This window comes from Streptopelia decaocto (genome assembly GCF_964273445.1).
Source record: "Streptopelia decaocto genome assembly, chromosome: 13".
Lineage (NCBI taxonomy): Eukaryota > Metazoa > Chordata > Aves > Columbiformes > Columbidae > Streptopelia > Streptopelia decaocto.
In genome coordinates, this window is record NC_138668.1 from 14,650,573 (window position 1) to 14,937,105 (window position 286,533).

At 43.6% G+C, this 286,533-nt stretch overlaps 4 protein-coding genes across 14 annotated transcripts; 2 read left to right on the top strand and 2 right to left on the bottom strand.

The window, feature by feature from the left end:
* Window positions 1-346: 346 nt before the first annotated feature.
* On the bottom strand, window positions 347-6,322 carry CEP20 (centrosomal protein 20). Of its 4 annotated transcripts, none has more exons than XM_082065043.1 (5): window positions 6,101-6,322; window positions 5,452-5,667; window positions 4,208-4,292; window positions 3,258-3,400; window positions 347-1,027 (listed from the first exon to the last, which is right to left on the bottom strand). In XM_082065043.1, the coding sequence occupies exons 1-5, from the start codon at window positions 6,126-6,128 to the stop codon at window positions 945-947; spliced, it is 555 nt and encodes a 184-aa protein (XP_081921169.1). In that variant the 5' UTR covers window positions 6,129-6,322; the 3' UTR covers window positions 347-944. The 4 variants fall into 4 exon arrangements, with proteins under 4 accessions (XP_081921169.1, XP_081921168.1, XP_081921167.1 ...); XM_082065042.1 differs by having other exon boundaries at window positions 5,452-5,649; window positions 6,101-6,229; XM_082065041.1 differs by having other exon boundaries at window positions 3,258-3,397; window positions 6,101-6,143.
* A 1,925-nt stretch (window positions 6,323-8,247) lies between these two features.
* On the top strand, window positions 8,248-61,312 carry ABCC1 (ATP binding cassette subfamily C member 1 (ABCC1 blood group)). 6 transcript variants are annotated; one of them, XM_082065039.1, is made up of 33 exons: window positions 8,248-8,444; window positions 8,654-8,821; window positions 21,972-22,148; window positions 23,039-23,164; window positions 24,028-24,165; window positions 25,281-25,406; window positions 27,900-27,961; window positions 28,823-28,954; window positions 29,980-30,207; window positions 30,883-31,060; window positions 31,779-31,940; window positions 32,683-32,775; window positions 34,082-34,285; window positions 36,718-36,864; window positions 37,234-37,321; window positions 38,744-38,813; window positions 39,768-39,894; window positions 41,016-41,192; window positions 42,006-42,173; window positions 42,545-42,722; window positions 47,000-47,044; window positions 48,707-48,791; window positions 49,873-50,011; window positions 50,885-51,092; window positions 51,850-52,160; window positions 53,020-53,219; window positions 53,371-53,497; window positions 53,851-53,952; window positions 54,929-55,075; window positions 56,187-56,345; window positions 57,198-57,364; window positions 58,097-58,291; window positions 59,862-61,312. In XM_082065039.1, exons 3-33 carry the CDS (start codon window positions 22,122-22,124, stop codon window positions 59,968-59,970), a joined length of 4,425 nt encoding a protein of 1,474 aa, XP_081921165.1. In that variant the 5' UTR covers window positions 8,248-8,444; window positions 8,654-8,821; window positions 21,972-22,121; the 3' UTR covers window positions 59,971-61,312. The 6 variants fall into 6 exon arrangements, with proteins under 6 accessions (XP_081921165.1, XP_081921160.1, XP_081921162.1 ...); XM_082065034.1 differs by lacking the exons at window positions 8,248-8,444; window positions 8,654-8,821 and adding an exon at window positions 9,798-9,956; XM_082065036.1 differs by lacking the exons at window positions 8,248-8,444; window positions 8,654-8,821; window positions 36,718-36,864 and adding an exon at window positions 9,798-9,956.
* Window positions 61,313-64,195: 2,883 nt separating this feature from the next.
* On the bottom strand, window positions 64,196-90,866 carry ABCC6 (ATP binding cassette subfamily C member 6). Of its 3 annotated transcripts, none has more exons than XR_014185306.1 (32): window positions 90,175-90,866; window positions 88,563-88,739; window positions 88,081-88,206; window positions 87,392-87,529; window positions 86,247-86,372; window positions 85,617-85,678; window positions 84,708-84,839; window positions 83,917-84,129; window positions 82,878-83,055; window positions 82,255-82,416; window positions 80,623-80,715; window positions 79,872-80,075; window positions 79,576-79,722; window positions 78,795-78,882; window positions 78,424-78,493; window positions 77,590-77,716; window positions 76,934-77,110; window positions 76,336-76,503; window positions 74,719-74,902; window positions 74,169-74,232; window positions 73,540-73,660; window positions 72,321-72,528; window positions 70,918-71,228; window positions 69,978-70,177; window positions 69,277-69,403; window positions 68,598-68,699; window positions 67,723-67,869; window positions 67,029-67,187; window positions 66,621-66,787; window positions 65,999-66,193; window positions 65,256-65,491; window positions 64,196-64,481 (listed from the first exon to the last, which is right to left on the bottom strand). XR_014185306.1 is itself a non-coding variant. In XM_082064505.1 (32 exons), exons 1-31 carry the CDS (start codon window positions 90,223-90,225, stop codon window positions 65,599-65,601), a joined length of 4,452 nt encoding a protein of 1,483 aa, XP_081920631.1. In that variant the 5' UTR covers window positions 90,226-90,866; the 3' UTR covers window positions 64,196-65,491; window positions 65,588-65,598. The 3 variants fall into 3 exon arrangements, 2 of the variants coding, with proteins under 2 accessions (XP_081920631.1, XP_081920630.1); XM_082064505.1 differs by adding an exon at window positions 65,588-65,626 and having other exon boundaries at window positions 64,196-65,491; XM_082064504.1 differs by having other exon boundaries at window positions 64,196-65,491.
* A 602-nt stretch (window positions 90,867-91,468) lies between these two features.
* On the top strand, window positions 91,469-120,075 carry LOC309445563 (BOS complex subunit NOMO1). Its single transcript, XM_082064506.1, has 31 exons — window positions 91,469-91,637; window positions 91,945-92,034; window positions 93,212-93,257; window positions 93,691-93,791; window positions 93,915-94,021; window positions 94,213-94,285; window positions 94,791-94,943; window positions 96,089-96,226; window positions 96,986-97,075; window positions 97,670-97,775; window positions 98,160-98,310; window positions 99,582-99,759; window positions 100,441-100,582; window positions 101,229-101,360; window positions 102,101-102,237; window positions 102,502-102,589; window positions 103,583-103,646; window positions 104,753-104,848; window positions 107,122-107,331; window positions 107,625-107,707; window positions 108,662-108,821; window positions 108,943-109,069; window positions 109,709-109,822; window positions 110,482-110,609; window positions 111,148-111,289; window positions 112,059-112,142; window positions 114,554-114,664; window positions 116,522-116,623; window positions 116,841-116,960; window positions 117,851-117,943; window positions 118,820-120,075. The coding sequence occupies exons 1-31, from the start codon at window positions 91,509-91,511 to the stop codon at window positions 118,949-118,951; spliced, it is 3,627 nt and encodes a 1,208-aa protein (XP_081920632.1). The 5' UTR covers window positions 91,469-91,508; the 3' UTR covers window positions 118,952-120,075.
* The last annotated feature ends 166,458 nt before the right edge of the window (window positions 120,076-286,533 follow it).

The window sequence follows — 286,533 nt, forward strand, 5'->3', positions numbered from 1 at the left end:
ACGCAAACTGGGGCAAATCAAGATGGCCAAACTTTACCGTCTGTACCACTCAAGGCCCTTTAACTTGAATTCACAAACTTCATGTTCTCTTCCTCTCTTTTTCCCCACTTACTGCACCATTTATCTAAAACTTAAGGTTTTTAAGAGCACAACCCTATAAATGTATTTATACAGAACTCCTCTCAGTACCACTGGTAACACCAGCATCCATACATTTTGTGAAGATGAGCAGAGAACAAAAGCTAACCTGTTATTTTTTATGTACCCCTTCAGTTCGGCTTTTAAAATCAACTACCATTTCAAAACATGTGAGTATCTCAGCTAAAAAAAAGAAAAGTCCTGGGAATCAGTAATCTATTATCAACTTTATTTTCAGTTTTGCCTGACTTGGAGTTTCATGTTGTTTGGGAAAAAAACAGAAGTTCCTCCCCATCCCATCTACTCAGCGTTGCACCGTACAATTTATAGCAACTCCTGATGGAAAAGCCTTACCCTGGTTTGTTTGTTGGCATGAAGATAAATATAGTCCTCATTTCCGGAGAATTAAAAACAACTATTCCTCTAAAGCACTTTAATTTTCTATTCAAATTTATTTTCCCATACTGATCTGAAAGTAGCAGCAGTTTCTTCTTAAACAAGAATGATTAAAATGTGTAGTCTGAACACTCTCAAAACACCACACAGAATAGAAGAGAAAAAGCAGTATTTTTAGGCCAATTCTCGACACAGGCTTCACTAATCTGCAGTTTTCCTTGCATTGGCACTGGAGGAAGAGCCTTTGCTAACATTTGTTGCGTTAATTACAACCCTGTCATTCTGTCTCATGGGTGGATCTACCAAGCTGCAATGGTCCCGCTGGACATCCTGGGGATATCTATGCCAAGAAGAATTTCCTACATGAACTCGTACAGAACTTCACATCAGGAACTGGCACATCAAAGAGATCATCGGTTTATACTCCGTATAACCAGGGGCTCTTCGATGCTGGTGCCAGCCATCCTTCCCGGCTCTGGAATTCCATCTGAAACTGAAACACAGGCAGAAATGTTCTCACACATCTGGAGATCCAAAGGTGCAAGTGTGAATTTCCATCACTATCACCTTTGATACACAATATCATCACAGGAAACTCAGGCAATTTTACTCATCTATTTTTCCATGCAGCTGAATGAGAGAAGAGCTTTGCATTACTAGATTAGATTTCAGACAACTTCAACTCAGCTGTAGTGAATGAATTAACAGAAACACCAGAACAGAAACAACAACAGAAACACATCTTACTGGGATTCCCAGTCTCTACACCAGTATTTGGAATATTCAACTGAATAAGCAAGATAATTTCTAATATGTTAAATACGAGATGTGGAGGGTTGAGTTTATTGACTTGATTACCTTAATATGCAGCCTAATTAAAACAGCTACATAATTAGTATTTTAAACCCACTGCCTTTAGGTCTCCACAAACACATGCAAATAGTAATTTCAAACTACAGTTACTTATAGGTTAAAAGCCTTAAAGCTGTTATTTTTTTTATTTCAAAAAGCAAGGTGCTGTCATATCTTATGATCGATCCTGAGTTTTGTAACGAACTCTAAACAATTAAATCCCCATTTGATATTACATTGGAGTCAACAGGGCAAGGTGACCCCGCACAGAATCCATTTCAGAACTGAGGTACAAAGTTATACTTTAAAACTATTATGCCGCACACTGAGTTTGTTTTTTTAAAATGGAGAAATTTCTGATAGGAATCATTATTTTCCAACAAAGAGATAATTTATTGCGGTTTTGGTATTGAAATTTTATTTCTTCAGCCCCCCCTTCTGGCAGAAGGGAAACAAAATTGCCTCAATGAATTAATTAAGAAAAGGTGTTTAGTACTTTTCTCTCACTTTTTAGATGTCAATAGTATCTCAGGCTTCATATTTTTCAAAATTTTGGATACAAAAGAAATAGTTGGTAGTACTAACACAATAGTGCTAATCTGTCCCAACAGAAAGAACTCATCTGCCAAGCAGACTCTTTGAAGGAAAACACTGGACTAGTGACCCCTTTCATTCTGTGGCATTGGCAATATTAATCGCAACCAGCCAGAAAGCAGAGCAGAAAGGCAAAATCTGATTTTGCAGTGTTCTACTATAGAATATTGAACCTGGAGCTCAAGCTTCTGCAGGCAATGGGATGTGAGTTATGTCCTAGAAAAGGTTTATGCCCATATACAGAACTGACAGCTAAAGAGTTAAGAACTTTCTATAGAAACTAAGTTGGAACAGATGAGAAAGAGAGATACCTCCACTATTTAATACATTTTATTGAGAATTTAGATTAAATTCTTGTATTACACTGCCGATGTATCAAGACTGTGTCTAGCTGGCCCATTCCAGATTTGTGCTACTGGAAGGGAATGTGATTTGGCCAGTTTAACTTTCAGGGAAATGGTAAAGCAACTTGGTGAATGACCTTTCTGATACTGAGAATTGGGATACTCATATTTTCTGACCTTTTCCAGCAATTAAATCTCTGTTTCTAAAAGCATAAATGTCACAACAGATATTCTACCACCTACAAATTAGAATAGCATAGCTGTCCACTTTAAATGAGTTTTGTTTTTAACAGCCCAAAAGTTTCAACAGAATAAAGCGAAACCATTAGATGTTCTCCCCTTTCCCAAATAACTACCAAGTAGCTACAGCTACAGTACAGCTTTAGATTACCTTGCAGTGTTGAAAAATTATATAAATTGGGCTGTCTACCATATTTTAAAATGTCTGTGTTATAAATAAAGTGCATTCCCATATAAGAAAGTCCTGCCACAGACACACGGAAAGACCAGTCAAGCGCTTCCGAGGGCAATAGGACTTGTGTGCTGTATCTGTGGTCCCATGAGCATAGCCGTGGAGAGGAGCAGGCCTGAAAGCTGGCCTAAGTCAGGCACGCACTTAAGCAAAGGTACATCTCCAGGTAGTTTCAGAAATCATGGGTGGGTCTTTCTTGAGCTGGATACGGTAGGACCCTTCTTAAATGAATACATGAGCAACAGGTTTGGTCAGGTCACACAGCTTAATGGTATTTTGGGTTATAAACACTGCTCTGCTGAACAATTTTTATTACAGAAGTGTCAGTTCAAACATTCCTTGTGCAGGGAAGGTAGTAGGTGCACTGTGTCCATCTGCATGTTTATGCTGGTGTAAGCATATGTATCATATGGGAAATCTAGTCACAAATCAAACTGCTGCAAAAATGACCCCACACCCACCTTTTGGATTTCTCTCAGTAGGTGGTTTGCCAAGGTTGTGCTTTGTGTAAGTCAGCAAAGGCGCTTTGGGAAGGGTATTCTGGGAACCTTCTTCCTTCCCACCACGTAAGAAGTGAGAAATAATTCCATACAAGAGAGGTCTGCTTAAGAGAGAAACGACAATAGCAAGCTATGAACTCTAGGAAATACTGAGCATTAAAAATACACCCTTTCCTCAGAACTGCTTAGACCTTAGTGTTTACTTCTAGAATATGTAGAGATGTCTTTAATTATGTAAAATATGTTATGGCAAGTGTCAATATATAAATAAGCAGAGACCTAAGCCCATCCTGAACACCAACACTCTCCTAAAAATCTTACACTGGAGACACTCCCAGCTGAACTCCAGACCCGCGGAAGTGAAGCACCAGAGCGCACTTCGCACCAAACACACACCCATGTTCTCACCCGTGCAGTACGATGGCTCAGACTCTGGTGACCCACACATCCCAAACTCGATTCTTCCTCAGCACCTGATGGATTCTGACAGAGAACACTGACCACGTTTAAACCTGCGTCAGTATCCCAGCTCCTCATTAATGCACTCGTATCGGAGCATTGCGAATTTGTATCTAATCTCAGACTACTATAATCTTTTTATTGCTCTAGAAAGCAACGCACTGATATGCAAAGAGCATATCTGTTTTGTGCTTCTAACGGTAGGGCAGACTGTACTGGTGTGTGAGTACATTATCTGGAGAATGCTATAGAGATGGCAGAAATGTTAGTTTTGAGTATGTTTGAAAACAGCCCGATGTTTGACACTGAGTTTGAATCCAGCATGTCAGAACAGCCCTGTGATCTAGTCACATTTCAACTGGAGAGAACATTTATATGTGATTTACAATGACACTAAAGAGAGAAAGATAAGCGGAGCAGAATGTACTGTGCATTCCAAAATCACTCCTTACACTGATTTTCCATTTACATCTTCGATTACGTTCAGCTCTCTGGCAAGAAACTGTCTGTCCAAGGGCACTTCAGGCTGGCCAGATTCTGGAAAACAGATTTCCGCAAAATTCTTAAGACTGTTAAGAAAAATATCACAATTAATTTTTAAAGACTGCTCAGGAGACTTAGAATGAGAGCACACAGCTCCCTTTTAGACTATTAATATCTAACAGTGTATTGTAATTCCAGGGAACTCAAACATTAGTGCTTCATATTCATATAATTCACACCAGCGTATTACGATTTTTATCTTCACTGTAAAGGAAACTAACTAAAATATTAGAGAAGTTGTACAATATAAAGTTAAACTAATCAGGCAAACAACTCTTTCTCCAAAGAAGTACTGTTATGAAACAGGTTCCATACATTAATTACTATACATACAGTCTCCATTCCCTCTTCTTGAGATGAACCTTTGTGCCTCTAATTTTAACAGGGTAAATATATCTAATTATTAAATAGCAAATGTAATTACTGTAATATCAAATACAAGTTAGCAATAGCTGCAAAAATAAGTAAGTGTTGTGCCATATAAACTATGGCTACCATTAGATGTAGTCTAACCAGCTCTCAAATACTGGTATTTTAGCACAACCAGTAACAGTAACACTTAACTGCAGTTGTTAAAAAACACCATATTCTTTTTTCTTATTTAAGCTGAGGCCATCTAACCACATTTCTGATACAGTCTATATGCATCAAGTGCCAGAATTGCTGAAGTTCAAACTATCAACTACTCTATGTACGTATTACTTCAGTTTAAATTACTCCTCAAAGAAATTGTATTCACTTGTAGGATTTATAAGTTTTTATTTTACTCATATGCCAATATGAAAAAAAAAATGTGATATATGCTTTAAAAATATTGGTAGCCATTTTCCAAACACAGAGATTTTGATAAAGGTATTTTGATTTTGCAGGCTGCTACCAAGTTTTCCTGCTCTTGAATCAACTGCTCTACCAAAGCATTTACCTCGAGGATAAGGAGCAAAGGGTAAGTTTTCTTGAAAACTAATGGTATGATTTGGCTTAATGTTGCAAGTAAAGCAGTGGAGAGAGTGCTCGCATCTCTTTTGTTTCCAAGGGAAAACAAAATTGTGTAGCTTGGTCACACCTACTACTTTCATAGTATCAGTGGAATCACTCAGCCAAACAGTAAATATCAATTAATGCAGTGTTGACAACAAAAATTCAGCCCCAATACCTGCAATTAAAACAGATGCTGCGTATTTATATTTGTTATATTCCAGGTATTCACGAATTAGCTCGTTGATTAAGAGATTTTCATGAGACAGCGGCGGTCGCGGTTCACTCTGGTCATCCAGCGCATTGAAAATTTCAGCTCTGATCCTTGCTTTTATTTCTCCAAGAGCGCCTCTTTTCTCCAGCGTGTCCTTTAAAACTGTTACCATTAAAAGATCTGTTAATACAAAGCTAAAAGTATTCAAGCAGCATTTATCATCCGCAATACAAACACAATTTCGGCACATTCACAGCGAGCTAAAGATAAGATATCCACACTTGTGCATACGCCAGTAGATAACTGTAGGAATGTTACAGATAAAAATTAAGCCTTCGAAAGAGTCACAAGTATATTGTTTTTAGTAGTAAACACACGTCCTAGCAGTTTAGGAAGTGGGATGTTACAGGATCGAGATGTCTTTAACGAGGGGACATCAGACCATCAGATGCTTGTGTGGAGCCTGAGGGACGTTTCTCCCGCGGGTCCCGACGGGCGCCCTGAGGAGCCGGCAGCCGCCGTTAGCGCCTGGGGCGACTGCGAGGCCCAGTCAACCACCGGGTGTATGTGACACAGCCCTCCCGGTGTCCCGAGATGCCCCCGGAGCCCCCACCTGCTTTCAGCTCCGCCACCGCCGCCATGGCCAACGGCCGCGCCAGGGACCCGGATGAGCCAGCCCGGCGCCGGTAGGCGCGCACTGCGCAGGCGCAGCGCTGGGAGGCGGAGCCAGGGCCTTTGGCCCCGCCTCTTAGCGCGCACCGGCCAATCAGGCAGCGCCGGCGGCTCGAGCAGGGGTTGGCGCGCTCCTCACGGCCCGTGCGGTTGGGCGCTCCCTGAGGCGGCCCGGGAGTGCCTCAGCTGAGGGGCCGGGCGGAGCTCACGCTGTGTTCTCCTCGCTGTCCTCCCGGTTCCCCCGCCGAGGGAACGGCTTCCCGGCCGCAGGGCGACTCCCTGTGCTCACAGGGTGTCCCCCGGCAAGGTCGAGCTATAAAGTGATTAGCGGTGCCTGCGTGGAGTTCCCTTTTGTTGGCCTGCCTGCCAGTTCAGTCAAGTCAGCTGGGGTGGCCTGAACTTGTTTTCCTCTGCAGTTTAAAAGGGTTTGAATGTGCTTTATTGGGGGGCGGGGGCGACGAAGGAAAAAAACGAGGAAAGGAATCATGGAGAATGCGTGAGTTTCTCCCTGATGTGTAGTGGAGGAGTTTTGTGCTGAGTCCCTGAAAGATGAACTTTAAATCAAAAGACCTCGCCAAAGACAAGCTCTTAATTAAAAGTCTTTGCCAAAATGTAACTGTACACTGGGTGTTGTGCAAGGCTGTGAGGATCCCTGGTGTGTCTGGCGGCATGCGTGTGTGCTCCACGGCGCGGGGATGAGTCAACGGTGTTTATTTTGCAAATGTATTAAATATTTCCCAAAGGAAATGCAGCCAGCATGGATGAACAAGCGGGATTTGTCATGGTCTAGATGGAGCAACCTGCTTGGGCTTGAAGGAAAATGTGAGTGTTGAGCAGTAAACCACTTAGGGCCTTGAAGTGTGGGGTGGGGTTTTTTCTTTAATATATTTCCTTTCAAAGCAAATATTTAGTTTCTGAGCTTCCAAAGAGTCTCTGGAAATTGGCAATAAATAAAATTAAGGAAAAAAGAAGTCTGCAGGAGCAATGGTGAAGCTAATCTATTCCTTTCCCACAACGGTAACCCTCAGTGAGCTGGCAGGGCTGCCTCTGTCTGTCCGCCTGCTGCGCTGATCCCCAGTGAGCTCTGGGGATCAACAATCGCTTGCCTTTAACACACATGGCATTTTCACAGCAAAAACGTCTTTCTCTGCATCCTTCCAAATCTCTCCGTGTTGTTGTGGGTCAGTGTTCTATTACATCTCATTTCCAGTTGAGACGTTGTTGCTCTTTTCCCCTCTGTTTTTCCTATCCAGCTCTAATTTGTGTCCTACAAAGGGAAGTTCAGAGTCCAAAATAGAATTTGGGGTGGTAGGGGAAGTTTCTGATTGCAAGGAGATGCTTTTTTAAATAAGATTGCAGTTTCTATTTTATATGTTAATCTGTGTTTCAAAAGATGCTGCTGTGATAATGATTTGTGCAATCCACATTCAGTGACTGGAACTCTGGGATCTTGCGTCTCTATCTGTAGGTTGGTCTTTGTGTCAGGTCTGTTTTTTTTCTCCTCCACACAAACATTTTGAGTCTCTCACATTTTGCTTCTGAACTCTTCTGCTTCCCCTGACATTTAATTATTTACTCTGTATTTTCACTGTTTAAAATCTGTGGTCTTGTTGCTGTTTTTTAGAGCTTCTAAGGGAAGGAGTTGGGACTAGTTGGAAGGCAACTAGTTGGAGTTGCAGATATAAGTATCTTTATTTGATGAGAAATGTTATTAACCTGGTACATACCCATTAGTACAGGCACAGTTTGAGGCTGAAAAAAACCCCAACGTTATATTGAAGTACTTGGAAAGTTTGAATCCTGAAAGTGTAACCGAAGTTTTGTCAGTCTTTTAGCACACAATAATATCTGGGGTGATAAAAATTAGTTTTTCTCAACCTTCCTTGCTTCATGCTTATTTACTGTCTTCCTGTTTGGAGCAAACTTGCATATGATCTCTATATCCCAAATAATTTTTTGCTGTATCATTTCAACCATAAGTTTATATTCTATTATTGCACACAGAATATGTGTAAAAGTGTAAGCTCTTAGAGGTTGTATTATTTAGCTTTTTTTTTCTGGCTTACAATGCTATTAATAGTGCTGTTAAAGGGGAAAAGCTTCTCCAACTTAGGTACTGGAAAGTTTGTATTGTTGGAGCTGTTAACATTTATATGCGTTGCAGAGCAGACAGGAGGAAAAAAAAAACCTTCCAGCTGGGGCTGCAGTGGGGTGACAGGTGTTGGGGACTATGATGGAACTTTTTCAACAGGAGTCATCATGAGCATCAAAATCGACCTGCCAAGGTATTTAAGATGATTTTAAGATGAATATAGTGGGTATACAAAACAGGACAGAAATATTCTTAATAAAAATAGGGGGAATTGGACTTCAACATTTACTGTAAAGATTTGAACGTGACATGAAGTAAGTTATGGGTTAAGCTAACACAAACTTGTACGGCTTCTGACACCCAGTTTGTTTGGTTTGATCTTTGTGTGATGGTTCTGCTCAGTTCACCATGGCAAGCGTGACCTCGCTGTGGGCTGAACGCTGCTGCTCCTCGACCCGACACCCCGGGAGCAAGTTGATCCCCCCCCAGAGGACAGACGAGATGGATGGACGGACAGTCGGAACACAGCGGCCACCAGCACAGCTCTGAACCCTCAGTGTCAACGTACTGGTGAGTACAGAGCAATCCTTGATACAGTTTTTGTATGTGTGATGCTTGCATTTAGTTACACACTAGACAGTGAGAACTCTCTTCTAACAACTTGATCCATTATCATAATTGCTCTGGAGTCAAAAAAACATTTTTAATGGAGGTTCTTTGTGTAATTTGTGTGATTAAAGCTTTCAGACATTACTGCAGGGTAGTACATATCCACTCTGCTCTTTCATGCCACATATGGTGCCGACCCACATCTGCACCGTGCATCCCCAGGTGTGCTGCTGTTAGGTTGGGCAGAGCATGGGTGCTGCTGTGGGTTTCACTGATGCGCCTTCCATGGGCTGAGAGTGGGATGCAGCCAAACGCCACCGCCAGCACTGTGCAGTTGTTTCAACTCATATGGATGTTGGTGCCAACTTGGCTGTGGATGTGAAGTTATTTTGGTTCAGTTAATGCTAGTCCATTTGAACTAGTTCAGGGCTTTGAAACGAGTCTAACTGGTTCACGCTGAGAAGTGAAACTTGTGAAGGTGAGCCCAGGCTTTCGCTGTGGCCTTCCCCGGGCCGTGCCCTGCCTGTGTTCCCGGTACCCACGGGGCACTGCGGTCCCTCCGCGCAGCGGCTGGTGGAGTCCCCGTGGCCGGGGCGGTGTCACGGGAGATGCTGCGATGGCTCTGCTGGGCCCAGCGGTGCGGGGCCCGGAGCGCTGCCGGGGACAGGTGCCAGGAGGAGGCGCGCCGCGGGGGCAGCGCTCCCGCCCCGGTTACCCTGATGGGGGCGTGGGGAGTTTCTCTGCTGGACAAACGCACGTGTTGGGCTGCGGCCGAGCCCGCAGCATCCCGGTCCGGTCCCGTCCCGCCCCGTGCCCCGTGTGTGGAAGCGATGTGCCCCCCCGGCCGGGGCCGCTCGGCGAGCGCCGCTGCCCCCGCCCCCGCCGGGCGGGACTGCGCAGCGCGGGCGGCGGCGCCGCCGGGCTCGGCATCCCCGTCACAGCGGAGCCAATCAGGGCGCGGCGCTGGCGCTCCCCCGCCCGGGCACGGAGGGTGCGCAGGGGAAGCGCAACGCTGCCGCGGGAGCCCGCGGTCTGCTCGCCGCGCTCCATGGGGGTCGAGAGCTTCTGCAGCGCGGACGCCTACGAGCCCTTCTGGGTGAGCGGCGGGATGGGGCTGCGGGCTCTCGGCTCCGCTGAGGAGTGGCGGGGAGCCGGCTGCGACCGGGATGGTCGCGCCCCGTGGCGGGGGAGCGGGAGCCTCCCATGCCGGCGCTCGCCGTGGGCACAGCGCGGGGCAGGCTGGGCGGAGGGGCAGGGCCGGGGTCCCGCTGGGCTCCGGCTGGGTGCGAGATCCTCGCGCCCGGGTCGCGGAGCAGGAGCTGGCGAGCCTCGAGTGCGGGGTGTCCGCAGGGGAGGGCTCGGCGGGGGGAACCGGTAAGTGGCGTGATCCGGGAGACTGGGAACGAGTTCCCGGGTGACCCGAGCCGGCTCTGCCTCCCGCGTTGGGCCGCTCGGCTGCATTACTCGGGGCTGTGCGGGTGCGAACAATAGCGGTGACCGGCTGCTGGCCCGGGCGTGGGGTGCTGTCCTGTGAAGGAGGCCAAAGACACGTTTTCTGCTGGCTAGCGGCTGTATCGCATGTTTGCACAGCAATATTTTCGCTCTTCCTTAATGAAGAGCGCAGCCCGCCGTGGGTGAGCTGCAAACCTGCCTCGCGAAGGTGCGGGATGTGCCGTGTTGCAGCGCGGGTCTTGCTCAGCTGGGACGCGCAGGTGCTGGCGGCAGCGAGGCCCCGGGGCGGGACGGCGTGCGGAGCCTGCGGAGGAGGAAACGGTTTGCGTGGAGAAGGAGACTGTGTGGCGGAAGGGAGGAGAGGGAGCTGCAAGTTCAAAAGGGGAAAAAAATAAGTGCGGTGAGAGCTACTGAGGGCAATGTGGGGGTAAGAGGAAAACACGTGGATTTTCTTAAACTGTTTAAAGAACAGCTCATCGGATGTTTGCTAAATAGCATTGAGCTAATGAGCTGCCTTTCTAGAAAGAAGTAAAATTGGATGACTCACAAATGCCGTTGTATGTTTATCTCAAGAACCATTAAAGTATTACACGGCAAATATTATTAAAATAATTAAAACTTTAAGATATTTAGCTTTCCCAGCTGATCAAAAGTGACTCTTAACCTGCTTTTACATTGTTTAAGTTCATATCTCTTTTCAGCTAATTTTCAGGTTTCTCAGAAGTGGCTAAATTATGAGTTGTCATCAAATGTATTTTTGTTTCCTTTCCTAGAATGAGACATTTTATTTGAAGAGCTTTAGCAAATACGTGTTTCAGAATTTATGGAAAAAATGACTTGAGAGAGTAAGTAGTTTTGTGAAAAAGATCTGCCAGTTCTCTGAACTGTGCAATTGAAACATCAGGTAGAAGTAAGAACTGCGCCTAGGATGGTGCAAACAACTAGTTTATATAGGATTTCTGATGGCAGATTTTTTCATTATGAAAACATTTACAGTCCTTGTATGTACTATAGCCATTTCTGATATTTGTGCTGCATCATAACTACTCTGTACTTTTTTTTTTTCACTAGTTGCATTGGTTCCCAAGAATATAGATGGTTTTGTGATTTGTCATCCTTTTCCAAATCACGTGGGGTCTGCCTTTCATTTCTTCCAGCTAAGGTTCCTGTGGGTGTGGTCGTTAGATTTCTGGATTCTTCTAATCCTGCAAAAGAACCATTGTGAATTCCAGTTGGTGTATGATGTGTCTGGAAGAATCTTCCTTGTTGAACTTGTCCTCATAAATAACACTCTGTCCACTTTGTCGCATTGTTCCTGGTAGTGGGTAATGCTGGTTTTGGTGCTTATGGTACTCTGACTACTTACTTTTCTGGTATTTCTGCTGTTGGTACTACTTGAAGCTGAATTTGTAATGGATTTTTGGAAAATCCCTTTATATTTGCAGTGTTTCACTGGGCTTCTAGATATCACCTGCGTGTGGTATTGGCCTTGTGTCCTGTGGACTGCATCCTGCGCTGCTGGGAGCTGGGTGACAGCGGGGTGCCTGGTGGCATGTGGAACTTCATGCTCGTGGTGAGCTGGGTTCTCTATCTAGGGTAGCACTGAGTTTGGGGCAACTTGGTTTTAAATTGTTGGGGGCACTTTGCAGGTTGAAAGGAACTAATGAACCCTTAAAGACTGTATGCTAATCTTCTTAAGCTTTGCTGCCCAGGATTTTCCTTGTTCGCATACCCAAGGAATGTTGTTGTTGAAAGTTCTTGTCTGAGAATTAAACAGATTGGTTTTATTTAATGCTTACTCTGAAAGGTCAACAGCCCAAGCAAGTTCTCTGTCTTGTTTCTTCTTCTTCACTCCCCTTTTTTCCCCCTCACTGTTTAACCTATCTTTATGCCCCCACTTAGCATATTAACTTCACTGCAACCAGATGTGCTTACGAAACTGTTTCTTGCTTCCTATGAACCAGACTCCCTTTTTGGAAAGATACTGTTTCATCCTTGCTTTCTCCAGCATCACTGACTATTCCCTCCAAAATATAAAGAAAGGTGTAAGATAATATTTACTAATAGCTGTTGATGACAGTAAAAGCTTTAAAATAAAGCTAGTGGGCTAGGGGTAGCGTTTCGCACTACTTGCATTTCAGTTCTGTCAAGGCAGATGTAGAAGCTGCTGTGCACTTTGGGCTGGTGACCTCACTGTCTGGATACATGCACGCTCACAAATCAGTGGTTTCAGTGCACTTACGTTTTGAAATGTTCTGCTGGTTTTCCTTCCTTTTAATAAAATTTTGGGGTTGTTTCAGTTTTTCAGAGCTTGTAAACTATGCAGTACCTTTTCATGTTTGAGATTGCTAAAGGAGAAGTTAAGAGTTTTTGTGACACTGAGTTTTCAAGGGTAACGCCCAGTAGGGCTTTTATGAAAAAGATGTAAGAGATATGAAAGACAAGGCAAGTTCACACTAAGCACTTGCTCACAGTCCCTTGCCAGCACTCTGCTGGGTTTACAGTAAGTTTTAGTTATTCATTTGTTAGAAGATGCCTGTAAATCAAATAGAATCTGAAACTTTCGAGGTTCTTGCTTATACTAAGAGAATGTGAGAGAAATGGCTTCTATTCATATAAGCTCCTATTATGTACTTCACAGGCAAATATGTGTTTTTAAAAATTTAGTTGAAGTTAACTTTAATTCTTTAGCTAAGTGGAAACTTAATGGAATTTTTTCCACTTTTTTTCTAGTTGGCTTTTGGTTGTTGATTGAAAGCAAGTAATTCCATTTACTTCTAGGAGAAAAGCAAGTTTTCATCTCTGTTTTGTTTTGAAAACTAGAGTCCTGTAACTATTCAAGCCATGTATGCCTGTGTAAACCCAGGCCTATTTCTTCCCTTTTGGTGCAGAAATCTTTTGTGGAGCCTCTGTCAGTAAATAAATTGCATCCAAACACTGTTATAGGTTTAGTACTTCTTCATATGGAACCAAGCGACAGAAGATAAACAGAATGGGTGAGAAAAGGTGAAGCTTATCCTTGTACACAAACTCTAGGGACCAACTCAGTGGGATTGGGCTCTGCTTCTCTTGCCATTGTGCAGAGTTGTGTCTGAGGCTTTCAGACATGTTTTGTCTGCCCTAATAAATGTGTTTTCTTGAGTGTTTATCCAGAGACATTACCTCTTGTGTTTGGGTTGATATTGTTGTAGCTGGGGAGATCAACCAGCCTCTCAGTTGATTGCACACGTTAGGATCTTGTAAGACTATAATGTGGCTTGATAGGATTTTATTGAGAAAAAAATCTTTAATTCATGATAATGACCAGCTGACATTTGTGAGGTCATATTGTGTGATGTAAACAGCTGCTATGCTTATATTGTTTATGAGGACACCGGGACACTGATAGTTTTCCCAAAATAGGCTTCTGAAGAGAAAGCAGGCTTTTTATGTAAGCATTAATTTTGTGTTTGAAGTTCTGTGGCTTATGCTTCTATACATTTGCAGTAAATTAGCACGTATCTTGGAACCCTGCAGCTTCTTTGCCCTGTAAAATATGTTTTCAGTGCTTTTTTCAGTGTGTTTGTGGCAGATCTCGGGAGGGAGTTTGCGGTGCTGTGAGGGTGGTGCTGAGTGAGCTTGATAAAAGTTCCGACTTTGGACTCTTCGGTTAGAAAGGTATGGAGTTTATGAATGTATTTGTGTCCAGAGTTTAAAAGAGGATGCAGATCAGAAAACTACTTAGTTGCTGACAGAGGAAGGTCATATGTGGACAGCATTTGGAACAGAGGAGGAGCAGCAGAGTGCTAAACAGAAAAACCTTTACACAAGACGGTGCCATTATTATAATTAACAGGTGATTGCCTCACGGCTTGTTGTCCTTGGGCTTTTTAGCTGTGAAAGCCAGAGCCTTATTTGTCAGCTATCTCTTGTCTAGACCTGTAAAACATTTTTGTTGGCCATGTGGGTCTAAATTTGCATAGAAATTAAACTTACATTAGAAATTAAACTTAACTCTCTTCATCCAGAATATATCAGTTTAGGGGAAATACCAGAAAATGAAACCTGGTATTCAGTTGTTGATGGGGATTTTTTTTTAAACAGATGACCTGTCATTTTATAGCTCTCAGTTCAAGGTTGCTCAGAAAAGTTAAATGAGGAAAAAAAACCCAGCAAAATGCCCGAGTAAGTTGCACTGTTCTCTGCAATTACAATGCCGTTTACATTGAAACACTGTGCTATACTGAGACTAAGTGAAGGTTACCTCGGGCGGCAGCGGAGTCATTCTGGGTCACATCCCTAAAAAGCCTGCTGCCAAGTACTGACCTTTTGCTTACTTTTAATAGAGTCAGAATTCCGTACATTACTGTTTTCTCACTCTTTGCGTCTGTGGTAGCTTCGGATATACTTTATCCCAACTTAGACTGTTATTTTAGTCCCTTTGTAATATTACTACCCAGGTGTGTTCAAACTTCTCACAGGGATTTCCACTTTGCACTCAGTGGTTGCATTATTGAACAAAAGTCTGGGTTTTGGTGCAAAAAGGAGATGAGGGCAGGAATCTTTTTCCTGTATCCTTTTAAGTAACTCTTTTCAGTGAAAAACTTAACAGAAAGGCAAAAACCATTGCTTTGATTTCTTTGATTCTGAAGCTGTGAAGAGTAAATATTTTGCTGTCATGTGGCCAAATGTTGTCTCATGGTATTGCAGACATGGCAGGGTATGGAAATGTTATGTCTGTAGAAAGAGGCTAAACGTTTTTTAATCTTGCAAGTCCTGATGTAATCTGTCCCGTGTTTCCCTGACACAAAAAAATAGCCCTAGTTTAGTGGCTTTTAGATTCTTGGATTACAAAGATCAGCTCTTGTGAATTTGACAGCTGCAGATGCTCTGTTCTCTGCACCAGCTAATTTTTAGACTAAAGGGAAACATGCTTTTTACTTGTCGTTTTACAGACAGTTTCAGATAATGCAGTGCTGTCTGTAAGGAAGGATTTCAGCTCTTAGTAAACATTAGGAAATACTGATGTTTGGGGTTTGGACAAGGAGGTGCAGACTCCTGCTTTAAGCTTAGAGACTTTTTCTTGGCTGTGTTAACAAGTCAGGTCTGTAAGTCATTATGATAACCTAGTCTTGCTAAAACCATTTCTAACAGAAAACATTATGAGAAATTAAGGATATTTCCCTGTCACTAGAAACACTGATATTTTTTCCTCTAAGTATTCTTTATGTAAATGATTTACAAATTTTAGGACCCCTGTTTATTACGTGACTATTTTAACATTTGCCTTCTTGCTGTAACAACATTGTCTCGTGACAACCTTAAGAGACTGTAAGAATAAAGCTTAGATGTCAGAATTATTTTGAGCCAAAGGAAGAAGAAAGGGCCTGGTGTCTTCCCCCATCTGAGGTTTCGATCTGAACGTCGTATTTTGGGAGGCTGGGCTAGAAGCCTTGTTGGTGAATGATTTAAGGCTGTTTATTCAGGCACAAGACTTACTTGTCAAAATCTTAATTAGAGATCTTTATTTTCTGAATTTTTGCTAAACTATTATATTTTCATTGCTTCCCTGACTACTGCTAGTTTTTTAACCAATGAACTTCAGATTTAATAGCAGTAGTTTTGCTGCATTCATGGCTTTATGAGGAGAAACGTTTTGTGTTCTCACTTGTTTGGTGAACACCCCCCATCCCACCCCTTGCCCAAGACTCTAATATCAACTAAGAGGAAAAGATCCTCAGTTGCATGGCAGGTTGAGTTCTTCTGTAGTAACAATAATAAAACCCCACGAACAAAACAAAGCCCCTCAAGCTACTTTTTTTTTCTGTGGGTGAACGTGATCTCCATGAGAGCTGGAGATCTGAATTGAATTCTTACATTCCAATATAGTAATTGCCATTAATGTTTCTTAGTTCACCTTTGTGGTAGTAGAAGAACAAAAAGGCAGAAACTTATTGATCTAATTGGGTTGTTATTGACCTGAAGAACTGTTTGAGAGCGTGGTGGGGATATGAGCAGCTCTCCTCGATGTGATCAGAGGAGATCCTCCAGTCTCTTCCCAGACCAGCCGCCCGGCGCACTCTGTGTTCCTTTGTTCCACTGCTTGTGGTCAGTGCTGGAGTTCTCTGCAGCAGCATAATGCCATCATTTCTCTCTCCAGAAGTGATTTTTAGGGTCTCTGGAGGTCTGGGAATGCAATCAAGTATTTGGTTGTGTGGCTTTTACTTTGTGGTAGAATCTTGGTTTTGTGTGTTCTAAAAATAAAAATCACTCTGTTTTTCACTAAGCATAGGAAGCAGCTGTTGGAAAGACGATATTGTAAAATGTGTGCGAGTATTTTCATTTTCTCTTCAACTTCCTTTTTGCACAGTACACCCTTAGATGATACAAAAAAGCAGTAAACCTGTAATTTCATCCAAGTAGTGTAGGTCTTCAAAGGAATTTGCTCTACTTAAATGCTGTATAAGCTCACTTTATGTGCACCACAGCAAAGGTACCATTTGAGTTAGATTCTACACTAACTTCAGTTGCAGGAAGAACAACTGCATTGTGTCACAGGGGAGATCCGCGCATTTGGGTAACTTCTGTTTATTGAGAAAAAACCTAGAGGAAAGCAATGTCAATTAAGGTGGAACAGTATGTTTGTCCTTCTGCGTAATGCTGCTTCATCTGGAACTGATTCTAGAGCTGTTTGATCCTTTAATGTAAGTAGTACTTCTTCCAAAATAATTTCAATATAATATGCGTAGTATTTTTAAAGGATTTATAAGCATGTGAATGGGAAGTTTGTGATGTTGCTTGTAGTGTCTCATACCTCATTTAGTGCCTTGTTCACCACTGTTAGGGATGTTGTTACTGTCTGCTGCTTGTGGTCAGTGCTGAGCAGACAGGAGAGCTGCAGGGGTAGGTGTTTCTGCTGCTTTTTGTGGGAGCTCTGGAGTATTCTTCATGTAGGAATGTCTGTTGCTTGTTTTATCAACCTGTCACCTCTTGTGATTTAGCCTGAACACTAAGCACAACAGAGCAAATGTTATGCTGGTGAAGATTGGGTATGATTGTGCTTGTTGGAGGTTCTATTCTAAATATGCTTCATGATCTGACTCCAAAATGTGAACAACAGAATAAAGACGCTATATTTACAGTGTTTTGAGAACATTATTTCAGCCTTTCTTCAACATTTTTAAAGCTACATTGGGTAAAATTTGGCAAGCTGAATAACTTTGGAGAGCTCTTATTAGTTCATCACTTGAGAACAGACCTTCTAGCCTATTGCCAAATCTGGATCACTTTGCAGTTCACTGCTTTCCTTAATTCTCAAGGTGGTAAACAGTGTCGCTATTTTTCCTTTTGGTTTTGATGGAGAATGGTGATATTGGGGACTTTTAAATTCAGATCAGAGTTACTTTAAAGCAGCCTTGAAGGGAGAGGTCACTGCTCACTGGTGCTGGTGGCCCCTCAGGGGCTGGATGCTCAGCCAGATTGGGGACATCTCGTGCCTGGGGACAGGCAGGAAACTTGCTGTCCTAGATAGTGTAGGCTAAAGGCCGATGGGCTCGTGGCATCGTGGTTGAGTCAGCTCGTGGGTTTATAGGTGCTACACTAGGGATTTTTTTTAATACGATATCTAGAGCTGCCAGATTGTGAGACTTCCTATTTCAACGAGAAAGTGATGATACTATTGTAATGAAAGCTGTCAGCTGCAATTACAGTCTTAGTGCCTGAGAGAGCTAATTACTCACGTTCTACTAAATGTAATGGTTGCATTAAACGAAAAATGTTTTTACTGTTAGGAAAATAAGATAAAGAAACCTTATCTTGGTATTACGAATGAGGTGGTTCTTCTGGGGGCGATATCAAAGTAGAGGGTACACACTGATATCAGTGTCAAGTGCCATTTGAGGCGTAAGTGTTGACTGTGAAATTAAGATTCCTGTGTGGTTTTTGTAGTGTGGGCTAATGTTTAAGTCATTTTTCAGTCACAGCTGGTTCATGCAGGTGGGTTTAACAGCGTGATGGCAGCTCGCGCACCAGGGGCATGAAACTCAGTGATTTTGGTGTCTCTTCCAGTGAGAATTAGAAAATGTGCAGTGGGGTCAGGTTGGGTTGTGCTTCCTTTGGCCTTTCCCGCTGCCAGGACAGTGGCCACAGGTCCCTCCAGCCTCGGACGCCGTTATTCCTCAGATTAGCCACACTGGGGGCGCTTTGTGTCGCAACTTTGGTTTACGCTCCTGTTGCCAATGCTTTTATCTTGCCCGTTCCGGAAATTTTAGACAGGAATTAATGTAGTTATTTATTTTCCTCGGGTTTATGCACTGTTAAGTAAGTGGTTTACCTGTGAATAGATCCGCGTGATTCTGGGGAGCGCCAAGCATTTCTTGTGCTCTTGGAGTTAGGGGGTTTCACTTCAAATGTGACAGGAAGCCTTTTTTTTGCCATAAGAGAAAACATGCTATGGGCACAAAAACTGTGGGCTGGTATTTTTTCAGCCACAGTACTGATGATGGAAATGAAAACTGAGCAATAGGTTGGATAAATTTCAAAATACTTATTTCCTCTTCTGGGAAATTTCAGCATTGTCCAGGGATTTTTAAAAGGGGAAAAAAGCCCCAACCTGAAACTATTTAACATTTAAGATGTGTTTCTTCTGGACTAGACTAAAACTGAACCCCCAGCAGATCTCTCCCAGCATCCACCAAGAAAGAAACAAGGATCACACTGATTCTTTTCCTATGGATTCCTGCAGTCATAGTTTAAATTAAAGGCTGTTTCCAGATTATATAATCTAACAGTTCTAGATGAACCAAACCCCTTTTTTCTTCCTCCTCCCCATGGCAGGAAGCTGCTAGTTTGTGTTGGCTTTCAGTGGGTACTTGGGTCTGTCGTTTGGTGTGCTCTTACAAAGTAGAAGGGTTAGCTGATCAGAGTGAAAATTGTTATTAATCTTCGAGATGTGAAAATGGGGCATTTTAGTACTTTAATAGAACTTGCTAAAATAGCGTTTCTAAAACTCGAGTCAGAAAAAAATGTCATTAATTTGCTAATTGGTGTCTGTTAAATACAAAGGTCTGATTCAGTGAATGTTTCTTTATTGATCTGTAAAGAATTTTGGCTTGTGCTGGAAAAGAAAAAGAAAATCTGAGTTTATATAAAAGAAAGGAGCAGCATGTTCTTTCAACTGGCAGAACTAGTCTAGACTTGTGTACCTGAACGTGGTGATTTGCCTATGAATACGTGTTGGTTTCATGATGAGAGCGACATGTTTTCCAGCCATGATGGAACGTTGTAAAGCTGAATTCCTGTCTGTGCCACCACCTTGTGTAGGCATCATTGGAGAGAATTGCACCTAGGGAATCTGCAGGAGAAATACTGCTGTGTCACCTTCTGTCAGCAGAAATGGATGGAAAATGGCAGGGGCTTCTGCACCTCACCTTGGTGCAGCCATTTCTACAGAGAATAGCGTATTTACGTTAAGCAAACTCCTACCAGCAACTTCTGGGCCAAATCCTGGAAAAATGCTGAAGAAGATACACTGATGCTGCCGTGACTGTTAAATTCTGGCAGTAATCTTACCCCAAACCGCCAATGTCCCCACTTTCTGTTCTTAACCCTGAAGTACCATTACATCTTACTCTCCTGCCTTTCATGCAGAAACACCTCCAGATAACATGCAAATATCAAAGATAGTGCATGTTTTTAGAATGTCCCCCGGCCAATATGCACAGCAGTCATGCTTACAGCCCTTTTTAACTTTATTTAGCCACGTGGCAGTGACCTGTGCGTTACCTGCTCTGCCCTTTCTGCTAATTGCCCGATTCCTTTTACAGGAAACATTTAAAAACACTAAAAAAGGAGATAGGCCGTGTGTAGATATCAACAAATCTCCTCATTAAAATGATGTCAGTGCTCTTGTTTGTTTGTTATAAAGCGGATTACCCCCAGTCAATTTACTTGTGTAATCATATTTATCCTAATTTGTGAATTGTAAACTGTTCTGCAAAGTCATGAGACTTTCCTTCCTTGGCTGTTGTGCTGGAGCGGAGCAGCTGGGGCTGGGAAAGCCAAAACCACTTGTGCGGTGGCTGAACGTAAGGATGACTCAGCTCAGATTTCCGATGATGTTACGCAGGGAACTTCGGAAGCCTGTGGCTTCCCCGCAGCGTCTCGCAGCTGCCGCCTTGTCACGAACAACTTGCGTGACCCCTATGCAGATACACTAAAACATAATCAGGCATTTTCGTTATGCTCTACCAGTATTAATTTCCTTGAATTTGCCGTATTAAGTTTGGGGATTTTTTTTTTTTTTTTAAGCTCACAAAAATTAAATGAAGTGAGAAGTTTTAGAATGCTGTGGAATTAGAAGAGGAAGACAACGGCTGTGTGTCTTGTGCATACTGGCAGTTGTATCTAACTGATAAAGAAATGATCGATTCTGACAGAAATTGAGAGGGAAGTGAGGAAGGAAAACATTTTTGTTAATACATTTTCAAAAGAAGTTATTTAAAAACAAGCAAAACACAACAACATATCTTAATATGGAATGGTCAAATTTAAAGGGAAACCTGCTCTATAATAAAATAACGTTTGGTTAGCGTCAAGTTGAAATTTTTGTAAGTTATATCTTCCGTTTCTTTTCAGATCTATTTTCCTCTCTTTGTAGTAGCGTTTGAAACTGCTTAATCAGTAGAAGATGGAGACATGCAAGGATCAAAGCTTGGCGATTCCGAGCAGTGGGATCTGTTTCCAGCTTTGATGTTGGAATAGAGGGGCCAGGCACTACTGCTCCTTTTGCTTCTGTTTCCTCATCTATAAAATGTGGATAATGGCGCTTATTTCTGTGACCTGCTCGGGCTTTTATAGAGCAGAAGGATTACTGACTGCCATTATGTCCTGGTAGCAGTACTGGTATTCTGTGCACTCGTAAGCTGTGCAGCCGTCTGAAAAAACACTTTGCATCTGGCAATGCGGTGGTAGTTAACAAATCTTTGGGCTGGGAGCATCTCTGGGATTTCCCTAACTCAAGCCAATCATAAATATGGTATGAAAATTCATTTTACTAAATAGCCTGTCATTGTAGGTAGTGCTTGTACGCATAGTGGAAATGATCATCACGTTTTTACTACTGTAACTGTCAGTTGTAGTTTGGTTTTATGGTGGTTTATTTTGCTGTTGAGAATCGTGTTGAGAGAAACAGGGAAACGCTGAATTGTGTTGATTCACATTTTCGTGCTGTTCAGTAGTAAAGGGGCTGCAAGGGTGGTGGTACGGATTTCCAGAAAGTCTCAGCGGGGTTTGCTGCAGGCAGCTGGGGACCTCTGACTCTACACACAGCAAAGTGATGTTGCCTTGTGCTGTTCACTTTTACTGGGTGCCAGATAACATCTCCATGCTGAAATCTGGAAATGCGGTGTATCTGAGGATTTACACATCCTTGCACAGTGGTCGTAATGGGAGATAGCTTTCATTGTCATGTTACTTTTCTGCAAGGTGAATGTTTAAAACTTAGGAGCTACAAAAAGTGGAATAAAATTAGGTATATCACTGGATGAAACCAGTTTAATAAGAGTGTGAATAAATACACAAGAAGAGGTAAAGAATAAGGCAGATAGTGGCTATTTCTTTCTTCAAATACTGAAGTTCTGAGTTTGATTTTTCTTTGACTCGATCCACTTTCTCTCCTCAGGATTGGAATCTGACATGGCACACAGAAGATCCAGACTTCACCCCGTGCTTTCAGAACACAGTGCTGGTCTGGATTCCTTGCATTTACCTGTGGGTTTGCTTCCCTGTGTACTTCCTGCACCTTCGTCGTCATGACAGGGGCTACATACAAATGTCAAACCTCAACAAAGCCAAAACGGTATGTGAGTTTTTAAATTCAGAACTTACTAAGCTTCTCTGGAAGCTTGAGTCTATTTTCAGCTATGTTTTAGCACATTGTTTCTGTTAAGCCTCAATCTTGACCCATGTGCACACTTCAGCTGTAACTTACTTGTTCTACTTTGTTTGATTTCCAAGCTTTATGTGTTTCTGTGGCCCTTTTATCAGAAGGCTGTCTGAAATCTACTCTGTCATTGCAAAAAAACCCCATGCAAATCCTTTGTAGGACCAGTTGGAGAAGACTGTTTTAAGGCAACTCAATCTCAAGGCCTTTATTTCAATAAGAAAAAGAATTTATTACCTGTCAGCTTCTTAAGTTACACAGCGTAGATTTGTAGAGCTGCTGCAGGTGTTCTGTTCCCCTTCTATTGTGAAATAGGTACTTAATGTTTTCTTCTCCTTTTCTGCCTTTAGAATAAGTGAAAAGTTTTAAGAAAGAGGGGAGATTTAATTAGATATAAGGAAGAAATTCTTCATGAGGAGGGTGGTGAGAACCTGTCCCAGGTTGGCCAGAGAGGTGGTGGATGAACCATCCCTGGAGACATCCCAGGCCAGGCTGGACGGGGCTCTGAGCAACCTGAGCTGGTGAAGATGTCCCTGTCATGGCAGGGGTGGGACTAGATGAACTTTAAGGTCCCTTCCAACCCAAACTGTTCTATGATTCTATGATAATTCACTTTTTTCTTCTAGAGAGGAAACAATAAGTTTGTTTCAAATCACTCTTCTTTTGGGCATGTTGTAGAATTGCCCAAAAGAGATGAACTGAGTATTGACTCCTCTTCCACTAACACATAATATCTAGTGTTCATGTATATTTTGTGCTGCCTAGTCTGTGTGACCTGATGTATGAAATACGCTTTTGTATTGCAGGCTTTGGGCTTAATACTGTGGATAGTCTGCTGGGCAGACCTTTTCTACTCTTTCTGGGAAAGAAGTCAAAATATTTTTCGAGCTCCATTTTTTCTCATTAGCCCTACAGTACTGGGTATAACCATGGTAAGTTCTTCTGTTATGGCCATAACGTAGGTGCCCTCAGCTAACTCTTTCTGCCTGCGTGCGCAAGTATCTTCTGTTTTCACACCAGTGTCTCTGCAGCCTGCAGTTCAGGGAAAGCGCCTTGCTATTAATTTGTTGTCAGGTGCCTTACATTAATCACAGTCTTGGAATGGTGGTGATTAAATATGATACTCAAGACAGGGGCAGAACGGGACGCCAACAATTGCAACAGCAATAACAACAACAACAAAAGCCAAACAAAAAAAGCCAGGAGCCCTGAAACATACTGTTAAATAGTTTTTGGGGCATTTAATAAAGCAGTTGTCAAGCTTTTGTCAGGCTGACAAAAAATGCGTGTTGCAGCAGCCAAGTGAGTTTACTGAGTCGTACCAGCTTCCTAATGACTCTGAAAATACACAAAATATAGAAACAGAGTAATATTTTGTCAGTGTTGTTTGGTGGTATGGCTTTTATGGAAAGAAATCTTTTTCAGTTAAAAATAATTAGTCAGGAAATAATTGGAAAGGATATAGTGTCATTATAATTGCATGTTGATTTGTGATGTAGAAGCAGAAAAGTAAAGAAATAGACTGACAGCACTTGACAGTGCTTGTGTGTATGTGGTCATTTACTTGTATCTAGTACGTATTCCTTTTTTGACCCCTTCTTATCTTTGCTGCTCCAGAGAGTTTCCTTTTTGAGCATGTTTTTGAATTACGCTTAATCTCTGGGTGTTAGAATGTCTGGGACATACTGATTTGAACGGTGAAATAAGGACACTTTAACGCAGTACCTTGTGTATGTGTATAATGTGTTGTAAAACTTAGAGCTTGTGAATATATCTTTATCTTTTTTGTCCACAGTTGCTTGCCACATTTTTAATACAATATGAAAGAATAAAAGGAGTCCAGTCTTCAGGTGTAATGACAATTTTCTGGCTCATCTCATTGTTATGCGCCACGGTGGTTTTTAGATCCAAAATTATACATGTCTTAAATACGGTAAGTGATTGCTGGCCTTATTCAGTTGAAAACTATCCTAAATGCTGCAGTAATAAAGTAGTTGCTTGCTGATTTTGCTAGTTAAGACAGTTAATGATCCATCCAGTGTACCTTGCGTTATAAAAACAAACCAAGCCAAGCAAGACTTAATGGCTCTAGTTTTGAAATGCTGGTGAAATTCATAGTCAACTATAGCAATAGTTGCCAAGAAAATTCTGCGAGCTGTGCCAGAAAGGGGGTGCGTCTGAGTACAAGAAAAGTGTGTAATCTCTGATGTGAAGCTGTTCTGGGAGTTTACGTCGTCTTCTTGTTGATTATACAGTGGGTTTCCTGAAACACTTCGGTTGATGGTAATGTGATCTCATCTGCTGAGGCAAAATGGAAGTGCACAAGTGAAATATGTTTGTGTCAGTCTGCTTTATAGTAAGGCCACCTCAAATATCCAAGTAATTGCAAATGGCATATCACTTTTATTTCTTGAAACCTTGAAGCCATGTTGTGAATATCGAGAGCTTTCAGCCACCTTCTGTGTTTAGCTGTTGGGAGTGGGGTTTTACTGGTGTGTGTGGAGGAGTGTGTTTGGCCATCCCTGCGCTTTCATTTCCATGGATTACGCTTCATGTATCAGCCCCAGTCCACAAAAATGGAAGAACCTCTGGAGTTTGAGCACAACACAGCAAGCTGTAACCTAAATTCTGCTCGTCTAATTCTTGTTTTCTGTATGCATGTTAATTAACAAATGTGCTTTGAAAACTCCTTACACCCCACTGCATAAATGCCTTGCTCCTCTAAAGAACACCTTGATGTTAAATGGGGGCCTGCTGTGTTAGTGCAAACTGTGTCTTAAAGAAAACTGCTCTACAGAAGTTGTTCATGCTTGTGTGTTCATGCCAGTGATTGGTTAGAAATAAATAGTATCTTTTATCTCCTCCTCTCTCTCTTTACCTTCCCTTTACCAAAATAGTAAGTTACTTTAATTTGCATGGGCGTAGGTAGTGTAACATTTGTGCAGTCAGCAGTATTTACAGTAATGAGCTGGTTTATGTTTAATAGTAAGATGATGTTTTAAGTAAATTCCTTAAGCTGTCTAATTGGAATGTTACCTTCCCTTATAGGGTGGTAAAGTGGATGCGTTTCGTTACGTCACCTTCTGCATCTATTTCGTCCTGTTACTTGTACAGCTCATCCTGTGTTGTGTTCCAGAACGACCACCTTTGTTTTCTGAAACAGTAAACGATCCTGTAAGTGTTCAGTCTATGCTGAGTGCTGAATATCATAACGTGCAATATTCTGTACAATGAGTTATAGGCCCAAAGTCTCCCCGGTGCCAAATAATTCAAATCTTGTTGACTTGTTTGCAATAGAGTGTTCTTTCTGCTCTGTAGTCAGCGATGCAGAAGATGAAGCCCATAATGTGCAAAACAGGGTGTGCTGTATTTAAGAGAAAAAGCAAAAATACTGTTTCAGCCATTCCTGAATAGTGTTCCTGAAGGTCTGCTCATATGTATTTATATTCAGTAGTGATTCTGGCAGTTGGTGGGAAATACTGATTTGAAATGCTGTCATCTGGTCATCCGATCCCCTTCAGCAGGCAGTAACTCGGAAGGATGCGTATTCCCTTCCTATTAAAGCTGGGGGAGAATCTACGCCTGGAAAACTCATGAATCTGGATGGATGTATTTGGTTTCCGTATTTACCGCTCTTGTGTCAAGCAAAAATGTAACCTGCTCAGTTACAAAAGCAATTAACGTTAGAGTGTGGTCTGGATGTAGAAATTCAGTTTAATCTAGGCATGATCTTTTTTGTGTCTGTTCTTAATTATATGTTCTAGCTATATGTGTGCCTGGAGGGAGGAGGATGCTGCTGGTCCTCTTCATCTGCGGGTCCTTTTCATCTCATTTGGGGATGAAATATATTTGACAGACTACTGCAGATTTATGGAAACCTTCTTTGCTGCTTTGATCTTAGTTAACAATAATTACAAGGTGCTTTGAAACCACAGTGGTTTGGTTTTGTGTTCTGAGTATTTCTAGGAGTGTCTCTAGGAAATAGGGCAGACTTTTGTTTTGAGTGGAGTGTTTGTTGAATTTTATGATGGGGAAAAGAACAAAGCAAGTCACGTTAGTCTTAAATTCTGCTTTATTCCCTTCTCGCAAGGATTTCCAAGCCAGAAATGTTTGCAAGTCTTGAGTAAAATATCATTATATGTTTACTTAAGCCAAAAAACTATGGTGAATTTTCCAAGGTATAGATGCTGATGTCTGTAGAAGTCAAATAATGTGTTTTGTCTTGGTTTTGCTTTCTTTACAAAAGCCCAGACATGTTACAGTTTGTCTTCGTTCCATCTGACATGAATGTCGGAAGGATTAATAGTTCCTTGTGTGGTAACTATTTACTATTATCAAAAATAGTATTATTTTAGCAGTAATCTAATATGTTTTAAAGTTTCTTTATGCGAATGAAGTCCAGTTTTGGGTAGTACAAGATCTAGTGGCCTTTTCAATTTAGAGTTTCCACCTGCGAGTAAATTTTAAAAAGTATAGAGGAAAAAAGTAATACAGCATCTTATGTGAAGTTCAGAATATTTTGAAATGTTGTTGATGTTGAAAGTATTCCCTGTATTTGCTGAAGTAGAAATCTGGATGAGGAATGCTGGCATGGCTGAAAGCTGAATGGATTGCCCCCCATTTCTTTTTAACTTCTATGAGTTTAAAAACTTCTATTTATTCATTAAGCAATAGTGTTGGGTTTTCTTGCAATCTTTTTGTTCCGGGTGTTTAAATACTTTGGAAATGTGGAACTCTTTTCCTCCTTCAAAAAAAGCATCTGTGTTGTACATACTCTTATTTTTCCCTACAAGGTTGCAAGAAAAGTTGTGTGAGGGAGATGCAGGAACCTGCTTTGTATAGCTGGATTACAACACGGCTCAGCATCGCTCGGGGAGAAACCAGCTTACACAAACAGGAGCTGAAAAATGCAAATCTGGGAAACGCTTGGCTCTGACTTTTAATTGCAGGGCTCTAATGATGTTTGGTGACTTTAGTAGATGGAAATACCTGAGTTCCTGCAATTCCAGTTGATGATAAAAAACCTGGTGGCTTGTGTGCCAAAGGAGGGGCTGGCTTTAGCATTCTTTAGATGCTGTTCAGAGCAGCGACAGAGGGAAGAGAGAAATCCACACTGCAAGTAAATCACCTTTAGTGCCTTTGAAATTTTTCCAGCTTACTTTTCTATTGTTTCAATCCAACCAAATTAGGAGAGACTGTTGACCTGAGGAGCAGTTAAATCAGACGGCCCTTGGGCTGGATGGGAACATGAGCTGCCGCCTACCTTTATGGAGACTTACGTTCCCATGCAGGTGCAGGGGTTTTGGGGCTGTTTTGGGATGTTTTTAAGGTGCTTACAATTTCATTTTTAATTGTGCATCTGTTTAGATGGAGTCACAGCCCTTAGTTGCTAGAACAGTAGAACCAAACTCTTCATTTGTGACTAACAGTTAACACATTTCTGTGCTCACACCTTGCATTAAGATAGGTAGGCATTGATTATGACACCCACAGCCCTGGAGTCTTTCCTGAACAAGCCCTCAAAAGCATGAATGACAAGTTTCATAGTGTGAACAAAACCACTAGAAACAAAAGGAATTCCCAGAGCGACTTGTCTGCTTGGTTTGTTGCTTTTGGCCCTGTATCAGTCACTTTGTATGTAGATGGATTTCTTTTTCTGTCCTTTAGAATCCGTGTCCGGAGTCCAGTGCTTCTTTCCTCTCCAGAATCACCTTCTGGTGGATCAGTGGGTAAGATCAAGATGATGCATGAAGCACCAGTTAAAGTTAGATGACATTGTAGGATCATGCTTTCAGAGTTAAATTAGCAGTAATCATGCGATAATAATTTCGGTTGGTTTGGCTGGTGGTTTTGTAGATAAATAGTTTTTGTTTCAAATTTGATTAATCTTTTTTACTTCCTTTGAAGAGTCTTTGTAATTTTAAGTTTTGCCAGTATGTATTCAGTATGTTTGCTGAAAGAATGTAATACACTTTTTCTTTGGGAAATAAAAGGTAGAAGTTATCTGCTGTATTTAGAAACTAAGGCATTCGAAACTGTTAGCTCTTTTTTGTCTCATAGTCTTGTCTTTTTTTCATTAACCTGGCTTTGGTTGTGCTGTGTGATTTGGTCACAACACATACTCTTGTGAGTTAAAACACAGAAACTTGTAAAATAATATTGGCGTATAGTTGTGGTTGGTACTTGGCCAGAGTTCCAACAGAAAGCTACATGAAAGGAACTACTTTGTAAAATTAAAGGCTAATAAAGATCTTGAAACTTGGTAGGCATGGGAATATTAATTGTCTGTCTGAGTTTCAGATGAGATCACTTCTTTGTTTTATTTTCCCCGAAATTTGAACTCAGTGGCATATCCTGGATCCTTAGATGTTTTGGTGTCTAATTCTCACAGTAAAGACAGGAGGATGTATGTCTTAGCATCTGGACCTGTGTTGTAGGTTCTTGTGTGCATTTTTGTGAAGAGCTGGCTCTGTTTTGGGCCTGGACGTAAGGACCATTGTGTTATAGCATATATATATATATATATACACACATAATTACACATCTCTCTAGTGTTCTTAAATATATAGTGCTGATTCTTTCTGATACAGGTTGATGGTTCAGGGTTACCGGAGACCTTTGGAAGCCAAGGATTTGTGGTCGCTAAATAAAGAGGACAAATCGGAGGAGGTGGTGCCAGGTTTGGCAAGAAACTGGGCAAAAGAGTGGGCAAAGACCAAGAGGTAAGTTCATTAACCTGCCTGGCAGTTCTTCCAAGATGTGGAGATGCAAATGCTCAGGTTACTCAGCCTCAACTTGGAGCTGTTTGTTGGCTGTTATCAAGCCAGGTTTTGTAAGGCTGGAGCGGTAGTTCTGTGTTTGTCCCTAAGCGCAATACAGAACCAGAACCAAGCAGGGTGTGTGTGTCTTCTTTATGAAGAGCTGCACCAAGTTGCCGTTAGTCTTTCGTAATCCAAAGCTGATTATTGTTACTTTGGATATGTGTTTTTTTGCTGGAGAGGGAATGTTTTCACACAGTTGAACTTCAGTCATGTAATTTAGGAGCTTGGGCTCCCTCTATAGTTGGTGAAGCCTCAAGAGGGGACAGTTCAGGGTGTGAAAGAGAGCAGCTTATGTCTTTCCTTTGACTATATAGGGAGCCTGGGCATCTAAGCCAGATGACTAAAATTAGAAAGGCTGCATGCCTACAGTTTCCATCCTGCTTTCATCATCCTTTACTGTACCAAACACAAGCACCTTTTCATTGAAGGAAAATTGCCTGCTTGCTTACACAGTGTATTTTTACATACAGCTTGTCCTCAGAAGTTTGGAAGTACATAGTTTGGCATAAGCCAGATGTACAAAATGAATGTGTTCAGTCCATTGGGCATGACTTGGCATAAATCTGACTGTGATCTTTTAACTCAGGTGGTACAGTGAGGCCTTGATTTTGATGAAAGTTCATTGTACTTTGTTCTAGGATAATAATGGCCTTTGCACTTAGGGTTTAGCACGTTATGGCCCTATTCCGCATTCCACAGGACAGACCTATAGGAGAGATTCGACGGGAATGTTACCTGTCCCTACAAAGAAGACCATTTAGCCATGGTTGTATGCTTAAAAAGATGTTTGATTGACAGTAAAATGCAGCTAAATTATTGAGAAGGGCGATGAACAGCTCATAAACGTCTCATTTGTGTAGTTTGTATTTTTCCAGTTGGCTTTATGCTTGAATAAAGGCTACATTATATACCTACTCTTATTTCAGGCAACCAGTAAGCATGATCTACTCGCCCAAAAAGCAGCAAAAATCAGGTGACTCAAATGGTGATGTGACAGAAGAGGCTGAAGCTTTGATTATAAAATCATCACAGAAGAGCTCTGAAGCATCTTTATTCAAGGTGTTATATAAAACCTTCGGGCCGTATTTTCTCATGAGCTTCCTGTTTAAAGCTGGGCATGATCTCTTGATGTTTGCGGGCCCAGAAATTCTGAAGTAAGACCTGTATGCTTGATTGTTGTATTAAAAGTATATGGACAGACGTGCTGGTATTTCACTCACCAACCTGCTTTGCCTTCAGCTGGTTCAATGGGGAACAGTTGTCATGCAAGTCAGAGACCATGCAGACAGATTATTTTGGTGCATTGGTTTTCAGATAATAACATCAGCCATTGAATGTTTGACTTTTTATGTTCCTTTCCAACACTAGGAAGGCCAGGCAGGAACATAATCAACAATAGCAGCAGAGTTTGTTTAATTCTAACCTGTAATGATCGTGGGAGTGCAAGTCATAGTATGTGAAGCAACAGAGAGCTAAGGGGGTAGGAGGAGTTGTGTTGCGTTAAGGTGAGAAGAAGCAAAACAACTGTAAGCAGTTGTATTTTAGCTGAAGGGAATAAGAGAGTTTTTAGTGTAGCTTCAGAGAATGCTGTACATGTAAGGTATGTGATGCTTCACGTTTTGAAGTAGAACATTGGTAGGAGGAGGCACTGATGTGTACTAGTATAAAATGATCTCCAGTTTCTAAGGAGTTAGCTTAGGTGTTTTATCAATGTTTGGTACTTTGGGTACTTGTATGACCTGTATAATATTTGGAATACTCTAAGGCTGTAACCCTGACGTTTCATTTTGATTTGCATATATCAAGATAACTAATTCCTCTCTCCACAGATTGCTAATCAACTTTGTAAATGACAAAGCTGCACCAAGCTGGCAAGGATTCTTTTATACAGGGCTGCTGTTTGTTTCTGCCTGTCTTCAGACACTGATTCTTCACCAGTATTTTCATATTTGCTTTGTAACTGGAATGAGGCTCAAAACAGCTATTGTTGGTGTAATTTATCGAAAGGTAGGTGCGTCTTTAAACATACAACAATACGTCTTGGTGACTGTGTGAATGCATTGCCTAAGTCTGAATAATTAAAGTAGTTAGGAGACTGGTAGACTGATTCCTAACCCTTAATAGAAATAAGAGAGTATCATATTTATAAATAAAGGCTTTAAGACAGAGCGATTTTCTAATTTACTAGCTAAAGTTCAGGCACCTTCTTCCCACTGCCAAACAAGAAACCTTGTCTCATTTAGACTGGTGATGTGAAACCACTTCAATTTATGAGAAATTAGATGCATCTGCATTTACAACTTCATTTGGGACTCAGCAGCAGCACCGCCTCATCTTGGAATAAACTGGAACATGTAACAAAGCTGTGGACTGATTGCTCTGTGTGAGAAAAATGTGTGACAAGAAGTGAAGATTCCACTTCTTACACTAAAACCCAAAACGAGCACCAGTACCCCCCCAGCAATAAAACCAGTGTCCAACCCTAATCCCAAAGACTGCTTGTTGTCTTTAATTCTCTGTTAAACTCAGCTGCTTGCTTAAAACTCTGCAAGTTGCATTTTGTAAGGTGTGCAGGGTAAACAGAATATGAAGCAGGGAAAGGCTTGCTTGTAATTTTAAAGATGAAGCTCTGTAAAGCAATTGGAGTCTGTGGAGAAGATGCAGATGAGTCGGTCTTCCTTCATGTTGCCTTAATTTTTTCTTTTTATTTTTAATCTGCACCTAGGCACTTGTTATCACAAATTCTGCTAGAAAGACTTCTACTGTGGGTGAGATTGTGAATCTGATGTCTGTGGATGCTCAGAGATTCATGGACTTGGCTACCTATATCAACATGATCTGGTCTGCACCTTTCCAGGTGATACTAGCGCTGTACTTGCTGTGGCAGGTGAGCATTGTGTGGTGGTTCCTGCTTTGACTTAGGCAACATGATCCTTGCCCTGGTCCTGCCTGCAGAGAGCTGCTGCTCAGACCACCGCAGGGTTTACAGCAGTGCGGAGAAAGTGCTGTTTGTTTGGAAGCTGTTGAGAGCTGGTTTTGTCACTGCTGTCAAGAAGGGAGGCAGGATGTTCCTGGCTTGGGAGGATGCAGATGGAAGCTATGATCTCCTGGGGGACTGCAGCACCTATGGTTTCTCACTTCTCACTTGTTTTAAATAAAAGTGGTCTTGGTTCTGCACTCAGAGAGTCACCGTATGAGATGTCAGCTGTTCTAGTCCAGACAGTCACAGGCTGTCTCTTCCCGATTGTCAGTCAGAAAGGTGATGAAAATCCCCAAGAAGTCAGTCACTCCTGTCATGAGTCTCGTCTTCAGAAGAACAGACAAACTAGCAAAAACTGGAAAACATTAAAAGATCTCTGTATGTTTGTATAGATATATATATAGTGAGAGTGATTAATCTGTATCTATATATACCTCTGTATATGGGGTGTTGTAAATGTACATTTGTTTCAAAAATCAAAGCATCACCCCAAGCCACTACTTGATCCTCCTTCCCCTGAGCTGTTCTTGAAAAGGGAAGAAGAGTTTGAAAAGTGACTTCAGGATGCTTTCCTGTAGCATATGCAGTAGTTTGATCAAATATTTTTAATATTAGTTTGAATGAATGTTTACAGTTAAGTGCTTTTCAGAATTTAGGTCCTTCGGTGCTGGCAGGTGTGGCTGTCATGATCCTTCTGGTTCCGATAAACGCTGTGATGGCGATGAAGACAAAAACCTATCAGGTTAGAACCTTTCTGTATGCAACAGACTGCTTTTAAGAAACATGTTCTGCTCTTTGATTTGTTCCTGAGGTTTGTCCTTTTAAATTTTTTTCCCCTGCCTCTATTTATCCCTTAAAAAAAGAAAAGGGAAGGGAAAGGTCAGAGGTGTTGTCTATGCAGAATAAAGAAACTTACATTTTTCAGCCTTACAGCATTATCTGTACATAATGGTCTAAGAATTTTGCAGTAGTTAAGACCAAGGTAGCAGATTAATAAACTTCATAAAATGCCTAATGATTGGATTGGAATTAGTTTAGTTTTTAACTTGCTGCCTAAGAACTAAAGTGCAAACATAAACTACTGTCTGCCTAATGAACCGTAATGAGTGAGATACACGCATTTCCAGGTTGGTCGTTGCAGTGTTTCTTTTTCCTGGAAGGATGAGGAGGGAGCAATTGTAGTTGTTGGCTGTTCTTGATCCCTAGTCGATTTTATTTAGAATGATTAGTTTGTAACAGAGTAACATCAGTAAATGTAGACTCAAGTTCTCATGTTTTCGTTTGCAAAATCTACTTCAAATAGCCCCACCACGTGCTTTCCGGTACAGAATTCACTACTAACTGAATTTACCGAATGTCAGATTTACTTAAATTAAACCTTTTAGCTGTAGATATTCATGAAAATAGACCCCAGGATTTGGCTCCTACACAAGGGAAGTGGGGATGTCCCCACTGCCGCTGGTCACATGGTTTGGGGTGGCTGTACCAGTGCAGACGACTGACTCTGCCGAGGCTGAACATGATCCCAGCTTTGTGCTGCTCTCCTTAAAACACTTTATGAAGACAGAAACTCCTCAAGAATGGCCTTCCTTGTGGCTGAATGGAAAGTGTTTTGTCCTAGTGCACCATCAGAAAGCCATTGATAGTTCTGACAGTAAAGGAAAACCGAGTTTGGCCTACGGTTAGATGCAAACCGCCCATCACTGAAGCTTGATTATAGCAGCTTATTTTTGAAGTGCATATTGTACCTTGGAGGAACCTGAGTCCTGGGGCTCCCTGGTGCAGGGTTAATCCCGCTTCAACCGGTGCCATAGTTGTTTTCATCTTGGTTTGAGTTTTTAGTTGCATTATTTTAATTGGTTTAAAACATTTTGTTAAGTCTGCATATTTGTTTGTTCAGATAGCATCTCAGATTTTCTGTTTGGGAAGCTAGTAAGCTTTTGATGATTATGAGGTAAATTTGGCCGTGGTAAAATACAAAGCTTAGAACTTTGTGCCTCTGCCAAGTATTGTGCTCTGCTAATTATTTTTTGCAATATTGTTTTTAGGTGGCTCAAATGCAGAGCAAAGACAACAGAATTAAGCTGATGAATGAAATTCTCAATGGGATTAAAGTTCTGAAGCTGTATGCTTGGGAATTAGCCTTCAGAGAGAAGGTACTAGAGATCAGACAGAAAGAACTCAAAGTCCTAAAAAAATCTGCTTACCTTGCTGCGATGGGAACCTTCACTTGGGTTTGCGCACCTTTTTTGGTAAGTGGAACAAATCTAGCAGTCTGTTCTTCTTTTGGGGATCATGCTGTCCAAGGCAGGGCTCGACAACTTGTTTTGGTTTTGTTTTTAATGAGTGGGAGAGTCCGCAGCAGCGGTGGGGGATCAAACACTTCTATCTCTGCTTCTGGCACTACTATTTTCTTTGAAATTAGTAACATCCAAGTTGGACGTATTCTGAAGTTGATGGCTGAAGTATTTAAAAATGGAAACCTCCTCTGCATCCCGCTCTGTTTTTAGTGGTGTGCTTGGGGAACCTAAGGTCACATGTACTGCCAGATTGATTCTAGAAGAGGTCGCTAATGTGCACAGCACCCTGCAGATGGTGGCTGTGGCTGACAGTAAATCTGTCCTTATTTCAGCATCTTTCTGAGAGCAGCAGGTCCTTAGATAAGAGTCCTTGATGGAACAGGACATTGTGTGCCAGGGACACCTGGCCTGGGTTCTCCCGGCATCTTGGAGAGGGAAAGCCATTGCACACCCTGTGATTGCTTCAAATTCTTATTTAAAAAAAAAAAATCCTTGATATGTGAAACATCCCCACTGTGTTTGTGGTTAGCTTACATTTAAACTAATAAAAGAGAGAGAAGGGTGAGATCACATCAAAATTGCTTCAGAGCCTATTAGAACACGGGGCCATTGCTCTTGTCTGCAGACGCAAATAAAAGCCATGACTACATTAGGATAAAATATGTGCTGTTCCAATTGAAGGTGTTTAAGTGTACTTTCCAGTCTCAGATTCCTTCCCCACAAACATTTTTATTGTTTACATTATGTTTTGGCATGATGAAAGGCAGAAGCAGCGCCCTGGGTAGGAAACATCAGCCGCATTCTCAAGTGAATGCTTTTCTAAAAGAAGCCTGAGATGGTTTTAATCTAAATACGTTGTTAAATGAAGTTGCTAAATAAAACCCTGCAGGTGGACTCCTCAGTGCTGTTCTGTAGGGTCTGAGAGGGCAGATTTGCCTAACGAGCAGCTCTGTTTCGTGCACACTGTTGATGTGTGGCCATGGGGTTTGCCCCTGGGGCAGGGTCGGGGCAGCTACCATCCCGTTTCTCCCATTTTTCTTCTTTTGTCTATTTTCTTCTGAACTTCTGATGAAGGAATTGTTGGAAGTGCCTACCTGAAAGCACTTTAGACATGTAAAACTCCTTTATTTCCTCTCCTCCTCCTCCTGTTTCCATGGCGTCTTTGAAACATTGTTCAATTGTGGTGTCAGGAAACAATTCATTTTGCAGTACCTCCCCTACTGCTATGTGTGATGATAAGGGTGGTTTTCCGATGGTGACACGAGCGCAGACATGCTGCTGGTGAGGTTATTCTTTGGAGCTGTGTTGTTTTCCATCTCTGTGGGAGGGCTTTTTCCCTGGGACACGGTTCTCCAAACCAAAGGGCTGTACAAACATGCTACTGTACCAGGCACCGCTGAGTCAGCCGCCCTGTGGAGAACAATACGCGTCTTCACTGCAGTCTGATTTTTAGCAGAAACACTAATGTCTTCAGTGGATGAGGCTGTTCCTTAGGTATTTGAGCTAATTGTTTCAAGTCTTGTGGGAGGGGAACGCCGAAGGTTAACCTACCTCCAGGTCTTGGTTTACGTGGCAGTCTGTGGGAAAGAGTTGCTGGATCTTGTGATGTGCTGAGCTATGAGTGTTGTTACCATGGAAGAAAACACTGTGAAGAGAATAGATCTCCAAGTGAACGTTTTACTTTAATTTTACTGTAATTCAATCATCGCACTTTTTAAAACTGCACATAAATGTATGGATTTTTTGAGTTACTTTTATACCTTATGAATTATAACAATGGTTGACTGTCATTTTCTTGTTCAGCATGGATTTTAAGCTTTTCTGTTGGGAACTGTTGAGGTACTGTAAGGCTTCATCGTTGTAATGCAGTAACATTGTGGGTTTCTTGGCAAACAATCTGTCCAGATACAGTGCGCTGCACTTGGAAATGTAGGGTTGTGGTAGTCTCTATAAAGTACAAAATGGGGAAGCATTGGGGTTTTTCTAACTTTTCTGTCTATATGTGTTACTCATCCTGTATCTGGTACCATGGGGAGTGCCTTAAACTGGGAGAGAGCAGCAAGGAAAGCTGGTGATCATTCCTTTCCCTTCTCCTGCAGTGTGACCACAAACAGCCCAGGACATTCCTGGTTTCCCCCTTGCTATGTGAAGCAAGTGAGCGCTTGACACTTCTCCAAGAGGAGCCGTCAACTTCTTTTTACAACAGTAGATTTAAATCAAATGCTTGTTTTGCAAAAATCATTTCCAGGAACAAGGAGGTTCCCAGAACATTATTCTTTCTTTGCCTTGTACGCCTCTGAATTCTGGTGGTCAGACTGTGTGACTCCTGAGTTAGTGGCTTTAAAAAATGTTACCCTAACTGTACCCATTACACTTTGTTCCAGGTTGCGTTGTCCACGTTTGCTGTGTATGTCACAGTAGGCAAGAACAACATCTTGGATGCGCAGAAGGCATTTGTTTCCCTTGCATTATTCAACATCCTCAGGTTTCCGTTGAACATGCTTCCTATGGTTATCAGCAGCATAGTAGAAGTAAGATTTTGGTCATTAGCAGGTTTTTTTGTGCACAAGTAGCCGCGGGGTGGAAAGATTCTATTCCTGTGCTTAGAGAATGTCCAGTGGTGAAATTCAGCCACCTCAGAAAGGGACCTTTGTGTTTCCTGTCTGTTAAGTGCTGCACGAACAAAATTATCAATCCCTGTTCTGGTGGATGGGTGTTCCCGAAACAAACCCCATTTCTTGTGGTTTGGGAAGTGCGAGTTTGATGACTATCCAAGAAACTATGCAATGGATTTAAGAAGGGATTAGGAGTGCATAATAATGATGTCATGTATACGTGGTGCAATACAACAAGCTCTTAAATAAAATGAACAGGGTATTTTGCATCCCCTTCCCATGCAGGCCAGTGTCTCCTTGAAGCGCCTTCGGGTGTTCCTGTCTCATGAAGAGTTAGACCCAGACAGCATCATCAGGAATCCCGTCACAGAGTGTGAGTTTCTTTTCCTGTTGAAAATCAGTGCGTCCAGGTTTGGGGTAGCTTTGCAGTGTTGTTTTGCTTCCTGTAACAAATATACTGCATTTTGGTGCTTTTACTGATAACTTTTAGCCAGAAAGTAGAGAAGAGGGAGTAAGATGGAAATTACATAAAGTTTCTTCCACCTTCTCAGGTAATTACTTTCCTCAGTTCCTGTGTCCAGACTACAGAGTGGTTGCATCCAGACACAGATGGTCACTTCGAAAATCACTTATTAGAGTGTTTTAAGTGTAACCATTTGAAATTTGTAGGCAGTTAACAGAATGATAATTGATGCTGTGCCAAACTGCAGCATTTTGGAGAAGAGCAATCATGTAACGCTTCGGCACCCTCAAAGGAGAAAGGATAAGTCCCAGTTCTGGCAAATGCTTCTAATTTGTTTTGTGCAGTGTTACTCCATCATTCCCGCTGTACCGAGTGTTGCTCATCAAGTTATATAGAGCCATTTAGGAGCTAGATAATCACGAAGGCAGATTTACTGAAAAACTAATGCCCTTTTTCTTGTAAAATAAAACCTGACTTTAACTACATCAGTCATCTCTGAATGATTTTCTGCCTTTTTACAAAGATAGTGAAATCCCCATCACTCCCTCTCTATATCATTGCAGTCACTTGCCTTTCTGGTGAGCAGTTATCTGTTGTGTTTTAGCTTTGTTTGGTTTTTTTCCTTTCCATCTGTGTTTTGGGAATATCTCCTCCTTTTTCTCAGCTGATAACCATTAATACATTGCTCACAAATCTTTAGTGTGGGGTGTTTGGGGGGTTTTTGTCCATAATAGGTTGTACTTGCACACTAATGTAAATATTTTCTTAGGCTAAGTATTTATTGCATACTCGGTTGAATTAGAAGTGGTATATTTTCAGCTGTCGCTGTAAAAATCAACAGATGTCAGTACCATATGACATTTCACTGAATGGTGGTTTTGGTCAAAGTGAATTTATTTGGTAGTTTGATTTCTTTTGCCCCGCCGTTCTTGCGGTAACTTGACTTCACAGGCGGAACTGGCAGTTTAGCTGGTGCTTCCATGGCAGCACAAGCCAGACCGAGGCGGCCGCTTTGCTGAACTGACTTGGCCGTGCTGCGGTGCAGTTGCTGGATAAAGGAGGACGCAGCTGAATAAGTCGGGATCTTTGTATAGTTGACATTTGTGTGCCTCCTGGTTACTGAATGAGCGTAACCTCAGAACCACTGCTACCTTGATAAACTCAGTAGAAGCAGAACACAAGCTTTTAGCAAGCAGTGGGTTGTTCTGATGGAAAAGTAGCGTTATACCTCTGCCTACATGTGCTTAAATTGACTTCTGTGGCATGATCCAGAGCACACAATTTAAGTGGTTGCATTGGCACTTCTATAAACATGAATTCTCTATTTCTCAGCTGAAGGATGCATTGTTGTAAAAAATGCAACGTTTAGCTGGTCCAAAACTGACCCTCCTTTGCTGAACAGGTAAGAATTAGTACCCTTCGTTCGGCTCCTTAATCTTGCTGTATCATAAGTGATCTGAATTCGAATTATAAAATCTATATGCAGAAGAGTTTGTTGCCTTAAAAGAATAGGAAAACAAATAACATCTGTTCTATATATATTTTTTTAAAGTAGGGGCTTCATGACTTAGGGGAATTTACAAAGTATGTTGTATGTATGTGATGCAGAAAGGGGAACAGTGAGAGGTGTGAGAGGAGCTGAATCCTCAGCGACTCCAGGCTCTGGCTCCGTGCTGCCGATGGGCTGAGCTCCATCTAGAGGATGCAGCCACATGAGCCCCTTGTCGTTCTCCCTGGTCTCATGTTTGCACTGTGTCTCCAGCATCTTCCTTTTAAAACCTTCCTCTCACTGAGCTGTAGCCACCCTTGATTCCCATGCTGGTGAAAACCAGTGAGGAACCTTGCAGATGGTGTCACTAACCAAGGAACTGGGTGATGCAGCTACAAGCTGTGTCTTCCATCTGCCATGTCCACTGCCTTAATTTTGGCTGCTCTTTCTTGGCTTTAAACGAGGCAACCTGAGCTGGTGAAGATGTCCCTGCTCATGGCAGGGATGGGACTGGATGAGCTTTCAGGGTCCCTTCAACCCAAACTATTCTGTGATTCTAAATTGCATATTCTTTGAGACAAGGATGCTGTTTGGGAAGCATCCATTGGTATTTACATGTGTGTTCACAGAGCGTTTGAGAGAAATACTGGACAGGTTAATTACCTGTTAAGAAGCTATGTCCTAAGTATAAGAAGAGCTTGGTGCTTTCTGAATAAGACGTTTGCATTTTCAAACAGCTTCTGTGCTGTGTCAGCATTTGCAGTGGCTGTTCACATGGCATCTGGCTTTATATGGGCTGTTCTATAGACTGTTTAACTATGAGGATGTGGCAGCAAGCAATGCTGAATTATGTGCACTTTCTTTCAGCATTAATTTCACTGTTCCTGAAGGCTCCTTGGTAGCTGTTGTTGGTCAAGTTGGCTGTGGAAAGTCTTCGTTGCTGTCTGCATTGCTGGGGGAGATGGACAAAAAGGAAGGCTACGTGGCTGTCAAGGTGCGATGCGTCTGAAGAATTGTTCACCCCTTTGTGGCTCTTCTAGAGGGATTCTAGATTTCCAAGTGGCGCAAAGAGCAGAAGAAGCACATTTCAAATGAACATGTTTTTCAGCTTGATATCCTGGCAAGCCGTGTATATGCCTTGGGCTGCACTCTGTGTAATTGCCTGTTAAGCCTCGACCCAACAATTTCTAGATCTGTTGGTTTCAGATTTAGCCAAATAATCAGAATGATGAAGGTCTCAAAGATAAGTATTGTGGTTGGCAGCCAGGTATGAGGTGGGGAGATCCTGTTATTCATACTCCAACCTGAGGAAGAGCAGTGTTGGTTCATACCTTCTTAGACATCAGAGAATACAAGGAGAGAGGGTACCCAGAGATGGCCAAACATGGGCAAAGCCGCTGCTGTAGTTTGTACTTTCTTAGATATCCAAGTTGCGCAGAGCTCACAGAGGAAAAATGACTTGGAAGTAAATAAATAAGTAAAAAGTCCTTGTTTTGGATTTTGCTGCTGCTCTAATGTATGGGAGGAGAAATATGTTAAGAGCAAAACAAATATGTTGCATTTAAAAGCACGCACATTCGGTCATGTCAGAAATTGTTCTTGAAAAAGAAAGTAGGTGAGGTCTGAATCGCTGCTTATTTGTGCAGAAAGAGAACTACTAACCTCCAAAGCAAAATGCTTTGCAGTAGCTCAAACTCTTTATTCTGCTTCCCCAGCTTTCTGCAGAAATATATTGTCTGGGATGCATTTGTTAAACACTTGTATTCCAGGTTAAATTGTTTTATGCAGAACATAATTTATAACTATGAGAAAGAACTAATGAATTTTGACATTCAGCAGTTTTGCAAACAGGTTCTCTAAACACTTTTCTTCCAAGTTTACGTTAGAGGATCATATGTAGTTTGAAGTCCTTTATTTTCCAGCAACACACTGTTACATTCACTTGTCCAAATAACATTTTGGAGGAGGCTGTAGCCCAAGAACAGTTTGGAAATGACCGTAGGCAATTTGTGAGGTGATGGGCACTGCCTGCCTCACAAAGCCCTGCTGTGCTTTGACTTTGTGTGCAGACCTTTAGTCTAAAGTACTAAATAAGGAACTTTATTGTTGTTGCAGGGCTCAGTAGCCTACGTTCCTCAGCAAGCCTGGGTCCAAAACGCAACTCTGGAAGATAACATTATCTTTGGAAGGGAGATGAATGAGAGCCGCTACAAGCGTGTGATTGAGGCTTGTGCGCTGCTGCCTGATATCGAGATTCTTCCTACGGGAGACAAAACAGAAATAGGAGAAAAGGTATTTAAAACTCTCTCTACCGCAACAGTGCTGTTGCTTGTAGTCAAAGCCATATGACTTCTGTTCTACTTTATCTGAAAGTTGTATTGACTTTAAAGCATTCAGGGTAGAAATCCTCTACAATAAGAGGCAAGTTTGAGCAGTATGTTTTCCTTGTCTTCAAGCCCCAAAGGGGAGGAAACCTGTCCTCAATTACAAATGCAAAAGTATCTTGCAGTGACAGTTTTTAATCATCTCTAAGTTGCCCTAGTCGTAGAGCAGAAAAATACGTGGAACAGCAAAAGAAGAATCTTCTGAACGCTTCAGCTTCGTTAAAACCCCCAAACCCGCAGGGTATGTGTTTTGCCTGCTGACTGTGGTGGGTGGGGTGCAGCTGCCAACCCACAGCCCCAGGTTCAGCAAAGCTGCAGCTTTACCTTCGTGTCCATCAGCAGGCCAAGAACATTGTAGAGTGTGAGCAGAGTTTGTGTATTAAATCAGAGACAGCTCTGGAGAGACACAGCTGAGAAGGAAAGGAGCCTCTGGGTTGGGTGGGTTGGTCTGGGTTAATCACTTTACAACCACATTTTACATTTTACAATCACTTTACGAACACCACTTTTTGACTTGCCCCTCACTGGCAGTGGGAATTGGTAGATGTGCTTCCTTCCATTCTGTTGTGGTAGCGAAGTTATTTGTGATGGAGCTTTGTTTCATACAATGCTGAAATGTCTCTAGCTTGCATAAACCACCTGTGACTTGTGTGTTTCATGAACTATATTAAGACATCTCTCTTCAGCTGTAAATACAGATCATATTTTCTTGTTTCCCCAGGGTGTGAATTTGTCTGGAGGACAGAAACAGCGAGTCAGTCTTGCTCGGGCGGTTTACTGTAACGCAGATGTCTATTTATTTGATGATCCTTTATCAGCTGTTGACGCTCATGTTGGGAAACATATTTTTGAAAAAGTTATTGGACCAAAAGGAATCCTGAAAAATAAAGTATGTCATAATGAGATACTTGTCTCTAGAGAATGATTTGTTTTGCTTTGAGTTCAAATGATTCCAAGTTTGTCAAGTCGCATATTCAGACTTTTGTCTCAAACATCTGAAAAATGAAAGGATCCTTCTGAGATTTTTAGAGCCCCTTTATAAAGCACTGAGGTTTTTATAATGAAATGTGCTCTGGTTTCTGTAATTCAGAATTATTTGGAAAAAATTTACACAAGGACAGCACCTTTTCTTAAAAATGCTGCATGCCTGTCTATTGTTATTACAGTATTACACAAAGAATTCAAGCAGCCAACCACTTCATTTCCTAAATTTGAGATGTTGCAAAAACTATTATTGCTTTTTTTTCTTTTGCTATTTAGACACGGGTTTTGGTGACCCATGCAATCAACTATCTGCCTCAAATGGATACAATTCTGGTGATGTCTGAAGGGGAGATCTCTGAGCTGGGCTCCTACCAGCACCTGCTGAAGCAAGATGGGGCTTTTGCTGAGTTTCTTCGTACATACGCTAATGCCGAACAAAGCATGGAGGACAGCGGTAAGCTTACAGATAAACTCTCTTGGGATAAGCTGATGTGTGGCACGTTAAAGGAGTCACATTAAAGGCAAAACACTAGTAGAGGAGGGAAAGTCAAAAGATATACCTATTGGTAGAGGTGCTTATTTCTTGAGAGCATTGAAGGTTGTGAGATTAAATACACAGTCTTTCTTAAAATGTAGGAAAATGTGAAGCAGATCTGTAGTAAAATTCTTCTCAGAGCAGAATTCAGATGGTTTTGACATCATGTAAAGGCCGACTGGGGTTTACACACCCTTCCTGTGCTTATTAGGATGTGCAGATAATTCCTCTGGGGATGGAGCAGAGGAAGGAGCAGCTCATTTTTGTAGCTGATGTCCCTGACTCCTGCTTCTGCTTTACGAAACAGCTGTAGAGCTGCACTGGTAGAGGGGTTTTTATTGTTTTTAATCTGCAGATGGTTGCAGTATTGGATTTTAATAAGGGAACCTGGTCTCTTGCCTCCAGCTTGTTTTCCCCAGCGGCTTGCTGTGGTGATTCCTGAGGGGTGCTGGCCCCGTGGAGCCCTGTGTGCTGGCAGATGGCAGCTGCAGAGCAGGCTCTCCAGAACGAGGAGGGGACTGAGCCTGCTTTTCATCTTCCATTCGGAAAACCCTTGGTTCCCACCTGTTCCCTTGAGGGAACGTGGAGGCAGTTTTTAGCCTACTCCTCACGCGCCTGTCACAGGGAAAACTGAGGTGTTGAACGGCTGCCTTGGGCAAGGGCTGCTCCTGGTGTTTGTCTGCAGGTTCCTTACGGGAGGGCTGTAACGGTCGGCCCTGTTCTGTGGCACTGCCATCCGCCACCGCTCTCCACAGCTGCCTGAAAGGAGGTTGGAGCATGGAGGGGGTTGGTCTCTTCTCCCAAGAAGCAAGTGACAGGACAAGAGGAAACGACCTCAGGTTGCGCCAGCGGAGGTCGAGGTTGGATCTGGGGAACAATTTCTTCCCCAAAGGGCTGTGGGGCATTGGAACAGGCTGCCCAGGGCAGTGCTGGAGTCACCATCCCTGGAGGGTTGGACAGACAGAGATGAGGTTCTCAGGACATGGGGCAGTGCCAGGGGTGGGTTATGGTTGGACTTGATCTTGAGGGTCTTTTCCAACCAAAAAGATTCTATTATGTTCTCTCCAGACTGGCACACAGGCTGCCCTGGGAGGCTGAGAATGAGCAGGGTCTGGTTCCTGGAGGTGTGAGGTGGCATCTTCTCCCGGCTCCCTGTCGTGTGTCCAGCTGTCCCTGATGGGGTGTTGGGTTTGGAGTGACGTGTCACGTGGAGTCTCTGGGTCAGGACGCCCTGCTCTGTCCTGGAAGGGGCCCTTGCTGCGTCTCAGTTGTCACTGTGCTGGGACACTAGTTCGGGTGGACACTGTAACAGCAAATGCTGTATGGGTCAGGTCTCCCACTGAAAAGCATGGTGGGAAGAGGTTTTGTGGAAGCAAAATTGGGCTGACTCCTGTGTATTTTCTGTAGGTGCTCCCATAGCTACTTTGGGCACAATAGGGTGTGGTGTGGTCTTCAGTGTACAAGACAAATAAACTTTGTGCTTCCCTAGGAAGTTAACAAATTGAGGTGTACAAAGATTCGCCTCCTTTAATAGCCTTGTTCCCCTAGCCTCTGTCTCCTCCCTTGTCCAAGTGCATGGTAGGATTTCATGTCCTTTACATTAAACTAAGTTACTTTTTCCATTTAAATACCAAACCTTCTTTTGGAAAGTGAGCCAGTGCTTTATCTTTTGGCAAGCTTCTCTGCAGTTGTCTAATAAAAAGCATTTTTAACTTCAATGTGACCCCGGTCATTCGAAGGGGATTGTTAAATCACAGGGTTGGCCTGTGTACGGTGAAGTTGTTTCTCAGTTTTGGTTGAGTAAAAAGTGAAAAAAAAGGGGCATTATTTATCTGATTCACAGGGATAATGTTAATATTTATCAGATGTGTAGAAGATCACTAAATACTCCTAAACATCACAGGTTGTTGGGTAAGCACAGGGCGACATGTGACGGGAGTCAGCTGGAGCTGGCTGGAGGGTCTGCACACCCGCTTGGAAAGGGAAGCTCCGTGTCAGCAGCCTCACAACACTGAAACTGGAGCAAAGTAGAAAACTGTGGTTTGGTGCCTTCTGCCTGCAATACATCCTGCTGCTGCAAGGGCAGAAAACCCTCTGCTTTCACCGAGTCCATTCAGTGGATGCCTTACAGTGTCTGCGGTGTGTGATCTCCAGAGTAACTGGAGTTACATGTAAAATAACCTGCCAGGTGGTATAAAGAGCATCCAAATTCTTCTTGCTTTTAGCAGCCGCTCCATTGGCATTTAGCGTGGGTGATGAGCGGATGCCAGCACTGCTTCTGTGCAGACTGGCCTGGAGCTGCAGATGTGCCCTGAACTCCTGGGAGTGCGTGTCCTTTTTGGTGTCATCCTGGGTGACAGACTTGGATCTGTTGCTGTAATACCTGGAGAGACAGCAAATAGTTACTTTAAGATTAACTTTCTTATGACTTTTTTCCCTTGTCCCCCATACTAACTAATGCGGCAAGTGTTAATTTTTGTTTTAACATGTGTGAGGGTTGAGGTTTTGCTGTTTTTTTTTTCCAAATGGCTTCAGCATAAACTTTGGTTTGTCCTTGAAAAGCCTGGATTTATTTTTAGTGTTTGTGGGGAGTAAAAGCGGCTCCACAGAAGTGCAACTGCACCATAAGCTTCAAGTATTTTTTAACCGTCTGGCTCATCTTTGCTCTTGACTGCAGTGCCTGGAAGACAGAGATGTACAGCACAATAAAGAGTTCAAACTCTGATTTACATTGCGTGGGCTGTGCTTCAGATGGCTGTCTCCCCAGAATTTGGCTCTGTTACTTTGCAATCAAATAAAAAGCTGAAAGACCATTCCATGTCTATTCAGTTCATTTTTCCACACGAGAATGGGCAGCACAACAGGCTTTACTCAGTTTTGGATTGGAGGGAAAGGGGTGTAAAAGTACCCAGAGAACTGCTAAGGGTCTGGACATCTGCCTGTCTGGAAAGGAAGGGTCTTGGTCTGACACTTGTAGCTATTCAATGTGAACATCTTTGGTGTTTTTCTCAAATTTTGTGGACTTAATTCCCCAAGCTGTTGCCCCGTAGAAAATAGAAATCCGCCCCCTGTAAAAGATGGTACAGTACAGGAGTGAGATTTGCAGGGCTTTGCTTGGCCTCTGTATAAATTGCAGCAGAGAGAGGAAAAAAAAGTTGTGTGTCTTTTGTGTGTGTGTGTGTGTGTGTGTGTGTTGGTTTTGTTTTGTTTGGTTTTGGGTTTTTTTTTTTTTTGTTTGGTTGCTTTTTCTAGTGTTGAATTTCAAAGTCAGCTTCTTTGCTGAATAGCTTTGTATTATACACTAGGTGGTAGTGCGTATTTCATCCTAAAAATTATTTCTGCATTTTGGGCTGGGGTTTCGTATCTGCAAGGAAAAGTGTTGTGCCTTCATGATCCACGGCATCCCACTAAAAAAACAGCGCACCTCTATTTTTTGGATGTGATTCCTTCTAGCAGCAGGAGGCTGAGCTGAGCTTAACAGCAGAGTGGTTCGGATGGCTTGTGTGGTGCCCAGGGGGATGCTCCGGTGCTTCTCTCCTTCCTGACAGCTTGGAAGGCAGGAGTTAAACAGTGAAATGTGTCGGCTCTTTTCCAAGTGTCCTTGTGGAGTGTGGATCTGATGGCAATTCAGGACACACCTGTCTGCAGCAGGAAACGGGAGATAACATGGCATTCTCTTAAATTCAAAATGCAACTCTTTCCTTACTCTTTCCTAAAGTAAAAGATATTTGCAGAAGCAAATCTTGATTGAAGATGAGTGCTGCTGGGATATGAACATGCTTGGAAGAGTGAAATATCTTGCTGTTTCACACTGACCTGTCTGTGCAGGGGGATGACCAGGGACTACCCAGTAGACGGGACTAAGTGACCTCCTATGCATAGTCAGGTTTTTCTGTCGTCGTCAATATGAAGCCACTTCAGCTTTTTTTAGTTATTCTCTCTTCATTAGTGCATATCTTGAAAGAAAGGAAGTTTCTTGGTCCTTCATTTGTAGCCATCTGATCTGGGCTTTTTCCTCAAGGTTGTCTTTTGACTGTGTATGAGGTTTGGGGTTAAAAAGATGCCCATTTCAGCAAATGTGATCCTGCCTTGGGCATTCATGGTTTCGTGGTTTAGGTTGTGCTACTTGGACGTGTTTGTAAAAGCTGAAAACAGTTGAGTGTGTTCTGGAAAAAGCTAATGATATATACTTTTAGACTCGGATCCTTCATTAGAAGGAACGATTCAACCTCTGGAAACAGGTAATTGCTTTTTTGCCATGTGGCTTTACATTAGTGCTTGTGTTGGAGTAACATGAGTAGTTGCGGTTCATTTACAAGAGATTGAGTCGTTACTAGAAGAATTTTGTCTGCACAATAGAAGGTCTCTGTTTGCATGGTACTTGTTTGTGTGACACTTGAACAGTTGGTGTGTCAGCTTGTAGATAACTCAGCAGCAACAATTCTGATCTTGAACACTTCTATGAGGAAGCTTGAAATAAACTTTAAAGATGCACCTTGACCACGTTTTGTTCTCGAGAGGTAAATGAAATATAAGCAGGTAATCCTACAACACAAAATCAAATTTAAGAGCTGTTCAGGGAGGATAGTTTATTTGTGGTTTTTTGTTCATGTGGGTTTAGAGCTTTAGTGATGCTCTACAGCAATACGACGCTGGAACGCTTGCTGGTTTTCATATAGGAACCTTCCCAAAGAAATGCTGCGAAGTGCTTAAAGTAACCAGCAGTCCCATCTTGGTTTGCTCTCATTCACATAAATAAAAACTAAGTCAATGAGCTTTCCAGTTTTTCCCATTCTCTGCTTTTTTCTGCTTCTAGACCACACAGAACAGTTTAGTTTTGGGTTTTTAGAGTGATGAACCAATGTTCAGTTTGCAGTCACAGGGGAACAGCTTTAAGTTCAAGTGGTCCACAGCACTGATTTGTAAATGTATTTTACTTTACTATAAAACCACAAAAACCTCAGACTCTAGATCTACACAAATTTTCCTGCATATCTTTTCAGTAGATGCAGGTGGACTTTGTTGGCATAAACTATGCATAGACCCTTTGAAATGCAAAATTCTTTTTGTTACAAAAATGAATTAACTTTCATACATGAAAATAAAGTTCTGTTTACTTAACAGTTAATTCTTTAGGAGTCAGTCATTTGGTTTGTATTAGGAACATTATGGCAAAACTTGAACCTAGAGGTTTTTACTCATGGCACTATATTACACTGAATTACATTGCTCAGAGAAAGCTTAATATTTCAAGCTGACAGGTTTTGTGTTTTAGACAATTGTCTTGTTTGTGCTGCATCTTGTTACAAATGGGATATTGTGGGTAACAAGACTTCTTTGAGAAGCGACATTCATAGAAAGATTTCTTGCTTGAATTAATCTCATTCCTCTGGTTGCCTAAAACCACCAAGCTTTTGCATGCTAATTCCTGCTTAATTTTGCAGGAAGGCTCAAAGTTAATAGCACACAATTGCTGTTCTTACAGCTTCACTCCATCATTTACTAGAATGTCTTCTCATTGCGTTCTAAAATGAAAGTAGTTTCTAGTTAACTGTGTAAAAGACGTGGTGTGAAAAGGAGTGGTTGGGCTGTTGTTTTTCCTACAGCATGCATGCTTTAACATAAAGTATTTCCTCATAATTATATTACATTATTATTATTATTGACCTGCATTTTGTAGAAAAATAGAAAAATAAACATTCCCTGCCTTGGCAACTAATCCTGTTGGGGTAGAACTAAACCAATTTGTTCACTTGGTCAGTTATCTTTTAGTATCCATAAATACATACTTGTGTTCCTTGCTTTGTTTGCACATTAGGACTGCACCTGGTGTTTAGCATTGACTTGAAACCTTTGTATTTCTTTGCTTTGCCATTTTCATGTTTACTTTTTCACACCCCCAGATGCAAGCAGTCCGTCTGGAAAGGAAGGAAAGCCTGTGGAAAACGGAGTCCTTGTGAACGAAGGCCGAGGAAAGCTCATCCATAGGTGTGTAGTCTGTTTTTTTTCTTTCTCCCTTTTCCATCCTGTTACTCAGTTGTGGACAAAGAGTAATTTGGTGTTTATGGTGTTTGTTAGAGAAAAATACGTAATACTGGATCCAGCAGCCTGGGAGAGCTGAGGCTGCACGCACACAAACGAGCACCGCGTGGCCTCATCCTGTTCCACTGCTGAGCAGGGTGCAGGTTCACGGGTGAGAATGTATCACAGACATGTGTACGGGGCAGATCTCTCCTAGATGGGCTCAGACACTTGCTCTGCCCAGTAGAGCCCCTGGATCCCATTCTTCCCAGTTGCTGGTGCCTGGGCAGATGGACACCTGAGGCTGCAGCCCCGCTGCGGGTGCTGGTACAGACTTGCACACTTGTGTCTGTGCGCAGAGAACTCTCCTGCTGTTCTTCCATGTGAAGAAACTAGCGTGTTGTAGCGAGATACTGTGGGCTTGGCTTGGTATCTTATGGGCTAGACGCACTTTCGTATGCTTTCCCAAGGCTTCTGCGTTTGAGTGCTGCCAGATTGGGTGAAGCACCACGTGGCCCTTCAGTCTGACCTAATACACCTGCTGCAATGCCTGAGAGAGACCAGAGGCAATCACTCTGATTGTACCTTCCCCAAATCATCTCACAGCCTGTGCCTTATTCTTATGGTGCTCTAGAGATGCTGTATTTCTGACAGCTAATGAGTGCCTGGGAGTAGAATTGCCCATTTTGATGCCAGTGCAGGTGCCTTTTTGCACTTGAGCAGCTGCAGTGTATATGGTGATGGGGTGTGTAAAGTTGATGGTGATGATCACCAGGCATCGTTCTTTCTGGAGTTTGTGCAACCAAGACTTGTGTGAGTGGCTGGTCTGTTACTGGTGTCTGAAGATGGGTACCCGGAGCTGAATGCTGTCAGGAAGGATGAGGAGAGCACTGAGAGAGGAGCAGGGAAGCACTGGTAACCACTGGCCTGATGGTGACTGGTTAGGAGATCATCAGTGACTTGGAGCCATGGAGTGTTGAAGTCTCTTTATGAAGTAAACACTTACCCTGTATCATGCTAAGACTGAAAAATAAATGTCTTCCAACAGGCAACTCAGTAACTCTTCAACATACAGCAGAGAGACTGGGAAGTCGCAGCAGCAGAGCAGCACAGCAGAGCTGCAGAAGCCGCCTGCTGAGAAGAATTCCTGGAAGCTGACGGAGGCCGACACCGCAAAGACAGGGAGGGTAAGGTCCTGCTTCCTGGCCCTCTCTCCATTTCAGAGAAATCCATCGGGTTCAGAAGAAATTAGCTTCTGAAGGCTGTGTAACTTGCGAGAGAAAGGGCTGAGAGGATTCTCAGACGTGCTGCTTGATGTGCAGTACTTCACGGAAGCGTTGCTGTGCCCTCTGCTCCCAACGCTGAGCCCCAGCTTTGCCTGCGGGAAGAATGCTGGCACCAGAACTTCTGTGTAAGATGATGGGCCTGACCACATCAAAGCTTAAAACGAAAGAAATGAAAAAGAAAGAAAAACCTTGCAGCTATTTCTTGGAGAGAGGTTGTGACAAATGAGGTGACCTAATGAAGTCTGCCCTTCAGCATAAGGACCTGGAACTGGCTCAGATGAACTTAAGCCAAGTTTCCACTGTAGACACAAGTATAATCCCAGGATACGCAGGGCTTTCAGAGAAACCTGAGAGTGAGGTTCCTGGGAAAATGGCACTTACACCTCCTTGCAATGTTGCTTAAATCCTCTGGTTAAAGATAGATCACAGGATACCAGCCATGTGGAGCAGGGGTTTAATTAATATCTGTATAATCTTGTGGTAAGAAGAGGGAGCCAAAAGCTGGAACTCCCAGTGAAGTTTTTGGCCCTGCCTGATGCTCTGTGTTGCTTCAGGCCACTCCCCCCGGCCCTTGGAAGAGCAGGGAAGGCCGATGTGTTCCTGCTGGGGGATGTCGGGTTTGGCACAGCCCCACAGAACGCTCTGCTGCTTGTGTTTTTATGGCCTGATGCAGCAATACTGACTTTAAAAAGGTCTTGAAGAAGGGGGGAGTTGATGGTTTTGAAACTTCATCTGCAAAATTATATATATATTTTTTTTCCCCTCTGTCTTCAGGTAAAGGCAACAGTGTACTGGGAGTACATGAAAGCGATTGGAGTCTTTATCTCTTTCTTGAGCATTTTCCTCTTCATGTGTAATCACATAGCCTCCCTGGCGTCCAACTACTGGCTGAGTTTATGGACAGATGATCCTGTTGTCAATGGGACACAGCAGTACACAGATGTCAGACTGGGAGTGTATGGAGCACTGGGAATTTCTCAAGGTTTGCTTGGTCTTACCTATGTTAAGATTAGCTGTTCAGAATGTTTCTAATGCTCTTGGTGACCGTGTATCCCCAGAACTGCAACAGTAGTTTGCTGAGGATTTGAGTGTGGGTTTTTGTAGGAAGATGAACAACTTAAATTAAAAAAAAGGCAAGCAAACTAACCTATAAAATGGTTCGGTTGGTTATTTTTTTTTCATTTGTACCAAATGGGAACAGAAGTGTGTTGCAGGGCCAATGAGGCAGCAGTTGGGACCAAGATGTGTGAGCCCAGCAGTGGCTCCTCGGCCTGTCACTGCACAGGGCTTGTCAGGGACGCTTTGTCACAGGAGGCCCCGGCCTGGGGGCTGCTCAGACCACGGGAGTCCCGCTCAGCTTTTCCTTATGTGTCCTCTTGTAGCCAAAGTTTGTTTGTCATGAAACATAACACCCCAAGTACTCCACGTCGGAATTGCCATAAAAATCCTGCAATAAAAACTAAACGCCGGGTTAAAATTCAGTAGTCTTTACTCAAGGAAAGTGCTCAAATATTACACAAAATTTTATAATGGAGAAACAACTTCTTCCATGAGAGGAATGTGGTGTTTTCACTGACATTTTTCTTTTTTAAATTACTTCACGTATTCACTGAGTCTGTAGCGAAGCCCAGTTCTCAGGATTATTGTACAACAGATGTGCTGATGCTAAATGATGACAAAATGAGTGTAATGGTTTGTATAAGAGGTGGAAGCGATTAAAAACAAGTCTTCTTTTCTAGGTATCGCTGTCTTTGGCTACTCAATGGCTGTGTCAATAGGGGGAATATTTGCTTCGCGACATCTGCACCTTAACCTGCTGCACAATGTCCTCAGGTCTCCAATGAGTTTCTTTGAACGCACCCCCAGCGGCAATCTGGTGAACCGTTTCTCCAAGGAGGTCGACACCATTGACTCTGCCATTCCGCCAATCATCAAGATGTTCATGGGCTCAACATTTAACGTGATCGGGGCTTGTATCATCATTCTGCTGGCCACACCGATAGCTGCTGTCGTTATCCCACCTCTGGGACTTGTCTACTTGTTTGTGCAGGTACGGGGTGTTACCCGGAGGCACCAGGACCAGCAGTCGCTCCGCATCTGGTGTTGAAGGCAGTTTGTACTCCGCACTAGGATGGATTTTAATGTGTTTGACTTGAGTCACGCTTGACTTGACTGTGCTTTGCACGGCTTAATGATTAGCTGACATTAGCAGAGCATTTCCTTCCGTTGTCAAGGGTAGAATGACTTCTGTGCGGAAGGTAATTCTTTAATACTTAAGCTGGTTTAATAAAAATGCCATTAGATTTTGAGGCAAATTCTGTTTTGCTTGTTGCCCAGAGCCAAAATACAGAAAACGTATGGGCTTTTCTAAAACTTCTTTCCAAAGAGTAGCCTTGAGAGGGGTATGTGTGCATTCCTGGTATGCTGGTTTTAGTCAGAATATTGTTTACAGAGCAAGAGAAATGATAGCAGCCTTTCCCTCCTGCCTTGGGTAGGCATGGCACGCTTGCTTCCCTCTTGCTTTATGCTCAGAATCTACTAGAGCCAGTACAGATCGGAGAGAAGCAGCCGGGTTTTGATGTTAACTCTTGAATTAATGACTCTATCAGGGTCTGTTAGTAAACCTTAAAGGCGGCAATGTGTGTGTTTTATGCTGTTGAACTCAGCCTGCAGAGAGGGAGGAGAAAATGTTCGTCGCATGAGATGGTTTGATTGGCAGTTGTCTGAAGAGAGCAGAGTGTATGTAATGGGCTTTTTAGGCCTAAACGTGTTGGAAAAGGTGTGTATTCCGCATCTAAGTTGAATCTCTGTAACTAACAGCCCAAATGGCATGGAACTCTCTCACTGTTCCCGTTGTCGTTTCAGACACAGTCTAGATGTAACCGTAATTCTCACACTCTGATTTGCAGAGATTTTATGTGGCCACTTCTCGTCAGCTCAAGCGCCTCGAGTCCGTCAGTCGTTCTCCTGTGTATTCTCACTTCAACGAGACTCTGCTGGGAGCCAGTGTCATTCGAGCCTTTGAGGAGCAGAAACGTTTCATAAAGCAGAACGACATGAAAGTGGATGAAAATCAGAAAGCCTATTATCCGAGCATTGTTGCAAACAGGTAGCAGTGGGGTTGAAGTGTTGGAAGGGGGCTGTGCGGGGAGGGCACGTTCTGCTGCCGGTGCTCCTTACAAATGGCAGCCAGTGGCTGCACTCCTGAGGCTCTGTGGATGGATTACTGGAAAGATGCATTCCATTTTCTGGTCTTGCAGGTGGCTGGCTGTCCGCCTGGAGTACGTGGGGAACTGTATCGTCCTCTTTGCAGCGTTGTTTGCGGTGATTGCGCGCAACAAACTCAGCGCAGGACTGGTTGGCCTCTCGGTGTCCTACTCACTGCAGGTAATTTTAGCTTTTGTAAGACTGCATCAGAAAGTCAGAACCTTGCTGTGCCTTTGGAGGGAAAACTAATATATGGAACACAGAAGGAGAATTCTACCTACAAATAGCATCTGGAAAGTGCTGGAAGTTCCTTCTGTGCCCTGTCTGTGTGAGGGGATGTGGCTGAGACAGTTCGCCCCCTGCATATTAAAGGCATCTGGTATCTTTTGTCCTCTCCAGCACTGATAAGCCAAGTTCTTGCCTGTGTTTGTGCATTCCATGAACTTGCAGTGCTGTGGTTGTTTTGTATTTTTTATTTATTGCAGGTAAGATATTTAGTGTAAACTGCTTCCAGACTCGTGTTCTTTTTGCAGATTACAGCGTACTTGAACTGGCTGGTTCGCATGTCCTCTGAGCTGGAAGCCAACATAGTTGCTGTAGAAAGAGTCAAAGAATACGCTGAAATGGAGAAGGAGGTGGGTGGAGGTGGCCACCACAGCTGTGCAAGTCAGTGCACTGTTCCAGCTGGCTAGGTGGGCTGCAACCAAGGTTGGGGGTGCTGAGCTCAGTGCCGGCCATGTCCTCTCTGGGGACAGGCTTGATCTTCACGGGTAGATCTGTGGGTACTTCTGGGGAGTATCCATTGATGTTTGCACCGTGGTGTTTAGGAGATGTCCTGTTCTGCCCTGGGCTAAGCAATAGAGCTGTACAAGTGTTTTGATTTCCTAAGCATTTAAACATCATTTTTAAAATTAGTGTTTCTCTTTTTGCTCTCAGTATGGGGAATAAAGAGGATTTACTACTTTTGTTTTGATTCAAATCACCCAACAACTCATTTCGTCTGCAGTGGTGCCCCTTTTGGCTACAGAACAGAGTTCCCTGGCATCTCTTTGCTGTGCTTGTCACTTGAACCCGACCTGAGTCGCTATTTTTGCAGTGAGCATTATGAAGACCCTTCCTAGAATTTTTTCTCAGGTTCTGGTGGCAGACCAGTGTTTACCCACTTCAAAGCCTTTTTGTCTGGCGCTGGCAGCGAATGCAGTGGGGGTGTGTTCGGTCCCACCTCTGTGGGAGGCTGAGGCTGCAGCTGTTTACTTTACCAGCTTCTTAATCTTTCAGTGCTTATGTCTCAGTTAAACTGCTTCTAGCTGCACGTCTGGCTTCCCCGGTGGTTTCCGTTCCGCAGTGGGGCGGCACCAGCAGGTTACCCGGACACGTGCTGCCTGCATTGATCTGCCCTTTGTAAGGGGAAAGTTTATCCGGCAGGCGGGACTTGAGATAGCAAAGCCCTTGGCTACATAAACATTCATCTGCCTTAGGGCAGCTCTTTCCCTCTCTTCCCATCATCACGGTTCCCTTTGCAAATTACGCACTAACAAGGATTTGTCTTAATTCTTTCTGTGTCCAGTTGAAGGAGGAACTGATCAGATAATGTGTGTGTGGTTCTTGCAGGCTGAGTGGAGCATTGAACAAACCGCCCCAGCCAGTACCTGGCCCGAGGAAGGGAAGGTTGAGTTTCGAGGCTACGGTTTACGTTACCGGGAAGACTTGGATTTGGTTCTGAAAAACATAAATGTGACCATAAATGGGGGTGAGAAGGTAATGAATCTGAATTTATAGTAGAGTGTTACTGTTTATAAGTCTGCATGCATAAGCCAAAGAGACGTCTAACCCCCTTCTGTCCTGTGTCTTGCGTCCTTAAGAACTAAAAAAGCTTTTATAGAATCGGTCTTAGTGTAACTGGCAAATATAGTGGGCTCTTCTCCTTTTCAAAGGATGAAGATACACTGTTACGTGGATGCTTTTGAAGCGTTTTCTGGTCTGGTTTCATAAGGAAGTGAGGTTTATGCTGTCTTCTCTCCCCTTCCCAGGACATTTTGCTAATTTGTTTGCTGTAGGCAAAGAGGAGTAGAGGTTGCAGAGAGATTAAGTTAATTATAGTCTCAAGAAAATGAGCTACAAAGTAGAGGGGGGGAGCCCTGATGGAGCGAGGTACAAGTTGCAAGAAGAAATGGGACTTGAGCATAGATTGTCTGGATGTGGCCGAGCTGCTGGTGACACGTGTGCGTCTCCCCGGCCTCCTCGCATGTGTGATCACACGCAGCCTGCCCCGTCCTGTGTGTGTTCTCTGGCGTCTAATAACAGTGTGAGCTTGCATGGCAGCATTAAAGGCAAGACATCTATTATCCCGCTTCCTTATTTGTGGTATATAATAAGGCATTTGCTTTTTTCCTGGGTGCACGCTTTCTGCTTACAAATATGGGCAGAACACCACCTCAAAGAGCACTTGGGAAAATAAATTGGGGAAGACTTCAGTCTAACTGGGAAGCACAACAATACAGTATGAAACTCAGTGCTTTTGGTATATTTTTTGCTACAAATTCAAACAAAATAAATGTCAAGTCAGCAACTGTAACTGCGAAGTGTGACTCAAAGCAAGCGCAAGGGAAACCTCCTCTACCCAATTCCATCTGCCTTTCTAGACAAATGGAAAATTTCTGTGATGGGGATGAAAATTTTGACTGTTTTTTGTTCGTGTTTTTTCCATATCCAGCCCGCTTTGTTGAGCCTCAATTTGTTAGGCCATTTTGGGGTGTTGATAGCCCAGCAAATACGACAACCTTCTGAAAACGTGTCTGTTTCAGGTAGATGCTTGGAAATGCTTTAACTCTTCCCCAGAATAATTTGTTCCTGTATTCCTTCCCAACAGATTGGAATAGTTGGAAGAACGGGAGCTGGGAAATCCTCCCTTACTTTAGGTTTGTTTCGGATTAATGAAGCAGCCGAAGGAGAAATTCTTATTGATGGAGTTAATATTGCAAAGATCGGGCTCCACGACTTGCGGTTCAAGATCACCATCATCCCTCAGGTAGGTGTGAAATCCCGCCACGAGCAGAACTCGTTCTGTAACAACGCTCTTTCGGTCATATACTGGGAAGAATGTATTTATTCCTCTTCTGATCTATAGCTATGAAACTGAGTTGTTTCAGCACACTCTGTCATGTGCTTGAAAACAAGCTTTTCTCCTCCATTTGCTTGTGCTGGGTAACAAGTGGGAGCTTGGCCGTTCTGCTCACTCTCAGAAATCCATATATAACCATCCCAGTCTCACCCCGCAACTGTGTGTCTCCAGTCTTCTTGTTGTGACTGTGTAGCCTTTATTGCCTGCCTGTTGTGATTCAAAAACAGACCATAAAATGTGGTTATATAAATCAGGGTTGCAGGACGCTGGCAGAAACAAGCAAGTGCACTGCAAAAGTTCTTCTGCACCACTTCGTTTGGAAATCTGGAGGGGACTTTGCTTTCTCCGTTTTGATCACTTTGCACCAGTCTGGCACCACTAGGTCAAAAGTATTTCCCAAGTGTTATTTCTTCATGTCCAAGAAAAAAAAAATGCATTAATTTCATTAATACTGCAGCTGAAGACTTTTGAAACATTTACAGATGGTGTAATTCCCGAAGAAGCGCAAAGCTGACCTAGTAGTCCCTGCTGGTGGAAGGTTGGGCAGGGAGTGCCTGTTCTTTAGCTTAGTAACCCAGCAAAAGGAAAGCTGGCTGTGGGGTTTTGGGTGGTGGTTTGTGAGGTCTCCCTCCTCAATCCAGTAGACCTAGCGTGTTTGCAGCTGCATCCGAACGTGGTGTTCTCCTTGCACTAAGAAATATTCTTGGAGCACTTGCCACGTTCTGTGTACGTTATCAATTACCTCTTTTCTGTGACTAGGATCCAGTAGTGTTTTCTGGCTCTCTGCGTATGAATCTGGATCCTTTTGACCAACACTCCGATGAAGACATTTGGAGGTCTTTGGAATTGGCTCACCTCAAAAACTTCGTATCGTCCCTCCCTGATAAACTGAATCATGAGTGTGCCGAAGGTGGCGAGAACCTCAGGTAGGTCAAAGCACTGTGACTGCAAATTGCCTTGAACTAAATGAGAACTGAGAGGTGTGTGTGCGTCGTCCCATCTGCAACAGGACTTTGTACTTGCAGAAGCCTTACAGCCCAGCTGGGACAGGCCGTAGCAGCGTGGGGATCCCCCTGTGCCCCTGGGAGAATTTGGGGAGGGATCGGGAAACTCTTAAAGCATGACCAACTAGATTTTATTCAGTATGTTTTAAACTCTCGAGTTTGAGAATTTAAAGTAATTTAAGAAACGTTTAGAATGCTGTGAGAGGTTTGACAGCCTGGGCAGCCTTGGAAAGGATTTTGTTAGCAGCAACCTGCTATTTCTAGTGGATGCTCTGAGCTCGCCATGGCTCTGGGCCAACACAGGCCGTTTTTCTAGGAGCTGGTAGCTTGCGTTCTGCACCGTAACAAGGATGTATCTTCAGTCTGAAGGAACCATTTGAAGTCCAGTCCTCAGCACCACATTGATTCAGTGAAGCAGCCTGATGCAGTGATGCTGAAGCCATTTGGAATATTCTCTGATTGCATTGCCAGGACTTGCTTGGGAGGGGATGTAGTTTCAGATGGTGTTAGATACCCTGCAGTGAAGTAGTAAGGCTTGACCTTATCTGTTTTGCTGGATTCTTGGCACCTATACTTCAGAACAAGGAATTACTAGGCTTCAAAATGAATACTGCAAACTTGTCCTGACTGTTTTCTCCCATCACATCTGTGCAGCGTGGGGCAGCGCCAGCTGCTGTGCCTGGCACGGGCTCTGCTCAGGAAGTCCAAAATCCTGGTTCTGGATGAAGCCACAGCTGCTGTTGATCTTGAAACAGATAAGCTTATACAGTCAACAATAAAGTCTCAGTTTGAGGAATGTACTGTATTAACTATAGCACATCGTCTGAACACAATCATGGACTACACGAGGTAAAGTAATACTGCCTTTATATTGAACAATGGTGTGGCTGACCTGCATTGTGCTCTACTCAACCGAGCATCTTTGTGTTTGCTGAATGCTGACCTGTGTGTTTTTAGGCACCTCTGCGCAGAGCCGCTGAGTCCCTGGTTTGATGGGTGGGGGTGTGTTCTGGCCTGGGGAGCCGCTCCGAACCCTCTGCCCAGGCAAACTAGGAAGGAGAGGGAGTCAAGGACTGGAGCCTATTGCTGGGTCTTTCCCTAATTTAGGCAGAGCTGGAAGAGGCATCAGAGCTTTAGGGAGCTCATAATCTCTTCCCCAAAGGGCTGTGGGGCATTGGAACAGGCTGCCCAGGGCAGTGCTGGAGTCACCAGCCCTGGAAGGTTGGACAGACGGACATGAGGTTCTCAGGACACGCGGCAGTGCCAGGGGTGGGTTGTGGTTGGACTCGATGATCTTGAAGGGTCTCTTCCAACCAAAATGATTCTGTGAATCAAAGGTCCTGTGCTTGTCTGAAGCTTATTCAGTGTTTCCATCGCTTCTGGTTATAGTTCATATGGGCTCCCTCATCCTCAGCGCCTTGCTAAGGTGTGCTTGAGGGCCGGGGTTTTGTCTCATAATTTCAGTCTTAAGCTCTCTCATCCTTTTTATCACCAAGTGGCAGAGAGCAAAGTGACCAGTGATAAGGTCTTTGTGTACTTTTGAAGACCTCTGTTTGTGTGGTCAATAGTGAAAGATAAGAGCCAGGAGCGACGCCCAGGCCAGGCCCAGCACCAGCAGCACTATCACCAGAGCTCCCAGTTGGGTCACGGCAGCCAGTGACACTGTGAGTGTCTCCAGCGCTTGGCTGGTTAACAGAGGCAGCAGCAGGAGGGGTTTTAGAAACCACAGAATCCCAGAATGTCAGGGTTGGAAGGGACCTGGAAAACTCATCCAGTGCAATCCCCCCATGGAGCAGGAACACCCAGATGAGGTTACACAGGAAGGTGTCCAGGCGGGTTGCAATGTCTGCACAGAAGGAGACTCCACAACCTCCCTGGGCAGCCTGGGCCAGGCTCTGCCACCCTCACCGGGAACAAGTTTCTTCTCAAATTTAAGTGGAACCTCCTGTGCTCCAGTTTGCACCCATTGCCCCTTGTCCTGTCACTGGTTGTCACCCAGAAGAGCCTGGCTCCATCTTCCTGACACTCCCCCTTTCCATATTGATCCCCAGGAATGAGTCCCCCCTCAGTCTCCTCTTGTCCAGCTCCAGAGCCCCAGCTCCCTCAGCCTTTCCTCACACGGGAGATGCTCCACTCCCTTCAGCATCTTGGTGGCTGCGCTGGACTCTCTCCAGCAGTTCCCTGTCCTGCTGGAACTGAGGGGCCACAGCTGGACACAATATTCCAGATGCGAACCAGACCAGACAGACGCTCTGTGATGAGGTTGGGAAGGACAGAGCTTAGAACCCCGTCCCTTTGTGCACTTGAACTGTCTTTGCACACAGCAGCTACGCTCCCGTCGGCTTCTGTCTGCACTTCCACATCTGTCTTTGGTGGCTTTCTGGATCTTCTTGTGACTGTTTTCCTACTTGTTTTACAGAGTTTTAGTCCTGGAGAGAGGAGAAGTGGTGGAGTGTGGCAGCCCAGACGACCTGCTTCGGGAAAAAGGCATTTTCTACAGCATGGCCAAAGATTCGGGCTTGGCGTAGCACGGGAACCTGGTTCGGCTGTGTGGGGCAGGGGGAGGCGATACGGTCAGAGAACTGTCCCTTCCCCAGAGCTGAACCACACCGTTCGTTCCAGACTGAGGGAAGTCAGCCAGAGCATGGTGGAAGTAACATCAAAATGCAATTTGTTTTCTTTTCTTTTTTTTTTTTAATTCTCCTTAGTATTGATTTTAGCCTGCTTTAGGAGAAGCCTATGCACTGTGCAGAACACTTCACAGACTTAATTTTTGCCTGAAATCTGTCATTATATGCTCACATGTAAGGCGGAGTGATTCATCAGAGAAGTTCAGCAAGCTTTTTCTTTCCATCTGCTCTTGTGTTTTGAAGCCCCTTTTTTTTTTTTGTTTAAACCATTTTTGCAAACTCTAGTTATTTGCTTGTTTGCTGATTCCTCATTTGATGAGCCATGTATTGTGGGATGCACTTGGAACGTTTTGTGGCATATAGTACTATAGTCCAAAGATTTTTCCTTCTCGTGAAATAACGTGTGCCAGACTTTCTCATTATTGCGTTTACTGTACGTGGTTAATGCTTTTATGCATTCTCCTAAAGGGTTCATGTGTTTACAGTGTATAGCAGCAAGTTCGCTATAGCGTGTCTGCAGTGCTGATGTGGAAAAGCACTAAGTTCAGTGTCCGGAGCGACAATCCCTCCAAACCCCGATGTGTGCGGCAGCCGCGGCTCCCACCGCACACCCGGCTCACTCAGCAATTGGGATCTGGGTGGCGAATCCTGGTTCTGTCTGCAGGGCCGAGGTGAGACGTTGGTTGTAGGAACCTGGGCCGTTGTGGGCTGGAACAGCCGCTCTGCCCCAGCAAGGACCATTCATTAGCCTTATACCGAAGAAACGCGCCCTTCATGCTGCTGCTGGCGAGTGGAATTGTTGTGGGAAACTGTTCTTTCACAGTTGTTTAAAAAAGAAAAAAAGTTAGTTTCACTGTTTTTCAGGTTGTGTGCCAGAGGGGTCCGACAGCTCAATTAGCAACCGAGTCTGGTTTTCAAGATCTATGTTGAATGTTCAGTTTTCTGTGGGAAGAAAAAAGTTACTTTTCTCATGTTCTGATTAGTCTCATTTTAAAGGAAAATGCTGGAAGAAGTCAAACTAAGTCAGGTGGCCCCAACACTCAGCACTGAGAACGTGGACTTCTGTGGATGATATTGCTGACCTTAATACTAGACAATTGTCTTCTCTAGAGTAAAGCTATTTATTTTTTTGTAAATTATGACTCTCTGAATAGACTGAAATTTTCTTTGGTATTTTTTGTAATGACTATACAAATATTTGCAAAGAACTTACAATAAAAAAAAATTGTTTGAAAGATAACGTATGTCATTTTGTTGCTTTGTATTTGACAAAGGGTTTGCTTTGGTAATCCAGGTATTTGCCTGGAAAATACACTCTTGGTGCTGCTGAGACTGGCCGGGCTGCAGGGCCTGATGTCGGGGGTGAGAAACTGCAGTGCAAATAACCGTGTGCTCGCTAGGGCTGGGATTGAACCCCAAGGCAGTTGTAATCCTGGATTTCCTGCTTTGGAACCGATTTCGGATCTGAGGAAATGCTGCTTTCCATTGCACACCAATTACCAGAGACTTACAACCTTAATACATTCATGTAAGTCTCTTGCAAACAACGGGGCTGCACTTAGAGCTTGGTTTGTTCGGAACACAGAACCTGCAGAATGTACGCTTCTGCCGTGTGATGTGTTTGCAGCAGAGCTGTCGGTGTAGGGGCGACTCAAACTGCGTGTGCAACCTCAAGCTGGGTGCGCTGGGAAGTGTGGCTGATGTTCCCTGTTGGCTCGTGGGCTGTTTGTGATCATTGGGGGAACCGCGTGTCCCCCGTGCTGCGTTTTGCAGGATAACCCTCTAAAATAGAAGAAGGCTGGACTCTGTGCTCCAGTCTTGCTTTCCAGTGATGTGCTTATTAATGCACATCCCTCTGTTTTCCCGGGTTTCTATATTTGTACACTCGCGAGCACCAACGGTTCTGCTCCAGTGTAATGTTCTTTTCTATTTTTTTCTAAATACCTATCAGTGCTTTGTGCTGTTCCTGCATTGATTCGTGATCCTGATTCCAAATGTCTGTCCTCGTAAAAATGATTAATATCTTGTCTGGATGTAGCTTGAACAATAACGCGTGATGAGGGTCGGTCTGGACTAACCTTCACTCGCACGTGCAGGAGAGGGAGCGCCCGGCATCCCCGCTCTTAGGGAGAGCCGCTGCGTCTCCCCTGCTCACTCCCTGCTCTTGGCGGATCATTTCCTCCAGTCTGTGAAAAGACCCTAAATGTCCCAAGCGAAGCTGTTCCTCTCAGAACCGTTTTGTTGCAATCTCTTCAATAAAACGTTCAAGGTCTGTGAAACCAGCCCAGATCCTGCTGGATCTTCTCTCTCCCAGCAGCCATGTGTACCACTGCAGCCCACGGGAAGCTGGTGGTGGTGATGAACATTAATGTATTTATCATAAACACGTTAATATTTATAAAAGAGTAAAAGAAAACCATTGAATTTACTGTGTTGGATTTCAGTGCATGTTGATGTATCCTGGCTGATGTTATTTGCTGCGACACAGGAGAGATCCCGCATCTGGAGGAGATGATGCTGCTGAGAAACCAGCTCAGGGTTTTCAGGAGACCCGTAAACAACCCCCCGGTGTTTATTGGTGTAAATCTGTGCACAGCACCTTCATTTGCATTTTCTAGCAATTTTGGTGTTACCTTAAGTTTGGAATCATGGAACAAGAATCTTTATTTTTCCTTTCAGGTTGTTTTTCTTTCCTGTGTATACTGTGCTTTCCCTTTGTTCAAGCTGGCCTTAAACACGGAAGAAAAAGGAAAGAGGAAAAAAAAGAAAAGTAAATAAAGTTGGAATGGAAAGCCGTACCTCTTGATGTCCAGACTGCACAGGTGACTGGGGCAGTGGGAGGACTCAGGAGGCTCCTGACCTCGTTCCATTCGATGGCCAGGAGTGAAAACCAGAGAGAGCTGGAAGGCCCTGAGATGCAGATAAAGCCTCTTTAGACGAGTGGGGTTTACTGGGGTTCGAGTGGGGGGCGCTGACCCCCGGCAGCAGCTCTGTGTGTGTTACGCTGCACAATCGCTATTAAAAATTAACGCTGCAGAGTGTAGACAGGGCAGGTGCAGGAGCTCCCTGTGATCAGCTCCCGACATTCCTATTAGTGGTGGCTTTGGACAGACTTTTATTTATTAATATTTAAAATTTCTTCAGAGCAATTTATGAAATAGGCTGTTAGCGTAGTTCTGAGCCTGCTGTAGTTACCTCCTGTGCTAATTGCGCAATTCAATCAATTAGTCTCATCTAGGAAGAAGGACCTTTGCAGAGGCCCCACAGACCTGCCCTTTTAAACACCACTTGCTGTTCCTTAAACCAGATTTTCAGGAGACGCTGGGATGTCCAGGCATCACCTCCTTTATATATTTTGCTTTAACCAACTTCCAGATCAGTTTCTTATGATTATGGCCTTTTTGTGAGACCTGAGCTCCCCATTTGTCACTTACTGCCAGCACCACTTGGACACCAAGGTGGGGACTCTGGCTCATCTGAAACATGGGGTTTTTTGTCACGTCATTTTGGGAATCCCTTTGCTTTGCCCTTCCAGCACAGCTTGTGAAAGCCGATGGTATTTTTCACTTGCTCGTGTGAGCCAACAGCAAACCTGCGCCCTTTCAAAGATCTCCACTGTGAGAGTGGTTTGATTCTTTGCTCCTGTTGCCTCCTCTCTTCATTACCAACTTAGGAACGGAAAGCGAGCATTTACAAGATGTTGATATCAGAGACTGGTGTGCTAGAAGATGTCGCAGAATTACCCAGCAACGTGGGCACTTCTGTTTCTCCTTGACATCAGTTAAAAAGAAAGAATACCGAACTTATATCTCACTAGTTCAAAATCCTCCTGGTTTTGAGATGCATTGATAAACCTTCAGAGTGTTCATAACTTGTATCTGTTGCTTGATTATTTTTTTATTTTTTTTTCCTGTGCCCTTGAGTAAGGTTTGAAGAAAGTAGAAGGAAAAACTTGTCTCTCTCCTGGTGTTTGAGCACCAGTATGGCAGCAGGTGTTGGACTTCGGTACCTTGGGCATGTGTCCAGAGAAACTGTCCACTGCCCTAATGTGGGTGAAGAGGTGATGAAACAGCTGGGGCGGAAGGAACTGCTGGGTTTTGCTGCTCCGAGCTGATTCCGGCCAGTTTGACCTTTCCCATCCCCTCCCCACTACTCCTTTTACACCGTATTTGCTTTGGCTTACTAAAGGGAGCCGTTTCAATACTCGATTCTATTTTTATTTCAGCTTTCTAGAAAACTTTTAACAAAGGTCTCAGTAAACAGCAGCATCTCACAGTGTGGTTTGTTTGTCGCACTGTCCTGTTGTGATTCCTGAGGAGGGCCGTGGGGACAGCTCTGATGCAGCTCGGCTGAAGCACCATCTGAAGCGACCGTGCCAGAGGCTCCGCGGTGCCGGGAGTGAACTCGCACTTGAGGAGAAAACCAGGACTGAGCCAGCGGGTCGGGAAGTGAGTTGGGTGTCCCAGTGCCACCCGCTGCCCGCCCAGAGCTGCTCTGGGGGGTCAGGGCTTCCCTGCTGCCCCAGGGTTCACCACATGGTGCAAGAACAGTGCCCAGGTGAGGAGGTCTTGGTGAAGGACTGAACTGGTTCTGCCTGGAACTCAGGGCAAGCTGTACACGCCTAAGCTTGCTCGCTACCAGGTAAATTCTTGTTTGCTCTCCATAAAACCTTGTCGGCTTTTAAGAATAACTTGGGCAGTCTTTAAGCATGGCAGTGTATTTGGGCTCCATTTATAGCATAAATCAAAAATGATTACAGAATCCCAGAGTGTCGGGGGTTGGAAGGGCCCTGGAAAGCTCATCCAGTGCAATCCCCCCATGGAGCAGGAACACCCAGATGAGGTTACACAGGAAGGTGTCCAGGCGGGTTGCAATGTCTGCACAGAAGGAGACTCCACAACCCCCTGGGCAGCCTGGGCCAGGCTCTGCCACCCTCACCGGGAAGAAGATTCTTCTCATATTTAAGTGGAACCTCTTGAACCCATTGCCCCTTGTCCTACATGATGTGGTCTTTTAGCCTCTTTGCCTTTATAGCATAAGAGGAACAAGGTGTTTAAGTTCTGACTGGCTCATTTTCAACAGAATAGTGAGGTTTTGGTATCTGGAAACATAACAAAAATGGAATTGCTATGTTTCTTACAGAAATAACGTGTATCCCAAGTCATCCCTTTTCATCTACTCACTGCGGTTACAGCTCAAACGAGATTTGGTTTAGCGTCAGGCATTTCAGAGTGAAACCAAGGTAACAACTCAATTACGAGGTCAATTATTCCTGGTGGTGGTGGCATTACGGTCTCTGCCATGAGTGAGTCATGCAAGGCCTGATTCTTCCATCAGGCTGCAGAATAGTCCCTTCTGAGCTATTAAGCGTTCTGGAGTATCAAATTCAGCTATCCGACCGTTTTCCAAGACTAAAATCCTGTGAATATGAAAACAGAAGTGTAAGCTTGGGGCTACACCAGCAACTCTAACAAACTTTGTCACTCCTAGTTATTTCTATAATAAATTTTGGTACCTGCTTGTTATTCACCCAAGGTTTTCAGCTGGGAAACAGCTGTGGGACAGATACAGGTTTCAGATGAGCAACTATTTGAGTGTTGAGTTTGTGGGAGGAGCGATTTTTGGCACCCGAGACTGGAGTAAGATTTATGAGTGTGTTTTAGCTTCACGACTTTAAGATGAAGCAAAATGCTGTAGCCGTGGTTTTGCTGTCAGTGGGGGATAAAGGAGTATGACACAGCATGAGATGTATCATGTGCGAATAAATTATTTTCAGTTAACGTATTGGTGCCTAGCTGGTGTCAGGCAGCTCCTGCAGTCTCTAAAGCTTTGGGGCTGAACAGGGAAAGGACAGAAATGAAAGAGCTGTTCGCTGCCATTGTGTGGTTTGTTGTGCTCACACAGGTTGACTGGCTGGGGGCGTTACCTGTCGCAGTCCATGACGGTGTTAATCCGGTGAGCTATTGTTAGCACGGTGCTGTCCTTGAACTGAGTCCTCAGCGTGGCCTGAATCTGAAGGTCAGTTTCTAAATCTACCGCTGCTGTGGCCTCATCCAGAAGGAGGATTTTGGCTTTCCGCAGAAGTGCTCTGGCCAGACAAACCAGCTGCTTCTGACCAGCGCTGCAGGTGAGAAGAGGGATGGTAAATGGAGAGCAGTAGTTACTGGGGTCAGAATAAGTGATTGATTTGAAAACTAATGAAAAGGTGATAGTTCCCTTTCCCTGCAAGGGTGATTGAGGCTGGTGACACTGCGGGTAACAGTACGAACAGCCCACGGAAATGCAGCGCGTTGCTCTAGCACCCGGGAAATCTGCACTGCGAACGCGATTCCGGTGTTTCGGGTACTGCACAAACACACCGCAGCAACCGAGTCTCTAGCTCTTCCACGTGGTGTCTTATGATCTGATTTCATGCTGCCAAACAGGACAATAACACATCAATTTGCTGTCTGGGTACCCTTTTCTTTTTTTCACTGAGTCAGACTCCCACTGGCTGCCTGTCCCCGCGGGCCGGCCCTGCCCCGCCGCTGCTTCTGCACATGCGGTACCTCAGGTTTTCCCCTTGGTCAGTGCATTCATGTTCCAACTGCTCCGGCAGAGCTGCAACAAAGTTCTTGAGCTGAGTCAGCTCCAACGCTGTCCAGATGTCTGCGTCAGTGTGTTGGTTTAACGGGTCAAGATTCATTCTTAGGGAGCCAGAAAACAAAACTGGATCCTGAGCACAGAGATAGTACAAACAAGTCCTGAAATGGGTTAGAAAAACGAGCTCTTGGGTTTTCCCTCCTGGGTGCAAACCTGTGGCTGATGTTACACTGAACTGGGAGACAACCACAGCATGGGGTCATTTCCAACTTGGAAATTTCTGTATGTCCCTCCTCTCACAGATTCTTTCTAATCCCTTCTGAGATGTTAAGACTTGGACAGGGGCTGAAGCATTTTGGAAACTAATTTCATACCTGGGGAACGACAGTTATCTTGGTTCTAAGGTCATGGAGACCTAGTTGAGCAATATCGAGTCCATCGATTAAGATCGCTCCTTCCGCAGCTTCCACTAATCGCAGCAAACCCACGGCAAGAGTGGATTTCCCAGCTCCTGTTCTCCCAGTTATGCCAATCTGTAAAGTGCAATGGAAGGATTTTGGTTTTGGTGTTGATTGTTTTCCACAGTTGACCAGACCCATCATGTAGTTCCTCTTGGGCTTTTGAATTGTTTCTATTGCATGGATCAAATCTTCAGCTCTGTTCAAGATTCACGTAGTGTAGCGATGCATTCTTAAAGGGAAAATTTATTGTTTGTAATTGTTTTGTATGAAAATGAATCTTGGAAACCCTTTGGCGAGAATAACCACAAGAGCAGCTGGAACGGGGCCTTGATGTGGCACGAGATTTAAAAAGTGAAATTCCTTCGCTGTAACTCCGCTCACCTTCTGTGACATGAACCTTCACTCAGAAGGATGCCGGGCGTGCGCAGCAATGCTGGAAGTGCTGCCGCGTGCAGGAAGAGGTGAGCGGTTTGACAGACGGGCTCGTCTGCAGCTTCACGCTTATGAGTTACTGCAGCTGGGAGCAGGGCAGGGGCTGCGCCCGTCTGATGGCTGCAAAGCGCCGGTCACGCTCTGCAGCGCTTCTGAAACCAGGGGCTTTGCTCACCTTCTCCTGCCCGTGGATGGTGAGACTGACGTGCTTCAGTGCCAGCTCCAAATCTGGCCGGTATCGCAAACTATAGTTTCTGAATTCAATTCTCCCTTCAGTGAGCCAAACTTGATCTTGAAGTTGGCCATTCAGAGTCCAAGGTGCCTGAATGGATGAAAACAAACAGCACTGTAAACAGCTGATTTAAATTACCAAACCAAGTGGCCATACTGACACGAAGACATCTGTGCCAAATTCCTCTGATCTATTTACTGTTTCTAAAAGAGAAAAAGGCCTCCAACGTTCACATTGCAAATGCTGACTTTTTATTCCATGCAAAGAGACCACTCATGTTAACTGAAAATGGGGGTGAACATTTGTTTGCGTGTCAGAATTCTGACATTGAGTGGTTCAATAAAAAATATTTATAGGCTCCTGTAAACAGGACTGTGAAAGTCTCCTTTAGTAGAATCTTGGGGCAGCATATGGAGAAATAATTTTGATGATTACAGAACAGGAATGATTGCACTGGAGTCTTCTTGTGGCTAAAGGCTATCTGGCAGCCATCAGTTATCAGAGTCGCATCTGAGCTCGCACAATACTTGCTCCAAATATGGGCAGAAAATACGGCTCGTTCCATGAGTGTTACCAAGTGAAGCTATTTTAATGGCAATCTAATGCTTAACTGTCTGAAAGAAATAACGATGATAGGGGTTACAAAACAAGCCTGGGCAGTTGGATAAAAACCAAATGCTGCAGTTCTTTAAAGGAAGCATAAGTGGCCTTTTAGAAGGGGAAAACTAGGGGTTTTCTCCAGGTGGAACAGAAAAGTTACTAGTGTAGTTTGCAAAGATGTTCCCCTCTGCTAGTAGGGTCAGTAGATGGTTACCAACCTCCTTAGGAGTCCTTGTGTATTCTCTCACTCTCTCCACAGAAACGATGCTGTTCTCTATGTCTGTCCAGGCACGCACCATCCAGTTCAGAACACCAGTTATCTGCCAGAAGGACACAGAAGCGTTAGGGCAGATAAAATAAGTCTTGACCTGTGCTTGTGAGGTACCTGGTACTTTATCTTAGTGTTTATTTGTAAAGACTTCCTCATCAGCTAATTAGTTGAGAAATCACCCCTTAAAAGGCTAAAAATTAACCATGGATCCTAGTGAGAGTTTGTAAAGCTGTGTTTAAAGAGCCTAGCCAGCTCTCCCTCTTAGCAGGTTTACAGAGAATGAGATGCTACTGGCTTGGATGCTAAAAGATGATGTAGCTGGTTCTTAGGCTGTTGTGTAACTAGTCTAGAAGCAGGTAAGACACTAAGACCTCACTTTGGTTGCTCAGAGCATGCTGTGACTGAAGTCTGAGCTCAGATACAGGAGGAAAAAGTGGCTGCTGCATGTGTTTGAGGGTCATTCTCTAAGGGCACGTGTCCTAGATGCTCTGGGTTTCAGCAACGACAGCAGGGTTTGGTAGGAGAAGGCATCTAGAAAGCCACAGAAATAGTTCATGATTTCTTAGAAATGAAAATGGTAGCAGAAATTAGAATGCAAGCATGGTGTTACTTCAGTACTGAGTTACCTGAAGAGCATATGAAATGGAGAAGCCAGCGGTTCCCGGACTGAGATGTGTTCTGCCCATTGTTGCAAACAGTGCTGCAAACAACACGATGCCATTGCCCAGAAGCTCCATGTTTGTAGCAAGCCACCTGCAAGAGGAAGAGAGCACAGGGCTGTTGCTGGGTCCCCTCTTCCTTTCTCCCAAGAGAATCTGCGATTACTTTGCAAAACATTTGTGGAGCAACTACAAAGCCTTTGTCCTGCCCTGGTTGCTCTTATCCAGCCACTTGTTCCTGGGAAGCAGAGCTCGACCCCCCCTGGCTCCAAGCTCCTTTCAGGCAGTTCAGAGATCAGAAGGTCTCCCCTCAGCTCCTGTTCTCCAGCTGAACCCCCCAGGTCCCTCAGCCGCTCCCATCACACTTGTGCTCCAGCCCCTCACCAGCTCCGTTCCCTTCTCTCAACTCGCTCCAGCACCTCAAGGGCTTGCCTGTAGTGAGGGGCCCAAAACTACCCCCAGGATTCGCGGTTTGTCCTCCCCAGTGCCCAGCACAGGGATGGTCACTGTCTCGGGCCTGCTGGCCACACTATTCCTGATACAAGCCAGGATGTTGGTGGCCTTTTTGGCCACCTGGGCACACACGCTGGCTCATGTTCAGCTGCTGTCAACCAACACTGAGGCCATGAAGAGTAAACTATAATTTTTTTCGCGCTGCAGATTTGTACCTGTCAGCCACTGCTCCCGGGAAGCACGCTCGCTGATTCTCATCCACTAGAAAATTGCTCTTCAAGATAAATCGCTCCTGGTCCTTGTAAGCGCGGATCACGCTGCTGCCTTGGAACGTTTCTGAAATGTGGGAGTAGATGGGTGACCTGCTGGCAGCCTCTGCACGCCTCAGCTGGCAGGAGGTGCTGACATAGAAGTGCTGGTGCAAAGGGAAAGGGAAGAAGTGATAAGGTTTATGCCTCCATGGAGGTGCTCCACAGAAAATCTGGGAAGGTCTCAACAACTGCAAGAGCATGTAATATCTTAGTCTTATAAAACCTAATGCACAGGTAGAGGAGATGGCCTTTAAAGGTGAGGCAGTGTTTCTGCTTGTGTTATGTCCTACCTTCATTAAGAAAAACCCCATGGTTAGTTAACGCAAAGCAGCCAGGGTGCTCTGAACTTGCAAAGCCTCTAAATTCATACTTGTGTTTCCCGTAGACCAGCCCTTTGCTTGCTGGAGAACTGAGATGTATTCGCACCTTTCCTTGCCCTTCCCTCACATTCAGCTCATCTGACAAAGCATTTGAGGTTTCTGAGCGCAATGGCAGAGCTGCGCAGCATGCCACGGATATATTAAAAAGCAGTGTAGGAATTCTGGAGAAAAGGATAAGTGCTTTTTTGGTGTTCATATGATTGCATGTACACTAGTGGAGACAAGGGATGTAGCTCTAGGTAGGATCTGACATCAGGAAAGCAGAAGCCTCTTTGCGAGGTCTCTGGGATGCTCTGGAGGGCTGAGGTGATGTGGGAAGTGCCACTGACATTTCCTTGTTCAGATGCAATTCCTGATGATGAAACTAGTTTCTGCAAGTGTCCTAAGAAAAGGAAGGAGGCTTTCTGCAGGGACACAGCCACACTGCTTCAGCCTCTGCTGCCTGCGTATCCGTGAGCTCCTACCTGGAACGCAGCATAAAGCACAGTCAAGGGCACTATGGCCATTGCTGCCATGGGTGTAGCCACTAAAATCACAAGGTAGATCTCCAGCAGGTGGAACAAGAATCCCAGCAAGGACTTCAGCTTGTCAGGGATGACGGAGTCAATGGCATCCATTTCTCTGGCAAAGCGGTTCAGCAGGTTTCCGATGGGTGTCTGCTCGAAGAAGACCATGGGGGATCTCATAACATTCCTCAGCAACTGCAGAAACAGCTTGTGCGATGCTAACACGCCACCCAGAAGGACTGCTGCTGTTGAAAGAAACCTGCCAAGGGCTGTAAGATAAAAAACAGTTGTTGTCACTGGCTCTGAACAAACTCGCCTTGGAGTTCCCCTTTGCAAGATCATGATTTTCACTCTGTGCTGTGAATGCTTTACCAGTGAAAGGCACTGACTTTCTCTTTGGTAGCTGTTAAGCCCAGGCTCAGAGCTGCAGGGTAAAGCACCCTGTAGGGCAGTCACAGAGGGGCAGAAGACCTTCCAAGCGAGCATGATGGGGGCCACGGATTCACCAACTTAAACACACTGGACAAATTCTTTATTCTTCACAAAATGAGCGTGGCTGGAATTACCTGGAGTTACTCATAGTTTCAGGTTTCCTGCCTCTCGCTTCACTGTTGGCACAGAACAGTACCCAGCCCTTCCCACTCTTTTCAGCTCACTTGAAGCTTTCTCAATCTTTTTTACTTGGGCTGAGATGCTTCCGGATCTGATTTGTCTTAAAACAATGATTTTTTTTTTTTTTTTTTAATTAGAGTGACTCAAAGAATTTTGGGTATTTTTACAAAGAAAGATTGAAAGAAGTGTAGAAATCCACAACTTTCTTTTTTCCTCTCTCTTTACACTCAAAAGGCCTAAACCAAGGTTTCATTCAGCATGGAGAAGAGCTGCCACTTGCCCTTGGATATGGTTCATTTATATTGGAGGAGTGGAAAGGAATGAGAGGAAAACAGACATGCAAAAGGTGCTGGATACAAGGGAGCAGTATAGAAAAATAAGGATGTAATTGTTCTTCCATTGCTGAATGTTTTATACAGGCTCAGGAAATTTAGTTCCAGCAGGAAATACAGAGGAAGACACTATTCCTCATGGTCTGTTGAAAGGCACAGGAGAATATGTCTAGCATACCATGAAGTAGAATTTCAGGCAGTAACACTGGAAATATTGTTGAGATCCCTTAGAAATCCTCTCTTTGTGTCAGAGCCTGTAGTTTTAGGTCCCACGCCAAACTTTTTGGGCTGGTGCCAAAGGCCTTGGAGGCTCAGAGCCCAAGGGGATGCACTTGTTTATATTCTGAGAAAACATCCTGGATATGGGAAAGGGAGATGGAAATACAGAGAACAATTAGGTGAGCGAGTTCCACGAACCTTGAACGACTCCTAGTGCACCAAAGACTCCAACTCTCAGCTCTGTGTGCTGCTGTGTCCCATTGTGAACAGGGTCGTCTGTCCACATGCTGAGCCAGTAACCACGAGAAAATGACACGGCTTGCTGACACGTGAACAGCAGGACGATGTACGCACACAACAGAAAGCCTGTCGCCTTCAGGTAGGCTGCATAAATCGAAGTATTAACCTGGAGTGAAACAATTGGGAGAAAACAGGAGGAGAGGTTGGCAGGATCAAGCTTGTTAGCAAGGAAAAGCAGCTCCAAAACAAGGAATGATTTATTACTTGATTATATGCCACGAGCCATAGCAACCATGTTAATTCCTTTTCTGTTTTCCTCATGGATGAATAATGAAGCTGTACTTAAGTAATGGTGTTAATGAGTGATTATTATCAGCTGATGAATGTTATTGCAATAGGTTGGTGTCACTGCTGGAAGGCAGGTAAGGCTTGGCTTACACTAGGCAGTGGTTGTCATTTGTTGTGGGTGTGAGTGGCAACTGTCCCGTATGCCCCTGACTCTGTGAGTAACTGCTGGTGGCAGAGGTGAGGAGATCCCCGCCTGGAGCTGCCTCCTTTGGCGTGTCCCCCTTCTCACTCTCATCTCCTCTCACCACCAGTGTGTAGCCTCAATTCTTCTTCTCCTCCCCACGTGATAATGCTGCTGCGATGTGCCCTGAGCACACAACTCATCCCCACCTGACTCCTCCGAGCTGGAATCCCATGTCTGCTGCCTCTTTACTCCTCCCCACCAGCCTCAAGAGTTTGTGGACGGACTCAAAACTACAAGTCCCTTGTCATCTGTCCTGTTCTGTCCCTTACCATCACCTTGCCCTGATTGCCTCAGTGCACTTTCCCCTCAGGTTAGTTCTTGAATCAGAGTTTCTCTCCTTGAGTGGTCATGAATTATTTAGTTTCCTCACTTCCATAATGTACTCTCTGCAATGTATGTGCATTATTCCTATTTTGGAACCAGTGCTTATATCGGGGCATCCAGGGAGAAACAGTTTGCGGAGAAGGCGCCAAGTAAAATAATACTAAAATGGCTTTTTCTCAATTATAGGGCAAGCTCACACAGCTCAGCTGACTTTCCTGGAGTCACACTGGTTTAACTTGGGCAGGAGCTGCTCTCCTGCCATGAGGGGGTTATAAACCCCCGGTACATGTCTTTGCTGGTACAGGAATGTGCTGTGCTTACCCTGCCAGGCTGAGTTTTCTCTCCCTTGGTTAATGTTCCTCCAGGAGCTGCAGCAGTGGTGCGGTCCTGACTGGCCGGAACGGGCTCCCTTCCCGTAGCAGAAGATTTGACTGAATTGTCACTTTGTAAACAAAACAAAACCAACAAATGAAACCTTTCAATTTTTAGCCGAGGCAATGAGGCTTTTAAAGCTGGGTATCTTTACCCAGCCACCCCTATATTCACGTCTGGTTTGAGGCCTGTGGTTTTTGGGATCCTCCAGAAAGACCCAACCGTTGTCCGTATTTATCCCAGGGCTGTTGACAGAGGCTTTAAGCCTCTGCCAGCTGGGGTGGCTTTGATGTGAGTCAGACCTTCCGGCCCCGCTGGGAGGTGAACAGCAAGCAAATGCATCGACATGCCTTGGATGGGAGCTCTGAACAAATCCCAGCTCCTTGTGAAACTTTGAGAAAATGTTGGTCAACAGCCCCATCCAAGAGTGGTTTCTTATCTATTCTTGAGTGAGGTTGTTTGCTCTTATTATTATTTTACAGATCAATCCCAAACCTGTCTCACACTGGGAGCCCCCACGTAGGCTCGTATGGGCTTTTGGAGCAAGTTCTACATGTCAGAAGCAGCTTTAAACTTACCTGAAGAGCTTCTCCTGTGACAGAGCATTTCTAGAGGTGATGGTGCCTTGGGCGTCTCCCATAGCTGTGAAATAAATGCATTCTTTTTCTAAATGCTTTATAATCTCATTTTGTCCTGTATAGCCTTTGAGACACTGGTAATACGGAGGAAAAATTCATTACGAAGAATTGTTTCTAAGGGTAGAAATATCAAGGTGAAGCTTGAAGAACAGCACATATAGTGCATAATTCTGTTTACTGCATGATTGTTGGCTACTAAGATGAAACTGTCTATTCAAGAACCAGTTTTGAGGTGATGAGTCAGCTAATTTGGCAGGCATATTTTATCCCCACACATAAAGCGCCAGCTTACTGTGACTGGATCTCTGCTTTAAATGTCCATAATAGAACAAATGTAAGACTGGCTTTCCCAGTTTTGTTCTCTTTTCCCTCATCCCAAGCGTGAACAGCAGCAGATCCCCTCCCCTCAGCTCTTTAATGTTAAGTATAATATGAAGGAAACAATTGACTGAGAGACCCAGTAAGAATGATTCCTACTCATTTGGGTTACCTGGAAAACTAGTGCCTGCCTTCTCTTCTTCAGCAATGTGTGAATGAAGAAATTCTGCAAAGCCACCATTTCTCTGTAAAAGTTCTTGGTAGGAACCGATTTCTGAGATTGTTCCATCCACAAGCAAAGCAATGTTGTCCACGTGAGGCAAAATGTTGATTGTGTGAGTCACCAGCACACGAGTCTGCTTGAATAAAGAGGGGACCGTTACAGTTGTGCTGGTGTTTCCCTGCTCACTCGAGCTGTCTTCTAAAGACAGATGTGTACTCAGTGTGTGCTGTGATTTTTACTAACGTGGAGATATTTCTGTTATTTATTCCTACCACTTCTGTCTCTGATGAGCTTTATCTCCGTGGCACAGCTTTATGCCACTTCTGAAAGTGCAGAACATGGGAGCAGAGGGCTGAAGCAACTGCTTTGTATCATGCATGGCACAAAAGAGAATGAGAACAGAAGCTTGAGGTTCCAGGTGAACACCCAGTGTGCAGGAGGACCTTCTGCTTGGCTCACTGACCAGTTCCATGCTGTTGATTTCCCCTCAGGCTGAAGCTCTTAAGTAGAATGACATTAATTGAAGAATAGGTCAAGTTTATTGCCACTGATACCAGTATTTCAGAATGAAATGCCTGAAAATGTCATCACCCTGAATGGAGTTGGAGTGCAGCTCCTTTTCATTTAAACTTCTGAGCATATTTGCACAGATAATTGTATGTGGGAAAGGATGTAAGAGAAGTAATTTTTCCCCTAGATAACAAATTGGTATGTTGTATATTTCTAGTATACAACCAAGCCCTTTGAGTCCTGGAGTCTGATACCCTCTTTCTTTGTCAGCATTTTTGCTTCAATGTGATAATTACATTCTGATACTTGCAACCAATCTACATATAAAAAGAAAAGTATTTGTAAACAGACGTATCTGTTTTAATTGGATATTCTAATGAAAAAATGATCTATTTTCTTTCTACAATGTGAAACTGAATGAAGTACTTGTAGGTAATTTATGCCATAAAACAAACAGAGCTGCCCTAACATTCCTTCTCATGTAACCACATTTATTACCTGGATCGCTTGACAGCAGAGAAGTACCATGGAATAACAAAACACAACCAACACAAAAAAGAACGGCAGAGAAGTGTTTAAGATGGATTTCAAGACTGAATGTTAAGTGATGACCATTTGGGTGATGAGAACTATAGAGGTGTCACTGAGATACTCAAAAGGGATGGGATTAGATGTTATGGTCAGACGCAATGAGCTGGAAGAGATCAGACAGCTCTTCCTAACTATACTAGAAGTAAATCTCAAAAAGGGAGATGGATAATGCTGACGGAAAACCAAAGAACTATAAACTTGCTGTGAAGTAAGGCTGGAACTGTACATGTGGACTGCATGAGAATAAAAGCAGTCTTGCAGGAGCCCCTAACTTTTCAGTCGTCCTCCTCCCAGGTAATTCCCAGCAGGGCTGCCATGTGCTTCTGGGCTGCAGAACCCATTCCGCTGCCACCGTTGTTACCGGTAGCACCCGCTGCCGCTAACGAAAAAGAATTTGGGAGCCTTTGCTCAAGTGAGTAACCCACTCATTTTGCAATCTTTTACAGTTCAGGATTTATAACACACCTTGTCCTTCAGTAAGCCATTGGGTCCAATAACATGTTCAAAAATGTGCTGTCCAACATGCGCATCAACAGCTGAGAGCGGGTCGTCTAGCAGGTAAATTGAAGCCTTCTGGTACACGGCACGAGCAAGGTTCACTCTTTGCTTCTGCCCTCCTGATATATTTATTCCCTGTAAAAAAATGTATTGATAGTGTTTATTCCAAAGCTATAGCACATTTGCCAACTGTTGGTTCAATTTTACACTGAGGTTTTATGACTTCCTTATTTTTAAATCAGTGCTTCTCTCTCATCTCCCTTCTTCCCCCCCAAAAAAATAGGACTCTTGAGATGCAGAGGCAAACTCTCTTGAGCAGCACCACTCTCCTGCAAAAGAGGACCCAACAATGATGTGGATTTTTTTTGTCTTCAGCACCTCTCATATCTCTGGTTAGGTTAACTGCCAGGAGATGGGCTTCAGACCCCATTAAATCATGGCCTGACTTTTCAGGAATTACTGAGCACCTGCCTCCTGCAAGTTTAGTAGTTTTGAGGGTGTTTTAAGTGGGACACCCAAAGCTAGTCATGGAAAAGTCAGCCAAAATATGAACCTAAGCCAATACCTTCTCTCCTATTTCACTCTTCCGCCCCGCAGGGAAGCTCTCCAAATCAGGCTGCAGTGCGCAAGCATCTATCACTCTGTTGAACCATGTCTCATCCATCTCTTTCCCAAAGAGAATATTATCTTCCAGCGAAGCATTTTGTATCCAGGCTTGCTGGGGGACATAAGCTGTGGTGTCCTATAACAATGGAAGTGGAGGAATGTCACCAATCTTCATAAGCTCAGCTTGACACTGAGGGAACCTGTCTTTGAAGAAAAACTCTCCCAGTAAGATTTCTAGAAATCTGCAATGATCATCACTACTGACAGGTCTCAGAGAGCTTTGCAAAACACGAGTCTGCGCTTTTGTTACCTTACAGAGGAGTCAACAGCAGTGCAAGTATCTGACGTGATTTACTAGGATGCCGCTTCAGGTCACTGTCAGGGTGAGAAATGGAACTGCATCTTTCAAGTCCCATTTCAATTCCCATTCCCAAGCGCCAGGCTCATCCAGGAGGTCTTAAGCATATTTGGATAATTAAATGTGGGCTGCTACATACAGCCTTTGTTAAAATTCAGCAGAAAATGGGTTTTCATGAAGTATCTCATGCCTTGGTTAAGACCACACTGTTCCTAAAGACAGCCTAATTAGAAGCAAACGTGCAGGGGAAACCTTACTTTCATGGACATGCAGCCGTCTGTCTTCTCCAGCTCACCCAGTAATGCCGACAGCAAGGAGGACTTTCCAGCACCCACCTGGCCAACTACAGCAAGCAAGGAGCCTCTGGGCACGGTAAGATCTATCCTATAGAGAATGTTAGTTTATTATCACTTTTTAGATACACTTCATGGAAAAAAAATGACCCAAATTCTTGCTGTTGTCCTGTAGTAATAAAAATGTATCAACAAAACCCCCTCATTTCTTATTTGAGGCCTCAATGGCACAGTTACTCTTCCTGTCCTGCTGAGTTTTTGCAGCAGAACAGGAGTCTTCCCTGCAAAGACACTTTCAACCAGAAAGTCTTCATCCACAGTCCTACCTGAGTTTCAAGCCCAGGTCCCCACTGTGGAGACAGACTAGCCCAAGGCACTGGATGTAAAACATTCCTGAACATCAGAACTTTTCAACACTGTTTCTTCTCTAAAACTGCAATGCCTTTTGAAATAAGCATGTAGTGATGTCATATATAATGTCAGTATACTCTCAATTCTACTTTTTGACTTAAATTACTGTAGTTTCATATTTGCACAAGAAAATCATGTAAAGAAAGTGGTCTCCATATATTAAGGCAACATCCAGCTACAGGCACCTTCCCATTTATGTGCTCCCAGGCATGAAAGCAAGATTACATTTTGTCTGACTTTACAGTTTTCAGAATTCAACATTACATATGAAGCAAACTCAGAAGTCTCTAGATATTCCAAACCAGTGTCACTTAGGCCCTAAGGAATTAGCTCATTCAGCATCCACCCTGACCTAAAGAACTGAAATGACTAAAGGTAAGTCTGTACCTTCTAAGACAAGGAGAAGTTTCTTTGCTCCAGCAAAAAGTCCCATTTCTTATGGTGATACTTGCCTGTACTAAAATATGACAAGAAACAGAACACTTGTAAATTCAAAGGTAGGTACAGAAATGTCCCTATTTATGTGTCTTTATGTCTCAGTGTGTATTTATATTACATAAATTGAACCCTAGGTATGAAAAGAAGGGGTTAATTACCAGATTAGATTTCATCACTGGAAATAAATAGGGCTGAGAGACAAAGTGACAATAAGGGGCAAACATCTTTCCCTCTTGACTGCGGTAGGCACCCTAAGAGTGGGAGCTGAACAATGGAAGCTGCTCTTCTTAGAAGACAACAGCGCTGACACAAAAGCTCACCACAGCCAGAAGAGTCTCTGCCAGAGCTCTCAGGATTCAGTTCTTCCAGATTCAGAAAAGCCGTTAAGCGGTTTAAAGAAACTTTGGCCTGAAATGAAGAACCACACAAAAGAGTAAGATTTCTAATAGAAAGGGAGCTAAAACCCAAAGTGGTTTCAGATGCTGTATGTTTCAGATGTTATACGCTTGGATGGACAAACGTAGCACTTCCTTATGTTAACTGCCTTTATTTTTATGTAGCGTAGCAAAAAACCTTATTCTTCCCTGTGTTTTCTCTTCTGCTCACACAGTGAAACTAAAACTTTTTTTCTCCAACTCATCCTACAGTCTTTTCAGGGATTGCTTCTGTACGTGAAGAGTTGTGAGAATCTTCTTGGGGTGCAAGAAGGAAGTGCAATTTCCCAGTTTCATAGAGGACAATGACTTGCTTTTCTCTGTGCTAGCAGGGTTCCTGCCGATCTCCTATGGAGATTTTTATCTATTCTGATTTATGTGAGTAAAAACAGAACTGGAAGCACAGCTGAGATCTAATGGTGCTTGTGATTGGCCTCAAAAGACTTAAGAGTTGTTCTTGGTGACTTTCATCAACATATGGAGCCTTTCTGAAGAACAATACTACAAAGTGCTTTTACCTGCAAGTCCTTGCACTTTACTGTTTCACAACAGCAATTAAATAGCCCTGACATTCAAAGCCCTAAGAAATCCCTACCTTTACGTGTTAGTGGTGATGTGTAAAAAAACAGTTATGGCCAGAGAAGAAGGAACAGAATCTGCAATTAACCTGGACAGTAGCGTTAATGGAGAACGGCAGGAAGGAGTGTGCAGTGTTGAGAATGTTGATCAGTGTTAAAGACACAAAGGCCTTCTGGGCATCCAGGACGTGTGTGTCATCCACCAGTGTGTAGACAGCAAACATGACAAACGCAATCTGAAAGGGAGCAGAGGAAAAGCAAACTATTGGCTTCAGATGGGGAAGAGAATGGCTCAAGCGTCACAGGCCCCTTCCTCAAGACTCTGGAGATGGAGGAGAAATGGAAGTAATAGCACATGTTTTATGTAGGAAGGTGAACCACTCACCAGGAAAGTTGAGGAATGGAAAGAAGCTAAAGATGCTGAGAAGAGAATCTGAGATCTTTTCAGGGCCTGAAGCTCTTCCTTCCTGATACCAAGCACTTTCTCCATGAAGGTTTTCTCCCAGCCATACAGTTTGATTACTTTAATGTCGCTGAGGATGGCATTGGTGAGTTTGGCCCGCTCATCTTTATGTTTCATCTGGGTCTCCTGTAATAAATGTTGGAGTTTCATAATTTAATAGGTCGAAAAGTTTAAAAGGTGTTTAAAAACACCTTATTCCTGCCTATGAATTCTGAATAAATTTCCCTGCACTTGAGCTGCATATACTGTTTTGCTTATGAATCTGCCAGGCTGGGAAATAGTTTGCTTTTTATCTTCAGAGCTTTATTTTTACTGGCAATACATTAAAAAAACACAGAAAAGGTGGGCAAACAAGGTAAAACAATGAATATGCAAGAGCTTACTCTGAAATTCAAGAAACTCTGCAGGCTTTGAATCCTTCTATGTTCCTGCAGACCATCACAGTCAGCATGAATAATAAATATGAAGCTATTGCTTGATGTCAAATGTTACTGATACGCTTCAGTAAAATACTACTCTTTTTTTGCAACATGCCTACTGTAATAATCAGTAGCCTTGGGTTCCCTGTGATCCATTCCTGGAAAAGCATGGCAGCCTTTAATTTAGATTTAAAAGTAGTATCCTGCCTAATTCAAGTCAGTAAAGCACTTCATTTTTATGAGGCAAAATGTACCTGAAACTGACTCCTCTTCTTGGTGATCACAAAATTCAGAGGCAAAAGAAAAAGGAATACAGCAATCGAAGCCAGGGCAGATGGGCCAAGAAGCTGCCAGGAGAGAAAAGGAAAAAGGGAGAACTTCTGCTGATCACTAGAAATTACTGTTTTCCACTCCCCCTTGCTCATCTTCCCTCTTACTTGAACTTAGGCCTAACATCCCCCATGGCTAAGGTTTTACTGCGATCTTGCCTTTGCCCTTCCTGGGAATTGTGCTCCCTGAGCCCTGTGGATCGTTAACTCGCCAGGCAGGGTAACTCCTGTCATCGTGCTCTGCTGAATTTATTTGCTTCCCTTTTAGGAACTAGATTGGTGCTGAAAGCGATCCAGGAGCAGGCTGGCAATTCAAGTCATTTCCGTCTTCCCTTCTGTCCCTGGCTGTGTTACGGAGGACACCTTGTGGCTGGCATCAGGAAGTGACCCAAACAAAACCAGGTTTTGTTCAAAAAACAAACCCAAACCCTCAACAAACTATTCCTGCAGCATAAATAACCCAGCTTGTCTGAATTTACATCAACCAGCGAGATGAAATGGTGGCATTATACTGTGTCACAGACTTCTGCGACAGCTCTTGGAACCCAGGGTTCATCATGACTTGTACATCAAAATGGAGAGCTTGTTTCTCGTGGTTTAATTACATCTTTCTGCAGATGTTCGCTAGAGAGGTGAGTGCTGATATACAAAGAGAGATAAAAGTATTCTCTATGCAAATGGTCTGTGAGCACTAGCACAGAAAGTGTTAATTATGCTCCAGCTACTTGCAACCACATCCAGCTCGTCAGCATCGCTAGAAAGCGGAGGATGATTTTTCAGCAGCCTACAGCATGGCTACTAATTTTCCAAGGTCACCGTATCCTGCCCAGCACAGGCACAAGTACATCCTGGTTCCCAAAGGAAAATCTTCAAGGCCTCTGGGAAGCTCCTGGGAATCAGCTCAGAATGCCATTTGTTGTGCTGCCAAAAACAGGGACTAAAATAGGGGGTTCTCCTGCTGAGAAAATGCCATACATTGATCTAGGGGGAAAAGGATCTTTTATGTTATCCTCCTTTGTTTTTAATGCAGGTTTTCCTTTCTCTGTGCTAAACTGCCGAATACCTATGAAACTCAATGTCTCCAATACTCTTTTTGAATATCATAGAACTTTGCTTCAAATAGTTTCACTGATCCTGAGGTAATCAGGATGAGGTATTTCAAGTTGCTGTTTCAGTCCATTGCCCTTTATGCTCCGGAACTGGACTCTCAGCCTGCACCAGGCCACCACATTTTGGTCGAAAAGAGAAGTGACAGGAAAATCTGAGGCAGAAGTTTATCAGTCAGCTCAGAATAACCATATACACACTCTTTCCCTAAAAGAGACTGAATGCCCAATACACAGTGAGAAAATGAAGTGAAGGATCGGGTAGGGATTCTACATCAATGAAAATATCTTCTAAAAATAAAAGCGAATCCACTATGCTATAGAGCTAAGAAAAATACGGCAATTTCAGTTTATCCAGACTGGCAAAGCTCTAAGCAGAATTTTGAAAGCTCCTTTTTCCTTTGATACCTAGAATAGAAAGGGATTGACAAGTATCGCCATAATCTTTTACCTGCCACAAGAAGACAAAGCAGATGATAATCCGAATAGGAGCAAGCCAGGTCCCATTAAAATAGATAATCAGATCCATTAGCTTTTGGACATCAACAGATACGAGATTAACAATTTCACCTACTGTGGCTGCTTTCCTTGATGCATTTGACATAAGTAGGATCTAGACAGGGTAGAGAAGAAAGGAAAGGCATCATCAAATTACAGCTTTGGTCCAAAAATCAAACACGTTTATTTCCCTTAGAAAGAAAGGGAAAAAAAAGAGAGATGAAGAAAAATGTCACATCGTAGGTACTGAAAACACACTGTTCCTTGGGATATGTGACTTCAATCTAGGATGAAGAATTTATTCCTTTCTCCAACCATAATCTACAGCATAAGAAAGCTTATATTGTTTTTCCTCTGTTCTTTACCTGGATTTTTTTCAGAGGTAAGTTCTGAAAAACAAATAGTAAAATACCTCCCAAATACTGTTGAGAGATAAATATAGCACAGATTTACATCCTAAAGGTAGTTTCTAATAGCATCTCCCCTGATACTGTTAAGAACAATGTACCAACAATGTCATAATTCTTAATGTAGGGCTACAAAAAAATGAGGCTGAAAAGGAAACTACAGACTCACCTTCCTGTACACAAGCCCTGTGACTGCGGTTTTCAGTCTCAACCCCAGAACAAGACATATGTACATATATCGTTGTTCAAACAGAGTCTGGAGACAAGCCAAAAGGAACATAGCGAAGGCATAGAAATAGCCGTGCCAGCTGGGTGCCTCTCGATCTTCAATGAACTGCAGGAAAAGGCTGTGAGACGGGAGCAAAACGTTGATGAATCCATGTAGAACTCATGAAATTTCAGACACACAAAAATGCAGAAATATCAGGGATTTTTCTGTATTTTCTCTGACTTACATTTATCAGTAAAATAACAGAAGTGTTGGAAAAACTGCTCACTGCTCTATGTATTATAATGTCCTGATTTTTGACTCTTGGTTTTGAAGATCTGATCTGATCTGATCTGAACATCTTCTCCGGGGAGACCTCATTTCCAGTGTTAAGGATGGCTCCTGAATGTTGTGAATTTGTCAGAAATATGCAAATTGGGAGCCATAATCTAAGGAAGTCATTGACATTTCTAGAACTTCTTTTCTTAATGACTAAGAAGTGATTTTGCCCTTGAAAATGTTCTGTAAAGCAGGTGTGTGTTGTACCAACACAATCTACGAAGCATTACTGACTAAGTCAACTGACTAAAGAAGCTATTTAAGATGTGTAGATGCAGAGACATGTTCTTTATAATTAGTCAGGGAATGTGGAGCCTTAAGAGCACAGCAGGTGGCTGGCAACCTGTGCAAATGATTTGTAGAACCATCGAATACCTCACTCCTGTTCTAATAAAGTTGTCAAAAGGCTCAGTGCAGCCCGTCCTTTCCAGGAGTGGAGAAAGTGTGAACAGGTTTAGACTGTGGTTTGGGTGGTTTTTTTCCCCACTGAGCTGACTGTGGGCTTAGCACAACTGATAATCGAGCTCTTTCGATCAGCAAGAGGAGATTTAAGTGTCTGTGTGTGCACCTCTGTGGGCGCTGGCGCACACATCTCTGTGTGAGCTCAGGCACACAGCAGCCTTGTACGTGTGATGGAAATACATGATGAATCTGCACGTACCTCAGTAACTTTGGGATGGAGAACAAGAAGACATCACAGATAACTAAGCAGACAGTGCCGAGAAGGAAATAGGTTCCAAACATGTTCCAAAACACTTTCAGTAAGGGCCCACTCTGACTTTGCTCTGATTGCAGTAGAACCTCTGTCTCTTCAGCTTCTGCTGTTCTTGTTTCTCTCTTCTGGCCCTTTTTAAATGTAGCAGACTCCATTTTTCTAAAGAAAGAAACAATGAGAAAGCCAGATACAATTGGAGAAAGCTTGGGAATCTCACGCTTTCAAAACTCAGTCAATACCTCACAGTGGGTCTCATGCCATGACCAGTATAAATGTCCAATATAAAACATTCCCTCTCATAAAAACCTTACAGTTCCATGCTTCCAGGGCTAGAAAGATGTTCTCCAGCAGATTCCAACACTTGAAATCAGATTTTGCACAGAGGAACTCACCCACTGAGGGGATTAAAGACCCCCAGGTTTTCATAGCAGGGTGTTACTTGGACCATTTTATGTACACTATCCTTTTCTTCTTCTTGTTTAACAGACAAATAATTTAGTGGGATTGAATCTTTCAACCGTTGTTGTCCAGGCAGGAAGCTTCTAGCAGAGTTTATGTTCAGAGCTGGACTGTGTGCTGAGGCAGCCTGTCTAGCGCTCTATGGGGAACAGCAGGGATTAAAGCCTGTTCTGAGATGGCACACAGCACCTGTGAGCATCTTTGCTGCTATCATCTTAAAGGCAAGAGAGAAACTGCCCAGCTGAGCCCCTGACACACACTCTAGATCGAGTACTCACTGCTGGGTTCTGCTGCGACACTTCTGCCACTCTCTTTCAGCCCAGGCAACAATTTCTTCAGAGCAGTCCTCCTTCCTCACTGGCCACAGGTGATCTGTCCCCAAGGACTGCCGCCAGCCTCTCCAGACGAGCCTGGGGACACACAGACTGCTGCGAGGGACCACAGGGAACTTGTTGGGCATGTAATGTTTTCAAAACAGACGGGCTTTCAGTTAGTGCACCACAGCGAGCACACAGGGATTTAAATAAAACACTGCTCAGGACTATCCTTTCCCAGAATAAATATGAGTGTTTAGGAACAGCGGCTTTGCTTCAAATTCTTATGCTTTCTTCCATCAACTTAATGAGGATTTGGCAGTAAACCCCAATTTCTGGTCCTTACTGAGAGCTGTGTCTTGGGCAGTGGGGGACAAAGCTCAGTTTAACTTACTCTGTGGCTCAGTTAAACCAAGATGAGTCCTTATCTTTGTGGCCATTAGGCCAAGGTGTGTAATCGCTTTTCTCCCAAATGCTGAGCAGAGCCTGGGCCCGTGTCCTCATTCATTATTTTCCCCTTGCCCAGCATTTGTTACAGGAAGGTCTGGCAGGCAGTGGTTGGTGTACAGTGATTTTTTGAGATTGCTGAGGTCTATTTCAAGATTGGAAGGGTAGTTGGAAGGGGGAAGAGAATTATCTAGACTCACTAATTTGTGTTTTGAACTACTGTGAGAAAGGTAAGTTAAATTTCCATAATTTGGTCTTGTGAGAATACTACAAGTCCCCAGAGAAAGAACTTAAATCCTCACTGCGTAAGCTGACTCAGGGGCTGAGATATTTCGTACTGGCTGTCATCTACACCTTTGCTTATGCTGCTGGGGTTTTTTTTTCTGATATTCTAGCAAACCCACATCTTTTTCTTTGTTTTCTTACCCAGAGAACCACCAATATGTAATTTGGGAAAGAAAAGAGGTGCTGGCTTCTGGACACTGATTCTGATGGGAGAAAAAACACAGGTGATATTTATATATAGAAAAGGCATGTGCCAGATGAATATAATTCCCTTTTGTGCTTCCTCAGGAAAAACAATCAAAAAGTTACAAACACCCCATTCATTGACCCGGACAGTATAAATTGTGGAGGATCAATGGGATCGGGAGATTTTGGAAAATTAGACTTTGAATAACATCTTAGATGGAGGAAGAAATAATATAATTCCTCATACCCAAAGACATTTATTTTCTGAAGCACCGAGCTTCGCCATACTCACACCTCAAACAGAGTACTGCTGCACAGGAAAGCAATGTGAGCCCTATCTACTGGTTTCAATAAAAAATAAACATGAGTATGGATTGAGCATTAAGATTTTGGTTTTCCAAAGAACACATAGTGAGACAGAGTACTGTTATCCCATATTTTGCTGGTTACCTTTTAAAACCATTGGTCTTTATACAGAACGATGCATCTTACATCTCCCAGATACTCATGTTCCTGTGTATCCCCATAAATTTAAATTCCCGTTTGAGGGAAGCAGTGCGTTATGAACAGCTATGTTATACTTACAGGGTGGTTGACAGCTTTAGAAAAGAAGGGAGGGTGATCAACTAAGCAGAACAACACGAGTTCTCCTAGCACCAGGCTAGCGTAAAGGTAAGTTGTGACATGGTGGAAAAGGTCTTCCAGGAAGCCCTATGAAACAGAAAACTGCTAAGAACGAGGTAAGAACCTTCATGTGAAGTCAGCAGAGAACGCTGGCTTCTCATGTTCTATCAGCCATAAGCTCTGAGTTTTGCTTCGAAGCATTTATTTTAAGTGTAGTTATGTAGAGCCACTTAAATAGGTAACTCCTGAAACTGGAATACCAGAAAATGCTAAATAATTGACATATCATTTATAGTGATGGTTTTATCGGAGGCTTATTGCAGTCTAGTCAAGTCGGATGACCACACTGCATTGTTATTCAGGGAACTTCGGCTGCTCTGAGGGATACAAGCTCCTTGCCCACCCAGTGGGATGAGTTGTTGATGTAAGAAAGCAGCTGCCAGGTTTTATAATAAATGGTGTGTCTACGGGGCTCCTTAGAAGGAGTTTTGTGAATGACAAAGAGAAAAAACATGGAAAAAGTGTGAGTATATTTTTGGAACTGTATTTTGGTACCAAGAAGTGGCAAAGTGTTATTTACCAGGAGGCCTGGTGCCTGAGTATCATTCAACACAACAGGAACAAGCAGTTCCCAATTGGCTTTTGTTTAGTGGCCCCATATTTTCTCCTACCATTTAAACACACAGGTAACATTAACTTTTGTTTATTCCTTGTGTGATGGAAAGGTACAACTGTTCACCTGAGAATAAAGGCCACTCACAGTAAGCCTGTGTAAGATGTGTGAACCCAGCCAGCAATCCTCCACAAAGAAACATTCACCACAAATATTCAAATAATACAAATGTAAAATATATCAGTTTTTGTGACAGCTATTATGTTCATTTTGCTTCTATTCATACATGAAGTCTGCTGAGCTCTCAGAAAACCGTACTGTCTGTATTAAAGGGTAATATGGACGGAGATCACAAAGTGTCACCAATCATTTTTCTCAGCACATATTTTAAGAGAGGAATTTGGTTCTCACCTCACAATTAATGTGGCAAAAAGAGCTCTGCTGCTTAGAGACTTCGTACCCCTACACATGAAAGGTACGTGGTTTCACTTACTCTTTCCAGGGCATTTTGGACTTTGGAAACAAACATCACAACTGCAGCCACGAACGAGAGCAGCCAGTAAATCCACAGGATGCCTGAAGACTGGATGCCCATCATTCTTTCCGCCTGGGTAAGGAACATGGCAAGGATCTGCAAGGAAGTACAAATGTGTCCAAATTGTTGGTAATGGAATGATGAGCATTATTATCAAATTAAAGTATACAATAGAGAAAAATCAGTTAGTTTCTTGCCCCAAAATTCAAGATGTTCAGAGCCACAGTATTGTTTGTAAAAGGCTAAAATTGAAAAGCATTATGTGCAATTTTGCACTCAAGAATGTCTCTTCAGAATGGGCAAGTAACAAAATTACAAGTGGGCCGACAGGCTGGGAGGATCTAGGCTGTGAAGCCGCAATGACAGTGGGGAAGGACAGGCACTTGCGTTGAACAGAAACCCCATTTCATTCTAAACCACACTAAATCGCATACCGTGGTTACGAGAAACTAGATGTACACTGCTCACAGGGCTCTGCACCACAGCTGCAGACCCAGTGCTCTGCCCCAGCTCCAAAGCCCAGCAGAACCTCACAAAACATATCCCGTCAGCAATCTTGATGCTCAGAGATGAGAGAAACATGGGAAATACACTATCCACCCAGGAGGGCTAAGCTGGGCCACACGCAGACAAAATCAAAAAATTACCATTGTGATTCCCACCACGGCAGGGCTAATGAAGAATGCTGGAGGCCGTGGGATTCCTTGGCTCATTTCCCACAGTACGAAGAAGATGTTAGAAAAACACAGTGTTACCAGGATGAATCCAAGGACCTGGGGCAGAGACAGCAAACGCATGTTGGAATGGAGTGAAATGGCGATGGGACGATTACTGAACCGAATCCTCCAAGCAGGCTGGGGGTGAGACTGGAGAGGTGGAAGAGCAGGTTTGGGATGGAGAGTGTCATGGGAAGCAGCATGGAACCAAATGCAAATACAGGAGAGAAGATCTTACAACAGTTCTTCCTAAAGCTTTACTTGATTTATACTCACCTCACTTTGACTGAGGGATTAAATGTCAAAGCAAACACAGAGATGGATCATCAGAAAAGAGTTAATAATTTGGAAAAAATAAGTTCTGTATCAAAGTTGTGATAATGTAAGGATCAAACCCCATCCTCCACGCTTACCATTTTGGCTTTGAAGATGTAGGACATCCTGATATAGCCTTTGTTTTTGTGTCGAAGGTACAAGTAGTAGAAAGGAAAACAGATCCAAAGGTAGGCACAAGGGATCCAAGCAATGACTGTTCTCTCAAAGCACCAGCTAAATCTTGGGGTGTTCGTATACCATGTCTGATTCCAGTCCTGCCACAGAATCAACACAGAAATGACACGGTAAAGCTAACGTATGCAGAATTCCACCCACTAATGCAAGTTGCTAATGCGCCAAGTGAGATCTACAACAACGTTAGAGGAACTTGATTTAGGGTTTCAGTGCATAAAAAGTGGCAGCAGAGGGGCTGCTGGAGAACAGAGTGAGGTGATACAGGGAGGGGGGAAGGAGTCAGCAGCATTTTAGAGGGATGGAAGTGGAGAGGAGGAAAAAAAGTTTGGAAAAGTGAAAGATGGCAAAAAAAGGACATCATGTATCACAACTAGTGAGAAAAAAAGAAAGGAAACTTATTGAATGTGCAGTAAGTAATTTGGGAATGAAAAAGATTATCAGGATTTGAGAACCATCAGAATAGTCATTGGGGAATGACTGGTAAAATGGAGAATAGCAGGAAAGAAGTGCCCTAGCACATAAACTGCATCATGACTGCATTTCCTCAGCTGTATTTATAATTCATTTATATATTTTTGACTGAACAAATAGTTGGATCTCATCTGGTAACACAATAATACTAAAAATACAGCAACTGTAGATGAACAGACAAGGGTATTTTCTCTTCAGCAGCTTGTGGAGGTGGTTTGAGTCCCAAGGCTTAGGGACAGAAATCATTAGATGAAAGGAGGGAGCAGATAATGGATCACAAATTATTATGGGAGTTATCAGCCTCTGGGATGGAAATCCACATGAGTATGGACTGATTAACCCATTAGAGCCCTTTCAAAGGTATTTCTGTAGTGGATCAGTCAGCAGATACTTTCACCAGACAATAAAGGGACTAGTTTCAATGTCACAGAATAGTTTGGGCTGAAGGGCCCTTCCCAGCTCCCCCAGTGCCCCCCCTGCCATGACAGGGACATCTTCACCAGCTCAGGTTGCTCAGAGCCCGTCCAGCCTGGCCTGGGATGTCTCCAGGGATGGTTCATCCACCACCTCTCTGGACCAACCTGGGCCAGGCTCTCACCACCCTCAGCACCAACAATTCCTTCCTCATGTCTGGCCTGAATCTCCTCCTTGAGTTTAAAACCATCACCCCTTGCCCTGTTGCAACAGGCACTGATCAAAAGCCCCTTTTAAGTATAGAAAGGTGCAATCAGGTCTCCCCAGAGCTTCTCTTCTGCAGGCAGGGAAGGATCTTCTCTTCCTTCCAGCACTGCAGCTGGACTACCCACTCCCACACAACTCTCATCAAATTCACTGTAACTGGATAAAGCCTTGAGCTGTTCCCTATTTGCATGAAAAGTTGACCGTGGGAGGCAAAGTCCATGACAGCAGCAGCCTGCGATGGCAGAACCCTGCACCGCCCAGTCCGCCCGCCCCAGCTCCCCGCGCCGGCCCGGGCCCGGCTCGGACAGGGCCCTGAGGGGTCCCGGCAGCGGGACGGAGCTGCGGCCCCGCCCGCTCACTCACCCAGAGCCCGGCGGGCCCGTCGCGGGGGCCGCACAGCGCAGCGCCCGCCATGGCGCACGGATCGGGCCGGCTCGGTGTCCCGGGCCGGGCTCAGCGCCGGCGGGCCCCGCGTTTCCTCAGCGGGCAGCGGCCGAGAGCCCCGTTCCCGCCTGGCGTGTGAGGGAGCCCCGGAGCGCCCCGTCCCGGCTGGCGGCGGCGGGAGGTGCCGTGGGGGCAGCGGGCAAAGTCCGGCCAGGAGCTCCGCGGGGTCACCGCCCGACGGCAGCGGCGCGCCGAGCCGGACACCCCAGCAGCGGGACGGGGCGGGCAGGGCCGGGGTCCCGCGCCTCCCTCGCCTCCGCCCGGCGGGCGGGCAGCCAGGGGCGCCGCGCCGTGTGGCCTCCCGGGGGAAGCAGCGCGTTGCGGCACACGGAGCGGGGCTGACCCGGGGACCGAGCCGTGGCTGCGGGTGTTGGGCTGAGGTCAGTTGTCTGAGGTTCAACAAGGCCGAGTGCCCGGCCCTGCGCTTGGGTCACACCAACCCCAGGCAGCGCTGCAGGGGAAGAGCGGCTGGAAAGTGCCCGGTGGAAAGGGACCTGGGGGTCGTGGTGACAGCGGCTGAACATGAGCCAGTGTGTGCCTAGGTGGCCAAGAGGCCACAGGATCCTGGCTGGTACCAGCACTGGTGTGGCCAGCAGGCCCAGGGCAGTGACCGTCCCTGTGCTGGGCACCAGGGAGGCCAAACCTCGAATCCTGGGGGCAGTTTTGGGCCCCTCATGCCAAGAAAGCCCTTGAGGTGCTGGAGCGAGTGGAGAGAAGGGAACAGAGCTGGTGAGGGGCTGGAGCACAAGTGTGATGGGAGCGGCTGAGGGACCTGGGGGGTTCAGCTGGAGAACAGGAGCTGAGGGGAGACCTTCTGATCTCTGAACTGCCTGAAAGGAGCTTGGAGCCAGGGGGGGTCGGGCTCTGCTCCCCAGGAACAAGCGCCAGGAGCAGAGGAAACGGCCTCAAGTTGCGCCGGGGAGGTTGAGGTTGGATGTGGGGAACAATTTCTTCCCCAAAGGGCTGTGGGGCATTGGAACAGGCTGCCCAGGGCAGTGCTGGAGTCACCATCCCTGGAGGGTTGGACAGACGGACATGAGGTTCTCAGGACATGGGGCAGTGCTGGGGTGGTGAGGGTGATGATCGTGAGGGTCTCTTCCAACCAAAATGACTCTGATTCTACCAGTCCCGCGGAGAGTCCCGCAGCGCCGCGGGCAGAGCTGGCGGCGGGAGCGAGTCCGCCGGGCCCGCAGGGGGCAGCAGAGCCGGCCCGGCGCGGCAGTTCCGGCGGCGCTGAGTCAGGGCTGTGCGGGATGCGGGCCGGGGCGGCCGCGCTGCTCTGCGCGCTGTGCTGCGGGCTGGCGCGGGGCTCCGAGGACATCGTCGTGGGCTGCGGCGGCTTCGTCAAGTCCGACGTGGAGATCAACTACTCCCTGATCGAGGTGGGCGCCGCCGCTTCTCCCCTCCCGTCCGGCGGGCGCTGGGGCCCTGCGCCCCGCGCTGTGTCCGGCTGCGCGGCCCGGCCCGGCCGTGGGGCGGAGGAGCCGGGCTCTGCTGTCAGCGGCTGTCCCGAGCGGGACCGGGCCCTTTGCCGGCTCTGCCCGGCAGCTCCGAGTCCTCTCTCGGGATAAACCTGGTCCCTGTGACCCTGGGGACACCGGAATGTAAAAGCGCCTGGATAGAGGATGCCTGGTTCCAGCTCTGCTCACGTCTTTTAACGGGTCTTCCTGTCTTTTTTGTTTATTTTAGATTAAGTTATATACAAAACATGGTACTCTGAAGTACCAGACCGATTGCGCTCCAAACAATGGCTATTTCATGATTCCCCTGTACGATAAGGTAAGAAGCTGAGATCCCAGGGCTGGCTCCTGTGCCGGCACATTAAATGTTGGAACAACACCCACCCATGAAATCTTTGAATCGGGACATCATTTAGTTTGTTTTGGACCAAGCTTTCAACTGTTTCTTTTTGTAGTGCAACTATTTTATTTCTCATTGCTAAGTATTATCATGATAATATTATCTACAGTGTGGTGTTTGTGCTGTTTGTCTGTATGACTGCAGCACTGGGAGACTGAGTTACTGCCAGCAGCCATGTGTCTGCAGCTCTACAAACACTCACAAAAAGTGCAGGTTCTTACAAGTACAGATTAAGCTTTCAGGTATCCGCCTGTAGAATGTGTTTTGAGATGACTGAATTGAAAATAACTTGAATGACTAGTTGCAGATACTAAAAAAATATTAGGAAAATAATCATTCAGGAAGTTCAGAGTGTATCAGAAGTTTAATGTCTGTAATCAGAAGTTTAATCAGAAGTGTATCATTAAACTGGTTTAATGACTGGAAAAATGTTTCCATTCAAATTAAATACAAGCTGCCCTCAAGTGATCTAAGTGTTTTGCTGTTTTAAAGAGCAAGTTAACTTAGATCAGAAATAAGTCCTTCCAAATCTAAGAATGTCAGATGCTTTCTGACCTCAGCGATGTCATTCTTAAGTCTTTGAGCTTTTCTGTGGACAAACTTCAGAGCATATATGGCAGAACGTATGTGGTGCCCACTGATCTAAAGAAGATCCATGTGTAGATTAATACTCTTTTAATAGGATTGAAATTTTATCCCATGTTTGGGCAGAATGATTGAGTAGGACCTCCTAGTGGAGATACTAAAGGCTGATTTAAAGTGCATCTGTTGGGGCAGGTAGAGATAGATTTGAACACTTTCTAATCACTGAGCTGCTTGAACATGAGCCAGGTTTGGTCTGGAATTGGTATAAACGTGATGATACTTAATTTTTGGTCTTAGCTGGCTGGATGTGAGCCCAGCATCCCAGCCTGCCGAGGTAGATGTTGTGCTGCTTTGAACAGAGTATCTTGGGTAGGAGGAAGGGAGAATGCGACACTCGAGTCTTGTATTATGCTCTGTAGCATGGTGCTTGTGTTCTGACTTCTTTTTAATTCTGTAGCTAAATTGAATTTAGATCAGTGAAGACAGTTATTGTTTGTTTTTTTATTTGTAGGGGGATTTCATTCTTAAGATTGAGCCTCCCCTAGGGTGGAGTTTTGGTAAGTGCTCATATGTCTTCTTACAATAGCACAGTAAATCTGCAGTGTGGGACTTAATAACTACCTCTAACTTGTGGCTGGCAGGGAAAACCAAGCACTCTTCAATAAGCCTAATGTATGGTTTTAATAACTGAAGTGTACTTACTGTACCAGAGGAAAATAAAGCTGTAAGATAGATGCTGACAAAGTAACCCATGAACTGATTTGACGAGTGTGGGTTTTTGACAAAAACGATTGCAATGCAAGGAGGAAAGAGGATTTTTAACATGGGGATTCGTGGATGCTTTAACTTTGCTGAGGCGAGACTTCCAGAGCAACACTTGTGTGCTTGAGTTAATGCATTTCTGTGGGAGTTTTGTGAAGGTAAAGTAGAATTGTTTTATGATTGCTCTGTCACTTAATACCACGTTGTGTCATTGTTCTTCCCCTCCAGAACCAACCAGGGTAGACATCCATGTGGATGGCATTAATGACATTTGCACAAAAGGAGGTGACATTAACTTTGTGTTCACAGGGTTTTCTGTGAATGGAAAGGTTAGACTCCTTTATCTTTTTTTATTCCATCTTGTGCTAATTCTGCCTTCATAAAAACATTCTGCTTCAGCTCTGCAAGTTATTTTTATTGATTTATACTCTCTTTTTTTTTCATTTCGACAGGTTCTCAGCAGAGGCCAGACATTAGGACCTGCTGGAGTCCAGGTTGTACTGAGAAATGCTGGCAGTGACGTCAACATACAATCAACTGTTACACAACCTGGAGGAAAGTGAGTGTGTGTGGTGCATATTTAATTAATCTCTTCATTTACACTAGATTATTTTAATTGTGCAACATCAACTGGCATGATAGTATTTCTGAAATACATTTTCTAATATATGTATAGAGTCTGAATTTACAGAAGCAAACAGATGTTTGTGACTGTTTCTGAAGAGACGTAACCCCTTTCTTGCCTTACAGGTTCGCTTTCTCTAAAGTGCTTCCTGGCGAATATGAAATCTTTGCGTCTCATCCCATCTGGATGTTGAAAGAGGTCAGAGCCTACAAAAGTTCTGGTTTACCTGTTTAGTGAGGGTGGATCTACTAGACCTTGTCTCTATCAGGTAGTGTCAGGAGGGGTTTTTGTGAGTGGACAAGGTTAATGAAGTTTTCGTAAGTTTAGTTTAGGTAGTCAAGAAACTGCCTCGTGCAGGCCAAGTTTGAAATAGTGGGGCCAGCCAGGGAAGGACTGGCGAAGGAGCTCTTGCATTACATGTTCTAATCCTATACATTTTGGAGGAGCTTGCACATTGTAGCTGCTGTTCCAATCCTTCCCTCGCAGACTGCTTGCTTTCTGAGGAGCTCTGAGATCCTGAACAATTTCTCGATCAGTAAACCAGGAAGAATACTGTTTTGTGAAGTATCTTTGTTTTAGTGCCTTTGTGTTTTGAATAGCCTGTTTCTGCTGTTGAATATACAGCTGCTGATTGTTCTTTAGGTGCTGTAAATGAGATCTTATGCCTACTTTCGATGACAGTGTATATGTTTCTGCATTTCAGTCAAAGACAGTGGTACGAGTGACGAGTTCTAATGCTTATGCTGCGAGCCCTCTGATTGTAGCAGGCTACAATGTCTCTGGGTCAGTAAGGAGTGATGGAGAACCCATGAAAGGCGTCATGTTTCTCCTTTTCTCTTCTTCGGTCACTAAAGAGGTAATGGTGTATTGGTACCTTTTCAATATGAGTATGGATGTAAATAAGAAGCAGCTAAATAGCTTCTAGATTCATATTGCCCTCATACTCATCTCTCCTTCATTGAACTTGGCTTATAGAAAACATAAACTGTACAGCCCCTCAAGCTGTATCTTTTTTTTTCAACAAGGCCCTTGTAATACAACATTTGTGTCCATGCTGAGTTTCTTCATGGCCTCCATGGAATACCGCAGATGTGTAACACAACAGCCATCTCTCTCATTGGGGGCAGAATTGAGGTTTAAGGTCTACATATTTTTTTGAACACAAGAAATTAGAAAATTCCTTTAATTTCAACTCTTTTGAACTCTTCGTTATTGTTTTCAAACAACCAGGCTCCTCAACAATCCAGCTGTTCAGGGGCATAGAAAACTAAGACCTGAACTGAAGCAGGCAACAAGTGCAAAATATAATATGATTCACAGCACGTTATCGATCTGTGTATTTTCTGTAGGTCAGCAGGGTTAAGGGGTTAAGACAATATTTTTCCAGTTACACCTTTTTGCATGTTAGATTTTGGTTAGTAAATGTGTTTCCTCGTGAGGATGACACTTCTCCATGGTGAAAGACCAGCTTCTTGCACAAGGCACAAGATGTTGCCAGACAAATCCTGAAATTCACTGTACAGTAGCTGTAATTTGTCTTCAGCATGAGGTCTCAATTGCTTTTTGGCCTTTTGATGTGAAGATAAAGTTTTATAGCTTCTGTTGCCACCCTAAAACTATTACGAAATGAGTGTGAAATGTTTGGTCCTGTCCTGTGTTTTGTTATGTAGAGGAGAGCTCTGTTCTGTAATGCAAACCTTGTCCACAGAACTGGAGTCAGTTAATGTGAAGACATGCAGGGCGGTTCTGGGGTACCAGGGGATGTTGACTTTTCCATTTTTCTGTCCTCATTACCATAAAATTGATTACTGGTTGTTTTTTCCTCTTATACCTGGACATGAATTGTAGGCCATGCTATCAGACTTTGCCTCTGAAATAGTTTTGTACTTCCCATCCTTCATTCACAGTTGTTCACATCCTTCATTTCCAACCCTCCTACATCCCCCCGAGGTTATTTTCTCTGTTCTCCCATGGGAAAAGAAGTTGTATTTATTGCCACAGGACATTGTGGGCTGCAATATTTCTCCTGTGGATGGATTCCAGTCAAGAGATGAGTCGCTATCCTATTTGTGCAATGTTGTGTCAAAAGAAGATGGATCTTTCAGTTTTCTTTCTCTGCCAAGTGGAAAATACACTGTGGTAAGTAGCTAGAAAGTTAAATGCTTGTCTCTGCATTGGGTTGTTAACTTTCATTTTTTAAACTAGGTCATGCATAACTTTGTAGCTGTTAAAACAGAAATAGTTGAAATGGATTAAATATTTGGAATAGGAACCTCCAACCTAAAGCATGTGACAGTCAGGTAGGTTGCTGTGATTGGGCTCAGCTGTGTGGTTTCTGAGGAAGGACTTATTTGCAAACAGGCTCTGAGTGACCTGAGTACATTGGCCAGTCACAGAACCACACCTGGAGGCTGCTGGGCCACTGAGAGGTTTTTGGCTATAGCCACCTCCTCTCCTTCCAGTTCTCTGTTTCTTTTTTGCCCATTGTCTTTGCTGTGTCTGAGCAGTGCAGGAGCATGGTTGTCAGTGCACTGTCTGGAGTGATTGTTTGGCATTCTCAGTCCATGTGATCTTGAAAGTTCTTTCATTCCTTTAACTCTTCCAGCGATCATACAGTCTTCTATACATAAGCTCTTGCACAGCAAAGTACCTTTGCTGTATTCTGAGGGTGACTTTTCTGTCCCTGCAGATAATCTCATATGGTTTCCATCAAACAGCCTTGAAATACTGCCTTTATTCCTGTCCCCATCTCTCTTGAGTTATTTTTTCCAAGAAGTTTGCAGCCTGTTTGACCATTCACAGAGGTGTCTGCTAGTGATAAAGACATGTAAAATGGTAAAGGCAAACAATCGTGTCGTCATAGCTTCTTAGGAGTCAAAATGATGTGTCTTCTTTCAGATACCATTCTACAGGGGAGAGAGAATTACCTTTGATGTTGCTCCATCTAGACTGGACTTCCTTGTAGAGCATGACAGTTTACAGATTGAGGTAAGGTGTTCAGAGGAAATAATCTTTTTGTGCCATTCTTGCCTGTAAAAGTAAACTGATTTTAGCAGAAAGCAGCTGTATTATGGAAAAACTTATTTGTAAGAAGTTTGAAGACATTTATTACACACACCCTCTTGCACAGCAGGGAGAAGATGGTATCTGGCATGGTGCTGTATTTCTACACTTCAGTCCCTTTTACTAGGAAGAAACTAAATAGAGAAAAGCTGTGTGCTGTGTTCAGTTTAATGTGCATGTTGTAAGCAGGCAGTAATTTTTCAGGTTGCTTAAATTTACGTGTTCATATTGTCGGATGTCTGGAGAAGAGCCTGTGAGTTTGTCCGGTTTGCCTTGTGTAATGGCATTATGAACTGTACTCATGCGGAAAAACTGAGAATCTGTTCCTGTAATTTGGGGAACAGTGTGCCTGAAGATTGATATGTACTTACCTTGTGATTTTTCTGGTAATTTTCTTTTTCCTAAAGCTGGAAATAAATTGCCTTTATATGTGCGTGGGGTGAAAGCAGTCGTTGATTGCTACTGGTGTGTGTTTGCTTTTACTCAGTAAAGATTAATGTTGACTTTTTCCTTTTTCAGCCTGTTTTCCATGTGATGGGTTTCTCTGTCACAGGGAGGGTGCTGAATGGTCCTGAAGGAGAAGGAGTTGCTGATGCCACTGTGACTCTGAACAATCAGATTAAAGGTAAGCAGGGGTCTCAGTCTTCATGTGTGACATGAAATGAAGCCTTTGAGATAATATACTAGTACTGTTGTGATTTATTTGTAATACTAAACTGGTTTTCATGCAGTTGACTAATTTTGCATTTTCTGCCTTAGATGAGAGTATTAGGTGTTCATTTGTTTTGCTGTAAAAAATTTCTGGTATTTTCTTTCAACTGTATGACAAATTGTGTTTTGAAATACAGAAATGAATATTGGTCTAGTAAGAAAGCATAATACTGTTTCTTTGTCTTGCAATGTAAATTAAAAATAGCCTAAAGCAGTGCATGCTCTCTAACTCTTTGACACGTAAGAATAGACAGTCAAGACATGGTGTGTTTTTAACTCGTCTCTTTGTTTATTACAGTAAAAACAAAAGCTGATGGCTCTTTCCGCCTTGAGAACATAACAACAGGTACATACACCATTCATGCCAAGAAGGAGCATCTCTTCTTCGATACTATTACAGTGAAGATCGCACCAAATACACCCCAGCTAGCAAACATCATTGCAACAGGGTAAGTACTGGTGACGTGATGGAAATGTCATTTGGTATGTGGACAAGTTCTTGAAAGTGCATGGTCCTTTCCCACATCATGCCCAGACTTGCGTACTGTTGTCAGGAGCTTGAGAAATTCAAGGTAAATAGGACAGTATGAGTGCAGAGTGATGTTTTCTCCACGGTATTTTGCTCAGTACTAGTTAAGGCTTAGAGCTCCCTCTTAATAACCTCTCCTGTGTGAACAAAGATGCTAAAACACAGGTATATTGAGCAATTACAGAACTGTGTGTCAACCAAGGCAGGAACAGGGAGGCTTTCTGCTGCTGATGCTGCACTTCAGGTACCCTCGTCCTATGCAAGAGTGGAAGTATTAATACATAACTGTGTAGTCCAGTGTCGTACCAAACCTTTACATTTTATTACACAGCACTCTCAAGGTCACAGTCGTCTTCTGTTTATATTGTCTTTTTCTTCTTTGTGTTTCTTTGGCTGCTGGGCATGAACCTGTATAATGGCAACAGGATGATTTTGGGGGTGTAGGCAGTGGTGGGAGAGACATGTGAGCTGAGGAAGACAAAGGGGGTGGTTCTCTGTCCACGAGCTTCTGCTGGAGGAGAAAATAGTGGGAACCTTCTGGAGAAGTGAAAACTAGGAATTTATTGAGGCAAAGGGCAACTAGCTCATATGGGCTTAGCTAGCTAATTAAAAAAAAAAATCTGTGTGATGATCAGTTGCAGTTTTTTCAGTTACTAAATATGTTGTGCTGTTGAAGGTGAAAAGTAAAACTTAACATGTTGTTTCTAATTTGTTGTATTGTGCTTTCACAAAAGTAGGTGTACTAGGATTATGTTCAGGTGAATTACCTATCATGTTTGAGGTCTTTGACACAGAACATTTCAAACCATTTCAAACCCGAGGGATGGCAATCCTAAGTCAATTGCCCACCTAGCTGAAAAAAAAAAGAAATTAAGGAAAAAGGCTTGAAGGGCTTGGGGGGCGAAATAGTGAAGCAATGTGCTTGCAAATAAAAACATAACATCATAGTGAGTTCATTGTAAAAGAAAAGATCCCCTTAATTGTGCATGAGTTTGCACTCGCTCCACCATGTTTGCATATAGTATCTCTTTGATATGAACACTCTTTTCAGGAGAAATCCATTTGAATTCATGTGTTAGTACCTCAACAGCGAGGTTTACTTTTTAAGGAAGGTTTAAAATAAGTATCTTTTTATGAACTTTGTTGAATCAAGATATTAATATTTCTTCTGATGCCTGGCTTATATTTCAGATTCAGCGTGTGTGGCCGGATCTCAGTAACTCGTTTCCCTGACACAGTCAAACAGATGAGTAAATACAAGGTGACCATGATGCCTCAGGACAAGGACAAAGCATCACTGGTTACAACAGAAACTGACCCTCAGGGAGCATTTTGTTTTAAGGCAAAACCGGGTACATACAATGTTCAGGTAAGACAGAGCTTCCATTTCTTTGTTTTAGGACTGTCATGAGGTTATCGATTTTAAACATGTAATTTCCAAAAGCTGAGAAGCTGAATTTAGTTTTTCCGGATCCTTTTCTCCTGTTTGCACTATTTAAACAATTACAGTTATTTCTTTTGTTGTTGTTGTTTTTTTCTTAATAAGTCATTGAGTTGTGATGTCCCTTAGATCACTTATCTCAACATATTATCCTGTGAGTGAGAATGTGTACTGTTCTCAGATGCCTAAATGGTTCCCGAGATTGTAGGTTACAGCAGAACCTGTAGTACAGCCACCCTGAATTCTGTGTTGTGGGAGATAGTGCAGTGTGGGAGATGAGGAAGTGCATGGTTATTAAGACCTTAATTGTCCTTATAGATAATGAATTAGCCTAACGTAGAAGCAGCAGTACATCCTGAAGTGAAGTTCACTCTGACTTTTGAAACCAAGCTGTTTGGAGGACTTTTAGCTCAGTTTCATTGCAGTTCTTTGGAGGATTTTTAATATAGAATTTTGCAAGCATATTTGGGAGGCTGGTTTTGCCTTGCCTGGGATTTTCAGTAAATTTCCATTTTCTAATTTCTGATAAGTGGATTGAACTCAAGAGAGTGGGTGTGTTTGGGCTGTTTTTTAAAAGCCAATGATGTCTTGATGTCATGTGCTCTACAGGTGATTATTCCAGAGGCTGAGACCAGAGCAGGACTGGCTTTGAAACCCAAAATGTTCCCTGTTGCTGTTACAGACAGACCAGTAATGGACGTGACCTTCGCTCAGTTTTTGGCATCCGTCTCAGGGAAGATCTCTTGTTTAGGTAAGCCAGATTTGAAAGTGAAGTGGAAGTGGGAGCAGAAAACTTGAGTGATGCGTGTGTGCATGAGTACTCTTTAGATCAAGCCACTTGGTGTGGTTAGCCCCATCAGCAAATAAGTAAATTAACTTCCAGCAGCTCTTTTTTTGGGACACCTTACAGCCTAATAAGGTACTTTAAGAAAGCTTGGGGTAAAGTTATGTACCTATTTTTAATACTTGCTAGGAATAAGCAAATATTCCTTCATCGGGAAGGAATTCTAACCTGTTTGCATTCCTCAGAAGATGGTTAAGTTCTGGAAGGAAATAGTCCTGGCTGACACTAGGGATACTGTACGTCTCAGGTGTTTTCTGGGCCCTGTAGTCTCTGCAGAGCAAGGTGGACCTAGGAATTTAGTGTTGGCCTCTGGTTGTTCCTCACCATTAGATAAAAGTGTATGATTAACAGTCTTGAACTTCCTGAAGAATGCAAAAAACAGTGGTAAACATGTACCTAAGAAATACAAAAGTTTTAATTGGAAATGTTCTCTACAGGAAGAGAGTAATCATTTTAATGTTGGTGCACAGGAAGCTTGCTTAGGGTGGGGGTTTTGGAGGCAGAGCTGCCAAGCCAGAACGCAGTCTCATTTTCTGCTGTCTTTTTTGTGCAGATGCTTGTGGCGATCTGATGGTGACATTACAGTCTGTGAGCCGCCCGGGTGAAAAACGCAACCTGCAGCTCTCTGGAAACACAGACTCAGTGGCCTTCACATTTGAAAATGTGCTGCCTGGCAAATACAAAGGTGGGATAATGGAGAACTGCTTCAAGTGTTACCTTAGTAGTAAATTTGTGACTTAATCTGTATGCTTCTGTTCTTATGGATACCGTTTACAGTGTGCCCAGTGTGGAACGAGTTCTGAAAATTGAGAGAATCTGGAAAAATCATATACAGTGTAGCAACTTTTCTTAATCTTGTGTGTTTAACCTTTTTGTCAGCTTGCAGGTAGCTGCTCTCTTAAGTTTTAGGGTTTTGCATGGCTGCTGTGAGGAAAAAGGGCTTTATCATGACCTGACTTGTCCCAAACCAAAAAACAGGGGCACACCCTCGTTCTTCTGCTTCCAGAGAACCTCTCCCGAGCCTGCCTTGGCCTACTAGGAAAACAGATTGTTTTCCAGGGGAAGGTGTAGGAATATATACAGATTGCTCTTCTTATAGACAAGTCAGACCATCTTGATGTCAGGTGAGGTTGGAGTTAGATTCTGATGTCCTCCAGGCTTCTTTGACTGTCACATCGCGGAACTCCCCAGGGTGACAGGACCTCATTATTCCTTTTTATAATAGCTTTTCTGTTCCGAGATGCGCTGGATTCCTGGTGATGCTGCAGTGCTGTGAGCCAGCTCTGCTACTGCAGCCATTGTTGTGTATCTGGCTTTGAAGATTATTGTCAGGGAAGTTAGAGTGATAGAAGCTTTTTATACCTCAAAACCTGCTCTTACTCACACAGTTTTACTTAATAAAATGCTTTGTGTGGTGTATTCTAGTGAGCATTGTCCATGAAGACTGGTGCTGGAAGAATAAGTCTTTGGAGCTGGAAGTCCTGGAGGAAGATGTTTCAGGAGTGGAATTCAGGCAGACTGGATATATGCTGAGGTGTTCTCTTTCTCATGCAATTACACTGGTACGTAGGGAACAAATGTCCTGTGTTTTTTTTAATGACCTTAAGTAGGCAGGTTGGATTATGCTTGGAACTGGAGCTTTCTCATGGCTATGGGGAGTCGCGTAGCACAGCAACACTGGTGTGCAGAGTGCTTTGGGATTTGTCTCTTAAAAATGGCCTTATGTTGCTAGCTGCTATAAAAGAGAAGTATAAATGTATCTTCAGGCAAATCCTGTTTTCATTTTGTTGTTTGGTAGTTACTAATGGTGACTTGTGGCTTCACAGGAATTTTATCAGGATGGAAATGGACCAGAGAATGTTGGTGTTTATAACCTGTCCAAAGGAGTGAACAGATTCTGTCTTTCAAAGCCAGGTAACAGCTCTAACATGTTAGTTTAAAACACAAAGAACCAGTGAACTAATATTACTGAGAATTAAACCAAACCAAACACACCCCCCCCCAAACAAATCACCACCAAGACACAACAACAAACAAACAAACAAACAAAACCCCAAATCAAAACAACAAAAACCAACACGCAAAACCAAACTGTTCTGGTTTCTGAGAGACATTGTTTTATTTCCATCTCTATATAAATGCATTGTTCTAAGTTTTTAGAATTCTTTTGCTGTTTTGTCCTTCACCCAGATACAGATTCCAGAAGCAAAATATTATTATTTTTTTTTGTCTCAGTGAAGGGCTTTGATTTTGGTTGAAGAAAGAGCATGTTCAAATAATCTTGTTCATACGAGTTCTGTTTATCATTCACATTAGAATATGAGTTAAACGTAGAAGTTTCGTTTCAATACAGGATTCCTGAGGGATAACTGTTAGAAGTACCACAGGGTTCTCTACGTCAGGGAAAAGAATGATTTAAAATTAGATATTTTTTTTTCCCTCCTTTTAATGTCTTAGAGCTAATTCTGTAATGGCCCCTTAGCAAAACAATTAAAAATATATTTGGTTTTGATTCATTCTTCAGCCTTGAACTTTTCATCCTCAGAACCACTAGTCTCATTCACAAGGCAATAATACAAGGGTTCTATAATCAGCCAAAGGGTATCAGCTGTGGGACCATAATAGGTTACGGCTGAGCTTTTTTGGTTTGTTGTGTTTGTAATTATTTTTATCTGTAGTGATGCCTAATGTTGTTTTATATCAGTATATATGACAAATGCCGTGCAGCTTCTAGTGGTGATCTGTGCCAGCACAGAGGTGAATTCATTTACAAGTGTCTGTGTAAAAGGTAGTACATATATAGTCACATTTTGTAATTGTTTCTCATGTGATCTCAACAATTCAGCCAACACAGTAAGCTTGATGATTTTTTTTTCAGCAGATCATTCTTTGGTTCAATGTTTACAGGTGTATATGAAGTGACCCCACGTTCCTGCCACCAGTTTGAACATGAGTATTACACTTACGACACGTAAGAGCAAAATCTGGTTTTGATGTTATGCCTGTCAGTATGCTTTCTCAAAGCTTCCTTCTGCAGCCGCTTGCTTTTGTCATTCAGGATGTGTTGCTATGGCCGGCTGTAACCAACAGAGGAAAGCTTTAGTAAAGTGTGTCAGATGTGTTCTCTTGTCCTTTCTAGTCTAAAACAAATATAATCAGGTAATGATAGGCTTTAAAGATACCGTTAGTACTTTAAATGGATATTTTTGTCAGCTCTCTGTCTGTTTGATGTTGGTTTTGCTCTGTAAAAAGGCAGAGATATTTCACTGGAAACTGTTAATCGCTTGTGAGAGTTGAAATGCAAAGGACAGGGTGGTAAGTTTACCAGGAGGTATATACCACTGTTGTAGTGCTGTAACTCTGTGGTGATTTGATTCTGCTCACCCCAGTTTTTGAAAGCTGGATAAATATACGCCATGATCACAAGTAAGCAGTGCTGGTCTTCGCAACTCAGCCATGTTGTGTTAGTCATTTATAGGTTATGGTCTGGCAATGTACTTAATGGCTTTTTCGTTCCAAAAAGAGGATTTCTGCTCCCATACTACTTCTAATTCATTAGCATGGCAGAAAACAAATTCAGAATTAAAATCTGATTCTTTTCTGCTGTGTTAGTGAATTACAGGTTCTTTGAAGAGAGATGTGCTAAACATGAGAGCCAGGGCAGAGTGAGTGCCTGGTAGAAACTGAAACCCTCTGTTGGTAGCAAAGCACCACTAGACTTGAGCATCTTGATGAACTATGACTGATATGACAAATGCCTGGGTGTCCTGCTGTGTGTAAAGGGATTGTACATATCAATCAATCCAATCAGCTTTAGCCTGGGAGGAAGCAGGAGGCACAAAGGAAGGGGTTGATGTGGCCAATGTCATGCAGTGGGTTGGGGTTCTGAGCTGGAAAATGTTCCCTTTCCAACGTCCTATCATCTCAGCACCAAGGCTTTGCTATTTAATTTGTGTATCCTCTTTTATAAAGCACTTCACACTTCGGGATGGGAACGCAAACTCTGCCAAATAAGATTTCATTATTTTCTTTAGGATGGGAACCTTGAATTCACCCATTTGTAACTTTGATTTACAGGTCCTCTCCTAGTATCCTGACGCTCACTGCAGTTCGACACCATGTCCTTGGCACGATTGTAACAGATAAACTGATGGATGTGACCATTACCATTAAGTAAGAACAAAGAAATCTTGGGGCTATAAAAAGAGAAAGACAAAGACATCTGTCTCATAAAATTTTACTCTGGTTTTAAACTGTGGTGGCTGTTTTCTAAGGAGATGGCATCCAGCTCTAGACTGCAAGAGGTTTCTTTGCTAAGCTGTGCTTTGAGATTTTTGTAGATGGATAAAAAATTCCCAGCCCTCATTTTGAACATTGTCGCTTCATTTCGATATAGTCCCAATCTACTTGTGTGCAGTGGTACAAAGGAATAGTTTTCTGAGTTTTCACACACTTCAATGAACTGAAACTTCAGGATTCAGAGGGTATTGTTTAACTTGGGTCTGAGCTCTTCAGCACTGTTATCTATTTTTTTCACTTTTTGTTTCCCCAAAATGAGAATCTGATGCTTTAGAGCTTTGTTGCTGGTGTGAAGAGGGTTATAAAAGAAAAACCATGCAGAGTGATTACATACTAATGTGCCAATTTATGTTTAGGTGAGCAGACATCTCTCTAGGTAGCACTGGTTTATGAACAGGTTTAATTGTATGAGGTGCCAGTTCTGCCTGGAAGTGTCTGGTAACGATGAGTGCTTCATTAATGCTCTGCTGATGTCCGCTTGTTCTAGACTAGGGGTTCTCCAACTTTTTGAGCATAGAAAACATCTCGGAGAACAAATCACCTGCAGAGCATTGCCTGGAGCTGCCTGGGTTTAATGAACCTATAACTGCAACTATTGGGCAACTCAGCAGCTGGAAGAGAAACATTGAGATAGCAGAGAGCCATTAGGGTTTAAAAAACAGCTGAGGGAGGAGGTGACTGTTGTACCAACCTTCTGGGCTGGTTGGGCTTTTTGGGACTATTGGCAAGTGCTTTGAAGAGGCTTTGCAGCCAAAGTCCAATTAGTGAAATATCAACATAAAAGGAACACCTCTGGATTTAAAAGCAAGACAGTTGTGTTTAAAAGTCCCTGCTTGCATACCAGATCCATGGTGTTACCTTTCACTTAAAAAGGAACAAAAAATAAAGCTAATTCTTAACAATTTTTCGTGATGGCTTCTTATGTCTGAAAAGTGAGACTGTAGTAATTTATTATTAATATAATGAGACCACGTGCATGTCTGTACATATTTTTAATAGGTTTTACGACAAAAAAAAAATTGGTATAATTTTGTATTGTCTGTGGGCTGCAGGAAAGAATTAAAACTCTTGATGAAACTTAGTGTGCTAGAGTGATGGTATCTGTTTCTCTTCAAAAAGGCAGAATATAGGTGAAGACTGAAGCAGGAGACAGAGCTACCCCGATAATCTAAAGCAGTTGTAGGAAAAGTAATGTGATCATTTCAGTTCAATCCACATAGAGAACTTTGCAACGTTCTACAAGAGTTTTTCAGGCTGTTGTAGAAGAGGCAGGAAATAAGATCCAAAGCATGGCTGGAGATGAGAAGATATTGCTGGGTAAGAGAGGCTGTGATATCCAGAAAAGTGAAATGAGATGCATTGTTCTGAGCTCATTTAAACAACCCGGTTTAGTTTATCCAGCAATCTGTTCAGGGGTCAGTGACAAGACAGCTGGATAGTTTAGATCTATGGAGCATATAGGTTAGAACTCAGAGCTTTTCCTGGGAATTGCCAGCTGTTGGAAGTATTTGCTTGTGATAGGAGGTTTTTTTTCTCCTTGTGTACTCCTGAGAGGTGGATTCTGAGGGAAAGTTCCTAATACTGGAAAAAAAACAAGTGAGCTTACCAGTCTTTTTATTTTGTGTAACTCATCCTTTCTGTATTAAGCTTGTTCTCAGGTCTGGAATTCCAGTCTTTCTCTTTTTGGTTTAGGGCTCTGTTAAAGGTACTCTTGCAAACTGGTCTTTGGCTTAAGAATTTCTGAGTTGTGCTGGCATGTCAGTGCTTCTGTGCTTCAGCTGGTGGCTGGTACATGGTGCAAAATCAAGACTCTGCTCACCAAAACTTCAGCTTAAGCTAAGCTGTTGGACTCCGCAAGGTGGTTGAGATGTCGGCGTGTGGCGCTGGCTCTGCAGTGGGATGCAGGAAGAGGAGGCACCAGGGCCATAATTTCTTGAATTGTTATAGCACGATGGGGCAGAACTTACGGGAGTTACCGGTAGGTCCCATCCTGCTAGGCCAGGTAGCTTACCCATAGTGCATAATGGATTAAAGAAAAAATCCTGGAACTTGTTTGCTGTGGTATAAAGGCAGTAATGAACAGATATAACGAGCTCTTATCCTTCAGTGTGCAAGGAGATGATTTGGTTTCTCCTCTGTGTTTTCAGGTCATCCATTGACAGTGAACCTGCCTTAGTTTTAGGGCCGCTGAAATCTGTTCAGGAGGTGCGTCGGGAGCAGCAGCTGGCAGAAATCGAGACCCGCCGACAGGAGAGAGAAAAGAAGGGCCAAGAGGAGGAAGGAACCAAACCACCAGTGCAAGAAATGGTGGAGGAACTCCAAGGACCGTTCTTATATGAATTTTCCTACTGGGCAAGGTAATACCAAGCTCCAGTGGGCGAGGTCTGTTCCATGTACGGTTGTCTGGTGCCTCCACCAAACAGATTAATGACATATTCCATGCTGTGGGGGTACTTGTGCCTGTTTTTGATGACTGCCAGCTAAATGGAAACTATTAATAGTACCACATAAAATGAATTTTGCTTAGGTTATTGTTGATATTTTTTTCCTTGGGGTATTTAAATGGGTTCTTGGGTCAATTTGCAAGTGTTCTGTTTCACATGAGAGCTGCTAATTTAGTTTTCTTCTAATTGTATCTTGTGTTTTATAGGTCTGGAGAGAAAATTACGGTGACACCATCATCCAAAGAGCTGCTTTTCTACCCACCCTATGTGGAAACCGTTGTTAGTGGAGGTAAATATGAACAAAATCTAGTTTGAAAGGAGTAGAAATTTAAGGCAGAAATGTATCCTTATAGATAAATAACTTTTCAAAGGTAAAGTTAAGAAAGTTTTGGTTGCAGCTGTTTCTTTGGGCCAGTTTCACTCTGGAATCTGGAAGCCCAGGTATTCGGTAGAGGCTGCAAGTACAGTTTTGATCAGCAGAATATGCTTCAAGTGCTGAAAGAGCACCTGGCACAAGAGGAAGGACTACATTTCTGGATGTGACACCAGATTCTCAGAATAGTTCATATTACTCTCATTTAGAAAAATAGTTCTGCAGAAGCGATGTTTGTATTCTAAGTTTGTTACCAAATTCAAGTTTCTGTTAAATTTTGTTTGTAGTACATTACAATAATAAAAATATTCACCAAAAAGTGAACCTCAAAATTGTTAGGATTATCATTAATCAGTTGATGGTACTTGTTATGTCGATGTCCATCTTGCTCTCAGGTTCCTAAGTGAACAGACTTTGAAATCACTAGAAAATGTTAGGTACCCCTTTTATGTGCCTCTTTGTCATGCACATTCTAAATACATTGGAAGGGAGGGGGAACACAATTTTACTTATGTCATCAAACACAATATATGCTGACGTGTCAAAGCCCAGCTAGAAGGCAATATTGTTGGAATCTTCTCCATGTGTCCGCAGTATATGTAACTTAATCCTTAGAGCACTTAGCAAATCCAGAATGTTTGCTTTGGAGAAGTGCTTAAAGTTTTGGAACTTAGTTACAGATTTTATGCACATTCAGATGCTTTGAGATGTGTTGAAAGGCCGTGGAATTGTGTGGGTTGATATCTTGTTCCAAGGTGAAAGAACATCAGCTGATCACTTTGGAAGTGGTTACGCTCTTGCTATAAGACAGAATGGCAAGTGTATTTTTGGCTTTCTCATTTGTCTTAAATCCCCTTTGCAATGACCAAGAGAGTTGTCCTGGGAAGCTGAAGGAGATTCATGGAAAAGCAGGCTTGTTTCTGGAAGGGCGAATTCACCCCGAACTGGAAGGCGTTGAGATCATCATTGGTGAAAAGGGAGCAGCTTCCCCGCTCATCACAGTTTTCACCGATGACAAAGGTGCTTACAGGTAATTAATGGATCTGTTTTCATCTTTTGGACTCTGTAGCTGAAGTGCAATAGTGACTTGACAACGTGTGCATGATATCCAAGTGTTTTTTTAAAAATGAGTTCTTTCCTTTTATTTGAAGTGTTGGCCCACTCCACAGTGACTTGGAATACACAGTTACTGCACAGAAAGAAGGGTTTGTTTTGACTGCAGTAGAAGGAACAGTTGGGGACTTCAAAGCTTTTGCTCTTGCTGGGGTGACGTTTGAGGTAATGTTCTAAACAGTTCGGGTTCTGAATGAGTAATGTGTGCAGTTAGAGCTAGACAGGCAAAAAAATTAACCCATGTGTCCCAGCCGAACACAAATGGGTGTGGGATTTGGGGATAATTTTGTCACAGGGAAACAAATCTCAGTGGATGAGTTTAGTTGCAGACCATGACTTGCCATGCAGCAGATATTTTGCAATTTTTATATAGTGAAAGTTAGAGCCTGCAGTCCAAAAAACTGCTTTTATTTGTGTTTGTAGTGTTGGACCACCTTCTTGAGGAGTTTTATCCCTCAAAGTGATTTTTTTCATGGACAGTCTGGTCCAAGTAGTGGGTGGTTCACATCTTCGGGGTACTTTGTTCTGGCCCCCAGCATGTCCTGTGCAGTCACAGAGCATGACTGTTGTGGTGGCACGTGCTGTGTGTGGCTGTGAGGCCCGATGTTGAGCACACACCTTCTGCGGCCCTGCGGTCTCGCAGGAGGTCGGGGATGCGCTGCAGAGGTGGCTCGTTTTCCTCTGCATACAGCTGTGTGCTTTGAGCCACCACATCTGGGCACTCCCCAAGAGGCTTCAGAATTGAACCCTTCTTCATAAAGCAACCCCTACTTATGCCTAAAACTATTGCTTTTTCAAAAACAGATCAGATCAGAGGATGACCAGGCTCTTGCCGGAGTTCTCCTGTCTCTCAGTGGAGGGGTGTTTCGGTCCAACCTCCTGACGCAGGACAGCGGCATACTGACGTTTTCCAATCTGGTGCGTTGGAATGGATTCTTCTGAACGTGGCTGCACGTGTGGTGCCGTGTTACTTTGCCCTCCAGAAGAGGAATGCTGTTAGCTCTCTGATGTGGCAGGTCTCCTTTGAAATCGTAACCCACAACGAGAGATGTAGGTCTGTCCCTCAGAGTGGACAGCACTTCACATCTTTTACTTGCCAAGGTCTAACGTGGCAAGACATTCCTCCCCAACAGGTAGCAGATTATGTTGATTGATCTTGATTACTAATTTGCAGTCTGTAAACATGAAGCAAGCCAGTTTGTTGATGATCATTTGAGAGACTTGAGAGGAAAGAAATCTAATTAGATTATTGATCTGTACGTGTGTGTGGACATGCCTGAACAGTTTCCTTGCAGACATCCTTCCCTCCTGGTCACTGTCCTGTCCTTGAGGTCTTGTGAGGTTTTGGGGCCATAATTTCTTTTCCCTCTTCAGGCTTCATCTCCTGGTGGAGTTCAGTTGCTTTATTGTCCAACATGCTCCTGTTTTTCAGCGCTTACGTTTTCCAACCAGTTTAACCTACAGTTGGGACAGAGAATTTCAGCTCTTCAGGGAGCTCTTGCAGAAACATAATTGTTTGGAGTTGATGCATTTTTCTATCACTATCAGTAAACAGCTTGTTTTATGCCTTTTTGCAGAGCCCGGGGCAGTATTATTTTAAACCCATGATGAAAGAGTTTCGCTTTGAACCATCATCACAAATGATTGAAGTACAGGAAGGACAGAATCTTAAAATTCGGATAACGGGTTACAGAACAGCTTACAGGTTAGTAGAGCTGAAATGCCGTGCAAAATGCTGCATACTGTATCAGGATGCGTTATGCAAAACGTGTGTTTTCTCCTCATACGCCTCTGTTCTGAAGGTTTGGAGGGTACTTTTGAAGGCACCATCTCATTTTATTACACTGTGATTAAGGACTTTAGCCTTTTCTTAAGCATGTGGAGATACAGCTGAGCCCAGATGGCAGGACTGAGGAGAAACGTTGCTATGGGAGCTCCGTGTCACTGGCACCGGAGGTGGCTTGTCCAGTGGGACATGAGAGCACTGGTCTAGGGATGGCAAACAGTTCACGTGTCTGACTTCAACATCCTTTCCTTGCCCTCAGGGGCAAGCACTGCTGTTCCTGCAGATAATTCTAATGCTTTAAATGGTTTTACGTATACATTATAAATTCCCCTTTTCTTCCCCATGCTATGCTAAATATTTTAAGTACTTTTCCCATCAGTTCTAGCAATAAAACATATTTAAAATGTGCATTAAAACAGCATCTGCAGATCTGTAGCAATGGGCTCTCTTCCTCTAGCTGTTACGGCACAGTTTCTTCTTTAAATGGAGAGCCTGAGCAGGGAGTCTCGGTGGAAGCTGTGGGGCAGAAGGATTGTAGCATCTATGGAGAAGACACCATAACTGATGAAGAGGGCAAATTCAGGCTACGTGGCCTTTTGGTAAGGATTAGAACACTCCATGTCATTTACTTTTATGTTAGTGTGATAATGGAGCAATGAAATATGTTTTATTAATTAGCTACTGACTTCTGTTTTCCCATCACATTTGCCAGCTCAGATTCCCCTGAGTTTCTCTGTGTTGGGAAACACTGTCATGTAGTGAACATTCATTCCACTAAAGAGGGAAAAAACTTCAGGTAAAGTGTGTGGGACTTGCTGGCAGCGCAGCCACAAACCAGGTCCCGTCAATGCGCTGGACGCTCAGCAGGGTTCAGGTGTTACGGCCCAGAATTTGGGACAGCATTATTTTCTCTTGTGAAAATACTGCGACGGCATTTTTAGCAGACTATTGGATGTATGATGTTGATTGTACGGCACGTATGTGAGGGAAGCTGTTCCGCAGGAAGTGTGAAAGCTGAATTTATGGGACCACTATGTATGGAGTAAGCAATTTACTGAGGCAGAAAGCAGTATTTAATCAGGTTTTAGTCCTGTTTGATTTATCTTCTTTCTAGTTAAAACAGTTGACAGCAGATGATTTCTTTTCATACTGTAATGTAGTGAAAGGTCTGTGACAGTGCTTTTGTATTTCCTGGCAGTAAACATCACTAATGGTGTTGCTGAGTTAAATTTTGTATTTGGGATAAGGAAAACTTTAACTGGGTAGAGTTAGATCTGTTTAGGTGGTGTATTTTAAATGGAATGTTAGAAAATTCTCTTGCTGTTTTCTGAAATTAAAGTATGGGATTTCTCCGAATGTTGATTTTAGCCTGGTTGTGTGTATCACGTCCAACTCAAAGCAGAAGGCAATGATCACATTGAAAGAGCTTTACCGCAGCATCGGGCAATTGAGGTAATTTTTTTCTCTTCATTGTGGAATCACTTTAATATGAAATGCATCTCTCTAGGCATTATGTCTGCTCTATCAGCAGCAATGGAACTGAATACGTTCTGTTTAGACAAGTGGCTTTCAGCAAGTTAGCTCCCTAAATACAGGCCCCATATTGTGTGTCAGCATCATAGCTTAAAATGGAAATGAGATAAAGCCCAAACAGTAAACGAGTGAAAAGGATTCTTTCCCAGTCACAAAAACTATACATCAAGAAAGAAGAGAATAAATGTGTAGAATGCCTTTCAGCAGTTCTTTATGGTGTAGAACAAAGCACAAGTGACTTGAGGATGCTGTAAACTGTCATGTTGTTCTGTCTTTGTGTTATACTTATTTATTGATTGATAGATTTTTGTTATGCTTTATTTGGTCCAAATACTGTAGTCTTGATGTAGATGAAATTGCCCTTCAGACTAGCAAATCTTTATAAAGTATAATAATAACTTCGAATTGAAACCCAATGAAATCTTGTTCAATATTCCTCCATCCTTACAGATTCAGATTAGTTGCCTTGCATTTATCTCTTGACATCCAGGAAAGGTTAATTAGCCTTCGTTAGCTGTCCGGAACTTTTCAGTGGGAGATGGTCGTTATTTGACCCATGTCTGACCAGGGTGTCGTCCTTTGCAGCCAAACAGAAGGGCAGAAATCGTTCAAGTCTGTAGTCTCTTCTTGCTAAGAGTGCTTGCTGGTTGGGTAGGGGAAGAGAACGGCAACCCAAATTCCAGAAAATCATCTGAAGGTTATGTACACAAGTGACATCCGTGTACTGTAGCTCGTACTAATAGTATCCTGGCTCTACTGCCCTTTTCTCCAGGAGAGAGAAGCGTTTGCAAGACACCTGCAAGGAAGATGCACGGCCTCAGCGTGCCAGCGCTGGCCCCGCTGCCACCTGTCTGTGCAGTTATTGTTTGAGGAAATGCTTTTCCCTCCTCTGAGCCGAGTTCAGATTTAGAAACACAAATGTTTTCTATTGTAAACAATTTTGAAAAATATATACTTTTGAAGTAGGCTATATTATGACAGGGGCTTATTCCTCATTAATCAACTGTATAAACATCCTCGTGCAGGAGTATAGGGCAATGACTGTCCCCTGTGCTGGGCACTGGGGAGGCCAAACCGTGAATCCTGGGGTCAGGTTTGGGCCCCTCATGCCAATAAAGCCCTTGAGGTACTGGAGCAAGTTGAGAGATTGAGTTGGGCATCTCCCTTATGAGGAAAGGCTGAGGGAACTGGGGCTCTGGAGCTTGGAGGAGACTGAGGGTTGACCTCATTCATGGTGATCAATATGGAAAGGGTGAGTGTCAGGAGGATGGAGCCAGGCTCTTCTCGGTGACAACCAGTGACAGGACAAGGGGCAATGGGTGCAAACTGGAACACAGGAGGTTCCACTTAAAGATGAGAAGAAACTTCTTCCTGGTGAGGGTGGCAGAGCCTGGCCCAGGCTGCCCAGGGAGGTTGTGGAGTCTCCTTCTGTGCAGACATTGCAACCCGCCTGGACACCTTCCAGTGTAACCTCATCTGGGTGTTCCTGCTCCATGGGGGATTGCACTGGATGAGCTTTCCAGGGCCCTTCAACCCCTGACACTCTGGGATTCTGTCAGAGAAGGGAACAGAGCTGGTGAGGGGCTGGAGCACAAGTGTGATGGGAGCGGCTGAGGGACCTGGGGGGTTCAGCTGGAGAACAGGAGCTGAGGGGAGACCTTCTGATCTCTGAACTGCCCGAAAGGAGCTTGGAGCCAGGGGGGTCGGGCTCTGCTCCCCAGGAACAAGCGCCAGGAGCAGAGGAAATGGCCTCAAGTTCCACCAGGGGAGGTTGAGGTTGGATGTGGGGAACAATTTCTTCCCCAAAGGGCTGTGGGGCATTGGAACAGGCTGCCCAGGGCAGTGCTGGAGTCACCATCCCTGGAGGGTTGGACAGACGGACATGAGGTTCTCAGGGACATGGGGCAGTGCCAGGGGTGGGTTGTGGTTGGACTCAGTGATCCTGAGGGTCTCTTCCAACCAAAATGATTCTATGATTCTAACATGCATCTCAGCACAGATGCAAAATCTTGACGCCAGTGTTCAGACATCAGGCAGTCTTGTGTACGTAACTCAGGCTCCTCCAAAATATCGTGTGCTTTTGATGCTTCCTCCATTTTTGGTTTAACTTAAAGCCATCGGACTTGTTCTGATGAAGCACGTCTGTAATTGCAAGCTGTGCACTCTTGAGAAAAAAGAACTTGCAATTGGAAAGCCTGGAAGTTTCCCTGTGGTTAGTATAGAACAAAATTCACTTCTTGTTTAAAATTATGAGCAATATTCCTGTTGTGCTAACTGTCCTATGTTAACTGTTCCTCTGTTGGTAAAAACATGACTCTTTTATGTTGCAGGTTGGGAACAGTGACATCGATGATGTTAATATTATAGCGTTCCGGCAAATTAATCAATTTGATTTAAGTGGAAATGTAATTACATCTTCTGAATATCTCTCCACATTATGTGTAAGTTCAAGCCTTTCATTTTTGCCACGTGTATTTGCTGTTGGTTCCCCAATGTTTTTTTTGCAGGGTCACTGGAAATTGTTCAGTAGCCAGAGTGCATATTTAATTCAAATTATGACTAATAATTTAATTAAGGTGAATGTGAATTACAGACAGAATTAAGATTCCAGTGTTCCTCAGCGCTTTGCTTTAATGCTTCCATTTTTTATGGGAGTATGTTTAAGAAATGCTTTCTCAGGTCGGCCTGTACATTTTTGGCTCTGCTTCCCTGATGAGGGGTGCCCTGTCCATAAGGACAGCAGGACACCAGGGGTGACATGAGTCCTCTGTGTCAGAGAACTGCATTGATTCCTGAAATACCCGCAATTTTTGACGTGTGTCTGCTAGCAAGAAGATACCATGTGAAAGCAATGATAGCACAGGACCCATTAATTTAAAAGTAGAGATACAAGAGAGATTACGAGATAAATAGTAAAGGTGAAATTTTCAAAATTCAAAAGACTGCACTTTCATCTAGAAAGAACTTACTAAACACCTGTGATCCTTCTGGCTTAGAGAGCGAATGCTGGAAGTATCTGCAAGAGGTGTTAGTGCGGTAGGAGTTACAGCACCATTTCTCAGTTAAAAGTTTCTCGAAAAGTTACCTGCAAATATAAATACAGCGCCTGGATTTCTTTCAGACTAGTCTGTTATGCATCTCACCTGCCAAGATCTCATTGCTAAGCTGTTGGTTTTTTGGGGAGACATCCAGAGGAATCCAGTGCTCAGAGCAGGTGTGAAGGGAAGATGTCTCGCCTTTCCGAACAGCCCCTGCGTGTGTTTCCCATGTTTCTGGGGAAATTTAGACCCTTGCAGTTCAGCTTAAGCAAATAGGAATTGATGTCAACATTTTATATCTGGAAGTTGTCCAAGCTGGTACCTATTTCATAGGAGGCTGGGTCTTGTGTTGCATGTAATGCACATGTGCTGTTGGTGGGTGCACATCATCACGCTTGCTTTCAAGACACAAGTTTTTGTCTTTGAAAGATGTGCTCAGATTTGATACAGACCCAAGCGAGCGGTTTTGTGACCTCAGTCTGGTCCCTCTGCTTGCGCGGGCTCGATGAAACCGCTGGAGTGCTCTGGTGAGCTGTGGTTGGAGCTGCAGCCATGGCAGTGCTGCGCAGAGTTGGTCAGAATTTAGTTGGGCTGTGTCTGCAAGCAGAGCTGGGTCTTGGTGAGTGTCTGATCCTGAGCTTTACAAAGAATGGTGCGGATGCTCCAAGGCTGTTGCGGAGTGCTCCACAAACCCCATCACTTGGCTTGTGGTGTCCTGTGGCTGATAAATGTCTGTACACACAGGCAGCTGCAGGTAAGGAGGTGCTGCTTCTCCCAGCCTTATTTGCCCACGATAGAACCCTCTTTTAATTGTGCTGCTTTCTGAGCAAGTGCTGTTTGCTGAGGACTTCAGCCCTGCTCTGTAGCTTCAGGTTGTCTGGCTTGTTAAATAAGCGTAGAGAAACTGAATTCAAGCAAAGTCAGGCTGCAAATTCCTGTGAAACTGCAGGGATTATTTAAAACAATTACTTGGTTCTGGTTGCTGCACAGCACAGACTGCCTCTGGTACACTAGACATGTGAAAATATCAGACATCAGTTGTTCCTAAATTGTTTCAAGTTCTGTAAAAAGACTGTTTCTGTGACTTTTCTCATCCCAGATTAGAACAACTCCAGGTGTTCTTTCTTGACAACTTTCTGTTTATAAAACACATGATGAATTTTGAAGTGCTTTTATCCCTTAAGATGGGGGATGTCTGAAATATCTGTTGTGCTGCAGGCTCAGAAATTCCTGGTTTGTGTTTTCTTCTTTCCCGCACAGGTGAAGCTCTACAAAAGTGAAAATCTTGACAACCCAATTCATACAGTCAGCTTAGGCCTATCCCTGTTTTTCCATTTCCCACCACTGCTGCGAGATGGAGAGGTAAGAACATTGCTGAATAATTAGCTTAGGTCGCTTTAATTTATTTTCCCTGAGGACACCGAAGTGTTACTTCTGGTGTGCCTGCGGTGCCGCATTCATGCTGGAGTGACCAGCGTCTCAGAAGATTTGCAGCTTTAAACTGACTGTTGCCTTTAAATCTGATTTTTGCCTCTGACTGCTGCTGATGCTGTAGGCTGAGTGTGTTTTTTACCTGCAGAATTACGTGGTGCTCCTGGATTCTTCATTGTCTAAATCGCAGTACGACTACACCCTGCCTCAAGTTTCGTTCACTGCCATCGGGTACCACAAACACGTCACACTGGTCTTCAGTCCCACGGTAAGTACGAAACATTGAAATGGTCCAGTGTTCACACTGAGAGCAACGTCTGGTAGTGTAGACTCGTGTATTTTGTGGTCTTGGCCAAACTTTCTATGAAGTAAATATGAAGAGGTTGATGAGGGGTGTTAAAGCGACAGTGTGGCCATGTTTCAGGCATCGGCCAGGGCTGTAATAACCTGGTTGTAGGTTATGGGAGGAGTTCAGGAAGGGGCTGCAGTTGTGATGTGAGCCGGGAGGTCACAGTGACTGGGGACTGAAGGAGAAAGACAGGATTGCTGTTGGAATTACTTTAAAGGCTTCTGTGTGTATGACAGGTATCAGCAGGCCAAAAAGAGAGCTGTCGGTGTTGGAGCTGAGGTGGAGGGTGAGCAGGGTGGCTCTCAAATTAACGTCAGGGGAAAACTCCCTCGAGGGAGCAAAGCGGCTTCTTGCACTTCTGAACAGTGTACACAATTCAGTGAAGTGTTCCTTCTGCAACGCCTAAATGATCTGTTTATTTTCTGCATCACTGCATGTTCAGATGCATTGAAAGATTTTGTGCTATTGTGTGGTTGCTGTGACTTTATCATAGAGGTTTGGGCAGCATGTGACAGGTAAATCCGAGCACGCCAGGTTGACCGTACAGCAGAGACTGATCAGCAGAGGATTAGCTTTAAAAACCAGCAAACCCCAGCAGAAAGGTGACAGGTGAATGAATCTGATCAAGGGAGGGGGACTGTGCTGAAGCTGAAGTAAATCCTAGAGCAGCGCACAGAGAAGTCAGATGGAAAGGGCTGACGTGCCGCATGATCCTACTGCTGACGTTGCTTAAAGCTGAGGGGTTTCGTAGGCGAAACGACTGTTTAAAAAGAAATAAGAACAAAATCCATGATCCCCACTGTTTTCAGAGAAAGCTGCCTGAACAAGATATTGCCCAAGGATCCTACATCGCGTTACCACTGACACTGCTTCTCTTGTTGGCTGGTTACAACCACGATAAGGTAAGTCATGGGGTTTTGATTATCCAAGTATTATTGTCCTACCAATGAATACTTTGAAATGCGTGGAGTAAGGGTTTGTTGAGGTGGTTATTCTGACAGAGATGCAGTCAGCAATCACCTTATGTGACACATTTTAAAAAGCCACAATGTGGCCAAGTTTTTGGACAATTACATTCCTTTAAAAAAACTTAGTGTGAAGGTGAATTCCTGTGCTGCTTCTGAATTTTGCTTTCTCGTTTGATGGCTTTGGGGAAAAAAAACACAGCATCATTCAAATTCAGACAACCAGACTCAGTGATAATAGGAATGAAAATAATTGCTTTATTGGCCTCAGGAACAATCAGGAAAAGAATCTTGCAGGTCATTGCACGTCTCTTCAGCTTTACACTCTCCCTAGTGAAAAGCTCTCAAGAGGAATATGACTACCTGCTAAATAACCCCCTCTGTTAACAAGCCACACTCCTCTAGTCTTCTTTGATACGACTGGATTTCTGTTTTGCCGGTAAGAGAAATATCTGTGCAGTTTGATTTCCTCTCGAACGTGGGTAGGACAGCGTAGAACATGGGATTCTTCAGGATTTCCTACACGTGCCTCCACTGAAATAGTCATTTTCTAGACTCAAGACTCAAACTGCTCTTCTTTGTTAGATTGCTGCAGGAAAAAAAGTTACTGACAATCATCTTAGGCTTTGATTATTAGAAATTCCCAGAAGTTTGGTTTGATTCCTTCCCTAGATTTGCTGCCATTTGCTGATACCTTTGGAGATGCGACATTGATGCAACAGATTGTTTGGGGGTGCATTGGTCTGAAGAACGTGATCGTTCAGACCTTACGTGCCATTGTAACCACAAGCTGCTTCTTTTCTTTTTCCCCAGCTTATTCCCTTACTGCTGCAGCTGACAGCTCGTCTGCAAGGAGTGCGTGCTCTCGGACAGACAAATTCTGACACGGGCGGCTCGGAGGATGCAAAGAGACAAACGAAAAAACAGAAGACGAGACGTACGTGAGGTGAAAGAAGCGATGGCACGAAGTGGTGCTGGAGCCTGAGGAAACGAAGCCACTAAAATACGTTATTTGTTGAATTTGGGGACTTTACATTTTCCTTGTTGCTACATGAGCACCATTTGTCACACTGGCTCCATTTTGGTTGTAAATTTTCTATGGAGTCTATAGATTTCCTTGTTGTAAAGTAATGAAATGAATGCCTCTGTTGTCACTGTGAGTGCATCTCCCATACTTGAAGACACTTAATGAGCTTTTTTTCTTCAGTGGAACAGGTCATGCTGTCTTCCTGAATGACTTGTAAAAGCAGTGGTAATAGACTGCTTGACTTCACTTCTGTCTCTAGATTTTGAGGTAATTTTTCCTATTGAAATACCTGTTTTACAGAAGCAGCATGTAGGGATTTCATTAAATCCGTGATGCTTGAAACAAAGTTTTGGGGGTCACACCTGACGGGTGAATTGTATCTTGGGCACTTCCCGTTCAGCAGCTGATTGAAGAGTCTGTCATCTGCACCGCAGTCATTTCAGTTCTTAGCCAGCAATTCCCTTCTCTTTGATTAAAATCAAGTTTTTGCCCGATGCAGACAAATGGTTAATGTCAGGTAAGTTCTGATGATCCTGCTGCAGAAGCAGGGTTTAAATTTCGGTTTCACATGCAGCGTGATCTCTTCAGACCTCCAGGATTCCTCCAGCTGGTTGCACTGTTCTTCCCAAAGCTACTGCCTTGTGGGTGCCACCCAGTTGGCCCGCGTGGCTGTCTCATCTGCTCAGCCCACGTGCAGCTTTTTTGCCAATTGGTGATTGATTTTTTAAAAATTATTATTTCTTTTTCACCTTAAGAACTGTGATATTTTTGAAATCTCCAACGTGCGCAGTCCTATAATGTAGTCTGTAATAAATAACTTTCTTACAGGCTATCTTTTGATTCTCATTTGAAGTAGACAGTTGGACATGCACACTTTAAATGTTAATGGGGCTTTTTATTGACAAAGAGTATAAAGGTTAATAGAGCTTTTGGAAGATGCACGTAAATGCCTACAAAGATTGCAAAGACATTGGTACTGCCAGTAAGTGGCAATGTTTCTCTTTTACAATGCTTGAAATAAAGTCCCTTTACATTCAAATGATTAAGCTTCAAACCCTCCTGTTCTTAGAAATTTGGATGCCAAAGGTTTCATGCTAATTTTTGTTGGTATTTTGCACTAATTTGGGCCTAAATAATTAAAACTTCATTTGGTGATCATTCTAATCTCTCCAAGGGAAAAATCTATCAAGATCACAATAAAAACGAGGAATGTTGAAAAAGCATGTATGTAGAGAGTTTGAGATAAAGCTCCAATAAACTGTCACACTCTCTACATAATGACCTTGAATTTTATATTGCTGTGATGAAATACATGGGAAAAGAACAAAGTGTTGTAAGGCTTATAATATATCGTACATTTTCAATACATCTTTATTTAAAGGTGGTGAATGTTAAGGAAGGTATTGCCACTTTCGAGGAATGTATGAGGAAAAAATGCCCGTGTCCATGTGCCTTGAGGGAGTAGCAGGTATTCTGACCTGTGGGACTTGATGGTGGTTGACCTTAAACATTGGAAATGCTGTTAATAAAAAGAAAAATAAAAAGAAATTGTTAATCCTTGCTAATTTAATGCTTGCTTCTAAGGTTTGCTATTTATTTTGTCCTCTTAAAAGCAAGACTTCAGTACCAGCTCGACTGGCCTTTTCCTATTGAAAATGTCAGTTAAAGCTGCTTGTTGCATTTTAATTAAGTTATGTTAATACAGGGAACAACTAATGTTTAGATGCTGACTCCTGCTAGAAAACTTTCCAGGCTCAGTGTTTACTATTCTTTTTTTGCAGGCACAATAGTGAAAGAATGATTAATTCATTTGCTTGGTGAGCTAAATATGGGCAAACAGCTGAAGTCAGTTGGAAATGAGAGTACGGCCCTCCCGGTAAAGATGGCATTGCACGTCACTTGATTTTTCTATCAACAGCAACAATGAATATTACATATATCTGGCTGGCTCATCAGCGATGCACAGAATTCTATTGTTTAAGAATGAAATGGATCATTAATATTGAATTTTACATTTTCTTAATAGACAGTTCAGCTTAGTTTCTAAAGCATCATCTTTATTTAGATGGCTATCAGATTCTAAGAACAAGTGGTTTTGGTGTGTAAGCAACAATGTTGTTAAATAAAGATACAGAAATTTAAAAAGACAAATGTGCTTGAAGGCAAGAAAACAAATACTTGGAGAAATGTGCATTCTCGGCAAGGGTGGAAAAGCATGGGTTTCCTCATAGTTAATAGTCTTCGTTGCAGTTAGTTTTAAAATCTAAATTTCAGTATTTGCTGAGTTGCACAAGATACCAAGTTGTATGAATCAGATTCTTGGGGCTAAGTGTTAATTTGTTTCCAATTAAGAACATGTAAGAACATGTATTTAATGTAAGACCATGTAAGGGAACAATGGTAAAGTAGTGCGAGGTTGGGTCTGTAAATCTCTTCGGGGCCGAACGGGGTGAAGTGCCCAACACACTGGCCAGCTCAGGGCTGCCCTTCCCACGGAGGATGCGATTTGGGGAGAAATCTAAGGTTATGTTCCTGCTTTCTGTGGCGATGGGCTGAGCGAGGCTCCCCACCTCCTGCCAGAACAGCCGTGATCTATGCCCACTTCTCTAACTCGCCAAAGAAAGAAAAGCAAATTAATTCAGTCGAGGCTGGCAGCAAACGTGCCACCCTCTGATCTGGCAGCTCATTTCCATGCTGTTATCCTTAGATATTTTGCTTTCCATCAGCAAACCCGGCTGCACTGTGAAAATGAGAAGGCAGTGCTGTGGACCTTCAGCGTCACCCCTCGGAGACCGCAGCTTGATCCTGCTGTTCTGTGCGTTCATTTTGTTCTTGAGATACCGAGAGCAGGACTGCAGAACGAGCTGCATTAACGAGCACTGCGCACCCTTCCCAGCCCTGTGCTGAGGAAAAACAGGCAGAGTGCTGGGGCTTTGGAAGGTGAGATGGCTTTGAACATCCTACAAGACATGAAAGGCACCGACTTGTCCAGAAAAGCTGAGGCCGAATATGGAATTGAACACTGAGATCACTGATACCTAATTTTCCTCCTATTCAGTATTCCTCACTTTGCACAGTATCTGTATTTCTATTTTTTCCAGTCTGAAAGTAATTTAAATCGGGCTTCTTGCAAAGGCAGATGCACTGAAACACACGGCGCAGCCAAGGCCTGACAGGCAGCAGGTTTGATCCCAGCCCAGCAGCACTGGCTCAAATCACGCCCGGTGCTGGCTTCACCCTGTGTGTGGTAAGTCGTCTTTTCCTTGCAGAGAGATTGGTGGCTTTAGAAAATCTCTGAAAGCCTCTGAAAATCCAGTAAATCTATTTCTGGTGCATTATCAACTGATGCCAGCACTCCATAATTTTTTTACTTTTACAAGAACACCAGTGAGTTTAGTGTCTGTCATTCAGGCATCTATTTAAACCTGGAACAGGCCCATATGTCCTTGTACGAATGAAGAGCAGCTCTACGCTAATTAGCATTCTCTGAGTCTTCATGGATTATTATTAGCAAGTGCAACTTTTTCCCCTTGAATGTTTTACAGAGCTTTTGTGAGCATTTTACATCAGCCAGCTTGTCCTTTCCATTTTCTATTATACCTTTTGTAATTGCTTTCTGTCTATATTTGATATGTTGTTGCTTTACTCCAGTAACTTCCATTATCACTTCTAACCATTTGCTATTACTGGGATCAACATGATTGAATTATTTACTCTGTTTGGTTTAAATATCACTTTTTTCCTTGTTCTGCCCCCTCCTTTCCCACCATCTTTCTGGGAATATTGGAGTTTAGTGACATGACGCTGTCTGAAGCCTTATTTGTTCCCTTCGTAGCCTAAGACCATGATTACTTTAAGCCCAATGATATATTATCATAAAGCGCTAAACACCCACCAGGCCATTATTGAATTTATCATATCTAAGAGCTCAATAAATAGTGAAAGATAAACCTGGGCTTTACTGCCTCTGGAAGTCTGCAGGTTGATTCCTCCTTTAACTCTCATTTTTGTTGACACTAGAATAATTAAAGCCCCATCATGAAGAACCGAGTTCCCTCACAGACCTCTCATCACACTGAGTCTAGCTACCTTTTTTTTTTTAATTTAGGGTTGTGGCAAACCACCACCAAATTCCCACTCCAAGCCTTCCTATTCTCAGGCACTAAAGAAACTAATAGGGGCTTAAGTAAAACTTATGAAAAGGAACTATTGTGGTCTCCAGGTCTGTGTGCTCCATCCCTGCCCTGGGGCTTGTCATTCTTTGCAGGGGAAGGGAAGGGAAGGGAAGGGAAGGGAAGGGAAGGGAAGGGAAGGGAAGGGAAGGGAAGGGAAGGGAAGGGAAGGGAAGGGAAGGGAAGGGAAGGGAAGGGAAGGGAAGGGAAGGGAAGGGAAGGGAAGGGAAGGGAAGGGAAGGGAAGGGAAGGGAAGGGAAGGGAAGGGAAGACCAACAGTGAGCACTAAGTGACACAAGCTCTGTAAGAGCTGTAGGCCTGTACTAGGGAGGATTCATGTGCTCATACAAAGCCCAGTCCAGCGGTGATATCTCAAGCCATGGTGAGCAGATGTGGAACTGGTCATGTACAATGAAGTCAGGACTCCATAAAGTAAAAAAGTTTTAAAAAAAATGTATTCACATGTTGCTCTTCATGTTTATAGCTATATAAATCTTATCCGTGATTGTGTAATGGTTTGTGTAATGTCACTCATCAGCTGTCTTGTTGATTATTCCTGCTGTCTTACAAAAAAATTTGCGTGCCTGCAGACATTGATGTGTCATTCTAATTTGCCATGCTGAGATATTGCAGATTTGCGTTGTCTTGCAGCTGGTATTATTTCTTTTTGTTCTCCCCTGCTGCAGCCCAAACTCCCTCCGTCGCTCAGCTCTCAGTGTGGCCAGCTTTGCAACCCCTCGGTCCTGCTGCATCCACAGGGACTTGTGGACGCACTCAGCCCTGCCGTCCCCTGCCCATGGTGACACCCCTTAGCGTGCCTGCTGGGATCCGGAACGTAGCACTGAGTTTCCTCAACAGAGAGATGCCTGAACTTCGCCTCTAAAAATTGTCATCTCATTTGCATTTCTCAACGCCAATACAACCAACTCTTGGCACAGTTCTGCATGACCAGGGTGACTATTTCCAGATTAACTTGTAATTCCTGCAGATGGAGGCAGCCATGATCTGAGGGGATCAGGGCCACTTTGCTCAGTGCTGCTCCGGGGCAGAGATAAGAGGGGAGACAGTGGGGAACGGACACTTTGTAAATCCAGACTCATCTCTGGAAAATCACATTTTCTCCAGGCAGCAGCAGCAGGAGCACAACCCATCCTTTCAGCATTCTCTAGAGCTTAGATTTGTGTTTTCACACTTCTCCTTAGTAAATGCTTGCTTGTTTCTCTGTGGCCTAGGTGTGAGAATGGAGTAACTGGTGTTACGGTGGTTCTGCACAGTGAGCACTGACTGAAGGATGGGGAAAAAGACCACAAATTTCACTGTTTATGGTATGGATGCACTTTGTGAAGTCACAATTTTGCTTTCAATGTATTTTGTTTGTTCAGGTGAGCACCACGGTAGAAGATGACCAGACCTAGTTGAAGATGTCCCTGCTTTTGGTAGGGGTTGTTGGACTAGGTGGTCCCTTCCAACCTAAACTATTCTGTGACCAAAAAGAGACCTTGGTGCTTTGGGAAATAACTTTCATTTGTCTGTGTGTAGCTTCCAGCTCTCTGAGCTGGGACTTTGGCTCATGGAGATATGGATCTCAGGCTGAGACCCACCTGTGTGGAGCAGTTCAGGTTTTGCAGAGAAGACAAAACAAATCTTCTCAGAAACAATATTGTTAACAACCATGTGAAATGACAACAGATACCCATAGACCTTGGGGGAGGATAAGATGATTAGTTTCATCAGTACTAAAGCTGGTTTGCATGTACATCACAAAACCCTAAATAAAACCACTAGAGATTTATCACTAAACATGAATATTCAATAAATTTAATGGGTTACTTGTGAATGCAGGCATTTGTCTTTAGTGGCAGCTGAATTAGACACCTAAGTTATCCTCAGTTGCTCACTTGCTCTTTTTTTCTTCCCGTAAGAGAATAAGGGGCTTCTAGGCCATGTAGTGATCGTCACCTTAGCTGGATGCTCTGCTGTCACACACTGACATTCTCCTGCTGCCTTTCTCTGTAACTAGGCTTCTGGAGCACTGAGGGCCAATTTTTAGGGATATTTCAGTACTGAAGAGATGGAATTTCTAAAAGGATTTAGGCAAGCAATGCCTTTATTTCACAGGGTTTTAATAATATTAGAACTTTTGCACCAACCTAATATTACCAGGCCGCAAGCACGATGACTCCCAGCAGACCGAGGCTGTGCCCCAACAAGATGTTTGCTGGGTAGGCCCAGGCTCAGATGTGGACTTGTGTGTCAATACAGCTTCAGGTAGGCTTCTGCTGCATCTTAGGCATCTTCTACAGCAAAAAATGCAAAATATTGAAAAAGCTCAGATTTTCAATAAAGAAAAGATGGGCTACACAACTAGAAGGCTTCCTCTTTGTTAGAGTCTTCAGTCATTTAAATATCAGCTGAATAAGTATGGAGAGGAAGTGGCGGAGAAAGTAAAAGATGAGGCCACAAACATATTTGGTTATTTAGCTTTTATTTTGCATTGTGCTGTGCAACATTTCTCCATCAAACTGATTAGTGAAAAACTCTATCCATAAAGCCCTGTCTGAGCTTATTGCCAGGTCAATGAGCCTACATCCTTTCTGGTCGTGAATGCTGTCTATGATTATTGCTTTCATTAATTTTTATATATGAAATAATACCTCTGCCTTGATCTATATAAACACATAGATATCTGTTCCAAATCAAACTTCCTCTGTCCTATGTGCTGTTGCTGGGAGGGAAGCGGAGAGCACAGCGTCAAATCAAATTAAAAACTGCCATTTCCCAAAAATAACCAATGGTAGTTGGTGCTTGTTATATTATGCGAGACAAACTGGGGCAGGCAAGTTGCACTAATTACGTATGGGGTGATTGGTACCTCTGAAGACAAAACCGTCCCCGGGGAGCTGCTCCCTGCTCGAGGAGCCACATCCCCCATTGCTCAGACTCCTGGTGGCCAAAGCCTTTGGATGTACCTTCGAGAAGAAGACACGGTGCTTCTGAGACCTGAGCAGAAGGGACTGGCAGAAAGCACATATTGCCACTGAAATCCTTAGTTTTGTACCTTCTCCTAAGGGCAGGGGCTTGAACTTCATCGATTTAAGATGGAGCAGAGAGAGTTGGTCTTTTAAAAGATGTGATGATACATCTCTCCTGAGCGTTTGCCAATTTCCTTCCTTTCCTTTCTCCTCACCGGACCCTTTTGTGGGTGTGTTGTATAATATCAGGTTTGTTCTCCTTATTGCAAGAAGAGCAACAGATGTGGTTCTCCATTTTCTTCAGGGTCTTGCAAACCTTGCCTGGGGATATTTATTAGTTTCTGATTTCTTCTCATTTCCTTCTGTTTGAAAGAATAAGATATAACAGTGTGAAGCCATCTGCATATTTGTACTTCTCAGATGAGGATTATTTCATTTGCAAGGAGCTTAATGGAATTCTGAAAATCAGATTTGTTTATCATTGTAGGGAATAGGACAATATTTCTGCTTAAAAATAATTACGAGAACATAGCGCATTTGTGAGACCTTGCCCGGATTGAGAAAAAAAAACCCAATTCATTCTCAAGAGAGCTATTTGTCCTTTTGCCATTTGTAAAACTGACTCTGAAATGATGGCTTTAGTGATTAAAGACTGAAAGAAAGAGGTCTCAGAATAACCAATGGATTCTCCAGCATATGTTAATATATTCTGTTTGGAAAGGTTACTTCCATTTATATTCGAGATGAGAATATGTTGTGACTCTATGGCATGTAATCACATTTTTTCTACAGAAGCTAAGTACTCTGGTTAACACTGGGAATAAGAATCTAAAACAATCGTGATGGATTAAATTAATCAGGAAGTATTCAGTAAAAACACATTTCAAAAGACTGGAAATAAACCGATTCTGTGATAATGATAGACTAATTTTATTCTCTTTTTTTTCGTTCTATTATATCTTATATAGTAAATTTCTTACTATAAATATGAAAACTAAAAAATGGAATGAGAATTTTTAATTTAATAAAAACAGGTTTGTATTTGCCTAAAAAAAACTCTGGAAATTTCATTTTACTGGAGTTTTTTCTTTTTCATTTCATGTTGTAGCAGAAAGAAACCTGAAATTTGAAGGTCTTTCTGCTGGAAAGGAAACCTCTGTATCCAAAAGGCTCCAAGCAGAGCAGCCAGCGCGTTCTGCAGGGCGCCAGGCTCGCGTTTCTGCCTGGTGGGTGACACTGGGTGGGGATGTGACACCCGTGGCCCGCGCTGTGCTCCTTCATCTGCGGCTTTGCCATCGTGAGGAACAAGCAGAAATTTGCTGCCTCATCCTTTACCCTCCTCAGGGGGAATCTATCAGTAAGATAAATTAGGTCTGAGCAGGAAAGAATTTTCCAGATTGCTAAAATGGTTTGGAGCTTGGAAATAGTTTCCTTCTTCTTCCAGGCTAGGACATAAATATGGCTTTCCTCAGTTTTTCCCTGAAATATTTTCCACTCCTTTACACCCAGTCCCACCTTTGACACCTGAAGACTCATTTGGAGCGCAGGAAATCATTCAGATTCAGGTCACTCCTCCCTGCCAGACTGGGTGAAGGGGATCTCAACATCTCAAGAAGGAGACACGGCAATCTGGGCTGCAAACTGGCTGCTGCAGTGTTAAACTCAGCACAGGAAAGCCTGAATGGTTAAATAAAGCAGGGACAGCAACTTCACAGCACCCTCGTTAAAAAGCTACTAGCACCAAAGGAAATAGTTTTGGGGAGCTCAGATGCCCCCACCACATGCTGCAGCCAGGTGGCTGTGGGCTCCCCACAGCTGCCAACAATACCTTGTTCTGCAGCTGCAGACAACAACCCTGTGCAGGATTTGGAGTTAGGGTATGATTAGCAAAACCCAAACCTCCGGCTAATCCAGCCTGTTGGAGCCATGAGAATGTTTACACCAGGGAAAGGGATAAATAGGGAGATAGATTTATCACAGCTCAGAACGTGTGGAGTACCGGAGGGGCTATTAGAGCATGGGTGCACACAGCCTCCCCAGAACAGTGACACTGTGGTGTCATTAGGACTGTCTCACTGCTGGTGTCAGCCTGGCAAAGCGGGACAGGGCCTCTCTGCTCTGTGGGATTTTTGTTGCAGCATCACTAGGCTCATGTAAACCCCTTAAAACAGAAAGATCCCATACGGCATGTGCACTTTCCCCACTGCAGAGTAAACAGGAGCCCCAATTCACATGCCCCAGTGAACACCTCCTGGGTTGGGCAGCAGCAGAAATGCAAAGAGGAGCAACATAACTTCCCTGCCTCAGAAAGGTTTCCCTGATTATTGATAAATATCTCAGAGGACCATCATTGTAGCCTTGTCTTTGTAAATATCTCAGGGGACCATCACTGTAGCCTTGTCTTTGTAAATAACCCGGCTCCCACAGCTCTGCGGCTCAGGTTTGTGCTGGCGGCAGCTCCGCTGGGCTGGTCACCCTCGGGCAGCTCCCCGGGCGGGCACGGCCCCGGGAACGCCCTGCTCCTTAGTGAGAGCAGCTGGGGCTGTGGGCTGCTAGAAAAGGCCCAGCCCACAGAGGTAAAGCGCAAGTTTACGGTTGGCTTGGGAGGTAGGAAGTCTGTGGGGGAGGGACTGATGTAATTTGGGAGCTACAAGATGGCTGGGCCCTGCAGCTGTGAGGGGACCTTGCTATGACCAAAAATCTCCACAGAAACAGGAGCTGAGAAGTTTCTCCTGCCGTGGCAAAAGGTATTACTTCAACCTCCAGAAACCTGAAGCTATAAAATGAAGAAACCTTACAGCCAAAGGACTTAAGTCTTATGAGGTGTGGGGTTTTCTATCTGGATGTCCTGAAGAAAGGCTTGACCCTGGAAGGCTGCAGTGCAAGCGGAGTCTGCAGAGGAGACGGGCCCTTCTGCACCATGAGGTGAGTTGTCCCACCAGTGTCTGTCACTTCTGGGGACAGCAGAGTATTTCTTCATTTCTGTATTTCAGTATGGACAGCAGAGTGCCTCAATATTTCTGTGTAGTAATGTAGTAATAACAGAAGAGTTGGCTTCCAGTTCCTGTGATGTTGTTGGCTGCTTTCTCCTGTGTGTAGTGAATTTCTCCCTCAACGAATGAGGTTTAGCACTTTGTGCAAAAGATGACTAGAGCAGCAGTTGTGTGTGTCTGATGTGGCCCGTTCCAGGAGTTTGCTGTGTGTGTGTGGAGGTGAGTTGGAAAACAAGAGTCTGTAGCGAGCTCCTAGCTGTGTGAGGCCGTAAACCTGCGCCTTGCGAGCGCTGCTCTGAGCCTTCTCCTGCTCAGAGCTCTTCAGGCGCAGGTTTGCGCTGTGCTGCAATTGCTGTAAATGAGCGATACTCTGCTGAATGCTGCTTCTTTTGACTGGGGATCTAATTATTACTGAAATGAAGATGCGCTTGCAAGCAAGTGCTTGACCCGGCAGACTGTTTCGGAGTTAACTTTGAAAAATCACTTTTCTTCCCCAGTATTTTTTGTTTTCGTATTCGTGTTCTTTTTTTGAGTCTTGCTGTTCCTGGGAGCAATGAGGAATAGATTGTGTTCATTATTATTGCCGAATGGTGGGCAGAAGATCAAAACGATCCCATTTCACACCTTCCTGACTCACCATGTGGCAATGACATATGCCCTCCAGCACCAAGTGGGTCTCAATTAGTGCTCAGCCATATTGCTATTCCCAAAACTTTGTATGTTTTCTTCAGTATGTGTAACCTGGTACTCCCTAGACCTTTGTAAGTAATTGATATTCACAATTCCTATGCAGTAAGTTGAGGATTTATACTGACATCTCTCAGAAGTCCTGCCTTTTACCTCCTGCCTGTTGTTTTGTTATCAAAGCAGAAGAGTTGTTTGATAGGCACAGCAATAATGCACACCTCAGACCAGAAAACTAGGGCGGCTTGATAATATAGTGGAATTCTAGTAGGATATAATTATGGATGAATTCCAGGCAGCACACAAGCCTTAAAATGTAACTTTTAAAAGGGGAGAAAGAAAGTTGGTGTTTCATCTTGACCCACTGTGATGTGAAAGAAGGATCCTCTCCTGTGCGCCACTGTGATCTGGAGCAGCTGTTGTCTCTTGTTGCTGTTCGCAATCCTTGTGTGCGTGTGTTCTCTCTCAGGGCTGCGATATGAGATGATGTGGCTGCAAGCCAAGCAGTATCTGTGGTGCTGAGTGCTTTTGAGAAAGGAGAGCAAAGCCTTGCTGATACAATGAGAACTGGAGTATCAAAACACATCTGATCTTTCTTGGAGCAGTAGGAAGAACTGTACAATATTTGAGTGTGACTGTGCTGGAGCACAGATTGATGCTGTACGGGCTTTAGATGATTAGGTGTTACTGTGAGTGGAGGAGAAAGCTGAAGAGCTGTAGGTAAGTGTAGTGAGCTGTGGTGAAGAGCCAAAGAATGGAAGAATTGGAGGCAAAACAATAACCTGCGTCTTGGTATTCCTGCTTAAAGTACCACCCGCAGCAGTAATGTCTCTGCAGATAACACTGAAAAAGTATGATGTACAGATGTGATTACCTGGTATGTCACCCATGAAACAGTCTTCACAGGATAGTGAGTCAAAGATTTTTCAGAAAAGTTACCATAAAGAGATCAAACCTGAGAAAAGTGATTTCTACTCCTTAGTTTGCTCATCAGATCTGAACACGATAAACATTAAATGACGGCAACTCAGCATAAAGTCAATTATCTGTGTGTAGGAAATTGAAATTAGACACATTCTGCAGTCTGGAAAATCATCCTAATAGAGAATGCAGTTTATTTCCTACTGAAGAGTGGTGTGTCTCTTGGGTATGGCATCAGTTCAGGAGCAGCATTGACCTGACAGGCATGGGATACCATTCACTCTCCCCTCCCTAATTCTGCTGCGGAGCTTTTACAGGAGTGAGGCAGCAAGATTTCACCCTTCAGAATGTTGATTGAAAGCTCTGAGCCTTTAGAGGATGATGACTGTGGTTTGTAATTCTTGTGAAAACTGTCAAAATTTCTCCTACTTATGCGCTTTTAGATTGAGGCAAATAGTGTAACCAAAAATAGTGCACAGTTACTGGAATGCATACTTTTTAATAGTGGAGCCAGACAAATATAGCACTCAGAAGTGGAGTCAGGGGCATTAAAAGCAAGTAGAGTTAAGTCTCCTGGAAATGAGCTCCAAACCTTACTTGAATTCTGAAAATTCATCCAAATAGTGGTTTCCTTTTCTTCTAGAATTGAAGTAAGGAGTTGGTGGTGATGGCTTGAAAGAAAGGGAGGCAGGTTCGTTTAGAGTTTAGGATAGGGACACAGATTTTGACAATGTCTTTGCTTTTACGTCTGTTCTTCCATATAACCTGCACTGGCACCTTCACTTCTCTGGACACCCAGGGCCCTGTATGGGTGCAGCTGCTCCTCATAAGGACACCTGGAGCTGTTAATAGCAGCCAACACCCCTGCAAATGGGGATTCTGTATTCATCCCTCAGCATGGCTGTGGGCGCACAAGATGGCGGCTGCATTACCTCAGGGCTGGAGCAGGTGGGATGGCTGAGCTGAGGCACCAGTGATCCCTGTGGCCCGGTACTGAGGGCACATTCTGTCTGAGAGTGGGGGAGGCATTTTTTCTTTCTGCCCTAGATCCAGCCCACAAAGCGAGGCTTGTAGGCAGGTGTTGTATCTCTTACTAGACCAACAGGTGCAGCTGGAAGAACCAGCAAGCTTTAGGGGATGTTTTTTCCTTCAGGAAAGCATCTTTTCCTCAGGTTTCTACCTTCTCCACAGTGTGGGGACAGCTGTTCCCCACAAAATGTCGAGGAGGTGCCTGTGGCTGTCCCTGAGATGTGCCTTCCAACCCTTTGTACAGTGTACATAACAGTTAAAGCATTTTTGGTCACCTCCACAAGTTTTGCAGTTAGGGCTATTGTGTGATATTTTGCTTATCCTGTTCTTAAACTTTTGCTTTTAATGCAGGGAATATTCAAGTTGTTTGGGGATGCCTGCATACCCTGACATTTATTCTGTAGCATCCAGCGTGACCTGACAGACTGCAGATTCTTAACTCATGTATCACTTTGCTCTCACGGAGTTCACTGGAGCTATTTAGGTAAGAAATGCTTGCAAGGATGTGTGTATTCAAGATCAGGGCCTTATTTCATGGATCTTTGTCTAAGATGGGCTGTCCTGCTTGCTGCAAGTCTGTGGTGTTTCTTTCCTTCTTTTTGTTTTAAAAATGTTGACAGAGGAGAAACACCTGCACTTGGAAAGAATCCCTGCAATGGCTTAGCAAGGGTGCTGCACCAAATGTGCTCTGTGTATCCTTGTCTTGGGTTTCAGATGAGAACTCCCATGTAAACAGCCTGGGTGGGAGCTGGAAAAGATAGCATTTTGTATTGTGGCATCTTCTTGTCTGAGAAGGCAGTAGGAAAGCACAGTCGAACAGGGAGGTCCTGACTGGTATATCCTAAGATGTGGTTATGTGTAGAACTGAGTGTGGCTTATATCTAATGCCCGGCTGTGGTTTATTCTGGCCCTCTTGCAGGTGGGCTGTACCAGCGTAGTCTAGTCCCAGACAAGGTTGCCATGCTTTCTCACCAAATCTATTCATTACTGAGCAAAACCCTGGAACAAATATTTGATCATCCTCCCTGCTGTAGGGAGAAAGTTCCTTTAGCGAGCTGAATCTATGAAACTTATGTCTGAAAGATTTCCTACGCTGTTAGTTCAAAGGGTGCTTGAAAAAGGTAGAGTCTCCTCTGCTGTGGAACTGCTTGAGGAGAAAGAGTGTTACTTAAACTCGAAGTACTTTATGTAAATCTATTTTACTATTGCACATTAAGGAAGCAGTTAACCTTAAATCGTCCTTGTTCTTGAAGAACTACTTGTTAAGCTTTCTGACTTGTGGGTTCTTCCAAGTTTTAAGCATGTATTTACAAAATCTGTTCTCAAGAGGAACACAAGCAGCCTGCCAGTCATTCCTGGCTGACAGGAACCTGTCAGTAAATGACACTTTGAGGGAGGTGGGGAGAAAAGCAGACATGTAGTGCAGCCGTTCTCCTTGCAGCAGCCCTGCCAGCCGGCGGTGGCTGTTGAGCAGGGGAAGGCTTTGGCAGGCAGCAGCGTGAGCTGGGCTTGTTGAAAAATAGGCTGAAGTAGCAGCAGCTGGCAGCTTGAAGAGTCTCTGACAGCATGATGATAACCTGCCTAGCGCTGTCATCCTCTGAGCTCGGCAGGACCACCACAAATCCTGGTGACCTAGGGAGGATATGGAAAGGTTGTGGGCTTTTTATTTTTTTTCTGCTTTACCAAGGAATGATTATTCTCTTGCAGCATGAAGGATTGTTGTAGCATTTGCAGAAATAAAGCCAGAGCATCTTGACTGGCTGCTAAGGATGAGCTAAATGTTACAGTTTAATTTTCAGTGGAAAAAATGAAATAATCAGCTTGAGCAGTGTGTTTCTTTCAGAAGTTTTACTGCTACAGCAAATACCTATTCCTTTAAAGGGAAGGAGTTAAGTTACCCCTCTTTTGTTTAACATGTGAATTTGGCAGTGTGCTGGCAGTGTGTTTCGGTTTGGTTGAGGGAGTAGATGGTTTGCATTGTAACTGGGAGAAGATCAGATGAAATCATAGATGGGAACTGGGTGATTCCTGGCTACAGAAGCAGGCTATATTCCCAAGTGATCTGGAGCAGTGAAGATACAGGGGCAGCAGGGACAACTGTTCCCATCTGACAGGTCAGATCATTCTGCAGCCAACCAAGTGTTACTGCAGGGTCCCTAACTGCTATTTAAATGAATATCTGCACTTCACAGATGTGAAGAAGCCAGTGTTTTAGCCTGGGTTGAAGGCCTTTTAGCCTGTCTCTGGTAGTGTTTGGCCAGCATTTTGGAGAGTAGCATTATTGACGGCCCAAATGAATTTTTCCCTGCGGCCAGACTGAAGCTACATAGGCCCCATTTGTCCCTTCTGGAAAGGATGTGTGCCAAAATGACTGCTACTACAGTGGTCATTGAGAGGTGAAGATGCCAGACAAGCTTATTTCAGCATTTGGTCTGCAGATAGGACACAAATTTGAATTTAGATCTTGAAGAAAGAATTAAGCCTGACTCTTTCTGCTGAGTGGAAGGGGTGCACCAAGGACATTTCTGTACGCATACACAGAACTGATCGTTTTCTGGGACTAATCCCAACTACAGGATATTGTCCTGCAAATAGTTAAAGATGGATGCATATGGCAGAGCTCCTGTGTCTGGAGGAGCTTGCCCATCTGCCCTAGGTATGGGTCTGAATCAAAAAGCTGGAGTGAAGGTCATCCTCTTGGGAATGATGGGCAGCTCTTAAATTCTGGAACCAAGCCTTGTATTTCAGTTTAGTCCAATGCTTTGCTCCGACAACTATTATTTCTTGTTAGCAGCTACCTAAAAGTGCTCTGGAAGCTGTCTTATAGGAATGTAATAGAGTAAAATACAGTCTGAGTATTTATACAGTGCCAAGTATTAATTAATATGAAATATACCAGCAATCAACTGAACCCTCTGCAAGGAATTTTATTAATATGTTTAATCCTTAGTAATGACATTATAATTACTTGGGTACATGTTTTCCTAGCACATGAAACACTTCCAGGTTTATTCCTAAGGCTTAGCTTATCTCTGTTGTAAAGGAAGCAATGGAGCCCAAGCTCTAGTTTCTCAGCAGAGGCTCCCAGCACTTCATTTGGAAGGAGCTGCTGTGACAGCTGGAGCACAGAGCCCATCGCCAGGGGGGCATTTGGAGCCAGGGAGGGAGGCCAGAGCTGCCCAGGTGAAGCTGAGCCCTGTTTGGAGGTGTGCATCTGACTCTTTGGAGCCTTTGAAAATCCCATCTGATGGATCTGTTACAAATTGTCTTCGGCCAGGTTCGGTGTTCTGGTGACATGCTTGATTAAAATTTGCATGATGGAGTGAATGAGTTCTTAGCTACCTGATGAAAATTATGATTATATCTAAGGCTATAGTGACGGTACAAGTACGCATCTGAGCTACACGTTTGAGATACTGTGGTATATGAGCCAGTCTGACATTGAATGATGTTTTCAAATGACACAACTCCTTTTCCAGCCCCCCTCTGCAGTCCTTAGGCAGACGGATGGAAAGCTTCACTGAGTGCTTTATTGGCCAACTGGCATTCTCTGAATGGTGGCTGATAGTGTGATGACCTTCCAGTGATAAGAGCTGCAAGGAAGGTAATTTACACTTGCAAGGACAAGGACAAAATATACAAATCATATTAGAGATAAAGAAATCCTCAGGCATATGACAGTGTGTTTGTTGTACGTAATATTATCACAAGATGCTGTAGTTAGTTTATCTTACAGTCTAATACATAGACTAGACAGCTTAAAAAACAATTCCAACTCAGAAGAGCTTGTAGGAATTAATTTTGCCATGTGCTTTGTTCTTTTATTGAATGGAAATAGCAGTAAGGGCTGAAGCATAAATAGTGAACACACTCTGCAGTCTGTTGGCAGCAGGTGCTTTTCTCATGTTGTTTTTTTGAGATATTTGGTTTTTGTTGATGCACAAGCAGCATGGGATTGGGGACAAGGTACAGGCTTGCTGCTGTGGAGCTGGAATCTTGGCCGACATGAGCTGGAGGGGCACCGATATTTTACACGTGCTCACAACTTTGCATGTACATTGGTTTGTGTCCTGTTAAATCAATTTATATTCGTATTGATTTTTGTAGTGGCTTTGAATTACCATACCCTTGACAGAAAAAACATTTTATTAATCAAGTCTTCTCTAAGCGACTTTGGTAGTGTGCTGCTGGCTTGGATGTGTGCTGAAAGTAAACTGCAAGGCTCAATCACATACTTTTATTCTAAATTTCAAAGAGTTACAAGCAATAAGGGATGACTTTGAAAGTGTTCAGCTTTACAAATGCATGTGTAGTCACTGCAATGAATGTTAAGAGTTAGAGTACTAGGAGAATAATGCTTTAATTCTGGAATAGTGTCTTGTTAGTCTAAGGAATGAATAGGAATGGAGAAAAGAAATGAGAAAATGAGTTTGGTTCTTGAAGCAATGTTTTATTAATTGGAGGATAAAAACCAAACCCTGCATAGCTGCAAAGTTTGTCAGTGTAGGCAAACAATTAATTTTCATCCTACCAAATGTGTTTTGATTTCCAGTAATTATAGGAAAACCAGAAATGTTTCTTCTAGGAGCTGTTCTTTCCCATTACTGTGTAAGTTGAGAATATTTACTAATGGCTGAATATAATGAATATTATTTTCACTGTCTCAATTTTTTTTTTAAAATGGAGCTTGCTGAAGGCACTTCAAATCCATCCCAATTACTGTATCACAGTTATTGTAAAACTTGTAATTAGACATGAAGCTTTTCTTGCTCTGCACTAAAAAGCTTGCTTTGCTAATATTGTGTGATTTCCCCAGTCATCTTGTGTGAGAAATGTTTATTGCCACAAATACTGTAAAGCATGTGGCAGAAAGAGTTGAATTCCATTGTGCAGGGGGCTGCCAGCAAAGCATGGATTGAATGCACGTGTTGACTGATGTGCAAAGTGTTGGTCTTTGTCATCTCCAGCGGTGACAGATAAGCATTGTGCTGAGGAATTTAGTTACACCAGCTACGTGTTAATAGTGGTAGTGAGGCTGGAACCAAGTGTTGCATGTTCCCTGGCAGTGGCAGGTCTGGTCTCTGTCACCTCTTGCGGTGACAGCCCAACAGGACCTTGCTGCAGCTCTCCTGGGATGGTGCAGTCTGAGCTCCCACCACTACCTGGGGGTAGTTTCCTGGCCTTGATGGAGCACGTGGGGTCCCATTTGAACCGCCACGTGTTGTGTCAGCAGCACAGTCAATGTTCTGGATACAGCTGCGATGTTGGGACCTGCTGGGGTTGAGATGTTGCTGAAGAATGAGACCTTGATCTCCTTTGGGGATCAACGAGACAACTGTATTGCGGGGAGCTTGAGAAAATGTCACTTCAAGCTTCACTGTGCAAACGTAACGCCTCATGATTTAAAGTTCATATTTTATCTTATAAACAGCAAAACTTGGTGGGTGCTTGGGCAGCAGGCTCTGCAGTAAGCTGAGTGTTCCCGACAACTTGGGTTCAACTCAAATGGAATAGGGAATAAAAAGTGTCTCCATATTACTGAGGATTATTAGAGATGTGCTATGTATGAACAGCCGTGAAGAATTAGTAATGGTAAAATGATAGGTAAATCAAATATACTGTTTCAGCAAAGTTGACTTTAGGGGAAAATAAAACCCTGAAGGCATATCAATGGAAAATATTAAGGGTGTAAGGCAGTGGATAGTAATTTAAATAAAATTAGCCTAATAACCTAAAATACTTAAAATAATAAACATCTCTAGCCACAAGAGGCTCATTTTACTTAATTCAGAAATATTAAGCAGTCTGTATAATCATACTTGAACACATGATGAAGAATGCGTGTGGAAATGAGAGTACTACATTTGCTAAATCTACTGAATTACAGGCTCGGAAGTGTACATCAATACCTACTACCTCCTTTTCTTCATTAAACACTGCAGCCTTTTGCTGTCTTCAGCTGGAAATCGTATTGACCACGAAACAGAGTAAGACACTTGCTGTGTGCCAGTAATAAAAGCAAAAGGTGTAAGGTGATGGGTGTTGGTGGTGATTGGGGTACACCAGAGCTCTACTGTTCCCCCTTGGTCTGACTAGTGACCAAATTCCACCTGCTGCCTCTGGGTGGTATAAAAGGAAATGAAACAAAAACATGTCGAGTGTCTCTGGACATGGGATTACATGACAAGAAAGCTTTGGTGGCTTGTAATTCCCCTTATCTTTTTAGTTAACTTGCCATGGAGAGGAAGTCAGATAGTTAGTATGGGTAGTATTCTGTAAATGGTAGGCCAGCTTTACTGAAAAATGTTGGTATGTGGTGATATCCAAGTTGTTTCTGTGCACAAGACTGATACAGAAAGGTTGCCCAGGCTACACTGAAATCAGGAGCGATGCTTTTACTAATGCAGTAGGGCTGGGTGTTTTCTCACTGCTAGCGATTAGTTATCTTAATAACAAATTATTATTTATCAATGTATGTGTGCAATAATAGCAGTAATACAGTTTTAATAGCAATATAATAAAATTAATGTGGAAATTAAAATATAATTTAACAATTATTAATATTATTTGTTAATTAGTGAGATGTTACGGTTGTATTGGATATGTCAGATGCAGTGTGACATCACCCCCACCACCAAGTCTGAGCACTTCACTGAGGAATTAGAGTCCCAAACCGCTATATGGACATGGGCTATTAACAGGTTTAACAGGAAACCTACCAAATAATCAGATTGCTTCCTAAGCAGCATGCCTTTATTGACTGCCAGCAATGATCTGATTCTTCAATAAATAATAAGCCAATCAATTTGGGATAGTTTTATTGTGTTAATGTGTCTCAAACAGTTATGAGTTACCCTAGCAGAAGTTTCTGTCTTAAAATGGGAGCTGTGAATGTAGAAGGAGGACTGTTAAGAAAAGTAATTAACATTATTGAAAATAGAATTGGTTCCTGTGAGGTGGGAGTGCTGATTGAACACATGAGCTCCACTTCAATTTTGTTGTGCAGTGTGTTGGTTGTGTGGTGGTGGTGTTTGGGCTTTTTTTTTTTTTAATAACATCACAGACAAATTGTGATAAAGAAGAAAAAAAATCACTGGAGCAGAGATTTTTTGGTTTGTTTATGTTTTATTTCTAGCAGCTTAGGAAGGATGCAGAGTGGGTTCTATGTGGAAAGGCTGTTCTGCAGCACACTTACAAAGTTCTGAAAGAAAAAAGCCTCTGCAGTGGTGTTAAAATTAAATGTCCGCTTGATGGTAGTCGTTTCAGAAGCTGCATGTTTTAAATTTAGACTAACAGTTTAGCTTTGACACCTGAACTTTATTATTAAATTTGCCTTTTTCCAGCTGACAATAGAATTTTTAACATTAAATGAAGACATATTTAAGAAGAATGTGTTTCTAAGCCTTATGTACCTTTTGGAACCCTGGAAAGTATGGATGTACTTTGTCCTTGGTATGTATGTGCAGACAGTATAAAATGTATATACTAGATGCTTGTGTTTATACATGAACTACTGCAGCTGTGAGTTGTTCATAAGTCTTTGCTTGCAATCTATGTGACCTTTACCTTGTTTTTTCTAAGCCTTTTTTTTTTCTTTTTCTTGTGGAGGGGGAGCAATGGCATGATCTTTCTATTGTTTTCCTAGAGGTTGTGTGCATATATGTGTAATTAAGTACTGTTTAACTCTTCAGTATCACAGTAGATTTGTAACACTGGTTGTCCAATAGTGATCTCCAGCTTTTCAATATCAGGAAAGTTATTACCATTGTGGAGCTTTCAGGTGATGCTCATGTGAGGGGAAATATGATCATAGCTAAACAGACACCTATGGATGTGCAGAGTGATTAGATCTGCTGAGACTTAATGAAGGAAAAAAATTCTGGTCAACTAAAACTACTTAAGTTTGTTGTTGGGGCCAGGAAGGAAAATATGGAAGTTAGAAACATAATATTTGGATTCTTCTCTTGCAAATATTTTAATTTCAAAATGTTCTACCTTTACTTAAATAAGGGTAAAGTAATACTATGTTGCTGTGAGCAAAAACTTCTCTTTTTGTTGTTCTGTCAGTGAACCAAAAAAATCAACTTGCTTGTAAAGCTTTGCTGTGGAACGGTGTGCCATTCTTTTTAGCACTTGCTTTCTTGGCTGTAAATGCATTTAAATTTTATTTTACTTTAACATTCTTCCATCTCTCATGGTTTTTCCTCCTAGCTTTTTATATGCAGTATTTGAATTGCACGGGCAAGATAAAGGTGCTGCTCATTGAAAAGTGCGACAGGCTGGCATTAACTTGTCCAAAATTCATGTCTGATGGAGCAGATACTGTTTAGATGAATTATACATCCAGTCTCTAAAAGTTTTTCAACAGTAAAGCAAAGCCCTTTATTTTTCTTTAAGAATAATGTGGTATGAGATGAAATCCCTTGTACATTTTTGGTAATCCATGGCTGGCACAGCAGCACTAGGACAGTGCTCCACAAGCTTGTCTGCCTTTCAGGATGAAACAAGCTGGTTTTGTGTGAGCTCTTGTTTCTGGGTTGGTGTCATACTGGTGTGGTGTTTCCCTTGTGGGATATGAAAATCCATCAACACATAAGCAATACCTGACACTGACAGGGCTCCTTCCCTGCCCCAAAGCAGTGAGGTTCCATGGCCAGTGTGTGTGTATTCCCTCCTTCCCCTTCCCTTGAACCAGCCCTGTGTTGGGCTGTGGAGCAACTGGTGCTGCTGGTGGTTCAGCACTGGTCTGGCTGTCTGAGGAACCAAAGAACCTGGTCTCTGGAGAACTGGATTAGGCTTTTGCATTGTTCCTTCAGACAGGTGCTCTCTGGCCCATACTTCAGTTCTGGTCTGTCTGTATTTAAATAGCTTACCCTCTAAGGCAGTGCTTGTGGATCGCAGGGTGTGTGAAAGAGAGTGCTGAGAAAAGGCCAGAATCACAGAATGTCAGGGATTGGAAGGGACCTGGAAAGCTCATCCCGTGCAATCCCCCCATGGAGCAGGAACACCCAGATGAGGTTACACAGGAAGGTGTCCAGGCGGGTTGCAATGTCTGCACAGAAGGAGACTCCACAACCCCCTGGGCAGCCTGGGCCAGGCTCTGCCACCCTCACCAGGAAGAAGTTTCTTCTCATATTTAAGTGGAACCTCTTGTGTTCCAATTCAGGTTGGTTTGGAGGTGGGAAGTGGAGCTGGGATGATTTGCAGCAAATGTTGTCACTGGTTCATGTTTTCTGCTCGTGTGGATTTTTATTTTCTCTTAAACTGCACTAGGTGGCAGTGGAGGTGACAGGATTGCCTGGGGTGCTTGCTGGCTGCTGTTTCTAAACCGAAGAGGGGGCAGCCTGGGACCCCAGTGGATGCCCAGGCAGCGACCTGGCTGGGACTGGGCAGCCCTCAGTGGGGGACTGTGTGGCTGAGCCACAGAGATACAGGACAGATCTTCACAAAACAGGCACAATGGTGTGGAAAGGAGCTTCTAAAAGGGTTTTTTTTAGGTGTTGGTTAAGGACTCGCCTGTTATTTTTAATGTGTTTGTATTGTATTGCTTAGCACAGCCCTGCTGATGATCATTAGCTTGTGACTGCTGAACTGCATCCTCTGAGCCTTTTGAAAGCTATTTATTTCCCTATCTCTGACACAGTGTCACTGCTGTTCCTCTTGGAAGCCTGCGTGTCTTCTGTAGTGAAGGTTTTTCTCTTGCCAAAGCCCTCTGGCAGAAGGCCAGAGCTCTAAGCTGCCTTCACCCCGTCAGTTTCTAGGTCCCAGTGGAAAGAAGGGTGTTCCAAGCTGATCTTGGGGTATTAGCAGAAGATTTATCCTGCTGATATACCTGAGTCTCTGTCAGGTGCAGTACAGCTGTCAGCTCTGGGGGAAGCCAGCTGGTTTCTCCTGAGGATCTGAGGCAATTTGGTTTGTGAAACTCATTCTCTTAATCATTCGTATCTGTCAAATCCAAGGTCCTTGTCCTGTTCTTGGAGCCCATCCATGGATGGGACCTCTGGAAACCCCCAATGTGCTGTCAAGTGTGGGTGGCTGAGGTTTTGGCCAGGATGGAAGTTTCAGCATTCAAATTAAATGGGGCTGTAGACAAAGCATGTTTGTGTGAAACTCCCACTAGGAAACAGGAGATGCAGTGCTAGCCTACAAGGAGAGGGTGGTGGGGAGTGAATCATGGGAGACAAACTTGTCAATCTTAGTTGGAAGGAGTCTGACAAACTGAAACAGAGATGGCAAGTCTGAAGTGGAACTGTCATAATTTCTTTGCTGTCTTCTGCACATCACCAAGGGTGGAATTTCCCCTGTTGTAGATGATGGGGAAAAAAAAGACTGGGCTTTCATATTGAATCAGGCACAGCATGAACTCCAGGAAGCCAGTTGCTGCTTCAGGGGCGAATTTGGTCCAGTGAATGTCACATTAGCACATTCAGAGCACCAGATGCCCTTTCTGAAAATTTCTATTGATTTTTATGACAAATGAAATATTGCGGAGTATGAACACAAATGCATTATTCCTCTTCAGCAGAGATATTACGAATTCTAGATAATACTAGTGAGACAGCTGCTGTGAGAGGACTGATCAAGTTGTTTAAACACGGGAGGTTTTGATGGTAAATCTCAGACAAAGGAGTTCCAGAATTAAGATCTTTCTGTTTGAGCAATCTGAGCCCGGGTGAATCGTACTGAATGCACACCAAATAATTCTGCTTTGCTGGGCTTTTTGTGACCAAAGCACAGCTTATATTGGGTGGTTTCAGTGTGCATAATTCAGAGAATCAAATTATGTGGCATTTGTGTCCTTAATGTTGATTGGAAGTTCTACCCTGTGCGATTTCATGCGAATAGTTAAGCCCTTCTATAACAATATAATATTGTCAGGTGTTCTTATCAGTGAGGGTAGGATTTTATAGCCTGTCCATGACGCATACCATGCACATTCACCAACTATACACACACTGCACTGCAGGCCCCTCACTCAATGCAGTCCCGCTTGGAGACTTAATGTGGCTCTCGTAGTTCTGTGTAGAGGTCGTGTCTTTGCAGTAAATGATGCAGCAGTGATCCCTTTAAGCTTGGGAGAACAAGGTGTGTAAGAGGAATGAGAGATGCGAAAGAAAAGACAGTGATTGTGATCGTTTACTCCTTCTATTACAGGCTTTTAAAAATGTAATTTCTTCTTTCTAGAATTATTCTCTGCTCCTTCTCTCTGGATACAACCAGAAACTGACAGTCAACAATACAGACACATTAGTCAATAATAAAATATAATGGATTGTGTGACAGGGTTGACCTCACAATGAAAAATCAAAGTAGTCCTCCTAAATCCAAACCAACTGTAAACACACAAAACAAATTACTAGCTACAGACTTTAACTGTTAGTCTTGTTTCAGTGGTTACACTTACACAGTAGTAATGGGAGTGGCAAAGTGCTGGACTAACTGGTATCTGCAGGGGATAAGTGTATGCTGGCATGTTCAACTCAGCAGCCACAAGAAGTATTGGACTAGATGCTTCAGATGTTTTTTGGGAGAAGCAGTTTGAACTTTCATGTTTAAAAAATGAGTCAAGGTGCCTGTGTTAACATTAAAGTGCCTTAAGCCCACACTGTGGGATGTTTATTCCCACGGGTTGGAGCAAACCAAGAAACATTTTTCAGAAGCTGTGCATCGTCTGGACTGCTAAACAAATAAAATTAATAAGAAAAAAATCAATTAAGTTCTGCTTTAATAGGCAGAGGAATTGCGGTCTATCTACTTCTGATAGTTGGGAATTTCACAGGTAATGCAATCTGAGCCCCACTTCAACCACCAAGATTATGAATTATGTAACCAATGCCTCTGGCCACCTCAGACTTTTCTAGGGCAAGAACATAGAAGCTCATCCATGGCATGTATTTGGTGACTATTCTAGCACTGTCTTTATCTTCTGGGTTGTAGCACAGAGGGTGTTGGTCTCGGCTCCTGAGTAACAAGTGATAGGATGAGAGGAAACAGCCTCAAGTTGCGCCAGGGGAGGTTGAGGTTGGATCTGGGGAACAATTTCTTCCCCAAAGGGCTGTGGGGCATTGGAACAGGCTGCCCAGGGCAGTGCTGGAGTCACCACCCCTGGAGGGCTGGACAGATGGAGATGAGGTTCTCAGGACATGGGGCAGTGCTGGGGGTGGGTTATTGGTTCATCACGAATATTTCCTTTCAACTTCCTTCTCTTTTTCCCAAGGCAATGGAAAGCTATAGCATATTATCCACAAGACCTTTTTTCTTGTAAGACAAGTTATACCTTGGGTTTGAACACATCATTGTCTTTTAAATTTGAAGCCCAGCAGAGGAATTTTCTTCAAGACTTCAGTGTGAGTATTTTATTTCTCTGAAGTGCTGCAAGAGAAAGTTCTGGTAATCAATCTTAGATACAAGCACAGGATTTAAAGTTTAACTAGCAGAGAAAATGAGAAATAGCGAGATCTTGCAGTACTTTAGGCTTTAATATGGTGATAGATGAGAAGTTGACTAAAAGTTAAGTGGATGTAATTACACACATATGCTTGGACTTTTATGTGAGCATGCTCAAATATAGGTTAGCTGTGGCTGCCAGTCATTTTAGGTTGGATGTGATGATGATTAAGCGTGGTTTGGGAGACTTAGCCTTAAACAGGGATATTTCTAGAGTCCTGTTCTGACTGCACCATCCATCTCGTGCTGTGCGGCCTTTATGTCACGCCAGCATGTGGCAAGCTCTGCTGCTGCATGGTACTGTGGACCAAACCCATCAGTGCTGCGGATCTAGAGCGAAGGAGAGCAGGTCACTCGAAGAGCATCTTTCCCTGGACCGGCTGCTGTGTCCCCAGGTGTGAGACCAGCGTTTGCTGATGTCCTCCAGGTCACTGCGAGCAAGCAGCCCATGGGTACAGTGGCTGCATTGCTTTCAGGCCCTTTCTTCTAGACCCAAAATTCTCTCTTGAGTCCTGATGTGGGATCTTCTACATTCTCCCTACATACAAATAACCCATTTCTATTGTTCCCTTGTCCCTGCCTTTTCTACATGAGTTTTTGGGGGATTTTGTCACGGCTTAATTTCAGTAACTGAAAACTCTGTCAATTAAACTGTCCTTTTAAACAGGAATGTGTTATACAGAAACACACTGATTTTATTATTAGACATATATTTAACAGCTAGGCTTGAAACATGTAGGTTAAATATTTTGACAGACAGGCTTCCCATGTGAATAAGTTTTTAGAAATCAGCTTTCAAAAGCAGGACTGCGTAGTTTGATCTCCTGTTGTACCACAACTGGCACACAGCAACATCTACAGCCATGGATGATGTTTGGGAGTTTTGCCACAGGAACTGGTGGAACCAGGTTCTCATACCCATGGGCTACTGGCCTTACAACACTGGAACAAGTGTTTGGATATATTGGTAAATGCAGGAGGGAAGAGATTGTGAAATTCTGGAGTAGGTCCCATATGTGTCTTTGAGCTGACTTGTATTCTTAGGCGTTTAAAAGTTACTGTCCTGGAACAAAATTAGGTTGCTCAGCGAAGACAGGGGAGAGACTGCTGGTTTTCATGGGTTTTGTGCATTTCAGCGTTCTTTCTTTGACACACTATCTTCCAGGAAAATATCGTTATTGACTCCTTCTGTTGGTCTGAGCCTCTACAAGTAGTTTTTAAGGATGCTGTATGGACTGCTACACATACTAGCAGGGCTGAGTCACCATCTCAGTGGTTTTGTGAAACCATCTCCTTGTTGAGAAAGAGCTGTTGGTGGTTTGAGTCATTAAGTGTCTCTTGAATGGACAGGTGTAACTGCTTGGCTTCAATGACCTTTGAAGGTCCTTTCCAACCCAAACCATTTTATGATCCTATGTTTAGTGGGTCAGACACTCAAGAGAGGCCTTTAATGCCTTCTTGTCTGTTCTTCCTGTACATTAAAAGTTTTCTTGTGACTCTTATCACTACAAAAAAACGAGGCATCTCTGGGAACAGTGTGCTGCTTGCTGAAAGCTTAAATACTTCAGGGAAATGCATAGAAGAGCAGTTTATTCCCCAAAATGCCAGCAAACCTGTTGTTAATCAACTGCATGCACTCAGGTGTTCTTCCTGCACATCTCAAGACAGTTTCCAAGATTTATTGTGCAACAGATGTTAAACTTTATGCTCCTTAGTTTCCTGGTGTGTTTCTTGACCCTTTTCTAAATAATGGCGATTTTTGCCATCTTCCCGTTCTGTTTACAAAGAAATCAAAAGGCAAACCAGAAAACTCTAGCACTGGAAGTTCAACAGCTGTCATAACACTTCAAAGAGATTGTTTTGAAAGGGGCTTGTTAGGGTGACAGTCTGCTGAATGTTCAGGTGTACTCAGTTTGCCCTGTCATTCAACTTCTCTGATATTCAAGGAACAATTAGATTATTCACTATATACAGTCTTGTGTAGTCTACCACAGTTTGTTGCTGTTACTTACAGATTACATAGGAAGAGCTTTAATGTTTGGGTTGCAGCCCCTGCTTTTCCAAGCAGGGATATGGCAAGATCAGGGAAGAGGTAATTATGAACAAAAAGTAAAATGTTATTAAATAAATAGGTACTGGTTTGAAATCTAGGTGTTGTATAATTGCTAGGCAGGAATATTAGTTATGGTGTGCTTTCTGTCAAGTCATGTGAATGTTTATTGCAGACTTTAAATAATAAATAGAGCAGTCTGTGTGTTTGCACCTGCTGTGCCCCACAGCAAACCTGGCCTGGGACTGGGAGCACTGGTTGAGACCAACAGGGAACAACAGAACATTTCCTTAAACAACCTTTTAATCCTGATCTATTGCAGTTGGTCTGTCAGAATTCCAGCCTTTCTCTTGAAGGTGCTTGCAGACTTTATTTTGTCAAAGATCTGATTTCTTTTTATTTCAATCCTGGCAAACATTTGTGATTTCCCAAACCATCTTTTCTTGCTGCTAGCTAGCCATGATGCCTCTATACCTCCCTTTCTTAACTTCTCTTGTTTTTTAAGGTTAACTTTTTCTTTACTGTGTAAGAGTTGCGGAGCTTGGAAACTATGAACAGCTACCTCTGTTTGTTGGACTTGTGCCTTGTGAACAGCCGGTCGGGAACGCGCAACGCAGAGCCCATTGCATTCCCTGGCGCAGCCTGGAAACAGCCCGACTTGCTGTAGACTCGGTGTGGCTGTTGATGGCTGAAAGGGTTGTTCCGTGTCTAATAACTAACGATGGCAGAGCAGAGTCCTGGAGAAAGAGCTGCACCGGCTGGCAGAAAAAGGTTTGCCTTGGGGTAAAAAAAAAGAAATTGAAATCTTGCTTAGACTACTGTTTGCCAAAGGCTGGTAGTAAGAGAGGAGTGAAACTCAAGAGATGGAGTTGTATTAGTAAATGGCAAAGCCTTTCTTGTCAGTATCGAATACTTTAGTCACAGTGCTACTTTGAGTATTGGATGGTTTATGTGGTTATCTATATAAAAATACAGGTGCCTCGTATTGTAGTGTGCAAATTGGAAGAGGTTTCTCCCATCTTCCCTGATGTATTTTCTCTAACAGCAAAGCGGGAATTAATCTGTTTGTGCTGGAGGTGTGAATTATGACTTAGGGATTTGTATTTTCCTGAGGCTTTAGTAGTAGTTTGAAAAGCCTTCTCATACTAATTATTTCCTGTCTCCTAATACAGGTTAATTCCAGTTTACTGGTAGGGAAATTGAGGCAGGCAAGTCAAGGAAATATATATTGGAGCTGCACTGAAGTTGCACACTGAGATCAACAGAACAATGCGTATTTTTATGAACAGTGAGTATTTTTATGATGAACACAATTGCTAATAGCTGATGTGTTTTTGTTTGCTTCAAAGCTCTGTTTTTTTAACCCTGCTAGTAGACAGGTAGCATTAAAGATTAGACATATATATTATTATAGTGCTATATGAATGCTTATGAAAGTGAGCTGTTTATAGCATTGAATTTAGCTTGCGCAAGACACGCTGCATATAGATGGGGAACAGGATTTTTGGATTTTGGTGCAACTCTGAAGATATTTCTTAGTCCTGATCTGAAGGAGCTTTTAATTCAACCTTTAACTGAGTGCACCTGAGCAGAGAATATCGAATGACAGGCTAATTGTAGTTGCTGGACTGTAGCTTCTTGTGTCCTGGGGGCTATAGCAATTTTGTGAATTTACAGCAAGGTCTGGAATTTGCTGGGCTAAGGGACCCATTGACTTGTCGATAGGAGTCACTTGTGGCTGACAATTAACACCCAGCTGAATGCAGGAATGATAAGAGTTAGGATGAGTTTCTCCAAACATTTATTTTTGTATGCATCCTACATCCTTTTTCCAGCGGCTCTACTAAGCATAATAGTGTTAATTTCAGAAGAGAAAGTGACTTTTTGCCAGCAAATGAATCAATGAAAACAAAAAAACATGTCAATGTATCTGAAAACTGTTTGAATTGATTCATCTTTTTTATAAGTCGCAGTCGTTGGAAAATGTTTTGAAGGAAATAGTCACGTACAGCTGGAAAAAGGTGAATTTTTGGTCAGAAACATCAACTTTTCTCTAGAAGCTGTGTGGAAAAGGGACTTGGAAACGTCAAGAAGTCATTGAATCATAAATGCAGTGTTCAGTGCTATTAGCATTTCAGCTTTGTGGCTGTTTTAAAAACCAGGGTCATCTAAATAGATTTTAAGAGCTGTCACACTGTACACAATATCTAGAAAGGGGAATCCCAGACTGCTAAGTTTGAGGGAAGGTGGTTTCAATTTGTCTTCAAGTATAGCATTTCACAGTATCTGTTCATTAATGCACACAATATCAATCATTCAATGCACAACTGTATATGCTGTGGCAGGTGGTTGTGATGAATTGTGTGAGGCTGGAAGAATTACTCGTCTTTATCTTCCAGCCCAAGATTTCCTCCATGCTTGCTGTCAGATGGGAAGATGTAGTTGTACCGGAAGACTGTCTGGTGTTGAACAACGTGCTAAACATACAGGCTTTGCAAGGGACATGAAATAAAACTGATTGTTTTTAAAGGTGTAATTGAGCTTCTGAGTGATGACAACTGGTTGCATTCACTAAAACACTTCATGAATCTGAGCACAGGTGAATTTAATGTGAGATGGGAGAGAGGTGGTATTTCTTCTGCCTCTTTTTTTATTAAACAGTGACAGTATATTCAGGCTTCCTTGAAGATACTTCTCTAAACGGCTGATTACTTTAATTGTTCGATTAGCTGCTGTTTACTTTTTGGGCTTCCTAATGGACCCTGCAAATTGAGGTGTAGTCCCCCCTCAGCCTTCTACCTAAAGAAAGTGGTTTTGGATGTTTTCTTTAAAATAATTCAATAAAGTGAGGAAACACACTGGAAATATTTTACCACTGAGCTGGGGAAACCAAGTTATCTTGGTGTCTCAGAGGTGCAGGCAACATGGGGTTAGTGGTGGTTTGGAAAGCTGGGCCCGGAAAAGCGGAATAGCGCTAATGTTGTGTTATCCTGCTGGGCAGTCCTTTGCTATGGAGTGATGAGTGGAAGAAATAATTCCTAAGGCTCTTAAACGTTTTGCTCAAACAGAAATAGCAGCATCTAAATCACAGCCACTGATGCAGCCTTTACAGCGTCAGACTTTAGTGACTGTACATCATTGGGTTAATCTTTCACTACAGCAAATTTATGAAAATAATGACGTGTCTGCATCTATCTTGTTGTCAGCTCATGGCTCTGTGGAGATTGGCACATATAAATGTTGATGCCTGGGAAAGATAGAGAGATGAGATGGAGCATATTGCTGTAATCTGCAGGGAAGGTTACTCATGAAAACTTGATTGTTTAACATAATCCTGTCAAAATGCCTCCTAAGGTGAAGTAGGAATGTAGTTAATGTGGTTTTGCCATGTCAATCTCTCTCTATTTAAGCTCTCTCTGCATTTTTTATATACTACTTGAGCCAACAGCTCAAGATCTGGTTTTTAATGCTGAGATGTTGTTTATAGTTACAAACCTACATTTTCATGTCAGATCTTACTGATCTGCTTATAAGGCTTGTAAGATATTGGAGACACTGCCAGGAAAAAATGCACCTGCAGTGAAGTTTTCCAGCCTCTAGATTGTGACAAATGATGCTTCCTTATCAGTGTTTGCTGCTACTGGAAACTTTGAGGTTCTTAAATCACGTTCCCTTTTTGCTGAACTTTGAAGGCTGTGTGTTTCTCTTGCCATTGGATGTTTGGCATAAAGAATGCTCAGCCCCCTGTGCTGCTTCTTGGCTCTCCTGGGTAGAGATTAGAGAACTTAAAATCTGAATATCCCTCTTGTGCCTTGTAAAGAGTGTAAAATCCCGGTCTCATTGCAGTCTGGATTGAGGCAGGCAGGCAACGAGAGATGGCAAATGCTCTGGGTTCGCATGTACTGTGCAGCTGCCTTGGAGGAGCAGGATCTTCTGTGGAGCATCACCTTGTGAGGTGCTGGTGTTCAACTAGCAAATGCCATAACTCCATCAAATTTAAATATATGAAGCAATGGCCTTGTCTTCCTACTTATCCTATGAGTCCTTTGTTTTGTGTAGAGCCAGATTAATTTTTTCATCTTCTAAGGTGTGTGTGAGTTGTTATTGTGTAATGTTTGGGCTGCCCCATAAATACGATCTGCTAGTAGCAGTTAATATGCTCTGTTTTACTCAGTCTGCAGCCAAGTAGGACAGAGGTGGTTGTACAGAGACCTCCCTGAGGGCAGCAGAATCTGTTTAATAAATGTGTTTTGTCTGCAGAAATTGTTTTATTACACTGTGTTGGTAGTAAAGCTTTAGTATGATTCTGTGTTTGATCAACTTCAGCATATATGGCTATGTTCTGTGAGGGACATATAAACTATTTGCATGACATGTGGCTGTGTAAATACTGGGGCATTTGTGTTGGGGAAACATTCTTGGATGATTAAGAAAGTTCCCTATACTATTTCAGTTTTCAAGTTAATTTTTTTGGCTTCTGGTTGGAACATTTTCAAACAAACAAGGTGGCAGCTGATTTGGAGGAAAGTGTTGTGAATGATGTGTCTGGTGGCAAAATGCAATTTCCTTGAAGAGTGAGATGCTTAAAAATGAATGAAGGCTCTTAACAGTACTAGCTTAGCACTCTTTTTTTTTCATATATAACCTAAAAAAAGTATTGTGATTTGTATTGGCAAGACATCAAGTCAACAGAACAAGGTTTTCAAATCTGAGCTGTATCTGAGGGCTTAGAGGTAGATGGTGTAGATCACATTCAAAAATATCTGTGGCTTTTTGAAAGACCTGGCTGTGTAGTTTTTTAAGATTAAATCTTGGTCACTTTAAATATGCTATTTTAAATATCTGGCTTAAGTGTTAGAAGTAAGTGAAAAATGAGTTTTCTTTTAAAATTGTTTGTGTAATACCAAACCCTATGAATTATAACAGAATTAGTCAATAGCTCACCTTGAAGACCTTGTATACCAGCGGCAAGGAATAAGAAATGTACTCTGGTCTTGCTGCTGTTCTAAAGTAATACTTGAAGCAGGAGGGAGTTAACACTGTAGATCAGAAAATGTGGGAGGTGTTTCACATGGTTACCTCCAGGGTAGAGTTGAAAATAAAAGTGCAACATGTTTCAGTAATGATTGAAGAACTAAAGATGATGCACTTTTGGTTTAGCAAAGTTTGTCTTTTGGGAGTATCCTTGTGTTTTCAGTCTGAGAAACCTGTTTTCTTCTTGGTGGTGTCACGCTGCCGACCTCCTACAAGGCCTGTATCTGGAATGCACTGAGGAAGGTCAAATTTTGAGCAATGCAGACTTTTGCAGTTCTAGAAAAGGTGGAGTGAGCCGCTTCCTCTGAATGCGTAAGGGAGCTTGATCCACATCCCCGTTTCTCTGGCATGGTGCCTGTGCTTTGCCTTGTCAAACCGAGCACAGGATTAAAACATGGGATGTCTAGAGAGGGAGTGATAGGAATTGATAGATGACATACATGCCTCAGTTCGTCTGTTTAGAGGCACCTCTTATCTGATCACACAGGCATTCTGTTGTCAACAGTGGGTAGATATTAAGGTTGAGGGGAATCCACGAAAGCGCAGAGTGGTTGTTCCCCAGTGTCCTCTCTGGGAGCTGATGGTTTGACTCCCCAGCTGTGACCTGCAGAGGGGATTCATGAGTCGTATCATCCCTGATGAGCACTCTGGACTCACCTAATCTCTCAGACCCATTTATGCTTTTTTTGACCTTTGCAGTGTCCAGTGGCAACAGATTTACTACCTGTTGTGTGGCTGGGGAGGGATTAAAGGGGAAGAAGGATTTATCTGAATTCATACTTAATTCTGAGCAAATTAAAAGGCAGGGGAAGGTTAATAGGTTAAATGAGACAATTGTGGTGCAGGAACACAGTCTGAGTTTGAGACTGTGTGTAAAAATGAAAAGTGTAGAGTCAGAATGTTGTAGGCTTGCAGAAAGTATTATCTGAATTGGTCTGAAATTCCCACAGGATTCAAGCAAACTTCAAATTAGTGTAAAACCTCCCCAAGCTTTTGAGATTCCCCACCGAACTCATGTTTACTTGTGCTGATTTGAATTTCTTTTTCCCTCTTGGAGCAGTCAAATCCTGAAAACTGAGGTTGCTTTCAAGTCATCTGCTTCAACATGGCTTGAGAAGGAGGAGAAACAGAGATCCCTTTCTGTTTTTTAAACTGGTTCAGGAGTTGCCTTCAGACACTCCCCCTCTGGCACTGTTTTGAGGAACTTGAGAGATGAAACTGCAACCTAAGGGAGTTTTAATGTATTTTGGAGAGCAATGGTGTTTGTCTTTTATCCTTTAGATGTGCTGGGGTTGCATCCCAGCCATATGGTTGTGCAAAATAGTGTGATATAAAAGTAGAAGAATGCAACACAAGTTAGTTTTTACTTAACCTACATCATTCAGGTCTTGGTTTCCAATAATAAGCCCATGCAAGTAAATAAGACAGACTTTTTTTCAACCAAAACAAACAAAACCCCAAAACTCCACACCATCACATACCCTCAGCCCCCACGAAAACCAGAGTATACCTGAAAGAAAATGTATGAACAGAAAAAACCCTTATCATATGAATGCGATTAGCTGGTAATTAAAAAGCCAACCAATTTGAGTTAAGAGGTGGATTAATTAGATAAAACACCAGGAAATCTAATTTACTCAGCAATTTATTTTTAATCCAAGTCAAGAAGATTTTATCGTGGCTTCTAGGAAGCTTGTAGGAACCCAGTCAGATTTAATTATACTCCCGTGTAATGACCCACATCTCAAGTTTTGTGTGTGTTATAATTTATTTATAAATAGATGTACACTTAGGATCTGAAGAGACTATCAAGACCATTTGATTGGCAGTTTTGATGCATTAATGCTGAAACTGCAGAGGGAGGCAGAGTTCTGGGTCTTCCCCCTGAAATACAGCTGCTGACCTGAAGTAGTGAATTTCCGTAACTCCTTCCCATATATCAAAAACGTATTTTTCTGTTCATGGCATTAGAACTGTCTTTTTAGCAGTCCGTATTTAATTCTTTATGGAAGGTAGACAGGCAGCCAGTGCATCTTCCCTGGATAGTTGAACACTCTTTGAAAGCTAATTGCTGGCCTAAACACTTTTAACAGACACCTTAGGAAACACACATGCAAAATTAAAGTTACATAGACTGGAAATGGGTACTAGTGAAGACTCTGCATATACACGCATTTGTGTGGGATTAGATGGAGCTGGGCAATAACCAGGAGCTTTGTAATGTAGGTGCGCAGGCACAGTTTTATTAAGTGTCCTCATATGACTTGAAAGGTGTTTAACTGCTCTGTGTGAACAGTCTAATCTAGTATTGATTCAGCTTTATGTTATTTTATGAAAACACAGGAAGCCTAAGCAGCTCTTGACAGCCTGGGTGTCCATGGGGTTCATGTTTTAACTGGTATGTTTAAAAGAGGAGTGGAAGACTTTACTTGGATACACTTTTCCAATGTGCATCTGTGTAAACTGGAGTTAACTTGTCTTTGACCAAATAACATATAAAAGACTGGAAATACAGTCTTAACTCTTTTTAAAAGCCTTAGTCCTGTTGCAAGGACTAAATAATAGAAACTGATGGCTTTCTCATTCTTATCTGTGCACTGACATTTTAAAAGTAAGGAGTCAAGCAGATCTATATGCAATTAAGACTTTTTTTTTTCTGGAGAAGGAATTTACTGAAGAATGCATTTTTGAGGAGACAAATCACTTAAAACTTGAGTTGCATTTTTTGCAGACATAATGCAGAATTCCATAAGCAGCAGAAAAACCTTCAGAAGTGTTGTTTGTTAAAACTTTGCAATAAGTGTTTGCAGTGAATCACATTACATTAGTATTCTGGTTGGAAAAGACCCTCAAGATCATAGAGTCCAACCTCACACTACCAAGTCTACCCCTACCTCCTGTCCTGAGAACCTCATGTCCATCTGTCCAGCCCTCCAGGGATGGTGACTCCAGCACTGCCCTGGGCAGCCTGTTCCAATGCCCCACAGCCCTTTGGGGAAGAAGCTCTCCTTAAACCTCTAGTCCCCATAAATATTTCAGGGTAAAACTAGAGATTCACCTAAAAAGGGCATTTGTCTTCCTTTAAAACATCTTAGTGTTCTACTTTTTGCATGAGCTGAATGAACTTTTAATGTATATTTTGGTTCTGTTCCCAACCCAATTTGTACATTATTCATCTCCATGTCCAGGTAATTATAAGGAACATCCTGAGTGACACCAGAGGTGCATGGAGAGGTGACTTGTGCAGCAAGAAAAACTTCTCCTGGTTTTGCTTATGGAGAACTATGTCCCAGGTAGGACTTGCATGGCCAAAGAGATTGCTGTAGCTGGACTTTGTTTGAAAAGGGAATTTCTCTTGGAAATTCTGCTTTTGTGGGTCCCCTTCCAATTTTTGTTATTGAAACCACAGGTAAGATCTGATTATGCAGCAGCTACATTCAAGATGTGTCAGGGGTGATGTTCTCCAAGTATACATTCCAAATCTATAGATATAAGAAACATGACTTAAATGCTTTCAAGGCTCAGTCATGAAACTGAAGTTTGTGCTTTTAAGAAAAATGTGTTCTTCCAAGTAAATCCGAAGCCAATTAGAAACTCCACACCCAAACCAAACAAGCATCCCATACCAAACACCAGTCCCTTTAGTTCTGTTGTCGTACACCCCTTACAATAAACTAAGGGCTTAATCCTGAAAAGATGACCTTTTTAAAAGTAGGAGAAAGTTCTTGGGTTTATAATATAATATAAATATCTTGCACAATTGTATGCTGGATGGTATCACAGGTTTGACAACAATTTCAGTTGGAAAGAAAACACTAATCAAATAGTGTTACAGTAGATTTACATTCATCCATCTCAGTTTTTTACATTGTCAAACAGTTACCTTAAGTACAACTGGTAGACTTTATGTTTCAGTAAGGTTTTTTTGGGGTCTCCTTGGAGTGGTGAATTCAATGTAAATACTAGCTTACTTTTTAAAAGCTTGATCATCTTTAGATATCGTCCAAAGCATAACAGACTCCGTGATCTATGAACAGCAGAATGTAGCTCTCAGCAGCTGTGTAAAAAGAGCTAAAAGCCATGCTGGGGTGTTTTGGGGAAGCAAGGCATGGGAGAGAGGAAAAAAATGCATTTGGAGTTTTATTTGTTGATCTCTAAATTCCTGGTGCAAAACTGGTAAAGATATCCTATGGATTTTTTTTCCCGAAATATCTAATGGAGTGATGCTGCTTTAGGGAAAGGTAAATCAGCTACAAAGGGTAAATAGTTGTCCTTCCTTGGACACTTATCTTAGATGTGCTTGTTTGTAGGTGGCTTTAAATGCATTGTGCCTGAATAGCTGTCTGACCACTGCATTTGTCTTCAAATCAGAGTCTAATTGTATATTTAGGCTTTAGTATAATGAGTTATTTCACATCTCTGTTAAACTGATGAGTGATTAGACTGAGATGTGACTAGCCCAAATGACGAAGTAATAATCAATAGGAGTAAAACACAACTGACAGGCAAATCAAGTCTGCACAGTCAGCACTGAAAATGTTTGGATTGAAAACTAGTGTGGTCTAAAAGTGATGGGAGCTACAGCTGACTGAAATGTGCCTTGGAGCATCGATGTAAACTTTAGCCAGATTTTTAACTAATATCTGTGAAGGGGTACTTGTTTCTCTGTATCTCAGGTATTAATCTACATTTATGCTGCTGTTTGCCAATTGTAATTTCAGAATCTTTCACTCAGTAGTTCATCACAATCTCTGAGCTCCAGCTGTACAATGTGGAAGTTCAGTAGATGCAGCTGTAGTTGAAGACCTAAGTGTTATCTCCAGCTGATATGCAGCCTGATATCCAGCTGGACCTTTGGCATGTGAGCAGGTCATGTTTTCTAAATTACACGGTGTATTTTACGTAAAACAGCAGCTGTGGGCAGCAGTGGTGTTGTCTGGCCATCCCACCAGTTCACATCTTCCTCACCTTGGGTACCATTCAGTGCCTGATGGACCAAATGGGAGGAAGTGGGAACTGGCTGACAGATGTCAAGACTAACGTCCAAGGAAACCTGGAATAAAGGCACTCAAAAATAACCCTTTGTTCCAATAACATCATTTGTAAAAAATATTACTGTGTGTACTGTAACTGTGATGGGCATGTATGGGTGACACTATGTTCTGCTTCAACATCTAAGACTAGGGATTCAAAAGTGCAAATCATCCACAGACTCGGGGGGAAATATGAGCAATTTTTTTAGAAAAATCATTACATTCTAAGACCTTAGAAATTATAAGAAACACCTAGAATTGGCACTGCCCAAATATAAGTTCACCACACAATGAAAGTGTGATTCGTTAGTTAGGGCATCATGGTATTAACCAGGAGACTTTCCTCATTCAATGGTGAAGTGAAACCAGCAACTACAAATCAACAGACTGGTGAGACAAGTAGGAAAGAAAAGGCAATAAATGTAAACAAAAGGTTAAAAACATGTTTAAAAATGTTAAAGGGAAGACATGGAAAACAGAAGAAGGGGAGAGTTCTTGCGTGGTGGCTAGAAAAAGCAGCGAGTCTTATGTTTCTAGGAAAAGAACAGTTGTAAGCAGAATTTTTAGAATTTATATTACTTTTAATAAGCATGCACAAAAGTAAAAAGCTCTTGAGAAATATCAGTTCTATAAGCAGAAGAATTTAAAGTCCATCTACATGGCTGTGTAGAAAATAACCCTAAGCAAACCTAGTGCTTTCTCCCGAAATTACCAGTTCGGATACAACTGCAGTAATTTACCTCCTCCAAACCCTTTGGAGACACTTGATTAGAAGCAGCAGGAACAAATGGGACTCTGGGCAATAATGAGCAGGGCTTGGAGGAAACTGGAGGCAAATGCCTCTGTTCCGGGTAGTCCTGGAGGCTGCAAAATTAGAGGATATGGGAAATATTTACAGAAATATTTCAGATGTTTCAGAATGTGTCTTGAAGTGAAAAATGTGTGAGTATAATCCACTTGGTGTATGAAAAAGATAATGGAAAAGTTGCTTGATTAGAAAAGTGTTTCTGGGGATAAAATCTTGGGTGTTGGAGACTTCTGGAAATTAGTGCAGAGATGCACAATAAGTGTGTGTGACAGAGTGTAGAATGGGACCTGAAATGAGAGTCACACAAATTCACATTAGAAAGAAAGTGCATTTGTATCAATGGATGAGGCACCATAGAACAAAAAGCCTGGGGCATGAATGTATTTTGTTACTCGAATTGCTGAAACAGGGCTAAATAGCCTTTCTGGAAGAGACGTTATAATGAAGCAGGAGTTCTGCTAAGGTTACCAAAATGGGTTGGCTGTTCGCTGAAGGGAATGGGAGCAAATCTATGCTAGGTTCACATCTGTAGGTGATGGCCACGTTCTCTGCAGGGTCAGCAGGGCTTGCTGAGTGAATAAAACCCCATCTTTACTGTTCTCCCAATATTTGTTTCTTTCTCTGAAGTAGTAAATAGCCATCAGTTGTTGATCTAATGAAAATATTTAGCCAGGGTTAGGCAACTTTACTGGTATGGTATGTCTACAGTACCTCCTAGGCTGCTATGTAGTACTTGTCCAATTTAAACCAGGCTTCTCCTCTGGCAGCAGCCTAGTGCCTCTGCAGCATTCACAGATTAATTTTCATGCCCTCTCAGCCTCTGACCAGGTGTTATCTTGCTCCTCTTGATTGGAATCCTGCCTAGGCTGACCTCAGTGCCTCTCTCCCTCTCTCTGGAGTTACCTGCTGTCTCTACATTTGAAGGTCTGTAGCTTTCCTGGTCAATATTTCCATTCCTGTCTGCAGATTTTTAATTACATTTTTGATCCCATAGCCTTCCCTGCTGGGTGCCTGGGCTCTCTAGCTCAGATCTTTGTTTTGCCCTTTTGCTCTTCCGACTCCTCAATTTGCTCCAGTTCACTGGCCTCTCTGGATGGCTTCATTGAGTGTTTGTGGCCAAGTCCTCTGTGACATCCAGAGTTACTATTTCCTCCTACCATCAGTGAAGTATTTGGGCTAAAAGGTATTTTATAATGCATCTTTTTTTCCTGATAGTCCTCTGATCTACCTTCTAGCATTTCTCTGGCCTGCTGCTTCCAGTCTGTAAATGCTGTGTGGGTCAATGCTTTAATGCATCAGATTAAAATTACTATTATAATGCCTCTTGGTCACACCAAACCTTTCAATAGCTGCACATGCATCCCAGATTGACCTTTGTGCCACAATGACCACTGAGATTCCTTTTGTCCTTTATCAACAGCAGGCTGTCCTCTTCTGTAAACATTTTTAGCACTAAACTGAGTGCTTCATCCAGAATTACTGATTCTTCACGTTCATTTGACTGCAGTCTTGTCCTGCTGTTTATGAAGGTTCTGTGTGGAACCTCAAGTATGTAAACTGAGCTGGTTTCCTGAAACCTCCATTTATAAACTGATGTGTTAAGGCAGTTCTGAACAGGGCATGGTGGCCAAAACTGGAAACTTGGGGACAAAGCTTCTTCCATGGTTTGCTGTTAGAGTTATTAAGTCCCTTTGCTCATCCTGGTTTCAATTTAATGCAGCGAGGACATAGTTTGGATGGAAAATCGACTTTACTAGTCACTGCAGCATGTTAACTATTGTCAGTTTTAATATGCTGCTGCCATGTTCAACGTTTTGGACAGAACATATGATGGAAAGAAGGTTCCTTATTTCACCAGGTAGATTGCAACCTCTCTTGTTTTAGTCATAATGCAGTGATTTGTGTGTGTGTTGTGGTGTGTGGTGTTTTGTGGTTGGTTGGTTTGGTTGTCCTGTCTGTGGCACCTTGGCAGCATTTTCACCACAGGCAGGAGCTCTGAATTAAGCAGGTCTGGTTTGATGTCTTAAGAAGACACACTGGAGCCCCAGAGATTATTTTTTTATGTAGTTGAAATCTAGATGACTTTCTGATAGAAAACACTTATTTAAAATCATGGCAAGCTGGTTTGGGAGAAGAGAAATTGACTTAGCTGCACTTGGAACTCCTGCCAAAGCTTGCTAGGAGGGAAGTGTACTTTGGTTTATAACATGCAAAACTTTTTGGTTGTGTTTGTTTTTTCTTACCTTTAGGGAGACCTTTAGTCTTACTCCCATATCTAAGAATGCTTTGCTATCGTTACTGGTCCATTAACAACTACGGTGAATGCTGGAAGTACGATAAATACGTTAAAAACTTAGGGCTGCCAGTAAGTTTGTACTTAGTGCATTATGGTGATTGTTTACTAATTGACAGTGACATCAAATAAATAAATGACATCAAATAAAGACAGGCTCAGTTCTCTGGGTCTGTGCAGAGCTGGATGTAAACCAAGTTGCCTCTATTTAAAGTTGTATGGATGACACAGCACTGAATATTTCTGCATAATGAGTAGCCCTCAAGAGTGAGAATCATATTTTTCTTCTACATGCCTATTTAAATCTGTACACGAAAAGAAATGCAAAAGTTAATTTCCATCAGAATTGAGGATGCTTATTCCTGCATGTTTACCTACAAGGACATTTTATCCATACATTTGTGTCCAATATTTAATGTTAGTATTTTGCAGAAACAGGTATTATTTTCAAGAGATCTCATTTTGCTGATAAAGTATGTAGGATAAAAGCTGCAAGGGGTGTGTGGGGGAACACAAGCATTTGCCAGGCTGCTGGGCTCATTTCCTATTGGTTTGATTCCTTTCATTTGCTATGAAATTAGTGTAAAGTACAAGAAAATCAGGCCCATCTAAGGAAACCAGATACAATCTCCATGTTATCCTGTGGGGTAAAGGATTAACTTACCCTGAGCAGAGAGAAAGCTTTAAAGTTCTGTGAAGTCCTACACTATTCGTCTAGCCTATTTCTGTTTGAGAGCTGATTTTGGCTTCATTTACTTGGAGTTGAAATTTGATGTTCATATTAAAATATCATTGATATGCAAAATGGCACACACTGTTTGATTTGTAAATGGCTGCTGCAAAATGGGTGGTGTTGAATATTAATGAAGCAGGCTTTCAAACTAACTGCCATTTTCTCTCCCTCCTCCTGTCCCCTTTTTTGACGTGGGTGCAAAGGGTTTGACAGTATGAATTTGCTTATTTTCATAATTTCCATTTCATTGAGTGCACCATTAATTATTCATTAACTGTTTGAAAGGCAAGATCTCAGCTCTCTGTATATACATTCACTATGTACTCCATATAGTGTTCTGTCTTGATTTCAGTAGGTGTTCACTACTTATTTTTATCATAACTTAGTCAAAAGACTGTTTCCCTTTATCAGATCCTTTTGAATGGGTAGAAGCATCACTGCTCCTGCTAGATGGGTGTTTTGAGTGACGTATGATGTGCAGTGCATGCTTTTTGGCAAAGCATCCTACACCGCAGCTTTACAGCTAAATTCAAGTTGCCTTCATCCTGAAGCTGAACACTCAGTTCATCCTGTGCTTCCTGCTCTGCAGAGCAGATTTGTTCCACTCCGCACGGATGCCTGTTCTTGGGAATCAGTATTCCAAATCCTGATGAAGAGATTAGAAGTTGTATTGCGACTAACTGGTTTGTCAAAGCCAGGTTCTGTCATGAAGTAAAAGGGAAATATGGACTAGGTCTTGTTTAAAAGGGAATGATAAAATAGTCCAAGAGGTTTTCATGTCACTAGTGACCATAAAGAATAAAGATGAAAAAAGTCAGTACAGCCAAGTGCTTTCAAATCCCAGATGGGTTTTGGGTAGATCTTCCTAGGCCAAACCTAGGAAACCTGCTTTAACTAAAAACCCAGATCCAGTACCTGATGCTCAGGTTTCATTCAGCGAAGCTTTGTGAACCGATTTACTTTTCCCTGGGAGACTAGGGCATTAGGTTCTTTCAAGTGCATATAAGACCTGTGGAAGTGAGTTTTCTGATTCTCATCGGACTCAACACCATTATTTTGATCTTGTCTCATGCAAATAAAAGGCTTTTTACAAACAAGTTCTGAGTGTCATGCAATCAGATGCATTTGAAAATCAATAGTGTCTGTATAAGTGATGCTGAAAAATTATTAGCAAACGTCTAATCAGTGACACAATGGAGATCACATAACCGTGCTAATCAGGAGGAGGGAGGCCATTATCAGCAAAACTCGTGCGGCTTCAAAGAGAACAGCAGATGCCCAAATACAAGGTTGACAATAAAATCAGAAGCATCCTTGTCTATGTAATTTATTCCGTTTACTATGCTCTTTATCCAATTTGCCATATGCTCCAGGATATAAATTCTGTGTATATGTTCTCTTTTCTCGTGTACACTGATCATTACACAAAAATATAAAAGCTTCATCAGGAGAATGGTAATGTCGTGGTGAGAGCAAGGATCAGCGAAAACAAGGACACTGCAGAGAGGTTCCTCGTTTGATTGAGTTTGGCCATTGCTGGCAGTGTGTTGTGTGGACTATGCAGGCTGGAATCCCAACTTCCACTGGTTTTGCTTGGGCTCGGCTTCTTGTAGGGCTGTGTGGGGAGGTGTTCATGGGGCTGTGGGGCTGTTGATGTACATTTGTGTCAGAGGGAGGTTGGAGTCACATCAGCAGCAGATGCAGGTCAGTGCGATGATCCGGGAGATGGGCCGCGCTTCAGTGCCAGGGACACTTTGCCTCTGCAGATAGATGAAATATTGCCATATATATCATAACCAAATGCTAACTGGTTGGAGACAGCAGAGTCAATCTGTGTTGTATTTCCTGAAGGGACCTGCCTGTCGTGTGCGTGGTGTCTCATTTTGTGGGGTGTTGGCTGGTTGGTTGGTTTTTTTTGGAAACCAGGAAAATCATGTCAGAAATGACGGGGAGCTAGAAGCTAATAATGAAACATGCTTATTTTCAAAGAACAACAGAACATTCACTTAAAGACAGAGAATCTGAGGATGTGTTCAGAATACATAACTAAGCAAACATTAAGGAATAAGACTTGAAATGTGAAGAAACAAAGCCTGCAGTTAAATTAAATATCCAATTAAGCTATCTGCTTGGCTGCAAAATATCTTCTTGACAGACAATTAGTTCTGGGCAAGTCAAACATTTCAGCTATGGATTCATTTAGGGCAATTAAAGAAACTAATCTATATTTGATGTGAAGAAGTGGTAAATAGGAAAGCTTCGGAATGAATCTGGAAGTTTGGACTGTGGACTTCCCTGCAGTCTCGCCACTGCCTGGGGAAGGACATGGAGATTTTTCTAGATGACCTGTGGTACCTTTCTTCTCTGCAGAATGTCTCCAGTTGGGTAATGTTACTGATGCTGAATGCCAGTTAAATTTGAATAGACACAAAGGAAGAGTGCCCAAGATGATAGATAAGGGGTGGAATAGCCTTCCCAGGGTGCTGAGCTGCGGCTGGGCCAGGACTGGGAGGGGTCGGTGCTGAGCGAGGCAGCCCTGGACTCACTTGGAACCTCCAGAAGCAGCTGGAGAAACAGGAGCAAGGAACAACTGGAAGAATGGGAAATGACACTATCTGTTTCTGTAGGACTCGGCTCAAAAGCTTGGAACTCACCAGATGTTCAGCCTGTGGTACAACTCCCTCACTTGCATTCTGACAGCATATTACAGAATGCCCCTTCTAATTTCCCTCTAAATACCTCAGCTGTTATTAGTTTGTATGAGGTAAAATTGCCCAGGGTACCGTTAGTGATGTAGAGCTGAAATCCTATTGATGCTTCAAAATATCTTCTCCTTCATATGTCTCCTCTTTAACTGAAGAAATTACTCTTGATCCCCTTTTCCTCATCTCCCAAGCTTCTAGTGAATAAAAATTTTGGATGTATGAGAAATTCAGGGCATGACCTCCTTGTGTAGCTGTAAAATACCTGGTACTTTATTTTTCCTAGCACATAAATAACAGGCCTGACTTTTTTAAGACAAACCTTACTTCTGGCCCCATGGGCTTTACTTTAACCTGCCTAAGGACCTGCTCTGTTCCTTATCCCTGCAATTCCAGACACTGAGAAGAGCTTGGGGAAAAACAAACAAAACACAAAGAACTATGAAGAAAAAAAAGACACTTTTCTGTAACTAATACTGTCTTATTGTTCATTTGTGTTCCTGGAAGCAAACCTCTTCCCACACCCCTGGAATGTGTCCTGATCTTACAAATGAATTTTAGCCATTGTAGCTGTGTAGCGCTGCATCTGTGCTGGTAACTTGCTGATGTGCCAAGTTCTAGTTTAATACAAACTAGAGTTGCTGAAATATAAACCCTGCTTTTCAAGTCCTTCATATAATGGAAGCACCAACTGACCATTTGCTATAGGGGTGCTGTTGAGGCACCACTGTAATAAATTGTTTTGACTTTATGAAATGGTGACATAAAGCACATTTGGTTTTAGAGCATCGTCATTCCATTATTCTACTTTCTGATACTTGTTTTATTACTTTTTCTCCTAAAATAAATTTTATTACAACCATAAGCATATTAAGCATAAAGAAGCCTGTCCCATTGGCAGGGGTTTGCAGTTTTAATGTATTCTTTGCACGTGTAAGACAAGCAGTGTGACATGTGCAAGGACCATAAACTAAACTAGCAATTGAAAATGCTAATGTCACTGTAACCACAGTTCCAGCGTTTGTACAGGTTTCCCCATTACACCGCTGCTGAGCAAACATATTGCTCAATACATGAAGCACGGCCGTAAGATCCGTTTTCTGAGAAAAGGGAACAAATAGCAACTAATTGGCTCTGTGGACTTCCATCCACTGTTCTTCTTTGAAGTAGCCTGTTTCATATTTTATTTTGGGATAATGGTGAACTGGAGACTTGAACTTCTTTGGAATGACTCCTGGCAGTGAATTGCTGGTGCTGTGCACTGGCTGGAGTCAGTGAGATGCTGTTTTGAGGTCAGAAGCACCATCTCCGGTGTTCAGTGGAGCTTCTCTGTGGTTGAAGGCATCAGGTTTAGGAGGGACCAAACTGCTAAATCTGCAGATGCCCAACATTCAGACCAATGAAACTGTGGCCATAGAATCCTGCTGTCTCTGCAGAGACTTTCCTATCTCAAGATGAGTGCAACAGGGCAGAGTGGGTACCTGGTACCTATAATACTACTGCTATGTGGCCATTTGTATTTGTTAGACAAAATGATGAAGTGGGTAGAAAGAAAGAAATACCAGCAGTCTGAAGGGTGTGATGGAACACCCTTCACAGCCGCCTTTTCCTCTGATCTCCAAAGTTATCGATTAAGAGACAACCCACAGTTGGCTCCTGTACAGCAGCTTCTACAAAAATAACTTCTGCTCGTGGAAAGTATTTATTTGGTGTTCTGGTGATAATGAATTCATTTTGTGATGAATTTTGTGCACCTGAAAAGGAGTAGAAGTATACTGATATTAAGTGTGAGCTATGTATTTAATGCCATAATTAATAATATGCAGGAAAATCTCTGTAACCTGCAAAAAATAATTGAAGGGAGAATATTGAGATATTATGGGATATCTGTCACTTACAGAAGAAAACCCTCTTCCTGCTGTATTCTGTCTAAATAGATCCTACCTAAAGCTTCTTTGGTTAACTTAGTTCTTTTAAGACAGAGTAGGGAACTAGTAGGTTTGGATGTGGACCACCTCACAAGGCAAATACATTATTCATAGGGAAGTATTGACTTGTGTGCTACACTTCATGTGTTCTGCCTTAAATTTGGAAAGCCATCGTTTATCTTCTTCATAGTTTGGCATTTTCTAAATCTTACTGAGGGCTGCACACACTGGTTGCTTGCTCTCAGTGGGATTTAGTTGAGCGTTTGACCTTGCCAGCATTCCTGCCTCTCTTTATTGGGAAGATTGTGTTTGAAAGGGGTAATCTGTAATAGGTGTCCTCTAATGATTAATGTAATGGAAAAAATAATGGAAGGTTCTGGGGAATACTTTCAACATTTTTCTATTAGAGAACTGCTAACATTTTAATTAATTATCAGAAAGTTAGTCGATTAGGTATTATTATCCCTTTTAAAGATGTTGGGTTTCCCCTCTCTCCACTCCCTGCTTTTGGCAGAATGTTAATTTAAAGAAAGCGGTCTTTCTTGGGAATTAATTGAAGTGAACGCACCACTGACAAGATTCTCATTTCACAAATTTGTACGGGTGCCATCAGTCAGTTCCCAGCCTGGTGCTGCCGTCTGCTCCATGGGAGTAGCTTTGGGAAGCCTGGGCTGGATGGAGAGAGAGGGTTCATCTCACGCCAAATCCCTTCCCTTCTGCCGCTGCCCTGCTTATTTCAACCAGATCCTGCAGTAATCCTGGCTGGGAGAAGAGAACGGGAGCTGGAATGCTTCTAGGAAATGTTCTTCACAGCCGGTATCTTGCCCTGTCTGGAAAGAAGTCTTTTGTGTAGAGGCCCCAGATTTTGTTTGGCTGCAGCTGGGGGCAGGTCCAGCTGTGAGTGGGACCCCTGGCAGGACAGTGGGGGGATTCTCAGGAGAAGGGCATGGAGAAGGGGTGACATGTCCTCTGTTGCTATCTGCCCATTCATTTTGGCTAAAAGTGCTTTATGTTGTGCATTTTGGTGCCCTTAATAAAGAAATAAACCACCCATTGTCCTCCAAGGACAGAGGAGGAGCTGGGAAAGATGACATTTTGTCCCCTTTTTGCAAAACTCTTGAAGAAAGCTTTTGTGTGTGTGTTTTATTTCCCACTTCTCAAGGTGTCAGGTGGCTGGGGATGAACTCTGGAACCTCACAGGTAATTTTTCTTTGCTGTGTAATATCATAGTGCTGCTCCGAATCCCAGGGACAGGAGCGGAACAGTCACAGCGAGCAGTTGTGATAAAGCAACTTGTTTGCTTTAATAATTACAAGCTTCAGCTGTATAACCAGTCTCTGGGGATTCATAATGGTGAGAGAGAGAGAAACATGTTGGCTTTTTTTTTTTCTGTACATCCAGATTTTTATTTCCCCTTTTCAAACAGTTCCATCTACCTTTTATTAGGGCCTGTTGTTATTTCTTACTACTAGAAAAAATAATCTAAAAAATGAAATTACTTTGATTTTTTTTTTTAATATATGCATTTGCACATAGGAAAAAGGTTTCCTGTGAGGCCCCTCTTTTTTTTTTAACTTGTCTCATGTTTTAGCTTAAAATAGAAACATTTGTCTGATACACACTTGGAAGTAAAACACTGCTTGCTTTTTTTCCCTCCATGTTGTTGCTTAAGGGGAAAAGTGTGTCAGGATGATCTATTGTGGGCAGTTAAGTAAATCCAGTTCCAATTTGTATTCTGCACTTTTATCAGTAGAACATTTCCCCTGGCCTTATCAGGGCAATTTAAAAATATGCAAACTATTGTCAGGTTCCATGGAGAAGAAAAAAATGATTACTGAATAATTCAAAGTGAAGCTCTAGTGGTGGGTCTGTCTCCAGTTTTGTCATTTTTCATCATGGTGTGTATAAATGACTGACTAACTATCCTGGTCTTAGATGTTGACCTTCCTGTACTGACAAAGAGGTTCTGTACTCTATTGGGTTTGCATGGCAGGGGTTTGGTAGCGGGGGGGGGGCTGCAGGGGTGGCTTCTGTGAGAAGCTGCCAGAAGCTTCCCCTGTGCCCAAGTAGGACCAGTTGCTGGCCAAGGCATCGGTGATGGTGCCTCTGGGAAAAGAGATTTAAAGAAGGGAAAAAAGATGCTGCGCAACAGCTGGAGACAGGAGTGAGAAAATGTGAGAGAAGCAACTCTGCAGACACCAGGGCCAGTGAAGAAGGAAGGGCGGGAGGTGCCCCAGGTGCTGGAGCAGAGTCTCCCCTGCAGGTCATGGCAAGCCAGGTTGTCCCCTGGCAGCCCGGGGAGCTCCGTGGTGGAGCAGATCTCCACCTGCAGCCCGGGGAGCTCCGTGGTGGAGCAGATCTCCACCTGCAGCCCAGGGAGCTCCGTGGTGGAGCAGATCTCCACCTGCAGCCCGGGGAGCTCCGTGGTGGAGCAGATCTCCACCTGCAGCCCGGGGAGCTCCGTGGTGGAGCAGATCTCCACCTGCAGCCCAGGCAGGGGATGTGGAAGGGACGGTTGCTGGAGCAGTTTGTGAAGAACTGCAGCCCGTGGGAAGGACTCATGTTGGAGAAGTTTAGGGAGGATTGTCTCCTGTGGGAGGGACCGCATGCTGGAGCAGGGAAGAGGGGGAGTTGTCCTGCCCTGAGGAGGAAGGGGCAGCAGGGACAACATGTGACAAACTGCCATAGCCCCATCCCCGTCCCCTGTGCTACCAGGGGAGGAGGTGGAGAAATTGGGAGGGAAGTTAAGCCTGGGAAGAAGGGAGGGTGGAGGGAAGGTGTTGTACAATTTGGTTTTATTTCTCATTATCCTACTCTGATCTGATTGCTAATAAATTAAACTGATTTCCCCAAATCAAGTCTTTTTTACCTGTGATGGTAATTATTGAGTAATCTTTCCCTGCTCTTCTCTCCACCCACAAGCCTTGCATTACATTTTCTCTCCCTGTGCAGCTGAGGAGGGGGTGATGGAGCAGATTGGGGGGCACCAGGTGCCCCACCAGGGTCAGCCCACCACGCCGCCTCATTTGACAGGAACCGTTCCAACGCCATCACTTCTATGCCATATGATATTAATGGAGAGACAATAATAAATGCTTTCCCAGACAGCCTGCTTGTTTCAATTGGATGTCCCAGGAGTGGCTCCCATATATTGTCAGGTGTGATGTAGATGCTCATGCTGCCAAGCACAGCCTGATGTTTTATGAAGAAAAGGTAATTGGCTTTGCTTGAACATCTATAAGCACAGGATGCTGTGTGACAGAAAATAAAGGCTTCGTAAATTGATGCTTGTCATGCAGGTTTACGTATATATGGTATAATAGGTAAAACAGAGCAGAGATTTGAGACCAAATATATGTTGAATCTCTAGATGAACAACAATACTGGCATTTGTGCAAGGTAGTTTGGGCCTAAACCTCTGGCCTGTGTTGAAGATGAATAGACACTAAGTTGCTCTTTTGATTTCCTACTGCTGTGGAGTGGCCATTTCGGTAGTATGACTCATTTGAGGTTTGAAATGGTCAGGAACCAAGAGCATCCATAAAGCTTTTTTGTTTTAAAAGGGGCTTTTTCAGATACTTTACATAAACCCCCAAATGCTTCCACCTTTATTTTGGCATATTTAGGGGAAAGGGAGAAAGGAGAGACCCGTTTATTTCAAGGGCTGGAAGCAGAAATATCATGAGGTTAAACTAGAAAAATCAAAGCATCGTGTTGCCTTGGAGGACACATCCCACCAGGCTTTTCCTCCAGGTCTTTGCAGATGATGTGTTCCCATCCAGCCCAGCACTCCCACGGGAGACACGGGAGGAATCACATGTAACTAAGAACTGAAGTTTTAACTGAAATGGCAGGGGAATATGTCAGAAATTGTCCAGATGTAACACTGATGCGGTTCCACACCAAAAAGAAGTAATAGTAATCTCTGGAAGCATGGCTGCCTTTCAGTTTTCTGTCCATAGAGAACAATCGCTTGTAATATTTCCATCAACAGGCCTAGGGCAGGAGGGTGAAAATCTGTGCATCTGTTATTTTGGTTTGAAATTTGTTTTATCTCAGATTTAATTATTTATGTATTGCTCTTAAGTTATGACAGGGGGAAAGAAATCCCTCTAGTTTAAGTGGCTGAATGACCCATGGCCATTTATAACTCCTTTAGCTGGTTATAAAATCTGACAAACCATATTAGGTATAACTGAAAATGACGTCTCTGTTGCTGGCGTTAAAGCAGTGTATCATTAGCAGAACCTGCTGCAGAATTTCTGTAGGCATTTCTTACAGGATAATAAGCCACCCTGTTTCTCCTCCTGTGCAGCAGGACAAAAGCTGTGCTTTTATGGCTTTGTGCAGGGCTTTACACTTAGTAATAACCTGAATTTGTTTCCACTGAGGAGCTATGTTTGAAAAAACACCAAGTTTTCTGGTATATGTAACCTAAATACATTGTCTTGCTGACTCCCCTGCAGGCTGCCCTGTAGAGGGAGAGAGTCTATTTGCAAATACACTAATCACAGGATTTTGGCAAATCTAGAAGTATTTTTTTTTCTCCTGAAAGTTCCCTGCAAAGGCAGTATTTGCATTTCTTATGGTCTGTGTAGGGTTTGTGTAGTCTTTCTGCATTTCAGCCAGGGAGCTTCTTATTTCTGTAGGAGAAGAGCGAGCCATGGGGCTGAAGCAGAGGAGGTGACACAGGCCAGTGACCAGGTTCCTCTGTTCATCTAGACCTGTCCTGAACCTCGATTTAAACTGAACATTAGGTGTCCTAGCTAGGAGCTGTTTTACCTATCTGCCATAAACTTCTGAGAGCAGCACAACCCTGCTCCTGTGTGGATGCTGGTGCTCCGCTCCCCTGCCCTGACTGCAGGATCAGGCCCATCTTCTGCGAGCATCAGTGCTGATGACAGGCTTGCTTGATACTCACTGAACCTCACAACTTCTAATTAAGTCCACTTTACCTCTAGGTTACACTGGTATTTTTGATTTACAAGATTAATTTTCAGTTTTGCTGTAGTTTAATCAGATAAAGTAGAGAGAAGGATCTCTTGGTGTTTTTATGCTAAACCTTTGACACTCTTTCACAGAGCAAGTTCTTGTTTGCAGGTAATTGATGCTTGCTTGTTTTTTTCCATGAAATTAAATGTATTTTTGCAAAACTGTAAAAAGTAGAGAGACTAAGGCTAAGATTTTTCAGATCAGGATTGACTATGCTATGTTTAAACAAGAAGCCTTGTTTTAAAGCTGTGGCCATTCAAGTTTCTTGCTCATGATGCTTTCAGACAACCTTTCCCCTTCTCCAGACCCCGCATCTGTGCATTCTTCTGCGGAGGGAGAGGGCAGGACCTGGGTCAGTCTCACCAGCCTTGGTTGCTGTTTCTTGCAAGGCTGGCAGCTGCACAATCTGTTTCAAGAATGTTTTGTATGTTCCTTGAATTTCTGTGAACCTTAACTGAGTGCACTGAACTGTTTTGTACTTCATTACAGCATCTGTCCTCTGTCCTGTTACAACTCGAATGCTGCTTCCGCGTGATAATTTAATTGCTTAGTGTCAACTTTGATGTTTAGCTCTTGAGCTTGAAAACCTGAGCAAGTGTTTTGACTGCATATCCAAGTGTAGATGATTTTGAAAGCATGAATTTTCCCATGGAGAGAGAGTCTGCCTGATCCTGTTCCCTTAACTGTTGTCTGTAATGGAGTTGGTTGAGCCAAGAAGGTATCATGGGTCTTATGAGGAGCACAAGTGTGATGGGAGCGGCTGAGGGACCTGGGGGGTTCAGCTGGAGAACAGGAGCTGAGGGGAGACCTTCTGATCTCTGAACTGCCTGAAAGGAGCTTGGAGCCAGGGGGGTCGGGCTCTGCTCCCCAGGAACAAGTGCCAGGAGCAGAGGAAACGGCCTCAAGTTGCGCCAGGGGAGGTTGAGGTTGGATCGGGGGAACAATTTCTTCCCCGAAGGGCTGTGGGGCATTGGAACAGGCTGCCCAGGGCAGTGCTGGAGTCACCATCTCTGGAGGGTTGGACAGACGGACATGAGGTTCTCAGGACATGGGGCAGTGCCAGGGGTGGGTTGTGTTTGGACTTGATGATCTCGAGGGTCTCTTCCAACCTAAATGACTCCATGATTTTTTTTCTATGGTTGGCAGGACAGCATCAGGACATCTCACATCATCACATCTTTGCTAATACTGTGTTATCACATCATGTAGCTGTAAATATATGCAATGATACCATATAATGTCATCCTACTACACACAGGATTCTTCCAGCCATCAAGACAAAACAAACGAAGCAGCTGTGGAAATATCGCAAACACAATGAAGTCACATAGGCATCCCCTGTGGCTGAGGGCATTGCTTTTAGGGAAGAGCAAAACATGAGCGACGACATTCATCCTGAATCTGTGAATTTTGGAAACTTCAGCGGAACAGCGCCAGGCTGAGCACAAAAGTAATTCTGAAGGATCCAATGGTCCACAGGCATAATGGGAGACAGGTTTTGGCGTGAGATTTCCAGGGCTGAGGTGACTGATGTAACATCTTCTTGCTCTCCAGAAAGGTGTCCCTAGTTAAATGTATAGTGGAAGTTTTTCAGAAATAAATATGAAATACAAGCATAGAGTAGCTTCAATTTTGTTTTGTGTTTCCATCTCCTTTCCTCTTCCTTCTTGTCCTACGTATTTTCTTATAAATCACTGCTTTTCTTTCTCAAACCTCTCCCAAATTCACTTCAGCCTATTAAGTTTGTAAACATTAACTCAAAGTGGTGATGCAGCTTTATGGGGGGAGAAGTTCTAGGGGTGTTTGTAAGGTGGCTTAGAACCAACCAACCTGGTACAGCTGTAATGAAAAAGAGTGGCTTTAATTATGTTGCACATAGTAATTTGGCAGTGAAAGTATTTGAGGAAAAATATACTCCCAAAGTGCCAGGGAGTCAAAAACCAGGTAATGAAGAATGGAGATTAAAAATGATAATTGTTGGGAATATCTTTCAGCTCCTGCATGAATAAACCCAAGCTATGAAATATAGATATACAAGCAGGTGAAGGCAGTTCACAGCATCTTTAGGTACACATCAACCAGTCTTCCTGTCATAAATTTTATAGCACCTTTTGCCACTCTGGGTATTTCTCTTGCAGATAAATTACTTTTTGCTTGCATCAGTGCATCATATGTGGATAATATTTATGCAACTCACAAACTGTTCTCCACGAGTTTATTTTATGGTTAGATATTTGAAATAATTTCTTTGTACTGGTTTGATTTTCTACCTTTGACTTGACATTGTTGTTCTAGGGGGAGAGGTTATTGGATGCATTTTGATAAACAATGCTGAAATGACAGATTTAGGCTTTAAATGAAATTGTGTTCCATAAACTGTGAAACAAAGAATCATAACTTACCCTTAGCTACATACATTTTGGGGAAAATTATCTTTCATGCTTTGATCTACACTATATCATTTTACTGAGTGGCCTCGTGTGAAGTATCAATCAAATACACTGAAGATGGGTGAGAATCTCATTTAAAATCAGAGAATACAAATCATAGATTCATCTGCCTCCTGGGAAGGAAAATGTTCCATGAGTCCCAGTTTTTCCAATTACAACTGAATTATTTTAGTGAAACTCTGGAGAAGAAACTCCCATACTCTTGGTTCTCCTGTATTTACCCATTGGGTTGGCTGCCCATGGGACACCTAAAGCTCTGTGGGAAGGGGGCACCCAGCCCTGGTCCTGAGCTCCCCCAAACCTGCACCTGCTTCTCCCAAACACCTGAGCAAACCAGGTTACCAGAGGTTCCCTTTCCAGTAGGGCTGGGATTTTAAATAACCACAGTCACACTGGGAACCCACAGCACCTGGCTGTGGTCCCCACGGTGTCAGAGAGTTCCCAAACTGCGCTGCATCAGCTGCGCTCTGAGCAGAGGGAAAGAAAACAGAGGAAACGTGTTCTGAGAACAGTTTTTTAGAGCTGGAGCAAGAGTGATGGTGTGTCAGATGGAGAATCTTTATGCAGGGCAATGCTTCTCTCTGAATGCAGTTCTGTTTTCCTTATTGTCTCCTGCTTGATATTTGTAGCTCTATCAGCGTGTTGCCAGGGAAATAAGGCTTCTGATGAGACAAATTCTGTGTTAGAACTTAAGTCCCGAGATAAATGAGATCAGAGATTAGAGAGAGGAAAACATTTTTTGAAATGCCAACGATGGTGCTAATGAGCAGATGTAGGAGGGGAGTTGAACTGAAGCGAGTGGCCTTGCAGAGCTTGTCAGAGTCCAAAGACCTTTGCCCCTTTTATTTCTTCAGCTGAAAAATGTTTTTAATGATTGTCCAGAACAGAGAACTTGTTTGGAAGAGCTGCACGAGCTGCATTAGTGAGGAGAAATAAGAAAGTAATTCCTGTTCACCCAATCACTGGTTTCCCAGTCTCACTTCCACCAGGGCTCCAGTTGCTGGGCAAGAAAAGGTGGTGATTGTGATCTGATCCATCTAGCATGCAGTGAGCACTCGTGTGCTGTTGTAAGCTGATAGTGATGAAAATACATATCATGACCGCTTAAGTTGCTTCTTATCCAGGGTTTAGATGTCCATCTCCTTGCACCTACTTCTGGCTGCAAGATAAATTGCAAAATAAAGTTGTTTAGCTTACCAAACCTCTCTGTGTATGGCTGCTCTGCCTATAATCACCTGCTGAGAGGATCTCACAGTAGGTTTTACAGGTGTGTAGTTCTAGATACTGAAACATTTAATCTGTATCCCATCGAGTCCCTTGCAGCATTCCCTGAGGGGGGCACCTTTACCTGGCTATTCCTAATGTTACAAGAGGAAAGGCTTTGGAGGAGATATAGAGAGATGTGATTATGAAGTTTTCAATACTTTGCACCTTTCTGTGTGTTTTGTTTTTTTTAAACAAATTTACTGTCGTTTTCTATAGAACAGGCGTTGCATGATTATGAAACACCAAGCTGGTCACACAGTGGATTTTGTTGGCAAGAGACTCATCTTTCTGTGGCTATAAGAAGGCTGCTTTATCTTTTCCTGTTCCATTCAGTACCATTGCTTTTGTAACTCAGATTGGGATGTGCAGGCTTACACAGGAGCCAAGGGGAGGAATGGTGTCACTTGGTAAGATGTCTTTTCCCAATCTGCTTCTAGCTTCTTTTGTATCCCTCATCTGCTTGTTCCAAACACCTGTGGGAGACCTAATGAAACAGTCTAGGAGCTTCTAGAAAATCTGATTTGTGCTACAGCAGGCACCCATTTTTCACTGCTGAACTTCCCCTTTGGAAATGCACATTCTTATTTCTCTCAGATTTGTAGCATCCTGTGTTTGTATCTTGATGTCCTGTCTGGCTCCTGCTCTGACTGCTGCAGTGCTTGGGGCTGCTAATGCAGAGACAAGCCACCAAAATGATCTTTTGGATTCTCTTCTCTCACAGCTCTGCTGCCTGCTCTCTGCTTGCCATTAACTTTAAATAATAATATTCCTCCTTAACATCGCTGCAGGTGAGGCAGACCCTAAAACTGCTAAGCAGCAGATATTTTCAAGCGCTGTTTGCTTTGCTTAGGACACCTAACTGCTTGGCTTGGCTCTTCAACCTGCCTGGAATGGGGGAATGTCTGCAGGACACGATGTGAGTGACAAGTGCACTGTGGCATAAAGCAGACATTGGGGAGTGGGGTGTCCCTCTGATCTTGTCCCCAGCCCATGAAAGGGCTGATTTAGGGGAAGCCTGCGAGGCTGCTGTTTCCTGCAGTGCTCTTGCTTCAAGCTTAATTTCATTTTAGGAGAAGGTTTGGAGAGGTTTTCACATCTTCCCTTTGTCTCCTGTCCCTGATTTTGGACTCTGTGGAACAAGTTTTTTTCCCCTTCTATTGTATTTCAAAGTGTCATTGTTTTCTCTTGTTTGGACTGAAAGAGCAGTAAGGGATGGGCTCCTTGCTGCTGCCTTTGCTGTGTGTTGTTAAGTAGCAGTGACTCAGTTAATAGCATTAAACAATTTGTTAGCAATCTGAAATGTGTGTTGCTTTTCCCCTTTGGCCTTCTTATCTCTCCATCCTGGAAACTCCCCCAGTGATCTGCTCTGAGACCTCATGGCATCTCTGTAATATGGATAATAAATCCTGGAGTGTTTTCTGTATGGAGATGATCAATTAGTTATCTCCTTAGTTACATCAACAAATTGACGGAAGCCGAGGTGCAGTGTACCCCACCCTGCCGCACGCTGGGAACCTGCTGGGGATACCTGTGGATGCAAAAGCCTTTTCCGCGTTTGTTCCTGGCCGTTTGTGCTGGTGTTATGAAATGTGCTCACAGCCTATATCAGCTCCTTGCATTTTGGTATGAGAACGTGGATTTTCGGAACTGAGATAGAAATCTCGTTTAAATATACTGGGAGAGGAACATGTGTCAAAAATCATCAAAATGTCTTGAACATCTGCCCCTCTAGAAGGAGATTGCTGATGTTCTCATTTTATCTCAGATAAATCTTTGAGTGCTGCAATGTTTACATATTTAAATGCAGATTCAAAATGGAAGAAGTGACTAATTTAGCTTAAGCTCTTAACATTTGCGTTCTTAATGTTAGTCGAACGCTTTGTTCACAGGGTTAGTGATTTTTAAGACAGCTCAGACTACGCCTTTCAGTAGTTTTATGCCCGGGGCGCCAAAAAGAGAGAAGACTGTATGGAAAAGGGGAATGCATGGGATTGTTGCTAGGAATCTGAAAACAAAAGGCTCTGCTGTTACTTCACTGTATCTCCTCTCTGTTTCAAAGGGAATCTTTTAATTTCCTTCATGTAAATAAGCTACAAGCATCACTATCTGACAGTGAAGGGAAAACAACCCTCTAGAAAAAGTGATGCTCTGCGATCGGGGCAGCGTTTCTAACCTAAAGTAGTCTATAATGGTTATTTTGAAATACTGGAGTCATCCAGTTTGAATAATGCCTGATACTCATCTTGCATGTGGAATAATTACCTGTGCAAAAGATGAACTTCAGACTATTGAAAATATTAAACCCAGTTACTACAGCAGATCTTTTGCTCCCAGTTTTGCTGGCTGAAGTGTTTTTTCTGCTCTTAGTGACTTGTTTTGATTTGTTTTTAACAAACCTCTCGCCTTTGCTACAAAGAAAGAAGATCACTACAAAACCACAGGGAATAGGGCAGTTTGCTGCCTACAGGGGGTCAGGATACAGCACGTGTCACTAAAAATTGAATTGTACGTTGAAACAATGCCAACATCATAACTATTATGGAATGACAGGTTAAAGTAAATAGCTGTTTGTACTAATGGTGTGGGTTCTAACAGTGCTGAGCAAATACAGAAACAGAAGTTGACAGATTCACATGGTGATCAAAGCCAAGGTTGCTTCTGCTTGAGCAGGCAATTCTGATTTAAGGTGAGTTTACCTGTGCTACACTTGTCGCCAGCTTGCCAGCCAAGAACACGAGGGGCTCTAGGAAGCCACTGCAGTACATGGCACATCAGCACCACAGTCTGGTCTGTTCTCTGGCCTGTGCTCCCAAAATCCCTCTGGGATTTCTGCTCTGGGGTTGGAGAATAGTTTAGAATCTCACTACATGGAGATAAACGGAAGAGACATTAGGAGCCCTGTGTGAAAACAACACTTGGTAGTGTTTGCTTCTAATTTTAGGCCCTTGGAGGAAGATAATCACCACAATGATTACATATTAATGTGCAGAGCAACATGCTAGTATCAATTCGAAGCTAAAATGTATCTGAAGATCCAGCTTGTTTGTGTCTTGCTGACACTTATTTATTTTAGTTTATTTATCCAAGCAATAGCTCTGCTGTGTTGTGATATAACATGTCACTTATGGGAGGATCTGACAATACGTTGCTCTCAATTGCAAGCAATGGGTTTTGTCCCTCTAACAAAAAGCTAAATATTAAATCACTTATTTTATAGAAAGATACGTGGTGAGTGCTGGAGAATTGCCTGTCTGTTGCTCCCGGTGTTGTTTGAGAAATCTTGTCACTCACTTGTACTGCTCAGTATCATTCGTATGTGGATGAAGGACCTTTGCTGTTCCTTTCAGTGGTGGCTGCATATGCATTCCTCAGATGCTTGGAATGGAGACTTATGCATTTTTTTAAAATTGAAAAACAGAGCAAGTGTTATTAGCCTCATGCTGTTTCAGCAAAGCTCACCTTTCCTTTTGTGCTCCCTTCTCTTCTTCCAAATTGAACTGAATTACCATCCTTGTTTGCTTGTTTTCCCCGTCCTATCACAGCCCATCGCAGAGCTACAAGATTACACTTTTCTAGATTTTCAAACTGCTTCACACCAGCTGCTTATCTTCGATCTTCCCATCTCTCCTATGGCTCATCAAAGTTTTAAAACCAATGCAGAGAAAAGAGAAGTTCGCTTCTATTTTTTAGCATCCACTAGTTTCTGTTCTACAATATTTATACTTGTAAGAGAGAAGGAAAAATTAGAAAAAGGTATTGAATGGAAGGTTGTATTGGAGATGTCGATTGCTGCCAACAGTGGTCATTAAACTGGTCTGATCTTGGAGGAGCCATCCTGTTCTCTCTTGGTTTGCACTTGCTTGTGCCTGCATTCCAGCTTCAGTTCTGACTTTAAGGGAAAGCTACAGAGAGTTTTTTCAGGTATCAAATTGGCTGCAGCGGCTCCAGTGCAAGGGATGAGAAGGCACATAGTGAGTTCCCCATGCTCCTACTTACCAGCACCTCTTTGGCATCTTCAGCCACGGGTGTCCGATCACTGGTGATTTCTGCATCCCCGATTGCCGCCCTGTGACCTGCAGCCCCGTCCGGATCAGTTTTCTCCTGAAGATATCAGTGCAGAAGGGCTGTTGCTGGGTTATAACACCGGGGAAAACAGTTTGGCTTATGGAGTAGGTGAGGAACAGCAGCCTCTGCAGAATGAGAGTTGTGTGGAAGAAGCAAATGTAACTTCTGATATAAACCTCAATTAAAGAGTTAGATGAGAAAATAGATGTCCATATGTAAATACAGAAAGTTTTCCTCACTGAGATGGCTGCGAGGAAACTGTCAAAACAAGTTTGGAGTTAAGTGTGTGTATATTTCTGCTGAATCAGAACTGCCAGGATCTCAGTGGGAGCCCAGGATGGAGCAAACAGTGGAGTGGTGGCTCTGTTATCCCTGTGATTCTTACTGCCTTCCAGTGGCTTGCATTTGACCTGATTTCATCATTGTGCCAGAATGAATCAATGGCAGGAAATCACTTACGCTTCAAAACAGTCGCTGGAAACACACAGTTGTAGTGATTTGGAACAGCAACCGTGTTTTTTTGTTACTAGGTGAAGCAGGGTCCTTCTGCCTGTGCAGCTCTGCAGGTGGTGGGTGCTGCAGGTTTGCTTTCACAGAATCGCAGAATGTCAGGGTTGGAAGGGACCTGGAAAGCTCATCCAGTGCAATCCCCCCATGGAGCAGGAACACCCAGATGAGGTTACACAGGAAGGTGTCCAGGCGGGTTGCAATGTCTGCACAGAAGGAGACTCCACAACCTCCCTGGGCAGCCTGGGCCAGGCTCTGGCACCCTCACCATGAAGAAGTTTCTTCTCATATTTAATTGGAACCTCTTGTGTTCCAGTTTGCACCCATTGCCCCTTGTCCTGTTACTGGTTGTCACCAGAAGAGCCTGGCTCCATCCTCTTGACACTCCCCCTTTCCATATTGATCCCCAGGAATGAGTCCCCCCTCAGTGTCCTCTTGTCCAGCTCCAGAGCCCCAGCTCCCTCAGCCTTTCCTCACACGGGAGATGCTCCACTCCCTCCAGCATCTTGGTGGCTGCGCTGGACTCTCTCCAGCAGTTCCCTGTCCTGCTGGAGCTGAGGGGCCACAACTGGACACAATATTCCAGGTGTGGTCTCCCCAGGGCAGAGTAGAGGGGCAGGAGAACCTCTCTGACCTACTGACCACCCCCCTTCTAATCCACTCCAGGTACCATTGGCCTTCCTGGCCACAAGGGCCCAGTGCTGGCTCATGGTCACCCTGCTGTCCCCCAGGACAGCTTTCTCTGTCTCACTACTGCCAGCTATTGCTCTTTTCTGTGGAACCCCATGTGAACACAGAGCATTGCGCTCTGCTTCAATAGGCAGTGTTTGCTGGCAGGGACTAATGCAGTTATTACAATTATCCTGTGTTTCACATCTGGGAGAACAGGTGGTGACAAGGTCATCAGTGCTCCCTTACCCTCCTTGCTAGCTCTTGAAAGGTGCAGATACATCTATTCTGCTTTTTGCTACAGACCAGTATCTCCCTCAGTATTCTTGATTTTTATCTCTGCCCGTCTGGCAGAGACTGATAACCACAATGAGCTGGTTAAAACCCCTGATATTGCTGCTTTTCCCACCAGCATTAGAAAAGCTGGAATCTACTGCATACTGTGTGTGTACCAGTCAATTGAGGTAGAAAAAACATCTGTTATTCTTTGCCACTCTTACAATCTAGTGATATACGAATGGGCTTTTTGAATTCTGTACTTTGGTGGTCTGCTGCTTAGGGGACAGGAATACTTCAGTGGTAAGGAAGTTAAGTTTGTATAATCTTAACATGTGAATGGAAAAAGTCCCCATAGTTCATGACTTCTTTTTTTAGTGTTATTATAGTTATGTTTTGTTTTTGCTGATATTCTGTAGCCCTTGCTTTTAGCTGATTATGTGCTTTAGTTCTATTTATTTTCATTAGAGGGTGCTCAGAGACACCCTTGTTAATGGAGCTTTACAAATGTGAATGAATAATGGATCAAGATAAAGGATGTCGATGAGCACCTGAAATCCTGCCTCTTCTAGCAGCTTTGAGAGACACGTGCCCATGTGTGCAAGCACACACAGGGACTCTATTTTCTACTTGGTGATAAAGATTTCAGAACAATCAAACCATCAGAGTTACTGAGTGCCCATTGCTGTGGCAGCACAGAGTGCTCTGGGGTTGGTGGCTGTTCTCTCAATAAGCTGTTTGCTTACACCAAAACCACCGTACCCTTCTCTTAAATGTTGACTCAAAGCTTTTTTTTTTTCCCATCTCCTGAACAGAAGAGCCCTTTCCGTGCAGTATCTCCTCTCTTTCTCTCTTCCAAGTGTTTCCAACATTGGATGAGACTCCAGCATAAAGGTGATAACGTCCTGAATTCTGAACTGGACTCTGTCCAGCAAAATGCTTTTGGTTTTGGTAGCAATTTTAAACCAACCAAAAACTGAAAGTTTAAGGTGCAGAGATGATTTGTGGGTGAAAAGAAAGCCTGTGAAGAAGGTTTGTAGTAAAAACTCCGTCACCACTTAGAGGCCGTTTTATGGTTCCAAATGGCAAATACAGTGTCTTGGTGCATTTAGTCTGTAGTATTCCAGTCAGCCTGGAGGTATCATTGTCATTAATACAAAGCTTAGTTGAGTTTGGTGCAGGAAACCCAACTGCACTGCATACTGCCATATAGCAGAGATTCCCATAGGCTTCTCTTTGTGGCTCCTTTGCTGAAAAGTCAGACTCTGCAATACTGAAGTCCTTAGCAGACCTAGTGGGATTTATATTAGCTGTGAATTTGGATTTACCATATTTGATATTAATATTTGCACAAAGCTATCAAAATCATTGTTCCACTTATTGTTTGCTTTTTTTAAACTAGCTGATATTGTTTCTAAAAGTTACCACCAAGGGTTCTTTTCACAAAGCTCATCTAATATATATTTGATACAGATTGGTTTGATGCTGGTTTATTGAGAAAGATTTTTTTTTTTTTTAAAGGGGTCATCTCCTTGGCCATCACCTCAAATGCTCTGTTTTGTGACAAAGAAAAAGATAATTTGTTCAATTTCTGAACACATAAAAATGGCGGACCGGTCGATATGGAGTGTAGAGATGGTCTTGGTCCACTTGATGCAGGTGGTGATCAATCCCATTAGATACTCGGACCAGGGTAAGAAAAGTTGCACCTGTCAGCGGCTTCATGCGTAAGATAACGCCAAGTTAAACCAGAATGCCTGTCAAAAGGTGAGTATGGTGTAGTTTGGGAACAAGGTTGCCTGCCATTTGTAACGAAGGCTCACGGAGTTTGGTACCAGGATATTTCTTGTAAAACACTCAAGTGAAATGAGAACCAAGGAAAAGGAGAAACATGTTCTATGCTGTTCTGCTCCTGATGTTAAGCAAACTATTCTTAATTCAGGTGAAGGGCATGTTCTTGCTGTTGTGGGAGAAGAAAGGGAAAAGAAGAGATACCATGAGGAGGAGCTGTTACTAATATAAATATCATCCCTGTTGAAATAGTTCATTGTAACCTTTTAAGATACCTTCTAGCTACCACTTGTGTTTAGCTGGGCAAACCTTGACAACATTTGTGTCAACCAGATGAATTCCAGCATTGTCTCGATACATGAAAGTATAATAGTTCAGCAACAATTTAAGAGGCACTATCCTCAGATTTTTAGGGGAAGTAACGTGAAAACTTCCAAATAATATTAGACATTTTTCATTAGTTTTAAAGTGAGCCTGTAAGTGATGCTTGCAAATTCTGCCTGCTCGTGTCTGTTCACCTGGGTAATGACTATTTGATACAAAACCAGGGCTGTGTATTCCAGCCTAGAGGTGGGATTTCAGGGCTGATTCCCTGACATCAGCCCCTTTTTGCTGCAGCTCACCTACCACATCTCCTCATCTCTCTGCTATTAAGCTTTCTACAGTAGACCTACAAATAGCAGCAAACATAAAAAGAAAAAAAAAATCATATATGCATCATTTCTTCCAGTATTATTCATCTTACAGCAAACAATTGCTAGATGTAATATTCTAATTCTAAAATGCAATTGCAGAACCTCATGAGAAAGCTCTCAAGCATTAGAGTTTTGTTATGAAAATCTTGCTATTAACCTCGAGGTTACATCATCCCCCTTATGTTGTACTCTGCTGGTTTTGAGACAGAAGCAGATATAACGGCAGGAGTGTTATGTGAAGTGGAGACGGGCTTTTGGAGAAAGAAGTATTTTGGAACTGAATGTCAATTGTAGACCCGAATGTCTTGGATTAAGGTATTTGCTTGACTGGGAGAAAAACAAATAATGTTACTAGAAGGCATTTTAAAAACAAAAGCCTATAGAGTTTTTAAAATAGAAACTCAAATTTCCGTTTAACTTGTTTTCATTTGTTATAATATCAGTCTGTTACTAAAATCCTCCCCTGTATATCCCAAGGTGATTTGCAGCTGGGTCATCGCAAAGCGAAAGTGTGATTAACTGATGGAAATACTGCCTTGTCGGAATTCTGTCCTGTGTTTTTGAGAGCAATACGTTTATGGGATACACAGATTGCATGATTGCTGTGAATGCTTGACACTGCCACACTTGGTTTTGTATGTGAAATACAATGTATCGCTAAAATTATATCTATAACCTTTGGCTGTTTCTGCTATAATCACAAATTCCAATTATCTTACCGACACTGCTCTGTGTTCAGCTTGTTCTACCAGCTGTAGACACGTGCAAACCCACGACTCTTTGAGGAAACAGAGCCAAAGTTGCCTTTTTCTTGCAAACAAAACAATACTTTCCACTTCCCGGTCTCACACTTTCTTAATTAGAGCAGGTCAGAGCCTGTGGACAGGCTGGGGGTCACCAGGCTGCCCCAGGAAAGAACACGTGTATCACGTTCCTCCGAGACCCTGTGTGATCGCTGCCTGAGCTTTGACGTCCTCATCCATAGGTGCTGAATTTTTAGGCTTTAGAGGTTGTGGGGTTGGTTTGTTTTGGTTTTTGAGCGGAGTGATTTTTAACTTACTATTTTGTATCAGTTCTGTAGCAAGAATGGCTATTAGTGATGAACAAATGCGTACACGCTGAGGGTCAAGGGATATTGTGTTTGGAGTGTTTTTATGGAAGATGTTAGCCCTCTCCCACCAAACTTGAATTTGGAGAAGATGTGTTTGCAACATAACAAGATGTAGAAGTGTAAAGGTATCGGTGTACAGATCTTGGGACTGGGAGCCTCTAATGGGGCTGCTCGTTGGACCTTCTCTGCAAGGACGTTTTGTCTCATCTGGCAGGAACACAAAGAACTGCAGAGGGACAGAGCTTTATCTTCCATAAACTGGTGCAGCTCAAATACAGGCAGCTCTGTCTCTGGCTGACATAAAGGGCTGTTGGTCTATTTTTCTCTCATTAGGGTAAGCCTGTATGTAATTAACTCCATAGTATTCCGGCAATCATTTCAATGGACTAGTTTGACAGAAATATTTGTTGTACTTGAAAAATGTAATTTTATATGTTTATTTGCTCTGGCTAAATTTGTGCCTTCCAGCCATCCAGATTAAAAAACATGCACCTCAGAAATTTTATTTGAAACATTTGCTTGAAAAATTTTCAGCAATTGATATTAAGTTCATAAAGGCTGCAGTGTATCCAATAAAAAGTCTTATGGTCTACATGCCTCACCTTCCAGATGCTCTTAGGTTATTAGGGCCATTTGGGAAATGTTTCAGTTGTTGCACTAGGTGTGCTGTGTGCTTTGATTTGTATTTTGTGACGGCTCTGACTCTCGCTCAGTTGACAACATGCGTCTTCTCACAGGGCAAATTACTGCTATATTACCAGTATCTTTTGAATTTTGATTGCATTTTGGTTTTCCTTCCATTCTGTCAAGCACCACCCTCAGTCACACGCAGGAGCTGTCGAGCAGCAGGATGTGACACCTGGGTGCCCTTCGGAGGTGACAGCAGCTGGCGCGCAGGGTCTCTGTCCCCAGGAAACATGGATTGATGCCTGTGTGAGAAGCAACCCAGGTTACCAGTGAGGTAACCAGGGAAATGAATTCCTGCTTCTGCGGTGAGCAGCCTGCCTTACAGCCTGTGGAATGGTCCCAGGGACCTGGGCAGCGCCCGAGGGGCTGCAGGTCACCCAGGGCAGCGCCCGAGGGGCTGTAGGTCACCCAGGCTGTGCCCATCATGGCACCGTGCACTGAACTGGGTCCGTGGTCCAGCTATACTCTGGCTGCTGCTCTTCTCCCTCTAGTTGCATCACTTAAAGAGTTCTCTCAAAGTACAGAATTAACATTCAGCATGTTGAAGAGTGTCTCTTGTTAACTCAGCAACAACTTGGGTTAAAAAAATATTTGCTTATGAGACAAGAATAGGCATTTGAAAGAGGGGAGTTTGACTTAGGTGGAAAGCTTGCTTTTTGTTCATTCATTGTCTGTGCTGAAGTTGATAAACCAATTTATATATATTTTTTTTCTTTTACCTCCTCAACTGTGTCATTTAAAGTTTTCCCAGACACCTTTGCATGGCAGGATTTTTCTCTTGGAGAGATGTTTCTATTGCAAGCTTCTCTAGCAAATACATATTTTGCAGTAATCTCTAAATCTTTTGGCATATTTCTGTTCTACTGTCAAAATGCAATGGCTTAATATAGATCTATCAATCTTACTTGTCTACAGTCATATATAAATACGTGTAGGCTAACTCATTTCTACCAGTATAGTTTTCATCTTGAAAATCAGTCCTGTATTTCTGCAGCATTTCTGTTGAAAACATGGCAACTGTTTAAACCCTGTTCCTATGGCTAAAATAGCAGTTAAGGCTTGTCGGGTAAGGTGTGGTCTTTATAAATGTGAAATGCATCTACATAAAGAATGAAGCAAACTTTGCGAATGTTGTTCTCTGGAGAAAAGGTGTAACTTTGCGTGTTCCTTATGTGAACGGGGCAGAAGTTCGTATGGAGTCTGTCACCATGGCCAAACTTGTAATGGAAGTTTTTCAAGGACTATGAGAGTACCTTCCCCTCCAATGTTCTGTCTTTACTGAAGAGGCGTAAATATCCCCTTGATATCTGCTGTTCTCTTATATTTACAAAACCACGGCATAATACACAAAATTCCTGTTTATATACATAGATTTTAGTTCTTTTATTTTTTTTCCCACAAGATGCCTTTTAGTGTAACTAGTAAGTATTCATAAAATGTGTGTTTTTCCTTGTCTTATGCCTGTGAGAAAATTCCTGCATCTTTGATTTTAATAAAATGTAGAAACCAGAATATCAACACTGTAGGTAGATTTAGCCTCCCAGCACACATCTGAAGTAAACCTGCTAGGTATGAAAGGCATAAACTTCATACAAATATATTTGTATCTTAAATCCCCTTGGAAGATAACCTTTGAGAAAAAAGCTGTTTGTGCGGTGATTGAGCAGCAGGCTGACTTCATCACAGTGACTCCTGACAAAATTACTTTTTGCACAACAGAGTGCACAAAAACCTAATCTAATTTGTTTTATGATGCATAAAGATGAGCTGGAAGGGTTTGTTTAGTCACTTTCCTGGTTCTTGACCATAGATTTGGAGCAGTTGCTCTTCCTTAGTTGTGCTGGACTCGTCCTTTGAACATGGAAAAGCTTTTTAATGTCACCTTTCTCTGGTTTTACCTCAAGGAGATGGGTGTGTGGGTATCTTCATTTTACTGGATAGGCCTTTTTTCCCATTAGTTTTCATTCTTTGGCAGAAGCTGGTGCTGATGAAACAAATAAGTGGAACGGAATTATAATGTATTGTGTCAAACCTCCTCCTTGTGTCACTGTTTACACAAAACCAGAGAACAATTATGTATGGTTACTGGTGTCCTAAATCCTCTTCTTGCATTTTCTTAGTAAGATGCGATATTTGACATTTTTCAGGTTAAAAAGACTCTTTTTTTTCAACATTGGTGGTTTCCCATACCTTATCATAAGGAATGAAATCTCTTAAATCAGTTTTCCAGTTCTCAAGACACTTCTATTTTTTTTTTTTTGTCATATTGTTAGATGTAATAGGACAAATTGGTCCAAACCTGGACCATTTCTGGTGCAGGTGCCTTCATACGTCAGTCATCATCTAAGCCATCCTCGGTTAAACTTCGAAAATGTTATTCTACTGCTCCTCATTAATCTGGCATCAAGCTGGAGATGTTATAATTAAGATGATGGCAGGGTTTCCATTACTGCCTCTTTTCCTCAGCAGAAAGAGCGCTTGGTGCCTGTCAGTGATGGAAATCAATGGTGCTGCTGCCTGACTGGTGCAGCCGTCCATCTGAGTCCTCAGGTTACTGATTAATTATTATATGGACTGTAAGGAGCGTAAACAATACCGGGAACAGCGCACATAGAACCAGGTGAATTGCTTACACCCTGCCCAGGCTCCTTCTTGTTCCTGCGGTGGTCCTGGCTGTGGTGTAGGGGCACTGCATCCTGTGTGGGGGACAAGGTGGTTTTTACTAAGTATTTTTTTCAGTCAGTTAAAAAGAATTCAGCCATTCAATGAAACAGACTTAATGAATTGCGTTCAGATTTTAAAAGCTGCAAAAGAAATGAAGCTAATCCTTGTAAAACGAGCGTGGCATCCACCATCCATATTGCAAGGTATACCTATCTATGAGTTTAATAAATCACCTCAGTTGGTATTACTTGCTGTTACTGAGTTATGCAGACCAGGGGCTTGCATGTGTTGGTGAATGACTTTTTGTCCACTACGTGAATCTGAATGTGACATTTTGGTGTTTCTCTTGTCTCTTTATTTTGCGTTTTCTCTTGCTGAGCAAGTCCCACAGCATGTATGGCATAGGCTGGTTTTGGGACTGCGTGTCTAGCAGGTGAATGCCAAGGAGAGCACATTTGCCTTTGGCATGATGCGGGTGTTTTGAGGAGGATCACGCAGCAATCACAGCTTCCCAAAGGTCTGACCACCTGCATGGCACCTTCACACGCCGTTAGAAAACAGCGTTTGGACCATAGATATGTCTATTCACACTGCAAAAAACAGTGTATCATGCAAAATCTGTATAGAAGTTGATAGCTCTTGCTTCTAACTTTCATTGATGTCTCTAGTTAGCCAGATCAAAGGGACAGATACGTTTTGCATTTATTTGGTATGCCTTTGCCCAGACTGTTCCTGCTCTGTAGCAATCCAGGCACTGAGACTGTGCACCAGGTTATGGTGTTTTACTGTGAGCAGCAGGTTTGCACTGACACTGTTTGTGGAGTTTGCTAATGCCTGATCTCCCTGTTGCCATTCCGGTTCCTACTTTAGCACAAACGTAACGCGGTTTTCTGGAAGGCTATGGCGCAGCCCACATCCCAGCCTTACCCGTAATTCCCCCATGACCGTATCTTTTTATCTACTCTTTGGTTTTAGCCTGGGTATTTGCAGTTAATTCTCCGTTTTCTTTGTGTTCTTCCTATGGCCACCTCTTCCATTTTTTTCCAGTCTCCTGAATCTTTATTACCTGAAACTCCTTGTAGTCCCTTTGGCACCATCTTTCACATTTAACCATTTGTTGTCACTCTTGCCTTTGTCTAAGTCTGCCTTACCGCATGTTTTGCCTTTTAGTGCCATTTTCCTCCTTTATGCTATTCTTTGTGTTTTAAATAAAAACGTAAAAAGAAAATTTAAGTCTGTCAATTTCATTAAAAACTCTTTATTTTCTTATTTTTCTTGAAGTAGCCTGTGGCAAGTGTGGCAGCACTTGTGTGTTGTGTCCTAAATGGGTCAGATCTAAATTTCTGTGGTTCTTCTTCAGGAGATTCTTTTGGTGGGTGCAGAATCACCTCACCATCGCACTACAGTGTTCTGGAGCTTCAGACATGGGAGTAAGGGAGGAAACAGAGCCCTGTTCTGTGCTGAGACTGAATTTGCTTTGCGTTGTAGTGAGGAAGGCAGGGCTTGCTTTAAATATTTAAGAGGATCTCTTATTTTAACTATTATTTCAAGACTTCTGTATATTCTTCATTGCATTGGCAATCTCTGCCCCAAGCTCTTGATTTTTCTATTGCAGCTCTGTTCCTTCCCATGGCTGCAGTCCCATTGAGTGTAATTTTAAAGACGTGGTTTCCAAGGTGTGATACTGTGTCATCTCCACTTGCTTGCTCTGTTCCCCTCTGGCAGCTGCCATTGATTCTCTGTGTTCTGCAGCCCCGTTCTGTGCTTCCACCCCGCCCTGAGCTTTGCCACTTGATCTTCTTGTGGAGGTTGTGGAGAAGGGATCGATCTGTGAGGCTGCTGCCCTGAATTTAGAGCAGAACTGTCTGCTTCAGGCTCTGGAAACCCTCTATGACCACAACCTCTCGCACTATGAGAAAGTAGCCAATTCTGACTCTGTAATCGTCTCTAAATGCTTATACGTTCCAGCAGTTGTTGTCCTACAAACTAATACAGAAGTTGACAAGTCATTTTTAATGAGTCCTTCACTGTACAGATGGTCTGGGAACATATATGCCAGTTGTACCAATTCCTTAAGACTGATGGGTGGTATTTATAGTCTCACAGTTTACACTTCTGTGTGGTAATTGGATTTTTCTTAATTAGGGAAAGTGGGTGGACAGTTTTGCCACTTAGCAAGGTCCTTACCAAGTGAAAGGATCAATAAGGAGCCTTTAGACTGAATATACCCAGAACAGACGCCTGAACGCGTGTAGATGAGCAGGGTAGTTGTTTGTCGGAGGTGTTCGCTGCAGGTGAATGTTCTGTGCTAAAGCAGAGTCTGGTTTCAGCTGTGTGCAAGACAACAAATACCTTTTGCAGCCTAGCTGCCTTTTAGTATGCTATTTGCTTTCTTAAGGAGAAATTAGCTGCTGTGCAGAGAGCAAGCCCAGGGCCCCAAAACAGATCTTACCTATAACTAATTGATTTTTTTTTTCTTTATTTTAAAAATTGTATTAATTAGGGCATAATCTTTGTTCCATCTTTAGTGCAGCACCATCATTTTCCCCTGTAAGACACGGTGCAGCTGCCCCAGGGTCCAGACGATTGCAGTCTGTGTGTTCTTGTTGCTGCTCCTCAGAGATCCCGAGTCCAAGTGATGCTCAAAGCTACAGCTGCTCAGCCCTGCGCCCGGGAGGTGGGAATCCTCAGAGCTCTGCTCTGCTTTCCATTTAAAGTGCACAAAACTCCCCCCATTGCCTGTGAGGCTGTTGTACCTAGTGTTGTCTTTTCCCAAACATAATTTTCGATTTTTGTCTTGCCTGAATAACTTAAACGATTGAATCACTTCTTTTTTTTTATTAAAAGAGAAGTGTAAGAGAGTGATATTTAAACACAATGGCACAAGCCACCCATTGTTGTTATTAATAGCTTGCCATTAAGTGGTTTTCATCCTGGAAGATCAGAAAGCACTTTACAGACAATGTGTGGTGATGACTTACGTGCTGCTGAAATGAAGCTGCCTCCACAAGGAACTGCAAAAGTACATCAGAAAGGCTGGGGTAGCCTTGTATTTAAGAAAAGAAACAAAATGGAAAGCAGGCTGTGTTTTTTTATTTGCTGAGAGGCTTAGAAGGAAATCTGGAACTGCGGGCGATGTGATGACTGAAAGTGGACATCTGGGTGATTATTTCCTTGTGCGGTTTGTGTATTTGAGCGTATCCAGGTGCTGCACGGGACAGCTCTCACCCGAGATCTGAAGAGGCTGTGATGTAAAAATATCAACTTGCCCACAGTCCCAGATAGCTCCCTGCTCTCCTACTTCCATTCACCCCAGAACAGAGAAGCCCTGGAGAAGAGTAACTTCAGACTAATATTAGGATAACAGCCAAGAGGGTAAATGACCTTCATTTTTTTGTAGGTGAACCTGGAGAGATGGATCTTGATGAATGGTTTCTAATGATTGATACCGAGGTGACAGACAGATTGGGGACTGTGTGGAAATGATGGAGAACCCCAGTGAATAGAAGCTGTTGAGGATGTGAGCATAATTTGAAAATTCATCTAATTTTAATTAGAGAAGCCTGGTGGGATTAAAATTGCAAATGAAGCTATTGAAATTCTGTAAGCAAATAGTTTTATTTGCCCTCAGTTTGTATTATTCAGCAGCTGCCTTTATTACTTGCATCACACTTGCTTTGGAGGTTTGGACTGTGTGCCGAGTCAGGATCAGGCACCTTCTTTCTCTTGAAGAAAGTATGAACAACAGAGAGTTTCCTGCCTTATCTCATGGGTTTCCCCCATTCTACACCATGCAGTGGTGTGTTTCAGAGTTTTCATCACCTGGTTCCTCTGCAAGGGGCCACTTTGGGCTCTTAAAGTGTTTTATTTTTCAGATGGCCACAGAAGAGCCACCAGACCCCAAAATGCTGTGCTGCTTTCTGGCTCTTGCCTTCAGAGCAGCTTTTTGAAACAAGCATAGACCTGAGCTCTTGTCACTTGGCTTAAAAAGCAAGAGCCCAGGCTAATATGCTACAAAGGGATTTTGACCTATGAATGCATATGGATCTTAGATTAAGACTGAGTTTTATAAGAAATAAATTACTGACAAATATTTTCAAGCACCCCGTCCTTTGGATGGTCTCTGAAGTTGTTTCCCCAGCAGAGCTGCTTCTCTGCAGGTGGTAGAACAGTCAGTATTCTTTCACCAGATGAGTGCAGAGAAGTTCATTAATTTGCTGGTTCTTCACCCGTTGTTGCCAGCACTCTCTGGCTAACAGACGTACATTTTGGCAGACGGATGCAATAACGTCATGATCTGGAAATAACTGATGCACTACTTGATCTTGCTGCAGGCATAGTTATTCATAGAGAAGCTTGATTGCTGTGGCCAGATTCTCAGCCTGCTGGGTGGGGATTTGAGCTCCTTTCACCAGATGCGTGCGGAGCTTCACTTCCCCAGCCAGACACGGGCTGTGGCAGGAATCCCAGCCCTGTGCTGCTGCTGGGGGAAGAGCTGGAAAGCCAGGATGCAGCAGCCTCGACTCTTGTGGAGTCCTCACCATCCATGGCTATTTCAGGGACAGTTTTGTGTGTTCGACCAAACCGCCCATGCTCCACAAGTCACCTGAGTGGGTGAAATCCCTGTGGCAAACAACATCCCAGTCTACTGTGAGTGAGAGCTGCTGGCATTGGATGCTTTAAAAAACTTCTGGTGCGTTTGGAGTGGGATCTTCAATGACTTTCTTTGATAAAAGGGGAGTCTGAGTGAGTCTTCACCCTTGTTTGCAGGGTCCTAGAGGTAAAGCCCTGTTTAAACTGAGAGTCTGAGAAATGTTTCGGGAATGTTAGTCAATGAAATGTTGCAGAATTGTACCGCTGGAGCTCAGCGGTGGGGAACACAGAAGGACAAGTGGAAAAACAGAGAAGAGGCTGTATGATGCTTGGTAAGAAAAACACCTGAGACATGGGAGTTAAAATACAGTGTGGAAATGGTTAAGGTTATGATCATAAGCATGTTATTCATGAGAGGGTAAGCAGGAAAATCAAGAAATATTTATGCACTTGTGGAGACTCATTGAGCGGATGGAGCACTGATCACAGAGGATTTCAATTACTTCACATTTGACTGGAATAAGAATTGTTTAACGCCTGAGAAAAGCTACATGTGGTAGTGTAAGATTGTTTTCTCTTATAATTTATATAAGCAAGTGAAAAAAAAATATCTCGGAGGATAGTTTGGACGTAGTCCCAGGAAATGAAGCCGGATCTGTAGCATAAATAAGGTAGATGCTGGTGAGCTTTTATAAGGTTGAGTGATCATAATAGTACTGGATTTGAAATATTCATGAGGCTACAATGTGTACAAAGAGTAGTGGCACAAAAATATTAAACTTTGAAAAGTCTGTATTTGAAGGAGTGTGTAATGAATTGAAGAAAATGGATGGGGATGCACCTATTGTCCCCAAAAATGTGTTGTGGAAGAATGGAGGAAATGTTTTAGGAACAGATAAGATGTAATCTACATGCTTTCCAATAAAATGTAAATGTCAAACATGTCATCAATCATCTCAAGGCAACAGTTTAGCAGTGAAGTAGGAGACTGCAAAGGGATTAAAAAGAAAAATCAGCCTTGGTAAATTATATTAAAAAAAAAAGCATAGGAGCAAAAATAATACATGGAGGATACCAAGTGAGACTTGTGATACCATAGACAATAGCAAGGCAGTTATGTTTTGAAAACGAAACTTTCTTCTGCCTAAAAATAATAATAGGAATCAGGCATTTTAGAACTAGGTTCAGTTCAGTTCAAAAAAAGCCTGTCTGCTCCTGCAGGTCGTGGTTTGCTGATCCTGGTTTTTTGTCCCCACACACCTCTGTTCTTGCTCTCCAGAATGTCTGGCTTTGGTCAGTAACATTTCTGACTAGGACGATCTCTAATGAACTTCCTGTTTGTGACTTTTGCATTTATTATTCCTGTGCAAATTCATTAATTTAATTCCTAGTATTCCACCGCTTCTTTTAAGACTGTGCTGCCCGTCTTTGGAATTTATCAGGATTACCCAGGATTTCTCAATATTTTAAGGCTAGATTGAGTTTGAATCTACATGCTCGATTAAGGGTTAAATGGAAACAAGTGGTTTTTCTCCCCACGCCAACCAGGATTACGTAGACACTGGGTTTGAAAGTGCAGGCCTACATAGCAAATGCTTAATTACCGCAGGGGTGCTGAGCTGAGGCCTTTATGCCCCTAGTTGTAAGAATAAGTCCCACCTATGGTGGTACTTGTTTAGTAGCAAATACCCCTTCTATCTTACATGTGATACTAGTTGTGTTTGTCAACGGCAAAGACCTCATGAGATCTGATGGCCCAGCTGGGTAAGTGACCCACATTTTTTGTTTGAACCTCATTCACTCTTTTCTTGTGACTTACTCTATGCCAAGAGGAGTAATCACAGTCATAAAAGTGTCTGATAGTGGGTCAAAAGTTTCAGCTGGTGTAATAAGCCTTCTAGCCCCGTCAGCAGAATTGCACCAATTCGTACCACACGATGAGATCTGTCTCAGCATGTCACTTGGTTTTGACATAAGAATATTCTGGGTTTTAGTTTGTTTTGTTTTCTGTGAAAGTGGTTTTCTATGCTCGTGTAGCACCTCATAAATATTGAAGTGTGGGCTGAGTGATGTGGAAGAGTTTCCTCCTCCCCCCTTACCTGAAATATTCATTTCTCAAAGTCACTGACTAGTTCAGCTCAAGTCTGAAGTCTCCTCCTTCTGCGATGAAGACTTTTTGATCCAGTTTCACTGTTCTCAGGAGAGCAGCTTCATTGTTGTTTCAATAGGAATGACACTTTTAGCATTGTACTTATTCAGTGGGGTTTTGGTACATATATTAGCGTTTTAGCCCAACTCATTCAAAGGCCAAGTCCATGGTGTTCGTATCCTGAGCATTCCTTTCTCTCTGCTTTCAAATATCTGTCTTGTGTAGATTTGGATCTTTACATTCCGAGGAAACTCACTTTTTTGTAGCACTGAAAATATTGTGAATACATCACCCATAAGTAGGGGTTGAAATAATATATGGAGGAGTACAGCCACCACAGTTTATGGATAAACATCTCAAAGCTGCTTTCAAAAGGCTGAAATTGGAAGACAGGCAATAATCAGCTCGGCTGTTCTCTGTCAGTGTGTACAGAAACATGGACATCAAAAGAGCCTTCTTTAATTGAAGTTATTTTGAAATTAAGTCTCTCCGGTGTTAATATTTGTAGGAACGAGGATTGCTTTTCAACCCATTTATACCTCTGTAATGAAGTCAAAGAATTTGCTGCCCGTAGGAGTGTTGGGAGGATAGGAAGATTGTCTTTCTTGAGACCATATTATGTTAATTTTTCTGCTTAGACTATGGAAGCGCAAAAAGCAATAACTCACTTATATGAAGACAAAATTCTTAGGGTTGTTGTCATGGAAACAAAGTGCAAGCAGCTTCTTTTCCTTGAATAGATTCAATAGCCAGGCTAACAAAGATTGAACGCACAACCCCTATGGAATGGTACAGGTAGGGGTGGCAGCAGCTGTACCCAACCTGGGGCAAGCTGCGCCTAAAATGCTCAGCCTTGCCTGGCAGGGTTTAAGAAGTGGCCTTGGGCTGAGATAGTGTGTGCTGGAGCAGTAGTCAAGGACGAAGCTCATTTTGTTGGACAGACGGACACAGGGACATTACCAGACAGGCCGCTGTCATCTGTATTTTACGTTGGCTTGATTCATTAACCTGGGTAGACTTTGGCTCCTGCTCTGAGTCAGAGAGACTTCAAGAGCTGTTCTGTTCATTAGTGTGAATCTTGTTTGTGCTTCCAAAGCTGGGTAATTACATTTGAGAAAACCCAGGAGCTGCAGAGTGTTATTCCTCTGCCTAACAGGTGCCTCAGCGAATGGTGAGCTTGTTTTTTCTATAGAGATAAAGCCAGCAGCTGTCCAGCCTTAGTGCAGACTTTCGCACTTGGAATATGGTATTTTAGTTCTAATGATTTATCATAACTCAGCTTTGGTTTAGCGGTTAAATACCTGATTTATGGGTTGGGCTCTGAGCTTGCTAGCATGTTTAATGGTGAAGGAAGAAGAGAACTTGGAGGAAGATGGGAGGATTAGAAGTTATTTTAGTGAACCATGAAACCGTATGGTTCTTCAGCAGCCTGGAGTTAGGCTGCCATAAAACAATAGAACGTATCTGAGTATCATGAGCAGCCTTCAGAGATTGCTGAATGCATGGATATGCAGAGTTTGGGGAGGAGTGAGGTGGCTAAACTGGCAGTGTGTGTGGCATTGTGCAACCCAAAAGTATATTGTGTTCTTTCTTCCAAATGAATTGGCATCTGGTCTTGTGCTGCCCCTTCATTAGTCTTTGCACATTATTAAATGTGAGAAGGGCAGGAATTACCCTTGTACACGCTCATGCAGATGGAGTTTGGCTTGTGCAGGAATTTTACACTTGGGAAGCTTGACAGCAAGTACGTTTTGTCCGCACTGCCACGTGTAGTCAGAACGTGTCAATGCTGCGGAACTGCAGGCAGGACCATCAAATCCAGTGTCACAGCAGCTGTAGCAGAGTTTGGTTTATTTTGTTAACCTCAGTCATGAGTTGTGTTATCAGAGATTCATGTGCATTATGTGTTCGCAGCAATGGGAAGCCTAGGATGATAGGGAAAAATTCTTTGTATTTCTGTTGGTGCCTAATATGATATTCATTGGCTCATATTGTAACACAACACACACCAGGGCGAGCCAGTACAGCTGCAGAGCTGGCATCACATGTTCAGAGATTTTATCTAAAGACAACTGGAAAATTTAATTCCTGGTTCAATTAAGAAAATAAATAGTATCACAAAAAATTAAATTTGAATCTGAGTTGAATTTGCTTAAATTAAAATCAGGTGAGTAAATGTCTGAAGAATCCAAGTTTTAAATGTGCTTGGCTTTTGGTGTTTGGTGTCTATTTGGCAGGTGGGGTCTACTCCTGCTTCTAGTATGCCTTTCCTTTTTTATTACTTTTGTTTTAATTAAAGAAAAATAAATAAGCAATAAGGGTACTTTGGTTTGTTCCTTGCTCCTGCTTCTTGCTGTTAACCTTCTGTTTATTGATCTGATATTATTCTGGAGTTGGTCAGAAAGGTTCCCATTGCGTTCTCAGGGAGGATGTCTGTATTGCAGGCATCTCTGTCTGAAAAAAGCTGGGTAGAGCTCTGTTCATACCTTCCACATCTGTGTTGCAAAGGTACATCCAAATATTAGAGCCGAACGAAACGGTCTCCTTTGCTACAGAAATTGGAACAGCTGCATATGAAAGGATAAAAATGTTTTGCCAAGTTAATCTCCTATGATTTGCTGCCTACGCCTGATCTGTCTGGCAGCAGCTCTGAATATTCTGCTGCCTTTTGGAGTTGCTGCGGGACTGGCAGCAGCAGAGTGGAGCCGCGGGTGCCCGTGGCCGCACACCTGCCCGCCCGCAGACTCCTGAACAGGGAAACTCAGTGTTATTTGTGGCAGCAATAAAAATAACGCTGTCTGCATTCCCAGGAACTTCGGGAAGAGTCAGCGAATGCGTGGATGGCATCTGCAACCTGTTAAGCAAATGTATGGTTTGGTTTGGGGAGTTAGTGCTGTCAGGGAAGGTGAGGCAGCACCCCACAGGTAAATCTAGAGTAGGGGTATATATAGATGTCTTATTGGTCTCTACTTTACAAATAATTAAACAACATCTGACAGATGAGACCGTTTCCTCTGCTCCTGGCGCTTGTTCCTGGGGAGCAGAGCCCGACCCCCCCTGGCTCCAAGCTCCTTTCAGGCAGTTCAGAGATCAGAAGGTCTCCCCTCAGCTCCTGTTCTCCAGCTGAACCCCCCAGGTCCCTCAGCCGCTCCCATCACACTTGTGCTCCAGCCCCTCACCAGCTCCGTTCCCTTCTCTGACAGAATCCCAGAGTGTCAGGGGTTGGAAGGGACCTGGAAAGCTCATCCAGTGCAATCCCCCCATGGAGCAGGAACACCCAGATGAGGTTACACAGGAAGGTGTCCAGGCGGGTTGCAATGTCTGCACAGAAGGAGACTCCACAACCTCCCTGGGCAGCCTGGGCCAGGCTCTGCCACCCTCACCAGGAACAAGTTTCTTCTCATATTTAAGTGGAACCTCCTGTGTTCCAGTTTGAACCCATCGCCCCTTGTCCTGCCATTGGTTGTCTTGCTGCTGCCGCCATGTGTGGGGTCAGCGGGAACGATGGGTGTCTGCCCATGTCCCTCATAGCACAGGCACAATGGTAAAATCCTCCAGGATTTTGAATGCTCGAGCCTTCTGTCTTCACTCATGTGCTGGCTTCTGATCAGCACATGGAGGTCTTCAGACCTCACCCAGCAAAATGCGAGTGTTAAAAAAAAAAACTTGTGAGGAAAAGCATGATTTTTTTTTTTTTTTTCTTTGCTAGATAGCTGTGGCATGCAGATTAATGACATTTAAAAATTAATTTTCCTTATGGTATTTACGGTATGTTATAAATGAGTCTTACTGAGTGCTGTTAACAGTACAGCCTTGTTTGACAGCACTTATAACTTATGGCAGTAATTCTAAATACAGGCAAATTATACATTGCCAGGGGAAAGGAAATATTCTTCCCATTTCATCTCAGTTTTTATAACTCTAACTGCGAGCCTATTCTACAGAAGATCTCACAAAACTTTGCAAATATATTCCCTAAATCCCATGTTTTAGCTATTTGTTTTTGCAGTAGTTATTCTTTACAAGTTTTATGTTATTTTCAAAATATGGCAATTTTTTCAAATTAACTTTTTGATTTTTTTCTTTATTTGGACCTCATTCTAACTGAGGATTCCAGCAAGGGCACTTGCAACAGCGAAAAGCGATAGATCCTGTGAAATGCAGCTGTTGCTAATACATACCAGAGGGAAAAAAAATATATTACACATCAGCACATCATGTTGAGATCTAAATACTCTGTATTGGTCCAGGAGAGAAACTGGGGTGTCAGTGTGCATGTGCAAAAAGCAGGTTCAGTTCTCCCTGCATGGGAAATGGGAGGAATACCTGTCAGCTGGAGCGGCTGCTCCCCTCTCAATTTGGGGTAGAACTGGGGAAGGTTTGGGGAGGAAGGAACAGGCACATTAAGAGACATTTTAAAAGCTATTTCCTTTATGGTGATAGGGGAATTGATAATTGATTCAGGTTGGTTGGTTTGGTTTTAATTAAAACATTTGTTTCTCCTTTTTGTCTTTTAATATTACAGAATGCTTTTTCCAGGTGTTCAAGCAATTCTGACATGGCAAAAGGAATTCATTCTTATCCACATCGCAGGACTCATTGCCCTGAGGGTTAAGTGGAGTCCAGAAATTCAGAGCGGGGCTGGAAATTTGCATAAGTTCACAAGACTATTTAATCTACCACAGTCTTTGGGAAAAAATAAAGAATAAAAAACTTGTGCTCCAAGAGTTCAAGCTCATTTTTACCTACTGATAGTTGGGAACTGACCTGTTGTAGACCTGATTATCTATTTCTAAATCCTGCCTGGAACATCGGGTTGGGCTCAGCCACAGAGCACCTGACATGGTGCGGGACTGCACACCAGCGGATTGCTTGGGATAAACCATGGAACTTTTAACTCTGATACTTGAGTTACCTAGTATGCTACTGCAGTGGTTTGTCTATATTGATTACATGAGTAACAGAGAGCAATTAAGCTCCTGAATTAGCCACCTCAGTTAATTGCCAAAGGTAATTTGAAAGATGGATCGGGGCCTAATGTAATATAAAAAGAGAAAGACTGCAGATTGAGCTAAATCAACTCAGCTGGGATCAATGTGTCCTGGCTTGTGGTGGGAGGGACAGAACAGCAACAGGAGCTTGTTTCTGTGCCTGGCTCTCCCAGAAAGATGATCTGGTCAACTCAGGGCTTTTTGTTTTTCAGGGGGAAGCTAACAATAGAGAGCAAAGTAGATCTGATATAATTTTCCCTTTGTTCCATCTTTGCAGAAATCTTCTTTTAGTGTCTATGTAGTCCGAGGGTTCAGGAAAAACAAACAGCAGACTTCATCAGCTGTGATTTATATTAGTCAAATAGTCATCAAGTCTCATGTACTTTAAAGTTCCACCAGGGGAGGTTGAGGTTGGATGTGGGGAACAATTTCTTCCCCAAAGGGCTGTGGGGCATTGGAACAGGCTGCCCAGGGCAGTGCTGGAGTCACCATCCCTGGAGGGCTGGACAGACGGACATGAGGTTCTCAGGACATGGGGCAGTGCCAGGGGTGGGTTGTGGTTGGACTCGATGATCTTGAGGGTCTCTTCCAACATAAATGATTCTGTGATTCTATGAAAATATGTGTAAATTAACATTAAACAGACTTGAACTGCAGGATACGATTACAGCAGTTGGTTAACAATGCTGTTTACAGCTAAGTCTGGTTCCAGCCCTGTGGCAGAAGTTTTACATTAAGGTAACGGAGTTTGGTCTGATCTGCCCTGATTTGGTACCAGCTGTTGCTCCTGGTGGCCGCTGTGCCAGGGGAAGGTCCTGTCTGGCTGCTGGACACCAACCACACCAGAGCTGGGAGAATCCCGCCTTGGACGTCAGCTCTGACGTGGTCGCTGTCTCTGGCTGCAGACTTGCCCTCCGTCTCTCCAGCCACTTCTGAGATGTTGTGGCATCAGTTCTAGCTGTCAGCTGGACTAACCTGGGGTCTTTCTGCTAAATCCCATTAAATCACGGGCTCTGTCCTGGCTTCATTTGCTCCAGATCTGTCTGTCTACAGGGTGGCTGAATGTGTCTGAGGAAAGAAATGTGAGATTCACGTTGTGGCTATGGAAATATTCTGTTCAATTTGGGACTGGAAACTGAATTCAGAAAGTGGCAATTGTTGTATATTTAATGATTTTTTTGTTTGTAAACACAGTCTATTGCAGGCATATAATTCATAAGAGGAGTATTTTTCTCCCCATCTTGTGGAGATTGTCAGAAAGCTGTGTATTTGTCAGCCAGCAATGAGACAAAAGATCTTTTGGAGGTTTCTGGAGGGATGTGGGGAAGGAAAGGGGAGGGTCTGTCACTCGGGGCAAGGAGGGACTCACTGGTGTCCCTGCTCCAGAAACCGTTTATCTATATCAGTATTTTGTAGGCATATGGGGAATAAATGAATTGTTGGGAACACTTTTGTTTGGGTCATATCAGTGTTCTTTGTGAAAGATGTTTTCTGTTGCAAAACTCTTGGTTTGTCTGCTCTTCTGCTTCAGGTACAATATTTTGGGGCTGGTGGAAACACTGGTGGCTTTTCCCGCCCTAGGAGGAGAGGGAAGCCCTGGCTTTCCCAGCTCCGCCTCTGACCGGTGTGAGCAGGAAACCTTTTAACTTGTGTGAATCCCTGTCTGCAGAGGGTTTGCTGAGTCCCCTGCATCTGTGGGGACGAGCAGGAGTGGCCTCTGTCCCTCTCAAGAGTTCTACTATAGGATTTTATCTGAAGCACCAGTACAGATTGGAATAGTTCAACAAAAACCTAAAAGAAATTAAAACTGTAAAAAGGAATACGATGCATTCACTGAGTCTTGTATTGATTTGCCAGGTAGCTTTAGTGATGGCTGTCAAGTCATTCTTACTTTAACAAGTCTTGCTTTGGCACTTGAGGTTATTTATTGAAGACTTTTTTTTTTGGTTTAGTCATATAGAATAGAGGCAGCTATTTAGAAAGTACTGTTAGCGGTAAGATGTGCAGTGCATTTAACTCCTCACCTGCTGGTCCTGCACGCTCACACCAAAACCTCCCGCCGCTCCAGAACTCACCTCTACAGGGCTGGTCCACAGCACTTTCAGGTGTTATCTGTGATTATGGGATGTAGGGGCTTCCAAAGAACTTTGGAAGAAACTGTTGTGAAGTTTTGAGTGTGATCTACTCACGACATTGTTGTTGTTATAACTTTTCTGTAATAACATATTAATAATAGCTCCTCATTGCAAACTAGGCTGAAGGTACCTTCCCTCTTATGGGGCATGGTGAGGGGCCAGACTGATACACTTGTAAAAATAAGGTCATCACAGTGTGTTGTGACATAGATACTCTAAAGCATAATAATATTGGAAAGGTTAGCTCAGTTTATTTTTACTTATACTCAGGATCTTAAAAGACAGAGGTTGTTGAAGAGGCCAAATTTTACTTAGCAAAGCTGCCTTTCAGACCATGCTTTGGTTCTCCAAAGTAATTGCTGCTGCCCCAGGGAAGCACTGAAATGTGTTTGTATGGCCAGGCACTGTGTGCTTACTTGTTTTTTTCAGAATGTTTTTATTTTCGCGTATCTGTGTGTACATAATTGATGTTTTAGCACTTTGCACTGCCTGCATGTATTTATCTCTTAACAAAGAGTCAAGTACTCCCAGAGTCATAAAAAAACAGCTGACATGAGCTAAATTGGGATGTCCTGACTAAAGACCTGAAGTAAATAAACAGACTTTAATATGGGTGAGTAGCGTTAACTGTAATTACCTGAGGCTGCCTGCCATGGAACTGGAACAAAAGCCCAAACAAGCTAATTTCATGATTTCAATGGAAGTCTGCATTCCATTCATTAGACTGACATATGACTAGTCATTAGTAACAGTTCGTTTCAAAAGCTATGGTGGATAAAGGTTGATTAAAAATTAATGAGGCCCAGACCCGTTGCATTGCCGTAGTGTCAGGCTTGAACTCGCTGTTGAAGTCTGTGGAGCTAAAATAAGAGCAGGCTTTAAATACCCTCTTGGGTTTTTGTGTTTTATATGATTTGTGTATTTTTGCTCTCTGCCATGGAGAAGCGAGAACTTGTGAATGCCTTGCCTTGCCATAGACATTACCGATAAATTGCACAGTTAAATAAGTTGTTAGCAAAACAGATTGCCATGTCACACTGATGTTTCTGCGATGCATTTTTAGCGAATACATTTTGCTGATAATCCAGTAAATGTGGGACTTCATTAAGTAGAGCTCTTGTTGCCCTCAGTTCCCTGGGAAGTCAGTGGCATTTGATTGGCACCGTAACGTGCCGGTCAATGATGGTTTGAGCTGCCGGTCCTCCTGCAGCTCCGCTGCTCACGTTGTGCTTCAGGACCATGGGGCTCCACTGGGAGAAAACCAGTTTAGGCGAGAGCATGTGGGTGGCTTCTCTGGATGCTGTAACTGGAAGACTGAGTGTAATTGCTGTCAGTGGAGGTCAAGGTTGGTTTCTGTCACTGTGTGGCTGAGGCCATTTACAGAAGCTGGAAACTTGAGTTCCCATTTCCTCAGATATTGGTTTAAATACTTGCCAAGATGGAGTTAATTTTAAGTGGATGGTTTTCCCTCTCCTATTTACGTGGGGAGAGGTTAGAAGGAAAAGTTCTGTAGTAGAAACATAAGAAACCCAGCCCAAAATCTAGTCCATAAAATCAGGATGGAAATGTGTTTAAAAAAAATAAGAGGAGGAGACCCACAGTTACATTTTAGTTGCAAAAGATGTTGGCACAACCCTTCTGCAGAGCTCTGCTCATTCCCCTGTTGTCTCATAGTGCAGGTGGATGGCAGGCCCAGCCTGACAGCAAGGTGAGGAAACCTGTCACATATTTAAGATGAACAGCAGCTCAACTTAAACATTCCTAACAGACACTGTTCTAGGACCTGTGCTCCATGAAGTAAAATGACTGCAGGAGCTGCTTCTGTCATGAGTGACAACAAATGTCTGAACTCCGAGAACCTGAAAGTGGTTTAGGAAAAGGTCTAACGAGCTTTGTGCCAGTTTCCGTGTGCTGTTGTCATGGAGCGCTGGGTCTTCCCTGGCGGTTGCCTTTCTCCTGAGGCTTTTTTTGCTGCCCTTGTAACTGTAGGACAAGCTGTAAATGAGCAACAGCATGCAACTTTTCATGACCCCGACTCCAAAACATTTCAACATCAACAAGAATCACAATTTATTTAAATTATATTTGGTCAAAGGGAACTTCAGAAGGAAAAGTTTGGAGAAGAGGAAGGGGCAGAATTGCTTGCTAAATTCCTAATTCCCCATGATTTGAGTTGGCCTGGCTGTCCCTGGAGGACTGCACACCAACCACTAGGGAGCAGTGGTGTAAGAACAGCCTGAACACCCCTGGGGCTCTGGCTCTTGTGGGGGGGTGAGGGACTCCTGCCCCAGCCTCCCGAGCCCACACTGAGCAGCTCTGTTCCGCCTCGTCCCTCTGTGCTGGAAGGACTGTCAGAGCCCATCCGCAACGTTTTCCCTCTCTTGCTGAAAGGCTGCAGCTGTCCTGGCTCCGGAGAGGGAATGGTGGAGGAAGGCAGCGGCATGGAAAGACTGGGTTTAGTGTAGTAGTATAGTGTAGAAGAATGTGGGGTACAAACTAATATGACAATACTAGTGCAGGATCACGACACCCTCCCAGTACTGGCTTTTTTTTCATCCTTGAAAGTTTTAGCAAAATGCAATTACTTTTCACCTGGGTGAGTGATAGTGGGTGCATAATGCTGGTCTGCTGCTCGCTTCTGAAGGCAGCTCAGGGTGCTCTGAAGTTCTATAGAGCTTGAACTGTGCTGTACCTGTGTGCCCATGTCCCGAGCTGCTGGCAGCCGTGGTGTGTCCCGGTGCTTTGGGGTTCATCGTGCTCGCGGGGTCCCGCTCCGGTCCTGGGAGCTCTGGGGACCAGTGTGCACCTCACCTGGCCGGCCAGACCCAGAGACCAAACGGTACAAAGCATTTTATTAACCAATATTGACTCATTCAAGTTGCAATCTGCTCTTCTTCATGATTTTACAGCCCCCACTAAAATATCTTTGTTGCTTATCATTGTATCTTCAGTATGTTTAACTTCAGTTTAAATGTTCTGTGAAATAGCTGAACTCGAACCGGAAGGCAGTCGGAGAATCTGTAGTGACCATATGGTGTTAGAAAATTGCAAAAACGTGAGACGGGGTTGAGCCAATTCCAGTTGCCAAACTTGTTACTTGCTTCTAATAAACACTGAACTATCTGGCATCTGCTGTCCCTCAGGTAATACCATCAAGAGTGGAAGTAAATGTTTCCTTTTAATTGCATTGTTTATGTCTCAAAGGGTCCAGGGAGCTCACGCAATGTTTGTCTAGATTTTCCATGCATACTGAATCAGCCGTTTCAGGGGAACTTTGATATTCTCTCCAATTTTCCTTTCAATTAGGCTGAAGTTTCACTTGTCATTTTTGCAGTCATATTCTGTAAATCTTTAAAAGTGAATGTCCCAGTAGTTGCTTTCAGTATGGCTTTTGATAGGATTGTTTCTTTTATTTTCACTGTTAATGAGTGTTTTGGCAAGCAAAACCTGGGTCAGTTGATTTCAAGGAAAACTTAAATGCGAAGTGCAGAATGCCACAGATTTAGGCCTCCTTGGATCAGAGAAGGGTTTGGGAATTGCATCCTGTTATTTGGACTAAGAGGAATTTAGTAGAGCAACAGTTGAGGGGATTTCCATGGAAAAGTTCTACTGAATGTAATTGCCCCCCAAAACCAGTAAGAATCTATTAAAAAATGGAGAAAACTCTTTGTGCCATGACTAGGATTTTGTATGGTTACGCAAAAGTACCTGTAAAAACAGAGGCAATGATGCCGTTTAATCGCTGGTCATTCTTCCATCAACAGCATGTTTTATTTTATTTCTAGGTATAGAGTTTATCTGGTTTGCTATGTTCTGTTGGGCTTTATTAGGAGAAGGAGCAACACCTGACCAGCTCTGCATTATTCTCTATTCTGTTGAGGAGACCTGAGCCTGTCCCCTGCCACTGCAGAGCCCTGGTGGGGATCCAAGGGGATGTTTCACCTAAAAAGCTGCAGTGGAGAGGGTAAAAAATCGGTGTCATTTCAGAGTAGCAGCGACTAAGTATTTCTCTGGGCGAGATATGATATTACGATGTATCATATCACTATCAGTTGATAGCATAACCGATAGTACATATGGATTTGTCTGCTGCAAACACTGTTGTTGAGTGTTCATTGGTAATTATGGTATTAATCTATTCTTAGTGTATGCAAAGAATGACATTAGATTTTGAGGCCTGAGTGCTATTTTGTTGACAGTAAGATGTCTGCAGGCAGACATACTGCTTTCTGAAATAATGGGGGGCCACAATCCAGCTGGTGTACCCAGAAAAATGATGCAGGTGGCAAATAGACACATTCTCTTTTTAATATGGACTCTGCTTTTCAAGTTTTTCTTTTACTCTTGCCTCATCTTCAGGAGCCACTGGCTTGAAAGTGCATAAGCTGAAATGTCAGTGGAAGGGAATTTTGTCTCCTAGAGCAGCTCCTGAGCTCTCATGTTTGTGTAGGAGACAACTAGGATTGTCCCGTCCCTGGAGGTTTTTAAACTGAGATTGGACATGGCACTTAGTGCCATGATCTAGTAAACGGACTAGAGTTGGACCAAGGGTTGGACTCGATCTCTGAGGTCTCTTCCAACCCAGTCGATTCTGTGATTCTGTGTCCTCTTTGGAATGGTCTTTCTGTGCATAGAGGACAATCTTGTGAACAGAACATTTCCTAGCAATGGTTCTGAACAGCAATGAACTGTTGCGTTTAACAGTGATAGGAAACATCTGGGACATGCTCCCAGTTGGATCGGGAGCTGACCCAGGAGCACAAGGAATTACGTGGCATTAAGAGGGATTTTCTGTGTCAGTGGCAAAATCTTTTGACTCTTGCGTGAAGGCTGGGGTTTGGTTCAGCTGAACTGAGTGGCTGCAGGAGCCACTGCTGGAACGTGCACAGAAAAAGCAACTACAGAAAAGCAGAAACCTGTCAGTTTGACAGATACTGTTGTCCAGCTCGTGTCACCAGGAGCCGTAATTCCCCACGGTGAAGTGCATGGCTGATTGGCAAAGCCTCGAGATGATTCCCCCTCTCTGTGGCACTGGCACGAGCTGTCACAGCCTCGTCCCAGGGCTCTTCTGAGGACGGGACACATTCTTCCTTGATGCAAATTGTCAAATTCCATTAACTTCTCCATAAGTATTTGAAATTTCTTGCTTGCGTTAAACATCAGTTCTATGAGAGGTAATTTTTAGGGCCCGATACACAGAGTGCTAGATCAAGAGAAAGTGATGTACAGCATCAGAAATATCGGAACTGGGATACTGAAGAGCACAGGGACATTTGATGGGGAGAAATGTCATGTTGCTATGTATCTGCTTTTGTCCAGCTGTTCCTGAGACAGCTTTTCAGCAGGGAGAGAAGTACATTCATGAACAAGACCGGATTGCTAACCTGTTTATTTTTATGGATGTAATTATCAGAGAAGTTGTCCCTATTTGTCATGCATAGACGTGAAAAATGAAAGATGCAGCTGAGCCTGAAGCGCAGGGAGTTTTTGTGTCACAAAGCCATGGAAAAGAAGCAGCCCTCTGCTTCAATGGGTGGATGAATAAAGGCGTGAGCTGCCTCCAAAGATACTGCAATGCCAGAAGGAGAGGCTGCGCCTCCAGGTATGGTGAGATACAACAGAGCAAAGCGCCCCAAATTCGCATCTGGATTATTGTGTCCAGTTGTGGCCCCTCAGTTCCAGCAGGACAGGGAACTGCTGGAGAGAGTCCAGCGCAGCCACCAAGATGCTGAAGGGAGTGGAGCATCTCCCGTGTGAGGAAAGGCTGAGGGAGCTGGGGCTCTGGAGCTGGACAAGAGGAGACTGAGGGGGGACTCATTCCTGGGGATCAATATGGAAAGGGGGAGTGTCAGGAGGATGGAGCCAGGCTCTTCTGGTGACAACCAGTGACAGGACAAGGGGCAATGGGTGCAAACTGGAACACAGGAGGTTCCACTGAAAGAGGAGAAGAAACTTCTTCATGGTGAGGGTGTCAGAGCCTGGCCCAGGCTGCCCAGGGGGGTTGTGGAGTCTCCTTCTGTGCAGACATTGCAACCCGCCTGGACACCTTCCTGTGTAACCTCATCTGGGTGTTCCTGCTCCATGGGGGGATTGCACTGGATGAGCTTTCCAGGTCCCTTCCCATCCCTGACATTCTGGAGTTCTGTGAAATTCCTCCAGCACCTGTTTACCTGGCTCAGCGCTCTGAGCCCCAGACCTGAACAGACTGATACCTGCACCTGCCTGGGATGGGATCATGGCTCTTAAAACCAGGGTTAAGGCCAGAACTAGCCAGGACAGGAAAGCAGGGAAGTGTCAGTAATTAAAGGCCACCTGGGAAGGCATCCAGTGAGCCCAAAAGCTCGGGGCACATGGGGATTGTCAGCTCTAAGAGGCAACTTCTAGCAGTTTGAGCCTCGTCTTTGTTGGTCCTGACAGCACCTGGCGTGTTTATCTTTGTATGTGCAAGTAATTAGGTTTATGTCTTTTTTTGCCACCTCCTTTTGTTCTGAACTACAGGGTCTTCAGAAAAGTGATGGCAGACTAAATATTTGTGGTAGAGAAGATAATAAAGATTATGTATTGTTAGGGGGATTGTCTGTGATGATTCAGTCATAAATAATTCACTGAGCAGGTACCAGTGATATGGAAAAAAGAATAAAAAATTCTTTAAGCCTGTAAATATCCAAATGGTACACTCCAAAATTAATCGAAAGCAGTTAACATCAAACATAGCCTGTAGCATATCTTGCCTAATCTGAACATGTAGAGCTGCCAGTTTTTCCAGGCTTGTGTTTCACCTTAGAAATAAAAGGGTTTTTATAAATGTTCCATATATAGGTGCTGTGGATCATGGAGGAGATAAGTGGTTTAATGTGGTCTTATCTTATTTGTGTTGTGGCAAAGGAATTGTACAATGAAGCTGTATACACTTTTATAGGGAGTTTTTCTAACATCGAAAGATTCGGGTGGACAGGGAGTCTGTTAAGTCACTGCCGAATACTCGGTGTCTGGAGCTTTTTAATAGCAGATGATTTGGCAGCCTTTATAATCTTATATTGATTCATTTCTATGGCCGTAGAGGTGCATATTTTGGCACATCAGAGCAAAGCGGATGAATCGGCACCTCTGGGAACCGCGTTGTTGGGTGAAGCCCTGGCCACTCTGGTCCCCACCCTCAGCACCAACTGTGCACATGAAACATCTCCAGGGTACCCCTGGGTTTGAAAGAATATTTTAAAGGCAATGATTTTTAACTGAAAAACCATGTAATTTTCATAAATAGAATAATATTTTCCTTTTTAGCTGGGCTGACCTCCTGCCCCAGAGCAGCGGGGGGTGTTGGCAGCCAGCGCACACCTATCGTCCTGGGGCAAATTAAATGATTGCTGGTTCTTGATTAAAGGGGGAATGAGGCCAATTTTTGAAGAGAATAAAAGGGCTGCCCTGGTGTGACACAGGCACCAGGGGCAACCGGGGTTGGTTACAAATGGAACCAAGATACCTGTTTTAGGAATTTATTTGTATTTTACAGAATTAGTCATTCCTCCACCCCCAATCGTTCATTTTGTTTCTCCTTTTATCTTTTTCTGCAGCTGAATGCAGTAAATGAGAACTAGATGAAAGACTGGCAAAATGGAAAATGTGACTCTAATTCCGCTATTTTGTCCCTTTGGTTTTTGAAAGATAAACTTGGAAAATTAAGGTTTTTTTTTTTTTTTGGAGGTGGCATGTTTGGAATTGTAGCCACCCTTCCTATAATGATTACAATGAGAGATGGTTTGTAAGGAAGCAGATTGGTAAAGGAAGGGTTAAAGTTGAAGTAATATTTAAATTTTTGTTTAGGACTGATTTTTCTGAAGAAACATGAAGAACCTGTGGCATTTCTACTGGATTTCCCCAGTTCTCCTCCCGGTGCGGTTGAAGTGCAGGTGGCTGGTGCGGGTGGTGGAGCCTCAGTGTCGGGGCACAGCCCGGGATGGTGTTTCAGTGGGGTTTCTCCCATGCCGTTGGAAATGGGCTTGGGCAGCGCATTCCTGGTGTCTTTTGTGATGGCTCCACAGGGCAGTGTTGCTCAGATCAGGTGTCTCTCTCCATCTGCTCCAACTTTCTGCTCTGAAATCAAGTGTGAGGTGAGGCACTTGTATTCTCCCCTGCGTTTGCAGACAGGCGGTACTCAGGGGAGCAGCTAATAGGGCTTTGAGATAATCTTATCTTTCTAATTAGTGTAAATTGAATAATTTAAAGAATAAAATAAGAGCAAACCAGTAACAAATGCAGCAGCTTCTGGTTGCTTTGTGATGTCAAAATGGAGCATTTGAGAATCTTAAGCTAGTTCTAACAATCCCTCCTCCCCACCCCAAACTGCTGGAGGGTTAGTTGTTCACCTGGAACAAATGATGTATATCTTTTAAATACGCATCTCAGATTTTATAAATAATAGTTAGACCCAATCGTGTACTAGAGATGTAGTGTTTGTTTGTTTAATTAGGAAGCTGAGCTGAGCTGAATCCTGTGGCAGATGTTGCCATGTGTAATGTAATAAATAAAAGTCTTTATGGGACCCAGCAGGCAGCCGAGCTTTCAGTTAGCAGATGGCAAAATATTAAACTGGCAGCCCAATAACTTCGCTGCCTGTGTCAGCTGGACCATACCCAGGCTTAGCACAAGCGTGAACCAGCCTCACATAGGAGGTGTTAACCAGCCTCTTGTTTCTGCAGTGGATGTTAATGCTATTTTTAATACAATACAGGATAAAAGAAGGCTTTTTAGCCAGCAAGATGTTGATGTAAAAGTCAGTCTAGGCTTAACGTGATCTCTGCTCTGCAAGACTACAAAAGATCTTTGACAAGATAAGAACAGTTATTAAACAGAACAGATGTGCTGCTCTGTCCAAACGAAGTTGTGACACAGGGACTTGAGGTGACAAAGGTGTGACAGGGAACCCCTTGGGAGCTGAGCCGGTGAGGGAGGACAGGGAACTGCTGGAGAGAGTCCAGCGCAGCCACCAAGATGCTGAAGGGAGTGGAGCATCTCCCGTGTGAGGAAAGGCTGAGGGAGCTGGGGCTCTGGAGCTGGACAAGAGGAGACTGAGGGGGGACTCATTCCTGGGGATCGATATGGAAAGGGGGAGTGTCAGGAGGATGGAGCCAGGCTCTTCTGGGTGACAACCAGTGACAGGACAAGGGGCAATGGGTGCAAACTGGAACACAGAAGGTTCCACTGAAAGATGAGAAGAAAGTTCTTCCTGGTGAGGGTGGCAGAGCCTGGCCCAGGCTGCCCAGGGAGGTTGTGGAGTCTCCTTCTGTGCAGACATTGCAACCCGCCTGGACACCTTCCTGTGTAACCTCATCTGGGTGTTCCTGCTCCATGGGGGGATGGCACTGGATGAGCTTTCCAGGTCCCTTCCAACCCCTGACATTCTGGGGTAGTTGTACTTGGTACCTGGAATGGACTCTCACTGTGGTCCTCTGGTGTCTGTGAGAGGTCTGGAGTGGGGAAGATGTCCCCACCTAACCAGAGCTAACCTGTCCCTTGGCTCCACAGCTCATGAGTCCTGGAGGCTAAAAGGACATCTGCAATTCATCCCCATGTGGCCTGGTTATGCTTTTCACCCCAGTTTACCTACTGGTTTTCCTTTAGGTGCCTGTGTAAATGTACACATGTATGCAAACACGTAACATCAGTAATTATTTCAGTGCCCCACGCTGGGAGCTCCGTCTCTGAGGTTCCCTGCGCAGCAGCCGGGGTCATCGTTCAGCCTGCGGTGTCCCCCGTCCCATCTCCCTCCAGACCCTCAGGTGATGTGTCTCTCAACCTGCACTCCCAAGTTCAGCCAGGCCTAACTCCATCCCTGTCTCCTCATCAGCTGTCCTCCTTCCAACACAGAATTCTGCTAAGGCCTTGTCCCCAGGGCCAGCTCAGGCTCTAGTTAAGACGGATGTTATGATGTTTTAGTCCATCTTAAATGCAGTCGTCAGAACAGCAGGTGTTTATGACAGGGTAAAACAGGATAGATTGCAAAGCAACTGGGAAGGCAAAAGTCTTTGTATGACCTTCAGAATCTAGCACAAAGCAGTTAATCACCCACTTACTACAGTGGCTTGCATATGCATATGGTGAATTTAATATACCTTTGTATTTAAAAAATATATCAAAATCAGGTTTTCAATAGTTAGCTGTCTCCTCTGTTTTTAGAGAATGTCATAAAGTGGTGATAGTGAATATGGGCCTTGTGACTGTCCTGTTTCATTCTGTAGTCTCCATGTCTCTCTGCGGTTGGGAGGCAGCTCACACCAACTTCTGAGCAAAGCGGAAGATTAGAAAGGTTTTAAAATTGGTTTGAAAAAGCAAACAAGTTGTTAGCATAGCTGTATCTTAAAAATACAGCCCAAGTGAGGTGCAGCTTGTAAAATAGCAAACTGCTTAAGCAAAACAATGTATTGTTTCAATTTTGATTTTATTCGTTTAGATGGAAAAGATGCACTAAAACCTCCATGCCTCTGAGTGATAAAATTTACTGGCTTTTTAAAATACATGTTGCCTCTTGAGAAAACAACTGACCTGGTTTACTGCAAGATTTTTTTCATGACCACTCTGGGGAGCGGGGATGGATTGGGCTGAAGTAGAACACCCGGTATTTTCGGGGATGATGCTGTTCTCTGGTCAAGCTCTGACTGTGTCACACTGAACTCCATAGGAACAACACAGGTAACCCATTCCCTTAGAAAACACTAACACTGTGGGGATCCAGGAGTGTTTTGTGTCATGTAAGGGACCTAAAAGGAATAATCTTGTTCAAGTTTTATTTTCCTCATGTGTAAGGAAGGCTCAAAGCGCTGAGGACAGTTGAACAAGGCGGGATAAGAGGGGAAGGTGATTTTGTGCTGGTTTGGTTTCCTGCATTGGGAGATTAGCCAGGTGTGTTCCTGCTCTTGCGGTCCAAAGGCTATTGTAGCTGCCGATAGTCTAAAAATATCATCTAACTGCTGGAAAAGACTTTGTGGCTGTAGAACACATTGTGCCAGCGGTCTTGAAAAATCAGTAGCTATTTCTTGCCAAGAGAAAACAGTGAGGCTTTGCTATGGGAGAATCCTGTGGGAGATGATGATAGCAAAGTCACAAGCGTAAAGCACATGGCGGTGCACAAAGAGCTCATTTCCCTCTTACCCTTGCTACCTCACTTGAAAAAGTGGGATTAGCGCAGTCGCCAGGATTTCTAGGCATTGATATCTTAGTGTTAAGAAGAGTTCTGAATCTAGATGGTCTAGCTGGTCGCTGAGTCCAGATGTCCAGTAGAGGACTAGATCAGAAGTGTCTGCCGGACTTCAGCTCCATAGGCTTCTTCAAGAAGCAAATATCTTGGCGAGAAAGGATGGTCACCAAGATCACCCACAAATAATTGTACTTTGGGATGTGAGAAGCAAATCAGTTGACAGATATCAAGAAGGTATAAAATTCTTGACGGTGTATATGTATGTATTAGGAGCACCAAACCAAATCAAAGGCATCTAGAATAAGAATCGTGTTCAGAAATAATACAATTAAATGTAGATGCTTCAAGTGTCAGAGTACTTCAGAATCACTTTATTGCCACGCTTGCACTGCAAGTCTGGAAAGCAGTCAGGTTTTTGTTACCTTAAGATCTGCCTGCACTCCTCCAAATAAAATTTGTTCTGATACAGCCAGATGAGAAGACATTACAGTATGAGAACACCCGGCGACAGGATTTGAGAGCATGTGCATCTGCTGTTGGTGTGAGGACCAGCAAGAAATCTGGACTGCCTGTACCACGCTCTATTTGTCCTCATCTTTCAGGTAGCCCTGTGGAGTCAGTACTTGCTCATTGAGATTTAATCAGTCCTAAGGCTGCTCTAAGCTCTGCCAGGATTAGTACCAAGCTCTGCTCACAACCAGGGCCCGAGCTGACTGTGTGTGGATCTGTACCAGCGCTGGGAGATGAAGGTTTAAAATCAGGTGGTGCTGAACTGTGGTTTATCCTGGACTGGAACAGTCTAGACAGAGCGGACAGAACATGGGTATTAAGAACCATTGGCATAAACCTGTTCCCACCAGACACTGCAAGTCCGCACTTTCCAACAAAGCAGTTGAGGTTTGGAAAGTCTCATCCCAAAATGAGGTGTTGAGTCCCAACACCTAAACCAACTTTATTAGTATTAAATGGAGTCATTAAATTAATGTCATTTTTAGCCTGAATGTTTGCTGAGGAAATCTTTTAAATAGCAAGTGTGAAGTCCATTTAGGTTTACACAGCCCACGTTGAATTCAGATCAGTACAGTGCCCCCCAGCGATTGGTTAACATTGATCCTTTATCTGCGGAAATTATGTTCTTTGTAGTAATTTACAAAGCGACAGATGATTTATCAAGACAATAATTTAAACCGTGAATCTGCACTTGCTTAAGGATGAACTTTTGGGGAAGAAAAACGAATAAAATGCTAGTGGAAGACAAGCAGAACCTCTGGATAAGTGCATCAATTTTCGTTACTGAAGGATCTTGTAATAAAACTGAAGTGCTGAGGTCAGCACCGGAGTGAAGCCACACTTGTTTCCACAAACATATTTATGTGGTGGTAATAGTACCTATTAACAGGGTTGACATAGCAATCTGCCAACTAGAAAAATGAGTTCTCCTGCATCACAAGACGAGCAAAGTTGGGGGAGTAATAAATCATAAAATTAGTTTTGACATCATTTATCTTTCATTGCTTTCCTACATTGCAGCTTAGAGTCCTTCAGGACTGAAATTCATTTATTGGGTTCCATTGTTATGAAAACCTGTCAAAGCTGGTTGCGGGCTGTGGGAAGTTAGTCAAGCAGGGGCAACGATACGTGTTGTTAATTAAACAGTAGTTGGCACACGTTGGTTCCAGATGTGACCAGTTTGCTGGAACCTGTTGAATTACACTTCTTTCTCCGAGCTCTGCAAGGCAAACAATGAGACTCTAAAGGATGAGTGACTTCTGGTTGAGAATTGGTGGCTACGGCTATTGCTGGTGCTGGTGAATGGATGGCAGGAACTGCAATATAAAACCAAGGTGTGACTGTGGCCTCTTTAACTACTCATATCTATGTGTATGTTCTGTGCGTTTAATCTAGACTTTGAATTTTTAGTTTTAGGCTCAGTCAGCATGAGGAGCCGGTGCTATTTAAAGTTTTGCTTGTGTATCTTTTTGTCCTTTATGGATCCCCAAGTATTTTTTAGTCAGATGTCAGAGGATTGCGTTGCTTGCCCTGAAAATACATATTTGACTGACATGGCTTCAAGACACACACTGCAATTGCACAATAATTAGGAGGACGAGAGGATGAGATCAATGTGTTCATCTGAAACTCTAGAGGGGAAAAATAGCAGAATTCTGTCATTTTGTACTTTATACTCTTCCCTTCAGGCAAGAGCTAATCGTATTTGATGACATTATCTCCTCGGTATGGGGTTATTGACAATTTTTGTAACGTTTTGAAAACTGAAGGAAAAGTGATTGCCTAATGCCAAGATTCATATTTTAAACCCCCATCTTCAGTTTTGCCTTTAGACAACAGAGGTTTTTAAGTCTGTCTTCAGATCCTAGAATGAACACACCCACAAACTAATGGTAAGGCATCGACTGAGGAAATAACTTGGCTGTTGTTCTTCCTCCGGAGAAGTTTGTGACAACCACTGTGCAAAAGTCACGCAGAGCCATGAATGTGCAGAAATGCAGAGGAACTAAATGGATTTTAACTTGTGCTCCTTTGCTCCTAAATATGTTGAAGCATTCCTTTATATGATACTGTAAGCTCTTTAAAATAAAGGGTTACGATGATTTCTTCCCTGAAAGCCAATGAATGTGGGATTAATTTTCACACAGTATCTTGACAGCATTTGGTGGGACTGTAGGGGCAAGGGATGGTGTATAGAGTGTGCAGAAAACTTTGGGCATGTTCATTTCCTTAAAAAGATGAATAAATGTGTATTTAAATGGCTTTAGAGGGTGCAATAGGCCAGGGATCTGAAAGCAAACATCCCTGTTATATTAGTTTCTTCTCCTCTTTTAGCCTGTTTCTCTGGAGGGCTCTCTACTCTCTGAGTTGACCACTTTTCAGTAGTAGCTTTTAAGGGATTTTGGCACTGAAGTGTAACCTCTGCTGCCTTAGAGAAACTTGTGTCCCAATTCAAGTGTGCCCCGCATCACCACAGAGATTCAGCTCCGAGCTGGAGACGCTCAGTGCCATTGCAGACTGCTGGTAAAGTATTAGAGCAAGGCCATAACTCCCTGACGACACTATTAATTACCTGTTCCGAGAGGAACAGGGAAGATTCAAATGGTCCCCAAGGACTGAATATTCATGCAAGAACAGATAAAGATTCAAAAAGTAATGAATTACAGAATATTTGGTAAACTTAGTAGAGAATAAAAAGGTTACCAGGGAGGGCAGAGTGGGAACCCTGAGTACATGTCAGGAGCAGCAGATTATGTCACTTCTCCTTGTTTCTCCTTCTCTTTCCAGTCTCTTGTCTGTATTCCCCTCCTTTTGAGTAACTAAAGGAGATGTTTCTTGTTCTCTTCTGCTGAAGAGCAATGGAATGCTAATTCAAAAAGTAACTTAATTTCATCTGTAAATCTTACCCCATTTCACACAGTGGTCAAAGCATGTGCTTTGTATGCTTTCCTGCTTCCAAATGCAATGGCTTGGGCTCAAAGACTTCAAAGAAACGCAATTGTCACCGGTGTATTACTTTTAAAAAACTGAAGAACAGTAAGGTATTGAGTTGTTTTGTGCTCAGCACACCTGCCCCATGAGGACACGGCTCCTGTGGTGCTCGGTGATGCACGTGCGTGTGGGTCACCTGTGAGAGCTGGTTTCTTTAGCAGAGGGTTTTTAAAATATTGATTTTCATTATTTTTATATAATTATTCTTTTAAAATCATTATTTTTATATTAAATGACTGCGTCCTCCATCTCCTGCCCATGAAGGCAGCAGAGTTTCCATTTGCAGTTTACACTGGCAGCTCGGAGTGTTGTTTGGAAGCGCTGAGCAGTCGCTCCCCGCGGAGCCTGCGGGGAGGGCCGGGCAGGAGCTGGCGCGGTTCTGGCACTGCCGGGGCTTGGAGCGGATCCCCGCAGCGGGCACCGTGCCAGCCCCAGGCAGCGCCTGGAGGAGGCTGCTGCAGGAAGGATGTGCCCAAAGGCTCCAGATTGCACGCTAATGCTTCTGTGAAGGTGTTGCCAGGTTTTTATGAGAAACGTTGGACAACTGGGGAAGCTTATCGGGAGGTGAAGAGTGGAATAAACTGGTTGGGGAAGGGAGGATTCAAAGTGTAATTTATTGGCAAAATGACCATTGGAAAAATGACCTTACTTTTAGCTTTTACTCTTTTTTTTTTTTTTTTTTTTTTAGCAGTATTTAGAGCAAAGACTCAGAAATTTCATCAGGTGGAGTTTTTTTTGTTCTTTTCCTGCTTTTCTTTTCCTATCTTATTTTGTTTTCCACAAGGATTTTAGCATCACCAGCAAGCAGCACATCATTTGTGTAACGCCACTGGCTTTCCATCTGTCCTAGGAGCTGAACTGCTCACAGATTGCTACAGTGCAGTGCTATATAACGAGCTGAGTTTCTAGAATGATGAAACTCTTGTTTTGTTGAAATGCAGGTCAGGGAGCCTCGGCACCGAGTGCAGAATCCCTGATGGGGTCAGCATGCACCCAGGGGCATGTGAAGATCCCTTTACACGTACTCACAGACACAAAGGGTATGTCCTACTTATGCAGGAATGAAAAAGGAGGGATGTGTTTTTGCTTTTTAAAATGTCTTGATATTTTCTTAGGGTTTTGAAAAAGGAGGTACTTAAGTGTGGATTTGCAAAGAGACTTCTTGCTTCTGTGACTGAGGCAAGGAGGTTGGCTGTAGGTCAGGATGGACCTTGTTCTAGGCTGTTATTATTCTATACCATTCTTTCACACCTCCATTCCCATATAAAGTTGCTTTTTGCATGCAGGGGATGCATATTTTCACAGAATATACTCCTAATGCAAAATAAGCTTCGTTTTGAAGACTAAAAGCCTCAGCTGGGGTAGCTCTAGGTTTGCTGTGACTGACTGAACCAAATATCTGCTCATTCCAGGAGGATGTGTTTGCGAGTTTTGGGGGCAGTGCTGCTGTCTCCTGATGGTTCTGGGAAGAAGCCCTGCTCCTATTGCTAACTGCCTATAGAAATGGGTATTTCCTTTATAACTGCTTATAGAAATGCGTATTTACCTTGTAACTACCTATAGAAATGGGTATTTCCCTTCTGCATGCATGTAAGGGCAAAGCTGGCTGGAAAGCTTTGCAGAGTAGAGGGCTTTATGTTCATGTGGGGAAAAGCTGATCGGTTAAAGTTGCAATAGCTTGTTTGAGTGAAAACTTGGTCAGAGAGGTTTGAAGGTCCAGACTGAAGCTGAGCATGGGCAGGAAAAGTAGTTCAAGGTAGTGACCAGGCTGGGATTGGGCACAGGTGCTCCTGCCAGGAGTTAGGCGGAGGTCTGCTGGGCCAGGAGTTAGGCGGAGGTCTGCTGGGCCAGGAGTTAGGCGGAGGTCTGCTGGGCCAGGACTGAAATCCAGTTGTGTGGGGAGGTGAGAAACGCTTCCTTTCCACACAGCCCTTCTAGCAGTGCTTCACAAGGTAAATGTCAGTGCTGTGCTCTGGTTTTGGGCCAGGCCCAGACCTGTTGTTTCTGCCCCCCATTTGGAATCAGTGCCATGTCATTTAGAAAACCCTTTTGCTGAATTATGGCCTCATTTGTGTGGAAGAGCTTGTCTGCTCCCTGAAACAGACAGGTCTCCTCAAAAAGGTTTGATTTTTTGACTGTTCAGGGAAGAAATTAAAAATAAAAAGAGTTTTCCCTGGGGAATGCCTGGTCAGCTCTGAGAAAGAACATGGGATGCGAGTGGCCCTCCAGGAACCAGGCTGCCCGGAGACAGCGATGGCAGCAGTGAGCAGATAGATAACTAAGGTGAATGACCTAAATTAACCAGAGCCCTCTTGCAGGAGGAAGCAGAGGCCATAGCTGTGATGTGCAGACAAGCGGGAGCTGTAAGGAGAGGCTGTAGTGGCTGGTTTCCAATGGCCAGTCTTGGGCCAGGGGTTCAGTGGTGCCTGGAGCAGCTAAAGAAGGGCTGGTGTGCTAAAGGGATGCAATGAAGCCAAGAGAGAGGACAGAGCAATGCAGCTGCATCATCCTTGAAAAGAGGTAATATCTTCTTTGAGCTCTTGCGTAGATGCACTTTAAAAATCCCAGTGTAGATGGAGACCCACTGCCATACCACTTGTCTGGAAGAGGTCATTCCCACAAAGGTGGTTGTGGTTTTTTCAGGTGTCCACACAGGTAGGAGCATTGGGAAAATGGATGAACTACTGACGGAGTGTGGGATGCAGCGTTACTCTCCACATGCCTTTCCTATTCTGTCTTGTCAAATATATGGTCAGTGCCTATAAGCAGCAAGTAGCAACTTCAGTGGCTTAGGAAGGAAAGGCAGAAGCATAATCACAGAAACAGATGTGTTAAAGTCACTACAAAATTAATACATGCGCCTTTGGGTGGCGTGACTGGCTCACCCTGCCACATACACACCCTGCCTGCCTGGCAACGCTGCTGCTCAAACCAAACCGTGCAGACAGCTGTGCTGCCTCGGCACTGCTGGAGCTGAATCCCTCCTGTGCATCTTCACACACACCTTGTACGGCTCAGTAATGACGAGACTCGATCTTTACAGAGATACTTACACCCTTGCTTTTGTTTTTTCATGCTCCCTCTCTGCTTGCCTTCTGTCACCTGCTGCTTACCTGCAGATGTTTGTGCCCCCTGTGTTTTGCTGCCAGGGGACACTGATGGCTGAGCCATCGGCTTGATGGGGCTTTCGCATCAGGTGTGCACGAGGCTCTGGGCTTTGAAGGTTTTACCGGCTGCTGCTCTGACTGAGATGAATATTGTGTATCTGTGCAACGCACAGCAAGTAACGTAGCACATCCGTATTCTCTGTGCAGTGGGCAGAATTTCTCGCTTCGTACATCATTCTCAGCTTGCTGCAGCAATTTCACAAAGTCAATCCCTATCCATTAACACATAGGAAAAGCAGGGGAGAAACGTGTACATGTGGCACATGATTTTTTTTTTTAATTTTGAGAAGGTTTCTAAGCATATTAGACATACAGTTTATCCTACTGCACTAACATGAACTGCATCTAATTCTCCAGAACCAAATGTCCTTTATGCTAAATAACAACAAAATAAGCCTTTGGCTTTTTGACGTGTTCTCTGCAGGAACTGACTGGCCTGTCCATCATGCTGCATTGGTTGCAAGCTTGGCTTTCTAAGTTTTGTATTTAATTTATCTGTAGATGATCACCTTAGCATAGTCAGGGCACCATCTCTGACCTTTTTTTCCTGATCTTGCTTTTCTGTGACCTCTAAGTTTCTTGCATGGGCTTTTTTCCTCTCACCCAACTTCCAACAAATCTAAGCACTCAAATGGTGATTTTTCACTGTAAGAGGGGATCTTGGAGGCTTTTATGCCTGAGTAGCTCCTGATTTGGAGAGAAGATGCATGGAAGGTGCTGGGCTGGCAGTGACACCATGGCCCTGGCAGAGCTGGTGTTAGCTTGGCCTTAAGTGCTGACACCTAGCCATCCAATTATCTTTAATTCCCGCATATCTTTGTGTCTGGGAGCTGCTCATTTGCACTCCATTAGTGCAAAACTTCCAAATGGTAAGAGTTGAGTTGTTCCTGAGTATCTTGTGCTGCCCATAAAAGCCATGGGAATGTGTGTCCTTCACGGTGGAGGGTGGGGAAGCAGGTCGGGGAGTGTTACTAATATTTCAGGGTGCCTGCGCACCACCTTCCTTCATCAGGCAGCTGGGACTTGCACAAATGTGGGCATCTGGATTCGTGGGCTGTGAGTTCTGACTCAAAACACAAACCCAGGTGACGTAGTTACGTGAATATTTGCTTTTTCTCTATGGTAGAAAAATCCAGAAGTTCTAAATGTTAAAAGCAAAGTTCTGGCTTCGCTTCTTTAGCATCAGATTTTATCTTGAGCTTCAGAAGGCACCTCATGCATTGGACAGACTGAAGAAGTGATTGGAAAAGACTGGTGGATGTATTCCTACCTGGAATAATCTCAGTTCCAGGCAGGGATTCCATAGATTCTTCTCTGCGAGGAAGAATCTGCCAATGCTACAACATTGGCATGAGTTATGGAACAAATTGTTCGAGTGTATAGCTCCATGAAATCATTTATGCAGCCTCAAACTCTGGTGGCGTCACATTTAGCTCAGGAGCTGCCAAGTGCGCTGTGGTGTGCAACGACTGGGTGCAGATTGTGGCATTGCTGGGAGCCGTGTCCTCCCGCCCTCGCCTTAGGAGGTGTTCCACTGCTCCTGAACTTCGCAACACGCCATCTGTGAGAGGCCTCTGAAACAATTAATCCAAATTAACCTTTGCACGTCCCCTGTGTGCTCTGTTTGTCCTCACTGCCCATGCCTGCTCGTGTCCCAGCGCAGAGGGGTCTTCAGTGCCACTCAAGCACACAAGCTCTTAGCATTGCCGCTGTCTGTGCTTTGCAGAGCCCTTTGAAGGAGTCACGCTTCCCTAGAGCAGTGCTGTTGCAGATGGGCCCCCATCACGTTTCTGAGGGATTTGACACTGTTGAGTGGCTCTGAGTGAAAGCAATTTTGGGAAGGTTAGCTGGGGGCTGGAGCAGGTGAGTGGAGCTGCTGGAGCATGGAGAAGCTGTTGGCGCCTGTGGCTCTCGCATGCTCTAGCGAGCTGCAGCAGAACTCATGTAGGAACCACAGGCTGGCGTCGAGCATCGTGCTCCAGCCTCCTTGTGCTCTGGGAAGAGAAGGGCTCCATGGACGGGGTGCGGGGAGCTGGTCTGTGGAACGGATCTGCTCTCGCCTGCAGTGCCCTGCTTGGCTCTGTTGTGTGTTCCGTTCCCCGTGAGCAGCTGGGCCGGCTGGCACCCGGGAAGGGGGAGGGCTGCTCGTCCCGCAGACACCGCAGAATCGCTCCCAAGAACCAGCAACTCGGCAGCAGCTCCCTGGGATTTGCAATTTTGTCAAGTTGCTAACGATAGGGAGTGGGGAAGGGATGGGAATGAATTATTCCATCTCCACAAGTTTATTCCCTCTGGGGGATCCAGGCATAATCTTCCTCCTCCTGAGCTTGCCTTGCTGATTCTGTAAATCTGCAGCATGTAGACAAGGTCCTAAATATCACCTAAAAATATCTGCCCATCATGGATTTATTCATGCTGGGCCCTTATGGAACATCTTTGCCTAGAGATTTTTTTTTCCCTGAGGTGCAGAGTTATGTGGCACTACGTGCAGACACAGGACTGCCTCTGTCTGCTTCTGGTAAGACAAAATATGAAGGAGTAGGAAAAAGCATAATAAGAAGTGGAAGGAGAACAGCACCAAGCTGGATGGATACAGTTTCTCCAGCCAAAAGAGAAGTTTGTAGAGCAAAACAAGCAAAATGCACCTCTGATCTGCTCTTTGTGACAAGGTTCACAGCCAGAAAAAAGTCATTTAGTCACTGTCAGTTCCAACAAAGTTGGAATTAATGAATGAAGTTCTTCACCTGCCCCAATCCTTAAAAGCACTTGTTTTCCCGATAGTATTTGAGACTAAGCTCTGTTTGCACCTTGCTATGTGACATTTTCTTTTGTTTATTAAAAAGGTGTGACTTGCTCACTTGGTTCTTGGGTTTGGGACACTGCAGAGATCGCCAGGCCTTTGGGAAGCTGAGATAAAACCCTGGGAGCTGGCAATACTACATCTTCCCCCGTCCCTAGCAGATATTTATGAACTGCTATTGATTTTCAGTCATTGATTTTTTATTTTTCAGCAGTCAAGTGCTGCGTGGATTAAAAGCAGCAGCAAGGGATGTCACAGTCTCCAGAGACGGAGGGAGCCAAGGGGGTTGGGTGCTGAAAACCAGCATCGCTGTGCGTGTGGCTGCACATCTGCGTTTTATAACAGAAAGAGTGGGGATGGGCTCGGGGAGCGTGTGCTCGGCAGGTGGAAAATCCTGAAGGCAAGTGCTTACTGCTTGGTAAACAACCTAATCTTTCATCACATAATTTATTTTATGTAAAGGAAGGATTTTAGTTTGCAAAGCTAATCTGCCTTGTCTATACCCTCAATTTTATCTTTGAAGCCCAAGTAAGTGTCCAATTTATAGTATTTAGTAGATAGGATCTGGGATTCTTATCGACTTAGCAATCTTAATTTTGGACTTTCTGGTCACGTTTCTAAGAAAAAATATCAGCTCAAGAAATGGATGTTTTTGACAGTGTATTTGCTTTTCTTTTTCTTGAATGCCTGAAACATTTCTGCTTGCAAAGTGTGCATTACAATTATCAGGAGGTTATAGCAGTATTCTAAAATGTTCCTCAGACTGAATGACTGTAAAAGCTCTAAGTGATGGAATGTTCTTATTTCTCCCATTTCAGTATTGTCGGTCGAAGTGTTCCACAAGAGCCAGGAGGGGGATGCCCAGGGGGGTAAAAATCAGGAGCGATAGAGGAATGAATGTAATCAGAGTTGCAGGTTTCACTTTGAGACACACCAGCAAGTTTTTACTTGCAATTATTTCTGAGGTTTGTGTCTTGAGATTCCGAATCTGGTTGGCAAAAGGTCCTCGTGCAGACCTTGCGCACAGCAAGGCCAAGGCCACCTCTGCTTGACCCACCTGTCCCCATCTTCACGAGTGGTTTGGGACAGCAAAATGCAATATTGCAGCGCTTAAAGACAGGGATGAAGCTCATCTGGGTGGCCTGTTTTGCATGACCTGGTTAGTACAAGTGAACCATCTCCTTTGTCACTGAGCTGCTGTCCTCAAGAACAGTTGCAAAGAAGCCAATGGGCGAGTGGCAGTTAATGGACTCTGTGAAAAACAAACAAATAAATAAAAAATATACTGTTTCTAGGGCAATCGCTAAAATGAGTGTGGAGGTGTTTCTGTACCTGTCATTTCAGTTGTTGCCTGTTGTTATGGCACCAGAGCATTCACCTGCATGGTGTTAATGTTGCGTCATGAACTCTGATCTTGCCCCAGCAGACACAAAATACCTGTAGGTTTGGGGATTTTTTTGTTTGGTTGTTTTTTTAACCAGAAACAGGTTTACTGTAAGTAACACCAGGGAGAACTGTTCTATTCTGCCTTCCCAAATTCTCTCTTAGGCAATGACAGATCAGGGGCAAAGGACAGGAATTGCTTCAAGGGTGGGAAGCCGCCTGCAGAGTTTTGCGACACTTTGTCTTTAGGAATCCCTTGCTGCCCTGTTGGCTTTTTTTGGGGTGAATTAACACCTGCATTTTGTGGGGAGAATTAACACCTGCATTTTGTGGGGAGAGCTGCGTGCCCGACACCTGGGGCAGGAGGTGGCAGACGAGCCCCTGCCAGCCAGTGCTACACACACCGGGGTGCTGGGGCCTCTCATGGTGGCCGAGCGCTGTGTACAGTGTCTGGCAGCACTAAGTTTGCTCCATCCCCAAATGCTTACAGAAAAATGCCCGTGGCTGTGCTTGAGCTTTCCACACAGCGGCATGTGCTGAGCAGCCTGATCTGCATGCCGGTGCGAGCTCCTGCCGGCTGCGTTGCCTGGCTCCATTCTTCTCTCAAGCTGACTTTATGCCGATGAATTTCTCTGGCTTCTCGTGAAATGATTCACTGCAGCCTGCCCTGGTGTGAGCGAGGAGGATCGGCCTGTCAGCCTGGAGCTGTGCTGCATGTAGTTCATCCGTCCTGCTGGGTGCATCTGCGGGGGAAAAGGCCCGTGAATATTGCTAGAAGACAGCCTCAGGCGTGGATTTGGGTTAAAACAGGTGTAGAATCAGATCCAGTTTGTAACCTCTTCAGATCCAGACATTACGGTAACGTGATGCGTTCCACAGTTGCAGTTTGAGCTGATGTGCAGCGTTGTGGTTCTGAGACGCTCGCAGCCCAGTCTCGGGGGCCCTGCGGCGCCGGGGCTGCGGACGCGTCCAGCGGGCACCAAAACAGCTTCTGCCATGCAGAGTCTGTCCCTGATCGCCGGGGTTTTTCTCATCTCTTGAACCACTTGAGGGCTGGGGACCAGCAACCTCTGATTTTTGAACTCTGCAGTTATGTTTGCTTGCCTGGCTCTGTCCTTTACATTTGTCCTCCAGCTCACGTGAATGATTTCTGTTACCCTGAGGAAATCTGCCTGAATGCATGGACGCCAGTCAGACCTGAACTGGCAAAGGATACAGCTGCTCACGTGAAACCCGTGCCCTCAACTGCTGCCATTTTGCAATGAAATATGAAGGAGCCTTTTTCTATCTGCTGGGGCCCGTCTGTGTGGTGATGGGTCCATCCTGAGGACATGGCTAAACGGGCAGGAACATTTCGTGGCACCAGATGTGGCTTTGGTTTTTAAACTGGGTATCAGTGACTTGTTTTGCCTTCCTCTGGCTTAGAGACTGGTAGAAATCATTCGTGATTTGTGTAAGGGCTCTTAATCACATCCATTACACTTGAATGTGGCACTCAGCAAACAAATGTCTATGGATGCTGGCAAGTGGGTCCTGTTTGTCTGCTTCTGGCTACAATGATATTTATCTGTGGAAATAGTTGGATAAAACCCCCCTATCTTAAATAGTTGTTATCAACAGGCTAATTTGTAGCCTGTCTGCAGACAGCGAATTTTGTTCTATCAGAGCCTCTTAGTCTCCAAACACAGCAGATTTCCCTATGTAACTGTACCAGTCACCATTCTGACTTGTGACTCCTCTGCTCTCTTGGCCCATGGCCTGGATTGGAGAGCTCAACTAGTTCTGGTTCTATTGGACTAGATGGGGTTTGATATGAACAATCAAGCTGACTTTACAGTACCCGCATTAAAACAAGATGGGAAAAGCATTGTTTCTTTCTTTGAGATACAGCGGCAAGTCAGAGCTCCTTTGGAAGTTATCAGCTCTGCCCTGTGGGATTGCTTTGAGCTCCTTTTCTTAGTGGACTTGAGAGAACTTCTGTTTTCCTGCTTCAATCCATCAGGGAAAGTCAGTACTCTTCTGAATTCCAGCTTTGCCAAACTGGTCTCCAGAATTAACATTTTCAAATGAGCCAATGGTTAGGTTACACCCTGAGGTTTGGAAGTTATAGGCATACTGAAGATATCAAGAAGAGTTTGTTTACCAGAATTTATATGCTTTTTTTAATGTGTCCTGGTGGCTTTAATTTTTAAAAAATGAAAAGGCACCACCCTTCCCTAGTAACCTTCCACTTCCATCATTATGTCTGTGCAATCTTGGGACTGATTTGTTAAACACATCATAAATTTTACACCATGTAAACTATTTTTAAGTTAAAAACATTTATCTCAGTTTGCAGAAGTAGTTTCTGAATCATATTCAAAGGCTGTGACTTCACATTCCCTAGTCATCAAATTTTAGCCACAATAGGAAAAATTATCAATGAAAGATCTTAAAAATATAAATTGCGTTAGTGACTGGTATTTTTTTTTTAATGCTGCTTGTGACTGTTAGATTCTTGGTACATATTTGTGGGCAGCAGATTAACTGCCTGCCTAAGGGTTATGTGCTTTGACATAAAAATAATATATAAAGCTGCCTAGTACTGCAGTTTGTAGGATAAGCACAGTGCCCACTGCCCATCCCTGCAGCAGATCGGAACAGGCGTTAGAATCTGTTCTCTCTCTTTGGATAAAAGGGCTCCCGTGGGGATTGGTGACAAAATCTGTGCTCCCCTTTATTTCAGGAGGTGGGTGGCATCTCTGAGGAAGTCTAGAAGATGCCACTGTGCAGTGGTGACTGCAGAGGATGTTAGGCTCTCTGCAACAGAAAAGTCTGAGAAAAAAAATGTTTGTCGTGATATTTAAGAGTAAGCTTGTGGGAGTGCTCTAAGTGCAAGAACCTAGTGTCATACGGTGATGTTTAAGTGACTTCTCAACTAGAAGGGGCACTGGGGGCAGTGTACAGCACAGTATCCCAGTGGATAGTTCAGCCTCTAGATGTGTGGGTGTAAATCTGTCCTGGGCTATACGCTTGCTCTTAAAATGATCAGCTCAATACTAGCAGAGTTATGCTGTGCTGTGAGAGCTCACCTTGCCATGTCTGCTTTTCAACACCCTCTCCAAATATTATGTTTGGCAACAAACCAGGCTGGTTAAAAACAGCAGCTGGGCAGAAGCTCTTTTCCCTTTTCAGGAAACAAATGACCAAGGCTTTTTACATAGCTTCAAAAATAACTCTGCAGATGAAATGTTGTGGTGCCTGATTCAGCCATACTCACCCAGTCAGTTTGTTCTAGCCTACCTCTTTCTGTTTGAAGCTGGTCTTTATAAGCTGTCAAAAAGCTGTGTGCACTGGTGGGCGATGTTAACACTTTGACTGAAGGACAATGTGGGTGAGGGGCCTGATGTCTTTTAAGTGCTGAGGTTGTTTCTTCTCATCAACCTTTGCTTTTTATATGAGCAAGTCAAACATATAGCGATGCAGATGATCAGCAGGTATAAAAATCAGACGCTTCTCTACTTTTGAATGTGTGTGTTCTATTGATAAAACGTTTGGCTGCTTATTGGGGTGGAGTATTGTGGAAAGCAGAGGGAGGTGAAGTTCACAGCACGAGACGTTAATTAGAGGAGATGATAGTGTGAAAATGCTGTAGTACATTCAGGTGGTCTTTGGTACACATTGATTTGTACATTATTAAAACAAACTCATCAGTTACTTTCTGGTACCCTGAATATAGTAAAGTGATGAGTGTGACAGTGTATTTCTGTTAAAGCCAGACACGGGGAGCGTGTTCTGTTACAGGCAATTATTAATAGTTCTCTTCCACGTCTTCCTGCTCCGACTCGATTCACAACAGATTTCCTCACACGTTGCTCTGTTGTTGTCTTTCTTTAGCATCACTTTTTTTCCATTCTCCATCACCGCACGGGCTCTGTGTGAGGCAGGAACTGGTTCTTCCATGGCAGAGGGGGCTGGTTTCACCAACCACAGCAGCTGGTATGGGGGACATGCAGGATGCAAAGGGGACTCACCAAGTGGAGGTGATTTAAACGTTGCTTTTAAAATAAACCTGCGGTGTTTGTATCTTCACGTTATCGTTTGGGAACTGTATTTACTAACCAGGTTCTGTGCCTTTTCAGGGCCAAAGGAGGCCCGAGGGTGGCTGGTTCTGGATCAGCCTCTTCCCCCTCACCCTGCAATGACCTTCAGTGTGTAGGAGACCCAGAGTCTGAATGAAAGTTTGAGGTAGAGCAGTAGGTCAATGGACTAGAAGATTAAATGGAAAGAACAATTGTGATGGGTCAAAGCTGCAACTGTAGAGGTGTGAAATGCTCTAGACAGGGATGCGACTTCCCACTCTGACAGTGTTAACAAGTTTTGCCATAATTCAGTTACACCTTGGAAACAGTTAAAGCAATTTAACAGCAAACTTGGTATAATTACTAGTTAATAGCCAGAGCCAGTGTAAATTGTAAAAATTGGCTAAAGTGTAAATTGTTTCTGTATTGATCTAAGCTTACACTGTCAGCATTCTGTAGAGACTGAACTTTAAGTGCTTAATTCAGCTGCATGCAACCAATAATTCTGTTTTTTATCCCCCCAAACAAAAAGTGCTGTTGTTTATTCTATTTTTCTGCGATAGTAAAATCAATTAAATTATTTTCCCCCAAACATAGCAGACCGTTGTAATCAACACATTCAAAATGTCAACACGTGGAAAGAAAATTGCAACAGGATCTTATGCTCTTGACGAGAAGTGGAAGACTGGCTGGCAGGTTAACACTGTAGCTGCAGACCAGGGCTCCCTCACACCCATCTCCGAGGGTGGAAGTTCTTCTCCAGTGTTGTTTGATATTTAGCTCTGAGGTCGTTGTCTCTTTATAATCTTGAAGCAGAGCTTGTGGCAGCACAGAGGAGTGGGAGTAGAGCCCACACAGACAACTGCAGAAGTCTTCTTTGCACCATCAACCCTCCGTCTCCAGAATGGAGGAATCGCCTCATTAGGGAGACTCTGTCCAAGTCTATTTGAGCTGTCTGAACAGTGAGACTGAAAATGGAGGACGGCAGGAGGACAAGGAGAAATGGTTCTCTAAGCATCCTCCCCAAATTCCTCCCATGCCAGCAGAACAGTGCTGCCCGTCCCTGTGAGAGGGTGATGTGGAGCAGCTCCGGGTGATTGAAGGTAGATCCTACTTTTAATATGTTTGGAGGTAAATCTGAAAAACAGTAAAATATAAAATAAAATGGATAGCTTGTGAAGGAACAGATTGCTCCTGTCACAGCGGTACCCACAGAGGTCCCTGGTGAAGGAGATGCAGTTAAGTCCTCTGGGCGGTTTAATCTTTAGCAGGCCTTAGTCTTGATGTCTGCCCAACCCAGGAGATAGGAAGTTCAAAGCTGAATCAGATTTAAATGGGTCTCCAGCAGACCAAGACTTGGAGCTGGTCAGCTCTCATGTGAGGAAACATATTGCTTTGTTTGTCAGGAGGGACCAGAGAGTTGTTAAAACTCCACACAACAATTAAGAATCATGTTCCCCCCTGCCTAATTAATTTGATTTTACTTAGAGTTTTTCTCAGCTGACTCTAATAAGGACTCAAATGAGCTCTCTCTGTAACCTTCTGGGTTTCATAACCTTCCTCTGTCTCCCAGGCAAAGCCTATTGTGATTTAATTTTCTCTTTTCCTCTAATTTATTTATGTTGCACAGCCCTGCCTGCCAAGCTTCCCCTTGTCTGGCCATCTCTTTAAACTCCCACTTGGTTGCTCCTATGAACACGTATTACATGTTTTACACCTAATATAAGCATCTCCACTGGGAGGAGACAGGACAATCTATGGGGCAGGACAGGTACCAAGCGCTTTGCATCATCCTTCGGGGCAGGCTGCAGTCAGACCCGCTTTCTTTAACAGGGGGAGAACTCATGAAGCCAGAATGTCATTAGTGGACGGGGGAGACCACCCAAAGCTCTGCAAGGTGCCAGCAGGGACCACAGTGACCTAATCAGGCAGAGTCATTTAGATGCAGAGATAATCAGCCTCATTTTTCAGCCCAGCCTGTGTGGAGGACAGCAGTGCACTCACAGTAATCCAAGTGCACCCATCAATAATTTAAAGGAACAACGGACTTTCAGACCTTTAGAAAAATCAATTAAACTTCACAGGCAATCACGTTTTGCCACCAGCAGAGCTGCTGGCCTGAGATGAAAAGCATCGTTGTACCTGTTGTTCAGTTATGTGCCCAAGGAACACCACTGGTAAAGGTAGGCGTTTTTCCATTTTTGGCAATATTGCTATATTTGTGCTTATTCTGTTGGGTTTTAAACATCTTTTTGTATCAGACTGTGACTTCTCTATTTTATCTCCCTGCTTCCTACCACAAATCAATGGTGTTTCTTGCTTGAGAGGAAGCGTATAGAGTGTGCAACTTTTGCTTCCCTCCTACCTATCCTCAGAATAAAATAAAAAGTCCTAGGAGAAAAAGCCATTGATCTTCAGGCAGCTTTTTAGGCTTACAGCTTCTTTGGAAACTGATACTTCAGTCTATTCAGCATTTGAAGTAAATATTTCACAAAACATGCAAAGAGGGACCACCAAGCTCAGTCTGATTTTGGGTTAGGTGATGAGTAGGTATAATTGTGGCCAGAAGGCAAAAGAGGAAAGTATCAGTGGATCCTAAAACAAAAATAGCGTGCACAGAGGGACCAGGGCCTGGCCACTGGGTGCAGGTCGGTGCCCTGAGCTGCTGCTTAGGCAATATATGGAAAAAGTGGAATGTTTTTTGGGATCTTTTGGCAAACAGGTCGAGGCAACCAGAGCAAAATGCCCAGAGAGATGGATGTCTTGGGTCCTGCATTGTTCCAGGACTTGGTTGTCTACATTTCTATCGTCTACACAGATGCCTTTGCCCTTCATTTAGCATTCACACTCCTGAATCCTCTAGTGAAGTCAGGCACTTTGCCTATATTTTAATGAAAGGTCTACATTGAGAGGCTGTTAACACTGTTAAGTCATGATGGGGTGTGAAGTTTCTTTGTCCCTCAGCTACAACTGAATGGGAGTTGAGTGGTTAGGAGGGTCAGGATTTCCCGCAGGTGAATTCCAGAGCTTTCTGGGTGTCCCTTGGCTGAGTTGTCCTTTCAGGTGAAATGATCAGACAAGACGCAGAAGTGAACATCCTACCGTGGCTGTAATGCGGTAAGCACGGTGCTGGGGAACTCTGCGGGGCGGGCTCTGGTCTTGGCACCAAGGATGTTTTTGTACTTAAAACGATACGCTCCCTGTGGAAGTGTCCCGGAGAGGCAATGGGGAGTTCTGCTTCAGAGTCTTCTAGCAGGAACAGTTGGAATATTCTAGTTTATTAACTCTGAGGCTGCCAGGCTGCTTGTTAAATGACAGTCAACTGGTGGCTAATGAATTGTAGCTCAGTACAAGTGGTTGTGGTCACACCGCTCCTCTTAACTGCAGGGTGAGTCCTTCCACACTTTCCTGAAGGGTTTAATCAAGCTGAAGACGGAGCAATGTGTAAACCACACAAAACCAAAACAGTACACTTCCATTTATTGATAGCAATTGGTTATTTAATCCTTCTTCTGAACAGCTGTTTCTGATTTGCTTTTAACAAGTGGTATTTCAAGACTAGTTCCTTGAATTTAAAATCCGATGTCGTAAGTACTTATGAGCATTTACTTTTTCCATCTGCCATAGACTGTGGATTATTACAGCAACAATTGCTTTGTCCAAGGATGGATGCATTTAATTCTCAGTTGCTTAGCATAAACATGCATCTCTTTTGCCCTGTGCTGCAAGTGTGGTACCTACACACTGTGAATGCAATGAATGGTATCTCCGGTCTTTCAGTCCAGCCAGTACCTGAAATGTAGAGCGGCGGGTTCAGAACGTTTTGATCACACTGTCACATCTGACTGTGCGTGAATGACAATGTACTGACACTTCACGGCATTTACAGCGGTTATTCTTGACATCCCAAAGTGCCGATTCATGCTCTTCAAGTCTCCTCTTAAACCTCATGAAGAAGGAAGTGAAACTGATGAAAGACAATAAATACAAAAATGCCAACAAAAATCCTTTTGTTTTGATCTAGTCCAGTCTTTGTTATTAATGAGATTCTCTCAGTAGCCAAAGATTTAGCTGTCAAGCACTTTATGAAGTTCTGACTAATATGATTTCAGCATGTGTTTGAATTTTGCTAATTTAGAGGATCAGGCATCCCCCAGCGAGTCCAACAGAGTAATTCTGGACATGTATGTCCATCTGACAAAGACAGATAGTCCAGTGACTTCATTATTACTCTTAATTTGACAGAAAAAATGCTCGTGTTTTATTAATTGGCAGTATTTAAAAAAAACCACCTGGCCCAGGCTGCCCAGGGAGGTTGTGGAGTCTCCTTCTCTGAGACATTCAAACCCGCCCTGTGTGATCTGCTCTGGTGACCCTGTGGGGATCTACAGAGCTCCCTTCAACCCAACCAGGCTGGGATCCTGAGAGTTAAGAAAAATATGCTTACTCTAGCTTTGACAAAACAAATGCAATATTCCATGCTAAGGTAAAATGACATCAATAAATAAGATTATAGGAAAACAAAGAGATTACTGTAAAGTGGCAATAGTAATGGTGGTTATTCAGTCTTACACTTCATCTTGAAATAATGTTCTACCTTGTCAGCAGAGAAAAGTCTTAGTTCTTGTCTGCTAAGAGCTCTAACAAGCAATAAAAGAGATGGTTTTGGTTCATTTATTCCTGGAAACCGACTCCAATTAAAAAATTATTTGAGTTAATAATGCATGACTGAAAGAGTGTAATATAGATTTAGCCAACACAAAGGTCTTGTACCTGACGTATAGCATAAAACCAGCATTCGTCGCCACCAGCCCTCCTCCTGTATGCTGTTACACCACGGTGTTTCGTGAAGCCGCTCAAGAAAGGGAGTTCAGCGCAGCAGTTACCACACAAGGTAACGTTACAGTCGTCTGGACGACGGGCACCTCAGCAAATACTCTTACAGCTGCTTTCCTCTGCTTTCCCTTGGAAGTGATGCTTTGGAGAAACATTTCCATTCAGTTCTTAGCTATGAGCTGGGTTTATCCTGCACCAAGCGCTTCTGCCCAGCACATACAGCCCGTTTTCTGCCAGGACAACTGCAGCAACTGAACGCTTGATCCAGCACAGCTCCCTGGTTCAGTTCAAGGAATGGTAACCCTGATAAGGATAGATCGTGTATTGCAGATCTCATTATGCAGCTTATTCAATATGAAGCTGCCAATTGATTTTTAGGAATCATACCGGACTCAAAACGTTCAGTGTTATATTGCGGAGTACAAAAGTGATATATTCCTAGCAGATTTTGGATTTATTTTTTCCTTTCAGATTTTGTACAGGGAAGGGCAAAAATCCTGCTGGTGCGATGGGTTTGCTTACTGCATTGCACACAATTTTCAGGCCGCTAGTAGAGGTGTGGTGCAACTCCTGGCTCCCCTGTTTAGAGTGAGATGTCATCAGAAGATGGATGGAAAGAATTCAGGAAACATATTGTGACTTGGTTTGCATCCTCACAAATCTTCGTGATCTGGTTTATTGCAGACGTTGTTGTTTGTAGGAAGTTTTTGCAATATGGTTCTATTCACTAGGATTTCCAGATGAAGTACTTGCAGTGATTGATTATGATCTTGTAAGACATATTTCATCGGCAGACTGATTTTGAAAAACAGTCTCTATTTCTGGGGGTGATATTTTGCAAAATGTACTCGTTTGCAGCTTTCTCTTTCCTCCCACTTCATGGAGTTTCTAACAACCTAGAATTAAGGTGGCAGAGATGAGTAACACAGAATTGAAAATATCATCATGGCTCTTGCATATGCAACAACAGCTTTGGTAATGCTAGCTGATAAGTTTTCTCTGTATTTGCATGTAAAAGGACTCAACTTCGCTGTCCCACTTCCCAGCTTGGAATTAAATGCATTTATCTCCATAAGAATCGGATTCTACCGCTGTAAAACTGATGAGAAGGACTCTGTTCTTGCGTGATGTACAGCCATTTGAACAGCTCTGATTGTTTTAAAGGTTCATTCATCTCTATGCCTCGGTAAAGGTGATGGTCCCATTTACAGCAATCGTGCCGTGTGAACAGGAGGATCAGCACAGCGACCTGGGCACGTGGTGTGAGCTCCACTCTCACCTTGCTACGGACTAACTCTGTGACCTCCGCCTTTTCCTGTGTCTGTCAGTAATCTCCCCATTACTGAAGGGAACAATACTGAAATATCTTTGTAATATGGTAGGAAATCCTTGGATGTAATAGACTTGCTGTACATACATTGCCATGGATGCTAAATTATCTTCTGCCTTCATTATAGCATGGCTCCCCAGAGAATATTAAGTGGACAGGGTGACATTTCCTATAACGCACAGTTCTGATCTAATTCCACTCTTGTAAAAGTTTATGGGCACTTTGACTTCACCGTCCTGTGAATCACTCATTGAGTTAATCTCTATATGAGAGCCGTTCCAGAAGATGGCAGAACACTTTTTCCTAAAACTTCCTTGTCTTCTCGTATTACATAAATACTTTTTAATCTGAATTGGAAGAAACTAGTGGAATTTAAGGGGGTGATTTGGGGTTTTCAGGTCATAGATGGTTTAGGTGCTGATTGCCCGTCTATTTTTTTTCAAGTGATGACATCGTGTTTGTCTCAAGATGGTTGGAAAGAAATGAAGCTGTTGACAAGGCCTTATTTAAAATGCTTCTGTCAATCCAGGGTGGCTTTCAAAATCCACTGGTCCAAACTAGAGCCCATTTTTAATGATAAAGAGAGATTGAAGAAGGGAATGTAATTTTCTGTGTGGTTTTACGGCACCATTCACAACAACATCCAGGCTGGGCTGAATTCTGCTCCCGCCTGCATGAGTGGTGTTTTAAATCAGTTGCAATGGCTTTGCAGCCGCAGTGCTCTGAGGATGGTAAAAGTGTAATGTTCACACAGCAAAGTTATATCTTCGGTTCAACCAATGCAATCAGATAAAGTGGGTAAACTTTCAGGCAACAGAAGTAATTGTAAAATGATAATGTTTGTAGTAAATGTTAATGCTAATAATATTGCACGTTCCTTAGCAATACAGTGTTAAAAACAGAAAAGCTTTCTACTAAATGCAAAATACTTGCTAAACTAAAAGTTGTACCATGTTTGAATCACTGCAAATGGCCTTAGTGTTAGTAATCTTTTACTGCTTGTCATGAAATACAATTAGTTGTTATAACAATAATTGTAGTTACAGGCTTAATGATAATTACGTTCACATGGACTTCAGCTGTGTTTATGACAATATTTTAGTCTAATAATTTAAACTACTGCTTAAGAGAAGTCTTGCCAGGAAAAGCATTAAAAGGCAGTAAAGGATCTGAAGGTGTTGGTGACAGCGGCTGAACATGAGCCAGCATGTGCCCAGGTGGCCAAGAGGCCACCAGCATCCTGGCTGGTACCAGCACTGGTGTGGCCAGCAGGCCCAGGGCAGTGACCGTCCCTGTGCTGGCACTGGGGAGGAAAAACCTCGAATCCTGGGGTCAGTTTTGGGCCCCTCATGCCAAGAAAGCCCTTGAGGTGCTGGAGCGAGTTGAGAGAAGGGAAAGGAGCTGGTGAGGGGCTGGAGCACAAGCGTGATGGGAGCGGCTGAGGGACCTGGGGGGTTCAGCTGGAGAACAGGAGCTGAGGGGAGACCTTCTGATCTCTGAACTGCCTGAAAGGAGCTTGGAGCCAGGGGGGTCGGGCTCTGCTCCCCAGGAACAAGCGCCAGGAGCAGAGGAAACGGCCTCAAGTTGCGCCAGGGGAGGTTGAGGTTGGATCTTGGAACAATTTCTTCCCCAAAGGGCTGTGGGGCATTGGAACAGGCTGCCCAGGGCAGTGCTGGAGTCACCATCCCTGGAGGGCTGGACAGACGGACATGAGGTTCTCAGGACATGGGGCAGGGACAGGGGTGGGTTGTGGTTGGATCTTGAGGGTCTCTTCCAACATAAATAATTCTGTGATGCTATGAAAATACGTGTAAATTAACATTAAACAGACTTGAACTGCAGAATACGATTACAGCAGTTGGTTATGCTGTTTACAGCTAAGTCTGGTTCTAGCCCTGTGCCGGAAGTTTTACATTAAGGTGACGGAGTTTGGTCTGATCTGCCCTGATTTGGTACCAGCTGTTGCTCCTGGTGGCCGCTGTGCCAGGGGAAGGTCCTGTCTGGCTGCTGGACACCAACCACACCAGCCCTTTCTTCTGCTGCCGGTGACGGGGAGCTCGAGGGGCTCCCAGGCTGGGTGCCGGGCTTAGGCCTCTGCTTTGGGAGCCCGATTAGAGAGCGGGAGGGACTGCACAAATCCCAGTGTGCTGGCCTGGGTTGTACTGGCAGCTCTGCCCTGGCAGTCAACTGGCAGGTCACTTCAGAGCATGGGGAACAGGCCAGCTTTCTCAGACTTGTGCTGTTCAGCAAGGGGAAGAAGAAAGAAGTATGTGCTGTCTAGTTAAGTTGTTATTTTTAGCTGCTGCATGCTGTTCTGCATGCTATCATCGGTTATTCAGAACAGGAACTCCACTTTTCCTGTCCATCATCTCTTAGAGACTGTTTCCACGAGTGAAGAATTTTTCCCTTTGCTTTGTACAGTATTAATATTTAAACAAATCTTCTGTGTCAGACAGAGGTTTCTGGGGAGAGCCCGGTGCGGAAAGCCCTTCCCCGCAAAGGAAGGTGCCCTGTGCTCACCGCTGCCTGGGGATGCTCAGTGAGGAACGGTGTCTCTAACATCTCACCACAACTTCATTTTGCTTAGTGGAACAAAGCGATGCTATTGTGAAATATCCGAGTGTTTGCAATTACTGCATGTCATTGCAACTGTTCAGGTGTTTCCACACTGATTTCAGGAGATTTCAGTCAAGCGCAGCTGTAAATAAAGAACTGAAATACCGGTTAGGAACGACTCAGGTCACTAAGGAAGGTTCTGTGTCCCCATGTCCCTCCTGAGCAATGCAAAGAGATCCCTTTGAACCCTGGGAGGAGGGAGCATAGGCCTCCTAACACCGAGCTGTAATAAACAGGGAAACAGAAAGTGTAGAAGTCTTTCTTGGTTACTGCGGAATTCTACAGAAAATAACCCGATTGCATTAATTGTTTTTAACATGTTACTCTCACCATATTTCAAACTCCTTCCGTGCTGTTCACGTCTTGTTTTGATACAGGCAATGGAAAATTATACTGGTTTTCATGTTGTTTTCATTGTCTTGATTTAAACCTTCCTGGTGTTTATTAGGTGAGTTTCTCTGTGTTGTATCTTAGGAGACATTTTCACTGCTAGGAGGAAACACGGGTGTCAAGGTGATAAATTTGTTACTTAGTTCATTTATTATTAGGTGGAAAACTCCTAATCTCTGATTTTTTTTTTTTTTTTTTCCTTGAATCTGTTCATTCTGTAGGAATAAGCATGGAAAAGAAATCACTGTTGGACTTTGCTGCTGGCCCATAACTAGATCTGCATCTCTAAGAGCCGAGCTCCAAATTAGCACTAATTAAGGGACACAAGGGTTTCCAGAGGCATCCAGTATCCTCAGCTCTACTGGAAATCTGGCCCACTGCATTTGCAAGTTAAGCTGTATAAATACTCTGTCACTCTTGTCACCATTTCAACGTTCCTTGATGAATTAGCCAAATAGAAACATTAATTTTTCTCTGGGATGCAAATTTGTTGTTGCTGTTTTTTCCTACTTATTTTTGAGGCATTTATTATTATAAAAAAGACTTAAGTGATGTTGGTGGAAAAAAGAAACCAACAACAGTTGCTTTGGTTGCTTTCTCCATTTCTCCGAGATAAATTCTGCTCTCTGACGCTAATATGAATGAAGCCACTCAACTCTCTAACCTGTTGCATCCTCCCGAGGGGATGGGGTCTCAACAATGAACTAATTGCTGGGGAAGCCATCCAAAATATGTGCTTTTGGTGCTCATTTCACTCAACCCCATCCTCCACGCTCCGGTGACGGTCCCTTTTCCAGGGGTGTACCCGGCACCACTCCGACCAGCAATGTCCCCGTTTATCTAGCAGCTGCTCTCATCTGCTGGTATCTGTGTTGCATAATGACACAACATTTTCTCAATTTGCAAGTGCCTCCCCTAGAAAGCAGATTAGAAGGAAACAGAGTCTAGAAAAGGGAAGAGATGGAAAGTATTTGACAGTGTCACTCTGCAGGGCTTTTTATTTTCTTTTTTCCAGCAAATATTCCTATTTCGAGCAGGTGCTGGGCTCTCCCTTCAGAGCAGGGTGACCTGCCTGCAGCTGGGACAGGAGTTTGGCTCGTCAGTGACAGGGCAAAAGGCTCTTTACATCTGCAGAAGGCAGAGAGCCGTAGGGAAAAGACAAACAGCTCAGCACTGTTTAAATGGAAAAAAATATATATATACTCTTTTGTGGAAACAGGACAGTTGAGAAACCTGTGGAGATCCAAAAAGTGCCTTGAGTTTATGTAGCTGGTTAAGCAATACTGGTTTGCTTTAAAAATGTGCCACTGACTTGTGAAAAACTTAGAAGAACTTTCTCATTACAAAAGACTGGTTTAAAAAACAAAAAAAAGAGCTTTGGATGCTCAGAAGGTGGTGCCAGAGGCAGAGTATTTTTGCTGTGAATGAATGCAGGGGATTATTTTCTCTCAGCTTGTGTTCCTATTGAGATCCCCGGACTGGAGGAGCAGCCGGGAGGAAGAACACGCCCATCGCTCTGCCCCGGCCTTGCTTTGGAGTCTTTTACCCCAAAATATCACGAGGATTGAACTTCAGCATGTATTATCTTGATCACAAACCCATAGCCAGTAACAGGCACTTAAAGTGAGCGGCAGTCGCAGCCGGTCGGCTCAGCCCTCGGGGTGACCAGAGCAACTCCCGTGCCCAGTCCTAACCCAGCACGTCTCTGCAATGGAAATTAATCTTGTGATAAGTAATTTTACCAATAACAAAAAAAAAAAAAGCTTGATACAACTCCAGATGGAGACACTTAAAAATAATGCACTCTGCAAATGAAGTGAGCGCCGGCAGGGCAGCTCCTCAGTACTAGATGGCAGCATTAAGAGCACTGTAAGGAACTTCCATTAGTTTTCTATGTTTTGCTTTGCAATCGATATGAATGAGTGAGAAATATGTTGCGTTTGCCTTTCTTGGAATATAAAAAGGCAAAAGCATAATTTCTTATTGATTAGTCTAACGTAGCCAGACACAAAAGAAAACAGTGCTTCAAATGCTAAAACAGGGAGGAAAAGAAGTTAGAGAGCATAATCAATTTATTGAATTTCCAAACATGTTTGTGGTCTGTTTTGAAAAAAAAGTCACCACACACTCCCAGTGATTTGATTGATGAAGGTTTTCCGTGCCAGTCTCTGGGCTGTGTTACATGAAGGGAGAATTCAGCGGCAAGTTCACCTGGGTCTGTCTGCCCTGGCCATGGGACATCACAGTCCTCACGCTGGTAGATTGCCTCCATCAGAAGAGTTAAGGGCTAACTGAATTACTTTGTGGAAGAAACTTCTGTACAAACTCTTCAAAAACCGTTTTCTATTAAGATGTAGCACCCAGGTCAATGACTCATTCCATTTGCGTTGTATGCCCCAAGTTTCAAAAAGCAGTTTAAGCTCTAGTACCTGTGTGATCTTGTCATTTCGTCCCCCCGGTGTCAGCCTTGAAGCATCACTTCAGTTTGGGGATTCTTTTTTTCAACACCAGGGCAAACCTGGACACCTTCCTGTGTAACCTCATCTGGGTGTTCCTGCTCCATGGAGGGATTGCACTGGATGAGCTTTCCAGGGCCCTTCCAACCCCTCACATTCTGGGGTTCTGTGAACTTCACAAGTTATTTACAATACGTTTACTTGGGCAAATAAAGATACAAATTGAGGAATATGGGGAATTCCCCCTTCCCATTGCAGAAAACATTGCGAGCCGTCACTTCTGTTCTCAGCTCTACACCTCTGCCACTGGCTGCGATGGTTTATTGCTGTATTTCTGCGTTGGGGTGTTGTTTGGGTGATTCCTGTTGCTGTTGGGTACATCAGCCAATGGTGTGTTCACCAAACGTGCTGTGCTGGACTCAGCAGAGCTGTCCCTGCCCTGGGCTGCCCGTGGCCCCCGCGCCGCGCTCACCGGGGAAGCGGCACTGAACCACAAGACATGGGGAGCTCTAAGGTCTTCAAAACGTGGCTTTGAAATGGAACCCTCTGTGTCTGACACCACAAGTGAAATGCTATGAAAACCAAGGGCAGTAATGCACCTGAAACAACTTGCTGCTGCTCCTCTTCTCTGCAAAAGAGTTTTTGCAAGTGTGGTAAATCCAATGGCATTTTAGTTGGTGGTGACTTCAGTCCCTGCAGTGCCGACGTGTATTGTTCAAATGGTTCTGGAGGGCCAAGTGCCTCACCTTTCAGCATTTTCTCTGCTAACGCTCTTATCTCGTATCTTCACTATAGGATTCACAAAATTATCATCTACATAACACAGAGCTTTGAGGTTTACTGCAATTTTAGTTCACGTGTCATTTTCTGTTAGAAGTCGTCATCACTGTACAGTGATGCGTGTCAGTGTTGTGAACGTGTGTGCTTGTCCAAGCCATTGCAAAGCTTGAGTACCAATAGGCAAGAACACTTGCTGGTTCATCTCTTCTAAAGGCAAAAATAGATATTCTCCTTTAGGTAACAGTGCATAAGAAAATAGTTGAAGGCAAAGTAAATCCGTACTCTCTACATCCATGCTGTGGACATTAGCAAAGCCCTGGGCAATGTGAATGGTGACTGGGTCAGCATTTGCTCCTTATTCTGAGTTGTAGTGGAACTTGACACATATGTAAGCTCTTGATTGCTGGTTTGTATTAAGGGATATATTCTTTTAATCTTTTCTGACATAAATTCATCTGAAAAAAATATTCAAAACCTTTGAAAAGCTACCAAGAGTTTTATCTAGTTAAAAATAGTAGCATTTGATCTCCTGTATCTAGTAAGAATTTTGTCTGAGGGAAAATCAAGGAGTTGATTTGATGATCAGAATCAAGTCCTTGCTTTTCACTTTCCAATGGTGATTAATGCTGGAGCTAGCCAAATAATGTTGTTTACTGCTAATTAGTGACTGTGTTTATTAGCTACATGCTGGGTAGAATTTCCAAAATAATTTAAGAAAACTGAAGAATGTGTTCATCTTGCGAATGCAGTGTTTAGTTCTGAGCTTGCTTGAATAGATTTGGCTTAAATCAAGTTCAGCACATGGTGTACGGCTGAGCTTGTGAATGAATCAGGGCAAAATTAATCACAAATCATCCCATTTGTGTTGGTTCTCTGGAACATGCAAACATGCGTTCTCTAGACTTTAAAAAGCAGCTGCAGTGTGGAGGTTTGCAGCCTGTGTTGGATGTGGCCTTCAGATTTTCGGAGTTAAGGAGTACAGACACTGCTTAAAATTTGGGTGTTGGTTATTTGTGTTATTTGTGAGTTGTAGGACTTGAACCGCTGCACCGTCTGCAGAGGCTGCAGTGATTCGGGGAGGGGAAAGGGCACTATGGATCTCTCGCTTCTGCCCATGACGTCCCTCTCCAGGGGACCTGCCAAGGTTCTGGTTTGGGCTTGAATCCGTCATTGTTTGGACAAGAAATGACAGATTATAAACCCGTTACCTATGCTCGATGAACGGTTTGTTTTCGCAAGTCTTTTGTTTTATCCAGGGGTATTAAATATTGCATAGAAATAGTATCTAAGTGAATATTAAAGAACACAGATTGTGGATCTCATCTTCAGAAGTTTTCCAGTTTTGATACCAATAGCGGTATTTTTCACCTAGAGAGTGGTTTTGAAGACATATGGCAGAGCAATGCAGTATCGGTCAGTCCTACCAAGTTTCCGTCACCCTCAGAAATCCTCACCAAGTCAAGAATTCTCCCTTTTCAACCATTTGAAACAGCAGAAGCCCAGGAGCCCCCTCATCCGAGCAGCAGGGGTGAGAGTTGCTCTGTGGTACATTGGTTGGGGGTTAAATTCTGGTTTGGGGACAGTGCTGTGGAAAGCAGGCAGAAGTCTGGCGCATTTTCTCCCCCCGTTCCTTGGTGCTCAGAGACTTACTTTTCACTCTCAGCCAGGGCAAAGCAGCACAGGACAAGCTTCAGGATTGTGTGCGTTTTATCTCAGATATTTGTTACCAACTTGCACAATGTTTACTCAGGATTTGTGTGCTTTTTCGCCAGTAAAACCGGCAGACTTAAATTGCCTCAGCAAGTTTTGTGTTTGGTGTGTGTTCATCTGAGAGAGCATTCTCCGCTTACGTGGGGAGCAAAATGCGGAGAGTTGATCTGCAAGTCAGTCTCACCTTGTGTTCCCAAACTTGATGGTTTAGGAGTTACTAACAGCCCCGTAGGTAGCCTGAGCTTGCCCAAGCTGTTGTCACTGGGGCTTTCAGGGCATCAGGGGGGTGATTGTAGTCACAAATTGTGTTTTAGAAATATATTTCACGTGGCAGCAAAATGCTTTGTCAAGGTAGCGCAAATAGCAGAGTCACACATCTGGACAGTGCAACTTGGGAGCTTTAATTTAATAAGGAAGAAAACCTGTCCAGAGTGTCCCTCCTGCTGTACTTCCAGGGATCCGAGCGGCCAGCACTTATAATATCTAGAGCTTGGAAGAATGGTGGGAGAAAATAAGCCAAGGATTATGGAATGCACTTAATTTGGCTGTTCTTGGATATATTAAATGTTAAACTGTGTGTTAAGATTGTGATCTGGTCCTTTCTTGTTTCGGTGCAGTTTCTGGTTGTTTTGTGAGGGGACAATCTAAAAGCTAGAAAGAGGTGTTTTGAGTCGAACGCTGTTTGTCAGCATATGTCTGTGGAAATTGCTGAGAAGAAATGATAAAAATGTGTTTCATACCCTCACCGTCCTTCTCTGGCTCCAGCCCCGCAAAACCCAAAGTTCAAACCCGGTCCCGCTGATGCAGCTCGTGCCCAGAGCCGCTGCGTTTCGGGAGATGCTCCTGGGAGCGATCACCAAGGAGATGTAAAACTGCATCTTTTCTTCTATTTTATAGAATAATTTACTAAGTTTATTGGCTTTTCTCCGTGCAGTTTCTCTGCTTTATGTGTGCATGAAGGCTGTGTTGCCTTGTATCTTTGCCTTAGCTGGGGAAGGTGGCCTTAAGGCACAAATCCCACATGGTCAGAGAAGCCTCATGTTTGAGCTTTCAAATCCTCTCATAATTGAAACACCAGAACGTGTGAAAGAAATCTTTTCCGTTTTGAAACACCGTCATCTGCTCTTTGCTGGAATATCGAGCTTAATTCATCAAATGGCTTCATTAATCCAACAGAATCATTCAGAAAGACATTCGATCACGTGCATTGAGTCATAATGGCATCCTAACTACTTCTGAAATCATCTGAAAATCTATTCCTGTCACAGAGGCAGTAACGAGATTGTAAATTTGAAATGAAATAGAAAGGCAGATAAGTGGATCGATGATTTGTTAATGATGATATTGAACAGCCCCGTCACTGTTGCTCCGTGGTAAAATATAAAAATAAATAGTGTGGGCATCACGTCCCCACCCGAGCAGGTGGCAGCCAGAGCTGTGTGCAGGGACAGTGACACTGCTCGCAGAGCCATGCACGGAGCCAGCCTGGGCACAGCTTCTCCCTGCACAGCTCTGCCTGTGCTGAGATGACAGGGAGCGATTGTTCCCGGCCCTTGCTGTTCAGTATGCTGTGCAGGAATCCGGAGTCACAAACCCAAAGCACGTATTAGTTCAGCCTCTAGGTCCTTTCCCCGGGCCAAGCCAGCTCTGCATCTCGGAGCAGAGGAGAGCTGACCCAGGGCTGCGTTGTGCACTGCGTCTGGTATTAAAAATGAAAATGCCAGCGGCAAACTGACACACAGCAAATTCTGTTTCTCCGCCACTACTTTTGCCAGGCAGTGGAGAGGCTGGGCCTGTCTGTTGGTGCGAGGAACTGCTCAGACCTGCTGCGGCCTCCTCGCACAGTACTGCTTGACAGCAAATGAACAGCTACATCTCAGTGTCTAATTTACAAATATCTGGGAGCAGAAGCCTGATTTTAAGAGGTTTTGGGTACAGCGATTGAGGTATGCAAAGCTGGGTGTTGATTGCAGCTGTGGCAAATAGCTGACCGGGTATTTAACCCCATCTGCTCTCTGCAGTATGTGTTATTGTGAGTATACAGGGTGATATTTAGCTGTGAGCACAGCAGGCTGGTTCCTGAAGCAGTGAACCTCCTGCACATGGGCACACAGGACCCAGCACATCTCGGTGCTGCTGAGCAGCGCCGCGGAGCAGCCGATGGCAGGTGTGCCCATCCCTCTGTGCCCTGGTAAACCCCTCGTCTGGGGAAGGGGAAAAAAGCATCTCCAGGGTTTTGTTCATGTTTCCCCAAATTATTGAGCAGGCTCTAGTAAATTAAACCTGTGGAATTAATTGCTCTGTCTCAGAAAAGCAATGACAGTCACATAGAACGAGAGGAAACGGCCTCAAGTTGCGCCAGGGGAGGTTGAGGTTGGATTTAGGAACAGTTTCTTCCCCAAAGGGCTGTGGGGCATTGGAACAGGCTGCCCAGGGCAGTGCTGGAGTCACCATCCCTGGAGGGTTGGACAGACGGACATGAGGTTCTCAGGACATGGGGCAGTGCCAGGGGTGGGTTGTGGTTGGACTCAATGATCTTGAGGGTCTCTTTTGACCAAAATGATTCCATGATTCTATGACACACGATCGCTTTCAGTTCCCCATGGCCTTATGCTCCTCATGCCTCTGGGCATGCACTGATGTCTCTGTTGTGCAGCCCTGTTTGCAGTGTATATTTTGTAAACTACTGCTGCCTGAATTTCTCAAAACAAATTTAGTTTGCCATTTAAATGAGTTTCAGATCAAGTCCTGGGCTTTGCTTTCAGCAAGCAGTTGTCTGAACAAAACACAGTGCTCATAAATATTTGCTGAACGTAAACAGCTGGGGCAAAATGATGTTTTTAAGTGGCTGAAATGCCTCTGAATATGTTTGTTGTTTGCTCACTTTGGTTATGTATCAGTCTGCGTCTTAAAAGGGGAATGGAACTGAAATTATACACAGCTCTGCCAAGTAAGGGAAACAAAGGCTTTGTTAGTGAAACTGGATGTTACACCAGCTTTAGGTCGGATCCCCTTTACTGCTTGTATTTATTTTTTCACCGAAACAGTAATTTCAGAAAATACAGCTTGCTTACCCGAGTGCAAACCTGTGGTGTGTGGTGGGTTTGTTTGTTTGTTTTCTTTCCCTAGTATCATTGTCATGATGATTTACTGATGAAATAATAATATCAGAGTCCATTGACTTTCAATCTTAGTTTTGATGTGGAATATAACACATATTGGTACGTTATCACATCTGCATATCATTGATGTCAGAACCCAGTAAATACTGATCACTAATGGCTGGCAGTGACACTGGGGTTTCCATGGCGACTTACAGGCAATGTGTCTCTTACCTAAAACATCTTTTTACTACGGAACCATCTAAGGTCTGATTAAATAATTATTTGCTCTGCGTTTCCTCTTTACGCTTTACAACACTAGAACTGAAGGATGTGCATGAATCAGGCAGAGGGTTTAGTTGTCAGATAGCTTTAGAGTTCCCTTGAACTTGTGACCAGTTTTTATTTTATTTTCATTTGCTTTGGTTATTTTGCCTTCTTTTGGAGATCTGTTTGCCGTCAAAAGGCCCCTCTTTGTGTGAACTGCTGCTGGTGAGGCCATGGATTCAATCAATAAAGCGTAACTACAGAAATTGCAGACACAAGCCTCTGTTGCTATTGGCAATCCCAGTTTGCAGATGAGCTTTTGAAGCCAGCTTTGCATGCTGTAGCTTACTTGTATCAACCTTTTTTCCTTTTGCTTGCCAGAGGCTACGTGACCACAACCTCCGCAGCAGCAGGAGTCTTATTTGCCACTCAAGCACAGAGCGCCAGGAAAACCTTCCAAGGTGTTTGCAGGAACCAGCTGATTCACGCAGAACATCAATCATTTTTATGTCTCAATATTGCCATGTAATTGTTCTTAAATCCTATTTTATTGCAGATTTATAGTTGGATCTAGTTGAAGGTGATTCACATGGGAAGCGGAGGTGAGGGAAGAGGTTGGCTTCCACCTTTCCTCACTGGTTTCATGTGTTTCTTCTCCTTTCCTGCCACTCGCCGGGCTGCCCTATTTCCCACACCGAGCAGCAGCCGGAGCGCTGGATCCCACTTGTGCCCACTTACTGAATGGCTCATTAGGTTTTTTGCCAGCGCTCACATCTGGCATGGAAACATGGACAGATTGGCTCAAAAAAGGCAGCTGTCTCGATCAGCATCTGGGATGCTACAGCAGCAAGCTGCACTTTAACAGGAGGGGAACTATCCGAAATCCTGGAGGAGACTGTATGGGTGCTGTACAGGACTCTGACACTCCAGCTAGCATAGTTAGAGCTGAAAAACAAACATTAATTCCAAACGTCAGACAGAAACTGCACAGTGAGGAATCTCATGAAACTAAGGCTTTGATTTCAGCAAGCTGCTTTTATTCCCCATATGCCACAGAACAAGATTTGCTTTAACTCATGAATTTATAAATTGGTCTAGCAATTTCTTTTTAAAACATCGTCTGGTTTTTAGAAGAGAATAGAATATTAACAAGGAAAAATTACTGTGCCATGAACCATTTAGAGTTTCATCAAGAACTCTGTGAAAGCAATCAGCTGATGATAAAGTTTGGACACTAAATTACAGAGGGTGTGATTTAGAAAAGTAGTTGTATTAATGTCAAGAGAAATTGCCTAAATGCCAAACCTTTCCAGTGCGCGGCAGTGGCGGGTGTGGATGTGCCTCTGGTTCCCAGCACGTCCCCAGTGCCAGAGCCCATGAAGCAGCTGATGTGGATGGGGTGATGTGTTGTGTTTTCTACTGCTGTTGAAGAGAATAAGCTTAGAGTGGCTGAAGCTGGCCACTGGAATATTGGGGTTTTTTTGGTCCAAAAGAAGGGGAAAGCTCACCAAAAATTTTTTTTTTTTTTGACCAGCTTCAGTCAACACAGTTGCCGAAATATTTACACACATTTTCTCCTTTGTTTCAGCAAAGCGTTTAATTTAGAGGATGTCAGGATTTGACCCCAAAGTCAGTGAGCGGTGCAGGTGACGGGCTTTGTTGGCTGTGTGCTGCAGGGCTCTTTTTAAATGCAGAATCCCCACATGGACTCTTGTGCAGTGTTTGGAAAATAGAGGCTTGAAACCGGGGTGTTTTCTTGTCCAGGGGGCACTGAAAGCAGCAAAGTAACTACCTGAAGAGCAGTTCTAGCCAGGTGGGGATTGGGCTCTTCTCCCAGGCATCAGCAATAGGACAAGGGGCCATGGGCTTCAACTCTGCCAGGGGAAATTGAGGCTGGAGATGAGAAAGCAATTCTGTGCAGAGAGAGTGGTCAGGCATTGGAATGGCTGCCCAGGGAGGTGCTGGACTCACCGGCCCTGGAGGTTTGTAAACTGAGATTGGACATGGCACTTAGTGCCATGATCTAGTCAATGGACTGGAGTTGGACCAAGGGTTGGACTGGATGATCTCTGAGGGCTTTGCCAACCCAGTTGATTCTGTGATTCTGAGTTGAATGTTTCTGCTAGAAGCTAACGGGCACAGGGCTGCATGGAGTATCAGCTGGCTGAGCTGTGTGTCAGCCAGCATGTTGGGACAGGTGAGTGACAAGAACATGAAGGGAATGCAAGGAAAGGGCCCCCAGCATGAACGACAGCGGTAGTTTCAGGAACCTGATAACGCAGGATGCTGAACTGGACCTGAGACAACGAGTATCCAGACAGCTGAGCAGGTGAGTAAAAGGAAAAGAGAGAATAGTCGGGGTCTTCACAGCTTGTGGCCATCGCTGATGTGATTGCCAGCATGGGGCATAAGGAGATAAAAGGGTTTCCCGTTGTTTCCTTAGTGCGCTGTTCGTGTGAGGCTTGGATGGCTTTTGTCAGTGCTTTCAGTGTGGAAAACTAAACCAGCGCTTAGGATTAACAGCACTTTGCATTAATCCTTAGCATGAAAAGCAGCACTAATTAACTGCTTATAAATTAATAAATAATGAGAGCAATAGCGATAGCCCGCAGGTCAATGTACATGGAAAACGTGAAGGTTTTCTTCCTCTGCGGCTGCAGAGACTCACCGCAGGGTCCCACTGCTCGGATGGGTTCAGCGTGGCTGGGTCTGGTGAGCAGGAGCCTTTTTGGTGGGGTGGGGAAGAAAATATGGACTTGTGCTGGATGTTGGGTCACGGCACTCAGCCCGATTCCAGCCTCTCTTGCCCTTACTCCTGTTATGTTGCGCGTGAGCTTTGTGAGGTTCTTGCTTTACCCTGTTTTAAGTAGAACCAGGGATGGTTCAGCAAGGACAGCCCTTTATAAACCTGGCATTTTTTTCCCAGCATCACAGAAATTTAGCTTTCATCTGGCAAAGCGCTAAGGCAGGGGTGTCAGACTCATTTTCACTGGGGCCGTGTCTGCCTCAAGGTTGCCTTCAAAGGGCTGCATGTAATTTTAGGGCTCTATAAATGTATGCACTAAAGCATACATTTAAATTTAATATGTATTAATGGCTTTCTGGATCAAGATCTTTAAGGGTCCATGGCTTGATGCGGCTCCTTTGGAGAGGGTGAGCAGATCATGTAGAAGATTGTCGTAGTTCAGCCCCAAACCCCCTCAGCCGGCAGCTAAAACCACTGGTCACTCACTCACTCACTCTGTTGAGAAAGTTGGAATTGAAGATGGGAATTCAGCAAAGATGTTAATGGATTTTATGCTGAACAACATTGTTGTGGCATCTAGCACGGTTATACACCAATACCACTATTGATCCATGACTGGTACGAGCCTGTTCGTGAACCAAAGGGGACATCAGAAAAAGAGAAACAAAAAAGGAATATTTTGAGGTTCTCTGCTAGAAGATATTGAAGAAACCAAACACCGCCTTATGTAAGTTAATACATGAAGCTCTGTGTCACATAACATGGGGAGCAGGTGAGCGCTGTCTCCATATTATAGTTGGGGAATTTGAGAAACAATGAAAATAGTAATTTTGCTCGAGGTTTTGAAACAAACCAAGAACACATATTTATGTCTTCTGCCACAGTAATTTGTTAACTATGTAATGGTCTATCAAAAGATGTGGAACATAATTACAAAGCCAACACTTGAACTGTATGTAAGGGTGAAAACCATAAGAACCATATGCCCAAGCTAAACTTGAGGAGAACTAGAAAAGTAATAACACAACTATCAAATTTTGCTTCTTGTATCAGCACTAAGCCTAGGATTTATTTATTTTCCAATGTGCCCTGACCTGCTATGCTACAGCCAGACCTGTCTTCCTAAGTAATGTGAATGGAAACTTCAGAGCTGATACAGACATAAACAACTTTGGGGATTATACGGACCTAAGCGTTTTTGCTGATTCTTGCTCATTTTTCATTCCTCTCTTGCCAGTCTCTGAAGTGTGAGGGGATGGGGGGAGGCAGAAGGGAAAGCGATGGGAGGAGAAGATCATCAGGAAACTTTTGAAGGCACTAGAAACTTTGTGTCTGCATCTAAAACGCGATGAGCCGGGAGGTCCCAAACTGTTCTGTGCAGCAGCAGCTGCTGCAGACGGGGGAGTTCAGGTTGGTTTTGTTGAAGTCAGGGAAATGGCCAGGAAGGCCAATGGTACCTGGGGTGGATTAGAAGGTCAGTAGGTCAGAGAGGTTCTCCTGCCCCTCTACTCTGCCCTGGGGAGACCACACCTGGAATATTGTGTCCAGTTGTGGCCCCTCAGCTCCAGCAGGACAGGGAACTGCTGGAGAGAGTCCAGCGCAGCCACCAAGATGCTGAAGGGAGTGGAGCATCTCCCGTGTGAGGAAAGGCTGAGGGAGCTGGGGCTCTGGAGCTGGACAAGAGGAGACTGAGGGGGGACTCATTCCTGGGGATCAATATGGAAAGGGGGAGTGTCAGGAGGATGGAGCCAGGCTCTTCTCGGTGACAACCAGTGACAGGACAAGGGGCAATGGGTTCAAACTGGAACACAGGAGGTTCCACTGAAAGATGAGAAGAAACTTGTTCCGGGTGAGGGTGGCAGAGCCTGGCCCAGGCTGCCCAGGGGGGTTGTGGAGTCTCCTTCTGTGCAGACATTGCAACCCGCCTGGACACCTTCCTGTGTAACCTCATCTGGGTGTTCCTGCTCCATGGGGGGATTGCACTGGATGAGCTTCCCAGGTCCCTTCTATCCAACCCCTGACATTCTGGGGTTCTGTGATTCTGAAATCACAGGCTCTTGGTGGAACAGTCACCTGTCGCAGCCCGTTCTGGGGCCGGTAACCGCAGACGGGCGGTTGTCACGCTGCGTGCCCTGGGTGCCATGGGCTCCCTGCCTTCAGGGCAGAGGGACCTGCCCGCACCTCCCGTTTCTCTCTGGCCCCAGGCAGGGATGTCGTACCTGTGCAGGATGGAGGGTCACATTGCTCCTGTGGAAACAGGGAGGGGAGGTGGTTGGAGCTTTGCAAGCCCAGAAGTGCTAGTGCTGTGCTCTTGTTGAGCTGCAGATGTCAGGAATTCACCAAAATATCCTAATAGAGTTCAAGCATACATAGTTTTACCATGCGTAAGCTGATTAGATTTACTTGGCATGCTAAATATGTAGCTGTCCTGTCTTTATAGGATTTATATTATAAAAAGATTCTTTCTGCCTCTTCCCTGTGTTTATTTTCAGTGGTTCCTTTGGCTTGCAGTAGTTGTTTAATCCCATCCACAAAAAATACCCAGTATTGCATATCCAAAGGATTTCTGTCTTTTTATTGGCAGTGACCTCCAATTGTTTTCCATAAAAGCGTGGTTTTCTATTTATTTATTTTGAATCTACGAGTATTCTGCATTGCTTGGGAGAGATGAGTAATTAGAGTTGTACCGTAGCCAGTTTTAGACTGCAAATACTTCCTCAGATGCTCAAGTACAAGAAGAGGGCCTGCAATTAAGTTGGGTAGTCATTTGTTTTCTCTTAATGAGGTTTTGTCCAAATCTCCGTTCTAATTTTGTTAGCACCTGCTCTGCTGGGCACCGTGGGCCCTGATGCCGTCTGTCTGTCTGTCTGTCCCCTCTCGCTGTCCTTAGGCTCACCAGTGCCCGGATATATTCACACAGATAATTGTATTCCCAGCCCTGCTCCGCATCTCTTGCCCTGGGTCTGCGTCATGTTCCCACCTGTGAGCTGAACTAGAACCAGGTAACAAGGAAACAGTTTTCAGCAGAGAAATAACCAGTTCTACACTTTTAATTGCAATCTTAATAATACCAAAGTAACTTTAGATATGAAATAAAATGCACCTTACGTTTTTATGCAATAAATCCTGAGACTAACAAGATAAAATTGCAGTTCAGATCCTGGAGGAGCCCCAGCCACACAAGGTATCTGACAGATATCTGGTGCAGGATGTCCTGGTGAGCTTCACCTGTCCAACCTGACCCTGCAGACACAGAGTGGGTGTTTTTCCAGTGCATGAAAAAATATCAGCCTTTGACTTGCCTTCGCTTGGAACCGTACAAATGCGTTTGCAGAGGACCGTGCCATGCATTTTAAGTCCATTCTACCTTTTCTTCAAGGTGATCAAATCATCATTAAGACCACTGAACATATTTTCACAACACAGGTTGTGTAGTTTCCATACATTAGTGCTCACACTCTTTATTCGGTTTGTTTATATGTTTTTTTTTTCTTTTAAATAAAATTGCTACAGTTTAGGCCATCTCTTTGCAGTTATTTAATGTGTGTCATTGAAAGAAATTATTGCAGAAAGAAACTCCAATTTGCATTCTTTAAAAAACGATATGTTGCAAGTGCCACCAGTCACTAACAGGAATTCTCCATGGCCATGTTGATCGCATTGCAGTCTTGGCTGTTTGGAAGAAGCCACTGTGATCAGAAATACTAAGTGCTAGGCTTGTAACACAAGTGAATAAATGCTTTCAGAGTATTTGTTCAACATAAGACCGTTAAGATGTATTTTATTATTGTTGTGTAATATACCCATATTTAAGCATCCTGAAATGAGTGTTTCAAATGTGATTTTTCTTTCCAATAGGAAAAAGACTGAGTAAATTGGCCTTGTAAGGTTAGGTAATACGTTCTGCTTATAGAACCTGAGCCCAGCAGGCTTTATCAGAATATGTTAAGTGATGAAGAAGAGAAAGAAAAGAATTTTGTTTGAGTGATTGGAATTTATATAAGAAACGAAAGCAGGAAAGATTAGTTTCATAAGGTTGGCTTGAAGCAACATAAAGCAAACTAAAATTTCTGGGTTGCAGTGCATAGGGAGATCTAAGGGCCCCGAAAAGCTGAAGATGCAGCCTGTGTTTGTAATGCAGTATTTATAATTAATGTGAAAATGGTTAGCATCTCCTTCACCTGCCCTCGTTACACAGTCAGATAAAAATAAATTGCGCATTGCTAAAACTCTGCATTGGCAGGATAAACATTTCTTGGAGCTGTTTAAAGCTCCAATCTAAAAGTATATCATCATGAGACTTGAACATCAATTGGCAAAAGCTGTTCATATGATTAAATTATAAGTCTAAAAATCCTTTATAAATAGAGTACCTTGTGGAGGAAGCCAGTAAGAATGAAAATCATTTATGTTTCATATTAAAGATAATGTATAAGAAGCCATAGATCTATCTGGTTAGTGAGCACAGCAGGTAAATCACACTGATTATTTTTGTATTTGAATATAAGCTGCACCTGTGAGGCCTCTCCTTGAAGGCACCATCATTGTTTTCAGTGCTGCAGTAAATCACATTAGAAAACTGCTCCTGCCCATTGGAGTAAGTTCCAAATGCGCTGCTAGCTGCCCATGTGCCCAGGAATTGCAGGTACCAGAAGCAGGATCCCAAGCTTCAGGCCCTGCCCAAGCTCATGGGTGCACTCTGGCACCTGAATGTGCCTTTCTGCAGCTGGAGCTGCCGTGTCCGCGACAAGACGACCCTTCCTCTGCTCTTACTGGGTATTTCTCCCTTGTGTCCTGGATCAGAAGTCCAGTATGTGCAGACTGGACGTTGTAATGTGCGCCCCATGCTGTTATACAGAGTCCTTGTTTCAGGAAACCTCACTGCTGCCAAAGGTGAGAGTTTTTATATAGTTGTATGTTACTAATAGTCCAGATAGAGGTTGTTAGTAGCCGGCTGTGAAATGGCAATGTGTGTTAGGCTGCAATGACCCTGCGAGTTGAACATTGCAAGCACGTGTCCTGTACAGCGGTGCTACCTGCACTGTCCTGGGCTGTGCTTTTAGCAGCTCAGAAACTGAAGTTCTGAAGAGGTCCAGATCACTTCTTTGAATGGAGTGTCTTGCAGAAAATGCATTGCTTCTGAGTTCTGGGATCGGCGTGTGGTTGGTTTGTTTGTTTTCTCCATCAGCGGCTTTCACGCTGATGTGACATCCTCAAAACCTGAGCCAAAAGCCACCAACACCGAGTCCCTCCTTTCATCTCAGGCATCTTGAAACCTGTGTGTTTTTGCAGGTGTAACTCGGCAAATAAAGCAGTTCCTCAGAAGTTCTTTGCTCATAAATAAATTCAGAGCAGTAAAAGGGTTGTGCTTGTTTTCTCCTGACAGGTCTAGCATCCCGGTCTGTGGTGCATTTGTTTGTTTGCAGTTTTTGTTTGTTTTTTCCTCTCCATTGAAGAATGCAGAAAGAACCGTCTGATTTGTCTGTGTAAGAATGTAGCAGTCGTTAAAAGGAAACCTGAGCAGCCTGAAATCCCGAGTCCACGCCGGGCAATTTTACATGTGCTGAGGCCAGTGAGGAAGAGACAGCCGTTCTGCCCGTGCAGCTCTGGTTTACTCTCTGGCCTGTTTGCCTGTTAGAAGCTTAGACGGTTGGTTTGCCTGTTTTTCTTTTCTCTTAAACCTCTTCATCTCCGTCTCCAATTTAATTGTGTGTTTAGATGGACGTTCAGAGAAATGTTGGTGGGTTATTTCTGGAGTCAAATACAGTGTGACTAGAATGAGGGATGTAACCTCAGCCTCACCTCACTCATGGAAACAATAATTATGATGGTCATAATCACTTATAGCACTTCCGTGTCTCCACAAGTCCAGGTAACGTGCAATTATATCTCATTTTTCTAGTTCAGGCATAAAAAACCTCTCTGGTTATTTGTAATTCTCAAGGATAAACTGGTAATCTGATCTTTTGAAATGCTGCTTCTGCCTTGTTAGTGATTCCTTGCCTTAGTTATATTGTCATTAATAAGGACACTATCTAATCCCTTTTTACCATGATATCTTTACGTTGCATATGTTTTTCTGATAGTCTTCAAGCCAGCTCGTATCTTTATCCTGCTTCCCGTGCCAGCTGCGCTGAATCATCGGGCAGCTGGAGCCATTCATGTTGTGATTTTTTTTAGGAGATAAATAATAGCACTGGTTTGGTGGCAGAGTGTTCCACAGTTTCAATGCAAACCCACCGTTGTGCTGAGGAGCCGTGTGCCAGCGGGGGTGACACAGGAGCCACCGCGCTGGGTGCTGAGCAGGACGAGCCCCAGAGCAGCCGCCTGGTCCTGAGCCCCCTTGGGCTCTGGAAAGAAGCCCAAAACGTGAGGAAATTGCTGATCTGCTGTGACCTAATGCTAGAACAGAAGCTCTACAGGAGCTTTTGGTCTCGAGAAAGATTTCTTTAGCTCATTTGGGATGCGTGCTGGGGTCAGGAGTTGGGCTCTTGTTACTTGTTTTTGAACCATCTGCAGAGAAGAGCGACGCGTGCTGCGCTGCGTTACTGTGAACTCGCGGGCCTTGCTGGCAGACTAATGAGCCTGCCCCAGGAGGCTGCATTCCGAGCGGTAACTGGTATTTGGATGAAATAGTACGAGAAGGTGTAAGAAAAATTCACATCCTATTTTTAATGTGAAAGGGGAAAAAATAACCCAGGAAGACAGAGCAGCATCTGCTGCCTTCAGGTTATTACACAACCGCAGGCCTTTGGGGCGGAGAAATGGGCCTCAGCGCAATTAGAAGGAAAATGCTGTTGGGATCTGAAAGGATTAACCTGAGTACTTTGAAAGTCACCTTTCTAGAGCGTTTTTCCAAATACTTGCCAGCTCATTGAGCGTTCAGTGCGTTCCTGAAATAATGTCCATGCTGGTACGGATACAGCTGGATGACAGCACTGATGCTTCCAGCCCTTCTTACATTTTGGCTCATATTTCGGATGTATGGTACAGCGAAGAACTACAGATTTATTGGTGATGAATGCTCTGAGAACTTAGATAAAATAGAGTTGAACGTGTTTTGATTATTAGGATTGCTGGATAGAGGGTCGGAAGCTGTGAGTGTTTGGTTTTGGGTTTTCTTTTCAAGGAAATTTGGGACAATATTGCTATTTTAACTTATACTGAATAATAAAGAAATATGACTGGTTTTCATTGGTTCCTGAGATCACCTAGTGACTTTTGAAGAAATGGCTAAAAACATTGTTTAGTTAGCATGGTCATAATTTTAAGGATCGTTTACAATATTCTGTTGATGTTTTTAAAGCATTGCAAAGAATGAACTGAAAAGTGATGCCTGTGGTTGAGAGGTGAAGAACAGTGTAATGAAATCTGGAATTCACTTGAAGAGCAATGCATGTTGATCTCTCATCACAGGTGAACTTTTAGTTTGCATGTGGGTTTTATTTGTAACCTTTTCTCAGCATCCTTGAGGGCTCAAAACTGGCAGGGACGGAACTGAATTTCTGAAGCTATTACATCTGGGTCCCGAAGCTTCAACAGCTGCCCCAAACATTGTAGAAATTCGGATAAAGCTTATGCAACTGAGGTGACGTGTTCTGGGAAATGAATTTCAATGGCAGAAATAAATACGGCATAATAAAGAAACATGGCCTACTTGGAGCTGTGTTAGCTTCACCATACACAAATGCCTTTCCAAGCGCCAAGCAATGTTTGCTTTAGGTCAGAGCACAATTAAAAAGAAAGAGAACTGAGGTCTTTAAGCAAATGTGGTTTTAGATGCAGTTAATCAGTTCTGACAGCAGATACTGCCCTCTTTCTCTACACATATGAAGAATTCTAATAAAGAGATCCACCCATACCACTAAATACTGGCAAATATCACTGACAGCATGAAAAGTAAACTGTGATTTTATATGATAAAGCTGTTCTTGCATTTCAAGCTTAATTTATTTTTTCTTTTCATGATGTCAACGTGGAAAGCAGCTTTCAAAACTGCTCCCAGATTTGAAACCTTTTTGCAAGCAGTAGCCTTAGAGAAGAGTTGCTTGTATGGAGAGGCGTGTTTGGGAGCTCCTTTGGTTTGTCACAGTATCTTCAGTGAACAGACAAATCGCTTGGGCACGTTCAGTGCTCCGGGGGCCGTTTGGGTCTGGGGGGGCTCCCCAGCACCCTGGTTTGATCCCAGGTCTTTGTCTCCCTGCTTTTGGGAGCAGGGGGTGATGGGGTGCTCACTGCTGTCCCAGCATTGCGGCGGGCAGCTCCGCTCTTCTCAGTGCTTCCCATGTTTTAACGGAGCAGCGGGTGGGCAGGGAGCTCTCTGACAAAAAGAAGTATTTTAACATTGGAGAATGCATCTAATTCGTTGCCCTTTCATTCAACAGGCAGAGAATTCACTGTGTTTTATTGATGCAAAGGGCCACGCTTTAATTAAAAGAATAAGGCATTGTATGTATGGGAAGCAGTTCATGTATGGGAACTTCTGCTTTTATGAAACTTCAATTGCTTTTTGAATAAAAAGCTTTATACAGGACATAGAAGGACTTGCAATGAACAGGCATATGCAGGGCTGGGATGTTAATGGTCAGCAAGTGAAGGCAGGATGAATTTGGGAACAGGCACCAGACGCTGTATGCTGGCGGCGACACTGTGCTCACAGCCTGGCTTTCTGCCTGCCCCTCTGCCTTAGGCAGTCACTTGTCAGAGGAGAAATGTGTTTGGTAGTGAAGGGGTTGAAGATTTTGTTCCATAATGTGGTTGAGCTGGGAAGCATCCTCCTCATGGGCAGATGTACCTGTGAATGGTGTTGATAACTTGCCCGTGATCGTTTGCGATCCGTGATCTGTAACTCGCTGTGACATGATCTCCCACAAAGCAGCACCTCTGGAACCTCCATGTGCTGCTACTCTATTTTATTGCCTTTTGGCAACGGTCTTGGGGTTTTGGTGTCTGTTGTTAGCCTTGCCTTTTCTCATTGATGGTCAAAAAATCGTTTAATCCTCATCCATCCCCGGTGTCCAGCCAGTGCCTCTTACGCTAGCCAACAAAGTTTACCTTGGTGTAAATTGTTTGACCCAAATGTCTTTGGGAGTGGAAATGTCCAGGTAGAACAACTGTGGAAGTTAAAGAAAACTGTCGGGTGGTTTCTGTACTTTATTCAGGCTTCTTGGCAGCAGTTGGAAAATATACTTTCTTGCAAGTTTGGAGAATTTTCTGAAGCTGCAGTTTGGGTTTTCAGGAGTGTTGAAGATGAGATGCCTGCTTAGGCTCAGGGAATAACCAACATGTATTGGAATCACATAAAGTGCATCTGGAGGAGTCTTGGCTCTTCTCCTGGAGGTTTAAAATCACTGTTCTTGGGGTTAAAACCCAGTGTTTAAAACTGCACAGGAATGCTCTGTGAACATCCCCAGCAGGGAAGGGATACAGCAGAGTCCTTGAGGTGGGACGTTCCCGCTGTCACCTTCCTGTGTGCCCGTTCCAGTCCCAGCTGGTCCCGCGGAGCAGGAGGAGGGTGGGAGGTTTTCCATGTCCTGTGCCCAGCCAGGCAGGGCCTGCAGAGCTGCCTGTGCCGCCTCGCCCTCTGCGTGCATCTTGTTGCTGGAAAGCTGAATAGCTTGAGAGACCTTTTACTGTGAATCAGCGGTTTACTTGCTCCTTTAATGATGAGCTTCTTTGGTGTCAGATCTATCAGTGAAACCTTTCCCTGACCAGACCAATAATCCATGAGGTTTCTGTAGAGATGTTGCCTGCAGCAACGCCACTGCCAGAAGCCTGACTCTTTGGACCTACCACAGATAGTCAAGGATTTCAGCAAAATGTTAGTATTCAACCAGGAGATAACGCATGTATGCAAGGTCTTAATTCCACAGAAATCCATGTATTGTTTCCCTTTGGTTAGTGCCAGGTGGGAATGTTTGGGTTTTGTACCCTCGTACCTGTATGGAGGCACAGGGGGACTCGGTGCTTGGTTAATACATTAACCAGCCAACCGGTGTGGTGTTAGCACAGCAGCTCTTCATTTCAGCATTCTTTACTTGCCCTGCATCTGTGGCTCCATTCCTAAGGATCACCCTCTTTTGCCTTCTGTTTTTCACTCCCTTTTGTCTCTTTTTTTTTCTTTCCTGCTCTAAGCCATTTAAAACTATTTCAGTTTCCACCACCTTTACAGAATATCTTGTGCTTGAAACAATCAGCTTTGCATTGGAATGAAACTTCTGGCCTCATAAGAATGAAACTGGGCAAAATAAATGCATCCTTCCCCAACAGAAACCAAGGAGGATTACAAATTGCTTTCAAAGCTTTGCTTGTTTTATAACAGAAAAAAAATCTCTTTTAGAGATCCCATTTCTTATTAGGATAATAGTGGCTTACTTTCGAATTTGTATACAGTTAGGTTTTATTTGTCACACATTCAGGTCTATTTTTGCAAACAGATATTTGGTACTCATTACTTAGACAAACAGACATCTTATTAAGACTTGGGGTGACTGCCTGTCCTCTGCAGAGTAATAAATGTGAGAAACAGCTGAAATAAGAACAGGAGAAGCAGGTACTGCTAACACCAGGCAGAAGATAACGGAGGGGCCGAGAGAGTGGCTGTGAAACACACACCTCTGCATTGCCTGGCTGCACGAGTTTGGAATAAACATACCGCGGAGCTTTTATATGGATTGATGTTGGCATTTGCTGTAATTTCTAGTGCCACTTTCAAATTAATAGCTGGAGCTTTTCCTAACGTTCTTCTCTAGGAAGGAAAAAACAAACAAGCAACACCACCACCCTTATCTCAGTTTGCATGAAGCTGCTTGGGAGAAGTAATGCCTTGTATTCCAAAAGCAACGAAGGTGACTGGAGGGAGCAGAGGCAAACTGAAGGTAAATGTTTTAAGCTCAGTTAATCTACAGCTGACATGAGCTTGGCAGTCTGGGTTGGCTGCTCTGATTTCAGTACCCAGGGCCACCCCATGGCTTTATGGAGCTGTGAGGGCTGCGCTGGAGCTGTGAGTGGGCAGGGCTTGGTACCGAGGGGATGGGCTGCAAAGGGGGGATGCTTAAATCACTGTTTATAAATAACAGCATTCAGAGGCTGCGTTTCTGAAAAATGAGTTACAGTAACCCAGATGTGATTACGTGAAAACACAAACACTGGATTGTCGCTGAGGCTTGGATCTCTCTTCTTTTAGACCGTCACACACTATACTGGTTTTGTGAGAAGAGCACTTGGGGGAGATCAGACACAAGGGAATGTGTCTCATAGTGCTGACCACATTGGGGTCAAGAGTAAAATTTATCGGTGTACCGAGTGGAGAACAAGAGGATATAGTGGCTGATAAAGCAGCTGGCTGCCATTATAAACGAGACTTCATAAAAAGCTATAAACCCAATTACCTGTTCCCCAAACACAGAGCACAGGTGTAGGGTAGGCTATTACTCCAGATTGTACTCTTGCTACAGCAGCATAGCAGTGAGGAACAGCCTGGAGAGGCTGCGTGTGTGGTACAGGCAGGAGCCCCTTCGGATGCAGTGACTCCCGGTGAGTTTACAGTGTCCCAGGTCCTGCGGCCGGGACTGCAGCACCGGCCGCTCTGTACTCGTGGGGAAGGATCAGAACTGCAAGGGCTGCTGGCTGACCCAGGTAATTGCGAGGGAACACTTTCATTCGTAATGTGTTTATTCCAAAAGCCTATTTCACCTGCCTTGTGGCTCTTTGATACAGCTGGGCCATCACGTAGGATTTCAGAAGAACAGAAGATTGATGCCAAGCATCCAAGGCTTGCAGCCCCCAGGCCTCCATGCAGAATTTGATACTTAGAAATCAAGTTTTACTTGGCAACAGAAATTTTCCCCACTCAAATGACTAACAAATAAAAAAGTATGTTCTTTATTAGATGAGGTTTGCTAGACTCAGTAAAGGCTGGAAAACAACATAGCACGAAACAAGGGGGTGAAAAGCTGAATTCAGTGAATCCGTAAGTTATTGCCGAGTACTGTATAAACCTCAGCCAGTCTCCTGTTGAAGTGTGGATATACGGCTTTCTTTGTTCGTGGGTGAAGTGACCTGAAACTTGATGAAATGTCAGTCAACTGTGAAAACTGAAAGTGGTTTACACAAATTTTGGTTTTAGATGGAGTTTGGCCACACTCGGACTCTTCCTATATAAATCCAGATGCTCACAAGTGGTTCAGGATTGGCATAGGGACCTACGTTAAGAGGGAAAAATAAAATAGCAGGGCCACACAAACTGTTGCAGATTGCATAGCGTCCCATATGAAGAGGAGGACAAAACTCTGTTTAGGTTGAGGATTGCCATGTATTTGGAGGTTATTATTTGTTGTGCGAAGTCAGTTCAGGATAAGGCTAGGGTTAGGGTTAGTTTCCAGAAAAGCAGGAGCTGTAAAACTAGTTGAATTCCTGAACGTTACAATGTTACTCAATTGAAAATGAAGCTCCATCCCAAACAGTGTGTGGGTATAGACCCTCATTTATTGATTCTGACACCGCGCAGAGTGCTAATTCAAAGAAAATGAGGGTTCAGGTTGGGGTCAGGAAAGCCGGGTGTTGCAGAACTTGGCTCCTGTGCCCTGCAAAGGTGAAGGTCAGTGCCAGCTGCCATGGACGACTCAGCCTTCATTGCTGTGGTGTTTTAAATCCAGGCACAGTAATTAGAGCTGAGATTAGGACTGGGAATAGTGTGTTTGTTATGCAGAAAATGGATTTTGCCCGTATCAGTTACAGACAATCTGGTATTCCTGGGGCTGTCTGAGAAGCTTGGACTCAGCTGGTGGGTTTGGAAGCCCATTCAGAGCAGTGTCGTGGGCCCCGTGGCTGAGACAGCGTGGTCTGTACTGTGCTGGTGAGACAAGGCAACCCGCGGATCCACCTCAAATTAAACTTGTCAACTTTAGGGGTCACAGTTTCACTTTCATTGGTAGCAAATGCATTGTATCTCAGTAGCAGAGTGGTCAGAGGTTTGGTGTTAACCAGGACACAATGTCAGCTTTATGCACTGGTGGTTTCTTTATTCAATGAGAGATTAATAACCTCTCCCCCAGAACTATGCGCTCAGCCTGGCTGAAAGTAGCAGAAGCCATTAAATGTCAGAGAGTTGGGCTGGACGGTGTCCTCCAAGGGTACTGGATGGGGACCGAGGAGCAGATTTGGCTCTGAGCTGCGTCCCCAAGACACTGCGATTTGGGACAGGTTGGTTTGCGTTATTTTGCTATAAGCTTCCTGTCTGTATAAGGTGGGTTAATGCAACAGGTTGCTAGAAAGTTCAGCAGGAAAAGCAGGAAGATGTTTATAGAAGCGTGAGTCACTGGTATATACACACACTTTTATTCTAGAAATTAATTTCTAGGAAGCCTTCTCAAGGGTTCTGAAAGAATCATATCTGATGACTTTTGTTATATGCCTGCTTTGTTTTCAGCTTTACATTCTTAGCTGGTCTGGTTTCAATTTTGTGAATATACCAAATGTTTAAGATGTAGTTTCATGTAGCATTTGTTTTCTTGCTGTGTGGGGTTGGTCTCAGTGGGTATATTTTGATGAAAGGAATCGATGCTTTTCACTAGGCAATGAAAAGCATATTTTGTCAAGAAATATTCTCATCTCTTTTTTAAAGGAAATTTCCAACGTGCTTTTTGTTAAGCAGAAAAGGAGAGAGAGCCTTATTCTCTAGTATTCAGCATTACTTTCAGTCCATAGCCCTTATTTCAATATCTACTCTAATTTACATCAGATTAGCATGTGATCTGTAATCCATTTCAATTTTTATACTAGCGTCGGGCAATATGAGACCTATAAAGGATTACATCGGAACAGCATTATGCAAAGGAACTGTGACTAGTAGAGAAGTACAAATTGAAAGGAAGGTAACCCATTCCTTTTTACTGATTTTTCAATGTTTCTAAGCGAGGAAGTATCTTTATACAGACTATTGCATGTCAGTTAGAGGAGGTGATTTGGGTTCTATATATTGACGTTCAGAATTTCAGCCATATGCAGATGGTTTATACAATTATCCCTTGCTGGGTGACCGTTGCAGGAGTTTTTAAACTGGATAAAGCAGCAGCTGGTGAGAAGGAAGCATCTTTCATTTCTACCCTTTGCACATCTATTAAAATGTATTTTGTTACTGTGCTGTGAGTTTGGGGTGTTTTAACGTGACATTCCCAAGGAATCTGTTGGATATCTACCACACTTTAATGAGTGACTGGGGGGAGAAGTTTCTCAGTGGCTGAGCGTTACTTCATTGACGGCGTCCTGCTGCGCGTTTGTTATTCGGAATTATCAAAGTGCTGCCTTGTAACCAGATATCACTCAGCAAGAACAAAACTGGGAGGATTTCTTGAACTATGTAACACATAGCTCTAACTCTTTTACCCCCCGTTAACATGTATCTCTGGAATAATTCATTCTCCCTCTTTGTAAAGCAGACACCTTCATTGAAAGGCTACTCTGACACATACGAGTGTGTGTATTTGAGAAGGAATTCAGGATTTCCATATTTGTCTCAAAATGCCAGGTTCAGCAACTTAATTAATTAAGTGTTTATTTTGATTTTCATCAGTGATCTGATTGGCAATCTTATTTCACAGAGGCAATGCTTATGTTGGAGCAATTATCCTTGGAGTAGACTCATCAGGAAATAATATCTGTATTTTAAATATCAGGAAGATGAAGACGTGTAGTTACTGGATGTTTGGATCTGATATTTTTTGCTTTTTACTAGAAAATCATACCTCTCTATATAAATTCTGTTGTTGTCTTGCTTTTCAGCAAGTTTAAGAATTTGTCCCTCCTCTTCCTATGTTTTTCATGGTTCAAAGAAGCTGTTTAAAAGAAAAAGCCAGGATGTGGTTGGTTTGATTTTTCATCCCGCAGAGAAGGAGCCCGTGTGTATTTCCTGCCTCACAGGTCCCTCTGGTGTACTCCGGGGTGGACAGTGGTACGGATGGGGAGGAGATGATGCTGATGCTTCATCAATGTCATTTCAGTGATGCAGCAGAGAGGCGGCACAGCCGAGCCCACGGCTGCGTCCCGAGCCCGCGTCCCGTGCAGCTCTGTGCAGCGCTGCTCTGCGCACTGTGCCCTCCCGCGCAGCACACGGACGGGCCGCCCTCGGGTGAGAGCTGGGCCCTGGTTTTTCCAAAGCGATCCCTTACTTTTGCATGTCCAGATTATCGCAACAAATTCATTATGTCCTCTGTCATTAATTTTTCCGAAATTCCAATAACCTGCAGCTGCCGATGATTGAGCAGGCCGGTGTGTAATTGGTAGATGGTGGTTGTAATTCTGTAGATGAGGGCTGTTGGACAGAAATCAGCTTGGAAATGCTGGTCCTTAGTGCTTCACAAAACCCAGCGTTGGGATCAGAAATCCTTTGACAGTGCTTCCAGAGCTGGGAGAAGGATGCTGGCACAGGTTGGTGTTGTTTGTTACGAACACCAGGAGTGTGTGTGTGTCCTGTGTGCGGCTGTGACAGGTTCATCACTACGGGGTGCAGGTACCACCTCTCAGTTGGGTGATTTCTCCATGCGACAGGTTCATCACTACGGGGTGCAGGTACCACCTCTCAGTTGGGTGATTTCTCCATGCGACAGGTTCATCACTACGGGGTGCAGGTACCACCTCTCAGTTGGGTGATTTCTCCATGCGACAGGTTCATCACTACGGGGTGCAGGTACCACCTCTCAGTTGGGTGATTTCTCCATGCGACAGGTTTATCGCTACGGGATGCAGGTACCACCTCTCAGTTGGGTGTCTTCTCCGTGCAGGCTGCGCAGTCACGGCTTACTGCACTGAAATGGTTCATTAGAAACGTCTTTAGTTTGATAGAAACAACAAAAAAATTCACCTCCCTCGTAGAATTTAACAAGTATCAGTGAGGGGAAAATGAGTTCAAACCCAAGGGCTTGGATGTTGTATCTCCAGCACACGGTGCTGCACTGTGTTCATCAAATGCTGAACTGTTGTCCTTATGGCTTCGAGAAACTGCTCCGCGGGCATTATTTCTGGAGATGGCATTGTAGAAATGGAGGAGTAGGTTTGTCAGAAGGTCAGGTGCTTGCTAATTCCCACCTGTATCTCATCAAACCCAGTGCTTATTGGGGTAATGCACTTGTTCAGAAATTAAGCTTAAAGTATCATGAAGAAGGGCTGAGTTATAATTGAATTTTTGCTATAATCCAGAGCTAGGGAATAGTGGCATAATTAGCCCAGCTTGACACAAAGGCATTTCTGTATATGCACCTGATTGAGTCACAGGCATGGGGAATATCATCTGCCAGTACTCCTGTCAGAAAAGGATCCCATTAAAAAAAAAAATAAGAGAAAAAGCCAGCAGTTAGGCTTCTTTCCTTCCAGCCCCTGAGACAACGGGGGTTTTCACTAGATTTCAACAGAAAAGTAAAGAATGCTGTGCTGTGGGTATTAGATATATGGTAAGCTCCAGCAGTGCTTGTATCCATCCAGTGAACCTGAGCGGTCCGTCCCGGTTCCCACTGCTCCGACACAGGCGGTTGCTGTCAGCCGTGACTTCACCTGTACAAGTTTCCAAATGGGCAGGCGTGGAGTCTACAAGAACTATCAGTTTGGCTTATGCCAGCTGTTGTCAAACAGCTTCTTTGCATCAGCTGAAAATACGCCCCGATATATCTACAGTTTCAGTCAGTGAGTGTCTTTTATAGCGGATCAGCGGTTGCGTAGCTGGGGTTGATGCTGTGTCAGGGCAGAAGGACGTTTTGGGACCCTTCATGTCCCTTCTGCTGTTCTGTGCTGCAGCGTTGTCTGCAACATCTTGGTGTAAATGCTGTTGTTCTTAGCAAGAGGAGGATCAGAACATAGCTGAAGGCAGCATTTCTTGTTCATGTGTGGGTGCACGTGTCTCCTGAGTTTAACCCTAACACGAGTTTGATCCTGTGCGTGGGTTATCAGCTGGGGGGTTATTGACAAAGGTGATTGGCATCTTAGGAAAGGAGGTAAAGTCAAACACTTGAGTGGATAAACCTGATTTATGAAAAATAATTTTCTGCCTGACCAACTAAATGTAATAACATTAGAGGAATGGAAAATATGACCGAATGAGATTTAGTTTTATACAAACCAACATCTTGACTTTTCTGCACCCCCAGTCTCAAGAGATCTGTGGTGGAACACGGGACTGAATTTGCCTGTGCGAGGGGACAGACTTTCCCTGGCCCATTTGTCACGAGCTTCTGAACTGATTTGCCCCACACAGACTCTTCTTGGTCTAAAGCAGCAGAGAACAACACGGAGGGTCTGAGCTGATCAGCTCTAAAACGAAGGTCATGAAGAACTGCCTCTGTTTCCTAGTCCCTTACGCTACGTTAAACACAGCTTGGCCAGGGAGAATTTAGTCCTGGTATCTTAGTCATTAGACTCTCACCCAGGAGTTTGTCCTCAGTATTTATAGAGGTGCTGTTCTGCGAAGCTGGTTCTCATTCATCCTTACGAGAAATTGGTGGATGGTTGTTTTTTTGGTCATCATTGCTTGTGGATTTTTAGCTTTTTATATGAAATATTTATTGCATTTTGATGAAGAGTTGAACTGTACAACACAGGCAGCAGTGCTGTTGGACCATCGTACTGGTGCAGTTCAGGAGTTCTGGTCAGAATGACTCCGGGCTTTTCAGGTCCTCAGAGAGCGAGACGTGTCAAGACACATCTGCAGAATCCTTTGGAAACAAATATTTAGTAGGTCTGTAGCAAATAAACTAGAGAAATGGATGAGCCACCTTGAAATTTGCCCCTTTTTGTAACAAAGTCAAACCCTTTGTTCTGTATAATCTGTCTCCGCTGTTTGAAATACACACAGAAATGTAGAAAGTCCTGCAAAATCTAAACAATTAAAATCTCTTAAAAACGCCAGCGATGCGCCCTGGTGGAAAGTGATAACACAACTAGGGAATGCCGAACTGAATTAGTGGTTTGGGTTTGGTATTGAGCATAGTGTCTGGCTCCTAGGGAGGGGATCGATGCAGAAGTGTCTTTGACAGGCTGATTTTTATATTGGTGATTGCAGTTCTCTCCCCTCAGCTGATACTGCATTCCTTTGAATGTTTCCAGAACAACTGGGGAAAATAAAAAATGCATTAACTCCTCCATCATTTCCAATTGATTTAATTGATTTTTGAACTGGACCTCCACTGGAAAGCAAGCCTTATAATTTAAAATGTGAAGTATTGCCATGAAGGTAAATATATATATGGAGAAATGTGGGTTTTGCTCTCTGGTCATGGAGGAGAGATGTGCTATGAAAGAATCTCGATTAAAAAAAGACTGTATTTTGAAAATTAATTGTTCTGAGTGATCTCTGAGCAACACTTAGAAATGCACACGAGGCAAGGGGTGGATCCCCTAAATCAGCGGCTCCCGGTGATCAGTCTTGTGCTGCTGATGCCATTGAGATAGCGGGACATGCTGAGTTACAGAACAATTCGGAAGGGGTATTTCTGAAGGCTCTTTTCGTCAGAGCAGCCCCATGGATCATAGCACCTGTAAGTCTTTCAGCTTCCCAAAATACTTTGATCTTAGGGAAGGGATTTAGTGTGATAAATTTAGCAAAGTATGAAAAATGCCGGAACACTTTGAACAGCAAATAACAAGTTTAACCAGGATCTGGTGTAATTTGAAGGATTTATTCTACCTACAGGACCTCAGGCCACAAAATCTTTTCTTCTCCAGTTTATAGTCCCTCTCTTCAGTGCAGGTGTGATGATCTGCCCCTTAACATTGGATTCTTTATGAAAGTGAAGCTTTTTCTTCTCTTTGCCAGGAGTCACTTCTACCAGGTGTGTAGCCAAAGGGCCGCCTGCTCTGCTGAGGTGGTACGGGCCGTCATCACATGCAGGATGGCTTTTTGAGTTTCTTATTTATGTATATTTTTTTCTGGCAGGGGCAAGGGAAGAGAGGAAATAAAGCCAATGGGGAAATTAGGATGACTCCTCCTTTGGAGAACAAAACAATGTAATTACAAATCTCTGCCATTTGGTATAGTCTGACTGCAAAAACATGGATCTGATGGGGATGCCGATGGGGGTGGGGATGCTGACAGGGACGGCAGCCCCTGGTGTGCCCCAAGTTTCCAAATCAAGTGAGAAAATGATGAGTGTGTTCATGTCACACACGTGCCAGGCTGGACCGGGTGCCCTGGGCTGGGCAGCGGCTCTCCCCATGGGAACTGCTCTGCGAAGAGGCAGAACTGAGTCTACTGCATCTCTTTCAAGCTTGGGCTAAATCTTGAACTCTCCCTTTTCCTCCCTCTGACATCCAAGAGGAAATGTCTCAGTTTACCTGAAATTTGTTGTATTGTCAGAGGAGAGTTTCTGTTCTCTGGAGTCTCTTTCTGCCACGTAGGCTTGGATCACTTGAGCTCATTAGTCATAATTCTTGAGGAGGAAATATCATATCAATAAACACAGTTGGCTCCTGTTGTTTCAGATTATACACAGAGAAAAGTCTATTATTTTTTTTTCTAATGGCCTGATTGATTTTCTTTTCCCGCCCCCGAAGGAACTAGTTCTTTCCTTGATGGGAAAGCCTGTGTAATTAGCAGGGCTCATGGAAACTGATGTAATGATCTCTGAAATGTAACAGAAAATTATAACCTTGCTATGGTGTTTTTAAGTGTATGACAGCAGAGGTATAGTGACAATAGAGGGTGGATGCTCCTGCACCCCTGCCTGCTGTGTGTCCTGAATTCTTTGGCCTGTTTGCAGGCAGTTAATACTCTTAATGGGACACAGGTTGGGCAGAAATTAGGTGTTTAGCCATCCTTAAGCCAGCACCTTTCTGAATGCCTCCTTGTAGCCCCGATTTCTATCTAGAACATCCACAAACAATCTTCTGTTGTAGATTTTTCTTTAAAAGCTGCCCGCGATCTTTCATGTGTTCTCTATTTTTCATGCGAATTGCAGCCATCTCGCATACTTATTAATATAAAATATTTCTGTTGCCAGTGCAGGGTGGAGAGGATTGAGACTTCTTGATTTAATAACTCCCTTCACTGGAGAATAAATATATTTGCCAGTTACTACACTATCACTAGAAGAGCAATTTTACTCTTGAATACTTTTGCAAACAAAAACATCTTTATTCGAAGATGTGATTGTACCATAGTGTGGCGTAGGTTGTGCAGCCGTTGCCAATGAAGACGTGACGGCGGTGTGGAGATGCTGTTGTCAGCCAGGAGCGGAGCTGACTGTGCTGGGTGGATGGGCTGTCGGTGTACAATGGGGGTGCTGCTGTGTGTTCAGCTGCTCCTCATGCATTTCCTTGGGAAAGAGCTCATCTGGCCAAATGTCTGTAAAGCATGACTTTTCAGACTGCTGTGGATGAATAGCCCCAGTTCACTTAGATAAATAATCAAGTAAACAAAAACAAATCACTGAAACCGTGTCTGGAATATTGTGTCTGGTTGTGGCCCCTCAGCTCCAGCAGGACAGGGAACTGCTGGAGAGAGTCCAGCGCAGCCACCAAGATGCTGCAGGGAGTGGAGCATCTCCCGTGTGAGGAAAGGCTGAGGGAGCTGGGGCTCTGGAGCTGGACAAGAGGAGACTGAGGGGGGACTCATTCCTGGGGATCAATATGGAAAGGGGGAGTGTCAGGAGGATGGAGCCAGGCTCTTCTGGTGACAACCAGTGACAGGACAAGGGGCAATGGGTTCAAACTGGAACACAGGAGGTTCCACTGAAAGATGAGAAGAAAGTTCTTCCCGGTGAGGGTGTCAGAGCCTGGCCCAGGCTGCCCAGGGGGGTTGTGGAGTCTCCTTCTGTGCAGACATTCCAACCCGCCTGGACACCTTCCTGTGTAACCTCATCTGGGTGTTCCTGCTCCATGGGGGGATTGCACTGGATGAGCTTTCCAGGTCCCTTCCAACCCCTGACATTCTGGAATTCTGTGGATGCCAAACACACTTACGGACACAGGGCAGGGCAGTGTGTGTTTTGCTGTGCTGGGTCCCTGCGGATCATCGCGGGGCAGTCAGAGGTGTCTGTGCAGAAACAGCACCTTGGGCTGTGTTCCTCTGACAGGGTCATACCGAGAGCCCGGAATGGAGAAATACATCACAGTGTTTGAAGAAAACTGAACAAACAAGATATTAATGTGTCCACTTCAAGAAAAATGTGTCAGTGTCTTAAGTCCTAGCGTGAAAGCCTTTCACCCAAAAAATGAACTATAATTTCAAAGCAGCAACAATGCAAATTTATTTTTGCCCTTGCCAATATTTCTCTTGCTGAAGACATTAACTTTTGACATGAGCAGTGCAACAGTGCTGTGTTAAACCTGGAGATGGGGCAGACTCTGGAAGGCACATTGTCTGTCCCTTTCTACAAGACCTCTGGGTTGCATTCCTGCACTGCGGTTAGAAAAGATATTACAAAAGACAAAGCTTTGTGGTTTGCAACAGGAATGAGTAATAGTGCTGTTTATAGAGTGTCCCACTTTCTTCAGGGTTTTCTAGAGCATGGATTCCCCACTCTTCTCATTTGCTTTGCTTGAGTAAGCAGTTTCTCATGTTCTTGATACTTCCTGTCATTAATAATTTTCCCAATATTATCCTGTCTTCCCTTCTACACCTTTATTCTCCAGCTTGAAGGATTTTATTATGCACAGCTGAAGAGGTGAAGCCTCAGGCCTGTTACACTGGGGAGAGGAAAACCACAGGGAGCCAGATTTGTAAACGTGTTGACTTAACCTTCCCCTGGGCCCCTTATTTGAAAGTCTTTTTCATGGTTTCGGTTCCAAGCTGTTTAAAATCAAATCATAAGAAGATTCATAGGTATCATTTACATCTGTGATGAACTGGACACATGCTCAGCATGGGTTTATTTTCCCTTGCACATTACATCAAGCGGTTATTTCCATCAGAGTATCTGTGCGCTCTTACCGATGGTTCTGCTTTGCAGAAGCATGTCTGATAACAGGAGATGTGTGACCATGAGAGATGCAACTGGAGTCCCTGTGAGTCTGAGCAAGACACTGTGGCAGGAGAGATGCTGGAAAGGATTGGAAGAGCCGCAGAGGAAATACAGGAAAGCAGCCCAAACCTGAGCAGCAAATGGTGGTGTAGGCTTAGCGACTGAATTTCCAAGTAGCAACACGTCTGGATTTAACCCTTCTGTTAATCCCTTATGGTAACTTAGAACTGGGCTCAGAATCAGCCACAGTTTTAAACTGTTGTGTTCAAAGGCTGAGTTTTTTTCCATTTGAAAAAGCAAACCAAATATGAAACGAGCATTTGTTATTTAAATTGTTTTCTATTTTTCAGCTTTAATATTTCAAATAGACTTTGGAATGTGAAGGTCTTATTTTACATTTATGAAATAAGGAAACTTTATGCCTATAACAGTGTTGTCTAGTACCAAAAGAAGTATGCTAGCATAGATCAATGAATCTGCTCTTCTGAAGTGGAAATTCTGTTCTTGTGTACGTGTTCCCCTTTTGTTAACAAACACAATCAAAAGATACAAGACCTTTAAAATGAGTACAACAGGTGCTTTGTATGAATGCTGTTGTCCTGAGTAGCTTTTTTCAGTGTTAAAATGATACAGTTAAATACTGCTTAGTATTTTTAGTCTCCTGAAAGACTGAACATTGCTTTTGAGAGCAAAGACACTGTGGTGCGTCACTGAAAAGGTCTCTGTAGCAGACAGTGCGTGTCCTTTCTGTGTTCTGCCTTTTCCAATGCCGTTTTACAACCAGCATGGACTGTCCTCTGTAGAAAATCCTCAATTCCATGATCCAGGGTTAGTGAAAGCCTGACAGAGCTGGAGGAGATCCCTTCCCTGTTAGGTTTTGGATCAGATCACTTGTCCTCAAAATCCACAATGAACACAACTGACTGTTCCCAAGTTGTGACGAAGCTGCCACAGGTGAACCTGGCAAGTCTTGTTAAATGGGAGAGTTTCTTCTGTGATTTAAATCTTCTCCGTAAATCATTTTTACCTTGTTCCCTCCATCAATCCAGTGTTCTGCCTTAGCCCCATTTTTCTTTAAAAGTCTTCTCTGAGATGCTGCAGTTTCAGGTGTCAGTCCCACTTGCCCATCCCTCATCCAAACCATTTCCCCGAGTCCTGCCCTGCACAGTGAAGCAAGAATCAAAAGACAAAGCATTTCCCTTCCTCATGTACCATCCAGGGGACTATGTGTCTGTTAGATGAGAGGCGGTGACATCTGTCTCTTAATTAAAGCGGACAGTTGGAGCTGGATATACCCGCAAGACTTTGTTATAATAGAGGCAGCCTGAAGAAGTGGTATCAACAGACTCATTAGTAACCACAGAAAGAAGGTGTTAATTAGGGAATGTGTGATCCTACCATCAGACCAATTTGGGAAAAAAAAAAAGTGAATTATATGGAAATGAGCTGCCGGTGATATAATATATCATAATTGTGCACATTGCGCTGGCATTAATGGTAGTCGTTTAGCAGGGTGGGATGCTGGTTAAGTCACATTAATGTCAAGTCAGGCAGTTAAAGCCCTAAAAACTAAATGAGGAAGTCTAATTGCCTGTTCAGAATCAAATAACATGTACTTTATTACCAAATTCCACCATTAACAGCCTGGAAACCACCTGTGGCTGAGAAGCAAGGGGACAGCAGAGCGGTGAGATGAGGGGAGACAGCGGGGCTGGAACAACAGCGGCTCAGCACACAGAGTCACCGTCCTGACAGCAGCACCCACGTGCAGGTTAGGGACAAACAGCAACCTCCCGGGGTCACTACCTGATTTCCACAGAGACTGGAACAGAAAGCAAGCAGCCGGGCTTGGTGTGGAGGTCCTGCATGCAGCTAAACTGCAGAGATTAGACGTGGTGCGATCTGGAGCTTTCATGGTCTAGACGGGAGATACAGGTCGTGTTTCATCTGCACACAAAGCAGGACATTTTCTCATTGTATGGCTAGCCTTAGAGTCTTTTGTGAATCAGAGTTGGTGAAAAACTTTGATTTTCTGTGGTTCAGAAAAATCCTAGAGTGTCTGAGTTCTTGATAGAAACGGATTTCTGCAAAGAAACCCATTCCATCTGGATGGACTGTTGTTTTTCAGCATCCCTCACATTGCCCCACTCATAGGTGGCCTTAATTCCTTGATGGAGCTGCCAGTCATTGAAATAATGCCTGTCAAGCTGATAGTGTTCTACGCTAAATATGGACACTACTGACTTGCTGTTCTGGCCCTCTTTGGGGTAGCGCTGTAGTTCAGGTGATAGGGACCTGTTGCTGAAAGGTGGTTCCGCGCTTGGGGTGTCACAGTCTGCAGTCACATTCAGGCTGGATGAACCAAATGGTGACCAATGAGCACAGATGCATAGGTAGAAGATTTTAAAACCAAAGCCTAGTGGACCCAAACCCTTCCATGATTTAGAATCACAGAATTATTTTGGTTTGAAAAGACCCTCTAGATCATCGAGTCCAACCACAACCCACACCTGGCACTGCCCCATGTCCTGAGAACCTCATGTCCGTCTGTCCAACCCTCCAGGGATGGTGACTCCAGCACTGCCCTGGGCAGCCTGTTCCAATGCCCCACAGCCCTTTGGGGAGAAATTGTTCCTTTCTATTTCATGGCCACTAACTTCATCCAAAGAAACTCTTCTGTTAAAAAGAAACCATAGCTATAGCTGTTCCTCAGTCTTTCCTTTTTTTTCCTGGCTTTTAGCAAAAATTTAAGCAGCTTTTTAGTAATTACACATTTTTCCCTCACTTTCACAATACGCTCTTTACAATCAAGATCTAGTCTTAACTTGGGCCGCTTCTGAAAAGGAAAAACAAAGTTGGTTTAATGCAGTGGAAGAGCAGAGCTATATTCCTCCAGAGGTAATTACTTTGAAGATAATTACAGTTGAAAAAAAAAAAAAAGGCTGTCAAAACCCTCTCAGTTATTTTTCATGGTATTTTAAAGTAATTGTCTCTTCTCAGCAGATGCAGCTTTCTTGCCATATCTGTCTTTGCTTGCACGGCCTACAAACTCAGAACAGGAGCTGGACTCTGCTCATCTCATCCTGTCCCAGGGAGGCCCCGCACCGGGCGCCTCAGAACACAACACAAGAAATCCCACCATAGGCAGAGGTGCAATAATCTTTCCAAAGGAGAGATTTTTCTGCTAACCTTTAAATATGTAGAGTTTGACTCAGAAAGTAGCTTCACAACTTAAGTCGAACGATGTTGGTGGCACAAACTGTTAATTTCTGTCCCTGAGAAATGGGCCCCTGTTCGCAGTGATGTCTGCTGCACCTCCAGGTCATGGCTCTCAGCTGAGACAGCAGCCAGCTTGGAATCAGACTCTGCAGGCATTCAGAAAGGATGTGGGGGTGTCGTCTGTGATCCTTTTAACGTTCACTAATCTTCTTTGCAAGAGCGTATTCTGAGGTGGTTTCCTTTTCCACTCCGTACATCCTGTTGGTCTTGCTGCCAAATGAAGTACCTCAATCAAGCAAGCGCTGTTCCTAATCAGAGCAGGCATCCCAGGGCAATTCAGTCACTTCCATGTGAGCGGTGTGAAGCCACTGGCAGGTTCATGCCATTTTGCCCGTATCTAATTACCCCCCAAGGAGAGGCCTGGGCTGGCAGAACAGCTGGAGGCCGCGGTGACCCAGGGGGACTCCAGGCTTGAAGGTTTTGTTTTAATATTTCATGCAAAATCCTTGCAGCAACCTACAGCCGAAGGGGCTTTGCTTTCGCGCAGTGCACACACGCAATGACTTCTGTTCATCGCCACGGAAATATCCATTTCCCAGCCTATCGTACAGAGTCATCAAATGTGTGTTAGCTTTTCAAGGTCCAGCAGCTCTGCCCAGACCAGCTGATTGAGGCAGATAAAGAGGTGATGCTGAGACCTCCCTTAGTTCCCTCGGGGAGGTTCAGTGGCAGTGTTGCCGTAAACAAAGCCGCGTTTGTGTCTGGGGATGTTAATTAAACCCACAATAATAACGAAGTGAACCTGCTGTCCTGTGAAGGCAGATGTTTTGGTGGACGGTGGGAGTGCTCTCCTTGTGCCCTCAGCACAGGGCTCTTCGGTCCTGTGATGAGCTGCTCTTATGCAGACGTACTTCAGCATTTATTAATTTTATATGCATGAATTGCTTTTTGCACTTCAAAAGGGCTGATGCAATGATGGGATGCTTAATAGGTGAAGCATGGGGAGAAAGGAACATGAGGAGAATGGGTGAAAAGCAAATTGAATATTAAAAACCAGGGTTCACACCAGGGTTTTTGCCATTCATTTCAGCTAGAAGTTCCACTTACGAGTCAGTGTTCTCAAGAGACTTGATAGTGTGCAAAGCCAGGAGTCATTTCCTCCAGCGAGGAGTTTCAGTGAAGCAATTAGAATGCATTCATGGCTAGAGAGGAATTTCATCTTGCCTTGTCTATGACTATTGCAAGAAAAATCCCCCAATGAGTTTGCATCTAGCACTGCAAAACAAGAGCAAGACATGGAGTAAGTCGGACCTGCGGTGTCACGGGGTTCAGGGTTTCACAGCTCTGGGTGCCGCAGCTTCGCAGCCCCTCGTGTGCTCACCAGTGCTGCCCACAGCTCCTGTTTTACCGCATCATTTCATCCTAAACTTGGCCATGCACAGCACACCCAGACGCTGGACTGAGAGCTGACAGAGCCATGCGGTGCCCTCCAGTCTTTACGGGGTTTTTAGTTTCAGCATTTTTGTTAGAAATGCCTGCAAACCCACACAAATTTGAACATAACCCTACAATAAAATACTTTTGACTTTCCTTGCCTATTTAAAAACTAAGTAAATACATAATTTAATATCTGAAACTTCCTTTTGAATAGAAGTGTGCTAGGATATATTTTTTTAATGGCTTGTATAATGATTTTTTTTAATGGCTTGTATAATAATCCAGAGAAGAGCAACAAGACTGGGGAAGGGACTTGAACACAAGTCCTATGGGGAGAGGCTGAGGGAGCTGGGCTTGTTTAGTCTGGAGAAGAGGAGGCTTAGAGCTGAGCTCAGCACTCTCTAGAACTACCTGAAGGGCGGTTCTAGCCAGGTGGGGATTGGGCTCTTCTCCCAGGCATCAGCAATAGGACAAGGGGCCACGGGCTTCAACTCTGCCAGGGGAAATTGAGGCTGGAGATTAGAAAGCAATTCTGTGCAGAGAGTGGTCAGGCATTGGAATGGCTGCCCAGGGAGGTGCTGGACTCACTGGCCCTGGAGGTTTTTAAACTGAGATTGGACATGGCACTTAGTGCCATGATCTAGTGAATGGACTGGAGTTGGACCAAGGGTTGGACTGGATGATCTCTGAGGTCTTTTCCAATCCAGTCGATTCTGTGATTCTGTAATTTTGCAGTTATCTTTGCCTGTTATTTAACAATGTAATTATTTCAAAGCAAAGAATTTAAATATTTCAGCTACACGTAGTTGTGAAATCAGGAGCTTTGCAACCTGTGGTTTCTTACACGGAACATTCAGACTAGAAACTCAGAGAGCAAATGACCTTTTTTAAAGACAAAGACGTTTCCGTGCTTAGGAATGGAAATTTGGTGCATCTTAGAAGAGGTCAGTCGTTTCTTTAGATGAAGTGTGCCTGGTTAATGAACGGGCATAGTAGCTAATAGAACTGTAATCACCGTTTTTAAAAAAAGGGAGAGATAATTTGCACTGTTTCTATTTCTATTGTAAATAGTAGCTTAGGTGACTAAGGGCTTAAAAGTGTAATTAACATTTTCTCCTGAGAAGCATCATACTGTTTTCCCCCTCTTATTTTCTTCTGTCTTTTATTTTCTCAGCTTGTTTTCCATCTACCACCCCAGCAGAGAAAAATAACTAGTAGCCGCTAAATTAACCCTCACAGGTGGGCAATTTTTAATAGAATTTCATCCTCTCCTGGTCTAATTAATGCTCTCTCAACTTCCACTGCTCTCTCCAGTGATCCTTTGACAAACAGTGTCTTTAAAACCTCTGGAAGTTTTAACTTTACAAGGGGAGAGTGAAGTGAAACTGGGAACTCTTTGGGGTGAGATTAAGGAGGAGGGAGGATTACTAACAAATGTGCTTTCAGTCACCTTTTGGATAAGGGACTCAATGCTACATTAGCTTCTGCAGAAGCTTGTGTTTACTGGTCTGATTCAGATCTTACTGGGGTTAATCAGAGTATTTCTTTTGATTTCAGTGCCCCTTGGGTCTGGTTCAGCGACCAAGTTCTGCCCCGAAATGGCTTGAAATGGATGGAGCCATGGCACTTCAGCATCGCCGTGAGCCACAGCGAGCTGGTGAACGTGATCAGAAGCTGTCGCCCTCAGGACCACAGATCTGCCTTATCAGAGGGAACATAAGGTGAGTCTGGCTGATGGCTTTATAAAGAAAAAGCATAATAAATTGCAATATCTGTAGACAGGGATGTGAACCAAATGGGAATGGAAAACTAACGTGGATATGTGGGTTTGGATACAGCCCATGCTTTATGTTGCTCTGTGCTTCCTCTTGTCAAGTTCTCTCCTGATGGCTGAACTGCAAAACTGAGCCACACAGGCTGATTTTGTTTTAAATTTCGTCATGGGTGTTAAGGCACAAGAGTGGAACTGGGGAGAGAAATGTATTTTTTGTCATTCTTGAGAAGTTCAGTTGACATATCTTGGAGCTCTCTGACTGCCTTGCTCTGGAACAGGGGCTTGAATGGCTGAAGTTACTGCCCAGGACTATGGGACCCTGAGTCCCTTCCCTGTAACAGCATTTTTGAGGCACTCTAGGCCGATGTGTTGGAGGAACTGAACGGACTGGGAAGGAGAGACTAGGAACTGGGAGTGATAGTTAGAGATACATGATATCTTGTTGGCAGGGCAATAACTCCTCGATCCACTGGTGGAAACAGTAGTAGGGAGACGAAGATGGGAGGAGAGACTGGAGAAAATGGGTGTTTGGGAGAGGCGATTAGAAAAGGAAAGTGAATGGAACAAGAGAGAGCAAACTAGTGTGAAGGGAGATGGATCAGAGCAGAGATGAAGAATCTTGCATGCTTCTCTCATGGCTTTCCATCCTGACGAGTGTTTTGTGTAGTTATAAAGAAGAGGAGTGTTCGAACACGCAAAGGGGACTGGGATGGACAACTCCCACTCATTTTAATTTTCTGAAGATTTCAAAGCTACTGTGGTTTTAAGAGGATCTCCCACCATCTTCTGAGAAATAAAACCTATTAGTTTATCCAAAGCCTGCTGAAAGCAAGAGAGCCTCCCCCATTAATTTCAATGCGCCTTCTACTGAGTTCTAATAAAACGTCAGTCTGCTGTGGCAAATTACTGAAATGAAGCTGTCAGTCAGTATTCATAGCATCAGACTATATTTCATGAGTTGGGAGATACATCGGTCGGATGAATCAGCTTCTACTACACAATTATGGTAAACCTGTCGATCAATATTGTGTGCATTTTTAATACCTTCATATTGAGGCTTCTGATCTCTCTGTATTAATGCTGGTAATAGTTTTGCTTCTCTCTGCAATCAAATTGCTTAAGCCTGAGGTCTCTTCCTTCTTGCCTCTCGCTCCCTGAGTTAATTACTCCTGCAACTCTGGAAAGCAAATACAGGGTTGTATTACTTTGGTTTTTTACTTATTGTGAAAGAGAAGTAGGAAAACATCAGCACCAGGAGGTGGGCTGGTGGAGTGCAGCCCCATGTAGACTTTATTAATGCATTCCGTAGTAATAAGGCTTCACAAATCCTTTTAAATGTTGAAGTTTAATGAGGAGCATCTCGCCAATAAGAGCTCATTATTCACCTGTCATGAAAATGCATTTAGCACTCTAATCCTCTGCGCTGAGCCTTCCCCAGAGCTCGGCCCCAGCTCTCCGCTTTCCCTCACTATCTGTCCCCCAGTGTTGTACTGTTGACATGCCAGTCGTCCCAACACCGTCCCAGTTAGTCCAGTTCAGTGCTGTGCCGGATGCCCGGCCGAGCTGTTCGAGCAGCGGTTCCAGTTTCCAGCTCTCATCTGCTGCCCGTGCAGCTTGCAGTGGGGGGACCACGTTTTCTAGGCTATAAATCATCGTTACCAGAGCTCAGTTTGAAGACTAACATATCTGGGTTCGTAAGACAGTTCTAACAGTTCTGTCAAGTTGTGGGCAAGTCATGCTTAAAGATACCTATAGCTAAAGGCTTCAGGGGCCATTTAAGTAGCTTTCATGGTCTATCCAAATATTTAGGAAAAGAATTAATGGATAAAGAGAAGGGCACTTCTTTACTCTTATAGATTCTGATGTATTGAGTCACTGACTTAACTAATTGTAACAGGCTGCAGATCCCATCTCCAGCGTACGGCCCCGCCTGTCGTTACTGCTGGACAATCCATACACCTCAGTATGAATTGTACTTCACACTGGATTTTGGCTGAAGCTCGGGTTTAACCCTCAGTGCGGAAGCTTGCAGTGATCAGAGGGGCTGCTTTGTCCAAAGCACAGTGACCCCGGGTTGCGCAGGGCTCGGCGGAGGGTCGCACGCTGGCCTGACAGACTGACAGCCATGGCAAAGGGCAGAACCTGCTGCTGCTCACAGCACACGGCAGCTCAGTCACCCTCCTATTGACTGGAGGACATGAACTGCACAAGCTATCACATACAAATGCCAGTCTAACTTTCCTAATGAATGCAAATCCTAATAACCCAATGTATATCAGAATACAGCCACAGACTCGTAATCCTCTCTGTGTGCTGTTTCATTCTTTCTGTTCGCGTACTAATTTATAGTAATTCTTCCATGTGGAAGCAGCTGTGGTTCCTACCTTTTGTATCAAGGCCAAACTGGTTACAGGACTGCTGTCTTCTAAGGAACTGGTGTGATCAAAACCAACTGTTATGTTGGTTTAGAAATGGAAAATTAATATATATTCGCTTTCCCTGTTGTCAAACTATATGTAATGGCTTGTTCCAGTAAAAAGCATGAGTGAACACATTGGTCACCGTAACAGTAAAGAGAAAACATCTGCGTTGGATAGGAGTTTTTCCCCATTTTCAAAAGGGACCCAGGACTCCAGGATGTTCTCTCAGCTACTTTCAGTAGGATCAGACTCTAAAGTTCCTTTTCAAAAATGGACCCGTCTAAATCTGCCAGAGTTTACCGGAATTTATGATTTCTGTTCTGGGAGAAATGTCAATTTGAATGCTTATGTTCAGCCCAAATTGTTTGAAAAGGCTGAAGAATAATGTGTTGGTTTTTGGGTGTTTGTTTGTTTTTCCTAACAGAACACACTTTTAAAAATAGATGTGGCAATAACATTATTTACCATTTGAGCAATTTTTTCAAAAGGAAATTAGCCTTTTAAGTTAGCTCAGTATGCAAATGCAGTTGTCCACAGTAGCATATTGCATGTTGTTCATATAGGTTTATGCTTCTTGCACTTGCCGATGTTGAATTAAGCATATTGGTTCACTTCAACAACAGGTCGCTACCCTGTAGTTTCAGGTGTAATAATGTGATTTGATTTTCCAAAAGAACATTTTCTTTCTGTTGAAATAGGTTATTTTCTGAAAAACTGTGGAAATTAAGTTTTTAAGTCAAAAATCAGTTGAATGGCAGAAGGTCCTTCGGTGCTGACAGATGTGCTGTTCAGATGTGTTTGGGTTTCATGGGAGTCGCGGTGAAATACCCACCTCTCCTAATTATCTCTTGGACCGAGATCTCTCTGACGTAGCTCCCATCAGTAAAATTCATTTCTTCTTACTATGTAGAGGGTTTTAATCACTTTGAAGTGAAGTGATGAAGCGATGCTGTATTACTGAAGCAAATACCCAAAGTACCTAATGCAGAAAATAGCAACTTGCTAAAATCTTATAAATTTCAGGCTAAATCGTGACTGATGTGAAATGAATCAGCATTTGCATTTCCCACAGTGACTCAGCTGACGGTACCTGAGACGAACCAGTAAGGACTGTGCTAAGGCGCATGATACTGGTTCCTGTGAACAAGTACCTGAGTATTTTTGGAAATGACTCTCTGAAGGTGACTGAGAAGCAAAATACGGTTTTAGAGAAGTGCAGAAAAGGAAATAGTTTCCAAGCTGAAAATGGACTTTATTTTCTTGCACAATGGTTATTGATTTTCTTTTTTGAAACAAAAATCTCCTGTGGGATGAAAAAAAGCGTTGCTGGTAACACACTTCTGGCATAAAAATACTTTAGTTAAAATGTACCGGCATAAAAATGTTATTACATTTTCTCAACGTTTCAGGGCTTCCCGTCTCCTGAGCCTGCTGCTGTGTTTGTGTCTGGAGATCCAGACACTGTGCAGAAATGTGTTTTTCTAATCCTTAGAACTAGCAATGGAAAGACAAGTGTCGTCCCTGGGATGGGGATGAGCGCTTCTGTCAGCACGTTCTTTGGGTACAAGTACCACACGACACACAGGTAGCAATCCGGAAAAAGTAATTTGGGAATTAGCCGGAACTTTACTGAGCAGATTATAACGGGATGTTACATGTCAAACATTTTTTAAAAGTGCAGAGATTGAGGGGTTCAGAAATGACCAACGGGGAGGCTCCACAACCTCCCTGGGCAGCCCGGTCCAGGCTCTGTCACCCTCATTGGGAAGAAGTTTCTTCTCATATTTTCTTCTAATATTTCCTCACTGGGCTCCAGGGACCCACATGCCGTCCTTTAAACGTGCTGTCGTGCAGGTGCTGTGGGAGCGATGATCCGGTAATCTTACTCTAATATTCAGTCATTAGTGGTCAATAACTGCCACCCTGGGAAGCTGTTGGTTGCATATCACTGCCTTATTCTTGTGAATTCTGATAGATTATTTTTTTTAATGCTAAATAAGTTAGTCTCTCTTCCCAGCTGAAAAACATGAAGTTAGGTGCAAAAGTCCCCAAAGCAAAAAGAATTACTGGGAAAAAATTACAGGAGTGTAAATCAAGAAAGTAATATTGAACTTCTGAAGACAGCGTACAATAATATGACACTTTATTCCACTGCTGCCTGAGGTTTATATATACTACTGTCACTTTCTTACTGTTCTCCACCACTAGTAATTTTCTTTCAATCTAATTTTTATTTCCCAAGGGTTTGCCAAGGTTAAAAGTGCTAGAAAACCAATGACTATTCACTTGCCAAAGGACAAGAAATTAAATTAACCGTTGTTGGTAGCCAACTCAGGTCAGAACTATTTATATGTAAATAGGTGCGAAGCCCTGATGATATAGTGTATGATTATTAGCAGCTCATTGTGGATACTGTATTGGAAATTAAAGACTGGAAAAGCAAAGTGTTCCCTTTCAATTCTGCCTGCAAGAAAAACATCTGAATTTCGGCTTTCGGGGTAGCTTGTTAGTAGTGGCCTTCCTATGCATTAGAAACCTAATTATTCAGGGTCAAACTTGATGGGATCTTTTAGTAACTTGTTTTATTTTAATTATCTTCTCGTAACCCCCAGAGTAGTGATTTCCAGGGGTGGGTTTAACACGGCCGCACTGTTCCTGTGTCGCCCATGCAATGAGAGTCACCGCGAGCTTTGCTTTGCTGTCAAAATCAGTCGTGTTTTTGGGGGGGAGGATGAACCAAGGACTTGGCCATTGATTCTGCTGCTGCCTTCAGGTGCACAGCGATGGCCGTGGGTGTGATTCACAGCCCTGCGTCGGTGCTTTGGTATGAAGCAGAGAAGCGTAGTCCTGGAAGAAAACAGCTCTGATAATACTTGTGTTGGTGCTCGCTCTCGGATCATCTCTGCATGTTATATTGGTACTGAGACCTAACCGGTCTTCAGCCTGGCTGCCTGTAATTACTGTGTGTTTGGTCAAAGCTTGGGCATTGCTTCTCTTTGCGGGAGTGCAGAACTGCTTTTTGGGAGGTGTGTTGTGCACTCCCATTCCAATTAAAAATTATTGTTTTAACTGAAGGATGCAAAGCATGGCACAGAAGAGAATCAGCCCTGGTTCTGTTGTGAGCAGGAACAACACTCGTGCCGTCGTAGTGCTGGGGAGAGCCCGGGTGAGGACACACGAGCTCTGTGGGCTCTGAGTTACAGCAGTTACCGAAGAAGGATTAGTATTATGTGGAATTCTGCAATTACTGTCCTGGAGACACACAGATAAAGTAACAAAGAGCTCTTTTAAAATTAAGACCTTAAGCCACAGTCTTTCCTCTCCATCTCCTCCTCTCCATCTCCTCCTCTCCATCTCCTCCTCTCCATCTCCTCCTCTCCATCTCCTCCTCTCCATCTCCTCCTCTCCATCTCCTCCTCTCCATCTCCTCCTCTCCATCTCCTCCTCTCCATCTCCTCCTCTCCATCTCCTCCTCTCCATCTCCTCCTCTCCATCTCCTCCTCTCCATCTCCTCCTCTCCATCATCATGTATCTCCCTCTCCATCATCATGTATCTCCCTCTCCATCATCATGTATCTCCATCTCTCTATATATCCCCCCTGCAATGGTCTTAAACTAGCAGGTAATGTAGATATTGTATGTTGGGTGTTTGCAGTTTGGACCACTGAATCAGTTTAAGCTGCTGGTGTAAAGAGGGTTTCAGATGAACACTCACATATGGATCAGCTCTGGAGCTCCCCTGAGGTACATGGCCAGGCATTTCCAAAGTCTCGCTGCTGGCCTGTGTTATTTGGTGCCCAAATAAGATGAAAAGCATGGCCCTGAGTTATTCCCTGGGATAAAGGTACCAAGACTAGTGAACCTGGGCATGCTGAATATTAGGGCCAAGAAGCAGCTTTCTGAGGATTCACGTGCCACACGGGTTTGCTCTTGGCTTTCACTATCATCAAACCCTCCTTCAAGAAACTCTTGCTACCTTTTTCTATGCCTCTAAATAATTTATTTTTCCCCGAAGAGTCTGGTTATGGGCTGTCCGCAGGCACCTCTCTGAACAGATAGTGCTGTCAGAAACCTTCGGGCTAGAAGTAGAAATGCTGTGTTATGCTGGGTGGTATATGTGGATTTTCAGTAGAACTGGGGATTTGGCCGCTTGTCTCAGTGCAGCAGCACCCAGCAATGTGCTTTCTGCTGAATTCCTGACAAACATATGTCTGTGTGTACTGCCTGCAAATCCGTTAGAACATGGTATTCTTAAGAGAAAAGATCAGTGTCTAGAGCTCAATCACTTCCCAAATTAAAGAGATTTGGAGAGAGCGTATGTTTCTCTCCAGATGGTTTGCTCTGCTCTTGTTTTATACAAAATCTTTTCTGTACCTTAATCTCATAAAATTCTCTTATTTGTCTTTGTGGCATAAATCTAAGTTTTCATGAGGACGACTAACAAAAATGGAACATGCTATTCAAAGTGTAAGTTTGCTGATTCTATTGTTACGTGTATTTTAAAAATATGTTCAAAGATGCAATTACACATTTGATAAGCAATTTAAAATAAAATCACAAATTGCTACGGTGTGTTTTTGACCAGACAGATGTGTTTTCTTTACCACTGAGTCATTTTAATGATTGACATATTCAGCTTCGAGGATATTAAACTATGAGAAAATTGTACCTATCAGAACAATCAGAAAATGTAACAAATATTTAGAAGAACACCTAATTACAATCCCACCAGCTTTGAACTGAAACATTACAGGACAATCCCAACATCCATAAAAATATCTCATTTAAAACAGAAACCGCCACTATAAAATATTCATTATTCTGCCATTAAAAGAGAGTTAAAATGCGTCTCTCTGGTGAAAAATCTTGAATGGTCTTGTTTGTTTGAATAGAAGGAGATAGTTTGCTGGCAGCCCTATGGGCAAATCCATACAGAAATTGTTTGAGTGTCACGTCAGTATAATTTAATTATGATCAAGTATGCCCCAAATAAGTAAATGAGGCAGGGCAATAGCAGCACAAGCACATCTCTGTGTTCTGCACCGATACTCCATATTATTTAACGCAGAAACTGGAGGTTTGTACCAGTTAAAAGGAGCGTTGTGGGCAATTCGGGCTTTGCCAGACGGGCTTTTCTTGCCCACCTGTTCAACACTGGCCTTTCGGGGGGCCCAGAGCCCCCAGCACCACCCGGCACCATCTCCTCTCGCCTCAGAAATAAATCCATGTTCTGCTTGTGCTGTTGCGGGAGAGAACAATAATGTTGAGTTTATTAGTGTTCCTATTGAACATCTAGCTCTGTAAGCAAATGCCTGAGTATTGACCTTTTAATTTGTGCTTAACCTCAGTCAACTTTTGTCTGATTTAAGATTGTAGTTCAGTGCTTAACTGGGTTTGATTAGCTTACCCTGCAGATTCTGCAGCCGTTCCTGCGTCCATGGGCAGGCAGGGGTTTCACATGCAGCTTGCGTGGGGTCGTGGAGCTGTCGGTGCAGGTTGGGTTTGTGCAGGTTTTTAACAAACAGTTTTGGTGTTTGGCCTTTGGCCTGGTCACAACTGCTTGTCTCTGAAGTGTCACCAGACAGGTTGTCTTTGGTGGCTTCAGGTTCTTCCAGTCTGGCCAACAGTTTACCGAAGATCGGCCAGTAATAGCAAACATGACCCAGGGAGCTCATTATTATCTCTGCGGAGCACTTGGTGTTTCCTCGTTTGTAGAGGGGCATTGGCTGAGTAGCAGTCCCTAATAATTCAGCTTGGGCTGCAGCATCGTAGCGCTGTTGGTGCACATACAGCCACATCGGTCAGTGGGATTGGCACGGGCTACTCAGGGTAAATGACGTGTCCATTAAGTGACCAGTCTGCACGCTAGTACTTGAAAAAGCCCTTGTGTACACAACAGGCATTGATTTCACATAAAGTGTCCCTCGGTTCAATATACCCTGAGGTTGAAATTGAGACACAATGGATATTGGTAGAAAGCAGGTTCTTTAATGTTCTCTGTTTCTGTAAAATAGGTGTATTTGTTTTCTTAATTCTGTTTGGCCCAATAGCTGTCTGGCTGTCCTACAAAATTTACTGCGTGAGGTCTTGCTATAATTTTTTCACGTGAAATTCATATCTCAGTTAATATGGAAGTTATGACTAAAGAGTTTCTGAAAAAAACATCAAAACCCAACCAAGCCAAACCCAAAAAAACAACCAACCAACCAGCCAAAACCCCCCAGCCAAGCAAACAACAAAAAATCTCAAACAAACCAAAATCAAAACAAACCAACAACCAAAAAATCCCCGAACCCACCAAAAATGATCAGGCATTGGAATGGCTGCCCAGGGAGGTGCTGGACTCACCGGCCCTGGAGGTTTTTAAACTGAGATTGGACATGGCACTTAGTGCCATGATCTAGTGAATGGACTGGAGTTGGACCAAGGGTTGGACTGGATGACCTCTGAGGGCTTTGCCAACCCAGTCGATTCTGTGATTCTGTGAAAAAGCCACCGCACTAATTGCAGCCATTTCTAATTGGTTAATCACGGATGAGCGTGGATGCCACTGAGCCCCGGTGCCCTGGGAACAGTTCCAGCGGAGAATCCTCCTGGGACGTTTGTCTTTCAAAGCGTCTTTGTTTCCCACAGAACATCTCAGTGACGAAGATACGCGCTTTTCCCTTTGCCTGGCTGGTATCATGCTGTGCGTTGGTTGTGCAAAACACACATCTATAGAGAGAATGGCAATAAAATACTTCAGAAATGGAAGAACAAGGGTTACATTATTTTGAAATGGCTGGTGGTTCTTCATCCTTACGCCAATGGTCTCTGCTATTGCTGCCAGCCAACCAACGGCCTTCAAAACCTTCTAAAAATCCTCTCGTCAGAAAATATTTTCTCATTTCACGTTGCCATTGGTCACACAAACCCCCTCTCTTTGTAAGGGTCTGCAAAACTCAATAAAAGTCACAGATGACAGAGGCTCGAGGTCTTCTGTGTAACATAGAGCTGAGAGAATTGTATAAGTAAATAATAAAAATTGGCCTTGTCTGTATGTTCCCTTGGTAATATAATGAACTAATTGGTGATCACGGGATGATTAGCAGATTTTTGCCTGAAGAATTCTTTTGAAAGGGAGACTGTAGGCTAAAAATTCACTTAGATGCTTTTAAGAAAATTACTGATTGAAAAAACACTTAGAAATGTGCTTTCTTGGCTGTGCATTTGATGTGAATGTGTTTCTTCAGTTGTTTAACAGCAATCCACACGGTCTGTCCTCACCGCGGACACCCAGGCTTGTCTGAGGGCTCTCTCGTTAGCGAGTGCCAGACTTGGGTTGGTCCAGCATTGCACAGTTGACAATAAATATCTTCTAGGAGTGCAGCAGGTATTCTGAGGAACTTGAAAAATGTGTTTTGAATTCTTACGCCTTTGGCGTCTGCAGTTTTACTTACTGAAGCAATTCCAGTGTCGTCTACTCAAGGTCGCTGGGGTTTTGTTTTTCATTTTTGTTCTGTAGCTTTCTATATTGTTTCCCGGTCTTGCACTGAATGGAAGTCAATACCACGTAACAAGAGAATTCTTTTTATATTTTCCTTCCCAGAAATGGAGAGAGAGCGAGGGAGCGGGTGAGGGGCTGGGGGTCCGGGGGCAGCGCCGCGGTGGGGGATGGCAGCGCTGGGGCTGAGCCCGGGGGGCAGGTTGAAGGTTTTAATGCACTTTGCCAACGCTCTGTTTGTGGTATGGGAAAGTGTTGCCCAGCTGGGATGAGCAGGGCTGGGTGCTGGGGTGAATCACAGAACCCCAGAGTGTCAGGGGTTGGAAGGGACCTGGAAAGCTCATCCAGTGCAATCCCCCCATGGAGCAGGAACACCCAGATGAGGTTACACAGGAAGGTGTCCAGGCGGGTTGCAATGTCTGCACAGAAGGAGACTCCACAGCCTCCATGGGCAGCCTGGGCCAGGCTCTGACACCCTCACCGGGAACAAGTTTCTTCTCATCTTTCAGTGGAACCTCCTGTGTTCCAGTTTGTACCCATTGCCCCTTGTCCTATCACCGGTTGTCACTGAGAAGATCCTGGCTCCATCCTCCTGACACTCATCCTTTATATATCTGTAAACATTAATAAGGTCACCAGTCTCCTCCAAACTAAAGAGCCCCAGCTCCCTCAGCCTTTCCTCATGAGGGGTAAGCGTTTTCCCACCTCTCATCGTGGCAGCGGGAGGGCCGAGCGCCATTGCCTTGCAGGGACGTCCCTGCTCTGGAGCTGGGCTGTGCCAGCCTGTGTCACCCTTGAGCAGGGGTGAGAGGGACAAGGTGGCACTGCCTGAACCTGCTCTGCCCTGGCAGCTGTCACCTGTCACCTGCTCCTCTGCATTCCAGTGCAGTGAGACGGGGACCACTGGGAGTCCCAGTGCGGAGTCTGCGCAGGGGAGCTGCTGCCCCACACCTGCTCTGCTGCTCCACTCCTGCTCTGCTGCCCCACACCTGCTCTGCTGCTCCACTCCTGCTCTGCTGCCCCACTCCTGCTCTGCTGCCCCACACCTGCTCTGCTGCCCCACACCTGCTCTGCTGCCCCACTCCTGCTCTGCTGCCCCACTCCTGCTCTGCTGCTCCACTCCTGCTCTGCTGCCCCACACCTGCTCTGCTGCCCCACTCCTGCTCTGCTGCCCCACTCCTGCTCTGCTGCCCCACACCTGCTCTGCTGCTCCACTCCTGCTCTGCTGCTCCACTCCTGCTCTGCTTCCCACGTCTCTGCTGCCCCACACCTGCTCTGCTGCCCCACACCTGCTCTGCTGCTCCACTCCTGCTCTGCTGCTCCACTCCTGCTCTGCTGCCCCACACCTGCTCTGCTGCCCCACACCTGCTCTGCTGCCCCACACCTGCTCTGCTGCCCCACTCCTGCTCTGCTGCCCCACTCCTGCTCTGCTGCCCCACTCCTGCTCTGCTGCCCCACACCTGCTCTGCTGCCCCACACCTGCTCTGCTGCTCCACTCCTGCTCTGCTTCCCACGTCTCTGCTGCCCACGGCAAGCTCTGCCTCTCCTGGCATGGTGCCCCGGCTCCAAGAGTGAGTGCTTTGATGCTGCAGCTTTGGGGTCAAAAAGCGTGTAGGAGGGCTCCGATTCCAGCCGTGGAGCAGCAGCATCGAGCTGCAGGGGTCACATTGCCAGGAGCAGGGGCTGTAATACCTGGATAAGCTTAAACCCTAAAAGTATTTGCTCAGAACAAACTAAAGCTTGGCTGCCTGCTTGGTTCTTGTCATGTTAAATGTGAGTTTAGTTTTAGTTATTGATGGTACATCAGATGGTACTTTCTCTTTATGTAGAGCTTTAACAACTTGTTCTGGAAAATGTTGCAGTATTCTTGTGCTTTTTTTGTTTCTTCCTCCCCAAAATGAGATGCAGTTGTTGTAACAGCCTCTGGCAATTTGAAGAGGAACACGCAGGTGTAGTTTGCTTTGCACATGTTCCTGCTGTGTGCAGGGTTGTTTACTGCTCAGCTGAACAAATTGCCAAGTGTCCTTCTGGATGTCTTAAACTGT

Bases quoted from the DNA above. Each gene is read 5' to 3' on its own strand.
- ABCC6 (XM_082064504.1), bottom strand. From the start codon at position 90,225: ATGGCGGGCGCTGCGCTGTGCGGCCCCCGCGACGGGCCCGCCGGGCTC. The intron at 78,883-79,575 runs GTTAATTGCAGA...TCTTCATTTCAG, and splicing joins CCATTAACGCTACTGTCCAG to GCCAAAGTTTCTTTAAACCG. The intron at 76,504-76,933 runs GTATTGGCTTAG...ATTTTTTTACAG, and splicing joins AGAGTGAAATAGGAGAGAAG to GGAATAAATATATCAGGAGG.
- LOC309445563 (XM_082064506.1), top strand. From the start codon at position 91,509: ATGCGGGCCGGGGCGGCCGCGCTGCTCTGCGCGCTGTGCTGCGGGCTG. The intron at 103,647-104,752 runs GTAAGAGCAAAA...TTTGATTTACAG, and splicing joins GAGTATTACACTTACGACAC to GTCCTCTCCTAGTATCCTGA. The intron at 116,961-117,850 runs GTAAGTACGAAA...CACTGTTTTCAG, and splicing joins CACTGGTCTTCAGTCCCACG to AGAAAGCTGCCTGAACAAGA.
- ABCC1 (XM_082065034.1), top strand. From the start codon at position 9,909: ATGGGGGTCGAGAGCTTCTGCAGCGCGGACGCCTACGAGCCCTTCTGG. The intron at 31,941-32,682 runs GTGAGCATTGTG...AGTGCTTTTCAG, and splicing joins CGCTGTACTTGCTGTGGCAG to AATTTAGGTCCTTCGGTGCT. The intron at 48,792-49,872 runs GTGTGTAGTCTG...GTCTTCCAACAG, and splicing joins CGAGGAAAGCTCATCCATAG to GCAACTCAGTAACTCTTCAA.
- CEP20 (XM_082065040.1), bottom strand. From the start codon at position 5,737: ATGTGCCGAAATTGTGTTTGTATTGCGGATGATAAATGCTGCTTGAAT. The intron at 3,401-4,207 runs GTAAGGAGTGAT...TTCTCTCTTAAG, and splicing joins GATGTAAATGGAAAATCAGT to CAGACCTCTCTTGTATGGAA. The intron at 1,028-3,257 runs GTGGGTGTGGGG...CCTGTGTTTCAG, and splicing joins TACTGAGAGAAATCCAAAAG to TTTCAGATGGAATTCCAGAG.